The sequence below is a fragment of the Thamnophis sirtalis genome, unplaced genomic scaffold, assembly GCF_051295495.1.
Source record: "Thamnophis sirtalis isolate CommonGarterSnake01/CBP01778 unplaced genomic scaffold, rThaSir2_p1.2 scaffold_3, whole genome shotgun sequence".
Classification (NCBI taxonomy): Eukaryota; Metazoa; Chordata; class Lepidosauria; order Squamata; family Natricidae; genus Thamnophis; species Thamnophis sirtalis.
Window position 1 is genome coordinate 106,530,679 of NW_028261383.1, and position 288,358 is coordinate 106,819,036.

Below are 288,358 nucleotides of genomic sequence, written 5' to 3' on the forward strand. Positions count from 1 at the left end.
ACCCTGGAAGTGGTACAGAGTGCTGCCTGACATGTTATTGTGTGGTTGCCTAATGCTTTTTATTTGCACAGCAGAGCAATGAACATGTTTATAAAATGTGGCAGCTGAGATGCAAAGCTGTGCTCAGAGTTGAAGGAGGAGGAGAGGGGGGGGGAGAGACTCTATTGGGTTGCTATTTCCTTTTCAGCCTGACCCCAGATTGTTTGGAAGGAGTTTCCTCCTCCTCCTGATTCTCTCCCACCCTCACTCCCCCCCCCCAGGCTCTGAGGGGTGTTAACAAATTACATGCAGACTTTCTTCCACAGCAACTTTTTCTTCTGTCTGATCTAAAAGAGAAAGCTGACAGGACGGCACCGGCAATGATGGCAAACGTTTGCTTAGTTGGATCTTAATGGCTGGCTGTGTCCCTGTGGATTGAAGAGGGAGGATGGCATATCCAGAGAAGTCTCACTTGAGGAGATCCTTCAGTGAGCACATCAGGGTCTCCACCAACAAAGCCTGGGATATCTTTTGGAAGAGTGCACGAGAAAAGCGTTTATCAGGTTAGTTGCCTGAGAGCCCTTATACTGATGAAGCTCCAATGCAAGGCAAATCCTGCTTTGCTTAACAAATCCCTTGCATGCACCATTTTGCACGCATCGTGGAGCCAAAATATGATTGTTTTTTTTGGGGGGGGAAGCTTGTATTCCCACATGACACCTAGGTGTTGCAGATTGTTTGGTCTCAAAATACCTGCTGAGTATCAAAAGCTGATGGACATGGTCTCTTTTCTTATTAACATTGACCCAAAGCAAGCTTCATGTGCTGAAATGTGTCAAGTTAAATATGCAGTACAGGAAAAGGATGGCATATGGGATCTGTGTGGAACAGGGTTGCAAAATTCCCCACTAGTTCTGTTCCTTCAGTGACACTTTGCAAATCTGGCAACCGTAAATAGCTACTATGTAAAGCCCATGAGTGAAGTTAAAACATTTTGATTGATTTTTTTTTAAAAAAATATACATATTTGCATTGATATATAATATTGTAGGTTTCTAGCATCAATCTAAATACATATGGAAAAAAACGGACAAATCCTAACTGATGGTGTGATCGTAGAAGATGGTTGTGTTGATACTCTGACACTCAGTGGGGAAATCTGGTACTACCAAGTAAATATTTGAGAAATGTATTCTAAATGAAGTACTGCTCCTAGAGAACACTGTTTCTGAGACATCTTGGCTTTTTAGTCTGAGCTTATGCAACTCTTACCAATGGGTCTATTTGGAAGGACATTCTAATCTTCCAAAGAAGAATTAAGTTTCTATGCTGGTAAAAGTATTGAGCTTTTTCTAGCTTAAATGTCAACTCTTGGTCCTTTCCAACTTTGCTGAGATGCAGGAATGTAATTTGGCAGCTTCAATGTTTATTTTCAGCTGGTTCCATTCAGTCTGAACAAGATTCTCCTTCACAGGTAAGTGAAGCAGGACTATGTGTGTGCCCATCTCTTCACTTAAGAGGGTCTCTTAGGTACTTCCATTCTTGATATGACCGCTTTGCCACATTCAAGTGAACATAAAAACCTTTGAGTGGTGTAGGGTTTTCTAGCTAAGCAGGGGGTTGGACTAGAAGGTCTCCAAGGTCCCTTCCAACTCTGTTATTCTATTATTCTATAGCTGCTTATATGGACTGGTTAGTGACCAAAGTAGTATGGCTCACTCACTCATTCTTGATAGTGTATATTCATTCCTCTGGAGTTTATTTATTCATTTGTGCTCCTGGTTAGCATATTTTAAGCAGAGGTTTATATATAAGAACAGGATAAGATTTTCATGGTAATAATAAGGAGCTCAGAATGCAATTCTAAGACAAAGAAGTCAGAGATTTAAAATGGATTAAAGCAGTGGAATGTTTATTCAACCTCTGTAACGCTAAAAGTTTATTCTACTTTCCGGATCTGTTTTCTCTTTATTTGTCAAGGGAATGCCCTACGGGACTGTTCTTTTTGGGGGTAGGGCAGAACTCACAAATGGCAGGAAGAACAAGCCAGGGTCACAGAAGATACAGTAACATTGAGAAATCACTTATGTGGCCTTGAACTTTCTAGATTTGGTTGTATTCTGGGATAAAGATGAGGGCAGGAAAGTAAAAGTGAAAGCGGTCAAATGTTCTGTGGAAGAAATATAGACAACAATTCCTGCTGCCAGGATTCTGAAATTTGAATCCCACACTGAACACATCTACTTGCATCAATAAAAATAAAAATGCCTTAACGCTCGGTTTTTTAAAATAAGTGAATATCTTATACAGAAAAACAAAAACAAAAAAGGCCTATAATCTAGAATTCAGGGCCTTTCCCCACTTATGGCAAAAGTATTCGTTGCAATGTCCTTTTTTTCTGCCTAGTCCCCAGGATGCCACTGTTTCATTCTCATGCAATTAGTGAGGCACATTTACATTTTTAGAATGATAGCACTATTACATTTCTCTTTAAAGCCAAGAGTATCCGCCATCAGCCACAAGACATGTAAAATATGTTACACTTGGACATTCATTTTGTTGGAGATGAGGTTGAATGACCAATAATGGACTGTATCAGAAAGGTCATTTCATGCTTGGTCATTTCAGGACACAACTTTTGCCCTTGCCCTCTGATTGCACAGAAAAGATATGTTATCATTCTGCTGTCTCCATAAAGGATTGGGTAGAGCATTATTGACTGATGGTCTTTTGGATCTGTGTAATACAATAGCAGTTTATTTTTTTAATACTGTGTTCCTATCTCTATCTGCATCTATCTCTATCCCTACCTCTACCCCTCTCTCTATCTCTCTTTCTATATCTATATCCATATCTATCCAATGATTGGAACAGAGGCAGTAGAGGGAAGATAGGGATTGGCAGCAATTTAAGGCTGGTAACTCAGCAGTGGGGAAATTGAAACATCTCAAGAATTTGAAAAGGACTCATTTGGATGGAGTGCTATTTGCCATTAGCTCAAAAAGAGAGAATGAGACCTCACCCATTCTTCTGTAGAATTTGAGCAATTATTTCAAACAATAGCAAAATTTTAAAGTTTTGTTATATTAGCTCACCAAAGCAAGAACACATGGCTGTAATTACACAGATGAATGGATCTGTCAAAACCAGTTGCACATGATATTTCCTTGCCCCATAGGAATTAAATAAGACATCAATATATAATAAAGATAGTTACTATTGCCAAACTCACTTCTTTCCATCATTTATTTCTGTTTGATTTTCGTGGATGCTACAGAACATAATGTTTTCCTCTCCCCAAGTTGTTTGGTAGGTCAGCATCACCTTGTCTCCCACTAAGACACTATGGGAGGTTCCCAATACAATTGGTGTTGAATAAAATACATTTATAAGAAAAACTTGAGTTTCCCAAACTCCATCCCATTTGAACATGGCCAAGAGGGAGGCACAATTCTATTGGTAGTGATTTAAAACCAATGCATTTATTTAATTATTACACAGCATAAGTTAGAAAAGTGAAGGGTTATTCTTGTGGGGTGGTGATGTTGTACATTTGGAGAGACATTGTCTTCATCTTTCCACCCTCAAAACTTTCATAAAAGAAGGTATGCAGAGCTGCAAGAATATATGTGCTAGAAGGTCTGATGCAATGAAGAATGTTTTGATGCATGCCTCACAAAAGCTGACATGGCCATCTAGGGCTTAATGGAATTAGACTTTTCCAGAATCTTGTACAGTCTGGCATCTCAACAGCAAAATACTAACATCCAGATGAATAGTATCCAACAACATGGGAAGGCCACAGATGGATTCTTGTATGTGTTGTCTTCCTAAATGCCTGACCAAAGGTAGTTTGTTCTGACTTTTTGGCTATGGTTAGCTTGTTTTCTGTCTTCCCAATGTTCTGAGATCATCTTGACCCAAATAAATTTGTAAAACAAAAGGCTGAAAAGAGAATGCAAAAAAGGACAAGTGCTTAAAATAAATGAATAACTCCATGCCAAGGTTCCCCTGCCCCCATGAAATCTCAATTTCAATCAAAGTAAAACAGAAATAATGTCCTTTACTTGGTAACTTCTTAACATTTTTCTTGTGCTCCAATTATATTATGAATTAAGTATGAAGCAATACTTAGAATAGCACAAAGGAGGGTCTCTCTCAGCTGCAATTGATTTGGAGATTGAATGAATGCTGACACATTGCATCAAATTTCAGATGGCAATACAATTTTTTTTCAAGAAAGAGTGGGGGGAAAACCCCTCTTCTTTGATGGTAGGATGTACAGGTAATCTCTGCCATGACAGCTGCAATTAATCTGATGTGAAGTAATCAGTTTTCTTCCGCTAGTGGGAGAAATAAGAATTTTCAGATTGAAACTGAAACATTCTTTTCATGAAAGAAATGAAAGCTTCAGACATAATGAATAAGAAATGGCTAACTTCCACAAACTGGTTTTATAAATATTTTTCTTTTAGTTTTAAGGTTCGTTCACGAAATGATGTAGCCATCATTTTATGTTCATCTCAGTTGGGAAGCAAGATGTTCTTACAGGTGTTCTGCAGCTGGTATTTTTCCTGCTTTGAAACTGAAAGCCTGACTAAATACACATGGCATTAAGGATGTATGTGAGAAATGGAGCTTAATGTGGTCACTCCTCCTTTGCAGGAAAGGCACCTTATTGAGGAGAAGAGATCAAAGGATAAACAGTGACCTCACTTCCTTTTCCTTCAACTCAGGGTGGAGGGAGGCCTTGCCAGAAAATCTCCAGGCACTTTCTCATGGCAGTTTTCTTCTAAGGGTGGGCAGAAGTGGTGTGTTCCAGAAAGTACGGCCCGGTACGGGCATACCGGTGGCAGCTGGAAGCAGCAGCCACCATACCGGAATGGTGTTTCAGTGGGCCCACCTGCCCGCCCGCATTCCGCTCTGAGTCCTCCCGGAGAAGGGCGGCATACAAATAATAAAAAAAACAAAAAACAAAAAAATTCCTTACCTCTTTTTGAGGGAAATGGGCCAATTGCAAACACGCACACAGCATATGGTGCCTGTGCGACCACGCCGAGCAGCTGGGGCATTGCAGGGCAGTGGCATGCGCATGCAGTCATAGTACGCCTGCCTGAGGTGGATATCCGGCCCTGTTGCAGTGTACCGATTGCGACGGGATCCAGAACCCACCACTGTGAGCAGGAAATTGCTCCTCCTCTTTCATTCTCTATCTCATGGCAAGAGAGCAGACTAAGGACACCGCTTGGTAAGAGAATATCAGCACAACACTAACATTGTGGGAGATGAGCTGTACTAGTCTTTGCCAAAATACCAGCATATCAACACTTAAGACAAGTTTTAATGAAAGGTACCAGTGAGTTGTGGTCAGCTTGTGTCTTAAAATAAAATTTTCCAGTTGTCATTTTCTTTTGTTCTCTCTTATAAATGGGAACTTAGGTCTGTCACCTTGGTCAACAGCAGGAGGTGCAACCTGCCCTCCTTTCCTGATGTCTACTAGCATCATTAGCCAAACTAGGTAACATCATCAGTCACTAGCATTTAGCTAATGAAACGTCTCCAGAAGCATCAAGGATTCCCCATTTCAACCCTGAGCTAAAAATATTCTCCTTTATTGATAACACAACTCTGCAATGATTTCATCTACCATGGCAAGAAAGGTATATCAAAGACTGCTGCAAAGTCAGAGGAAGTAAGGAAGTGGCTTTTTTCATTATAACCCCATGGACTACATGAACCACAACCCTCCAAAGAGGCTTCAGTACACAGAAATAGTTTCTTGCTCTTTTGTAATTCATCCTCCATTGGTACTCAAAATGGATGTTGGGAGGAGCAAAGAGAATAAGAATGTAGGGACTTTTCTCTTCTCTTCTGTTCTCCTCTCCTCTTCTCTCTTCTCCTTTGATCCCATCTCTGTCTTCTGTTTTTGCATCTAATATCTGGACAGTAAAGCAGGAAGGATTAGTTTTCCAAAGGAAGAACTTTTTACCAGTGTTGTCTTTTCTCCCTTATGCACATGCATCGTCTAATATGAAATCTGGAAGATTTTGGCCCATTTTTTTCTATGAAGGAGAAACTTTTGATGCTGCAGAAACAGGTAGCAAGCAAGTGAGCAGATATTGGTGGTTGATCACATTTAGTCTTTGGACCACAGTATAAGCTACATCATACCTCCTTCCTCGCTGATTAGCAAAGGTCAGAAGTAAAAGGAATTTGGACTGTTATTAACTTTTCTTGCATGCTGTGCTGAACCCCGTCCATAGAATAACGCAACTCTGATAGGGACAGGTTTCAGAGAGTCCCATTTGTGACGCTTTTCATTTTATTCATATCTATATATCAAACTTAGAACAACTTGATGAATTTACACAAAGACTCCCTTGGCCATTTGGTCCTGAGGCAAGAATGCAAGTCCAACTTGACACCCAGATAATAAGCCTATAGGACTGTCTATTTAGATAGCTATATTATGTATCTCATCAGAAAATTGAAGCAAGCACCATATTGAGCCACAAATACCTATTCTCTATTATCTCTGGATCTTTAATGCCATAATGAAAAGTTTGCTAAAGTTGATTTCATGTTGGACTCCTCTTTATTGCAAGTAGCTCAAGGAAGATGGCTTTGACGCTACTATATTTACTAAACAAGGTTTAACATTCAAGAGCTATCACTGTATAACTGCATCTCCTAAATAACAACAACAACAACAATAACAACAACAACCATATTTGAGAGAGACAGTGGTTAAGGTGCTGCCCTACAAGCCAGGAAGCTGTGAGTTCTAGTCCAGCCTTAGGTTAGAAAGCTTGGCTGGGTGACTTTGGGCCTATCACTCTCTCTCAGTCCAACCCACCTCAAATGGTTGTTATGGTTTGGGGAAATTGCTACCTTGAGTTACTTATGAAGTAATAAAGGTGGGATAAAAATCTATCAATAAAATAAATATTCTCTGGAAGTGCATCTGGCTTTAGCTAGGCTCAAAAGAAAAACATAGGGCAAGTTTCTTTCAAATTTCTTTTCATGTTGAATATCATACTGGAGTCTTTAAAATGGCAGTGACCTATGACACATAGTGTGTTTTCTGTCTTTACAGACATGGAGAGTGCAAAGGCATTGTTTAGGAAAAGAAATGTGCAATAGGAAATATTAGGATAAAAGTGCATGGTTAGATTAATAAAGTGACAAATAGCATTTCTACAACACAATCAAATTCAGCTTTATATATACAAACACAACTGTGTTTTGTTTGCTGCTATAAACTTTGAGGCACAGTTAACTTTTTAGAATTTCCTACGTATATCCATTCCTAGTGTTTGTTGCTATTTTGGATCATAAAACAAACTGCATACATACTTGTTCAGTACGAAGAGCACATTTGCAAAAGCAGTTACAATGTGCTGCAGAAGCCAACCCACTTTTAAGTAAGTTTCCAAGAAACTGCAGGCATTTTCCATTTCAGTGGGTTAATTAATTATTGCTTAATCCAATCTTTTCTCACTGGAATGGTGCTTTTTCTGAGTACATAGTCAAATGCTGGTCTTATGTATTCCCAGGATTTATTTTAGGATTCTATCAGAAATTATCTCAGATGAAAATCGAGGCATATCATTTAATTTTCCTTCCAGGAAAATTCTGCACTACATTCAGAGTAATACCTGATGTGTAATAAAAACATTTTCATCAAAACAGAGCAGAAATTCATGTGACTGCTGCTCTTCCATTCTGAGGAGACAGGGAGTAACAGGATAGTATAGGAAGAGTAGGGACTGGGTACATAGGCTCAGAACACTGATACTGTTGTAGGAAATACTGCAGCAAACCAGCAATTTAAACTATTTATTGTCCAGCGGGGAAGCCAGCAGTGAACAGTCCTCTAAAAGTTAGTTCTCACACTGTCAAAAGTAAACAACCTGGTGGAAGAACAGGCTATTACCAAAATGAGGAACAGATGGAAACTGTATCTCTGGCCCAAAAAAGGATTTGCTTCTAACCCTTTACATGGACTGTGTGGGAGGAAGGAGTGCTTAAAATTTGATCATTGATTGCTAGACATACAGAGGGCTCACATTTGATTCATAGCAGCTGCTGGAACCCTTTCGCAATGGCTTCATAGTTTTGCCGCCATAAATCTATTTCTCTGACCCTTCATGTCCTGAGAAATGCATTCTTGCAGTGTTTTGCCTTATTAGCGCAGAGAGCTCTAACAAGGCCTCAGCTAATATGTGCCTTCTGTTGCAAGCTAACCAAATTGCAAACAGCCGCTGTGCATGCAGTGGGGCTTTTTAATGCTTTGTAAACTTAAATTTGAGAAAGATTTCTGCAGGGGACCTTTGATCTGCTGATAGCCCAGAGGCATCCTCTAAGCCACGACTGTCAAACTAGTGGTGTCACATTGCCATCACTTGATGTTTTGTGACATTTTTCCCCTTCACGGAGCTGGATGGGTCTGGTCTGAGCATGACGCATGAGGCCCGTGAGCTGCCAGTTTGACACCCTTGCAAGCTAAGGAACGCACAGTACTTGATACCAGTAGTATTATAAAATATGTACAATGAGCATATTTAAACCAATAGCTGTGCAGAATGTGATAATTTCCCACACTTTTGCTTAAATATACACCATTCAGCTTAGTTGAGGAAACTGTACTATTGTCGGTTCTCACTGAACGATGGTTTTGAAAGACACACACACCAAGATTTGTTTTCTGTGTTGACCAAAGAACTCTCCCAGTATGTCACGTGTGTGCCAGAGGAGGGCAGCAAAGGAGCTGCAGGTACCTTATTGAAAAGGGAGCTGAGATTTCAGCGTCTTTGTTGGTGATACCAACTGTTCTTGGAAGATAAAACATTATACAACATTGGAAACCTTGTGAAAAGCCACCCAAAGGCGGTGGTTTCTTGTCATACAAACAGCATAATTGCCGTTTTCATCAGTATCCTTGCAGCTTCTCGTAGTTGGTTGTGTGTTGCAAATTAGAACAAGTACATTGGTTCAGCATTTCCATCATTACACAGAGCGATTGCCTATGAAGTAGTTTTGGTGGGTCTTTTCTTTTCATTTGAATTCAGACATGCCCTGCTTGTAAGGAATTTAAAAATATGTAATACTGGTTGGAGGGAGAAAATTTAATAGTGTGTGACTGAGGATATTAAAAGACAAACACACATGTATAATATGTCTATTATACAAACATAATAGAAATACAAGAGATGCCTTTTTTTTTAACCAGATTCTCTATTCTTCAGAAAAGGAACAATGGAAACTTGGCATTTTGGAATAAATCCACGAAAGAGCCAGTTTGGTATAGTGTTTAACATACCAAGATAGAAACAGGAAATTGTGAGTTCTACTTCCACTGGGTGACTTTGGAGCACTTAAAAGGTAAAGGTTCCCCTCGCACATATGCGCTAGTCGTTCCCGACTCTAGGGGGCAGTGATCATCTCCGTTTCAAAGCTTGAAGAGCCAACACTGTCCGAAGACGTCTCCATGGTCATGTAGCCGGCATGACTAAACACTGAGCGCATGGAATGATGTTACCTTCCCACCAAAAGTGGTTCCTATTTTTCTACTTGCATTTTTACATGCTTTCGAACTGCTAGGTTGGCAGAAGTTAGGACAAATAATGGGAGCTCACTCTGTTAGGTGGCACTAGGGATTCAAATGGCTGAACTACCGACCTTTCTGATCAACAAGCTGAGCATCTTAGCCACTGAACCACTGTGTCTTACACTTGGGGCACTTACACTTAGTCAAAACCACCTCACAGGATTCTTGTTTTGTAGAAAAATAGGAGGAGGAGGAATTATTATATTTGCTGCCTTGAGTTATTAAGAGAGAGGGAGGGAGGGAGGGAGGGAGGGGGGAGGGAGGGAGGTGGGGAGAGAGAAATTTCACCTAGTTGGAAAGAGTTCCTCAGGATGACTTTATAGGAGATTGAAAGATCCTTTGCTGCTTTTTCATTGATGTGAGTAAACAGCTATTTTCCACAAATGTGGACTTTACAAGACTGAGGTATGTTTCTTAAAACAGGTTGGCCACATCCTGTCCCTATTTATATATTAGCCTAGAGCTGTCACTGCGAACCTATGGCAGACATTCCAAAGGTGGCATGCAGAGCTCCCTCTGTGAGCACATGAGTTGTCACCCCAGCTCAGCTCCACCGCACATGTGGGTTTGCCTCCTGCTGGCCAGCTGATTTTTGGGTCTCTGCCACGCATTCACGGGGGCAGGGGGAATGCGGGAGATGCACATGCATGCGTGGAGGGCAGGTCACAGGGATTTTCATGCATGCATTGCATTATGGCTGTGGGTGGGCTCAGGCAATTTCAGCACGCAACAACAAAAAGGTTAGCCATCACTAGCCTAGAACCATGATGGTGAACCTATGGCATGCATGGTGGCATGCGTAGCCCTCTCTGTGTGCATGCAAGCTGTCACCCAGATCAGATCAGCTCCACCATGCATGTGCAAGTATGCATGGATGCCATGCATGTGGGACACATGTGTGCATGTGCAGGGTGGCGGGGGGTTGTACATGCATGCATGGGGCGGGGAGGTCACACATGCATGCACAGTTTTGGAGGGATTGGAGGGTGGTGCAGGTCCTCTGTGCCACAGGGAACCTGCTAGGCACAAAACTATGTGCTGGGGCGGGGTCACGCCAGTGGTGGATTTCTACCGGTACGCACCAGTACGCCAGGACTGGTACCAGAAATTGGGCGTACATTTGCAAACTGGTTAGAGCTGGAAGCCCTGTATTGGTACAGTCTCTCCTCTGGTCTGCCCACCTCCTGGCCACCGAGCCTCGGTTTCTCCCACTGCCGTGGCTCTCAAAGAGAAGAAGCAGGGATGATGGCCAGCACTTCCTTACTGCATTACTGCTCCCTCCACACCGGTTGCAGCTCTGCCTGCCCTGCTTAGCTGGGTGGTCAGCAGGAAAAGCAGTGAGCGGGCAGGCACGGCCTGGCTTCCAAGTAGGAAAATGAGTGCCTAGACCCAGCAACTCTATAGGAGAGAGGCTGCTGAAAGCAGCCAAAAAATTTTTGGTTCGTTTTCATGCCTTCAGGTGGAGCAGAGCGCAGAGCCAGGATACCATGCAGGGCCCGCTTCTCTCCACCCAAAGGGGAAAAAACAGAATGCAAAAGGAGGAACCCAGGGTGGGGTGGGGCACTCTGCGTGACTGCAGGACACAAGCACACACCACACATGCAATTCGGTGTCAAGTCCCATAGCTAGGAGTGGAGGTGGTGAAGGGAGAGGCATGGAGAGGTCCAGTGGGACAATCTGTCAGACAGCAGCGGCAAGCTCAGGAGTTTTCTCCAGGATTCCCCTCTGTCCTGCCTCCTCTGATCTCCTAAAGTTCTTTCCCCAGTGTGTGATAGCTTTCTACTGGATTCATCTCTGTCCTGCCTCCTCCGATCTCCCAAGTTCTTTCCCCAATGTGTGATAGCTTTCTACTGGATTCCTCTCTGTCCTTCCTCCTCCAATCTCCCAAAGTTCTTTCCCCAGTGTGTGATAGCTTTCTACTGGATTCCTCTCTGTCCTTCCTCCTACAATCTCCCAAAGTTGTTTCTCCAGCGTGTGATAGCTTTCTACTGGATTCCTCTCTGTCCTGCCTCCTCCGATCTCCCAAAGTTGTTTCTCCAGCGTGTGATAGTTTTCTACTAGATTCCTCTCTGTCCTGCCTCCTCCGATCTCCCAAAGTTCTTTCCCCAGCATGTGATAGCTTTCTACTGGATTCCTCTCTGTCCTGCCTCCTCCGATCTCCCAAAGTTGTTTCTCCAGCATGTGATAGCTTTCTACTGGATTCTTCTATGTCCTGCCTTCTCCAATCTCCCCAATTTCAGCCCTTAATCCTCCAGTTGCCTAGTTTTGGGAGTTTTCCCCCCGCTCTTCCCTCCCCTTCATAGGAGTCCCAATTTTTTTTGCCACCATGGGCATGGCTTGGGGGGATGTCATGTGAATGAATGTGCATGAGTGATGTCAAGTTGGCCATACCTGCCCAGTCACATGACCACCAAGCCACACCCACAAAATAGGCCACACCCACAGGAAAGGGTCTAAAAAAAATTGAAACCCACCACTGGGTCACGTGTATGTGCAAGGGGAGTGCAGGGAGGTCATGTGTGCATGAACAGGGGGCAGGGTATATTTTATTATGGGTGTGGGCAGCACACAGGTGCTCTCTCTCTCTCACACACACGCTTGATCTCGGCACGCAAGGACAAAAAGGTTAGCCATCACTGGCCTAGAGTCTTCTGCAGTAGCATCATGAACACTTACTGGCAATCTGCAAGACAACATTGATGCCATTTTTGATGGGAAACAAATGAACGGAGGTCCAGTATTTTAAGCCTATTGTAGGGTTAAGTTATCTAGAAAAGTATGTGTATTGGAAGGAATCCTAAAGTCATGTAAAGCTGAAGAAATTGTGATAAATCCGTACCTATTGTTCCAGTGAATTAATCATATTGCTGCTCCATCTGCACTGATTCTTGGTTGACAGAAATAAGCTTATTAACTGCTGAAAAGTGCTTGTCACTTAGGAAGAAACATTTTCCCTTTGTAGAATTTCTAGATTCTTAAAAGTTATTCTTTTTTTTTTAAAAAAATTGTAATTTGTTTGAGATACTATTTAAAGCAGCCTGGACCACCAGTAAGAATTCAAAATGAATAAATATTTGTGACCTAGACTTCTAAAACACATTTACCTTCCAATTATTCCAAGTCTGTGCATTTTTATAGAGATACTGGAATCTGTTGGTGGCAATACTTGACATATTCATTCTTTGTGTATGTGTGTGTCTGTATCTCTGAGTGAGTGTTGACTCTCCATGACTGCCTGACAAGTCTTTAATGTTTTCTTGACAAGATTCCAGAAGTAGTTGGCCATATTTCTCTTTCTTAGGGCAGTCTTCCCATTTCTAGCCTGCTCCCTTAATCACCACACCAAACCATTCTCTTCATTTTCTCTATATGTATACTAATTTCTGGATGCCACTGCATTCGTGATACTTTGCACTGTTTTTCAGGTTCTGCTCTCTCTGTCCTTAGGATTCAGCTTAAAGTCCTCAGGTTGGCAAGGCAACTTCCAAACATTTCCTAATTCTTTTGAGGCAAAATCCAACTCTTGCCATGAGATCAGCATCTCAAAAATGTATACCAGTAGCAAGGATTCCCACAGCCACCATCTGTATAACCAGTTATTTATTCTCAATATTCTACCAACATTCTTAAACAGAAAAGAGTTAAGAAGAAAAGACCACTCTGCCATCAGGCCCAACTCTTCTGTTCTTTTTGAGTCACCAAAAGTAATTGTTTAATTAAATGCCTTCAGACAGGGCAGAGCAAATGAATGAATCTGCACTGATGTTAAATCAAATTAGGAAAATGTGATTTTAAAAACACTCCAAGAAAAATGAATGTTAATTTTCGTTCTTGCAAATGGATTGTTCTTCAAAGAGCATTCAGGGCTTTTTGCTTTCGTGGAGAAAATAAATCCAGCTGTGTTTCCATGTTCACAGAACATATAACAAGAATAACATTTCTATTTATAAAAGAAAAAATATATCTTGGGAATAGTAAGTACTTAATGCCTTTCTATCATAAACTCTTCCTTGCATGACCACATCTTAACCTTATATGAATTCTGATAAAAATAAGTCTGTTTGGAAGTAAATTAGCTGCTAAGTTGGTGGTTATTTTTGTTATTTTTCCATGCTAAGTCGGAATGGGTTCAGGAATGGTGATTTGACTAAGGCCACCTACTGAGTTTCATGGGTGACATGTGAGTTGGTTTGGAGCTGAATCTGGACTTCCCAATTATAAAATCCTGCCTGCTCTTCTACTGTTTATTTGAAAGATGCAAGATATATTATGTGTCTTTCTTAGAAACCTTTCTAGGTTCTTATTCTTGTTTGTATGATTTAGAGAGAGGAGAGCTCCATTATATTCAAGACCTATTAAATTGTTTTACCAGAATGGCAAAATGCCTTTTTTCTGGTTATTGCTTGAAAAGAAAGGCATTAGGAGGTATTCTTTTCCTTGAAGTCATGTGTTGATGGAGGTTGCAGCTTCTAAAACTAGTATAAAAAAATCAGGATAAGAATCAGTGATTTGTGGTTTATATGCTAAACTGTGAATCTGTGAACCTGAGCATCATAGTGTGATTGACTGGTTGATTATGTGCCATCAAATCTTTGTTGACATTTAGCATTATCACAAAATAATACTTTATAGAATAATTATATATTATTTAGATTCCACTCAAAATTGCATATAACACTATACTTTCCTTTATTTATAGTGTTCTGGATACTTATGAAGTTTTGGCTTCATCCACTCTGCAGAGGAGGGGAAAAAGTGTAGGAAGTGATCCAAATATTTCTAAACCTCCAGAATAGAAATGCAATATAAATACATTTTAAGGTTAAGGCAGAAGTATTGAATGAGAATTCTTTACCAGGAATTATTCAGTGTAACTCATATTTAAGAACTGCAGATGAGCTCACCTCCATCCTAATCCCTCTGCAAAACACAAAAGTATTGGTCAGATTTAAAAAATAGATTTATTCTATTAAAATTCGTGTAGGTTATGTAGTATCATAGGAGTTCCAAATCACTGAGTGTTAATTGACATTTGGATGTTCTCAACCTTTGAATGTACTTCAAGAGTCCCAAGAGAGAGAGTTGCTCTGGAAAAGTACAAGTGTTCAGGTAGAATACAGGATATCACAGGTATACAAATAGAGTATCTCTCTTGTGTTTACATCAAAAGATTTCTTGAAGATATGTTGTTGTCCTCTCAAAAAGAATGTCATGATTTTTGGGAGGATATGCATAAAGAATAATTCTTAAGAAGATAGCTTCCTGTTTAGCCTGAAGAGTGAAAGATATGTACCATTCACAAATATGTCAAATAAAATGATCATTGCCAATGTTTCAGCAGTTATTCTTTTTTAAAAAAATGGGTAACTTTTTTTCTTTTTTATTAGTTTATAATATAAAATGCAAAATGAAAATAATGGGAAAGTAAGGGAGTTAGAGGAGAAAGTAAAAATGTAGGACAAAGGGGGGAAGAGCCGAGGTGGCGCAGTGGTTAGAGTGCAGTACTGCAGCCACTTCAGCTGACTGTTAGCTGCAGTTCGGCGGTTCAAATCTCACCGGCTCAGGGTTGACTCAGCCTTCCATCCTTCCGAGGTGGGTAAAATGAGGACCCAGACTGTGGGGGTGATATGCTGACTCTGTAAACCGCTTAGAGAGGGCTGAAAGCCCTATGAAGCGGTATATAAGTCTAACTGCTATTGCTAAAAAGAAAGAAAAGGGTTTGACTTTTGACTCCCTTTGGTGCAGTAGAATAAGATAATAGCATCAAACTTCAACTTTTACATAATAATGTAAACTAACCATTTCTATAACAACAAACCTATCTAATCAGCAAAACACAAAATCAAAGTTTTATTTTTTTCCACCTCAAGCACAAAGTCCAGAAGCCGTTTCCAAGTAGAAACAAAAGTAATTTTTTTTTCTTTGATCAAAAGTCTGCTAACTCCATCAACTTTTGCAGCCATTCATCCATTGTGGGAATCAAAGTGCCCTTCCATTTTTGTGCATAAAGTAATCTTGCTGCCTTAAAAAAAATGGGCAAATTATTACAGATATATTTAAAATTGAACCAATAATAATAGAATACCATAGATTCTTTCCTTGCTTTCACTTGGTTTTTATGGAGGGAAAATAGGGTTTATGGTTCCTGTAGCCATTGCCTCGTAGCTCATTACATCTCCCAAATTCCAGATGTTCCCAAATCCATACATTATACAGCTCTGGTAGGGTCTGTAAATGGCAGTTCCTAGCAAGGTTTATTATTTTTTCTTGTATTTTAAAGTAAAACTTACATTAACATCTTTTTTTAAAAAAATGCAAGCCTATCAATCATACATGCAAACATTAATTATTAAATAAAAATAATTACATATTAAATTAGCTTTTGACACATTATAAAATTACAGTGATTGATTGGGTTTGTACGGCCAATTAATCATCACATTGCTTGAGATGGCATAAAGGGAGAATTAGAAACATGGCAAAACAACCCTCCTCTATTTCCTCTTCCTCCTTCTCCATGGAATATAAAAGGTAAAGGTTCCCCCGTACATGTGTGCTAGTCGTTTCCGGCTCTAGGGGTGGTGCTCATCTCCGTTTCTAAGCTGAAGAGCCAGCGCTGTCTTAAGACATTTCTGGGGTCATGTGGCCAGAGTGACTAAACACCGAAGGCACATGGAGCGCTATTACCTTCCCACCAAAGTGGGAAGGTAATATTTTTATTTTTCTACTTGCATTTTTATGTGCTTTTGAAGTGCTAGGTTGGCAGAAGCTGGGAGCTCATTCCATTACACGGTGCTAGAGATTAAAACTACTGAACTGCTGATCTTCAGATCAACAAGCTCAGCATCTTAGCCACTGAGCCACTGCATCCCTTCATGGAATATAGAAGCTTAAAAATCCATAACATACCCCTGGGTTCACAAATCATCCTGGTCCAGGGTCAGCTGGAAGAACCAGGTGTTTAAGACCACGGAGTTGGATTTCAGAGGAAGTGATATTCCAACAATAGGAGCAGCAACAGAAAAGGATTTGTTTTTCATTGAAGGATCCTGGAATGTTCCTACTCCCATTAACAGACAACTACTGAATACAGAAAGCTGCTACTTGGACTGTCAATATACCTTAAAGAGGAGGCATGAAAGAAAACCAGATAGTTTTGTGTTTATAAAACTAAGAATAAATGGAAGGAAGTAATGTATTTAAATAAAGTTAATCACAGTGTAGAAATTATAATCTCAGTATAGGAACTGATAAATTAAAATGGAGAAATAATAGTATCAATTTCATTATAAATAAAATGCCTAAATTGGATATTAGAAAGCTCGCGTTTCTGTCACCTTTGGTGATGACTTGTGCAATATTATGAATGAATGAGTTTTAGAGGAAAATGTTATTAAGAATGAAATGAGGGAATTCTTTGAATGGCCCAATAACTTATTTTTCTGAATCCCTTCATTTTACTCAATGAAATGAATTCTATTATTTCATTCAATCATGAATATTAATCATAATGCATGGTTTAAATATAAGATTATTTATTTGTGCACATGGTAAACGAGTCTAAAAGGATTATTAATGTGATCCATCTTGATGAAAAATTGAAAGTGTTCATGAAAGGCACAAGAATAATGCAAGGATCCTAATATGGCAGAGACCATTTTTATGACAGTGCCAAGAAAGAATTTTGAGAAAAATGGACACAGTAGAAAGAAAGAAGAGAAAAATTAGAGTAGCATGATTGTAGGAAGAAAAAATACAAGTATTGTACACAACAGTATTAGAAGATTAAATTAATTTTAACTTTCAAGTGGGATAAACTCAAGTGGACATAGAAGAAAATAATGTGGAAGTTTCTTGGAACAGTGTGGAAGGAATGATATTACAAAGTGCCAGGGAAGTGTGCAGACTAATGGTTAATGGAAGTATAAAAAACAGACTTGGTGAAATGTTGAAGTGTGCGAGGACATGGATGAGGAAAGAAATGCAAATATGCAATGAGAACAATTATTACCCAGAAGAATTAAATTAATAAAAATAGTGTGCAATGTAGACTGAGGGAGAAAGAAATGGAGTCAAAGAGAGCAAGGAACAGTTAAAAGAGGTGGCAAAATTTCAGACAGGTTTTAATGGAAATTTAAAATACTGTTTTTGAAGGAGTGGATGACTTTAAGAATTAAAGTGATTACATTATTTGGATAAAATTGTAGCAAGAAAGGCTGAAAGGAGTATTTTAGAGATGTATATGAGGATGTTAGCTATACCATATTGTAGTATCCATGAAAAAAATGGATGAATGGGGCATTCTGTGAGGTGTTGAGAAATAAGGATGCAGCTTAGAAGATTGAATTGGAAAATGACCATTATAAAAACCTATGTTGAAGTGGTTTGGTCAAATATACTAGACTAGAGAAATACATAAAGGAAGAATATAACTAGAACTAAGAAGAAATTTATTGACAGTTAGAACAATTAATCAGATGAACAACTTGCCTCCGGAAGTTGTGAATGCTCCAACACTGGAAGTTTTTAAGAAGATGTTAGATAACCATTTGTCTAAAGTGGCGTAGGGTTTCTTGCCTAAGCAAGTGGTTGGACTGGAAGACCTCTAGGTCCCTTCCAACTATTCTATTCTATTCTGTTCTCTTTTCTCTTCTAATCTATTCTGATTCCCCACATATGAAAATAAAAGTTGTTTTGAAATCCAAAATAAAAGTTAGTTTGAAAAGTCAATGTATATGAATTTATGGACCTAGAGGAAGAAAGTGTACTTTACAAGGAGAGAAAAAAGGTATGAAAAGGTATAAGGAATAGTGATGGTAAAGTTTAGAAACAATTCAATTTTGTTTCTTATCTCCTGTGTTTAACTTTTTTTACTTATAATTTCTTGCTCTTTTTCTGCATTTTCCCTCCTTTGTACTTCTGTTTGCTAGACATACATTTAGAGACAGTTAATGTTCCCAGAAGGAGTCAGTTTGGCATGGTAGTTAAAGCATCAAGGTAGAAACCAGGAAATGGTTTGAAATATAGTCTTGCCAGGGGTGAAATCAGCAGGTTCTGACAGGTTCTGGAGAACCGGTAGCGGAAATTTTGAATAGTTCAGAGAACCAAACCTCTGGCTGGCCCCAGAGAGTGGTGGGAATGCAGATTTTGCAATATCCTTCCCTGAAGAGTGAGAAAGGAATGGGGATTTTGCAGTATCCTTCCCCTGCCATGCCCACCAAGCCATGCCCACAGAACTGGTAGTAAAAAAAATGAATTTCACCACTGATCTTGCCTTAGGAAGTTAGGAATGAAACCAGCAGCTCTCTTTCAGCTCTAGAAAGGAGTTACTAACAAGCCATTTCCAAAATTTTGCCAACAAAACTTCAGGCAGTTGACTCAAGATTGACTAAAAGGCAGCCAATGCCCCTCAAATGGCACTGCTATCAGGTAGGATGGCCAAATAAGACAATGTGTCTAATCCCTCCATAACATAAAGTAGAGGAACCCTAGAAAAAAGATAGACCACTATCCCTGTCTTCCTATGCAATATTAGTATAAAATAACATCTCGGATCTTGGCAGATTGGACAGCTTTTATGAATAAAGGCCTGTATGTCACGTTTGTTAGCCATCTTTGGTGGATCTGTAAAAAAGTTACACAATTTTGGAAATTTTAGACTAATTCACAGAATCTTCAGGATTAATACACAATTGAAAGCAGAAGCTTTCCTTATGGGATTGATAGATGCACATCTACAGGAAAAATTGTGGAATTTGGTTTTTATATATGAATAACTGCAGTGAGATTCTTATATGCACAAAAATGGAAAGATTTGGCATTGCTCACAATGGAAGAATGTTTGGTGAAGAGGATAGAATTTGCAAAGGTGGCTAAATTGACTTCCTTGATTAGAGAAACAACAGTATCTACATTTATTGACAACCAGAAGCCCCTTAGAAACATTGAATAATGAGAATAATGAAAGAAATTTTATTTGTTCTTTTTTCTTTCCGCTTTATATAGTTCTTATTCTTTTTTATATTTCCTTTAAAATTCTATTTAAAAAATGAATAATTACCTTATCTTAATTTCTGAGCCTGCAATGAGATTGCATTGTAATTATTTCATCAATGACTACAGAACTGTACATACAAGGATACAATGTGACTTAAAAATATTTTAGCAGCTAATTACGTACTGTATATTGCTGGATGCCAGTGACCATTTTCTCCAGAGATATAGGTGAAAAGTAGGGATGCAATGTAGAAATAGCATAAAACCCTGAAAGTTTAATAACACAGCACAACTATGAGTCTATATTCTGCAGAGGAATAATGTGTAGCACGTTCACCATTTTGACATCCCTGAATTAATTGCTGAAGCTGGCACCTAACTGAGAATCATCTGCCAGGTACAGGAACACACAATGTTCAGGAGAACATGTCAAGTTTCTTCTTGTTTTGGAACAGCCATGGAAACATCAAATATCTCTGGGCTAGAATATTCGTAGCCTGTGCTGGAATTCAGAATACTTTAGAATATTAACTCTGGAAAAAAGAGGAATCAATGCAAATTGAATGCAAATACTTGGCTACTGGTCAGAATATTTAAAGTAGTCTCAAAAAATTACATTGTAAACATAATTATACTTCTGATTAAATCTCATTCATCTTGCTTACCAAATCATCAGAAAAGTTATAAGTCTGAGGGGTGTTTGTGTTGAATGTGTCATCAGTCTTGAGTCCACACCCACAAGAGATCTAAATCCATCTTACCTTGAATTCCTTTTGTAACTCCCGCTAATTTCCCTTGACCGTTAGTAGTTCAGATTCTTGTAGAGAGCTGAAGCTTTCAATAAATCTTTATACTTTATATATTTGAACTGCCTAAATCTCATGATTTCCCCAGTGCTTGACAATCTTTGCTGAAAACAACATTATTCTGCTACCTGGCTATGGAAAACCTGTCTCATTTTTTTTTTAATCTTATCCCACTGAAGGAACACATCCCAATAATCTACATTCTCAACCGCTATATATAATGTTGTTTTTCCCTTCATTTTGTCAGCTCATTTGCAATCTCTTAATTGTTCTGATTGGATTCTGTTGAATATATTCCTTTTTTTGTGTTGTATTATGCAACTTCAAGTGAGTTGAATGCTTTATCATCTGAAAACGTCATAGTGTAATAACTCCCACCTGTACCTCATGAATAATTTTCACTTACCGTATATACTCGAGTATAGGCCGACCCGAATATAAGCCGAGGCACCTAATTTTACCACAAAAAACTGGAAAAGTTATTGACTCGAGTATAAGCCTAGGGTGGGAAATGCAGCAGCTACCGATAAATTTCAAAAATAAAAATAGATACCAATAATGCCATTGCCCATTGAATAACATATACAGCCTGCCTGTGCCCATTAAATATACAGTAGCCATTGTAAAAATTTGCTCTGCATAACAAATTATTATCACACAATACCGGTGTATTCAATGAAATACTTCACTCACCTCATGATGCTGATGTCCCGCTGTGATGATGATGTCCCGCCTCCTATGACACACGGCACAGTGATTCCTATCATTGGATCACTGTACCAGAGGAGGTGGGACATCGCTATGTGGCTGCTTGCCATAACAAGGAGGAGGTGGGACATCGTTGCAGAGCGGCAGGAGGGGGAGGAAGGGGAATCTTAAGATAGCCCTGCATTACATTAGAACGTGAGGAGGGGGGATGGTGCGGTGCACGCTGCGCGGCAAACTGACACAGAGGGAGGGGAAACTCAGGGGCGCTGGGCCATTCACGAGCGTCACCCAGCGGCATGGCCCCGCCCCTTTTTCTCCTCCATTTCGGGCAAATTTTTCACTGACTCAAGTATAAGCCGAGGCAGCTTTTTTCAGCTCAAAAAGTGGGCTGAAAAATTAGGCTTATACTTGAGTATATACAGGTAAAATGTTTCCAAAGTTTGGTAGAAACACATAGATTTCTGATAGCAGCTGGCTTTTTTAGAATCAGATGATTTGTTCATTTACTCTCTCAGTTAGTGTTTACAGTTTGTCTAGATAACTTGATTATTATTTATAACCATTTCTTCAATATCATGCTTGAAAAAATCTTGCATTTGTAAAAAAAAAAAATTCTCCTAAACATATTCTTATCTGGTTTGTTTCAGTGCTCTTAAATTGTCAGATGTTAGTTGATACTTCAGATATGAGAAGAGTGCATAAAAACAGGGAAAACATGACAACATGAATGATATAGTTTCTATTAGCCGAGAACTGAGGAATGCAAACTATGTATTCGAAAGAAAAATGGCATAGAAATCTGGCACTAAAATGGAATGGAATTTTATTATAGCATTGCTTGGAAACTATCGCTGGTGGAAAATGGCTGGATTTATCTGCTGTAACAATTTGCACCCACAAGTCAGTCCTACATTGGACAGCTGCATCATGCAGCAATTTTTGAGTGCCATCAAAGAATATGGTTAGATAACTTGTTTGCTCTTACTGTATTTCTCCAGTCGAGGATATGGAGAAGAACTTCTGGAATCTTTTGTTTGCTTATTGATTTTGCTTTAGGATCCCAGAATCAATCATTCTATTAGAGCGGTACCTCGGTACTCACTGTTAATTGGCTGTGGGAGGCGTGCTGCATACCAAAAATGATGAGTACCAAACAATTTTTTCTCATAAGGAATAATGTAGTGAGTAACAAGACAGCCAACACCGGCATGTTCTAGCTTGTGTGTTGAGTACCAAACAAACGATGATTACTGGGACAATATTTTCATATCAAAATTTGTTGAGTACCAAATTCAGTGAATTTCAATTTTGCCGAGTACCAAGGCACCACTGTATATGATTAATAATAGTGAGTGTTTGAGGTTTTCCAGCATACCTTTCTGGGTCCAAATATAAACATATTTTTATTATTTGAAATTGCTCTGCTGGACAGCTACCTGAAAATGGAATGGAGGTCACAAAGTGGGAACTGTTATCTATTCTTCCACTAAGCAAGTACAATATTATGCTCTTGGCGGCAGCCAGTTATACATGTCATAGAAAAATTATACTCTCTGTGAACTAGTTATCTTGAATTTTTTTTCACTGTCTCCAACTCTAGCAAAAACCAAGGAATTAGTTGGACTCTATGGAAGAAGAGATGACACTTGAAAGTGATTATATCAATACATTTTTCCATCTCCCCATTCCTTAGTGAGGTAGTAATGCTTCATAAAATCATGCCAAATTGAACAGTTTTGGCAACCATCTGGCAAGAAAAAAAATACTATTCAAACATGTGGTCGCATGAATTTTTTTTCTCCTCTTCTCACAGTTCACTTCCTTAGTTGCGCTTCCTAAAATATAACTCATGATTTTTTCCTGGGAACGTATCCAAGAGAAGAACAAGAAATTCAGAGGATCTATGAATGGCGGTAATGGAAAAAAATGATGAAACCCTTCAGAGACCTCTATCTACATAAATGCTGCAATTATTTTCATGTGCTTTTACTTTATCCCGCTGAAAAAAGAATTCAAATATTTTAAATGAACTGTATCAGACCCTTTAAAATGCTGGTATTATTTTAAAAAAATCAGAGAAGCAACTCGGTGTCAGGCTTCAGACAGTAAATGAAGATGAGAACCTGTTCTTCTGGACATTAAGAGAATTTAATATCTTGAAGACTAATATATAGAATGCTTTGAAATCAGGGATAATTCTGTATATAAAATGGAACATCATTACCATTCCTCTCTACAAACAATTTGGAAAGCTTAAGAACATTCACTCACTGATATTAGAAAAAAATATGTGAGAAACTAGATATTGCTTTCTTATTAATCATACCAACACCCCAAGATTCAACAGAAAGGCAGCTAAAATAAGGGGAAAATATACATTCTGTATTTCAAAAACTTGGAAACTATTACAGGAAAAGATTTTCCCTGTCCATTTGTGTCCAACTCTAGGGGGTGGTGCTCATCTCGGTTTCTTAGCTGAGTGAACCAGCATTGTCGGAAGACATTTCTGTGGTCATGTGGCCAGTATGATTATATGCCAAAGTTGCATGGAATGATGTTGCCTTCCCACCAAAGTAGTACCTATTTATCTACATGCATTTTGCATGCTTTCAAACTGCTAGGTGGGTAGGAGTTGAGGCAAGGAACTGAAGCTCACTCTGTCCTCGGGTCTCAAACACGGTCTTTCAGCATCTTTAACCACTGAGTCATTGTGCCCCCCAAAAGTATTCTAGTTAGTTTTAAATTTTAAAATCTTTCCCGAGATACATTTTGACTTTGATTTGACTGTAAGAAAAGAAACTTTTCTAAAATTCATCTTTAAAAAAAGAGAGACACAAGATAGTATTTGTCAAGTGTGGATTGTATGATGCAAGTCAGATTCTGAATTTACAAGTGTGTGGTCTGCTTTTGAAACTAACACTGGTGTCTTCTCCTTAACTTTGATAAGAAAAAAAAAGGTCATTGTAAGGACTGGTATTATTTCTTATGCGTGTAAATTTTAAAAAAAGATAATCAGCAATTTGCCAGCCATTCTGGAAAGTTTGCCAAGTGAATAAGTTTCCTTCCAATTCCTATATGGATCTCAAAATTGTTACTGCTGTTTGAAATGATAACTGCAGCAAAGGCAAAAAAATTGGGAATAATTTCATTAACAACATAAAAATCATTCAAATAACATTTTATTCATCAAATTTATATGCCACTCATCTATAGGCAAAAAAAACCCCATTCTTTCCAGGCCAACAGAATATTGGAAATATATCTGTAAATGGTTTGGGATTATTTCTGCCTGACAATTAGCAATATAACTCTCCAAAATTAGAACTAGACAAAATCTGTATAGAGGAATAAGAAAGAAAATAGAAAAGCACATTTGGAAAATAGTCTGGATCCAGCCAAGGGCTATGAAGAAAAACATTTCCAGAAAAAAGTTTTCCTCATACATCCAGTAGAAAATGCCATTTAAACAATGAAATCAATTATTTTCCCCTCCTCTCCTCTCCATCTACTCTACTCTAGTATTGCCCAACTACAGATTGACACAGAGTGGCTTATGCATACAAAAATGACCAAAAATATGTGAATCGATTTAGAAACAAATAGGTCTTGCCAGACCATAATCACTTACTTCTAGCCATATCAGATATTCTCTGCTCACCTTAGGGGAAGCTAATTCTAAGAGTTTTGGGCAGAAAGATTAGAGAGGATTGATGCGAAAGATTTATATGATCTAAAGAGAAACCAGAGTATTGGAGGATGGATGCAATTGTTCTCTCTCTCCCCCATACACATGCAAAAAAACACCCCATTATGATCGCTCCTTTACCCTGTTTCTCAAGTTCTTTTCTGTACATTTATGACTAATGCAAGCCTTAGAGATGCTCAGCTCTAAACAGAGTCTTGTTTGTGTAGTCACACTTTTAAATAAATCTATGTTGCTCTCTTTGTTTTTGCTGTTCTTGTTTTTAAGATGTCACAATGTTCTGTGATGTTGTAATTTTATGGTTTTAATCTGGAATTTGTGCCTGCTTTGAGATATTTTTTCACAATTACACTGAAAGTTTCTTTCTGATTTTCATAGCTTGCTTACACATATATTTTCCTATCTAGTCTGGGAATAGCACCATATAGTATTTTTTCTATCCAGCAATCTACTTCATGAATTACAGGTAAACGCAACCTCTTTTATTTACTAATCTGGGCTAATCCTTTCCATATAGCCTGACTTCTAAATATAAGCAGAGATGGATAGATGAAGTCTCGCTGCTAATATACTTCATGGAAAATGGCATTGTCATTCCCTCCATTCACTTTTGTTCGTGTGTAAATACGTACAATCTTCCCTTATATCAATGTAGAATACAGGTATAATCCTACAGTTTCAAAAATATTTTTTTATTATGTTTAGTCTCTCTGTTAGATTAAATTAAAATATTTGTCATAGTCCAGATTTCCTCTGCTTTGACTAAAGGAACATGTTTCCTAAGAACCGTAACTTGCTTTCGTGGGCTCAGTTAGTCTGGTATAGACACAGAGTCTAAACAAAGCTGGATTCTTCTCTTCAAGAAATATATTATCAAAACCCTGTAGCCTCCTTAGCTATGTGAATGTTTACACATTTCCATTAAACAAAAAAATAAATAAACTTTCTTTGACTTCTTAAGAATGTATTTGAAGAAACAGCATTTCTAGTGGTTAGGACAATCAGGATCTTTGTTGAGCAGTACAAAGGAAACTAGTCACAAGGACAGGGATGACAAAAGTATAGTTTTGCATTTCCAGATTTGTCGGATTCTTACCAAATATGGCCATAAAATCACATGCAGGAGAGCTTTTTCTTCAGCTGTTTTGTGGGAAGAGTCTTTGCTTGGTAAACAGAAGGTCCATCTGGCATCTCTACGTAGGGGTGCAACAAACTCATTTCTGTCTACAAGTCTGGGCAGGCACTGTTTGTAGAGACAAACCTGCCCCCAATTGATTGTTCATCAGGAATGTTGGTCTTCAATCTCCAAATCTTCTAGTCAGTCTGGAAATGATGGGGTAGACACCTCCTTACAGATCTGTTTTAAACCATTTCTATGCAATGGAGAGAATTCAACTTCTACTTCAGTTATCCATTCACAAAGTTATGCCTTAGTGTAGTGAGGTAATTCAGCTAGAAGGCAGGATCCTGCTTTGAAGGGACCAGTATGTTTCTTCCCTCTGCAGTTAACCTTTTTGGCTTTGGCTTAGCTTTCTACGTTCAGCACATTCCTTTCCAGATTGGTTTATCTGCCAGGCTGAACTTCTTGTTCTTTTTTTTTTTCAAAATTCTTTAGACATGTTCCAAATTGCTCTCTCAGTTTGTACAGGGTGCTGCCCAGGACTGTGAGATTTGATTGTTCTTTTGCATGAACTTGGACAAGTAAACAATTTGAACACTACTGATACTCCTCTGGTGCAAGATGATGCAAAGGAAAACAATAGTACCAGGCATGCTACTTTTTAAGGGAATCTTATCTACCACCAATGCTTTGCCCATATTCTTAATTCAGATTCTAAAGAATCTCAGGATTCCTGGAAACAGACAGGATGTTTTGCTTTACAGAATTGTGATTAACATGTTGAGTTACAGACAGCTTTAAAATGAATAGAATTTTAAGGGGGAATAGTGATCAGAGCTCACCACGGGATGGGATATGTTTTATCACAACCAAGATATCTGAACTAGATATAGCTTAGTCCAGACTACATTTTAACTGCATAAAACTTACTTGCATGATTAGAAAACTTTGTGCATGATTTCTGAGATAGTATCTATAACAGAAGGAAATAATATAGGACTAGAAGATTTTAAATGGATCTCCCAAATGATGCCAGTCTCTCCTCTCGCTGGATCTATCCTTCTGAAAAATGGTATGTTGGAATGGGGGTGGAAATATAAAGAAAAAAATAATGACTTTTCTCTGTAAATGTATGAGTTGGAATTGCACAAATCATATGAATTGGCTAAAGGTTGCAAACTTTCCCTGATACTTTCACTATAGTATGGCTGGTGGAGAGAAAATAAACAAGAAGTTGGAAACATTTAAATTAAAAGTTTGTAGAAGCTCAGGGAGGCTCCTTTATCAAATTTGGATAAAGTGGGGGGGGAGTAGAATCATAATAAAGTATAAGAACTCAACAGCATTGAGGTTGACAATCATATGGAAAACTCATCAAAAAAAGAGAGTAATCTGCATCTTTTTAATTATTTTTAAAAACACAAATAATACAAACAGTACATACACATCTGAATACAAAAAGAAAAAAAGAAAAAGGGAAAAAAACACATATTATCCCAAGAATTTCTGCATCCCCACCCCCTGGAGACCTTCCCCTCTATATTTATTTGTCTATATAACACTATAAGATATACAATATATTCCAATTGTGCCCTTATCTCCTCCAAAACAACATATATTCTTGAGCAGGTTCATTCCCTTTGCCTTCCATCAACACTGAGTTTAAAAAATCCTCCCATATTTCATTATAATTATTTGCTTTAATCATCCCTTTTTAAAATTTAATTTCTGATGTTAATTTATCATGTATTGCCATACTCCAAATTTCATTATACCACTAATTTCTTTGAAATCTGCAACTTTTTTGAATGAATTTTTGGTGGCTACTAACAGATTTTGTAATAGTTACCAAAGAATAGTTAACTATAGATCATAGAACATATCCTGTATCTGATTGCTTTTCCCTAGCATGACAATGCAGCAAAATGTTTCTCAAGCATTTATATTTATTCATTTGTTGATGTTAGCTAGACAATTGAATCAAAACAAAGCCTCCTTTCTGGATCTGATTATCTTAAGACATTTTTATTATTAAGTAAGTAATAAAAGAGTTTATTCTCTCTGTACTCCTAGTACCATACTAAACAAGTACAACAGAGAACTTGTACTTTCATAGCATCCATCATGTCATTTTTAAAAAAAGGTACGTACTGCAGATATAGAGAAGTTTACATGAAGATATTTACTGTATGTGTTTACTAAAATACGGGTTAAGAATTATGGCACCATTAAAGATGTTTTAGATTTTGTATTTTAAGAAGCAGGATATCACAGGAGTCTAATTTCTATTGGTTTCAAGGAGAGGAGAATATCCTTGAGAAAATGGTACTGACAGTTTTTTGTTCTTTTTCCTCTAGGTGTAATGAGAAATGTTTTTATTTTACATGATAGAAGATTTGGGATATTCCAGGGAGTCTTTTAATTAAACAAACCCAATTTCTTGTGCAATGTATATTTCTAATGCAGACAGGTTTAACCTTCAACCCAAATAAAACCTTAGTCAAGTTTTATTTATTGTGATTTATGAAATTCATTGGGGTATATAAAGCAGTTGTCAAGAGAATATATCTAGACTAGATAACCCAGACACCTGAATGAAGCTTCATTGTTTCCTCTGTCTTAAGAAATGATCTTGTGACATATATTCTCTACTCCAATTCATTAGTTTGTCATTGTAAACAGAAATTCTGAGGATGGTTCAGAATTTATCTCAAAGCCATTATAATTGTAGATGAAATAAAGCACTTGCCCCAAACACATAAAGTCCCAGACTCAGTCTTAGCCCTCCAAATAATGGTCTGAAAGACTACAATTAAAATTTTGAAAACAATAGGAAAGTACCTGTAGTTTGCCATTAAGTTCTCTTTTTGACTTGCCACGGTAGTCTGTAGCTTTGGTTGCTCCAATCCAAATATTGACCAGGTCTAACTTTACTTAGCATTTGTCAGAGAGAAGCCAAGTAGAAACCATAGTGGACTGCTAATCTTAAATCCCAAATGTAGAGTTTCTTGCTGCAAGTAATAGTATGTGGAAAAATACTACAGCTTTCATTGTTTCTCTTCTACGAGAGAAATGCAAAACTGAGGGGGACGAGGAGGAGAGAAATGAGGAGTGGAAAGGGGAGAGAGGAGAAGGGAAGAGGAAGGGGGAGTAGAGAAGGGAAGGATGACAGAGGGAAGAAAGTGATGGACAAGGTACAAATATGGTGTATGGAGAGCAGAAGAGCTTGTTGTTTTTGGGAGTTGATGGTAAGATGAATTAATGTAAACATTTACCGTAATAATACAATATGATGTTGGCTATGTAATAGTATACATGTGATTATATGTTATGAAAATGAAAAAATAAAAAAACTTTATAATAAAAAAAAGAAATGCAAAACTGAGTTGTCCCAATTTAACAGTTGAACACACTTAAGTGAAGGACTTCAACTACAATTTTAAAAATACCTGAGGTCTTAGTCAATTTGAGAGAAGATAGAAAGATAGATAGATAGAAAGATAGATAGATAGATAGATAGATAGATAGATAGATAGACAGACAGACAGACAGACAGACAGACAGACAGACAGACAGACAGACAGACAGACAGACAGACAGATAGATAGATAATGTTCTCTATTGGGAAACAATATAGTACAAGGGGAGAAAGCAATTGATTTTGGAGTGTGGCTTCCAGGTAAGAGTAGCAAATATAAAGCAGGAAAAGTCTTAAGGGAATCTAGAACCATCTTGAGAATCACTGTAGAATGTTTGCATGCGTTATGCCATCCAATGAATAATAAAATTTCAATGAAAGGGAAATTGCAGGATATGGAAAAGTACAAAACAACTTTGGGTGTGTTCCCTTTATAGTTAAACCAAATATTCAATAGCTTCTTTTTAGGAAATGAAGAAGAATTCTTGAAAGAGTGAAAGAGCTAGCTCAATTTTAAAAAGCCATGTTTCTGGAGAAGTTCAGAAGTGATACAACAAAATATAGGAAAGTTAGAGGTGGCTTTAATATGCTTGAACTTAAATGGTCATTGCCAACTGATAGTGAGAATAAACCTTTGGTGGCTGCTTCTAAAGGCAGGGTTGTCTTTTTAAGTGCTTGCAGGCTCTTTAAGGCCAAGTAGGGACTGGCTAGGGTACCAACGTAAGGAGCTTCCTGACTTTCAGAATCATCCAGAAGTGCAAATGTCACATCAGTGCAAGATAGCATTTTCAGTCAGTGGCCTAGGGGTGTATATAACCTTCAGCAGCACCACTTGTGGATATGCTGCTTGATAACCTATCATAGTCCCTTGCCCAGATGTTAATTAAGTGGTGTTTAGTTTTCTGTTTTTCCTTCTTCCACTTGCTGAGTATTGAGCAAGTATTGAGTATTGAACTTTGTTTGCTGACACCTTATCAGTTCTCTAGGAATTTTCAAACATGAGAATCAGCAGTTCTGAGATCATTTTGTCCAATACATTGAACATTCTGGAAGGTAGTTCAATAGCACTCGAAACCTGAATTCATTCATTTATTTTTATTTTTTTATTTTGTCAAGCATGAATTAGATAACAGATATAAGTATAAACATGATTATGAATACATGAAATGAATACAAATACAAGGGAATATTAGGACAGGGACATGCACGCCCCTTAAAGATCTCTTAGGAATGGGGTGAGGTTGACAGGAGATAGTCTAAGGTTAAAGTTTTGGGGTTTGGGGAAGAAACCACAGTGTCAGGGAAGTGCATTCCAGACACTGACAATTCTGTTACTGAAGTCGTATTTTCTGCAATCAAGTTTTTTAAGCCTGAGCTTTATTCTATCACTTTTTCCAAGCACTTGGGAGATTTTTTTTTTCTGAGACAATATTGCAGATAGAAAGGTGTTAACAGTTCCACCCTCTTCCTACTTCCGATTATTGGTTCTACACCTTTTCATGAAACAAATCAAAAGCCTCCATTATTCTTCATTTATTTTAGACATACTGCCACACTGCTATCTTTCTTATATTTTGCATTGTTTGTTAATTTCATCATATTCTAGGCCTTTATGACTCCACCCAAATAGACTCAAAGGGCAAATTTGTCCTCCTCCTAAGTTACTAACTAGATTTTTTCCCTACTTCTAAATTTGTTAGTAAATCCACCTTTTACCCGATAGCTTTCTGAAAGCTTTATTTATTCTTATGAGGATGTTTTCTGGCTGTATCTTTTAGTATATTGTTTTCCAAGGTCACACATCCCTCTTGACCTTATTTAGGACTTCAAGGACTCGGTGAGATCATTTATGAACTAGGTTAAGTAAGATTACAAAACTAATTTAACTAAAAATAGATTAGGATGAATTATTTTAATACATTCTTTAGAAGTGATTCTAACAAGAAGCAATGGGTGGAAATTAATCAAGGAGAGAAACAACTTAGAACTGAGGAGAAATTTCCTGACAGTTAGAACAATTAATCAGTGGAACAGCCTTGCCTCCAGAAGTTGTGAATGCCCCAACACTGGAAGTCTTTAAGATGTTGGATAGCCACTTGTCTGAAATGATATAGGGTTTCCTTCCTAGGCAGGAGGTTGGAGTAGAAGACCTCCAAGGTCCCTTCCAACTCTGCTATTGTATTATAATAATTTTAGGATAAATTCCTGAGCCTTGGTAGAATCTAAGGCCAGAGGCATGTTGTCTTAGAAATTTAACATTCCCACACTTACATGCTGTATGAGGAATTACACTGCACTTGAAAACACCACTTTATACACAATCATATTCAGTTATGTAGGAAATTATCACTCTAAACCAAAATCTTCCTTTGAGGAATGATTTGCATACTCTGCACAACAATTCAAAACTGTATAGGCAAAAATGGTTGTGTAAGGAAAAACAGCCTTCTGATTGCAGATCTTCTATCTGACAAAATATTCTGAAATAATGAAGTCAGACCCTGAAATTAGCATCCTGTCATCTTTTGAATGTGAAAACAGGTTCACTGGAGCCTGTTAATAAAGATTGATTGAAGTGCTTGAATGCACAAAATGATTTGTGCATGCAATACGCCAATTAAGGCAACAAGCCATCTTTAGATTTGTATTATTCCTTTTGGATGTTTTCAAAATTGTTAATATTGACAAACATAATTAGGTTGTTTTCAGCACTTTTCCTCTATAATTTAATCAATGCGGCTGAATATTTTCTACTCTCTGTTAATGCTGGTCAATGATAAGGAGAGCTACATTTAAGTGCAGTGTTATGCTGTGCCAGCAAGATGAATTCAGAATCCTTATGTTGATACTTGTTATAATTGTTAAGAAAAACTTATCCGATAAAACTTTGCACTTCTTATTTTTCCTGTTTAATCTCTTTATTTTCCTTAGTTTGCATTGGTTTTTTTAAATCTTAGTTTCTGTAAATACAGGTAGTCCTCGACATATGACCACATTTGAGCCCAAAATTTATGTTGTTAAGTGAGGCATTTACAACATTTCTTGTCATAGTTGTTAAGCGAATCACTGCAGTTGATAAGTTAGTAAATCGGTTGCTAAGGGAATCTGGTTTCTCCATTGACTTTGCTTATCAGAAGGTCGCAAAAGGGGGTCATATGGCCTTGGGATACAGCAACAGTCTTAAGAATCCAAGCATCTGGATTTTGATCACGTGTTCATGGGGATGCTGCAAAGGTTGTAACTGTGAAAAATGGTCATCAGTCATTTTTTAAAGTTCCACTGTAACTTTTAATGGTCACTAAATGAACTGTTGTAAGTCAAGGATTACCTCTAATAAAAATTATGATATAAAAAAGATAAAACAAATGGATCTTTCAATTAAGGCTGAAATGGAAGAATGCTTCGACACTGTTCATTGCAATTGCAATTGTAATAGCAAAGAACAGTTTTTTTCCAAACGCCATCACTCTGCTAAACAAACATTCCTTCAACACTATCAAACTATTTAGTAAGTCTGCATTACTATTACTATTAATCTTCTCATCATTCCTATCACCCACCTCCTCCCACTTATGACTGCATGACTATAACTTAGTTGCTTGTATCCTTACAGTTTATATTGATTGTTTCCTATTATGATTTGATTGTTTATTTGTACCCTATGACTATCATTAAGTGTTGTACTTTATTATTTGTGATGAATGTATCTTTTCTTTTATGTACACTTAGAGCATAGGCACCAAAGATAAATTCCTTGTGTTTCCAATCCCATTTGGTCAATAAAGATTTCTATTCTATTCTATTCTATTCTATTCTATTCTATTCTACTCTACTCTACTCTACTCTACTCTACTCTACTCTACTCTACTCTACTCTACTCTACTCTACTCTACTCTACTCTACTCCATTCATTCTATTCTATTATAATTCTAATTTTAATTCTAATTTTCTTCTATTCTGTTCGGTGGTGGGTTTCAAATTTTTTTAGAACCTCTTCTGTAGGTGTGGCCTGCTTTGTGGGAGTGGCTTGCCAGCCATGTGTCTGGGTGGGAGTGGCTTGCCAGCCATGTGTCTGGGTGGGACTGGCTTGGTAGTCATGTGACTGGGTGGGTGTGGCAAACTTGTAAAATGTGGTGAAACTCACTTAACAATGCTCTTGCTTAGCAACCAAAATGTTGGCTCAGAAACTCTGGCATTTGAAACACGCAAGTCTTAAATATGTCATGTTACAAGACCCTTGCACCCCTAACCCTTTAGAAAAAAAATCCCAGGGGTGTTCAAACTTGAAAGCTTTAAGACTTGTGGACTTCAACTCCCAGAATTCCTTCTCTAGTCATGTTGGCTCAGGAACTCTGGCATTTCATTTTTTTTTTAATTTTATTAGAATTTATAGGCCGCCCTTTTCCCTGAGGGGACTCAGGGCGGCTTACAATCATAGGGAAGGGGGTGCAATGCAAAAATAAACAATATGTGAACAAAATAAATTGATAAAAAACACAACATGCATTCAACACTCAACACTCGGGCGGGGTGAAATTCAAAACCTATCCCCAGGCCTGTTGGGATAGCCAGGTCTTGAGGGCTGTGCGGAAGGTCTGGACGGTGGTGAGGGTGCGTATCTCGACGGGGAGGTCATTCCACAGGGTCGGAGCTGCAACAGAAAAGGCTCTCCTCTGTGTAGTTGCCAGTCGGCATTGACTGGCGGATGGGATTCGGAGGAGGCCCAGTCTGTGCGATCTAATCGGTCGGAGGGAGGTAATCGGCAGGAGGCGGTCTCTCAAGTACTCAGACCCACTACCATGGAGTGCTTTGAAGGTGGTCATCAACACCCTGAAGCGCACCCGGAGATCAACAGGTAGCCAGTGCAGCTCGCGGAGGATGGGTGTTATGTGGGCGAACCGCGGTGCGCCCACTATCACTCGCGCGGCCGCATTCTGAACTAACTGCAGTCGCCGGATGCACTTCAGGGGCAGCCCCATGTAGAGCACATTGCAGTATTCCAGCCTAGAGATCACAAGGGCTCGAGTGACTGCTGCGAGAGCCTCCCGTTCCAGGTAGGGTCGCAACTGGCGGACCAGGCGAACCTGGGCAAAAGCCCCCCTGGTCACAGCCGACAAATGATGGTCAAAAGTCAGCTGTGGGTCCAGGAGGACTCCTAAGTTACGAACCCTATCTGAGGGGTATAGAATTTGACCCCCCAGCCTGAGAGATGGAATATTAGCCAAATTGTTGGGAGGGAAACACAGCAGCCACTCGGTCTTGTCTGGGTTGAGTACCAGTTTGTTAGCACTCATCCAGTTCTTAACGGCCTCAAGACCCCGGTTCATCACGTCCACCGCTTCATTGAGTTGGCACGGGGCGGACAGATACAATTGCGTATCGTCCGCATATTGATGGTATTTTATCTCATGCCTCCGAATGATCTCACCCAGCGGTTTCATGTATATGTTAAATAGTAGGGGGGATAAGACCGAACCCTGCGGCACCCCATATGTTAGGGGCCTCAGGGACGATCTCTGCCCCCGACCAACACCGACTGCGACCTGTCCGAGAGGTAGGAGGAGAACCACTGTAAGACAGTGCCTCCCACCCCCACCTCCCGCAGTCGTCGCAGAAGGATACCATGGTCGATGGTATCGAAAGCCACTGAGAGGTCAAGGAGAACCAGGATGGACGCATTGCCTCCATCTCTGGCCCTCCAGAGATCATTGGTCAATGCGACCAAAGCGGTTTCTGTGCTGTAACCAGGTCTGAAGCCGGACTGGAAGGGGTCAAGATAACTAGCTTCCTCCAAGGCCCGTTGAAGCTGGAAGGCCACCACCTTCTCAACAACCTTCCCAACAAAGGGGAGGTTGGAGACAGGACGATAGTTGTTTAAGATAGCTGGATCCAAGGATGGTTTCTTCAGGAGGGGTCTCACCACCGCTGTTTTAAGTGCGGCGGGGAAGTGCCCCTCCCGAAGAGAGGCGGTCACGACCGCCTGGATCCAGCCACGTGTCACCTCACTGCTGTTGGCAACCAGCCAGGAGGGACACGGGTCCAAAATACAGGTGGAGGCACTCACAGCTCGAATGGCCTTGTCCACATCCCCAGAGGCAACATCCTGAAACTCAACCCAGAGATGGTTTGCCAAGTAACCCTCCTGTGTCTCGGCTGGATCTACAGCGGTGGAGTCCAAGTCCGACCGAAACCGAGCAACTTTGTCCGCCAAGAACTGGGCATAGTCCTCAGCCCTACCCTGTAAGGGGTCTCCCACATCCCTCCTATTAAGGAGGGAGCGGGTAATCCTAAACAGGGCGGCTGGGCATGACTTGGCGGACGCAACCAAGGTGGCAATATGTGTTCTTTTGGCAGCCCTCAATGCCCTGATGTAATCCTTGGTGCAGGTTGTCAAGAGTGCTCGGTTCGACTCGGACTTATCGGACCTCCACAAGTGTGTTGAAGTGTGCAAGTCTTAAAGCTGTCAAGTTACAAGACCCTTGTGGACTTCAACTCCCAGAATTCCTCCTCTCACTCTTCATCTTGATGATGTGTGGATGGGCGGGGGAGGGAGCTGGAACTGGCTCTAAATGGCACTGTAGATTTGTGGAACCTCTTCTATAGGTTAAAACTGGCAGGAACCCACTCCTGATTCTATTCTATTCTATTCTATTCTATTCTAATGTGACAGAAGGTGAATGTTAACCCTTGGGGAATCATCATATTAGCTCCATGTAATTAATTTTAGTTTTGCCATGGCCCCACCCACTGTTTGGAGTATCATCTCTGGTTTGTCACTTTAAAGCCAAGGGCTGCGTCCTCTGTGTCTCAAAAGACTGCCTGCTCCTTTCCTACATCACAATATAATTGACAGAGAGATTATTGCAAAATCAAGGGCCAAAGACTGCCTTAAGGAAGCCATGTAAATATGGGCATGGCAAAGAAAGCAAAGCATTACTCAGGGACATATCTTGCATGTGATGCATAGTTCAACCGAGTTGTTTCCCTTTGTATCTCATAACAACATGATGCACATATGAGCCGGCAAGCAGGACAAATTTTACAAAATCCAGCAACAACATTTAGAATGATGTAATTTCTTGCCTGGTCCTTCAACCTGATGGGACCTTATAATGAATCCAGATAGAAAAGAAAATGGATAACTTCATGTTTGTGTCATATATCCAAGAACTTAATCAGGGTGTGAATGTTTTCTCCCTTGCTATGCTCCCCCCCCCCCATTTGTTACATGATTACTCAATTGGTTCTGCATAACAAACTACAGGTTTTTCAATAGCTACCTGTTCCAGAAGGATTAGGTGTTCTTTTCTAATTGTTTTCTATTTTGTGAGACAGGGTGAGAGATTTTGTTTCCCTTCCCAGGAAAGTAAAGCATAGAATAAACTATTAACACCCCTCTTCTTTTCCAAACTTTGGTGGCCTTCCTGTTTAAAAGCCAGCACTTTGTTTCTAGCCAACAATATGAGCTCATTATAGCTCTAGAAAAACAAAGAAAAATAAATACAGGGCACTTTGTGCTCTTAAGTAATATCCTTGGGTTGTTGGCAAAGATTGTATGGAAAGCTACACGGAACTTATTAATATGATTCGAAAATTGGGTGGACTTCCTTTTTTGTGTGTTTAACCTTTAGCACAGCAGGGAATAACTGGGTGGTAAGGTAAAAAAAGGATTATCTTCCCAGTGTATTTCCTACTCTTGTTTAAGTTACTCAAAGGACACTTTTTTGGCTAAGAGTTTGATGCTGTCTGTCTTTCTCTGGAAAGGTAGAACTGGAACTCTGAGTTGTTGGCTATGATAAGAATCTGTGTTAACTGATAAAGATATAGGTTCCCCCACACATGCATGCTATCGTTTCTGGCTCTAGGGGCAGTTCTCATCTCCTTCTCAAAGCCAAAAAGTCAGCACTGTCCAAAGACATCTCCGTGGTCATGTAATTGGCTAAATGCCAAGGGTGCATGGAGCACTGTTACCTTCCCACCAAAGTGGTCTCTATTTTCCTATTTGCATGCTTTCAAACTGCTAGGTTGGCAGAAGCTGGGACAAGTAACAGGAGATCACTCTATTATGGTGGCACTAGGATTCAAACTGCTGAACTGCCGACCTTCTGATCGACAAGCTCAGCATCTTAGGCACTGAGCCACTGAGTCCTTGATAATAATGCTATGTTGTTGTTGTTGTTGTTGTTGTTGTTGTTATTATTATTATTATAACTGATAACCCCCGAACTATTACAATGTTTTGTCAATAGCACACACACCATCCTATTAAGAAAATGTTGTTTATTGGGTGCTTGGTTTATATTTTTTCCTTCCTATCATTTCTTAATTCAGATTCTTTTGCTGTACCATACATCCAAAGAGAAAGCATGTGTATCTCAGTGCATGCATGCAAACACACACACAATAAGTCCTTTTTTTAGTTGCTCATGTCAAAGATGGGGAGCTGGGTCGGTTCCCTCCACCTCATTCTTCCCCATGCTTATGATGAAGTCCATGGAAATGAATGCTAGAAACTACATGTAGGGCAAGAGTGCTCTATTCTGGAAAAAAAATAGCTGAGTATTTGGGAAAACTGCACCATTAAAGAACTCTTCACAAAGTGAACCTGTGTCTTCTCTTGTCATTGTTTTTGACATGACTTAGCTGCGGCCTCCAAAGCTTAGGCCTCAATGCAGTGCAGTGGTGGGATTCAAATAATTTAACAACCGGTTCTCTGCCCTAATGACCATCTGGGTAGGTGGGGCTCGGTGGTCATGTGACTGGGTGGGTGTGGCCAACTCACGGTCACTCAGGTCAATGGACGCTTCACCTTAGCTGTTACAATGTAATAAGGGTTAACCGGAGAGGCAGTTTCTGTAAGCAGGTCAATAAAGATTAGGCTAGAAACAACACTAGAATGTTTCCTTCCTGCCTTCCTTACAGGATTAGCCCTGTAAAGTGGAAAAAAACAAAAGGAGATTTCTTCCAACAATCGGTTCTCTGAACTACTTAGAAGTTTACCAACCGGTTCTCCCGAATAGGTGCGAACTGGCTGAATCCCAACACTTCAGAGGACTAACCAGATCACTGCCCCTTATCCCTTTTGCTTTAGACAATATTGTGAGAAGAACTACATGAAGAATAAACCAAGAATCAATCAAGAATCACTACAGCACCACAGGAACATTGTCTATCCACCAACTTCTTAAGACACTAATTGTTGATCCACTTCCATCTCTATATGTCATGTTAATCTTAGGCACAAGAAATCCGTTCTTCTTTCCACAGTTATCAAGAGAGCTTCCACTTTAAATTAAGGTGGGAATCAGGCACTGTAGGTTCTTTGGCCAATACATTCCATTCACCTGATGAAAATATTGCCCAAACAGAGAGATTTGGCTGGCAGGAGAGACCCTTGGCAAGCAAAGTAGCTGAGGTCACAATCCAGTTTTATCCTTTCCTTCCCCTTCTCACAAGGGGTTCTTTTTTCCATTCAGAACACTCTACCGTGCTTCGTCAACGGCCTACATGGAAAATAGCAACTATTTTAGCTGCTTTTTTTCTGCTGCACTTCAACTGAAAAGTAGAAGAGCTGCAGCACGCCACTTTCAACAGAAAACTCTCCCATTTGGGATTGTGAAGAATCCTTAGAATTCTTTTAATAAAGCCTCTTTTGGGATTGTATCTGGTTAACTAGGATCATTCCATATATACAGTAGGTTTTCAAGACCAATAGACACAACATTTCGTTTTCTCATGGAGTGACTTTGCTCTGCTTACCTGTTTGTCTACATACAGTTATGATCCTGATCAAAGTGTGTAACATTATCCCAAGGACAAAAGAACCTAAGTATTCTCCCCCCACTTCAAACAATGAAACTACAGCTACAGTATGGCAATAGATGGGAAGGTTCAATCTTGGGGTCTTTCTGCTATATCTATCCCATAGATAGCATACCATAGGTAACATAACAGCAAAATAATTGATATATATATATATATATATATATATATATATATATATATATATATATATATATATATATATATATATATATATATATATATATATATATATATATATATATATATATATATATATATATATATATATATAATGTACTCTGTTTCCCTGAAAATAAGACTTCCTTGGATAATAAGCCCAATTGGGCTTTTGAGTGCATGCGCTAAAATAAGTCCTCCCCAAAAATAAGCCCTCCATGAAAATATTGCAACACAGCAGCAGCCATGCTTGCCACCTCCTGCACCTCAAAAATAATAAGACCATGCTGAAAATAAGGCCAAGTGCTTATTTCGGGGGTCAAAAGAAAATAAGACCCTGTCTTTTTTTCGGGGAAACACAGTAGTGATTATAAAACCACAAGTGGTCATTCACTAGACTGGAAAGGTTTTTGCCAACTGAAGATTTAGCTTGAATAGATTTTATAGATTTAAAGATATATAATGCACAGTAATGGAATGCTGTTTTAATATTAAATAATATACAGTATGTTAATATGTCTATCACATTTCAATGCTAATTATAGGCTAATTTTGTAGTAATAATTTGGTTCTTTTTAGATTTATTTTATCCCACATTTATTATTTTTTATAAATAATTCAAGGTTGCAAACATACCTAATGCTCCTCCCCCCCCCCAATTTTCATTATAACAACAATCCTGTGAGGTGAGTTGGGCTAAGAGAAAGTGACTGTCCCAAAGTCACCTAGTTGTATTCCATGCCTAAATTACAACTAGAATTTATAGCCTCCTGGTTTCCAGCCTGGTGCTACTAGACCAAACTAAAATTAGAAACTACCTTTCTCATTGAACAGTCAGCAAAATGCATATTCATTGACTTGCTATTTCAAAATTTATTGAACATCACAGATTATTTTAAGAGGTACTACAATAGTACTACTGTACTGATAGGACTACTTGTATCAGAAAGTAGTATTAATTAGAAACTAGGGATGCTGCAATTTGTTTAGTAACAAAAGCTAGATGTATCCATTTTAATCTTCTTACCTCCCATGTTTTCACTGAGTCAACAGGCACAGACCCAGAAAGAACACAGAGAAATGTGCAAAACAACTCATTATAGCTGTGTATGTTCGTACCCACATATTATCCTTTCAAGAAAATAACAATCAACAGTATTATAACCATTGACATATGGCATAATTTTGCAGATAACTGTCTTTCAGGTGCAGACAATTTTAGTTGTTAACTATTCTTGACTGGAACATCTAATAAATGACAGATTATTGCTTCAAAAATCACAGGAAAAAGTGATTTCCTTTAAATTTTTACTGCCATCCATTCTCTTTCCAAAGGGGTTTTTGGCTGGACTTTTTAAAATTGGAAGTCGTTCCAGATAACTTTCATTAAAAGACTACTCTCTTAGTTGTTCCCCAAAGTACTTGAAAGAAAAAGACTCAGTGTTTTTAGAATTCTTTCTAGGTACCCTAAAGCAGAGGTGAGATTTATGTAGCTTTAAGAACATAATGAATTGTACTTGTCAGCAAGTCCACTTGAAGATGAGATATGATGGCTACATTGTTGAGCGATTTCTGGAGGACCATAGGTACTATGAACGCTTAACCTGGATTTGTGTTTTCTATCCCTCAACACCTCTTCCTGAGATAATCTAGTGGTGAAATGAAATGTAGTTTTAAATTTAAAGAAGAAAGTCTAAAATCAAGATTGCCAGAATATTTGATGACTGTGAATTGCAAATATTGCAAAATCTACTCTGAACTTCAAAAGCATTTGAGGATATATTACACAGCTGTCATGGATAGTTTTTTCTTGGGCTAAAGGCTATCCTGAACATTAGAGATGTGTACCAAGTTCTGCATCTCCAGTGATTAACCAAGTTCCTCTTCCATCATATTAAAGATAATAAAATGATAGCCACTTTGTGGGAAAGTTGTCTTCTACGCCCTGCCTAAGGCTCTCATGGCCCTCAAGTCTCAAATAGTACAACTCTAGATTGTAATGAGGGCCAAACAACATGGATCTTATTGCCAAGGAACATGGGTTTTATTTTAATTTATTTTACCTTCTTTTATTATATTCACATTTTATTGCAATCTTGTAATATAGATTTGGCCTTTAGTAAGATATGAAATTACAGTGTCGGATCCCATTTAATTACACAATATATTAAAGAGCTAATGAATGCCTATTGTGTGTTGATGTTTTAGTCTTTCCATGTACACTAGAATAATATCTTAATTTTTCAGTGGTTGTATCACTAATTGATCTAAGCAAAGGATAAATAGCATCTAGTAATAGAATTTGGCATGCATAAAACTCATGTAGGAACTTCTAAGAACACAAGAACAGCTTTCCTGGAACAAGACAGGATTATTTAGTCAAACGTTCTGACAATTGGATGGCTGTTCAAATGTTGCCCAATGAAAAACAGCAATATGCAAAATAACTATGGGAAATGCAGTGATGTTCTTTTACCCATTGGCAAGCCTGCTCAAGATTCTGCAATAAAAATTGTAGGTTAGCCACAACCAGAAGCTGCAAAGGAAGCACTTATTACTGAGCTACAAACCCCACTATAACTTAGGTATATGGTGGAATGGGCTCTTGAAAATTTTAGTCTATCACCATCTCCAGATCATGTTAAAAAAATGATTCATATTGCCCTAACTCCAGCATCAGTACAGCCTTAATGGCTAAAATGTATTATTACGTCATGGTTGGTACATCACAAAATAAGTTCTTCATCAGATTAATAGAATTCTGGGAGATATGCAATAATTCGTAAGAATGTCCACATACATTCAGGCAAAGGGAGTATTCAAATATGAATACAGAATTATAGATAGGTCTGAAATTCAATTGGCTTCCCCCCCTTCCATTATTATTTCTACTCACTTGGATGTATGAGTCAATTAAGATGCCTTTATTTAGGGTATTGCTCTAAAAATAATTGTTCTTCTTATTTGTTTCTTTGAAATTTCCTAGGAAAATAAACAATTCCCGCTCACTAACTTCAACTCTGCTACTATTACGTATTACTTCCACTGAGCAAAGATGGGGGAAACAAATAGGGTAAAAACATGGTTTTTTTCCACAGTCAGAAATGTAATATTTATGTGATGTTCTCCCCCCCCCTCAAAAAATACAGCAGACAGCATGTGAAAATTTATTTATTTATTTAGTGTGATGTAGCAAAACCCAGCACAGTGCATGAAATTCACAGAAACAACATATGAGATCTGTATAAAAATACAAAACACCAGAGCAGTGAATTATTTTGGAAAGACACAGTACAAACGATGGATATAATTACGAATCAAATTAAATTACTGTATGTGTGAGCATAATACATGACACATGTGGAAATATAATTTCCTAAGTTATTTCATTCACCATCTAATGAGTTCCAAATAAGACATGCTCACCTGGCAGAAAAGTTGGAGCAACAAGAAGTAAATCCTGTTATGTTGCAATAGGAGAAACTCTTTGGGCACTGCCATTTTTTTCTGTTTTCCAATTCCATACTAAGCTCTTTGAAGCTGATGCAAAATGCTGAAAACTCATAGGCAACAAAATGAACTGATCAGCATTCCCTCCAAATGACCAAGAGGCGAGTGTGAAACCTACAGTATCGTTCAGTTAGTGCTCCCACATCAACTACCATCTCTCCTGGAATAAAAGAAAAGAAATCTTACCCCCATCATCATGCAACACAAAACAGACATGAAATCAACTGCTAGTGCCACTCCTACTCATGTTTTTGGAACCTGTGGGGCACAGATGTTTGGTTGTTCATAAAGAAAGCAAATCTGAGTCATTGCTTCCCGACTGCAAAGTGATCATCTCTCCTGCAAACTGGGAGTGATTGGTTGATTTGCTATACACATACATGGAATGTTTATGGCTCCATCTCACAAATGACTCTTGTAGTATGCAAAGTTAATAACAATTGTCTAAGCAATCCAAAGCATAATTTTCAAAGTCGTAAACATCCAATCCAACCAATAAGAAAACATTATTAACCACCAGAAGTCACTTAGCCTCCTGATCTTGGAAGAACAGTCATCTCTTCCGTGCCTTGTAAAATGCTAATGGGATTGGGAAACATTTGGGTCTCCAGGGGACAAGCACTCCATAGGGCAAGCACTGACCACAGAGACAGCAATAAGATGATGCTGTTTGGTGAATGTGACCTAAACCCTTTATTGGTAAATGTGGTGGGAAAGCAGAAACACAAGGAGACTAGTAGTCCTACAAAGAGCTTAGCCCCATGTCATGTAGGGTTTTGTAGTGATAACCGGCACCCTGAATCACACCAAGAAACCCACTGGAAGCCAGTGTGGCTCTTAGATCAATCATGCTATATATGTACATAGATGGTTTTTGACTTATGACTATTCATTTAGTGAACATTAAAAGCTACTATGGTGCTGAAAAAAATAATTTGTGACTGTTCCTTACGCTTACGATAATTGCAACGTATCTGTGGTTATGCAATCGAAATTGGGGCATTTGTCAATGGGCATATATTTACATTTGCAGAGATTTTCAATCTTTGGACCTTCTGATAAGCAAAGTCAATGGGGGAAACTGGATTTGTTTAATGACCAATGAATCACTTAACAACGATGGTACTTTGCTTAATAATTGTGTCAAAAAAAGGTTGCAAAACTAGGCACGACTCACTAAACAACCAAGTGGAGTGCATTACAGTAATCCATATGGGAGGTAACTAAGGCATGAGTCACTGCAAGGCCTCCTGGAACAGATGCAGTTGTGTACAATAAAAACCTACTCAAAGATTCTCATAACCTTATTGCCAGCTACACTTTAAGCAGGAATCATGAGTCCACAAGGACATGCAAGTGATGTACCAATTCTGATAGAGGAAGTGCACCAGAGGTGGATTTCTGCCGGTTCGGCCAGTATCAGATGAACCGGTAGTGGCAGCAGCAGGAGGCTCCACCCACTCACCCACCCAGATGCTTCTGCGCATGCACAGAAGCGTTGTGTGCGCACATGAGCGGATCGGTAGTTTAAAAAAAGGAAACCCACCACTGAAGTGCCCCTCTTCTTGTTGTTGTTGTTCAGTCTCTAAGTTGTGTCCAACTCTTTGAAATCCCAAGAATCACAGCAATCCAGGGCCCCTGCCCTCCACTGTCTCCCAGTTTGCCTAAATCCAAATTTACTAGCAATCTCATTCTCCGCCATCCTCTTCTCTTTTTGCCTCTCCTCATTTTGTGGCCAAAATATTTGTGCTTCAGCTTCAATATCTGTTCACTCAAAATAATAATTAGGGATGATTTCCTTTAGGACTGACTGATTTGATCTCCTTGCAATCCAAGGGACTGTCAAGAGTCTTCTCCAATACCACAATTGAAAAGTATTAATTCTTGATTCATTATGGTCCAACTCTCGCAGCCATACATTATTACTGGGAAAACCATAGCTTTGTCAGCAGAGTAATGTCTCTAAGTATATCTCTTTGCAGGGTTAAAAACAGAAATTCTCTGGATCTTGGGAGACTTAAACCCATAGCCACTTGGTTTCCCATGCTTCTGATGGATCATATTCTCCCTCATTCCAGTGTCTAGGTCAGAGGTGACAAACTTGCGGCCCAAGGGTGGGATGCGTCACACGCAGGCTGTGCCCACCTCAGATCCACAAATGGAAAAAACATCATGAAACATCATATGATGGCAATGTGATATTGTGAGTTTGACAACCATGTTCTAGGTCCTGGGAAAGAATCTTGACAATGTAACCTGGTCAGCCCAGAGGAGAGAGGAATACCTGAGTATTATCAAAATATTGATAATATTTTGAGATTCACATGGAGGTTAAATAGGAGTAAGGTGAGAGTAGAACCCCGAAGTCTCTCAAAAGCAGGAGCCTCAGGGTTGATCTCTTGTCTCCTCTGCCAACAACCCCTGGTCCAAGAGAAAACCAGTGGAATACCATGTCTCCCATTCTCAAGAAGGCACTTTTGCAATTGGCTGTTTTTTCCAATAGTTGGTGCTATGGCTGCCTGTTGCTGAGATAACAGCACTGTGTGGACAAGGTTCTGAACATTGCCTATAGAATATATAGGCATCAGGAACTGATGCTTTTTTGACACCAAGGTGAAAAGTGTAATAGTTGTCTTGAGTGCAGGCGCCGAGAGTTGGATTTTTCCTACCAATAGGAAAGCAGGACATATCAAGTTCTTTAGTGGTTAAGGAAAACCAATTTTGTCTTGGTTACAAATAACCCACTATAAAACCAGGAAGAATGGAAGAGCTGGTGCGGTGAGCTGATTTTCAGCAGACACAAAGCCTTCACTTAAAAGCGCTGCTTCTTTGTATTCATTCTAAACACTTAAGATTCCTAAAGACTGCTTATGCCAATTTTACTTTTGTTTCAGGCCTCATAAAGTCTTCCCCTCCATCATTTTCTACCAAAAGAAAGTGCCTTAAATCCTTTTATCATCTCCCAAGATAAAATGAGTTCCCAGCCCCACCCCCCATCCCTTTTTTTGCTGCTGGTATTTTCTACAAGTTTAAAACAATCTAGTGCCTTCTTTCCATTTTCTTTTGCTGCTTTCATAAGTACATCCTTGTATTGTTCAATACATCACAGAAAATGTCTGTTTGCGGCTGGATTGTTTGCACATATCTTGCCCTCCGTGGTGTTTACCCAGTGGTATTCCTGTCTGCTGGCACATCCCAACCATTTTGTTCTATGGAATGAAGACAGGCATACAGATGATGTATTTGTGTTTTACGATGGGGCCCCTAGAGCCAGCTTTTATATTAACTGCTAAAACAAAGGACTGTTTCATATGCTGTCAAGACTCTTCAGATTTCTCAATGTGAAGCAGGAGTTTTCTTTGCGAGGCTTCAAAACTGTATTTCATCCAAAGCAAATAAACTCAACTTGGAAGTGAAAAGAGGGGGGGGGGAGAGATTCGTCAGTTACAGAAGAATGTATCAGAAAATTCATGTGACTTGATATTAAGCCCTGGCAGTACTGGAGTCTCCTAGTGCAAAATTCAGAGAGGCAGCCAAATATAGGAAATGCCCCTTAAGTTACTCCTGGAAAACAGGAGAAATGGTAGCACTGCTTAGGAGAATAGCAGAGCTGAGGATTTGTTTGGTCCCCCCCCCCCCACAAAAAAGTCACCTTGGAGAAAGTTAAAGCAATGTTGCTGCAGGTAGCTGCAAAATGCAATAAAGTCACAGGGCTAAGTAGCTTCTAAGAGCCACAGGGCTTCATACAGCAGCTGGAAACCTTTCATTTGTTCAGAGCAAGAATGTTTATGCATAAATGCCTCTGCAAAAATCCAAGGAATACCTGATAGTGTGATGACCCCCTGAAATGCCTGTTGCCTTCTTTTCTTATGGCATCTTTATCTCCTACTAGTTTCAGGAAAATGTTAAACCAAAGGGGCAGTGGTGGGATGCAAACATTTTTACTACCAGTTCTGTGGGTGTGTCTTGGTGGGCATGGCTTGGTGGGCATGGCAGGGGTAGGATACTGCAATATCCCCATTCCCTCCTGATCAGCTGGGACTTGGGAGGCAGAGAATAGATGGGGCAGGGCCAGTCAGAGGTGGTATTTACCGGTTCTCTGAACTACTCAAAATTTTCATTACCGATTCTCCAGAACTGGTCAGAACCTGCTGAATACCACTTTTGCAAAAGGGCTACTAAAGCAAAAGACATCATTATTGAAACTGCAACAATGGTTCCTGTAGCTTTGTTATTCCAGACCTTTTTGTGTCCAATGCCAAGGGCAGTTACCTGCATTCAGAGCTTCTAATGGAACACCTTTCCTATTCTTAACCTGCCTGTGAAAGCATTAAAGAAACATCTGTGGAAAGGCAAAGAGGGACCAGTGAGTTTTAAAAATTTGGTGTTTATGAAATTCCTTCTCACGGGCTTCTCAATTATATTACTTATTTACATTAAATATTCTTTTTTTCCTCTCTCTTTTTCTAACTCCGACTTTAAAAAACTTTGTGATCTAGAGAGTCATCTTTTAGCTGCCAGTTCCCATTTGTTTCTACGTGATGCATTTGTTATTGTGCAATGTTATATGATTTCATTACTGAAAACTGAACAGGGAATAAGTTGGCAAAACTCCTTTGTTAAACGTTTGGAATATTTATTCTGACTTGACAGTTTAGGAGAAGTTATCTAGAAGATAAGCAGTTTATATCCAAAGCATACTGATAATGACCCTCAACTTGAGCTTGTTTCTTGTTAACTTTATGTGGGCAGGTTGATGACATTTTGTTGGCAGCAATATGTAGAGAGTTTGCTGAACAGCTGAGCTATGTTTTTTTTAAAGTCCCAGCTTTGTCTAAAGCCCTAGGATTTCCTAATGATGCTCTGCTAATATTAACCAGTCCAATCCTGCTTTAATTTTGGGGCCTGTGATTCCCCCTCCCATCTTTCTGTTCGGTTGTGTCTGATTCTCAGAGACAAATTCTTGCAGTTTTCTTGGCAAGGTTTTTCAGAAGTGGTTTGCCATTGTTTCCTTTCTAGGACTGAGAGAAAGTGATTGGCCCAAGGTCACTCAGCTGACTTTGTGCCCAACGCCGGACTACAACTCACAATCTCTGTTTCTAGCCCAGTGCCTTAAGCATTACACAAAACTGGTTATTGGGATGGCAGTAAGGTAAAGGGTCTCCTTGCACATATGTTCTAGTCCAGTGTTTTTCAACCTTGGCAACTTGAAGATGTCCGGACTTCAACTCCCAGAATTCCCTAGCCAGCATTTGCTGGCTGGGGAATTCTGGGAGTTGAAGTCCGGACATCTTCAAGTTGCCAAGGTTGAGAAACACTGTAATCTAGTCATTCCTGACTCTAGGGGGCAATGCTCATCTCCGTTTCAAAGCCAAAGAGCCAGTGCTGTTCGAAGATATCTCCATGGTCATGTGGCTGGCATGACTAAACGCCAAAGGTGCACAGAACGCTGTTACCTGCCCACCAAAGGTGGTCCATATTTTTCTACTTGCATTTTTACATGCTTTCAAACTGCTAGGATGGCAGAAGCTGGGACAAGTAACGGGAGCTCACTCCGTTATGTGGTGCTAGGGATTCGAACTGACAAACTGCCGACCTTTCTGATCGACAAGTTCAGTGTCTTAGCCACTGAGCTACTATGTCCCTGGGATGGTAGTAGTAACGTGCAAATTCTAGGCACACAGTAGGAAAGCAATCCATAATGAGAATTGCAAAGTAAATTATGTAGGATATTCAGAGATGTTTGCGAGGATTTGCAGATGGAATGTTAACAAAGAAGATAGCTGCTGGACAGTTTCATGACTGTTTATGGAAAATTCAGATTCAGAGAAAGGAGCCTGAACAGAGGTTGCTGTGATATTTTACTCTGAAAAAGTTGTACAACTGATGTCTTTGTGTGTGAGCTAGGCTTTCAACAATAAATATGACTCTGTCTAACTATATGGAATATGTATCTTTGGACATAGCAGTAGCAGTGAGAGAGGAGCATAGTAATAGACATATTTAATAGGACGATTGGGAACATTTGGCTAAAAATGTAACTTGATTAAAAGACAGAGGTCCACTGTGTATTGAGTGTGTGTTTTAATCTACCAAAAAGTTTTTGATAACTGCCCCAAACATATTGGTGAATCTGATTTATGTGTTAACTCAGGTAAATGTCCAAATCGGTTGAGAAAATGTTTAAAGGTGTGGTGAGCAACTTGCACAGCAACCTGATGTTACGTTATGTGTTGGAAAGCTTATCATAGCTTAGATCAGGCTCTCCCTGGGATGGCATGTTTCAGAGGGTGTAGGCAATGCTGCTTCTGGCAGTAATGTAGGTCGAAAGCAGACTTGCATAATTTGACTTCTGTTGGGATACACTTGAAAGGAGAAAAAGATTATCTGTTGACTTTCTCTATGGCCCAGATCCTTCACTGGGCTGTCGCCAAAGCAGATGCTAAGCCATACATTATATACATTAATTGCATAAAGTGGGTCTTAAGAGTTGAAACACATTACATAATTCTAAATCAAGTAGGTTGAAGAAAATAAAATGTTTTGTTGGAAAGTAGGGCTATTTAAAAATGAATTAAAATGGGTAACAGTAGGTCCTGCCATTGAAATGAGGTTTACTTTGTGACCCAAAGGTACTTTTTCAAGAGCCAACTGGATTTTCTTTGTTTTTCCTTGAAGATGTTTTGCTTCTCATCCAAGAAGCTTCTTCGGTTCTGACTGAATGGTGGGCAATGGAAGGATTTATATTCCTTGCAGCTATTTGGTGGTTGACACTCTTTCTGTGACTGGTTGAGGCCACTTGGAAGTTTATCTGTGCCCTCAGGGTCACCTGAATCTACAAATGAGCGTGAAACCTTTTTACAACTGCTGGAGGGACTGTTTTGTAAACAGGAGATAGGTGGTATCATTCTCCCATCCCCCTTGTTGAGAGGGGACAGCTCAATTTTAATGTAAATGGCCCCCTTGAAACTCTGTCCAGATTGTGTACTGTGTTGTCTTCAAGAGTCTTTCAAATGCAGATGGACTGCTGAATCTTGTCCTCATGGGTTTATTATCCTATGCTTTGCCATATGTTTGTGGTTGTTTCGTTTCTATCCAAAGTACAGATGTGCACATGTCTCATTGCATTCCACTGAAGCTTCTTGGATGAGAAGCAAAATATCTTCAAGGAAAAACAAAGGAAGTCCAGTTGCCTCTTGAAAAAGCACCCTTTGGGACAACCATGACCTGAATGACTGAGAATCCCCATAGACATTTGTGAACAGAATTTAGGCACTTTCCTTACATACCTTTGTTAAAAAGAACAAGAAGAGCAACTTTATATAGGAAATATTCCAAATATTCATAAGAGTCCAAATATGTAAGAGAGGGCAATTGACTACTCATAATTCCATGTTATTGCAACAGTGCTGGTCTCAAATATGTAATTTGTCAAGAATGTGTGCTCTGCATTTTTACTCCATTTGAGTATAAGGTATTCATAGATATTCTTACATCTATGTATATCATAGATGTTCTTACTTTTACTTAAGTTACTTTAATTTAACATTTCTTATAGGGGTTCACAAGTATCTATATTAAGTCAGTGGAAAGGTAAAATTCTAATAAAGGACAATATTTGTTCAGTGTTGACATGAGGGGTCCTTGGTACTCCCTGAGCTTTCTTGTTTTCTTGCACACATTTCATTACGCAAACTAGGTAACATAATCAGTGCTTTTCAAATTCAAAGATATGTTAGCAATTTGTTTGGAAGGAAAATAAGTTTCCCCAAATGTTAAAGGCATTATTTTAAAATAGAATCATATAGATGGAAGTTGCCATTTAGATCATCCACGCCAACCCTGCATTGACTATGGGAAAAATTAAAGTATTCTTGATAGATGGGTTTGCAGCTCGTGTTTGAACATATCCATTGAAAAGAAATCTGGATTCTCACTAAATACCGGTAATTGGTTTCTGATTGTTCTATCATTCAACCAGAACCTTCCTATTACTTGAATCTATTATTCCACACAATGCACAATGGGATGATAGAAAAGAAATTTTCCTTCTCTTCTTGTAGTATATTTTTGAGTAGTTGAAAAGCATAACCAACACATGTCTAGTCTTCTAATGGTTGAACATTCCAATTCCTTCAAACTCTCTTCACAGAACTTCTGTAAATGTGCTCTGGTTTATCTGAATTATTAAACTGTGGACTATATTAGCAATAGCAATAGCAGTAGACTTATATACCGCTTCATAGGCCTTTCAGGCCTCTCTAAGCGGTTTACAGAGAGTCAGCATATTGCCCCCAACAATCTGGGTCCTCATTTTACCCACCTCGGAAGGATGGAAGGCTGAGTCAACCCTGAGCCGGTGAGATTTGAACCGCTGACCTGCTGATCTAGCAGTAGCCTGCAGTGCTGCTTTTAACCACTGCGCCACCTTGGCTCTTATATAACTCAGAAGATATGAGACCAATACTTGAAGCCAATATTTAGACATTGCATTTGTATTTTTTGACAGATTTAGGTTTTTTTAATCTTCTTGAAAGCCTTTGCTTTGGTCGCTCATAAAACTGCAGCCTGCCTCCCTGGTGTCCATTTTCACTGGCAGAGCGCTTCAGGAGCCAGTGAAGTTGAGTTCACCACACCCATCGTCACCACGCCCCCCCCTGAGGTCAAAGGTTACCCTGATGCGGCCTCAATGAAATTGAGTTTGACACCTCTAATCTACAAGAAAGTGCCTTAAAATCATATTATTTGCTTCTCAAGATACTGTCAGACTAAAAACAGTCCTCAAGGCACCTAACAACACTAATTATTACAGTTAAATGACTATATTTATAGTACATGCAAAAGCAGTGAAAAATTCTAGCAATACAATGCTTATTTGGGTTGTGTTTTCTTTTGAGGGACCAAATGAAACTTGTGACACTTTGTTATACTTGGCTTTGTTTTTCTTAAATACATAGCAAGAGCTTTGTTGGAGCAGGCGGTACAGAAGATCCCACAAAATGGACAATGAAATATATTATCCCACACCGGCATCTCAGCAAGATAGCCTTCAAATGCTTAAAGAGCTCATTGTTCAAATCACTTTTCTTCATTCTGTGTCCCTCATTTCCTTTCCTACTCAGATTTAGATTATATTCCTAGCTAAGTGAAAATATTCCCTTCTTTAATGAATTTTCATACTTAAAATACTGCCAACCAGTCCCTTATTAACAGAAGTTTAGGAAGATAATTTCAGAAAGAACCTGGGTTCTAAACTGTCCTTGTATCACCATAATCCTCCAATAAAAACTCGGTGATTAAAATAAAATATATAATCAATATCAAAATAGACAAATGAGTTAGAAATCAGCAACAGAAATACAATAGCAACAAACTTTCTTCTGACAGATTTTGGGATGTGTTGTGATTTACACATTTTACTCAGCTGGGTATGACACCTAGTGATCTTACTATAAATTTTATTTTTAAAAAATTTTCAGGAATTCACTTAAAATATAAATTGTGCGCCCTTTATGATCTTAATCAAAAACATATTTCAAATCAGCATGCCATTTCAGAATGCCAATATCATGCTCCATATTTTCACTAATGTGGCAAACATAGTAGCATTTAGCATTTGCAAGATAAACAGATAAATAAAACGCCTGCCTAAATCTTGGCTGTTATAAAGGGGGAAGAAAAACAGATAGATCCACCCACTTTTTCCTCTGGCATTGCCTACTACTTGTTTTGGCCCTGGCAAGCAATTCAGTCGATAACTCTTGTGGAAATGGGCCCTGTAACAGAGGGAAAGTTGCCCAACCTTAGTCTACATGATAAATTCATGTGCTGTAGAAAGAACCTACTGTTCCCCACAATTCATTTGCGTTCATTTTATCCAATCCTGGAACTGGATCTTATGTGCAAACTAAGCAGGATAGCTTTCTTTTGGGCGAGAGATGGTAAGCCAAGATCTGATTTAAGGGAAGAAATGTATGTTTTTATTTAACAAATAATGGGTGGAGTATGAGCTGGGACACCAGATTTAGCAATCAGGTTGTCCTTATTTGCCCTATTATTTAGACTTAAATATTATTTTATAATCTTGAAATAGTTTGGGGTTTTGTTTAAAATAATCTGATTGGATATCATATGCATGGTTTTTCTTATTGAAATAAGGATACGGGAGTCCCAAAATGTGCTTCTACTTTTTATTTGGTTTATTTTGCTTTAGCTGCAGAATTGTTAATTTGCTGTAATGCTTGTTGTTGTTAGTTGCAAAGTCGTGCCTGATCCATCGAGAACCCATGGACAACATTCCTCCAGGCCTTCCTGTCCTCTACAATCTGTAATGCTACATTATTATTAATAGCACACTTATAAAATTGCATCTGTGCATGCCTAACACAATCCATACTAGGGAAAAGAAAACAAATAAGACAAATATTGTAGGAGCCATGGAGGCGCAGAATGCAGTATTGCAATCTAATTCTGACAACTGCCAGCAGTTCAATTCTCACCGGCTCAAGGTTGAATCAGCCTTCCATCCTTCTGAGGTGGGATTCCATCCTCAGATTGTTGAGGCCAACATGCTGACTCTTTAAATCTCTTTGAGAGGGCTGTAAAGCAGTATGAAGTGCTATATAAGTCTAAGTAGCTATTGCTATTTGGAAGCAATATACAGTTTAAATGCTTAACGACATACAAGCAGGTCCCAGCTTCTGCATTATTCTCTTTAAAGAAAGAAAATATGTATGGGAATCGTCATTGCAGGTGAATCATAGCTCATTAACAGAATTTACATTGCATGTCTCTGGTCCCAGGTATTTTTTACATAAAACAGGATTCAGGACCTATGTTTCTCAGACATTGTATTGTCAGTAATTCCTCACCACTGATCATCATGATGGTCATGTGTATACCTCAAGGAGGGAAAAAAGGTTTTCTATTGCTTTGGCCCATGGGAAAAAAAAGCCCAGTGACCTAAGCTTTAAAAAGATCATCCAGTGAATGCATATGGATGAGAAGAGGTCTTCCGGTCTTGTGCAACCATTTCACTCTCACACATACTGTATGCCTTTTCTCTTCCATTTAGTCTGCACAGGATTAACAGAAATATTCTTGACATCTGTCAGATAACATTGCTCAACGTTGGTCACAGTTGGATGCCAGCTGGAAGTGACTAAGTACATCAGTTGGATAGAGTTCACCAAGATTTGCAGCTCCTGCTCCAGGAAACGGTAGCAGTGGGAGCCAGGAGGGCCTTCACATAGATTTATTTTATGTACCAAATGCACCCATTCCTGGTTCAGGAGGCTTTGTTCACAACCATTCATGCTCTAATCACTTCCCAGTTAGATTACTACATTGTGCATTACTTGGGGCTGTCCTAGAAGACTATCTGGAAATTATAGCAAGTCCAGAATTCAGCCCTGTGTGCAATTTTTGGTGTTCTATGGTTGGCACATATAATATCGCTACTATATCACATGTGCTGCACTTCTCATAGTCTCATCTGGGTGCAATTCAAATTACTGGTTATCAACTTTAAAACCCTGAATAACATAGGGCCAGGAGATTGTGGGACCACCTCGCCTAAAGGGGATCTCACCCTTCTACCAAAATGCTCAGCTATGGGTAGGTCTACTGTAGGTCTCCTCTCTTAAATGCTGTCATCTCCCAGAATCCTGGAAGACTGTCTTCTCTGAGGTAGCCCTTGCCCTGTGGAATATCCTTCTCCCTGTGATCTGGCAGTCCTCCAATTTCATAGCCTTCTTGTAAAACTTGGACTTTCCCATAACATTGGGGTAGAGTGAGGCTGCCACTGAGTGCAGCTGGATATGGATGTGTGGGAATATATTGCCTTTGAGGAACAAGTAGTTTTTGTTGTCTGTGTGTTTTTAAAATTTCACATGTGTATTGTTGCTCTGTGAGCCTCCTGGGATTATAATATGTGAGATCAGGAATTATATAAGTGCTTTAAACAAATACATTTAAAAGTGTATGAGAGACAATACAGAAATTCTATATGCTTCCCATCATTAAGAACCTTTTCCTTAACAAACTATATAAAATGAAGATGTTGGTGTTACTGGAAGAATTCTACTTGCATATTTCTTCTGGGATAATGCTATTGTGTTGTAACAATAAATACCTGGGAAACTTATTTGAAGAAATTGTACAGAATTAAGCAACACTAAACACTTAAATTTACTACCGATCAAGCTTTGGTGATTGTCTAGACGAAAGCAAAGGATTTGTCTGTCTCAGCCAGTTAATTTAGGATGCCTGATTACAACATGTAAAAGCTTATATCTCTTCTTCCTGTTTTCTTCCAAATACTTTGTTCAGCATGTATTTTGCAGGAGACAGAATTTTAGATTCCTCTATGTTTAATTTGTACAGTCTGTTGTTCATTCATTTTCTACAATTGTATCTCTGGATAATAAGAGGTAATTCTATTTTTATATAGATACATCTACTTTTCCCACAAGACCACTAAAGGTAGTTTCAATCACAAACAGTATGATTAAATGTGTATATCAAATGATCAACGCTACTGTTATTGAAAAGTTTTAAAACTGAGGCAACATTTAAGAAAAATGATGCACAAATTGAGAAAAAGACAATTTAGTCTTCAACATTTTTAAACCCATCTAAAATGGACATTTGTCAACAAAATGACTTAAGCACTTTAAAATGCATTCAAAGTTCTTCAGTTCTGCTCATACAGTCTTGAGAAGAGATTATGGCATGTTGGCTCACTGTAGGAATTAGTTAATATAGATAGTCCGGAAAAGTTTACAGATGCAAGTGAATTATTATTTGCATTTTTTTCATTTTAAATTGTCAGACTTGTTTGCATTTTGTTATCCTTTGGCTCCAAGTGATATATATAAGATAAACACAACCAACTCTAAAATGTGCCCATTCATCAAGAATTTGTGTTTATATTTTGTAAGTCAGTTGGAAACAGTAAGCAAAATGATAACTAAACACAAATGTTTTCTCCAAACTTTTCTATTTAGTTATCTTTCTTAGTTGCCAATGCTTGTCACTGTATTGAGATGTGAAGGCACTTCTTAGATTGGGCATGGGGTTCTTATCACTTGTTCCCTTATTTGTGTTTGAAGAAATGTCCTTCTGGGTTCAGCTCCAAGGTAGGGGGGAGACACTGGAAACATGGAGGCTGTTTGGAAAGATGGCTTAATGGTGGACAGGACCACATGGTTTGAGGTACTGAACAGAAAAAGTGATCACATGCTTCAAGATGTTGGGTGAAGAAGAGAGCAAGATGCTGAAAGCTCCTGTCTTTATATTCTCTGTTCAGCCCCACCTCTCTGTTTCCTGTTCCTGTGTAAGAAATGTATTCTGATTGGTTGTCAGACTCCCATGAGGCCATGAAGGGGCAACTCTCTAGGCTGTATTTTGAGTCCAAGTTTGGTTGAGTTCCCATATGCCATGTGGTTAGTTTCTGTAGAAAGCTAATCCTAATTTGTTATGGAGCTAGTGCTCAGGGCCCCTAATGGCCAATTGAGAAAGGTGGGGCTATTGAGTCTGTTTCCTGCCTAAAAACATGCTTCTCCATTTCTTATCCAGGGAAATAATATTCTGCCTTTTCAATATTTCCTAGGATATTTCATTATGCTAGTAGAGGAGTGGGTGCTAACTTCCTACATTTGCAACTAGAAAACTGTAGTCCGTTAATACATTTTATCATCACAAAACTTTATAGCACTCTACAAAATGGCGGATATCTGTAGCTTTACTTGCGCTGCTAACAGGAATATTGTCTGGAAAGCAGTTTTGTTTGCAGCTGTTTGGATTCACTTGGCCTATATTCCTACAGTACAAGACATTAGAAATGGGTTACTACAGCATACTACAACACAGCTTGTTTAATCATGTCTTGTTAGTTAAGCCATTATTTGATGCATTCATACAAAATGCTAAGTCACAATGCAATTTTGTACAGAATCATAGATTTATAGGGCTGGAAGGGAACTTGGAGGTCTTCTCCAACCCCCTGCCCAAGGCAGGAGACCTTATATCATAAGGGACAAATGGTATTAGCAATTCTCCCTAGCTTGTTGTTGTTTCCCTCATCTAGATTATTAAGATGTTGAAGAGTTAGGTCTAAGACAAAACCTTGAGGTACTTCACTGCATGTTTCCTTCCATGCAGATATAGGATTACCTGCTGGATATGCTTGGTCAGTCTCTGCTCAATAGTAATTTGATGATGCTTATGGGTAATGTGTAAAAGATGTGGATTTTAACTGGCTGGGGATTTCAAGGAGTTGAAATCCAGGCATCTTAACCTTCTCAGATTGAGAAATACAGATCTAATGATTAATGATTCCGTCCGCTTCTGAGAAATCAGTGAGAAATCATTATTATTCATAGCATAAACAAGGCTTTGGTCAGATGATCTGATATTAAGAAACTGGGGGAGGAACAGGGGAAAGGTACCTGACCATCAATCAAGAGCTATCGGTCCCTTGATTGCATCCGGATCTATACATTAATGTATACGTGTCAGTGATAGCGTTTCTTCGACTTTCCAAATTCTTCCGTCCGCACCAAAACCACAGAATTCGCGAAGGCTTCAGTGAGAGCATCTGCAAATCTCCGCTTCTCCAGAAAAGGCGGCGAGGAGGGAGGAGCCAAGGCCCCGCCTCGCCCATTTCCCCTCTACAAGCGGGACGGGCGCATCATATTTCGCGTTGCACGAACGGGGGGGGGGGGAGCTTACGGTGCCAACGAGCGAGCGACCGAGCAAGAGCACGCATCTAAGCGGCGGGCGAGCTCTTTGGAGGCGCCTCCACGGTTCTTGGGCTGAGCTTCTCTTCGGCGAGCCGGTTGGCACGGACGGCGGACGGCGTCTTTTGGTTTGCGGAGCTGTATTTTTAAGGATGGGTAGAGAGTGAAGCAGGAGCGACCACGCCAGTTATCCGGACGACCGAGTCAGGATGATATTAACGCGTAAGTATCGTCGTCACCAAGTCCCACGTTCGTTTGGGTCGCGTTGATCCCGTCGGTCAGGGCGAGGCTGGGCTATAAAGGCTTGTGAACGTGACTGGAGAATGGGAGAGCCGCTTTAAAGTGAAGGCGGGCATGATGGAACGTTGTCAGAACTGTCCGGATTGCGGTGCGCTTCGACTAGCTCGCCGTCTCTTGTGCCAAGAGAAATGAAGCGAAGCCGGGGAGGCTGGCAGTGATGTCAGGATGGAAAACGTAACAGGAGAAGTCCCAAAAGTGCTTTTTCAAGAGGCAACTGGACTTTCTGGGTTGTGTGTGGGGTTTTTTTTTTTTTTTTTTGAAGACGTTTGGCTTCTCATCCAAGAAGCTTCTTCAGCTCTGACTGGATGGTGGGGGAGTGAAAAGATTTATACTTCTTGCAGGGAGCTGGTCAGAGTTGGAAGAAGCTTCTTGGATGAGAAGCGAAACGTCTTCAAAGAAAAACCAGAAGTCCAGTTGCCTCTTGAAAAAAGCACCTTTCGCATTACCATGACCTGGATCAATGAGAATCTCCAGTGACAGAAGAACGCATGACGCCACTGATGGATCCCTCAAAGGGAAGCAGGAGTAAGTTTCATTGTGGAGAGGGTCATCCTCACTTCGGATTCCCAGGGTTTGTGTCATTTCCTGAGGCCGAACCCTTGTACAGAATCTTATTGCTGAAATGCTTTGTCCAATCGGAGTTGTGTTGCAATTAAGTGATGAGTCTCTGGATTGTCTGGTAGGAAGGGAAATAGAGATTAAAAAAGAAATGCAAGAGGCACAGTCCCATACATACTTTGCATTCCATGCTTGTGGGTCGTTTCTGAATATTCCTGAAGTGAATCCTTGACTGCTACTCCTTTGGCTAACCTTTCCTGACCTCTGACTTGTGGTATGTGGATGTAGGCATCATTCTTTAAAATTAAAACTCAACATTATTATATCCTTAAACATCCATAGCTCAGTTCAGGATGGGGGAGAGGGGAATTACTTGGCCTTAAAGTTCTTTCCTGCAACTGAGCCTGTTGGGAAAAGATAATGTATATGGAACATATTTTTACACTGTTCTGTTCAGTTACTTAAGTTTCACTCTTTCTCAGTCCATATAACTAAGAGATGTTGAGAATTCCATTGGGGTGCCTCTAAAAGCTATATTATTAGAAGAAGCTTCTGCTATTTTTAAAAGTGTATAAAATCAGAATAAAGGAGATAAAGTGCATCTCTTCTGTGTTTACGGTAGTTATGTATGGGAGAGTTATATACACACACACTTTCAATAGCTACCTCCTTAATTACTTTTGCAGTTTTTCCTCTTACTTACTGCATGAACACAATGCTATTCTGGTACTACAGGGCTCTTGTATATTGAGCTTTATTGTTTGGAGACCCTGGATGCCTGTTGGCAAGCATCATTCTCACAGAGTGGGAAAACTTTGAGCCACAATACAACCTGTGTGGGCCTTATTTATTTTCCACTTTCTGCCCTTGTCAGCAGATGGTCTTAAAACAGAAGGTTTTCCAAAAAGGTTGTCAATGCAATTGCTGATGGGACTTAGCTACTACTAGGGGGATTGTGAATTCCAGTGTTTGGCATTAGCCTAATACAGTGCTTGTTGACTGTTGTTCTGGAGCAGGCCATCCTGGGGGATGGTGGTGGGAAAAACAATGAGGTTAAGATTTTAAGGACAAAAGGAGCAATAGGCAAAAAGTTAATGGTTTGGCTTTTATGGCAGCTGTAAATCCTGCAAACAGTGTTGAATACTGTCAGTTTTTTAAAAAATTTTTGCTGCTCTAACAGGGCTATTCCAGGTAAAATGAAGAACCACAGTTAACATGTGTCAGGACAAATATAGTAGAGGAAAAGATATTTTTACTGAGCTGATCAAACTTGATGTCTCGATGCAACAAACAATAACATACAATTGGCATTAAAAATCTTACGTATATCTGATTGGAAATAACATCCAATTGATCTTCACTTTCTTAGTACTATATTCATAGTCTTTACAAAATCCTTAACTGAAAGACTCAATTGATGTTGTAAAGACCATGAAAATACTACTGAGAGAAGACAAGCATCATTGGTTCTGTTTTCATAAAGAATTTTAATATAACTTTATGAACACACATTAATTTGACTGTAGGGAATTGTGTCTGACAAATATGCATTCGATATTATAATTATGAAATTCCTGCATATTTTCCATAATACTTTCTGATATGGATTATGAACATTTGCATCTAAGATTGGAAGTTATCATAGAATAACAGCTAATTGGCTATAAATTCATCATCACTATCTTAAAGTTAACATTAAATGTAGATTGCCAGTTAAAATAATGATACCAAGGTATTGACTATAACAAAATTTCTAGTAGTACTACAGTTCCTTAAAAGACAGTAATAAAAAAGTAAAATAGTAAAAAAAGACATCAAACAGACTTAAATATGGGTCAGTTGTCAATAGTAATTTTAAATTATTTTTTTGTCTGAAAAAATATTCTGACATATGTATTTCTCATTTTAACTCATATGGAGTATGGTTACAATTTTCATTTTATTGACCACAGTGCAGGGGATATGTGCTAGGTTATGATTCTATAACCTAAATTATTGTCTAATTTACAGTGCAAATTATTACTAAAAGAAGACACATATTTGATATTGCTACTTGACACAATTTTAAATTTTAAGTACATTGGTCTAAGCTATAGGCATTTTTATAATGAGGTTATAAAGCTTTTAATACTTTTTCAAAGTTGAAATTTAAAATTAGGGATGATTCACAGTGCATATTTAAATAATTTCTAAAAAGTATCTAACAGTGATTTTTTTCGATAATGTGAATCTTCAATCTTTGAATCTTTGATTTCATCAGCAGGAAATGGAAACTTTCAACTGTTCAAATGTTTAGAAAGTCAGGAAATGTGTATTATATACAAAGACAGGGGGAATCACAATTTGGCACCATATCATGATAATCATATAAAGTACTTTAAAAGCTTGGAATGGTTTTTGAGTGACTGTTATTTAATCAAACTTGGAAAATAAAAAGTCTAATATTATAAGAAAATGAACATTTTAGAATTATTTATCGAAGAATAAAGTAAACCAGCTTTTCAGAAGACTAAATCTAAGTAGTGTGGTAAAGGCATTAAGATTCCTAATCTACAGATGTTCATTAGATGACCTCGGAAAATGATCTCTTAGTCCAAACTATTTTATAGGAAGTAAGGAGCACAACACAATTTTCTTTCTTTGATGTTTTCAGTCTATATTTCTTCCAAGTGTTTCTTCCAAACTTCAGGAATGAATTGTAATTGAGATCTAGATGTAATTTTCTTTTTATATTCTGCTGGTGAAAGCTGTGCTTGGAGCAGCAAGGATTAATTGAATACAAGGCCATCAATAAAAACACTTGTATATTGCATGAACACTAAGAGGGGAAAAAAGGCTGAAATTAATCAATGAAGATAATCTTCATTGACCAGTTTGAGCTGTCTTGTCTCTCAGTGTTCATGCAATATAAGAGTGTTTTTATACAAATAATTCCTGTGATATATACGTTGGGTGTGTTGTTCATTGGTTTATTTTCACACATCAGCCCCACATTTGTTGGTATGAAGTTTCTTTATCTCTAAGGAATGAAAGTGATCAGAGAATGGATGGATGGTTATATTGAGGAGAAATGTTGAACAGGGACTTCTAAGCTCTGGGTAAAAAACTGAAAAGGTCTCTTTCTAAAAAAATTCTGTCATAAAGTCTGACTCTACACCTTTAAAGCTGAGATGTATAATGTTAATCATTTATGCCTGAAAGTGAGGACAAAATCTGCTTGGCTCACAGGGTTTTAGAACTATCATTCACACTCCAAATTGCAAGCAGATTGATGAAAAACTATTGCAAACTTTGTCCTCCCATATGTACAACTGGAAAAAAGACATCTAGAAAACTTTAAAAAAACCAGAATAGGATAAAATCTGCAGGAAAGATCAGTCGTATGAACATATTTCAAGAACATCATTAATGATTTTTGGATTATACTCTGAAAATATTTCTTTAAAGAGGTTGTGATTTTTTTGGGAGGGGGGCCTTGAGACTGTGAGAAATGATGAAATTTGTACCAAAATTATTCATATCATATGTCAAATTTCAAACAGGTTTAATGCAAAGGGAGAAATAAAAATAATTTTATTTCTTCCTGAAGGTGGTGCAGCTGTTGGTTGAGACCGAAAAGATTAATTCACATGCCTTCTTTTTTTAAATAAACAGTCTTTAAACCAATCAGCTAACTAATATAATTCATATCATTTTGTAACTGCTGAATATGAGGGAAAATGAGGTGGAATGAATGGTAAAGCATTTCCAAGATCTTGCCACCCATCCCAAGTGGCCAAATTATTGAAGTGAGAAATAACTGCAGTCACTTTTAAAGTGGCTAAGGATCTAATCACAAAGGTCACTCTGAGTTAAGCCTAGTTTGTTGATACATTGACTCTAGTCTTCCTCCTTCCTTCCATTCTTGAATGACCACCATGTTCTATGTAAGTTGTGAAAAAGGCAACAATTACTTTCCTTTTCCTCTCTCCCCTCTTATTCCTCTTTTGATATGGCTCCTGAAGTGTCATGATTTTAGTTCAGCAGAGGTTTAGAATGAAAGTTTGGGATTAATGTATTGCAGAGGATTTTGAACTGAGATAAGTGCAAGTTAGACCTGTCTACTCCATTTCCTATAAATCTATTCCAGATGTTTAACTTCTGGAGCTGGAGCTCACTTCTAATACCTTTTAACAGACCAATGTGTGGTTTCTTGTCTGAATCATAGGTGGATAACAAAGTTATTTAAATCTTTATCTTTAAAACGTGCCTACTTTCAGTTCAGTTCTTTGATTTTTTTTGTATGGTTATGCATTCATTCTGATCCGTCTTCCATTTGTGATAGTAATACAATAGTGTTCCTTGTTATTTCTTCATCTTTTTTATTTTGTCTCCTTTGATACTTCTGCTTCTACTTTTAAATGGATTGAATACTTCCATTGGCTCCTAGTTAACTCAAAATATACACAACTCTTGCTCCAAAGAGTAATGGACAAAGTTTTCAGGTCTCAAAGTTTGCAGTTGTAGACAATGGACAAAGTTTGCAGGTGGACTTTGCACCTATCTAGTAACTATCACACATGTTATTTACACCCCACCCTGCAAAAAAATATCAACTATAATCTAGCAATGTTATTTTTTTTTTTATAATTGGAAACCTCTAGTATTCAACCACTGTCTAATATTCCCTTTGGATGTGGTGTATTTAAACCTGTTTGTGAATAAATGACAATTACTTACATTTGGGTGACATGTGAAGACATAAATCTGGATTTGAAAATTCATTTATACATCACATTATGCTGAAGCCAAAAATTTACATTCAAAGAGTGGCAGGGAGTCCCGTTATTGATGTTGATGCATTTTAGGTGCTACTCCGAAATATAAACATGAATGCCTTTTATAGTCTGCCTACCTTATAATTAAATTCTTAATCCGCAATGTACTTTGCTTATGTGCTTTGATTTGGAATTACATACATAATTAAATGTGTACAATTGGACTAATTGGAGAGTTGGTTGGAAAACTAACATGTACAATGCAAAGTGAAAACTGCAAATAATTAATCAACTTATAGCTTTCTCTGATTTGATAACTGTGCTGATCATGTTGCAGAAAGTTGCACAATATTGTTGCATTATCTTTGTGGTTCTGTGGTGAATAGGGCAACCTTCCTCCCTATGTATCAGTTTGCTCTGAAGCCTTCAATCCTGAATACCTTGGTAATTTAACTTTTACCAGAGTTATAACATAAAGTAGGTTAGAGAAAAAACTGTCTTCATAAGGGAACCAATAACTTGCAATATTTTCTCATTTTAGAGATGATGAGCCTATACTGTCCTAGAAACATGCTTGCAGTTTTAAGGAAACTGTTGAATGTTCTGTAATTGTCAGAATTCTGCTTCCCACTTTTTCCTGTGAGGATGTTACACTATTATAGCTGCAAGGTTTATATTAATTAGTTGAGTTGAGTTGAGTTGAGTTGAGTTGAGTTTATTAGTCTTGTATGCCGCCCGCTCCCGGAGGACTCTGGGCGGCTTATAATAAAAAGGGGAAAGGGAATAAATAAGACAAACAACAATTTAAAATACAACAACATTCATAGTTACCGTGGGGCTGGATACTTCAACAGCCCCCCGGCCTGCTGGAGCAGCCAGGACTTAGTGGCTTTACGGAAGGCCGGGAGGGTAGTAAGGGTCCGGATCTCCATGGGGAACTCGTTCCAGAGGTCCAGAGCTGCAACAGAGAAGGCTCTCCCCCGGGGGGGTTGCCAGCTGACATTGGCTGGCAGAGGAAATCCGGAGAAGGCCTAGTCTGTGCGATCGAATCGGTCTTTGGGAGGTAATTGGCAGGAGGCGGTCTCTCGGGTAGTTAGTATCAAAAGACTGTCATTTGGTTGTAATTAATAACTTATTAACTAAATGCCAAGTAATCTAGATGGACAGTTGTGTAATTAAAATTCTTAGAAATAGGTGGAGGATAATGAAAGTGTTTATTTCTTCAAAATGAACTATTTAAATATTAACTATTATTTAACGATAAATAGACTATTTATCAAAGGATTAGTGTGCCAAGATATCTGAAAAATAAACTTTTATAAAATTATTGGTATGTTTTTGCTGGTTGAGTTTTATATTATATGCGTTTTCTGTTATGGAACACTTTCTGTACCACAATCTGTTATTTCACATTACTAAAATCATTGTGTTTTAAGAGACGATTCCTATTCAAATGCTTCCACACTCTATGTTGGGATCATCTCTATAATGAGTATATGAACAGTAATATATTGCAAAAATCTGTTTGAGGTTATTGATACCATCACAAGCAGATTGATTCTGAGTTAGTAGCATGACATAATGACAGTTGTTTTTCTTCCTTAATATTAGAGTATCAGTCTTTAAAGTTGTTTTCTGATTCTTTCTTTCAGAAATTGAAGCCAAGGAAGCCTGTGATTGGCTGAAGGCTGCTGGTTTTCCCCAGTATGCTCAGATGTTTGCAGGTATTGCTATAGTGCTTGATTTATTAATTAAAATTATCTTATAATTTTTTGCGTGTGTATGTATGTATTATGTGCATGTGTCTGTGTGTGTGTGCAAAAATAAATGCATTTATGCTCAGTTCTAAGTTGCTTCTGTCCTTGAATAATTTCCTTCCATTGCTTCCTGTTCTACCCTCAGGTGCTTTAGATAATAGTTTGACTCCCTCTTCTTTGTGGCAACCTCTGAAATATAAATACAAGCTCTTTCTAGCAAATCTTTACCCACATTTAATGTATGACCCTTAGTAAACAAAAGCCAACAAATATAAAGTCATTTATGCCAGTTCTACCGGTACAAGAAGTAAACAAAGAAGGCAAAGAATTGTTATCCATAAACTTGGTTAATATTAACAAAGTAGTATTGTGGTGGCTCATAACACCTTGTCTTTGACTATAACACTTTGTCTACTTCCTATAGATAATATAGCAATATAGTCTTATGAAAGGAAATATTATCTCCTTATCAGTGTCATAACTGGACTCTAGAAGGAATATTTTATATTATGCAAACTAAGCAGGCTGCTAAAATATACAAAGGTCGGTCTGATAAACAATGCAAGAATAAGTGTGACACACACCTTTAGTGTCAGAATTGATTTTCTCATTAAAAAAAGATTTGAAAAGATGAAGGGACTTTTTATTTTATGTCTACATTAAAAAAAAAAATTAACTGTCAAATGACCACATTGGTAGCTAGTTATTTTAAAATGACTGGGAGAGGAGTATCAGAAAAAGTTACATCTCTTGTTTCAGGGGTAGATAAATACAATTACTGATTTAGAAAGAAGCAGGTTCAGAGTTCTTCCTATTATCCTCATCCACCCCACATCACAGTGAATACAGGATACTGCTTATTTGTTTATTGGACAATAGGTACTTTACATATGACACAGCTAAGACCCAGCCTTTGTTCTCAAATAACTTTGTTCAAGCTGTCACCCAGTAAAATTTGAACAACTATAAGAGAGTAAACTTTTCAGAGGTAGTACTCTGGTTTTCTCCTTAAAGCCTTCCTGGGCATGTCTTTAAGGTAGATTCAGCATCAACAGAGACAAGGATAATAAATCAATCAGAGCAATGAGTATAATACAGAGGTGGTATTCCGCAAGTTTTGACCAGTTCTGGAGAACCGATAGCGGAAATTTTGAGTAGTTTGGAGTACCGGTAAATACCACCTCTGACTGGCCCCACCCCTATCTATTCTCTGCTTTCCGAGTCCCAGCAGATTGGGAGGGAATGGGGATTTTTCAGTAACCTTCCCCTGGAGTGGGATGGGAATGGATACTTTAAAGTATCCTTCCCCTGCCATGCCCATCAAGCCATATCACGCCCACCAAGCCACGCCCACAGAACCTTAGTAAAAACTTTTGAATCCCACCACTGGTATAATAGATAATTCAAGTTGAAAAATTCATTTCAGAAAAATGAAGGCGGAAAGTCAGGCTAGAGGTTATTGCAGTTCATGAGAGATAAGACAATAAACAAACTTCTTGTTGTATCAAAATAACAGAAAATGAATGTTCGACTTAACAAAGATTGTAGGGGAAGAATGTTTATGAAGCAAGTTAGGCATTATTTTGGGTCTAGTCTTCTAGAATTCATTGCTCAGTGCATCTTTTATGCAATAGCAATGGACACTTGAATTTCTAAGTCTTAAAATGTATTTCTGTCATAGACATTCATAATTCCTAGTTTTTCCCTGGTTAATACACTCTACAATTCTCACATGCAAGTATTGTGCCCTGATTCATAAATTTATTTATTTATTTCCCAGAGATTTTTATCATTTTAAGTTCTGTTTATGTTTTTCTTAACTTTAAATAAAAGTGAAAGCATAGTATTTGGAACTTGTTTTTCAGATATGCAGTTTCCAGTTGACATAAAAACTGTGAGGAAAGATCATGACTTTTTAGATCAAGATGAAATAGAATCTCTCTACAGGTAAAGTTTGGTCTGAATTTGTCTTTGGCTTAGTAATAGATGTCTAGGACTGATAACCTAAGGCTTTAATTAAGTGAAGCACTTAATGAAGTCAGTGGGCTATGACTAATATCTTGTATCTTACTTCATTCCTGTTTGGATGTCTGGAGTAATATGTATTGTTGTTGTACACAATATATTTGTTCCAACTTCAGGATATATGGCTTCAGTGGACTTTTGTAAGAGTGTAACTCTTGCAGCTACAGAGTTGCCTTGAAACAGTCTCTCTCTGTGTGTGTGTGTCTCTCTCTCTGTGTCTCTCTCTGTGTGTGTCTCTGTCTCTCTGTCCCTCTCTCTCTTTCTCTCTCTCTCTTATACACACACACACACACACACACACACACACACACACACACATCAAGTGTGTAACATTCTAGAAAAAATGAATTTTGGTGATTTCAGTACATGGACTATCATTACAATTGGCCAAATACAATGAAATCTTGCTAATTTCTGATCTATGCAAAGTTTATTGTTGTCCAAACATGAGTTTGATGATAATGTGGGAGAATTTCAGTAGTGTCACCCAATTTATGAGCTGGACTTAAGTCATTTTGTCAAATATTTCAGGCTACACATCAGAAATAAATCAATTGATGGGTGCTCATAATTTTTGTATTGCACATGAAATTTCAGAATCTAGGATGTAATGCTCAGATTTTTTTTTTTTTACAGTACTGTAGATAAGAGGCTCAATGAGATGCACACGTTTATATAGGTCAAGGAATACATTTCATCTTTAAGTAGTATGCCAGAAGCTGAACACCAAAAAATAGCAAGTGGGCCTAGGACAAAGTAACTTCTCATTTACCATCTGTGTAGTGTAGTGTGCATGAATTGGATTTAGGATCAGGGCGACCCAGTTCAAAATTTATCTTTGGGTCTCTCAAGTGTCACTCTGAAACCCATATAGGTCTGATATCCCACATTGTGCATCTTTGATATAGATAATATGCTTTCTCCTTTGGATTAACTGTTAGATAACTGTTATTACTCTTATCATCAAGCTTGACAGAAAATCTATTCTAAGTGAGCCTATTTTTAACTATTATTACTAGAAAATGGAAGATTGCCAGGTAATGGAGGAATTGCCATTTTACCAGTGCTTTAGTATCTGCAGTAGCTTTCTTTGGGTTTTAAATTATAATTGTGGAGTTGTGTTTAATTGTATTAGGAGTAAGAAAACTGTGGGCCAGTTTTCTGTATGGTTCCTTTTTTTTTTTGTCAGTCCCAAAGTATCATCTGAAAATCAGCCGTTAGAATTTTTCTGGAAAGAGCATGAATAAAATGCTGCAGGTGGTTAAGTGGTGCTGAAATATTACCAGAGCAGCTGAAGCGTTTTACATATATGTTATAATTACATTATTTTTTTCATTCGGAAAGCAACAACCTTCCCATTTATTACACAACTACCAACTGTACCTCAGGCGACTTCAAGAATAATTGCTTTAATTGCAAACAAATTGCACAATAATATTTTAAGCTACTTGGTCCATAAATATACAGTATTGCTGGAAGGCTATATGTAGCAAATTTCCATTAAAATGCACATGAAGATTAAAAGAGCAAGTGAATTCTCAGAGATCCTGGTATGAACTGACAACCTTTCCATTCACTGGAATTACTGACCATTCTGATTTTGAATATTTTGCATATATTCAACTTTTTGAAAATCAGATTTGAAATAAGATAACATTATAAATGTTTGAAAAAATATCAACCAAAAGCACACATAGAGGTTATTCTCACTTAATATTGGGATTGGAAACTCTTATCGCTAAACCAAATGTGTGTAAAAGTGTGACATCATGTGATTGTATTGAATTATGATGGCAATCACAGCAGTTCCAGTTGCCATCATTAAGTGAATTCTGTCCAGTCGTTACGTGTAATGTCTCTATTTGCAACTTCCTACCATTTTTCCCTATTGGCTTGTCAGAAGCCAGGAGTGAAGGTCACAAATAGTCATCATATGATTGCAGGATGGTGTGACTGGAGTAATTTCCAGCTACTTGCAAGGCACCTGAATTGCGATCCCAGGATAGTTACAACTATGAGGACTCTCATAAATATTTTCAAGTTGTAACTTTAAATGGCCACTGAACAAGTAGTGATCATGAAAGGAGGATTACATGTTCATTGGGGATATCAATTACATTAAAGAAATAGTCTGTCCAACGTGAGAGGGAACAACAGCAAGAACTTTTAACCCTGAGGTCTTTTTGAACAGCCAGGTTTTATGGCTTTCCTAAAAAAATGAAACACAAGTTGCAGTTTTTAGGGGAATGCTATGTAACAGAAGATGTGATCAGTAATTTAGATATAAACTTATTTATTATTGAGAGCCATATAACTGTACTATTTTTCCTTATACAAAAATGAAAAGGTAAGAGTGTGGTAAATGTTTGTCAGTGTGTAGCATGGACCTGAGATTTAATAACTATGGGGAAAATGTCACACTTTTTGGAGTCTGCAACTGTTTTAATTTTTTCCCCCAATTACTGTACAGAATGAAAAGATAATGCATTAATAACTGCTAATATGTAAAATAGAGAATATTTATTTCACTTGAATAGACAGTAAGTGGTTCACAATTTAAAAGTCAAGGGGAAATTTTTAATTCAGTGGAAACAATTCACTAGACTAAAAGAAAAAAAGAAACTATACTTGAGGATTCCCATTTTATTATACCCAAATGAAACGCCTGAAAATCTGTATCAAGAAACTCCCCCGATCCTCCACACCAACTCGTATTGAATTGAATTGAATTAGGATGCCCTATTTTAGTAATGGTTAATCTTTTTGGTGCTGAGTGTCTAAGGGTGCATGTGTGCTCCAATCCCCAAATTGCAATGCGAATGCCCCCCACCAATGTTCCCTCTAATTTTTTTTCAGTGTGAGCGGAAAAGTATAGTGTTTGAGCGGCACATTTTCATGCCTGAGCACTTGAATTTTTTTCACAGATGTCACCTAAGACAACAACGAAATCAGTGTTATTTGAAACTCAAAGTTATGTTTATTCAAAGTACCCGCTTAATTAAAAGTGTTATATAATATCAGTATCACTTAACAACGGTCCTGCTTAGCAACCAAAATGTTGGCTCAGAAACTCTGGCATTGAAGCACGCAAGTCTTAAAGCTGTCAAGTTACAAGACCTTTGCACCCCTAACCCTTTAGGAAAAAAAAACCCAGGGGTCTTCAAACCTGACAGCTTTAAGCCTTGCTGACTTCAACTCCCAGAATTCCTCCTCCAGTCATGTTGCAGTAACGTCATCTGCGTGGATCTGCTCCATCTTCGGTTTTTTTCACAGGAGGCAGGGCTGCTGCTGAAGATGCCAACGAGCCCCCACCGCCACTAGAATATGCATTTGTTTAGCATGACATAGAATAGTCTTTCAACCAGAAGTATGGAATAAAAGAGAGACTGATAAATATTAAAAAAAATAAAACCAAAAAGCAGCTATTTATTTGAGTTCTAGATAAACATTTAGTTCAGATTTAATAGTGTTTCAGAGATGTGGCTGTCAGCTATTTGTGTATGTATGTTATTATTATGGAAGGTTAGATGAGATTTCACCAACATTATTCACCCCTGATTAATGCATTCATTCTAATAATCGAGTCTGACTCTGAATTACAAATCTATGTCTGAAGAATCTGGGTTAAGTTTTGGATTGGAAATTTGGGGAACATGAAAGTTTATGCATAATTTTTGTAATTTTTTCATTGGGTCTTAATAATGATTTTATTCATTTGGGATTTTTTTCATAGGCTTAACACAGCTCTAATTTTGTCATTAGGAGCAATGTAACATTGGCCACTAATGTATTGTATACAGGTTGCCTTAGAAGGTAATACCTTTTGTATAGTAGGAACTTAAGATAGGCAGACTTCATACAGATAAACAATTGAGAAATATTGTTCTTTTTAAAAAGCAGTGTTAATTGCTGCACCTTTCTCATATTAAGTATATTAGCTCAAGTTCATGTAAGGAAAAACTTTCAGTCTTAAAGGTTTGGTGAGGAGAAATCCAAAAATTCTTTTAAAGAATTTAAATTAAATTTGAGGCTACTTCTGCTTTCGCTCTCCCTCCCTCAGTTGTGCAGCAGCGGCAGCTCTCAGCCTACGGAGGCAGCGTCACACAGGCTGTGGAAGAAGGAGGAGGAGGAGGAGGAGGAGGGAACCAAAGAGAGGCTTTTACCGGGTCTGCGCCCCACAGCCAGGACCGTCCTTGCGCCTCAAGCCGCGTTTCTTCCTGCAAAGCCCTTCGGGCAACCCGAGAGTTCCGCTTGACGCCAGAAGGGCTTTGCAGGAAGAAACGCAGCTTGAGGCGCGAGGACGGTCCTGGCTGTGGGGCGCAGACTCGGCAAAAGCCTCTCTTTGGTTCCCTCCTCCTCCCGCTCCTTCCACAGCCTGCGTGACGCTGCCGCCGTAGGCTGAGAGCTGCCGCTGAAACAAGTTTGGGAAGGTCCTTTGCGGGCGGCCAGTTCTAGCCACCCGCATAGGACTTCCCCACGTTTGCTTTGAAAGAAACCTCTGCGCGGCAGTTAGAAACCTCTGCGTGGGGGTTTCTTGCCATGTGCGCGGCCGCGCAGTCGCGCACCTTAGAGGGAACAGTGCCCCCCACACGTATGCCCCACCCCCACAAATGTGTGCGTTTTCCATGGACATGCCCCCTTCCCCTCAGTGCACCCTACCTTTCTCCTCCATTTCTGCCACGAAGAGGCACGTGTGGTGGGTAGAACCTGCGGAGATCGGGAAAGACACGGGTGGCAGAAATGCAGGAGAAAGGTAGAGCATGCTGGGGTGAGGGGGAAACTGCAGAGATTGGGGAAGCCCCGCCCCCATGCATAAATGGCAGAGACCCAGATGCCAGCTGGCTGGCGGGAGGCACGTGCACATGTGCAGTGGAACTGGGCTAGGGTAACAGCTCGCGTGCCCGCAGGGAGGAGTCTGTGTGCCACCTGTGGCACGCGTGCCATAGGTTCCCTATCATGGGCCTATTGAATGAGAGGAGACTATTTTGCTGTGAGGATTGTGTCTCTTTGTGAATGGAATGTGACTGTGGAACCCTTTCACTGGTGAAATAAATTCTATTCTATAGCCCTGTAAATATCATTTTATTTTTTTTCACAATCTTTTTCTTTAAATTCAATAGCTTTGTCAGGACATTTGTTGTTGTTGTTATTAATGCACACCTTGATGCCTATTTCCTTGTATGAGTTTTTTAAAACATTAAGAAGCAAACAAAGTGAGACACTATCCTCAGTAGTTTAGCACAGAAAAAAAATAACAAGGTGATTTTACTTATAATGTGTGCCATATTTAAGAATGGAAGACAAGCAGGATTATAGAACTTTGCCTGTCTTTGTTTTCTCTAGACGGTTAAATACCTTGAATAAGTATGCAGAAATGAAGATGGAAATAAGTAAGCCGAGAAAGCGGGTATGTTTATGATTCATAAATGTTTATCATAAAGTGAAAGACATTGGTATGCAAGGTTTGTTTGTCTCAGGACTACAAGCCTTTGCTTGTAGTATCTCCTATGAATGAGACTGTTTTACTAACTAGTTCCTACCTCTGGCAAAGACCATCACTGGGTTGTTTATGGTCCATCACGTCACCAATTCACAACTTTTATTCTTATTAACCAGACAAATGAGTCTAAAATCATCTCCAATACATTACATTTGTCCTTCTGAATCTGCTCATGGAGAGATGACCGTCAGCATTATAGAAACCTGTGATTATAAGCAGATGATATGAGAAATCTTTAAAAAACAAAACATCCTAGACCTAGCAGGAAATGATTCAGAGGCTGAATGGAAGAAGCCACCTTGGGGCAATTGATTGTCTTCATGACTAACTGATGACTTGATAGAGTCATATATTGAGAAATCAGTTTCTCAATATATTATTTACTAGAAAGGCTGTTTTTCCTCTGGTATTAATTTTAAATATAGTCTGAAATATTCTCACTTGCAAATGATATTTTATCCAAAATATGATCTGTATACCCTATTCGCTCCATAATATTCATGATGTTAAATGAAGTGAGAGTGTTTTGAGATATAGTAATCTTGCTTACTATATTTTAAAACTAAAATGAACATAGTTAAAAACAAGATTGGGCTAGATTTTTTTTCACCCAAACATTTTTTTATATATACAAGACATGTTTTATTCTGTGTATGATAAGGATATTAACACATTTTTATCTGCAGTATTACATGAGTCTACCAGTTTATTTATTGCATATGTAATGTTAAATTGCTCTAACTTCATTGGACCACAAAGATATGGCTCTTCCCCGAATATTGCGCTAGGATGGAGATTGAGTCAAGACACTCATTGATGTAGTGCCTGGCAGAAAGGGATTTTTTTTGTGATTCCTGTTTATTTTAATTGTTGTGAGATGCCCAGGATCATTGTATGAATTAGGTGGCCATATTAGTTCCTTAAATAAGTAGATAATAAATAAATTACTAATTTTATGTAATATTAACTGTTGAATTCCCAGAAGTTCATTAAAGGATAGCTTGATATCTCTCTTTCTCTTATAAGGCAATGTTTAGGTTGAACACATTTGTTTGAGTGTTGCAAAAAGAAAATGTTGCATATTAATAAAATAATCCAATACTGTTCTTAAATATTAAAATTGCTTGATTTTCTTGAACTGTATGTGCCTGTAAATGAGCTATACAGACAGAGCAGTAGGGGTGTCATTTTTTCTCTTATAGCAATAGCCTTTTTTTAATGAAAATGTCAACTGTGAAACAGATTGAGCCCACAGCAGCCATCTTCCGTTTCTCAAGTTGCCACACAGCTCGGGGAGGGAAGAGAGGAGTGGGAACCAAGGTTGGTCCCAAGAGGTGCCGGCCAGAGACTGAAACCAGTAGCCAAGGACACACCAGAACACCTAATTGGACAATGTGACCTGTGACACTAGGGGAGGGGGGGATCTCTAACTTTTAGTTACAGTGAAACCACGGGAAATAACTAGAACTGGTTTTAAAATCATCCGTGACAAATTCATGTACTCAATAAAGCAGTTCTTTGAAGCTGAAAGTCTCAAGAGTGCTGACTTGTTTAGGTTCATTAGTTGGATTCTTGACAGAAACATTATTTTGGAAAATGAAAGTTAATGTTATTTTCAGATCTTGATTATCTATATGATGTTATGTTTTAAATTTCTTTCTTTGCTTTAAGAGTGATGAATCTGAAGATGAAGAACCTTGTGCAATAAGTAACAAATGGACTTATGAGAAAGGTACCAAAAGATGGTCCCATCTGGAAAATATAGAGGTTTCTTGTGCACGAAGACCTGAAAACCTGAGACTTAAAAGCAACGGCAGTGGGGATATTATATTTTCGGATCAAGGAGACATTCATCATGACAAAACTTCAGTTCATAGTTCTAGCAGTGGGGATAGTGATATAATCAATTTTCCCAAGATTTGCGATGTTGAAACCAGAAGCTCTTCAACCTGTTCCTCGAATAAGTTGGCATCCCCAGACTCTGTTTCCAGTTGCTCTCCTTCTCTTACTGAGACCTTGAATATGACAAGTGAGGAGAAGAACTTGGATAAACTATGCCATAAAAAAGGAAACAGTTTCTTAAAGAAAATGGAGAAGTTGCGCTTAAGAAGTGGCACCTGTAAGAAACAAATGAATTTGAAGGCCAAATTCAACATTAGTGAGCCTATTCTCCTAGAGGGATTGAGTGAAGAAAAGTTGAGAAGCTTAAATTGTATAGACATTTCTGATGCACCAGTGAGTCAAGTGATACAGCCTTCTTACTATCCCCAGAGCTGTAGTAGCAGCAGCAGCAGCAGTCAGTCTGGAGACAGTAGCACTGTGAGCACCCCAAGCCCAGTCAGCAAAGTAAGGAGACACAGTAAAAGCGGAGGAACGTATGCTGAAGAGTTTGATCCCAGCAAGCTTTCCTTAAGGAGTGATGTTTCTGAGCAAAACTTCAACAGTGAGATATGTTTGCACAAAAACAAAGTATTTCAGGTACCACAAGGTCATAAGCCTGGGACTTTCCCCAAAGCGCTTACATATAGTCTATTATCTCCAATAGACAATACCTCAGTAAACTGGAGGACGGGGAGTTTTCATGGATGCCAGAGAAGCAGGGATAAGACTAATTCTCAGGAGCCTGAAGGGTCATGTGACTCTCCTTCACTGATGGATAACAGGCTGAGTATATATGACAATGTGCCAGAAAATTTTCACAAAATGAATTCACCAGAGACTGATGATGACGATGTCTTTACGGAACTAGACAATGTTATGGAACACGTGAATGGACTCAGGAAGTTGGTCAGCCAATGGACAGAAAAATTATCTGATGATGGTGACTCTGATTCTGCAAGTTACTCTAACCAATCCACTTCTCCATGCCCGTCATCTCCTAAAGAAATCCATCTTGAAATTAAAAAGCATTCAGAAGAAAAATCAGCAGAATTGCCAAATATTGATGGTGAAGACTGCTGCAGACACCTTGGCGAGCAGGGTCTAATGGAACTGACGTATGTAATGGGAACAGGAACAGGGATGATACCAACACATTCCATTAGGTTTGTTGAAATTGCAAAGAATCAGAATAAAATGCGAAATACACATTTAAATTAATTAGTCTGATTAACCCTGAAAGCAGTCAATGTTAAATGCTGTTAGATTAATTGCTTAATAATGACAATGACAACTTAACTAAATGTGAAATATTTCAGGTTTTGATGTATAATTATTATGATTGGCAAATTATTAATTTTATATAATTAAGTAATGAATGTCAAATGAAAGTTAATACCAACAGTAATATACATCTTAGGTGCAATTCCAAAGCATCTGGCACACTCCTTGAACATGATCAGCATTGACAAACTCACCATCAGTCAATTGCAAAAGGCAGCATTACTTAGAACGCCTTATATTCTGAGACAATGTTTTCAACATTATTAAACAACAATATCTGCTTAACCCAGGTTGATTGGAAGGACTCAATAGGTGGACAGGAATACCAAATCCAGTCTTAATGGTCTGGTTGATTGTGCAACCAAGTATAATAATATATTTTCAATCATTTAGAAGTTTCAATGGGTCAGTCTACCTTTAGATATAGAATGAGTACTGAAAATGGCATTAATACTAAAGAACATTTATGATTTTTGTTTTTTAGGCATGGGAAGAGACCATGGTCTAGTAGAGAAGGCACACATTTTGAAAGTCTTTCTCTACAAATGGACAGTCAATCAGCAAAATGTCTGAACCGCATGCAAAAGCTTGCTTTGTTAAAATTAACTACTTTAATGGACAAATACTCTCCATCTAGCAAACAAGGATGGAACTGGTAAGTTAAAAGAAATAAAGAGCTTTAGAATTTTATGGGAAAATTGACAATGTTCCAGAGTGTTTCACTTTTGCAGGAGTATATTGTATATTTCTGAAAGTATATTTCGGCTCTGCACCTAGAACATGCCAATTGGCATATTCTGGTAGAAAGTGAAACATTCAAAGACATTGCCTACCTTTTTTTAAATAAAGGTAGCTCAGTTGAAGTTATTCTCAAAGTCTACTCACATCTCTGCTGCTTGTTTTCTAGTAGGGCTGCCACATAATCCCAGAAAAAAATGTTAATTTAAAGAGGTGCCACATGTGTTCTGAACTGTTTTGTCTATTTCAGTATGACTCATAGCACAGCCCTACTTTCTACAGGAATATCTAATTCCACCATTGCATCTAACTCTTTATGTTAGTGGTGTAGAATTTTATACAAACCATTTAATATATTGTATCTAAATTAAAAACAAACAGTTTACAGATTTTAGGGAATATTTTGGCATAGATTTAAGATAGACTAAGAAAGATATAAACTGAAGTACAAGTCTAAAGGCAAAGGAATGATATCTAGAGGTCATCTGGTTTGTGGTAATTTACAATATGTAGATATTGAATATTGATATTGATACATGATTCAATAATACTGATATTGAATCTTCAGCCTAATGCAGGAGAAATAAAGTCTTTTTTTCAGCCTGAGCCCTCCCATTTTTCTTACCTGTTCAGCCTTCTCCTGATGCAGGGATATCATGGAGCAAGATGGGACCGTGATTTTTGGCACATTTTGGGGGGAATTATGGGATATATTGTGCAAACATTGTGCAGGCCTAACAGACCTACTTACCATCTTTTTAAATTACATTGTTGAAACCAATAATTTTGCTACCAAAAACTGGTGTTGTAATCAGTGGATTTGATTTAAATCCAGTTGATTTAAATCACGATTTAAATCACTAGTAAAAAGGCTTGATTTAAATCAACTCGATTTAAATCATAATTTTTAAAGAGCAACTGTCAACTCTGTCCCGCAGCAGTTCCTCCTATGACCCGCTGGTGACTCACCGACAGTCCCAGTATTGCAGAATATATAGCCTCATGCTACATAACTAAGCTTCATTTCGTGGTGAATAAGCTAATTTATTAAAGTACATTAAATAGAAAACTATCTTTAGATAGATTTTTACTCCAAAAGCATTTTATTAAAATAAATTTGATAAAAAAAATTAAAAATACAATTTAAATATAAAAATATATATAAAATTGTAAATAAAACCTGCCTCAATTGTACAAATTGCTATGTCTAAATAGTTTGTTTCTCTATAAAGCTGAAATGTATTAAGTGATGCAAGTAATGTCCTTCTGATATTGCTTTGTTACTTCAGTTTTTTAAACCTGTTGTATCCTATTAGCAAATTCAAAAACTTAGTTATATGCACTTATGTCTGTACCACCCAGTCACCCTTGTCCACTAATGAAGTATTTCCATATTTTCAGGACTATTCCAAAATTCATTAGAAAAATAAAAGTCCCTGATTATAAAGATAAAAATGTATTTGGAGTACCATTACTGTTAAATGTTCAAAGAACGAGTCATCCCATTCCAAGGAGTATATTCCAAGCTATGGACTATTTAAGACACCATTTTCTTGACCAGGTACCAGTATGAAATGTGTTTAGGTTCACATCTTTAGTTTTTCTTTCTCTATTTCTCGGTCGGTCGGTCGGTCGGTCGGTCGGTCGGTCGGTCGGTCGGTCGGTCTGTCTGCCTGCCTGCCTGCCTGCCTGCCTGCCTGCCTGCCTGCCTGCCTCTCTCTCTCTCTCTCTCTCTCTCTCTCTCTCTCTCTCTCACATACACACACACACACACACACAAACACACACCAGTAGAAGTCCAGTGCACAGATTTCTCAGGATTTAAGAATTATTGTTTGTTATTATTACTGTTTATTTAATTTGCATCTCACCTTTATTTTGACTAGAACTCAAGGCAGCAAACATATCCCAGACACCTTTCTGCTATATTTTCCCCCACAACAACAATCCTGTGTGGTGGTTAAGGCTGAGAGAGAGAGACTGATCCAAAGTCACCCGGCTGGTTTTCATGGCTAAGATGGAACTTGAACTCATGATTTCTAGCTTGGTGCCTTAACCATTAAATCAAACTCGCTCTATTGGCATGTAATTGCTACTTAAATGAATTGGTACTTCAATAAGTACATTCTCTTCAACCATGATTAATTTTGACACACGTATGATGACCAACTCTGTTTTTGCCTCTGCTCCATCCTTTAGCTTTCAGAGATGTTTTTCATACATCTTTTAAAAGAAAAATCTCTAGGATGCTTTTCTTCCAGTAACACATCTTTACATTACCTATCTACTCCATATCCTTTCTGCTAAATCTAAACTCTATATTTCATTTATTTGGGGTTTGGAGCATGAGGTTGCTTTATGGGGTTGGTCATGATTATACATAACTGGCCAACTCTCTCTCTCAAGGTTTGCTCCTTCTTAATTGTAATTGTTAATAGATGTTGTGTACCTGCCACTCATGTTTTGATGCATTAAGTATTTACCATTAATGTATAGTAATTAGCTCTATTCAGGCACTATGTTCTCCTATAGTGTTTAATACTAATGGAGTAATAAGTGGTTCCTTTGGAAATTGCTGAAAAGCTTATTTTATACCTCTCTCTAGTGTGTCTGTCTGTGTGTGTGTGTGTGTGTGTGTGTGTATAAATACAATATATACATACATATATACAATCTATGAATATACACACACACACACTTAATACATACATACATCATACATGAACTTTTAAAACATTCTGTTTTTTAGGTTGGTCTTTTCAGAAAATCTGGTGTAAAATCTAGGATCCTCTACTTAAGAGAAATGAATGAAATTAACCCAAATAACATAAATTATGAGGATCAATCGGCCTTTGATGTGGCAGACATGTTGAAGCAGTATTTCCGAGATCTTCCAGAACCTATATTCACTAGCAAGCTCTGTGAAACCTTTCTGCACATCTATCAATGTATGTAGAAGCTTTATTGTTTGGAGGTAAAAGATGAATGAGGGGTCATTTCTGGTGAAGGATATGGGAAAGGAGGTGTTACTGGCTCATTCGGTTTGATGAGGGTAGTGGACAATTCTCCCCCCCTCCCTCTAGCTAACCACATTAAGAGCAAGAGGGGCAAGGGTTAGTATGATGTGTGAGTTGATGGAGGAGTAATTAGGCTAGGTAACCAGTGGGTTAGGGAACCTGCTGGGTTCAAATGCTTGCACAAGCACTTGATTGATGCATAGATTGGACCGCTATTTTAGTCATCTAGTATGAATGAAACTTCATAAACTGGCAATGGTCATGTGTAATTATAAGATTATACATCATAAGATTATTCTTTGAAATAGTGTCATCTGATGGGACCCAAGAGGTGTCCCTTTTCCAGAATCTTTTAAAGATAATATATAAGGTAAAGGGTCCCCTTGCACATATGTGCTAGTCATTTCCAACTCTAGGGGCAGTGCTCATCTCCATTTCAAAGCTGAAGGGCCAGTGCTGTCCGAAGACGTCTCCGTGGTCATGTGGCTAGCATGACTAAATGCCGAAGGCGCACGGAGCGCTGTTACCTTCCCATCAAAGGTGGTCCTTATTTTTCTACTTGCATTTTTACATGCTTTTGAACTGCTAGGTTGGCAGAAGCTGGGACAAGTAATGGGAGCTCACTCCCCTTACATGGTGCTGGGGATTCAAACTGCCAACCTTTCTGATCGACAAACTCAGCATCTTAGCCACTGAGCCACCTGAGCCCCTGAAGATAATATATACATGTTTTTTAAGAAATGTTTTTAGAGATAACATATCTAATTCATCTTTTCCTTCCTCTTTTTAGACCTACCAAAAGATCAGCAATTTTGCGCTGTCCAGGCTGCTATTCTGCTTCTCCCAGATGAAAACCGTGAAGCTCTGAAAATTCTGTTGTACTTCCTTAGGGATGTTGTGATGTTTGTGGAAAAAAATCAGATGACTCCAGCCAATATAGCTGTGTGCCTGGCACCATCTTTATTCCACCTCAACACCTTGAGGAGAGACAGTTCTTCATCTTCTAGGTATTTTTTTTAAATTAAATTATAGTTAGCATCTGTGCTTGATCATTGCAGCTATTGTTTCCCCATCCAAAAAGTGAGAAAGCAAGGATGAATTTCAAAATGGCTCAGAAACTGATTTTTTAAAGTGTGCCTGGTAAGTTATTTGGCAGAATTCTAATTGTAAGTGACTGATGATAAGGACTATCATATGGGAACTGCAATGAATGGATGGCATGCTGGACAGCAAGTTGCTGGACAAAAGTTTGCTCCTTGGCAGGTCTTTTGAGAGATAATTTGGTCATTTAAAGAAAATAAAGAAAGCTTGAATTAAAAAAAAACACCAAATCTATGAAAGTGTGACTGGATTGACATTAAAGGCAAAAAAATTGGATTTTGGGGTTAGCTGGCATCCTCCACCCTAAAAGAACTTATGCTGAATTGTTTGGGCATGGTGAAAGCATGAAAGCACTCAGAACAATATAATGAATGGTGTTGATGTAACTTAGATATTTTATTTTATTTCTTGCTTCCAATTTCTTTTGTTTACTACTTTTTATTCCTTTTTTCTCCCCCACCTTCATTTTACATAACTGTTTTCCCTGATAGATAATAGGATATGTTTGTCTATTCTATAGGAAATTATTATTATATGATTATAATTATCCTTCCTGATCATTTTGTGTTGGGTGGTAATGCGGTTTTTAATAAAATAAGCATAGAGTGTGCTAGAAGAGAAAATAAATAAGCCACCTTCCCCCCCCCCCATGACTCTTCCATGAGTAGTGCTTGATAATACTTCTAATTCTACATCACCCTATCTAATGTTTAAACAACACCCAAGGAACAAAAGCTGGTTGATGGAAAGCTTGTTTCTGTGGAAAGTACACTTTGAAACCATAGTTAAATGTTTTGCTAACATTTACGTTTTGATGGGCTGGTTGTCTTCCTTGAAGACATTCCAGATTTTAAGTTTGTTTGAGGTTGAAGACAGTTTAGTTTGCCAACCTATAAGCTTGTGGTTTATGATGAGTATAGAGAGAAACTACATAAGATTATAAACTGTCAGGGCATACAGACGAAAAGGCAGAGTTTAAGTGTGTATAATTTTTTTTGAGCTTCTTGCGTCATCAGTCACTTTAGTGTGGCTTCCTCCCACACTGCTCTAATAACACAAGAACATAAAAGTCCTGTGAGACTTAATTCTTTTGCCAATATTGCTCCACCTCCTGGAAGAGACATAATTGGGTTAGGAAATAGCCACAGAATTCAGTGTTCCCACAAGACCATTTGAAACCAGAGTAATGTGGGAAGGAATCCCACCAATGGAATGAAAAAAAAATTAACCAATACAACTTTTCTTGAGAAACAGTAAGTGGCAGCTAACTTTTAAAGCCCTTAAAATAAATAAAAATACAAGAGTACCGTAGTTATGGGGAAAGATATGTTTTGTAGCAAATATATCAGATTTCTCCAACATGGTATCCTCCAAATATTTTAGACTTCACCTTTGTCGGCTGGGAATACGAATTTTAATCCAATATATCTGTAGGATATCAGATTGAGTAAAAATGTAATATAAAATACATGATACCATAATTCCCAAAATATGTTGACATTTGAAAATGCCTCAGTTTGCAATTCCTAAGATTGATCAAAGTTAAGAGTTATTTTTGTTTTACACATGAGAAATCAGGGTAAATATATATTTTTGTGCAGTATGTATGTATAAAGAATATATAGAGAATTAACAACTGCATGGATTGTACATGTGTTGAATATCTGTCCACCATTGTATGTTATAGTTAGCACTTGTACATGAAACACTCTTCAGCTTGTAGGCTTTGAATGTCTGTTGTAGATCTGAGTACAAGTTTTATTTCTGCAGGATGGGGATGTGGAAAAATAAATAGTAGTTCAGTTTCTGCCAGAGGTGAAGAGAGGTAAAGCATTTGAAGAATGCATTTTAAGAGGCGTACACATCCCAGATGTGCATCAGGCAATAAAACAAGTTTTGTGATGTTCAGCATTCCCAAGGGAGAGAACGAAAACGAAGATGATGACAGCCTTGTCAGTCATAGAGAGCGAAAATGCGGTCAGGGCCAGAAATGTGTCAGAAAAATGGAGGGGAAATGTTGTTGCATAGTTTTTATTTCTAGGCGAAGAAATTTATAGTTCAATGGAGGTTTGCAAGTTTTAGAGATGATGGTGGAGGAGACCAATACTTCCAGGTTTTTCTTCTATCTACAAATTATAATAGGTTTTATCTTAACTAGGTTAAGAAGCTGTTCTTTTAAAAATGGAAAATATCTTGAAATTTAAATTAAGAATTGTATTTTATTAGTGCACTGATATCAGTGCAGAGATATCAAAAAACCCTATCTAACAGCTCTGATTTCAGAATTGAGGTTAACAATATCTCTGTCTGTCTGTCTGTCTGTCTGTCTGTCACCTGTGTGTCTTCCATGCCTCCCTCCCTTCTTTTCTTTTTTCTTCCCTTTCTTTTTCTTTCATTCTTTCTTATCTATCTATCTATCTATCTATCATCTATCATCTATCTATCTATCTTATATATCCATCATCTACCTATCTACTATATCTATCCAACATCTACCTAATTTTTAAATGTTAAAAAATGTTCCTAGAGCTAGTAGAGATGAATACCAGGTTCTTCGCAATCAAAATTTTGGCCAGATGCCACAAGTAAGCTTTAAATATAAAAATATGAAAAATACTCTCTGGCAAAGCATTGAAAACTCTTGAATAATGGGATTGGCTTTTCCTCTGAATTTTTGGCTCAGCTTTTATTAAAACATTTTAATTATACCAGACAAATCAATGACTGCTTTGTGTGTTTAACTGAAACAAAATTAGCTATCACTTGCTCTGTTTGGATAAACTCATTAAATGTTCCACAAAAGAGGTATTACATTAACAGGCCGATATGCTGGTTTATCTTATTCTCATATGCAGTTTTTAAAGTGGTATTTGAAGTAACTGGAAATGCAAAGTGAATGGGTGAAACAAACCTGTAAATTGTCTCAGCAAAGAATTCTTTACTTTTCCCCCCAAAGTCTTAGTGTTTTGTCCCTCTGCATTATACCACCCTAAGATTGGGTTCAATGCTCATCTGTATTGTAGCCTCCCTGCCAACTTATATGTGGTCTCCCAGGAATTGGGGCCCATCTTGCTCACCTCTTCACTCCTCTAGTCGTAGCTCCTGCTCCTGCTATCCAAAGAAACCAGCCAAAAGAAACACCTCTGCAAAACACAGGCCCTCAATATCATTCAGAGATGGTAGAATTATATCTACTGGTTATGACTGCCCAATGCCCTTATTTTCTTATTTTTTCACATACAACATATAACCGCTTCCCTTTCCATTTCGCCCTTCTCTCCAAAGTAGCAAATATATTTTCTAAACTAGAATTAGTGGCCAGTGATCAGAACAATGAAGTTGTTACATTTTCCTTTTTCAAGATCTAGCCAAAGGAAGCTCAGTACAGGAAAACCTGATCAGAGGGATTTGAGTGAGAACTCGGCTGCAACGCATGGCCTGGCCCATATGATCATGCAGTGCCACAGATTATTTGGGGTAGGTGGTATTTTTTTCAAGCATATTTTTTAAAAGTCTGTTCTAACTTCTAGGAAGTAGAATTTGAGTACGTTGCTTATTGGAAAGGGGGAATAGATTATTTTTAAAATTCTTTTTTTTCAAATTACTGACAAGAGTAATCTAATCCAAACTAAATAGCAAACAATTACTGTTTTAAGTTTTCCTTAGAAGCAGACCAATGTGTCTTTTCATTACTATATTTGCTTGCACTTCCTGAAACAAGTAGACCTCTGCTTATGGCCGGTTGCTTAATCACCATTTGAAATATAAGGAACATAAAATAGTTGACTTGTGGCCTATAAACCACTTTTGGCCATCATAAAATGTCAGCAATTTCTTTTGAAATGTTTGGCAACTGACTTGTTTTATGACTGATTGCAGCATCCCTTGTTCACATGTCCATGTTTTGTGACATTTTTTATTGGTTTCCAACACTGTTGCAGATTTCTAGCAGAATGTACTGTATTTTTTGGAGTATAAGACACACCTTTCCCCCCCCCCCCAAAAAAATGAAAATATGAAAATATGGGTGCGTCTTATAGACTGAATACAGCATTTTTGGCCTCCTGAAACCCTGCCCCCATGCCTCCCGTTTTTTGCAAAAATTGACATGCAGAGGATTTAGGAGACCTGCAAAGTGCTCCTGGAGGCTGGGAAGGGCAAAAACGAGCGAAAAACAAGCTGCTTTTTGCCTGTTTTTGCTCCCCACAGCCCCCAGGAGCACTCTTACAAGCCTCCCAAAGCCTATGCATGCTCTGTTTTTTTGCAAAAAATAGGCCCAGTTTCACAAAAAATGCCTCCCCTCCAGCCCCCAGGAGTACTTTTCAGGCCCCTCAAACTGTCTGCATGCCCCGTTTTTCACAAAAAAAAACAAGCGTTTGGGTTTGGGAGGCCTGCAGAGTGCAAAAACTTTACTTCTTCAAAATCTTGGTGAGTCTTATACTCGGGTGCATGTTATAGTCCTAAAAATATAGTATTCACATTTACGATGCTGGAATTGGTTTAGCAACCTCAGTGATTCACTAAATGAAGCCTCAAAAAATGTAGTAAAATCAGGTCTGATCATATGGATGCCATATGATCTATAATAAGTGATGAGCACAAATCTGATCACATTTGTGGTCGTAAGCTGAGGACTACCTTGGCTGCAGTTATCTTTAGTTCCACAAATGAAAAATATTTTTTTAAAGAAAAATATTTAGTGTATTTTAGTGAAATGGATATTATACCAGTTTTGAATTAAGTTCAAAATGTAAAGCTTTGTTTTTAAATTAAAATATCTAATTGTCTTCATTTTGTTTCCCCCTATATGAGTATTTTACTTGATACATTCGTGGTTTATTTTAAATATGGGCTCAGAAATAATTTGGGGGCATGAGTCCTCTTATTCATTAAGAGTTAACATGCTTATAACAGAAAAACCGATATTTCCCAAACTGATCTAAAACTCCCTTAACGATATGGGGGAAATGTGAGTTTTCTTGTTTCTGCTTAAGAACAGCTTGGACATAATTATACTCATTCAGCCCACTTTTAAAGATTTGTTGGCATTTCTTCTGCTATATTTACAATATCATTTTGCAATTAAAGTTTAATCGTCTTATAGGAAGACAATCTGGTTAAAAGTAATTTGTGGTGATATTGCCTGGCTACAAAATGTTTCTTATACAAACTTAAGAGTTGTTTTGTTACAGTATGGGCGGAAAATAAATTTTATAAATGAAAATATAAATAAGCAATAGTCTGCTGTTGAAAAAGCTCATTTTAGGATTGGAAAAGTTAGCTGAGAATGAGCTGGGCTTTCATAAGGAATCACTTAGAGTCAGCCCAAGTCTTCTATTATTTGTAACTCACTTGGCTTCCTGGAGTTTATAAACTTTACTTATTCATAATATTTCCTCATATGATAGAATGCAAATGTGTGTGAGAAAAGTGGTGGGGGGGGGAGGCTGGATAGAAAGTGTCAAAGAACAGAATGCAAGAGACTCAATCATAATTTGTGCAAAGTGCAGAACCGAAAGTGAACTTCAGAGTTCGGATATAAGGCTTATTTAACATGATCTTTTTCCTTCTTTTCCTTTTGTACGTAAAACTGGCAATAAATTTAAGGGATAGGAATAAAATTGCAAGGGATGAAAGCTCCCTTTGTACCTTATTAAGCCCTAATTTGCACTTTATAATATACTTTTCTTCAGTTCTTTAAATCCATGTTTCTAGAGCAGTTACTTCTCAACCTTAGCACTTTGAAGATGTGTACACTTCAACTGCCAGAATTTCCTAGCTAGTTAGACTGCCATAACAATTCCTACATGCGCTGAATGTATGCAGATTTCCTTTCTGATTTGGTGATATATTTTTTTCATGTACATAAGACTATAATGTACTACTTATTGAAAGTAATGCTACTTTTTATTTCAGGCCAATGTGTGCTTATTTCAGGCCAATGTGTGCTCTTTTTCAGGTACCCAACTATTGCTTTGATCAGGGGTATGAAAATGAGCACAGCCAAGCAGATTCAGGTGAAGTAGCTCCACATCAAGCCATTTTAAAATATTCTAACATAGTGACATCCCTGGAACACTTCATGCAGAACCTACTCAGAGATGCCAAAGAAAAATTCAAGAACTGGGTCACTTGCTCCGTCTTAGAAGGAGTAGACTCGGCATATAAGAAGGTAATTTAGCAATTACGTCTTAAGGCACTTTTAAGCATGGAGTCCTCCTGAATTTAACAATATAAACTTCAATTCTATAGAATTATAAAAATGAACAGAAATTGCACTGAACCAGCCTAAATACATATTGATATTTCAAGTGACATTTGGAAATGACATTAATATTGTTTCTTAGTATTGTTTCTGAAATATCCACAAACATAATTTGAGTGAAAATAGTGTTTTATGTGTTTTAATAATTGTTCAAAGCCAAATTAAATGCCTAAAATATCTCTTTACTGTAGCTTGGAATACATAAAATAATATTTTAATCATAAAAATGCCATTGGCCTATTCTTTTTTGGTATACAGTTGTCTACAATCTTTTCTAAATCCTTCCCCGAGGCTAAGACTTATTAGAATCATTTTTTTTTTTTAGTGATGCACATAAGATTGTGCTTGTCATAAAGAACATTTGTTACAGCAGTATCCATTTGGTCCCCAAATTGCTTTAGTTGTCTCTGTATTGAGTTAATGATGCTTCCAACTTATTTAAGCATTAAAGGATTGACGTCTGCCACATTTTTTTCTTAATATATTGACTATATTCTAAGGTGGATGATAACTACCACATCCGTTTATGGAAAATGTCTGTTGAAATTGATGCTGTTCCTAAAGTTATTCTACACCGGATATTGATGGAACAACATCTGTGGGATCCAAATCTTCAACAAACAAACATCCTGGAGATTTTAGATGATGAAACAGATATTTATCAGTACACAGCAGCAAATATGTCTCCACTTCTTCCAAGAGAATATGTCGTCCTAAGGTTAGAAATTCTAATTCTCATTATTTTGACTTTAGCTTTGTCGATCTATGATTTTTACAATATTATTTGTCATACATATTTTTAGCAAAAAAAAATCCTAAAAGATTAAGTTCTAGGCTGCATTAACATAAGAGATAGACTCAAGATCACGTGAAGTGTTAATACTACTTTATAATGCCTTGGTAAGGCTACACTTGGAATACTGCATCCAGTTTTGGTCACCATGATGTATAAAAGATGTTGAAACTCTAGATTCTAGAGTGTAGAGAAGAACAACGAAGATGATTAGGGGACTAGAGGCTAAAAGAACGGTGGCTGGAATTGGGTATGCCTAGTTTAATAAAAAGAAAGATTAGGGGTAACATGATTGCAGTGTTCAGGAGTTGCCACAAGAAGAGGGAGTCAAGCTATTCTCCAAAGCACCTGAAGGTTGGACAAGAAGCAATGGGTGGAAACTTATCAAGGAGAGAAGCAACTTACAACTAAGGTGAAATTTCCTGACAGACCAATCAGTGAATCAACTTGCTTCCAGAAGTTGTGGATGATCCAACACTGGAAGTTTTTAAGAAGAGATTGGATAATCATTTGTCTAAAATGGTATAGGGTTTCCTGCCTAAGCAGGGAGTTGGACTAGAAGACTTTCAAGGTCTCTTCCGACAATCCTATCCCATCCTATCCCTTGAATCTCCCCATCCTACCATTGACTTAGGTTCATTGATTAACAAAGCACAATTGGTTTGTTTGCATATTGCACTAAGGAAAAAACAATTCCTTCTGACAGGTGTAAAAATCACAAGGGATTTAAATTTCCAACCTGTAAAAAGGCGAAAGATGTATACGATCTGAAGAGAAACCAGAGTATATAACATATGGAATAAAATTTATAAGTGGCTAAAAAACAGAAGCCAAAACAGAAAATAAAGAATGCAAATATATGGTGATATAAATAAGCATTATAAATGTTAGAACTACTGTTATATTATAGGACAAGGTTAAAGCAATAGGAAGGCAAGGCAGAATGGAGAATTATAAAAGCTAAACAAGAAAGCTGATACAGAAGGCTGTACTTTATGTTATTATGTATGTTTTGTGTTATGTTTGTTCTTGTGGTGTTTTTCTTTCTGTTTTTAAAGATTAAAACATTCAATAAAAATTATTTCAAAAATAAATAAATTTCCAACCTGTAATGTACTTATTTTTGCTTCAAATTAAGAATGTAGAGTAGGTTTTGTAAATGACAAATTACTAAAATATTATTACATAGAAAAGGATTTAAACATTGATAATTTACAACTATGCTTATCATATCAACTGATCAACCGAGAAATCTGCGATGGGACGGGAACAGAGAATTAAGTGGCAAAGTCTAAACTTTGTCAATGGAAAATTTTATGAGTTTGTTATACTGTACATGTTCTGCAAGTCCTTTGCAAGCAAATTGTTTATCCATGAGATAAACATCCATTTTCTATGTTGAGCAGAGTAGTTGAGCACGTACCCCAAAATCTCAATATTTCAAATAAAAATAATACAATCTCAATGGGTTGTCTGATTCATCTGAAATATTGCAAGATTTGAGTTTAGCGCAGGGGTGTCAAACTCGATCACATTGCAGGCTGGATCGTGATGTATCGCAATGTTTTTTACCTTTGCAGAGCTGGGGTGAGCGTGCCCTGTGCGGGCCATGGCCGGCCAGTTTGATAGGCCTAAAATAGTGAGATCTTAGATATAGTTTAAAAAATTAAGTTAGAAATATTTAAGTTTGCATTCCTGCAGGTGCTGTGTTCCCAAATTCTGCATTTCTGCTGCTTATAGAAGCTGCAGTCTGGATTGGATTTTGCCTATATTTGACAGTATTTCATAGGCACATTATATATGTATTGGGAAATATAATTGTTTATTACAACTAAAGTTAGGAAGTTGATACAAATGAAGTGTCATAAAAATGTTATTTGTGTAGTTAATATGACTTTAGTTCATAAATATGTTAAATTATAATCAGAAATGTCGTCCCCCCCCCCTTTGTTATTTCCAGAACTTGGCGGACTGACCCTCAAAGTGGCACATGTGTTCTAGCAGCTACCTCAACAGATAACAAGGGTGCTACTGTGAATGGGATTTTGGCTCACGTCATACTTTACCAGTACCTTATAGAAGTTGTTGCTGGTTCCCAGAAATCCAAAGTAACATATGTTTGTCAAATAGATACCAGGTATTTCTTCTATTCTTTTCCTTGAAACTAAAACTTTACCTATAAAGGCCTTGATGCTCTCTGAGCCTAGTTCTTTGTTTGAGAGTATTTCATTACCCAATTTCATAACATCATCACTGTGAGAATGAGGTATGCTCCCCATTTATATACCGTAGCCTGCCAGTGTAGTGGTGTATGATTTTCTTGACAGTTCATTATTTATTATATAGCCTATTTTTGTTACAGAAATAAGAATTAAGGTGATTTTTTAAAAAGAAAAAGTAATGGTTTTATAGTAATAGATGTAAAATGACATCCTCCCTCCCCCCCAAAAAAGAAAGAATGCTTATTATTTAGTTTCTAATATTGTCTTTATTTTTTTTGTCAGGGGCCGGACCACAGAATGGTATAAGAGGGTTTTTGGTCATATCTGTGCTGCAGACATGATAAGGATTAAAAATTCTTTCAAAGCATCCCCTTACCGAAATTAAACCAAAGACAACAATTTGATACTTCTGGAGATGAAGACAATGCAAGATGGCTTCAGTTACCATTTTCAAATTTTGATTACCTGAGAAAACAGTATATAAAGCCATCAAAAAATCATTTTATAACTGAAAGTTTCAGTTTAAATGTACCTTTCAACTGAATAATTTACACATTATTCTTTTACATTGTTTTGCCAAGAAAATGAAATTATTTTGATTACTTCTTAATTTATTTACAAGGAATATCTTTTAATAGTATATTTTAACTAATGTGTAAATGAGATATATTTTTAGATGTTTTATTGATTGAAAATGTGAAAGCAATAGTAAAATTGTATCAGCGGCTTACAGCCTGACCAGCTTTTATGCTGTTTTTATTTTTATTATTGTACCATATTAGGAAAGAGAGATACTTGTATAAGAAGCTAAGTAAGCTAATTACATTATATATATTGGTCATAGATTTTTGTATCTTGAGTAGCCACAATCATCTACTTGAGAATTTATATATCCATTTTTAATGCAGGAATTTTTCAATTTGCTTTATAAGACACGCTCAAGGCAATGTTCAAAACAGAATAGGCACTTTAAATGGAAAATGTTTATCTTTGGGAAATAATCAATTAAACAGCAATACGTGGAGCTGAAAACACTAGATTCACATTCTGTATTTACTTAGTATGCCCAGTTTTCATTTGTTTTTGAACTGAAAAATGTGGTTAGACTGATTGAAGATAATCTCACTTTAAAAAAAAAATGAAATCCCTACCGATGTCTATGGGTAGCTTTCATTTACAATACTCCATGAAAAGATTTTGGATAAGAAACTGAATCAGACAACGACTAGTTTTATATACATAGTAAACCAGTTTGTATCAGCTATGCAAAACATAGCAAATTATATTGTGGCATTGGGCTCAATCAATGGCATAATCTTATCCCTCTACAATGTTTTTTTTTTAACCACTCCATTTCTGCCTAATTTTTTTTTAAAATTTTCTCACTCATTCCAGTACAATGGAACATTTGATCTTTTGGACATTTAGTAACTCATTAAATATTTTTTCTTCATTTATGAAATAAGTTACCCCAAGTTTGCCAGTACTTTTGGCATGCAGACTGCATTTTTTGCCTCTAGCTCCACAAGCTTAAAAAGATTCTCAAAGTATTATATAATTAATATTTTTATTACTTGCTATAAAATATATTGTTTTTTCAGTTGCATAAGCCTGTAGCCCACAATTCCTAATGAATGGATGGTTGCTAACAAACAAGTCCTAACATTACAGTTAGCTTGATAGAATCAAGGTAATCACATTAAGATACATAACTACCCAGTGTGCACAATAAGGGTTTTTTTTTAAAAAAAAAACCCCTAATTAAGTAAATAGCTGCCCTATTTTTGATGACACCTTCACCTCATACCCTTATCACAACCTATCCTATTCAGGATGTTCAATGTTCATTTTTACAGTGGCATTTTGTGCAGCTGCTTGCAGGAGATACCAATGCCAAGCTCACCTTGATTGATCTTAAGAAATCTAGTTAATACATGGGTGGAAGGCAGTCAGACTGAGAAACTGAAAAAAAATATGGAGAAGGCAGGGCAGAACTACTGCTATGGTTTATGTGTGTTCATGCAGTTAATAGTGATTTTAAATTCTCTTATTTTCTCCAGTCTGTTAGTAGAGGTTTTAAATTCTGTATTTTCTCCCGTCTGCCAATCCATCTGATCTAAGTTTTATAGCACAAAATGTTTTTTTTTTTAAAAAAAAACAACAACATAAAAGCTAGTTGCAGCATTCTACTTGGGTATTCTATTTTGTGCTATATTTTATACATACTGCCATCTATCTGGGTTATTTTGTTAAGGTGTTGTAAATATTAACTATCCCTTAATTTTGTACTTGATGTAGATATTTATATACCATTATAATAACATATACATTTCATATTGTAATATTCTACAAGCCCATCAGTGAAAGAAATATGTTTATTACAACTATTTTTATAGGCGTTTCATTATTGCTTTCATTAGGAATGACTGAGTAGCCAAATTGATTTCTTGGTTTGTGATGATAAAATGTGCCTTTTTTAAAAAAAAAGCATTTTGTATAATAACGCTAGCCATGTAAAAGAAGTCTTTGGTATTTCTACCACTGTTATATATATATTTCCAACAACAAAAAAAACCTCTTGCCACATGGCATCAATTTACAAATCTTTAGACATGGAGAGCTGGTGAATGCTAATATTTAGCAGCTAAGTAGCAATTTTAGTAATAGAAAAGGGGGGAGGGGAGAGAAGGAAGGAAATAATATATTGAATACTATTGGTACTTTAACATGTTGAACATGATGCAGTATTTACTTCTTTACCATCCACTTGTATTGTCAAAATAACTTTAGTAAAAATTGTTTGACTTATTGACAATGCACCTTTAATAAAAAGGTGAAGCGCTTCGTCACTTCAATATTGATGTGTGTGACACAGGTAACTTTGTTTGTATTTTATATGTATGTTTTTAATTCCTGCAACATATCACTTGGTAAACTATCAGAGAAAGCTAGAAAATCCCTTTTTCATTTAGAATCGTATAAGCCTCTGACAAATATTCCATTTTACTGAGCTCAAACATGACAAATTTCTAAAAAAATCTTGTTCTTGCTTACGTTTTCGTACTGCAATTCAAATTTTATGTGAACTTTAAATTTATGCAAATTTTAAAATGCACAGAGATTGTCTCTACATATAACTTGGTGAAACACAATTGCAAGCATTTCTGGCCTGATAAGAAAGACAAAATCCAATCTGAGCATCTGTTGTTTTTATTAAGTTCTAACCCTGGCAAGGAAAAAAGAAACTGTTTATCCTTTGCTTCTAACAGTTATAAAAGTCGTTTTAATTACATTTTTTGGACAGGCTTGATTCCCAAGATATCAAAACCTTTGGCCATCACAGCAGCTGTTGCTTCACACAGGAGCATTCGCCACATGTTCACATTCACTATTTCACCTAGATACAAAACAGACACAGCACAAAAATAAATATTAGATGCAGCCATTTCAGAAATTAATACATATTTTGCCTCTTTTACAGATTCAAGAACACATTATGAAGTTATAATCAGTTTCTCTTAATCTATCACAAATTAAGTTTATGAACAGATGTTCTACAGGTAGTCCCTGACTTACAACCATTCTTTTAGTGACCATTCAAAGTTATACCACAGAAAAAAGTGACTTATGACTGGTGCAGCAGCCTCATGGTCAGGTGATCAAAATTCAGATGCTTGGCAACTGGCATATATTTATGATGGTTGCAGTGTCCCGGGGTCATGTGATTTCTTCTTGCAACATTCTGACAAGCTAAGTTTATGAGAAATCCAGATTCACTTAACAACCATGTTACTAACTTAACAATTGCAGTGATTCTCTTTACAACTCTGGCAAAAAAGGTTGTAAAATAGGGAAAAACTTTCTTAGCTATTTAATTTGGCAATAGAAACTTTGGGCTCAATTGTGGTCGTAAGTCAAGGACTATCTGTAGTACTTTATTTTTGTGATGATTCTTTCCAAACCTTTGCATTCCTAAGAGATCCAATACAACTATAATTTAAGTTCAGCTTATCCAACCATATATTTATTTCACAATCATGGCAGATAAATAATCCTTATTTCAAAGCATTAATAATTTTATTTGCCATATTTTATAGCCTTTTTAAAATAGAAAATTGAAAATATATTTAGTACAAAGAGTCTCATAGGTTCTAATGATTGAGGTTCCATCCAACCTGGTTTGAAAGGCAAGTTTTTCACAGATCTTTGTATTTCTTATTGAGTTGTCAATACTTTGGGACTTTAATAATCTTCACACAACTGTTCCAACTTTACTTTCAAAACACTAAAGTAACTCACCAGTTTGTCTGTCTTTTTCCACACAATAACAGTTATCATAGAATTCAGTAAATGTGGTGGCTAGCTCATAGAGATAGTCGCAGAGTGTGTGCAGTAAAAGGTCATCTAAGCACTTTTGGATGATCTCAGGAAACCTCAAAATGCATTTGCCTAGTTTCCATTCTTTTTCATGATCCAATATTATCTCTGTTGTTCCAGCTGCCTTTTGTAGTTTATCCTCATTGATATTAGCCACTCTTGCTATAGATCTGTCACAGAAATAAACCTTAGATTAGATCTCCAGAAAAACATCTCCATCCGGACTGCCCCCCAAAAGATTATGCGCCGCAAGAACAAAGACGTACCAAAATTAGTGACTTATCCCAAAAGGATGGCTAGCTATTATGCATTATTTCAACAATATTGTTAGAAATACCTGCTTCTTAAATACAGAATTCCGTCTTGAAAGTTGCACTTTGAAAATGCTATAAGTCCTGTAGAAGAAGGGATCTCAGAACCCAGGGATGGAGTGAAAAGAAGGATCACTCCAGAATCCTTACATAACCACAAGAGAAGTAAGTCCAATCCCTGTCCACAGCTGTTGACCCTTAGCTAACACAAACCAGGTGCTGATCTTAGTTGAGACTATAGCTTTGCATTGGGCAATCAAACAATTTAATTTAACTTTCACAAGTTGAACTGATCTTTCATACCTGAGAAGTCCTGAGTCAATGTAAAACCAATATAAGTCACATCAGCCACTTTAAGCATCAATTGCTCTATAAAAATAACTGGGAATAAGGTATGGAGCAACCACACCTGAATCCTCTTTAGTTCTTATGCAAGATCTCATTAATACATACCAAAAATTCCTTAAAATAAGCCACATATTTTCCTTAGACTGTGCCAATTGAACAGGAAAAGACATATTTGATTGAAGGAGGTCCCAGCGGGTTCAACACATGTCTCAGCAGCTCTTTCCTACTGAACCCCAATCGCAGAACCATAATATGTATTTTTGCTCCTATCACTATGTATGCCGTGCAAGTATATTCAAGATTACCTTATTAAATTACTAAGTCTTGCCCTTAAAGAAAAATACATTGCTGAATGGGCTGTACATTGCTTTTAATGCTTAAATTTTAAAGTTAAATGTTTATTTTTTTCTGGCTTCTTTGAGCATTAAAATAATTTGTGATGTATGTCCATAGCTATAGATTGTGAAATCAAGAGTATTAAACATACTGACAGTTAAATACCATTTTTATAGTGAACAAATTAGCTAGTTCAGTACATATCAGCATAGCCTCGGTGTTCTAAAAATGATTATTAGCCAAAGTTTTTTTTAAAATGTAGAGAAAGACATTAATGGTCCATATTATATTATATATTATCATGCATTATAACTTGAAAAATAAAAGAACTTGGCATAATATCTACCTGATTCGAGTGAAGGCATAAAGTAAATAAGCAGCAGTATTTCCTCTATCATCAAGCATCTTATCAAAAGAGAAAATATAATCATTTATTCTGTGATGAGACAGGTCTGCATATTTAATGCAACCAAAAGCAACTGAGATCTGCGCTGCCTTTAATTCTTCAGCTGTAAGAACCTGTTAAGAAAAATAAAACATTTTTCAAACAAATGAATGAATTTTTTTTAATTACCATCAATGACCAGCAAGATAAATACACAAAGGATCGACCAAATAAAACAGTATGTCAGTCTTATACAACTATAAAGGTTTGAAAAAATTAGATAAACCATATTGCTTTAAGAACCGGTCAAGTAGAATCAAATGACACCTCATAAATAAACAATCTTCTATCATTTCTAGCTACAATTTGAAGACACTATTGCTCAAAGTTTGCAGTCTTCACATTTACAACACAATTTAGCTCAGCTCTACAACTGGCTTAAAATAATTCTCTAAAAGTAAATGATGTTGGCATAAGCTTTATTTATATATGAATTTGAGGTCACCAAAGAAAGTTATAGTGACCATTCTAATTGTGGTAAGTTACAAAGCATTTCTTAGCAGTGAAATTACATCCCCCTGCCTACCCCAATACAATCAATACAAAAGTCTTATCTATTCTTCATTCTATGTTGTTCTGCCATCTGCTGGAAAGCTAAGATAATACAAGAGCCTATAGACCAGAGCAAAAATTAATCTCAATGTATGAATTCCCCTAGAGTATCTTCTCTACCCATTTAAACATCAATGATAGCTTTAAGCACTATGAAACAGTATCCAAGATGGGATATCTTAATACGATGTTCATTGCTAATCAAACTAATATAATTAGCAAAACAGAAAATTCCAGTAAATTAAAAGAAAAAGAAATACAAAGTATAGAACAAGATAGCAGAAGAAACAAAATCACTACGTTGGATTCAAGACAAAAAAATCCATTACCTTATCTCTTTCCTTCTCCTTTAGTTTATCCATTGATCGCTTCAGTCCCTCTTCAAGAAGATCAATCAGTCGTACTGTATCCCCAGAACGTGTTTTGAACTTTTTTCTTATAGCAAAGAGTAAAAAAAATTACTTTCCTGAAATGGTATCTCATTTTAAATAAGTTACATTCCAAATTTAAACATATGCTGCTTTCATACCATGAAAGTGACATCTCAAACACTCTTTGCATCAATAGTGACAGGTAATATATTAAAAAATGAATGGGTTTTAAAGAATATAAATTTTATTTCAGTGTGAATACACAGATTCAAACTAAGAGGATTAATTAAAGCTGAATTTTAGTTTCAATATGGGAATATTATAATTAATTTTGGGAAGGAACACGTTTTTCAATTAATGTCACAATTTGTCTTAATGAGGTATGCTAGGAATCAAAACTCTCCCTGCACTTCTAAAAAGATAAGGCTTATTATTATATGCCTATAATAGTAATTCCATTTTAGGGGTAAGATATGTCTTTTCTCTAGCAACTGGTCTAGCTAGTTAAAGCATGGTTTGGTAGTTTTCCAGAAGTTAGTAACAGCAAAAACATGACGACTTATATGCAACTATGTAGTGCTTTACTAGTGCTCTCTGAAAGGTTTACAGAGTCAGCATATTGCCCCCAACAATCTGGGTCCTCATTTTACCGACCTCGGAAGGATGGAAAGCTGAGTCGACCTTGAGCCGGTCAGGATCGAACTCCTGCATTCTAATACCACATGACACTGCCACCATGGTTCCAAGTTAATCCCGTGAAAGCATTATTGATGCTTTTGACCAAAACAAGCTTGTTTTAGGCCAGAATCAGTATGGTCGAGAGGAGGAATGGAATCTTCATCCCCTGGACCATACTGATCCTGATCCAAAACCTTCTGGAGTCTTCCATTCCTGAAACAGTAGGTTTCCCATTTCATTTCATTGACGCTAGTGTAATAAAATTATTTTAATTAATTACTGTAGTTAGTTCTCATATAATTTACAGTGTAAATTTTAAGCCACCACATGAGGCCCCAAAATCTCAAAGCAAGATAGGCAGCAAATAAATTTAACTAATTAATGAATTATTTTTTAAAAAATGTGACTGAAATAAAACAATAATTTAACAGCAAATGAAAGGGCTCCACACACAAAGGTTCTGGGCCTCATACGGCTCTACATGACTCAGATGGTGAATCTCTGATTAACATTAATACAAATATAAAATAGAAGAATAAAATAAAGAAGTGACAAGAGTTAGTAATAAAAATCTGGGTGAGGGAAAAGAAAAGGTGTCTTTCCAAACTAAAACAAATATATTGCTTAACTTGTTACTTTAGTTAATGAAGGTTTGATTAGTCATACTCATAAAATTGTGTAGATGGATGAAGAGGATTCTTATTTCCAATATAAACAATTTAATTACAACATGCAGATCAAAAGAGATGTCTACGTAGCTGTTTTTGCACTATGCACAAATACATACATTCAGTATTATAGTTCAAGGTAAAGCTGCAGAATGTTCAACCAAATCTTATTCTAACCATTCTGCAAGAATATGCTTCAAAAAAACAAGACAAACTACATGTCACAAGTGATGCTGGAACTGTTCAGAAATACAAAAAAAAAAAAAAAAGGTCGATGTGTGTATTACAAAAATTTTTTTCAAAGGAAAGTCTTATACAGAGTCCATCTAGACCAAGAGGTGTCAAACTCAATTTCATTGAGGGCCGCATCAGGGTTGTGTTTGACCTTGAGGGGCCAGCTCAACATCAATCATGTCCTAAGTGCTCTGCACGCAGCCCTCCAAAGTTCTGTTTTCGCTGGAAGAGGCACTGGGGGCTGGTCCTTCGCTGTTTCCATGGCGGCTCCGCGGGTCAGATCTGGCCCCCGTACCTTAAGTTTGACATCCCTGAACCAGATTGATACTGCCTTTATTTCCAGGCAGTAGCTCAGAAAAAGGAGCAGCTTCAAAAGCATCCAATTCAAAAACATGAATATTTGATCTAAACAGTTTATTTCCTAAAACTGCCTTCAACATGAATATTGCCAATTGATTGTCCAAATCAATAGAATTTTTTTCCTCTATTGAATTAACTTTAAATAAGCATTCAATCCTCCAGTGAGATTAACAATAGAATTTATCTTAAGGCATACTGAAGAAGAGTTTAGTATAGTGATTAAGGCTAGAAACAATTAAGTTCTGAGTTCTAATCCTACGCTAGGTGTAATGCTAGCTGGGTGATCTCAGTTATTCTAAGAAACTAATGGTAAACTACTTCTGAAATTGCTGGCAAGAAAACTGCAAGGATATGTCTAGATAGTCACTAAGAGTCAAAACAGACTCAAGGAACATACACATACCTCCCACCCCCACCCCCACCCCCCCCAAAAGAAAATACTTTGTACACTTACTTGTCTTCTCCCAATACCACTCCAAAAGGAGCATGAATTACTTTGGTCACTTTGGGGTCGTACCAGCCAATCATCTGAGCTGCTGCAAATACTGTTTGTAAGTGAACAGACTGTAAAACAAAGCAGGATTAAAGTAGAAATTGTTAATATGAGGTCTAAAAATGTTTCTAATAAAGTGTGCCTTGTTTCGGAGAAGGCAATGGGATCAACTGTCCTGAGAACCAAGGAAGGAACCAGCCTCACAGTAGGGTTCAATACTCAAAATGATCAGATAGATCAATCTTTTTGTTCACGGAAAGAACATTAATCAGTTAAGCATAGCTGACTGTATTTTATGTTTCTCCATACATTTGTTTAATGGGCTGTTGATGTCAATGGGTAAAAATAACAGACAAAAAAGTTACAGGAACTAATGAGGGAGGGAGGGAGTGAGTATTAAATGAATAGTACATCTAGATCTGCTTTGGATCACATCAATGTCCACCAGTGAAACATTTTATGAAACAGAAAACACTCAGAGAAGCTCACCTGCCCACTGTCTACCACATAAATTATATAATCAGCTTTTTCTTCAAAAATCCTCTGCTTTATTGCTGCCAAGTCTGATGTATCATATGTGAAACCCCCATCAGACTTCACAATTGTCAAAGGAACAGAACATCCTGGAATAAATACAATCTTCCGGCCATCATCCATTTGTAGAAACCCTAAAGATAGAAAATTCATCACTAGTAACTATGCAAAAACAGATGGAAAATTATATTAAAGTTTGGGAAGCAAATCTACTTTTTTGATATACCAAAAAATGTATAAATAAAAGCCAGTTCAATGAAGATTTACAAACAGAACTTGTCATACAGCCATACTCCAAGCCAAGCAGATAGGCATACAATGGAGTCAAATGTTTACAATTTCTACACCTGCCAATTCCAATGCAACAATGGTAATTATCTCTTGACGTGGGCTTAACTTCTGATTTCAGAGGTTGATTAAAGGAGGAAAAACAAAATGTCCAGTTGCCTGAAATTTTTAAAGAAGAATCAGAGGACAATATAGCAAAATGGTTTTGGACTCAGTTTAACTGTCATCCTGTTCTCACCATAAGGCTTTGCTCCAAACCTAATCAAGAAAAATTTGTGCAATTTATCTTCCCAAATGTAACATCTTTTACTTTCTATTTTGAGTAGGCTGATTTAATGTCTGTTTTCCAGCAATCAGAACCCTATAGATATTATTAATCATTCACAAAAGAATCACCCACTATTAAATATTTCCAGATTATAAATTTAGCCTTCCTAACACAACAAATTCTGTTAGTTGAAGCCATATATCTAAAACATAGGAAGCAATGATATTATTAGTTACTGGACTCCTGTTAAATGTAAGAAAAAAAAAAAACAACTTCTTTAATTCAGAAAGAGATGAAACACAATGAAAGAATTATGGAAAATACTTTCTATCAACCTTCAGTATTCTAAAGTGTGTAATTTGAAAGCTAACCTGATTGTGTGTTGAATTTAGGTGGTCTATATTAAAATATCTAGTTAATCATGGCATTAAGCTATAGATAGCTATCTTAATGAGTAAATGAAGGATTTAGTTTTTAGTTAGTGAACAATTTTAAGAGATGGTATGGCAACAATTGGAAACTAGCAACACTTCAAATAGATAAGGACATATTGTCTGAAGATAGAACATTCTTATATTAACAATGTGTCCCAAACAACATTGGTTTATCATGCATTGGAGATATTTACATTTATTATGGAAATTTATTAACAACCAGGATACCAAAAGGAATCAATCAGAAGTCAAAGATCCTGTCCGATTTTACTGTCAGCAAGCTGCAATGTGATGCTTTCTTTCCAGACCAGAGGATACGAAATAGTATCATACATATTTGACAGCTGCCCAACTGAAGAGTAAACTGGAAATAACATAACATTGAAGAAACATCTTATCGAAGAAGAGCTACAGTATCTCAGAAATTGACCAATAAAGAAAGACTCTCCATATGATCACTCATGCATTAACTGATCCTTTTTACCTGTCGGATCTTCTCTTTGTACTAGCTATCCAAAATGTGCATGTACAAGGATTGTCTTAATTAAAGAACATTTTCTTTTGGTTCTTGTATCAGTGAACTTATATATGGCTATAAATATATTGAAAAAAATATTGCATGGTATTTGGTGTCATCCTTATATTTGGCTTGCCACAATTTCTATCTGAAAAGATGCTACAAAGAAGATTTGATAATCTTGCCTTGTGTCAGGGTACAATCAGTTAACTAAAGTTGTATATTACTTCTCCAAACCTAGATAACTGAGAGAAAAATAAAGTAATTTTGAATTTCAGGGTAATGGTACCTAGTTAAGTTTACTGATTAGGTATAATAAAACATTTTTTAAATAAAAGCAACCTTTCTTGAAGGTCTGAAACATATATTAAATGGCTTATCATTTTAAACATATTTCAGCTGCAGTATTTCACTTCCAATTACAACAGAGATATGTTACCTCGTTCGTCAAGCTCCTTCACAATTTCATGCATCCTATCTTGGTAGTATGATTCTCCTCTGTCTATGATGGAAACATCCAAGCAGTCATAGATCTTTTGGAATTCTGATCAAGAAGAGGAGAAAAAAATCTAAGCACATAGCAGTGAAGAATTTAAGATACTTAAGTTGAAAATCTAGTGATTAGAATAAAACAGCAGCAAATTATATGGAAAAGGAGCAATGTTAAAACGCTGGGTTCACCTTGAAATTTACCAAGGGCTTTGTCATCAGTTTAATAATTAATAATAATTAAAGAGGTATCCTCTCCTCTCATAGGTAATTCTAACTGGCTTAATGAACCTTCAGGTAAACAAATCTGAAGCTGACTGTTGGTTTTTATCAGTATTCAATGTAGGTTCATAATTTCCAACATCATGTTAACTGGGCATTGAGTCAAGGGATAAGCAGCAAAATGTTTCAAACCAAAAAGGAAAGTTCAGTTGGCATGACTTACCGTATTTATCGGCGTATAACACGCACCGGCGTATAACACGCATTCCCCATTTTAACACAAAAATTTGAGTAAAAAATTTTTTCATTAAAAATAAATGACTTGGAAGCTCGGAACTTAATGTTGGATTAAAATTTATAACATTAGAACATGAATTACTTCCCCACCCTCTTCTGTCACATCATTTTCCCCCCTCTGATCCCCCTGTACCACCTAATCCCCCCCCCCAGATCCACCTGTACAACCTAATCCCCCTGTACCACATAGTCCTGATACCACCTGTACCATATAACCCCACCCCCCATATCACATACTCTTTCCCCCTGCGCCACATAACAAGCCCCCCCCACATAAACCCCTATTTCTATATGTTTTTGTTTTCACCACAGTACCTGGCCTGTGTCGCTAGCAGACTCAGGTTACTCTTTAATTGCGCTGACGAGTAACGTCCTCAGCGTAACGTCAGGGACGTCACTCGTCAGAAGTACGGTGGTCTCGGAGGGTCCTGAGGAGCAGCCTTTAAAACAGCAGCGCGGGCGGCTGCGGACTCACAGCTGATTGGGAGAATGCCGGCGTGTACACTTGGGACCAGAGAGCAGGCGGGCGGGAAGGTAAGCACCCGCAATGATGGAGAAAAAATACAGGCAGCGGGCGGCTCTCTGGCCGCTGCGAGCCGCTGCTGCTAGGATGGGGTTAAATCAGGCAGCGGGCGGCTCTCCAGCCGCCGCTTGTTCAATGATGGGGTTAAAGCGAACAGCAGGTGGCTGGAGAGCTGCCGCCACTGCTGCAAGGTAGGGGTTATATCAGGCAGGGTAGCTGGAGAGCCGCCGACGCTGCCATGAAATGGATGCTGCACTTCTATGAGTATCATGGGCGCCGGTGAATCAGCTGGAGCAGGCAGTTTGGGACCCGGCGTATAACACGCAGTATCGGCGTATAACACGCAGGCAGGGTTTAAGCTTGCAATTTTAGTTTTAAAACTGCGTGTTATACGCCGATAAATACGGTAATTTCCAGACAACTCTACCTGGATAACTGAGAATCGTCACTGACATATAGCATGATGTTAAACATTCAAAAAAGGTAAGCAAGGAAAAAAACTGAAAATTTCACATACTTGAGAGCTTCCTACAAATAAAATTGTATAAAAAAGAAACTAGGCATTAAAGTCAACTACTATAAACTTCCCCATGCAAATTACAGTGATAAATTCCTAAACTGTTGTTGAACAACAGTGGACAGAAATCTGTTTCAGGACATTCTTTATGGAGATGACTCCCTCCATTTTTTTCTTCATGCTGTAATATGTTAGTAGTTAGGAGACCCAAAACATTGGAAAGTTTCATATTACAGACTTGATCTTGGTCTCACAGAGGAGCAACTTTAGATCCACTTTTCAAAATTTTCCATCCTAAATGGTACATTCAAAATTCTTATACTTCAGCAGTGTTCTAAAGAAATAATTTCAAGTAACACTGTTTTAAAAAAAGTCTTTTTCTAAGAAAATGCTCAAAAGGAGCCAATGCAAACCCATCAAAATTTCAAAAATCACCTTTTCGGGATACATCACAAATGAGATTCCAAGCTTTAATGATGTCTGGACTTTTGCTCTGCAATAGGACCACACAGTGATATGCATGCTTCTTAAACTCTTCCTCAGTGTCAAACCTTCTTTTTGATTCCTAGGTTAAAGAATATGCATTAAATGGAATCCAATCAAAGTATTCATAGCAGCATTAATGTTTAGAGTAGATAAAAAGGCAACATTAATTAAATTTCAAATTAATAAACATAACTACCTCAATTGCAATTTCAGCAATTTTAACTGTTTGATCTTTTCAGTTTGTTTTAACATATGCAGAAACTAAGCACACTAGGAAGTTACAGCTCTAACACTGAAGAGAAATTGGGTATCCTCGCTCACATATGAGTTTACTGTATGTGAATCGGAGTGTCCATGGGAAATTTTCTGTGCTATTAATCTGCATAATCTTCAATTGCTGACATGATAGGTTTTCTTCTATAAAGAAGTGGAGAATAAAAATCTGCTCTCACTGGAATTAACCCCCCACCACCCCCCACCCCAATGCTTAGAAATGAAAAATTGCAGGTTCTTAAGCAATCTAAGTGCACCTAATTTTAAAAAGAGTTGATTTAGTGTCTGAAAACAGGCAGCTATGCAGACATTGTCTTTTCAAACTCCTTGCTCAATGATTACTTTTGTTTGGGTGTAGCAAAATCGTGTGTGTTCAGGGACAATTTCGTCAGGAGTGGAAAGAACGCTCTCTCTTTTACCCCTGACAGTAACACCCATCATGCAAGGATACAATCACGTGTTCTTGGATTCATCCCATCAATCCCTCTTTGATAGAAAAATGTTTATGTAGTCTAGATGGTTATAAACATCCTCCTATATCCTATTGATTTTAGGAGATTTTAGTCTAGTATCCCATCCTACTTCCTCATGTAATCCCCAGAAATAGGCTGTCGATGCTATTAACTATTATTTGACTGATTTTGTTTTGTCATTCTTTAACAACATTACACATGTAGATGATGACTGTAACTTCAGTTTTTCTTAAAGGATTAAACTAACTGATTCATCTTTAAACATACTATTTTTATTCTAATTAAGAATAGCATGTAGTAAAAGCTCTGAATAAACATTTGCAATATTACTGAAACATTGATTCTTATGTAATGGTCTGTAGTGATCCCTTTCAATATAAAAAAAAATCTTACAAAAACAATCTATATTAAGGATTAATGACAATGAAAAACAAACATACTTTTCAATACCGTGCAAAACATCAAGCATTTTGTAAGCAATTGTAATAACGGGAACAAATATTGTGGATACAATACCTTATAAAAAGCTTGGAGATCTCCTATGGGTGGAGAAACAGTGAGGTAATCTGGAAATTTATCTTGCAGATGAGCAATAAGCATCCCAAACTGGGTGCCCCAATCTCCTAAATGATTCAATCTGGATAACAAGAAAAATAAACCAAGTGTAAATACAGGTAACCTTTACATAGGAAAACACTATTTCAGTTAATCTAACTGAAAGGGTTCATCTAGAGGTCTGCTGTGTTTTGGCCTAAAATACCGTGCCAGATAAGTAATTACAATAGTATTTCCAGTGGGCTTATTGCTTAATTAACATAGTTGGTTGCAAGGCAGAGAAATTCTAGCATTTCTTTGATACATTTGTGTCATACAAATTATTGAAAGTCAAGTGTGGCTCCTTCACAGAAAGAGAAGCACTATATCTCTAAATACGTTATGAGCATGCCCACAAATATACTACATGACGTACCTTAGAACATCATGGCCCATGAATTCGAAAAGACGACACATACTGTCCCCAATTATAGTTGATCTCAGATGTCCAACGTGCATCTCTTTTGCAATATTTGGGGAAGAGAAATCAATCACCACCTTTTTATATGGAATAAAAAATGAAAAAAAAAGTCTAAACATTTTGAACACAATTGGTGTAAAAATACCATATTTCTCAGAAAACATTTGGGTTTATTTTTGATGCGGTCTTACTTTCTTTGAGGTGCAGCAGGCGAGATTCGGTGAGTTGGATGTGCCGTGGACGCACTGTTAGTGTTGCCCACCCACACCCATGCTGCCACTTATGCTGCCCATGCCCACTACCTCGGGCTTATTTTCGGGGTAATGGTAATATTAGGGCCACTCCCTGAAAATTAGGGTTCGGCTTATTATTGGGGTGGGTCATGTTTTCAGAGAAACATGGCATGTAATATATATTTTTAAGCTATATTATGGAATCCAGATATTGTGAATGAAGAATGAATATAATTGTATACTGGTCTACATGTTTACTACATATAGAAAATATATCTATATATATCTATACACCCACACCCACTCCATTATCTGTGGAGTCCATGTATGCACTAATAACATATAAAACTTGTTTGATGTTGTGATTAAGGTGCTGGCCTAGAAACCAGGAGACTGAGAGTCCTAGTCCTGCCCTGGGCATAAAAGCCGTCTTGAGTGACGTTGGACCAATCATCCTCTCTGAGACCAATTCCTTCACAAGGTTATCCTTGTGAGGAAAATCAGAGGAGAATTATGTATGTTTGCCACCTTGATTTATCTATAAAAAACAGTGGGATAAAAATCAAACACATGAAATAAATACTGTATGTTCAGGTTCTATATAAGTTATTTGTGTTTTATACAAATGTTCCTTTGAAAGGAAAATAACCAATTTCTATATTTAAAAGGACAAAATTTTTGGAAGCTTGTATTATCAATCTGGATCAAAATCTAAAGAAGGTCACAGATATTCTTCTATGCTTATAAGCATGAGCTGGTTTTACTGTCATTCGCTCTCTTTCCTGGAATACTATGAAAGACCTGTTTCATCGTTATGAAAGAGTTTGTACAGAGGTTCAAAGAAAACTAAATATTAAAAAAAAAACATTCATTTTTGGCAAAGCCAAAATGAACTTGTCGGGTAAGATAAGATACCAACAGCCATTTACTGGTCACCTTTTTTCTTTCACCAGCAGCAGGTGGTTGAACTCCATTCATTAGTACACTGCTCAGCTGTCTGGATACAAAATCTTTCTTCAAGTGTACATTGATGAAACCTTTAAAGTCATCAAAATTAAAATGGTCATCAAGAACATAAATACATATCCACATCTGTTTTCTTTATAAAGAAAGTCTTTTGCAGCAAATTAGCACAATATTTGTAGACAAGGCAGATTAGTGTAATATTTGTAATCACAATATAAATATTCAGTTCAACACAAATGAAAGTTTATGCCAAAAAAGCTATGCATACTTATACCAGATACATACACTCTTCTATTAATAGGCTTACTCAATAATTAGTTATGAGGAGGAAGAAGCATGTTCAGCAAGTGCCAGAACATGATACTGTCAACTTAATTCTATTATAATATACATTGCTAGCAAATTCTGTTTCTACTTATATTAAATATAGAGTAACTCTACCAGGTCCAGCGATTTCAATTTTCTCAATGCATTCATTGTCTGGAATATTTCTGGCAATCTTGTCAGCAATATCTCTTGGGCTTACTTTTTGCTCCTTAGTCTTGAGCAGTAGCTGAAAATAAGGAAAGGAGTCAGTGTAATTGCTTATTGACTGGAAACACAGTCAGGCACACAATGCCATGGTCAATATCCTACAGATCTATCATTTAACCTGCTTTGACAAAGATAATATACCTTCTTATTTTATAAAAAACCTGCTTGGAATCGACAAGTTTAAAAAAATAATGCCCCAAATATCTAAGGACACAGAGTCATTTATACATACTTTTAAGAATCTGAAGCCAAGGATAGCAAATAACTGTGATTCTATTTTGATATGTCTAAACCAAATCAGTTCAGCTTCCATCTCAAGGCCACATCTCAAAAATGTATGTGTTATTATAGTTAACTGTGGGACATTTAAAAAGAAAGGAAATATCTACTATTTAGGCCAAAAGCTAAATGTTTACTTGATCCAAAGGTCTGATTCTACACTTTCATTTTTGGACTGTTCCCTTCTAACAAATTAACTCTTTAGATTATTTCATATGCATTGATTGATTCCTCAGAATATACTCTGAAGTACATCTATGTATTTGATTATTAATTATTAAGGTAGAAAGAATTATCAGAATCATGTTTGTCTTTCCACTTACTAGAATGTTATATTGTGAATGAAAGTCAACCGAGGGGTTTAGAAAAAAAAAATCAAAGTGGCTAACAGATACATACCTCTCTTACATACACATACATCCCTCTAGAATTTTTGTTCTGTATCAATGTGAAGTTAAATGAAAAGTGTATGATACATCTAGATCCTAAAACTTAATATCACCTCATATAAGAATATGTTTATTTTGAATGACTGAAATCAGAATGAGAAAAAAAATAAACTGTTTTTACTCTGGCTATGATAATCTGCTGGTAAATTTACTTTTATAGTTAGCACAAGAGGCAAAAGGAAAGGAATCCTTTTAAAATGATAAATTTTAAAATGTATCAAGTACTCAGAAAGTTTGTCTGTTCATCAGAATAATTCCAATATATGAAAGTAATCAGTGAAGCAAATATAACTTTTGCAAAATTTGAGGAAAAAAGTTCCAATAGCATCACATCTCAAATATGACCTAGGAAGAGTTCAAAAGCATATGCAATTGGTGGAAACAGTCCACCATCCACTTCTGCCCATGCCTATTTTGAGAACAAAAACCCATATTGGACAAGACAGCTAGCCACTGTTTCCTTGGAGTAAAACAACAGTCAAACTATATTCTCTAAAAGGCATTGCAAGTTTGTGTTGAGTTGGACGGCTTCCAATCTCAGTACTAATGAGCTCTTTTTTAAAAAAAAAATGTGGTTCATTTACTCCAACACATTCATGCAGAGAATCTGATGGCTGACATGTATCAATGAGATTAGTGCCAAGCCACTTTGACAAGCTATCCAACTACTTTTCTAGGCAATTAAGAAAACAGTGTGAGTTACACTGTGAACATGCACTGATTTAATTGATGATAGAACATTGCAAAAATTGTACCCATGTGGATGAATATATTAGGAATATATAAACATCCCAGCTAGTGGGATGTAAACAAGAGCATGTTGGCTTGTGGCACATTGGCCAAAATGGTTAATTATTGTCCCTTTATGATTAGTAGGAAAATTGCATATGGCATAACTCCAATGGAGAATGGAAATCTAACATGTTCTTTCTTATTTTTACTAAAACCATTCCATTGAAGCTTTGGTTAACCAAAACTGTTATCTATAGGCCCTAATAGTAAAAGCTAAAGGGCATGGAAATAAATAATAGAGGGTGAATTAAATGAAGTAAATAAAAGTATCCTTCACTGATTATATTATTCTTTCATCATAAATAATAATCCTTTGCACACAAGCACATGAACAGGCTTCTCATACCACATATAAGTGATACCGTATCAACCTTGCAAATTCTCAAGCTTCCTATTTCCGCTATGTATTCAAGATGAGCAGTGATTAATATTTATATGTATTCATATGTTAGGGTGTAGGTATATACATATGTATGTACAGGTAAAACTCAAAAAATTAGAATATCGTGCAAAAGTTCATTTATTTCAGTAACGCAAGGTGAAACTAATATATGAGATATATCCATTACATGCAAAGCAAGATAGTTCAAGCTGTGATTTGTTATAATTATGATTATGGTTTACAGCTCATGAAAACCCCAAATCCACAATCTCAGAAAATTAGAATATTTCATGCAATCAATAAAACAAGGATCGTACACAGAACAATATAGGACCTCTGAAAAGTATAAGCATGCATATGTACTCAATACTTGGTTTGGGCCCCTTTTGCAACAATTACTACCTCAATGCAGCGTGGCATGGAAGCTATCGGCATGTGGCACTGCTGAGGAGTTATGGAAGATCAGGATGCTTCAATAGCGGCCTTCAGCTCTTCTGCATTGTTCAGTATCGTGTCTCTCATCTTCCTCTTGGCAATGCCCCATAGATTCTCTATGGGGTTCAGGTCAGGTGAGTTTGCTGACCAATCAAGCACAGTAATCCCAAGGTCATTGAACCAGGTTTTGGTGCTTTGGGCAGTGTGGGCAGGTGCCAAGTCCTGCTGGAAAATGAAGTCAGCATCCCCATAAAGCTCATTTGCAGAAGGAAGCATGAAGTGCTCCAAAATCTCCTGGTAGATGGCTGCGTTGACCCTGGACTTAATGAAACACAGTGAACCAACACCAGCAGATGACATGGCTCCCCAAATCAACACAGATTGTGGAAACTTCACACTGGACTTCAAGCATCTTGCAATGTGTGCCTCTCCATTCTTCCTCCATACTCTGGGTCCTTGGTTTCCAAATGAGATGCAAAAGTTGCTCTCATCAGAAAAGAGGACTTTGGACCACTGAGCAACAGACCAGGTCTGTTTTTCTTTAGCCCAGGTAAGACGCTTCTGACGTTGTTTGTTGTTCAGGAGCGGCTTGACAAGAGGAATACGACATTTGAAGCTCATGTCCAGGATCCGTCTGTGTGTGTGGGATGGCTATTGATACACTGACTCCAGTCTCAGTCCACTCCTTGTCAAAGTCCCCAACACTTTTGAATGGCCTTTTCCTGACAATCCTCTCCAGGCTGCGGTCATCCCTGCTGCTTGTGTACCTTTTTCTTCCACACGTTTCCCTTCCACATAACTTTCTATTAATGTGCTTTGATACAGCACTTTGGGAACATCCAACTTCTTTTGCAATTACCTTTTGAGGCTTTCCCTCCTTATGGAGGGTGTCATGGTCAGCAGTCTTTCCCATGATTGTGATTCCTACTGAACCAGACTGAGAGACCATTTAAAGGCTCAGGAACCCTTTGCAGGTGTTATGGATTAATTAGCTGATTAGAGTGGGACACTTTTGAGCCTAGAATATTGCACCTTTTCCCAATATTCTAATTTTCTGAGATTGTGGATTTGGGGTTTTCATGAGCTGTAAGCCATAATCATCACAACGTCTGACAAATCATGGCTTGAACTATCTTGCTTTGCATGTAATGAGTCTATCTCATATATTAGTTTCACCGTTTAAGTTGAATTTCAACTTTCTCCCCTCAGGATGCTATTATAGGGCACTACAGGCCAAAACAACTTGACACAATGATTTTTTCATCCATGTCATCACTCTGCTAAACACCTAACTCTCATAGCACTGTCTTATAGCAATAGCAGTTAGACTTATATACCACTTTATAGGGCTTTCAGCCCCCTCTAAGCGGTTTACAGAGTCGGCATATTGCCCCCACAATCTGGGTCCTTTATGCCTAAAGATGTAGAAGAGCTATACTGCTATTATCTTGTCATCTTCCTCATTTTTTCTACTACATTCTCCTATCAGTATCTTATGATTTATCACTTTATTGTTTACATGTACACTAGGAGTTTATGGACCGGATCAAATCACACTTGGCCAATCAAGAATATTCTACTTTATTCTATTCTATGTGTATTTTGTTATGTACAATATGTTTAGGCCCTTGCATTTATAATTAAACCTATTTCTTCACTTTCCTGCATATATTCAACTATACAAGACTAAACTGCTTTCACCCAAATATTTTATGCCTTTCATTTTTCTCTACTTTCATAGACACATTTCTTTTCATTCATGCAGCCATGCATGTTCACCATTTATTCTTCTTGAATCTAATGATGCAACCTCTCATACTATTTCAAAGAGTAAAAGAGATGCGAATGAGCAGTAAGAGAGAGAGAGAGAAATATGTGATGTCTCTTTGGTTGTGTAATAGTGGAAAGATTTACAATGTATGCTTGTGGTGATATTACCACTATGTTGGTAAGAAATATGAGTATGCATGTATTTTTGTAAGCTGACAAACCTATGATACTGGTTAAGAACCTGAGTTGTTTTCAGTAAATTTAAATAGATTTTTATGATGCAAGGACAAAAATTAATTTATCAAAGATCACTGTTGTGTTTAAAAGAGAAAACTGAGTGAATAGTTGTAAGTGGTACATAAGTGGGAAAAGACCAAGATCAAATGTATTTATGTAAAAGTGGATAAATGTTAGGATATGGAATACAGTTAGTGAAGAATGTGTCTGCAAGGTACTCAGGGACTGAATGTTTGCAAGGAATGTTTGTCAAAGGATGTAAATAAGTTTAAGTCAGCTGCTTCCATCCATTTTGTTATATAATGTTGGATATCACAGAAACATAAAAATATGTAGAAGGAATAGTGACTTTAAGAAGCACATGTGGTAAAATGAGAAAAGATCAGATCAAGAATGAATACGTGTTGAATACAAATGCAAGACTAGTGTGAAATAATTATCCTGAGGAGCTTTGCTCAATAGAGATAAATGAGGATCAAATCCCAAACAAAATTATGAACAAAAAGTTGAATGGGATGTGGGGGGGAAAGGAAATGGTAAAAAGAAAAATTTGAAATACTAAGAAAATGACTGGATGGCATTTATGACATTCTAAAAGAATTGAGAAGTTAGAAGAACAAAATAATTTGATATACGGGAGTCTGAAGGCAAACATGATTCGCAAGTCTTATAGTGAGTGGTCTTTGTGTAAACTACATTTAGTTACGTTTATTTTTTCTTCCTTAACTTGTCAACTGCTCTTTGTATTTTTCCTGCTCTTTGCCTAATATTACTTACTCTCAGAAGCAATAGCGTGAGTTATATATGTGTGAAGATTTATATTGCTATTTATTATAGCACTCAAATGTATGTTTAACTATTTTGCATTGTACAATAGACTGTACTTAGAAATTTTCAGACCAAGACTGTAAGGGGAAAAAGCAATAGTTCATTTCGAAACATTTATTATATAAATAAATCATCTATATAAATATCTTACAGAAGTCATAACCACATTTATTTGTAACAATAAATATGATCTTTAACTCAATTCGCAGAACGATGTTGCACATCTTTGCTCACCTTTCACTACGTTTAAAACTTTTGGCCTAAAGGACTCTCCTAATTTTTATTACTGTTTTTTTAATTGCTAGATTGTTGATCTTGTCCTTTGTCACTTCTGCTTTTCTTTCAGTACATATTATTACTAAGTTATCTGCTTTAAATTGCACAAAAAAGAAGATGCAGGAACAGTTAGAATAAAAACTTGCAAACAGCTTGACAGTTTCCACTAAAATATTTGTTTTTTAGTTATATAATCACCAAACCAAATTTTGAGAAGTCCTGAAGTCCAAAATAATATCACTATACCATGCGATTCACATGACTACACTTTTTCAAGTTATTTAAAAGCATTGCCACAATTCAAAGGTTTAATAATATATGACAGATCTATGGAAAAATAACTGTCTAATAAGAGCAGATCAATTGTCTAATTGCACACTCAAATTGCAGCATGGTAGTATATTGTGATAATCTTATCTGTTTGAGATGCAGCAATAAAGATCTATGAAAAGTACACATACTATGAATTACCTGAGATATGCTCATAGCACTGTTGCACTGGTAATCACCAAACCTGGACTGTTGACTTGGTGTTACTGCCAATGGTGGGTTTTCTAAATCAGGATACGCAGCTTTGATAGCTGCCTTAAAAATTTCCTGAATCCTGTGATTGATATTAATCATGCCTTTGAATTTTTCTCTACGTTTTTCCTCCTGAAGGCTCTAAATAGGAATACAAAATAAAATTAGTTAATAATGAATTCAAATAGATAGGAAAGTATAGTTCCATGGAGCTAAAAATTCAAAATGCAATTTCAAATTATAAACATAATAAGAAAGTCCTATTTATTCATTTTCCATCTTTTCAAATTAGAATTCCACAAATGATTTGAGATGGATGGATGTATACATACATCCATACATCCATACATCTATACACGCACGAACGCACACATTTATGTTTCTGAATTAGAAAGAACGAAAAAGTTCAATTGTTACATGATGTGTCACCCCTCGTCGAAACAATTCTGATAGATTGGTTGGTTCTCTCTCTCCCTCCGTGTGTGTGAGAGGGGAGGGAGAGGGGAGAGAGAATATGTGCATAACTATGCAAACTTTTTATTTGGAAAATTCTTATACTATAAGTGCATTTCTAAGAATAGCAACATAGTGGATAGTCTACCTACACACCCCTGTAAAATACCAGGTTTTTAGATGTAAAAAATCAGTCCAAAATAAATCACTTCAGAATTTTCTCCATCTTTAATATACCATATAAGCTGTACAGTTCAATTTAAAAACCCTGAACTCTTGGGGGAGTGGGAAAATAAACAATAAAAACATATAGTAATGTGGTTGCAAAAGTGTGTACACCCCCTTAGGGTGGCTGTGTTCAGAATTAACCAGTCACATTCAAAATTGTCAGGACACACATACCATCAATTGAAATGACTCTGATCAAGCATATATAAAGTTCAGCTGTTCTATTAGGATTTTTCTGACATTTACTCAGTTGCCTCTTATAGAAAAAGCCATGGTCTGCAAAGAACTTAGAAAGTATCTAAGGGATCTCATTGCTGGATCAATCAAAAGAATACAAAAAAATTCTAAGCATTGAACCATGGAACACAATGAACACAATCATCAATAAGTGGCATAACAATGACATCATCAAGAATTGGGTGTCCCTTCAATGTATTATGGTCTGATGAGACCGAGATTGAATTTTTTTTGCCATAATTCCAAAAATTATGTTTGGCACACAAAAATAACATTGTGCATCATCAAATGTACACTGTATCACAACTAAACATGGAGGTGGCAGCATCATGCTATGGGGCTGCTTTTCTTCAGCTGGAACTGGACTTCAGTCAAGGTAGAAGGAATTATGAACAGTTCGAAATATTGGTCAATTTTGGCACAAAATCATCAGGCCTCTACTAAAGCTGAAGATGAATTTCACCTATAATGACCCAAAGCATATCTACAAATCAACAAAAGAATGACTTCACCAGAAGATGATTAAAGTTTTGGAATGGCCAGAGCCCTGCCCTGAATGCAATTGAAAATCTGTGGGATAACCTAGGATATGCCTTCCAATCTGACAGATTTGCAGTGCTTTTGCAAGGAAGAGTGGACAGATTCCAAAGGCAAGATGTAACATACTGATAAGGCTTCTACCCCAAAAGACTGAATGCTGTCATAAAATCAAAAGGTGTTTCAATAAAGTATCAGTTTAAAGGTGTGCACCTTTATGCAGCCACATTATAGTTTTATTGTTATTTTTCCCCTAAAAGTTTTCAGTTTTTTTAATTGAATTGTACAGCTTATAAAGTTATATGAAAGGTAGAAAAAATTCTGAATGATTTATTTTGGTATGATTTTTTACATCTCAAAAATCTGGCATTTTAACAGGAGTGTGTAGGCTTTTTATATCTACTGTACATCAAGAGAGAAAATTCCTTGCAGTTCTTGAACTAGAGTTAATTTCCACTGCAATTCTTCTTGCACAACCTTTCTGTTTTCATTTTCTCCTCTGGGTGTGGTGCTCAATTTTGTCCCAATCCAATTAACCTTTTCTTAACTTTAAACAAAAACAAAAAACTCAAGAGAGCAGACTTCATGAATTACTGTGTCTTTTCCCACCATCGGTTTTCTATGTTATTACTGTGAACTAACCATTTACGGATGCAATGTCTTCTATTTTCAATTCATTTAGCTTTGACACAGTGGTCCCTTCAGTTCTGGAAACCTCTCCAGCAGTTTAGAAGCACACATGCTCATGATTTTCATAAAAATAATTCTTTCAGATCTGTAGAAATGTCAATTTTCCTTATTTACAATGTTTGCTGTCAAAAAGGTCAAAATCATACCTTTTGCAGGATATTTAAGCGATATTTTAATTTTGCATTTTCTTCCCGCAATTCTTCCAAGGTTGGTGAAGCTCCCAAGCATCCGTAGTTTTTCAAATGATCTATTTCAGCAGTCAAAACCTTTATTTCTCTTTCCTAAAAAGCAACAATGATTTTTTTCAATTCTAGAGTTTATTTCTTACAATTAAATAAGCGTACCACTCTAATTTCTTCACCATGTATGGAACGTTATATACCTTACAAAAACATATATAGTAAATTAATATTGCTGATTTCAGTCATCTATTAATCTGTATCTTTTTGCATCCTTGAATTTTAAAAATCAATCTACGATATTTTTCGGAGTATAAGACACACCTTTTTCTCTCAAAAAAGAGGCTAAAAATCTGGGTGCGTTTTATATATTGAATACTGTTTTTGCCTCCTGAAACCCTGCCCCTTCACCAAAGTGGCTGTTCATAGTCTTTAGGAGGCTTTCAGAGTGCTCCTGGGGGCTGGGAAAAACATGCTGTTTTTCGCTCAATATTGCCCCCCAGCCCCCAGGAGCACTCTGAAAGCCTCCTAAAGGCTATGCATGCCCTTTTTTTTGCTAATTTTGGCCCGCACCCCCACCCCTCAGGTGCACTCCAGAAGCCTCCTAAAGGCTATTCATGCCTTTTTTAAAAATAAAATGGGGCCGTTTTTGCGAAAAACAGGCCATTTTGGGGAGGTATGCAGCGTACAAAAACTTTTTTTTAACTTGTCTCTTCAAAATCTTGGTGCGTCTTATACTTCGGTGTGTCTTATACTCCGAAAGATATGGTAATACTAAGCTTACTGAAGGAATAGCTTTTTGAAATAGGTTTCTACAATTCAAACATGTGCAATTTTTAATCAAGCTTTCATGTCATGAATTATGGAAATAACCTTCTTCCATATTCATACAATAAAAATTATTATAAGAAAAGATGAGTGCACTGATATGTTTGAAAGGCTAAGTACAATTGTCACAATAGCAAAGAAAGAAGCTGCTAACAATTGTCACCTTTATGTGAAAAGTTCACTGAGAGGGATGTCATAAGTTTTCTCATTTAATTTTTATAATTTTTATTTTATTCATTAAACGTATATGCTGCTATCCATCTCACTATTTTTCAGTCTTGATAGGAATTATTTTGGTTTTTCTTTTCCAGATTGCTGGAAAAGTAGGAATTTATTTGCAATATTTTATTGCTTTAATATAAAAAGAAAACAAAATGAGAAAAGCAAAACAGGAAAGGGAGAAAACATTTCATTACACAGAAAAAATCATGCAATTCAGTTTATGATAACCAAGTGCAGAATACTTTAGCTTCTGACATCCTTTCCTTTGCTGTATGGAAATATCAACCTTGCCATAGACTTGTAAAAACTAAGGATAAATTGATAGAGTGTATAACAACACATTCAGTTTTTACTATACATTTTTTTCATCAAACAACTAAATTCGTCCCATAAAAGAACTAACTTATTTGATGTTTTGGGCAGCAAATACAGATAGTCCTCAACTTAAGACCATAATTGAGCCCAAAATTGATGTGGCTAAGTGAGAAATTTGTCAAGTGAGTTTTGCCTCATTTTACAATTTTTCTTGGAACATTTGCTAAGTGAATTTAGCAATAGCAATAATAACAATAACAGTAGACTTATATACCGTTTCATAGGCCTTTCAGGCCTCTCTAAGCGGTTTACAGGGTCAGCATATTGCCCCCAACAACAATCCGGGTCCTCATTTTACCCACCTCGGAAGGATGGAAGGCTGAGTCAACCCTGAGCCGGTGAGATTTGAACCGTTGAACTGCTGATCTAGCAGTCAGCCTGCAGTGCTGCATTTAACCACTGCGCCACCTTGGCTCCCATTTCTGCAGTTATTAAATTAGTAACATGGTTGTTAAGTGAATCTGGCTTCCCCATTGACTTTGCTTGTCAGAAGGTTGCAAAAATGGGATCACATGACTCTGGGACATTGCAACCGTCATAAATGTGAGTCAATTGTCAAGCATCCAAATGTAAATCACATGAGCATGTAACAGTCATAAGTGTGAAAAATGATCATGTCTCTTTTTCAGTGCCGCTTTAACTTCGAACAGTCTCTAGCAGCTTTAATTTTAAGAAAATGAAAACGAAAATACAGATGTCTACAAACTAAGATAGAAAGAGGTGAGACAGCAGATAATCTGCTTTTATTAGTTCTTTTTCCCTAGACTTGCCATATATTATTCTTTTTTGCCAGTCAAGAAGGAACTTATTCTCCACTGACAAAATATGCAAAATTTAAAACACTTTTAATTGAAGCCTGTCTCCGCTTTGCCATCTCTCGCCTGGCACAACGTAGTCGAGCAGAGAACAAAGGTTGCGCTCCCCTCCCTGTTCAACCTTCGCCTGTAGGAAATTCATTTCACGGCCCCGCTTTAAGCCCGGCCAAGGATATAAAAGTAAACGCCTTTGAAAAGGGCGAAAGGGAGACTCCGAAAAGACAAAAGGAGAAAAGCCCCAAGCGCAAGCTCCAAGCATTGCCACGCGTCCCCAGCGGAAGCCCAGCCAGCAGAGAGAAAAAGTGGCTCTCCTGCGCGTCTTCGGAGAAGAGCGAGGACCGTTCCCGGCTTCTCTCTTGTCTTTCCCCCGAAACCGCGCCCAACCCACCCGGGGAAGCCTCTGACCTGGCGCTGCAGCCGCTCTACCCACTCCGCCGCTTGCATTGCCATTCTCACGAACCACAAGCTAGCCGCAACCGGAACCGGAACCAGAACTCACTGTTGACGCCAAGGCGAGAGAAAGTGAGCGAGAGAGGAGCCGAGGAATAAAGCGCGTCGAAGCTCCCTCCAGCGCCTTTGGGCGCCCCCTATTGAGTCGCGTTGGAACGTGTCCCCCCCCCCCTCCCGTTGCTTTCCTTTTGGAGGATTCGTGGCCGCCTGGTGCCCAAGACGAGATTTTTGGATTTAAAAAAAAAAAAAACGGCTGCAAATTAATTATGGGAAATTATAATGCACGAGACAAAACGATTGTCTTATGACAAACTGCGAAACAATTTAAGTCTTGCAGGAAACAAAAGACTCGCACCTGTCCAGCATCTACCTTGAGGTAGTCAGTTTCCTGGTAAAGAGAGTAGAGCAGTGTTTCTCAACCTTGGCAACTTGAAGATGTCTGGACTTCAACTCCCAGAATTCCCCAGCCAGCATTCTGGCTGGGGAATTCTGGGAGTTGAAGTCCAGACATCTTCAAGTTGCCAAGGTTGAGAAACACTGGAGTAGAGTAGAGCAGAATAGCAACTTTGTCACTTTGAATGTACACTAATTGGCATACATTAAAATTAAATTTCGTTGCATACAGCTCTGAGGGTCACCACCTCTGATATACACTATATAACAGTGATGGCGAAACTTTTTCTTACTGAGTGCATGTGTGCCTACTCACTCTCCCATCCCATGTGCATGCATGTGAGACCCCACCACCCTTGCGTGCAAGACTGCACAGCACATGCGCATGTACCCCTCCCCAGGCTCTGGAAGCTTTCCTGAAGCCTGGGGAGGGCGAATATGTCCTCCCCCAGCCCTCCCCCCAGCAGCCAGAAATGTTTCATTTCCCAACTTCCAAGCCTGGGGAAGAGGAAAAACGGCCCCAAGGGCCCAACCAGAAGTTTGGGAGCTGATGGATGGCACGCCACCAAATATGGCTCCGTGTGCGGGCTTTGGTACGCCATCACGGCTATATAACCATGACAGTGAATGAATAAATGAATGAATGAATAAATACAAAATTACACATATACCCACATATATGACACAGAGAAAAAAAAAAGTTTAGTTCAGATGTATACATATACATAGTGTAAGGTGACCAGATTTTCAGATTGGTAAAGAGGGACACCTTTGACTGGGGGGGGGAGGGGCTTGATTAAAAAATTTATACGGAGCAACAAAAATTTTCATACAACGCAAAAATAGTATTGTAATATTTTTTTTATTTCAACATAACTACAATTTACAAATATAAATTGTAACTTGCCAAACATCAAAATTTTGATCATGTGACCATGAGGATGCTGCAACAGTCACTAAGTGTGAAAATGGTCGCTAAGTGTGAAAATGGTCATCAGTCACTATTTCAATGCCATTGTAACTTTGGTCACTATACCACCTTTCTTGCCACAGTTCTTAAGTGAATAACTGCAGCTGATAAGTTAGTAGCATAAGTGAATCTGGTTTCCCCATTTGACTTTGGAAAAAGATGATTACATGACCCCAGAACACTGAAACCATCATAAATATGAATCTGTTGCCAAACATCAAAATTTTGATCACGTGATCATGAGGATGCTGCAACGGTCACTAAGTGTGAAAATGGTCGCTAAGTGTGAAAAATGGTCATCAGTCACTTTTTTCAATGCCATTGTAACTTTGGTCACTAAGCCCATTATACCACCTTTCTTGCCACAGTTCTTAAGTGAATAACTGCAGCTGGTATTTTGTATTTTAGATAGAATCTTTTTTTAAATAGCCTAAGAGAATTTAAAAAAAGAATCCACACAGAATAAATTGAAGTAAAACATTTCAAACTATTCTTTCTATGCACAATATATTTCAAAGTATTGTGCATAGAATTTTTAAACATGGTTTCACTTCAATTTATTTTGGATAGAATCTTTTTTTAAATAGTCTAAGACAATTTAAAAAAAGAATCCACACAGAATTTTAAAAAATCCTATGCACAATAAATAAAATATTATTTTAAAATACATTAAAAAAATAAAAGAAAAAAACCCAGCTCACTTACCAGCAGGCTTGCACTCCAAGTAAACCCAGAATGATGTAGATGTTAATTCAAAGAACTGAGCAAATTGAGATGGTGAAATTAGTCAGGGAAATATTTTTCAAAGAAACTTTGCCACCATTTTTCGGAGCAGACCTCCAAGCCTGAAAATGACAGGCTTTAGACTTCTCAGGATACAGGAAAAGTTTATTTGGAGGTCAGGTTCAGAAAGTTAGCAAAAATGGCTAACAATGCAAATTCTGAACAACAACCTTCATTATCGAAGCACGCGTTCTTATACATTCTCAAAGGCAGCGTAACACGGAAACACTTAACTCATTTCTTATTGGTTACCTTGAGGAAAAAGCCTTATAAGGAGATGGGGTCTTCTCCTTTTGTCTTGAGCCATAGATACTGACTACGTGCCTTTATGTGAACTTTAATTAAACCTTGTGGTTTGGACTTTTGACATAGGGACATGGCTGGAACATCTTGTGGTTAGAGGCTGATGACATTTCTCTGTCCCTTTAAGCAAGCTTCTAATTGTCCCTTTTATGCCACGTCTTCATTCTTAAATTTTTAATCCATATTTTATTCTACTTTACAGACATCTTTACCACCACTCTCTGTATGGACTTTCTATCTGAGACACTGCTGCCACCAAACCAGTGATGCAGTTTGCCAAAGCGCTCTCATTCGTGCCTCTATAAAAAGTGGCTAGGACAGAAAGAGAAAGGGTCAAACATTTACTACTCTAATTGCATCAAGAGCATTCTCAAAACACAATGCAATTGTGATGGGAAGACACATTTTTCTTGATATTTTCCAGGATATTGGATCCTATTGGGGTTTCCAACAGGGATGAAAAGAACCCACTTATGATTTTGCACCTCTCAGAATCCTTGCATTGCAATTTTTGAGGGGCTTGGGGAGGGGGCGCACATTTATAAGGAAATGTGTAAGGAACTTGTGTATTTTTTCACAATGCTGTTAAATGGCACATAGAAAATAAAATAGTGATGTTTGAAGGCTTTGTGTCATTTGGCCACATCCATAACATACGACTGAAATTCCAGTTATCTCGGTATCTGTATACTAGTTTGTATACTAATTTTCAGTGCAAGACATCTGTCCCTGTTGTAGTAAGATATTTCAAAGAACTTTTGCAAAATGTGCAAGCCTGTGCTGTAGTCCTCCCTCGATTAGCATACTGTACTGTAATACCATTACAGAGCCATAAGTCAAGTCACAATACTAAAGCTATTATTTGAATGAGTCACAGAGGGGACGAGGTGATGTCAGGAGCTGAGAAGCCAAGTAGTGGGAAAAGTGGGAAATTCTTAATGTTTCATTTTTAGACTATTGCAGAGCTTCAGACATCATTGAGATGTAAGTAGTTGCAAAATTCAAGTTTGACTTTCCCCACCATTCCTGGGAATGTTTTTACTTTCCATTACCAGTTTGTTATTTTGTTAAAAATCTTGAAGATGCACTTAGTTTTTTACTGACACTTTTTCCAAACATATTTGCTCTATCACAACATGGGAACACTTGAAAATTCACAACACACTATTGAGCAGTGTCTAGAACTTGCATTAGGACAATACATGTAAGGATGACCTTGAATTAGTTCATCAGTCTTCTTAAAGTCTTTTTAAATAATTACTATGCTGTTAAGATTCTGTTTCATGTCTTTTACATTCACTTTTGCTCTGTTTTGATAAAATGTCAGGCAACCTTCTTTCATTATGCTTGAATTTGAACTGGGGCTCAGTTTCCAAACTGGTATGTGCCATAATCCCACTATTTGAACATTGTACCACTTACAAGTAGTAATTTCATTTTAAAGTTAAAGTGAACTAGGTATAAATGTTTTGAAGTTTCAGAATACCTGAAATTTAACACAGCAGAACACAGAAAAATACATTGACAGTCTCAACAATTTGGCTTTTTAGGTAAATGGAAGTTGTGAGATAGTTCTGATAATTAATCAGGACATTGTTAAATAAAAAAAAACAGATTTAGAAGTTAGGATGAAAAGGTTCTAAGGAATGGGTTTATCTGAGCATTTGAACTAGATGTGGTTAGAATAAGAAGATAAATTCCTTCTTCAGCTCATTACTCTGGAAACCCAGAAAGTTGTCTTAAACCCTACAGAAACCCAGGAAGTTGCCTTAAAACTCTTTCTCTCTGGGACAGTACACCGGATCAGGAAATTACCAAAGAAGCATATTATTACATTGCAGAAGGATGGACAATCTCCAAGACTACCTAAAAGTGCTAATACAAGTACCCTTTTATCTGATTCAGAGAATAGAGGTGTTCATTGATTGTATTTATAATTTATTTATTTATATCCAGGGTTTATGATTTCTACAAATAACTCAGGACCAGCTAAAAGTGTTAATCTAAGTACCCTTTTATCTGATTCAAAGAATAGTGATGTTCATTGATTGTATTTAATAATTTATTTATTTGTATCCATGGTTTATTATTTTTACAAATAACCCAAGGCAGCAAACATATTCAACACCTTTCTTCTCCTATTCTCTCAACAACAACCACCCTTGACATGGTTTGAGAATGACGGCCCAGTTACCCAGTTGGCTTTCACGGTTAAGACAGGACTTGAACTCACAGTCTTCTGCTTTCCAGCATGGTGCCTTAATTACTAGAAAGCCGAGGTGGCGCAATGGTTAAATGCAGCACTGCAGGCTACTTAAGCTGACTGCAGTTCGGCTGTTCAAATCTCACCGGCTCAGGGTTGACTCAGCCTTCCCTCCTTCCGAGGTGGGTAAAATGAGGACCCGGATTGTTGTTGGGGGCAATATGCTGACTCTGTAAACCGCTTAGAGAGGGCTGAAAGCCCTATGAAGCGGTATATAAGTCTAACTGCTATTGCTATTGCTATTGCTACTAGACCAAACTGGCTCTTTATTGATGATAATTTCCTCTAACAATTAAGTGCTCCTTTATTTATAGATGAAGGCTGAACTGTGTTATAAAGCTATTGTTTTCCTATTCCTGTTTCCTTCCCTTTTTTACTAACTCTGGTTGGACACTATTAACATAGAATGTTGAGCTATATGGGATATCGGCTTGATCCAGCAGGTGTTTTCTTCTATTCAGATAGTTTTTAAAATAAAAAAGTGAAGCAATAGTCTTCATTTCTTTTTAAGACACTAAATTCATATCCATTAATTAACCCAATAATATACCTCTCTTCAGCCTGTCATAACTTTCAATTCCAATAAACTACCCCCACCACCAAATGTGACTATTGCCAATAATTCTGAGAGTTAAAAGTCTGCATACCTAGATAGCTCTCAGGTCAGGGAAGGCTGCAAAGATTCATTTGCAATATAAACCTCAGACCATTATCTTTTAAAGTTGTGAGACTGTATTTTCTTTGCTTGTTTGTTTCAATCTATGTAGATCAATAAATCATTGAAATCCATTAAGAATAGGTTTTGAAGAAAACGTGGAAGCTACTGCTGAAAAACAACTAAAGTTCTTAAATATGTGCAGAATAAACTTTTAAGAAAAACAAGCCTATTTTTTTTAAAAAAATGTTTTCAATCACAGTTGTTGGCTTCCATCATTGCATGGATCTGAAAAAGAACCATATTTTTCTATATCTTTGAATGAACTGATATATTTTGAATTATCTACATAGGCATACAAAAGACACAAAGATCAAGTAGGTTAATTTCTATCTATAACAATTTTAATGTTAATCCTAACAAAATTTAAAATATATAAATTCAATCATTTAGTGGTTGCTTATTCCAGTGTTTATACAAGAAAATATATATATACATCTCAGGAAAAATCCAGGTTTAAACCACTTGTCAACTTTACTCCTGAAGGTGCATCTTGATTTGTGAATCTTTAAGGCCTTTGTATTCCAGTGTCCATTACTCTCTGTTCTTAAATTGTCAACAATGAGAGACATGGGTTAATGTAAGATGTAGGCTGTTGTAGGAAGATCTGAAGGTATTTCAGTTATGTTCCAAAGAAAGCCAATCACCATATAGATCCTGCATTCTCACACATTCATGTTTCTTGTCTCAAAGAAAACAATCAAACTGGAATGTATTAACATTTCTTCAAATGCTATATGAAAAGCAAAATATACCTTGGATCTAGAGAAGTGGATGGTTGTTAGTGTAAGATGACCTTCCTATCCCATCCTCCAACAAACTCTTGCCAAAAGTCTCTTTCAGGGATTAAGATACTTTCCTAAAGCAAGTAGGCTATGATTTATAGGCCAGAAAAAGGGATATTACAAAAAAACTGACAGAAGTATTTTCTGCAAGTGAATTTTCATTCTTGGGTTGTGCCTCAGTCCAATTTTTAAAACAATAACAGATTCTGCTCAAAAAGAGGATAGAAAAATCAGCTTATATTCTCCTGACTTTCTTCATATACTTTTTGTCTGGATTGAAGTCATTAATATTGATAATTAGCAGTTACTAATTATTAAAAGTAAGACACATTGATTTTTCATTATTTTCCCCTGAAATGACTAGAAAGGTATTTATTTATTTTTATCAGGCCTTTATTATTTTTATAAATAAGATTGCAAATATATTTAATACTTCTTTCTCTTTCTATTTTCTCCACAGCAACAAGCCTATGATTTGGGCTGAGCAAGAGTGACTGACCCAAATTCACCTGGCCGGCTTTCAAGCCTAAGGCAGCACTAGAACTCACAATCTCCTAGTTTCTAGCCTGGCGCCTTACAACTAGACCAAACTGGCACTCAGATGCATCTCAGTGAATTGACACCTAGTTCCATAACCTAACCATGTCTAGTTCTACATCTATGCATGTGTACATGTGCATACTGTATATTTAAAGATGGGCATATAAAAATGAAAGTGCAGAGCAGAGTGCTTGGGTATGCACACACACACACACACACACACACACACCCAACACAATTATTAAAGTGAACAAACTGGGAAAAAATAAACAAACTACAAGCAATGTGATTAACTGGGTTATAAACATGATTACAGGTTTTTAAACCAAGGTTTTGTTGCAGGCTGTTCAGTTACGGTAAAATCTTTCTGGAAACTATCCATGTAGTTTTCTCAGCAGGAGAAAGACAGCAATTTGCTGCTGTTTTCTTCTAGGATGTTGTTTTCAATATCCAAATATGTAGATGTTCTCAATAGTAATCAGAGAAAGCCTTTCGGATTAAATACTCTCTCACTGAAGAATGGGGACAATTTACTAGATTTAAATTAGTTTTTAAAAAACCAACACAGAAAGCATTTGTAGCTATTAAGATAACATTACCGGAAAGGATTTGTTTTTAGAAGCTCCTTTTGGTTGCTGCTCGTTGTAAACTGTCATGATTATATGAGGATTGTTTACTAAAAGAAATACAAATAATTTTAAGACAGATATAGCTTTTTTAAAATAGCTGTTGGCTCTTGATATGTTCCCACAGCCAAACATGTAGCCACGGACATATGTTTCCTGCAACTCTCTTTTTAACACAGGATTCACAGGGCTTTGGGAACTCTTACAGGATAACAGCATAATGAAATGAAGTAACAATCTCCAGATTAAAGTGCAGTAGGCATTTAAACTCCACTCCCCTTTTTATGACCTAGATGGAAATGGAAGTGTTTCACAGCTCACAGAGCACTCATTTTTAACTCTTAAAATGGCTTCTTTTATCCTTTATTTGTTACAAAAATATTTGAATTAGCAAAACCTAGTTATATAAGAGTTGGGGTCCAGTTTTTAGAATTGTATGTCAGATTCTTTTCAAACTCAAAATTTATTGCAGCAAAACCTGTCTTTTAAAAAAAGCAAAAGCTGTACAATATGTCAACATGTAAATTTTTTAAAATGGCATTGTGAGCTATACTGTTTCATTTTTAAAAATCTTTCAAAAATACATAGCTAAATATACAAACTATATGATAGTGTAATTTTAATGCTGGCATTTGCAATGAAAAAAGAAAGTTAAAAATCTGGCCCTAGAACTGATAAAGCTATCAATGTACTAACATGATATAAATAAACTTCAGTGAATGACATATACTTTTCGGAAGAGGTTTTAAGAACAAAATACTTAAATAGACATTAAACATCATCTGCTGAGAGAGCTGGGATATTTATCCTAGGTCGTGTGAAAAACGCCATCTTCTCTCTACAAATAACAAAAACATCAGTCATTATTATAATTAAGAATTAACGTTTCAACAATCAAAATCTGAAAATAAAAATATATCTTTAACAATGTACAATTTCATATCACTGACTTTAAAACCACTCTGACTAAAAAAAGAAACTCGTGTAATCTTGATGGTAATAGATGTGCTACAGTATAAGGTTTACAGACCATTATGTCATCATAATTACCATAATTAGTAAACACATGGTATCATAAGTTATCAATATATTTTATTGTATGTCATTTTCACCTGACCTCATTGTTTACAACTCCTCTTATTCAAATAACATGATTGAAATGACTACTGCCACGAAAGTTAAATGCTATTAAATCTTAAAGGAGCATCAAAATTCTATTTTTTTACATAGCAAGTTACGATATTTATTGTTTTGGTCCTTTGGAGGCAATAATTTAAAAAGTGAAATACAACAATTTCAGTACCAAAAATCTAATTGTTAACCAGAACAATAAATAAGTATTTTAGCAAAGCCTGATCATTTTCATTTACATAGTGAAGCATTTGCAGTAAGTTATTTCAATGAAAGCAATTTAACTGTTGAAACATTGCCATGCCACTGCCAGAAAAGGATATGCTTGCTATAAAATGCCAAACACAATTCATCAGAAGATGAAACTGATGCAAATATGATTACCTTGTTTCAAATATTAATTATAATGAATTAATGAGTGAATCTAGATAAAGCAGAAAATATTTCGAAAGGATGCACAAAAGAAAAAATATGCAAAGAAAAAACTATGTATTTTTCCTACCTGAATGATTGCACCTCTAGAGGTTCTTTTTGGGTCTGCCCTCGTAATCTATGCACATCTTTAGCAGCTGCCCTCATCATTTTATCGGCCTTCCGTTCATACTTACATCCAGCCTTTACGGTCTGAAAGATGAGAATGGAACCATTTATTTACATAGGAGTAAAACAAATTCTTCCCTAATCTGACACATCAGATTAAAAGTAGTTCATTTCTATGTTTGAAATGTAACAGAGAGGGAAAACATATTTATTTAGAAATAATACAAAGACTGAATGTGTGTTTAATTGCTTAATTGCTGCTGTTGCTTGTACCAATTGGGGCGTGAGAGGGGGGAGAAAAAGAAACAAATTAGTGTATTTCCTGAGAATTGTAATATTATCAAATCTCAATGGATTAATTTTGCCCAATTAAAAGATAAAAAGGGGTGGAAAATGTTGAATATAAAAATTAGAACTGGAATAGAGGTCAATAGAATCTTATGAATTAATAATCTGTCATTTAACACTTGCAAAGATAGTCATTTTTTCAAAGAACAAGAATTGATGACAGATGTATTTTAACTAGAGTCATATCATAGATTGTTTCACAGTCCTGCTGAAAACTGAACGTGCATATATATTACTGTGTGTAATATATGTATTATATACTATATATGTTATAGAGTAATCCTATGAACATTGGAATATACATTTATATTGCAACAGGGTATTATATACAATGAAACCTTGTTTTAACAGATTCATTGGAGCAAGTGACATACCGTAATTCACAAATATCTACTAAAATATATTATCATGGCAATTTACATAATTTATGTGATGCAAATGGCACAAATTACTTCATTTGCATCAATTTGTATCATTTGAATAAATGACTAACTGATGTAACAATATAATTTGCATAATTTATGTAATTCAACTATAAAACACATGATGACAATCACCATAGAGATTTGGACTGTGGCACACAAGTCAAGGTGGATTATATCAAGAGTCCAGATTATGTACAAATAACTGTAAACTAGCAATAATACGTCACATTATTTTTAAAAAAAACATTTAAATTTATCTGTACCTAAATCATGTTTTGGGCAATATATCAAGGCAGCATTTATTATACATTTGAATTTTATTAAGAAAACAAGATTAATTTCAAAGTACTGAATACAAAAGAGGGGCAGGTTTAGGTCCCTGACAGCTGTACTTTTGGTGGGAGAGACTTATTTCCAGAGACTAGAGAGATGATATTAAAATGTAACTGCATTATTGAAATTTTCCTCCTGCCTTCCTTCCCTTCGGGGAAGAAAAAAGTCATACACCCCATGTCTTATGCCACTTGCCTGAAATTGTCATGTCAGTGATTTGGCATTCAGGGGATTCCCAGGTGGCTATAGAATGCACATTCCAAATTTGTGTGTGGAGCATGAGCTTTTTAAACCCCTCCTCCCAACTTAGTCACTTCACATTTGCCCTATAAATGCCATGATTTGAGATCATTCAGTTTCGAAGGAAATATGGCATTACTGTGGGACATGCTGCCTTGCATAGAAGTCAGAATGCAACTAAACATATTTTAACTCCCATTAAAATAAAGTTGGCCCTTCACAACCAATAAGATGTGTTTTTTTTAAATCACTATTGGATCATACTGTCATTTGGAGAAATGGAAAGTGAAAACCAATTTTTAGCCTTAAGAATACTTGCCTTTTTCTCTACCAGTCTCATTAACATCCTGAATTGGTCATTCTCATCTATGCATCTGGGTAACTCTTTTTCTCCTTGACTTTGAGCTTGCTCCAACTGTTCCTTTAGCTGTTTGAGGACAGAAATCTCTTGCAGCAACTGACTATGCCAGGTCTTTGATGCCTGCAGATCTAATTCCAGGTCGAGAGAAGTACGGATCAAACGCTCAGGTCCAAGAGTTTTAACAGAAGACTGGAAAAAAAAAACCCAACAATATAATTTTAATATACTAAAACTCCAAATCGGTGTCTATACTTTATCTGATCTCAAAAAGTTAAGGAGATCAGGCCAGATAGGATCCTACCAGGAAATATGGTTGAAATAGCAAGGTATGAAACAATATGATTAATAATATCCTGGAAAAGAAAGTCATTGCAAATCCCTTCCAGACTGTTGCTAAACATTCCTAGGTGTATATGTACATGCATAAAATCACCAGGAGTCTAACTTAATTCAAAGGAAACATTATCCTTTTTATATCATCTTTCTATGTTGTGAAAATTTTAAAAGCGACCTTATTTTTACATCACAAGCATTTGTCATTACTTTTAATTTATACTGCTTTAAATAAGTAACAATATTTACTATAATTTATAATATTGAAATTTTACTTAGTTTAAGCACTGTTGTACTTTATGCTGCCTGAAGTTCTCCATACATTAAAAAAATGTTCATTAACCTTATTAACCAAGCAACTAACTGATCTCCTAATTAAAAACAAATATAAGGAAAAGTTAAAATAAAAAACTGGACAATATATATAAAATATTATTTACCCGTTTCATTCTGACACTTCGTCTCTCAACAGCATTCCGAACAAAAGGTGGTTTCTTAGATAGTGTTGAACTATCACTATCACTACGATTAAGCTGGGGGGAAAAACCAGGAAAAAAATCAACGGTAGAAGATATTGTTTCATCTATATTTAGGAGCTTATTCCATTTGGAAGAAAAAAAATAAATGTATTTATTTATAGTATAGAATGTATACACCTCTTTGATTCAATGGGCCTCTAGCTGATTTATAATATGTATTATAGAAGACAATATATTCTCTTCCTCTCATTCTAATTTTAGTTGTTTTCTTCTCCAAACTCTTTTTCTTGCTCTTCCTCTCCTCTTTCTCACTCTTTTTCATATGCCAATTAGAATAGCAATTGCTCCAGCCAGTTTATTTCTGTACCTTCATCTCCTCTGCTCCCCAACAATGTTTTGTGGCATAGCCCTAACTACCTCTCCAAACTTTGACTTTGGATGCAACAATTGATCTTCTAACTCATCTTGTCCATCAGACCGACTGTGATGCTATATTATAGCTTCCAGCAGTACCTCTGGTCTTTTCAATACAAGAATCTTTGTTGATGGAAATGGGGGCATATGCATGTTCTTTTATCCATTCTTTCATTGCTCACCTCAGTCTCTGACTCAGCTTTTCCACTTCTCCATTTAACCCCTCATCTCGCCTCTCTCTCTTTCTCTCTCCTCTCTCTCTCTCTCTCTCTCTTCTCCCCAACCCTTGCCATTTTGGGTTTTGTGGATTTAAATGGACCCATGGCGTTTTAGGTTCAGATCAACAAAATGTGAAGAACCACTATAGCAGGGTGTCAAACTCATGGCATTATGGCATCGTAACGTGACATATTAGGCCTTTTCCCCCTTCATTAAAATGGGCGTGGCCAGCATGTGACGCATCTGGTCCATGAGCCGTGTGTTTGATAGCCCTGCATTATAACTATAAATAGCTAGGACAAAAATTTTAAAACAATTTGCTTCTCAGAAAAAAAGCATGAGTAGGGAAGAATATAGTTAATCTCCAGGGGCAGGCTAATAAAAAAGGTACAGCTCAGAAATCCAACATAAGCTTTTCATGCTCACGACAATTTGTTATTTTCTATTCCTTTCAGCAGATGGTTCTAAGTTGCTTATTTCACTATAAATGGCATAAAAGCACCATAGAATGTCTCTGCTTTCTTTATGGGGCAAGACAATCTTATAATTGGTAATTTCCTCTAAAATTAAAGAATTCAAAATTTGTTTTCTTTGTGCTCTTTTGTTCTGAAAATTAATTTAAATATTGGTGGTGGACAGAGTACCACCCATGTATATTTAGACACAAATATAATTTTATATGCAGGTAGTCCTTGACTTACAACAGTTCATTTAGTGACTGTTCAAAGTTAAAACAGCACTGAAAAAGATGACTTATGACTGTTTTTCACAGTTATGACCTTCACAGCTTCCCATGATCATGTGATCAAAACTTATATGCTTAGCTACTTGTTCATATTTATGACCGTTGCTGTGTTCCAAGGTCAAGTGATTACCTTTGCGACCTTCTTACAAGTAAAGTCAATGTGGAAACCATACTCACTTAACAACTGGGTTACTAGAATAGAATAGAATAACAGAGTTGGAAAGGATCTTGGAGGATTTCTAGTCCAACCCTCTGCTTAGGCAGGAAACTCTACTTCTAGTCCAACCCTCTGCTTAGGCAGGAAACTCTACCACTTCACATTAACTTATCAACTGTAGGGATTCACTTAACAAATGTGGCAAAAAAGGTCATAAAATATACATACATACATACATACATACATACATACACACACACACACACACACACACACACACACACACAAATATTATATATATTATATATATTATATATATATAATATGTATGTGTGTGTGTGTGTGTGTGTGTGTGTATGTATGTATGTATGTATGTATGTATGTATGTGTGTATATATATATATATATATATATATATATATATATATATATATATATATATATATATATATATATATATATATATATATATATATATATATATATATATATATATATATATATATATATATATATATACACTTAAAGTCTGGCTGGCTGATAAAAGGAGTCGTTCTCTGTAGCTCAAATGGTTAACTCCCTGCCTGGGAGGCAATAGAGCACAGGTTCGAATCCCAGTAAGGATATGGCTAGCTGATGAGAGCTAAATAGCTTGAAATAGATCTATACTAGTCTTCCTTTATTTATTTATCAGCACAAATAAAAACATATATATATATATATATATATATATATATATATATATATATATATATATATATATATATATATATATATATATATATATATATATATATATATATATATATATATATATATATATATATATATAAAAGAAATCTGCCTCTCGGTAGAATACCTTAAATTTCCAGTTGTCATCCATAGCAAATCACTTCAATGTTGTAAGTTTAAAAATTTTATTCTGTATGTAATTACAGAATCCAACTACAATGCAACAAAATCTCTTTGATTATTTGCCTGTAACACAGGGCAGAGCTGCTTACTTATGAATTATTTCTCCCCAATGCTCTTTACATATCTAGGGGGTTAAGTAATGCTAAATAACACATTCTTCTTGAAAAGCTATTGAACACATCAGACAAGCAGCATTTAAGTTTTAAAGCTGCATTTTTTGCTATTTTGTGCTAGATAGGTAAGTAAACTGAGATGTTCTGAAGGATTTTCTTCATTTCTTGTTTACTGTACTAAACTATTCATCTAACATATGATGCCTGGAAACCTTGGCATGTGTCATTTATTCTGTGGATTGATGCCAGAAGGTCTGCTTTAAAAACAGTAACAAGAAGATGATAAAATTGTATAGCCTATTGCTTAGAGTTGCAACTAATCAAAGAGAAAATGGATACCTAAAAATCCTGATGGTGTCAGAATTTGTGAGCAATAATTTTATTTATTTAACATATTTATATGCTGCAGTAATAAAAAATGACTCTCAGTAGCACACATAAAAAAGACCTCTGGGGGACCTTCAGCAATTGATGTGCTGAAGGAACCCAACATTTTTCAACAGAACCAGCCCATCCTTCATGAAAGAAACTTCTTGACAGTGTTTTCCGTCTTTTGCTTCTCAGACCAAGGCTAAAGAGTGTTTATTTATAGTCCTGCCTGATCCTGCCTCCTGGTGCTAATTAATTATAAATAAGCATTTTATCAAAAAGCCAAACCCCCACAGATGTAGCTACAATGCACTGGATTCATTCATGCTTGGCTGCATTATAGGCTGCACTTGAAATCACTGACATGTTTACTTTCAAATTGCCCTTACATTCTTTCTTTCTCCTTTCTTTCTATAAAAGTCACCACACTTGATTCATAATTGAGCAGCAATATAACTGGCACAATATATAACTTGGAAGAAAACAATATGGTAATATTTATGCTAAGCATCTACATCTGAATTCTAGTAAAAAGGTAAAGGCTCCCCTTGCACACATGTGCTAGTCATTCCCAACTCTAGGGGGTGGTGCTCATCTCCATTTCAAAGCCGAAGAGCCAGCACTGTCCAAAGACGTCACCATGGTTATGTGGCGGCATGACTAAATGCCTAAGGCGCACGGAATGCGATTACCTTCCAACCAAAGGTGGTCCCTATTTTTATTCTTGCATTTTTATGTGCTTTCTAGTACAGTTGGGCAATTAGGAATTTTAGAATTCTTGACACATAGGAGCTATGGTTTATCAGATGAACTTGCATTGTAATATTACACACTATATATAATCCTAACAAGCAACACATTTTTCATTGGAATTTACTGCATAGCTACAGAACTATTCAAATTATGAACATAGCCCTAAAACAGCAGAAAATGAAACATACCCTAAAATAAAAATTTCTATTCATGCAAAATTTAAGTTAAAAAAGCTGGATAAATGCAGGGATGTGTATGTGTGAGAGGGATGAGTTTGGAAAAGAAAACCAAATAAGACAGGCCAAATAAGACAGTATCAGCCCTGAAGCAATTTTTTGGGACCATCTTCCGGGCTGCCATAGCAAGGCATGGTGGAGCTGTGGGAATGCGAGGTAGAGATAACTGAGCGATATGTAGCCAAAATAACATTCTTTCCCATGGGAGCCAAGGACGTTCTACCAGGTGTTGGAAGATGTGGACCAAAGCCAGCCAGAGTTGGAACTGCGACATGATTGGCCCATGTGATGGACATGTGACCTGGGGGGCAAGAACTTTGGTTTTTTTGGGGAAAACCCTGGGTCCTTCAGAATCAGGTTTTCACCAGCTGTGCCAATATGACATCCCAAATAAAATTATGCTTTGAGGAAACTCTAGGCCTCAGAGTTTTGATTGATCGGTGGTTATTACTTGGAATCCTGACACCTCAATTTACAACAGTTCATTTAGTGACCATTCAAATTTACAATGGCACTGAAAAATGTGACTTATAACCATTTTTCATAGTTACGACCTTTAATTATATGACCTTTGCTGTGTCCCAGGATCATGTAATCACCTTTTGCGATCTTCTGACAAGCAAAGTCAATGGGGAAGCCAGATTCACTTAACAACCAGATTTCTAACTTATCAACTGTAGGGATTCATTTAACAACTGTAGCAAGAAAAGTCGTAAAATGGGGCAAAACTCAATTACCCCATTTTACAAGAGACAAATGTCTCTCTTAACAACAGAAATTTTGGGCTCAATTATGTTCATAAGTTGAGGACTACCTATATATTATTTTTCACTTGCATTTGAACAACATTTCAGTTACATGTCTACTGAATTTGAAAGAGATTAAAAAATTGTATTACGAGAAATTGAAATTCTATGCAATAATATTGTGGCAACTTCTCGCGCATATCAAAGTAGGGGAGTTTTAACATTTTTCACTTGAACTACTTGCTTAGTCTGTCAGGAGTTGGTCTGTCAAAAGATTTTAATGATTTTCAAAGAGCATTTTTAACTAACTGAAAATCCAGTTTATTTTTTCCCAAACTCATATCAAAAATTATCAAAGGAGAATTGAGGAGAGGAAAATGTTCTTCATAAAGTATGTACTGTAGTATAGTATTAACTAAGTTAATTATTAGTTGTCTATTTGTAGAAGAGGGAAAACAAAGAAATAAATACATGAATTTTGCTTTCCTTACCCGACACACATACTGGCTTTGTGGTCCTGGAGAAAAAGTTTTGGAGCGGATGATTGTGCTGCCTCTAACAAAGGGTGTTTGTAAAGGATTAGGTGTTCTTTTATCTTTTGGACGAACTACTAGAGAAGATTGCATAAGACTATCTGTGTTGGTCTCTTTATCCACCTGGAAGTCAAAGATATATCAATGCAGTTTTCCTTCCTGATATGCTTTCAGCCTGACTGCTTTGCTATAAGAACAGAATTGTAAGGTATTTCTTTTCAATGATTATACTACATATAAAAATACACAGCAACACAATGAGTTCTTCGACACAGCTCATTAAATCTGGACTAGCAATGCATCAGCAAATTGATTTATAAGGCATGAACAATTTCATCCTCAGCTCACCCCATCCCACAGTTGAGGCAGCATTTACCTGTGTTTAGCTGTTCTGTTTCTAAAGTGGTATTTTCCAACTTTTGCAGAACAAGCTATATAATGTGGTCCACTTGTGGTGCCTTGTTTCAGAGTAAGATTAAAGGAAAGGATCTGCCCTGCTCTCAATAGCCACCCGAAGCTGCTTTCAGCACACCGACACCCTGACAATGGTTTTTAGGGCTATATTCTATCCCATTGTCCCAAGCAACTGTCTCTTCCATTTCTCTTGCCAACCCTGAAAAAGCTGGCAAGATATCTCTGGTTTCCAATATTTGGTGAAATGACAGGAAAAGTGCATTTATGTCATGGAAGAATACCATTTTTTAGCCAGCTATGGGGGAAAGCAGCACTTCAGCCATCGGCTCCATGGGTAAACAGAGAAAAGACTCATTTCTCTCCTTTCCTCTTAGTGTGCTTTGATTGCCAGGTGAGACAAGTGAAGTTAAGGGGAAGAAGAAAATAGGACCAGATTTGTTCTCGTGCAACTTCCATTGCCACACTTGGCAGAACAATAGAGGAAAGAACAATGGAGAACTACCCACTTGCTTCCAATTCTCCAAAACCACATTCAGAGTACATTCAGTGGGATCAAACAATTGGCAGCCTAAAACTTCTGGAACTTTTTTGTCAACAACTGGCATCAATCAAGGTGTTTGTCAGACGTGGACATGGATTTGCTCCATGGATTTCTTCTCCCTGTTTCTTTTGGGGATAGAACATTTATTCTGCTTCATTGCTGAAGCAGACTAAGGATTGAAAGGGCACCATATTTTTTTTCTGCTGAACAACCAGTGACTCATAATGAAAAATCAGTGGCACCCTCTATACATGTATAAATTCTTGTAAATTTTATTTGAAGAAGAAAGCCACTTTCATCTATGTCAACGAACTAATGTATGAATATGCCAATTAATTTCAATATTTTAATTGATAATTATCTTGGTTTGATATTGTCCCCACAGAATTTAGTTACTTTGGAATCAGGGATTCTATGGTCAGTCAGTTTTTGAATAGATTCTATTATGTATAAGCAAGAACCACAATGTAGCTTGCAAATGCAAAGATTTTGTTTGCAACTAATGATAAATGTTAAGATAATGATAGATAATGATAATGATAGAGAAGGAATTTCTAGTTGAAAACAGAGCTAAGAGTTGTGTTCTAATGAAAAGCATCCAAACAAGAAAACAGAAACATTATAACTCCCTTAAAACTTCCAAGCTGATTTTTAATAATAGATTTCAATATCAGAGTATGAAAATTAATACAAAAAGCGATATTAATCTGATATTTGAATCTGGGGAATAGATGGCAGTGAGAAAGAACAATAAAGAAAGTGTACTTCAAGAATTCTTTTTGTCCTATTAATGAGAAAACATGAACTGTTCATCCAATTCGTCTGTTGACATACAAGAAAAAATAGTACAATCTCATTTGCCTATGGAAATGTTAGTTTGTGTTTCCAAGGCCAAACAGGCATATTGTAAATTATGGCAGTAGTATAGTTGTTTATAATAAGCAGAAGATGTTAGTGTGATTTTCCATATCTATTTATCGGAAAGTTACAGACAGACAGACAGATAGATATAGATTTTTAGATAGATATAGATATATAGATAGAGATAGAGAGATAGATATGGATGGATGGATGGATGGATGGATGGATGGATGGATGGATGGATGGATGGAGGGAGGGAGGGAGGGAGGGAGGGACAGAGACAGAGAGACACAGAGAGACAGACTTCCATCAAGCCAAGAACTTGTGATTTGAGCCAGTCTTAATATAATCACTGGGAGAGAGCCATGACTGGATTTCAAAAGCAACTAATTTGCCAATGATATTTGAAGGCTATAATGAAAAACAAAACAAACCTCAGCAATATTGATTCATGAGCCTAGTGAAGAATGTAAATTCAAAAGACAGCTTGTCAGAAATGAAACTAGGGGACTGCAGCAAGGGCATAATGCTTAAGGCAGCTTGTCTTTCTGCTCACTGGCTTTCAACGGATTCTGCTTTCATTATACATTCTTTACCTTGATGGTTGCTGACTCAGCCTGCAACAAAGGTAGCAAGTTCTCTTCAGTGGCCCACACAGTCCTTCCGTCATAAAATTCCTCCTCTGCTTCAGTCTCACCATTTTCAGTTTCACTGATATCATCCTGCTCAGCATCTCCCTTATATTGCCTATAAAAATGAGCAATGTTCACACAAAATTACAGCATATAGGAACTTGGTCAACTTTGTGAAAACATTCACAGTCACTGTGGGAAGCAAAACATCACAACATCATGTGATAAAATTAAATAAACTGGAACCATGCCGTAGCAACTTGACACATGCTTGAACTAACAGATCTAAAACAGTAAGAGCTATGGAAAGTCTTCTCATCCTGCCTGGAGGTCTCAGGAGATGTATGTCGCCAAATACACAAATTTGAAAATACAAAATGAAATTTGTATTGGATTAATATCAAATATTTTGTACAGCTTTTGCGTGTGTTAGGAGTATATCATGTTATAAAGATTAGTGTGTGTTTAAAATGCCAATTTTAATACTGAAATGTTAATACTTAAACTCTTTAAGCGATTTTCTCTAAAGAATTACTTAAATGTTTAATGCCTATATAATGAAAAATTGCTATAGAGGGGATTTGATTATATCCTTTATTTAATTCTGTCATTGTAAAAAGAATTATGGGATCCCATGATTGCATCATACGACTCACCAGGTTTCATCGGTAAGTAAAGTACTTTCTCCTAGTTTTTTCTCTACCGCCTCGAGTTCAGCAACAGTTTGTTCCAGCAATGCAGATACAGAGTCCTGTGGGAAATAAGTTAACAACATTAACAATATCACCCTCAGTGTCTGAAGGTTCACCAAAGACTATCATTATTCAAGCTGAGAAAACAAATATATTGGCCACGAGGCTTTGTCTCCTGCAGTTTGTGCAAAAACACCTTTAATTATTAGTTTTTACCATTTTCTTGGTGCGGAGTAGCTCAGAACAAGTATCCTCTTGTTTATTTTCACAACTAGGTCTTTGTAGATATTTATAGCTGAGGAGGTTGTACCAGCGCATTGACCTTTCCCCTGTTCTGCAAATATCTGCCAGGCTAATTTGTGCACCTCCCTACAGTAAAAAGAAAACAAAATACATTGATGAGTCCCTTCAGGACATTCAAAGAAATTGATTCACAGATGCTAGGATAAAAGTGTGATCGTGGGCAGTGTACATAATTTACCTTCCCTTTACATTTATACTCTAGGTCCGTGATGGCAAACCTGTGGCACACCATATTTTCTGGCCCGCCAGACGCCACTGGCATCAGCTCCAGCATGCCAGCTGATATTCATCCTTCAGGAGAGCTGGGGAAGGCCGTTTTTGCCCTTCCCAGGCTTCAGGAAAGCCTCCAGAGGCTGGGTAGGGCGAAAAATGGCCCCAACAGGCCAAACAGAAGTTCTGAAATGATCTATTTCCGGCTTCCAGGTTGTGTCTGGGGGGGGGGGGGCAGGGGAGGTCAGCTTCAGGAAAGTCTCAGGAGCCTGCAGAGCAGTAGTGCACACATGCGTGGGGGAGGCCCTTTTTGCTATCCCCAGGCTTCAGGAAAGCCTCTGAAGGCTGGAGAGGGCAAAAAACAGTCCCCATGAGCCAACTGGAACCTACAATTGGGACCTCGTTGGGGCTGTTTTTCTCCCTCCCCAGATTCTGGAGGCTTTCCTGAAGTCTAGGGAGGGTGAAAAATGGCCCCAATGGGTACGGCTTCCAGAGGGCCTCCAGGAGAGGCCAATTTTGTACTTCCCAGGCTTTACAAAAGCCTCCAGAACCTGCAGAGGGGTCGTGCGTGCATGCGTGTGTATGTATGTCACGTGTCCATGTGCAGGTGGGCAAAGAGGATTGAATTGGTGTGGGCACGCATGTACACGCACACAATTTTGGCACGTTGTAAGAAAAAGGTTTGCCATCACTGCTGTAGGTAATAGCGCAAAACAATGTTCAATTGCCACAACTGTCATACACAAGAGGGTTTTTAATATAAGCATTACAGGTAGTCCTCAACTTACAATCATTTGTTTAGTGATTATTCAAAGCTACAAAAGGCACTGAGAAAAGTGAACGATCCTCACAGTTACAGTTACATTGTAACATCCCTGCGGTTATGTGATCAAACTTTGGGAGCTTGGCAACCAGCATGTATTTAGGATGGTTGCAATGGGGTCATGTGATCACCATTTGCAAACTTCTCAGCTGGCTTCTGAGAAGCAAAATCAATGGAAGAAGCTGGATTTGATTAATGACTTAACAGCTGCAGTGATTTGCTTAACAACGGTGACAAAAAAAGGTAGTAAACTTTGGGCCTGACTCATTTAACAACCATCTCGCTTAACTATTCTGGTCCCTATTGTGATTGTAAGTCGAGAACTGTTTTTACTCTACTACCAAGTGCCACTCGCAATTAGGAGAGATGGCGCTCGGTGTTGAATATACAGGATATTCTCAATATTTTCAAAGGGCCAGCAACAGCCTATGCTGCACCCTGATTGGCTGGGACGCAGCATAGCCTGTTGCTAAGCCAGTTACCTCCCCTGATTGGCCGAGGTACTGCGTCAGCAGTTGCTGAACAGTACTCGGCCCCTGATTGGTTCTGACAGTTCTAACGGTTACAATTGCTAGTATAAATACCCTGGCGCGATCTCTGTGGTTTTGAATCGCTGTCATCTTTCTCTGTATTCAATAAACATCTTGTCCTTGATTCCTGGCTCCTGCGTTTCCCATCCACCCTCAATACACTAAACTCTGTTCTCCCATATTCTGAGGGCACCACATTGAAGAAGATGACATTATCACATAGAAATAAGCACTAACCAAGCATTCTTCAAGGTGGAACTTGTCTAAAGTGCAGACATCAATCCTTAGAGTCTTCTGTCGCAAAACTGAATGAGGGATTGTAACACGAAATAATTCATTGTATGTGAGATTGTCTGATGCATCCACGAGTCTTGTACGGAACAAGCAGCTTGTGCTTTCCGATGAAGGGAGAACAGCCACACGAATGCTCCTGTTGGAAATGATCTTAAATAAGGATTACTTACTCTACAAGCTCATTGTATATGTGAATATTATTGCAACTATCAGCGTAACCCATTTTTGCATAGTTCTTTAGAGAAGAAACGTATTTTTCAATTTCTATTTGTTCCTATAAGTCTGCGAATGAGACAGATATTAATATTAAACTCATGATAGATTTCAGTAGATCAATTATGTTGAGAGAGATTATGGATGGCAGAATTTGACATAGTTTACAGTATAATATACAATCACTTTGGTGCTTGGTTGGAGTCTCCTTTTCCCTCTTTCCCCAGACATAATGAAAAATAGACAGAAGACTAAAAAAAGTCCCAATATAACTTATCAAAATCAAAAAACTATGACAAATTATAAACATGATTTTGTTTTTATGTGCATTTTATGTTAAAATAGACATAGAAGTTATTCAATTTCCAAGAACTATTTTTATTACAATACTATCTTTTAACAGAGAAAAACATTTATAGATGGGACAGAATCGGAAAATTTCCAGATAATCTGTTATATCTCTTAGTAAACTTCGCTCATGCAGAATTTTGATCAGACTTAATTTGCATTTACTGTTTTCTGCTCCTTGAGGACTACTGAGCTTCAAGGTTGCTCAGCTGATTCATTAATTTTAAGCAGAATTCTTATCCCTTTAAAATATTCCATCATATTTGACATTAAAAAAATAAGATCAAAGAAAAGCAAAACAGCTCCCAACCCTGTAATAACTTCTCTACTTTTTTATGATACAGAAGTTCAAAAGATGTTCTAGGAATACTGCAACATGTGAATTTATGGAGCTAATGATAATTCTCATTTTATAGCATTAATATTTATATAGTATATGTATCTCTTATACTGCATTTTAGGGTAGTCTTAAAATCCCATGGAGAGGAGTCATTAGATTTGCAGACACATCTTTTTCATGTCAGATAGTGCATTAATCATTTCATATATTGTGGAGAGGAACAGCTTTGTTCTGCAGAAGTACAAAGAAATATTTCAAACATCAGAAATAATTCTAATTTTTAATGTCAGCTGTGCAGCTAAAGTATTTTCCACAAGCCATTAGCTATGTATATTTAAGAATATTTTTTCAATGAAAATGATGTAGAAGAATATCTATTTATTCAAGTAAATGGCTATATAGGCTCAAAAAGTGATAGTTGGTAAATTTAAGGCTTTAAAAAAATTCTAACTAGATTTTTAAAAAGTCATTTAGGGTAACTGATGGAGACCTGCAGAAATATTTTTGTCCTTGTAATTACTTACACTTTCTGGTCTTGCTGTGGTAAAAGAGCAGGCACATTATTCACCTGGGCAATAAATACTGCAAATTGTTTATTTTTGTCATCATACCTGAAGTGAAAACAAATGAAAGAGGCAATTGTAGATTGTAATAAAATAATCCTAACCACACAAACACACGTACACACACACACAAACACACACACGCAGAGATATCCCTATTCATATTTTCAGATTTTCATACCTAGTGCTAATCAATCCTCTGTGTTCTTTCAAAAGAGGAAAATCGTTTGGATATAATAGGATTTCCTGGCATATGTGCCTAAGAAGTGGTTACAAGACAATTGGGCTCAGTGGTCTTTAATTTAAGCAAACATAATTAAAATTAGAGAGAACTGAAAGGAATTGAAGCATGCAGTCGTATTTTTGCCAAGCATCTACACTATGGATAAATGAATGATAATAAACTATGAGGGTACAGAAAAATTGTGCCTTGAGGTCTCATCATTAAGCCTCCAATATTATCTGTTAATATCACATTCAAACTATACCTCTAGCTTTTTTTTGTAATTTACTTGAAGTACACTAGTCCATTATAGAAAAATTATCCAGTACTAATAAGTATTCTAGCTTAAAGCACAGGAGAAGCCGTTCATCTTACTTCATTGAAACTTGAACTTTGGCTGTAATAAGGGCATCTGTATCATCATTCTCAAATGTCGTCCTTTCTGAGATACACGGCCTGAAAAAGATAACAGAGACATCTCAATATGAATTTTAAAACGCCATTAGAATTCAACAATAATCAAGGAATAAAATAAAATGTAAATACATAAAACATTCTTTCTTTATAGCCTAAAAATCTTGAAGGGAAAGAAATGGTTTTTCCTGGGATCAGAAATGTGTAGGTACCAGGTTAGTCTCCATGGAGAGGGCATATTGTTGATGGGCATCACTTCTGAAAGAGCCCTTTGTTGTGTAGCCATGTTCAATAGCATTATTTACACTATCTTGAGAAGAATCTTCAACAACAACCTATGGATCAGAAAGTGATCTATAGGAATTATTTGACTATTCTGAACCCAAATTATTTAAGGTTTAATGCATCATTTGGGAAAGTTTGAGCAACAAAGGAATTACTGGGATCACATGACTTTGCTGCTCAGGCTCCAATATTATACTAGCAGTTGTATTTTGGATAGTTTTTCAAAGTTGGTGCACTTTTAATACCTGGAAATAATTTCATGATGATTAAATCAAATATCTTAATCTAGACAGGGATGTAGTTATACCAAAACTGATAAAGGCTACTACAGCTAGTCATAGAGAACACACAAGAGACTGAGAGAAATACGTTAATTGAAGTCTTCATACCATAGTCTACTTAATAAACTTTTAAAATATTAATTTTAAATATTAATTATTTTAAAAAAAATTATTTTTGCTCTCTTTTTCAACAACTAGAGGGCATTTATTTTCCCACCTACTGTAATCCAACATATCTTCCCCAAAATTTGGAGGGTAGAAAACCATTGAAGTGTGACATTTAATATTGATATCAAATATTTAATAATTGTAAGATTTCTTAATTAAGGACTTACTTCTCCAAGTAAATGGGAAAATCAAATGTGGGATTCTCAGTGAGAGAATCATGAGAAGCAGAAAGGGCACAGGCTTAAAATTCATTCCATACCCTTCCTAGGAGAATGCTAAATTGGTCAAGAAAAACTACTGAGTATAAGTAAAATTAAGGTTAGAAAGACTAAGACAGAAGATGCATTTCTGTGAGTCCTTGGCTGATAATGTCTCATCAATCTTGGGGTATCTTTGATTAACCCAGTCTTTAGTCCTTCAGATAGCCTTCTTCCAGTTTATCCTACAGTACCAACAAATTCCTGAAGAAAATTGGCTGACTATTTTGCACAAGAAAATGTTATTAACTGAATTATAGTATTCAATTATGGGAAATTAAAAAGGAGTCTATAGGAAACATTCCAGTAATATCAGAAAAGGAAATGCAGACCAGGGTACTACACTATATACTGAAATTGTTGTGGCTTGAAAATACCCTTGACAATTTTTTTCGTAACAAATATGTAATTTGCAAGATTCAACTTTCCTGATTTGGTGAAGTTGATGTATGCAAATTAAATTTGTAATCAGTTGGGTGAGAATTACCTTTGCACAGATGCTTCATAGACCCCACTATCTCCAGCAACTGATTCATCTGACACTGCAGCTGATACACATGCCACTTTCGGTACAGATCCTTCAATCATATTTACAGCTAGAAAAAGACAAAGGGGTAAATTCATGACAAAGTTGCACAATATTAAAAAAAAACTGTGGGCAGACTCGTTGGATACCTATATCTGGATCAGATGACAGTCAACCCTATTTCAAAAAACAGTAGTTTCCAATATCTGGATCTAAGGTGGACATTGTTGATTGTTTCTTAAAAATAACATGATTAGTTTGCACAATAGTGGCACATACTCAAAGAAATATGCATTTGGGTTGAAAAGGGATGAAAGTCCTTGAGGTCACCTTCTTAACATAATGCCTCCTTAATTTGAGCCAAATATACTGAGTTTATATAGCTACTACAGCATGCAAGGTCAGAAACTTGTCTGAATCTATAAGGAGATGCTGACATGTAGAGTGTGACTGGCCCTACTGATTCTGAAGCACTGCTTTTTCTCTAAATATTGAACATCTTGAGAGAAAAAGATGGCAACTTTGAAATTATGGATGATGATATGAGATCAGAAACACACATACTTTGGGCATGTGATTCGAGTGAATAATAGATTAGAAAAATTGACTCTGGTTGGCAAATTTGAGAGATGTAAAGGATAAAGGAATTGATAAAGTGGATGAATGGGATTAGAGAGATGATTGGACTATCCTTGGAGGACTTCTAGGTTGCTGGCTACAGGTTCAAATGGCAAGCAAGCAGTCATTTGAAATCAAGTCAGATTTGATTACTGTGAGCTAGTTTGGGGAAAAAAATCTTGAAATATGCAAATATGAGCAGAAATGGCAAATAAGAGAGGAGGTTAATCTAATTGAAAGTCCCTAGTTATATTATTTCTTTTTAAAAGTTTTATTGCTTTTATTTTTTTAGATCAAGGATTTTGATTGCATAAGATCATGTGCTGAATTGTTTTACTTTTATTACAGTATTTTGATTTGTGCCCTATATTCCCACTACCCAACTATTTAAATGACACCAGAGAACAATATTTAAAGTTTAAAACAGTAAACATTTCCTATAAACGATGTCTATGAAGAAAGGGAAGGAGGGGTAATTTGGAGGGGAGTGTGTGAGTTAATTAGCTGTATCTTACAAGAACATGTGAAGACACATGATCCCAGAAGGCTATGCTGTAACTCAATCAGGCAGCTTTTCCACTTCTCTGAGCTGTTTGTGCAAATCCCAGGGAGTGAATGTTTTTACTCATTACTGCCCTGAAATAAACTACCTATGGTGATTATTTTGTCTGCTGACTGGATAACAATCCTCAATCACTTAATCTGCTTAGTGCCTTGTAGCTTTCTCTTTAACTCCCTTAGCCATTTTCAAAGAACCAAGAAAGTTTAGGCTAATTGCCATCAAGACCTAATGGGAATAATAACCTTTTCACACTCCAAATGCAAATTGTGGTATTGCCCACAAGGAAGAAGTAAGAACTTATCCCTCATGCTAAAGGCAAATTATTTTTTTAATCTTTTCCAGACCCCAGATTGGTAGTTTTGTGTCATAAACAGCATGTTTTAATCAAATAGAACAGAAGCTCAGAAATACTTCCTAAAATTTGAATAATGCTGCTCGGTAAATTCAAAATAAATTTTTAGGACATGTATATTCATGGGTGGGATTCTACCGCTTCATCCTTTCTTTCCAGCCCTCTCTAATATGTTAAAAATATTAACATTATTAAAATATTTAAAAAATATTCAGTGGTCCATTCTTTTCAGAGAAGGAAAAGATTTTATAAAGAATAAAATTTGTAAAAAAAATATAAGTGCCAGTCCCAAATTATTTAGATAGCTGACCTTTTTCACTTTTCCTCAAATCACAGGCTAAGTATGTTGACTTGCCTTTAGCATTATCAGAAGGAAAAGTCAATGGTTCCCCCTTAGTTGGAAGTCAGTGTCCCTGTCCCCTGGGAAAAACTGAATCTATTGTTCATATCCTTGTTCATTTCTCTTTCAATTCTTCTTGGTAAAGATGTAATCATTTCATATATTTTTTTGTCTCACTATTCCAGAAATTCAGAAGACAAAGCTGACAAGTTAACAATAATATCTAAGAGTGTTACAAAATGTCCAAATGTTATTATCATCTGGTATGGGACTATACAGTCATTAAATTGTGCATTATAGTGTGTCAATTTGCTATACCCAATTTTAAAGTAGTATTTTATAATGAATTAAACAGCATCACCACCAGATGGATTTGTAACTGGTTGAACAACCACACTCAACACACAGTTTTTAATGGAATAGCATCTACATGGAGGGAATTATTCAGTGGGGTACCCCAAGGTTCTTTCTTAGGGCCAGTACTCTTCAATACTTTCATCAATAATTTAGACAAGGGGATAAAAGAGGAACACAATAAATCTGTAAATGACACCAAGCTGGCAGGAATAGCCAACACTCCAGAAGATAGGCTCAAGGTACAGAAGGATCTTTACAGACTTGAACACTGGGTCATATCTAATAAAATAATATTCAAAGTTGAGAAAATTAAGGTTCTACATTTAGGCAACAAAAATCAAATGCATAGGTATAGAATAGCTGGCACCTGGCTGGACAGCAGTAACTGTTAGAGGGAACTTGAGTCACTTAAATATCAGCCATCAGTATGCCAAAGCTGTCAAAAAAGCCAATGCAGTCCTAGGCTGCATTAACAGAGTGATAGAATCAAGTTCACGAGAAATGTTAGTACCACTATATAATGCCTTGATAAGACCACATTTGGAATATTGCATCCAGTTTTGGTCACCACGATATACCTGGGGGGAAAGATGTTGAGATGTCGAAACTCTAGAAAGACTGTGGAGAAGAGGAACAAAGATAGTTGGGGACTGGAGGCTAAAACATGAAGAATGGTTGCAGGAATTGGATTTGTCTATTTATCCCCTTCCCTTGTTTATTGGAAGCTGCCCGGAGTCCTTCGGGAGTGGGCGGCATACAAGACCAATAAAATACAAATATAAAATAAATATGTCTAGTTTAATGAAAAGAAGGACTAGATAACAGGATTCCAAAAGGAAAGGGGATCAATGTATTTTCCAAAGCACCTGAAGGCAGGACAAGAAGCAATTTATGGAAACTAATCAAGGGGAGAAGCAACCTAGAACTAAGGAGAAATTTTCTGACAGTTAGAACAACTATCAGTAGGACCTTGCCTCTAGAAATTATGAATGCTCCAATACGGGAAGTTTTAAAGAAGTGATTGGACAACCATTTGTGTGAAATGGTATAAGGTTTCCTGCCTGAGAAGGGGGTTGGACTAGAAGACCTCCAAGGTCCCTTTCAACTCTTTTATTCTGGTATAATGAAATTCCTATGGAAAATTATGTATGCATTTTGTGACACTTTTTGTAGGATATCTACCAAAGGTAGAAATATATTTTACACATTCATTTGCTTGCTTACTTAATGTGGAGATGTGAACCAAGATGTTTAATTTTATGAAATCTCTTAACCATGAAAACAGAACAGTTTTCATAGACTAAAAAAAAACTATCCCCATCTAATATTAATAATGTTTCCTGTGAGAATATGGATTTACTATTATAAATTTCAAATTTATAAATATTGAAATTTGTTATTATAAATGTGAAATTCATTATTGTATTTAACTATGATTATATCGGCTTTGAAATGGAGATGAACACCACCCCCTAGAGTCAGGAACGACTAGCACATATGTGCGAGGGGAGCCTTTACCTTTGTGATTATTAGAATATCCAAAAACATTTTATATGAGTTCAGTGCTAAAAATCTTTGCTGTATAGGCTTGTTGTTCTATTTTATAGCTGTTTTCTTGAAAATTTGTAAATAAAACTGGTAACTTTTTCAAAAGTAGAAAATAATACCAATAATTTGGAATGAAAATGAGGAAGGCATCCATTACTTCACCTTGGTCCAAATGCTTGACCCCAGTTCTAGAATCTTCTATTCTATACTTCTTCCCACCTACGGAGTTTAGACCAAGTTCCGCAAGTCCACTGTTTATTTCAGTATCCTCAAAGTCTGCATGATTCACAAAGGCATCTCCTACGAAGAATGGGTCTGTCACTAGTGGTGAACATGGTGGAGAAGGAGATGAAAGAGATGACCTTGGAGATAAAGATGTTGAGGATTTGGGTGTTCCAGACAAGGATCTCAAGATCTGCAAGCGGCTGGTAGAATCTGTTTTCTGCGTTTTTACTACTTCATTCTCATGGATAGTAGTGATGCATCCTGAAGGTCGAAAACCAGTGGTTCTCTCCAAAAGGAAGAGGTCCATTTTATTCTGATAGTCAGATTCTAGCTGTTCATACTGTTCATGTAACAGATCAGTAAAGCTGGCGGAAGTTGAAGAATCCTGGCTTGAGGTGACCAGAGATCCTCTACTGGATGCAAGTGAGCCATGACTACTGCCAGAAGATAAGGAAAGCATGCTAGAGGACAAACTGAAACAAAAATAATAATTAGAAATCAAAATTAAGATGGGTATATTGATTTAAGTATCTTATTTAGAAAAAGTGATTCAAATCATCTGTCATTTACAAAACTATAGTTAGCCTAAACTATCTCACAAAATTGTTTTATGGTAGAACTGCTCTTCATTCGAAGTATCTCTGAGAAATTTGAATTTAAATAAACAATGTTTTAGGCAGAATTAACTAATTTGTCTGTTTTCAATAAGATCTTCTATCTCCTTGCTGCATTTCTTCGTAATGCAATTTCCAAAAGTGAATTTTTGTAGGGTTACTATTTCAGCTTATTATCTTTATTTTATGAAATACCTGCTAGATACTGCAAAAGATATGTCACTGTATTATTATTATGGTCTAAGCATTCTTGACGCTTTTGCATTTCTACTCTATTTCGAAGTGTCACCTCTTAATAAGACTAAGTTGCCATTTGTAATGCTAAGGGAAATCATTTTTACATTTTTATGCTCAGAGGCCTCTTTTACTCACAAAATTCAAAAATTCAAAAGCTTGGGACACTTACTTTTTCAACTGCGTGTGCAACACTGCCAATAATCGTGTTGTTTCCTCTAGTTCTTGAGCCAGCTGATTTCTTTTACTGCTTAGCTTCAACCTGAAGAATATATTTATAAAGGCAAGATTATAATGCTGCTGCTTTGATGTCAACTGTGGTGTCACAGAAGTACGGTAGTACCCACATTGTCTGCAGTTTAATGACAAGTGGAAGAGAAAAAGATAAATAAAAACAAAGTAAATTCTCTAGTGCAAATTATTGCTCATATAACAGTGAGTTTGGAACTAGGAAAATTAGCCTTCTTCCTTGTGGGGAAGAGACTAATTGCACAGGAAACAAATAGAATCAAACTTTAACGAAGAATTAGAAAGCATGCAAAAATATTTTAAGTAGGTCTTTGCTAACAATTGATGTCAGAAAAAATAATAGTATATGGCTACTCAAATCACAAACATCTTACAATAATCTTCATTAATATAACATACTGTAATAAGAAGGATCCAAAGATTATGCAAATCAACTATTTAGAAGTAGTTCCTATATAAAGAGGAAATTTCATCAAACATACAAGACCTTGTATATAGAGACAACAATCACTAGAAATAATATATTGGAGTTAAACATATAGAAAAAAAATAAACCGAGCACAGTTCTTAGCTAACTTTTTCTTATTCTGCTAGAGAACAAACAACCCTTGGAACACATGTTATCTCTGTGCCAATCTGTCATCCAAATCCTTCTCGCAAATTCCAACTTTAATCAGAGCGTGGAGGATTATCTTAGCTGCCCACAACTTCTACCTTAACACATAGCTTATTGCTTGTCTCCCTCCTACCAGGGAACTGTATGCTGTTCCATAAACTTTTCCATTCAGAGAGGGGAAGGCTGCAGGAGAACTTTCCTTTGGCTAAATGTTAAAGTAAAAAAAAAAAAAAATAGAGGTGTCTCATAGAACATTTTCTAATTAACAAATCTGATTAAAAGACACAAACTTTCGTGAGACGCAGATCACTTTATCAAATTCATAGAGGGGCAAACTGATGTAGTATCTGAGCAAGTATACACAGATTTAGAGATGCCATTCCATGCTCTTCCTCTAATGTGCTATATGCCATGACATATGCTATCATCAGCCATAGATCCCTCTGGATTCTGCTAGGACAACAACAGATTTTGTGCAAAAGAATTAATGTGTATGTTTAACATTAGGACTGAAACAAGAACAAGATAATATCAAAGCATTTCAATCTCTCAGTTCCCTCTATTGCAGATCTCAACAAGACTTCAACAGCAGAATTGATAGAGAGAGAGAGAGAGAGAAAGATTGTGGAACCCACAGAACCCATCTAATTTATTTAAAAGAAGCCAGGTTATTTCAAAAGATCTTAGCTAACTTAATGTTTTTTAAACTCATTACAATTGTTTACTGATAAGATACTTCTAATCTGTCTCACATGTAACCTACTTCAGCATAATTGGCTAACAGGTTCATCTCTCTTTCCATCCTTTGCCCTCCACCCTTTCCCAATTTTTAATCCTAAAGCAGTTTTGATATTCTGGTTGTCTTTTAATAAAATTGGAAAAGATACAAGATTCTTTCAATTGTAAATTAACCCATATACTGCTATAAAATATTCAGCTGCATATATTAAGTATGCATTATACATCATAATACATTATTTTAATTAACACAGGCTTATCCTATGTCCTCCTGAATGTAATTACTATTGCCTAAAACCTTAGATTATCCATCTGTTTTTTAATACAAGTTATCAACTGCTGTCAACTTAGCTCCAAATATCAGAGGTAGCAGGACAGTGATTTAAATAAATGAATATTAAATCTGTCTCTTTATAATAAGTACCTGATAAAACATTTCTGTCAGTATCACGAATCTTTGTTATTTAAATGGAAAATTTTCAATAAAAATTTACTGGGTGAATCCACTTGAACTAACTTGAAAAATAATTTCTCAGAATATTCTGATTTCTAAAAATTCCAAGTAAATCTTTAGACCTGAGAAATCTTCAGGACTCTTGTTAAACATTGCAGAATATTGGCACTAGAGAATGATTTGTATTTTTGTGCTTTTAAGCACTCATGTGAGTAAGCCTCATAAATAGCCAAGATACAACGAGACAATCTCTTCCACAATGAGGTAGATGGTTGCTTAAATTGCTTTTTTATTATAATCCCAACAAAGACATAAAGTAAAATGGGTGAGAAAATAGCTTTCTTCAACCATTCACTGTCACTTTGATAAGTAGCAAAACATAATTTAAAAACTAAATTAGGGACATTTAAATTTCTTTCTAGTCTACATAAAGCATTCCAGCAGTAGAATGTAGCAAAAAGAAGAAAGAATATTATTCTGAGATTTAGATTCTAAATATTTTCAGATGTCTGAAATTTCTACAGAGAACTGTTTTTAGCTCATTTGTGTGAGATGGATAATGATCTTTCACAAGAAAATGCCTGGCCTATAAAACCATGCATAACAATTGAATAAAAAGGACAACATGTGCAAATGGCTGTTAGTGAGTATAATCTGTTAAAATTATCATTAGAGACTCTAGCAATATCCACCTACACATAAAGTCTAAAAACAGCAATTACACTGAAAATGTTCAACTTAATACTATTGCATTGCCAGACTTTACTATAGCTGTAACAATAAGATATTACTACTACATCCAGTCAATCATAACAATTCCATTTAATAGCCCACAGAACTACTGAACAGAAGATTAAAAGCATTTTTATATTCTTGATGACACAGCTGTCAAATTGCAGTCATCCAAAACTTCAGTTTCTATGGGGATAACATTTAAAGAGTAATATCAATTTAAATTCAACCACCTTTTTAGTATCTCTGCACTTCTGAAGCACTGTATCTGCCTGGATTTATAGAAATCTACATAACAAATTTACTGAATTGTTTAGTAAGAAAAATCAAGTGTATTTATTAGTGTTTTTCAACTCGTAATTAATGGAAAGAAGAATATCATGAATTCGACTCTAGTACCGCTCAAGCATTAAGTAATTAATGCTTGTCTGGATAATTCTATGTTACAGATTAACTCCTATTTCATGTTTAATACTTTTCTCATTTCTCAGTTATATACAATTCCTTTTTTAAGTCTAATTAGAAGATTTCTTAAAATAATATTAGCTTACAAAGGCAGGCATCCAATGCACAGGTTCAACATACTTATTTTTTATTTTTTCCACATATTGCATATTTTTCATATCCAATTAGATTTTTACAATTGTTTCTTAAATCTAAAATTTCTAAATAATACAATAATACAATAGCAGAGTTGGAAGGGACCTTGGAAGTCTTCTAGTCCACCCCCTGCCTAGGCAGGAAACCCTATACCATTTCAGACAAGTGGCTATCCAACATCTTCTTAAAGACTTCCAGTGTTGGGGCACTCACAACTTCTGGAGGCAAGCTGTTCCACTGATTAATTGTTCTAACTAAGTTGCTTCTCTCCTTGATTAGTTTCACCCACTGCTTCTTGTTCTACCCTCAGGTGCTTTGGAAAATAGTTTGACTCCCTCTTATTTGTGGCAACCCCTGAGATATTGGAACACTGCTATCATGTCTCCACTAGTCCTTCTTTTCATTAAACTACACATACCCAGTTCCTGCAACCGTTCTTCATATGTTTTAGTCTCCAGTCCCCTTTGTTGCTCTTCTCTGTACTCTTTCTAGAGTCTCCACATCTTTTCTACATCGTGGTGACCAAAACTGAATGCAGTATTCCAAGTGTGGCCTTACCAAGGCATTATAAAATGGTATTAACACTTCACGTGATCTTGATTCTATCTTTCTATTATGCATCCTAGAACTGTGTTGGCTTTTTTGGCAGCTGCTGTACACTGCTGGCTCATATTTAAATGGTTGTCCACTAGGATTCCAAGATCCCACTCACAGTTACTACTATTGAGGAAGGTACCACCTATACTGTAACTGTGCATTTTGTTTTTCTTGCCTAAATGTAGAACCTTACTCTTTTCACCACTGAATTTCATTTTATTAGATAGTGCCCAATGTTCAAGTTTGTCAAGATCCTTCTGCATCTTAAGCCTATCTTCTGGAATGTTGGCTATTCCTGCCAGCTTGGTTGTCTTCTGCAAATTTGATGAGTTCCCCATTTATTTCCTCATCCAAATCATTGATGAAGATTTTGAAGAGTACTGGGTCTAAAACAGAACCTTGGGGTACTCCACTTCCCTCCATGTAGATGCAGTTCCATTGAGGACTGCCTGTTGAGTGCGGTTGGGCAACCAGTTACGAATCCATCTAGTGGTGATGCTGTCTAACCCACATTTTTCTACTTTATCTAGTAGTAGGTTATGGTCAGTGGTGGGTTTCAAATTTTTTTACAACCTCTTCTGTAGGTGTGGCCTGCTTTGTGGGAATGGCTTGCCAGCCATGTGACTGGGTGGGAGTGGCTTGCCAGCCATGTGACTGGGTGGGCATGGCCAACTTGTAAAATGTGGTGAAAGATATAGTTCAGTGGTTCTGAGATTGTGTCTGCCAGTTCCTTCAGAATCCTGACGTGTAATCCATATGGTCCTGGTGATTTGAACTTGTCTAGGGTAGGCAGGTGCTCACTTACCATTTTCTTCCGTATTTCAACTTGTGTTCCTAATCTGATTTTTGCAGTGCTGTTTTTGATAGATAGGACTGTTTTATCCCTTTGTGTAAAGACAGATGCAAAAATGAGTTAAATAGTTCTGCTTTCTCCCTGTTGCTTGTCACCTTCATGCCACGTTCTTCCGGCAATGGACCAAGTGTTTCCTTAACCTTTTTCTTGTTTTTAACATGTTGGAAGAAGCTTTTATTGTTATTTTTTACTTTTATGGCAAGCCTTTCTTCATTGTGAGCCTTAGCTTTCCTCATTTCATCTTTACAGGCTCGGGCTATTTGCTGATATTCTGTCTTAGTTATGCCCCCCCCTTTCCACTTTTTATTCTTATCTTTTTTGTCTTTCAATTTGTCAGAGACCATGCTGGTTTCTTTGGAGCTGTTATTTTTCTTCTTCATTGGTATTGTGCTACCCTGGGATTTTGTAATCTCATTTTTCAAAATTTCCCAAGCTTCTTGAGTTGTTTTCCCCTTGAGGATTCTCATCCATGGAATTCTTCCCAAGCTCTCCCTAAGTTTATTGAAATTAGCTCTCTTAAAGTCCAAGACTCTAGTTTGACTTTGTTCTACTACTTGTGTTTGCATAATGTTGAATTTCAATATTGCAGGGTCACTTGCCCACAGGGTTCCTGTGGCTTCAACACCTTCTATCCTTTCCTGTCTGATAGTGAGAATTAAGTCTAATATGGCTGATCCCCTTGTTCCTTTCTCTACTTTTTGGCAAACAAAGTTTTCTGCTAGGTTTGTTAGGAACCTGTGCAGAGTTTGTTTCCCAGTTGATGTCAAGGTAGTTAAAATCCCCCATTACTATTGTGGTGTGCTTCCTACATAACTTAGTTAGCTGACTAGCAAAAAAAAATTTCTCATCTACATAAATTTTACTTGATTCTTGGTGATCCAAACTCTCACATACCTATGGTCCATATTTACTCAGTTTAAATTATTCAAAACTTAGCTATCATACATGAATGGCTATCATAAGCTTACCAGGGGTGGGTTCCGGCTTCTGTTACTACCAATTTGCTCAGGGACGCGCTTCACGTGCATGCACAGTAGTAAAAAAAATTGCTTGTGCACATGCGCAGCAGCAAAAAACAAGATGGTGCCACCTAGGGCGCTGCTGTATAACCGGTTCGGGAATGTGGTCAGCCGAGTTACTACCTACTCAGCCGAACTGGTCCGAACCCACCTCTGAAGCTTACTTTCAACAATCGTTTTTTGTCACATTTGGCGAGACAAAAATAATTAGTATTGCTATTTAGAAGTAAGATCAATTTTAAAATTGTATTTCAAATTCAATATGAAATACAATTTCTTTTCTTTTGGCATTTTCAAATGATCCACTGTTTAATATGTTCACCTCAAGCTATGGGTTAAGTCTTTCCATCTCATTCACAGAGTCATCTTGTCACAGGAATTTTCTTGAAGATGACTTTGCAGATGTCTTTGACCTGACTGAGGGCGGGATTAATAAACCACAATACCACAATAATAAATTTCCATTACAGGATTATAAGGAAACCCTAATCCCATTACAAAGTACTTCTAAATAGCTTTTGAGTTCTAACTTTTATTAAACTTGCATTGACAAAAAATATCTTATTCATTGAACCATATATAATTGATCTGGGAATACATTTTATGGACTTGTGAATAAAATGTGAAACAATAAACATTACCATATTTTCACTCCATAAATCCATTAATTTAAAATTAATTAATTATTTATTGGATTTATCTCTTTTGGGATAGTCTACAACAGGGGTGTCAAACTGGCAGCCCAATGGGCCATATGCATTACATGCAGGCCATGCCCATGTGATGCCCCTCTGGGAAGGGAAAAAACATTGCAAAAAATCACATGATGACCTGACACACCAAGTTTGACACCTGTGGTCTATAATGACCTTTGTGATAGTCTACATTTTGCTTTCTTTCAGTTTCCAACTCTTTTTCTCTTTCTTTTATGTAATGTTTCACTGCAATCACTGAAATCCACAGATTAAAAGCCCTATTTTATGAGACTCATCTCATAAAGCACCATCTGCTAATAGTAAACAAAGCATTCAAATGATTCCCATACCTTTCTGTTAAAGCTTTACTCTGTGTATCTCTTGCAGTCTGAAGATCTTCTTCTAAACGTTTTCTCTTCATCTCCAGTTTTTCTATATCAGTCTGAGTCCATTTTCTTGGGCTAATGAACCGCATTTCTTTGAGAAGTTCCTCCTTTTCATTTATTAACATTAATCTGTCTTGTTCAGAATCAAGCACACCAGGCCAGGCCTCACTGTCTAATTTAGCCAGCTGTATTTTTAAGTTTGCTATTCTGTGAAAGAGAAAAATATTATTATATCATTTTATATCACTAAAGTATATCAACAAGTAAAGAATACTCTTCAGGGTTAACTCTCTTTGTTCTTTGACAATAATACAAAATAAAACTGAGGATATAAAAACTACTCACTACTTTAAGCCTCTACAATGGGCCATTTTGTTCTGCAGACTACAATGTATTATTCTTACCACAATTGCAGACTGGATCTTTATTGACATACAGTGGCATGTCAAAGTTTTGGTTGGTGCTTTGCAGAAAATCTGTATTTTAAGGATGTCTCTAAACAAATGACCTTGTTCCTGTAGGATATATTTAATTAATTTAAATTTTGTAATTAATAGAAATCATCCACTGAAATCTTTTTTAAAGCCATTTTAACAGTTAACTGTCTCACTAAGCTCAACACTGGGCTCTAGTGAATAATTATTAAAGGCATTAATATATAATCTCTGAATTCCTCAGTACATTTGTAAAAAATATGTTCTAAAAGGATTTCTCAGCTGTAATTGGATAATTTCTGTCATTTACCAGCCTGTATATATCAGCTTAATATTCACAACTCTTTCAGGGTAAGCAGTATTATGAAAAGCACAGAAGAGAAGTATAAAATTATATGATAAATTAATCAAAGTATGAAGGAAAATACAGCTAAATCTTTTTACACTAACATTATTCACTATGCCTCTTCAGACCTTTTTATTTTTGCAACTGTCCTTTTTTCCATTACACCTATTTCATTCATTGCCTTTGACTCGTAAAAAGAGCACCCAAGCATGTAGTTCTGACTATACTTATGCTTTGGCATGAGAGGGAGTGGAAATGTAGTACCTGACTGCAATTTATGTAATCAAGTGCATCTCTTCCCAGAACTGCATGGCACCTAAGAAAGGGATTCATGCGATCTTAAGAAAAAACACAGCTGGTTTAAAAGGAGTTGCAGATAGGTACTAACCTGGACTCTAGGTGTACTGAAACACATTGTTGAAGTGTATGTGTATAGTTTATATTTTTGATATTTGAAAGCATGATATCATCTTGTTCCTATTTGGAACTGCTGACCACAGATTTTCCCCCATCAGACCCTTCATGTCTTCTAATTGTGCTCCAATGGACTGCACTCATTTACCTCATTACTGTTTGTTGTCTTTTTCAGTTTCTTTTTAGTTTTTCCAGAGACAACTGGGAAAATTAGGAAGAACTAAATTTTCCAGCAGTAACTCAAGAGAGATGTGTTTTTGCATAATGTCTTAAATCTACGATAATGTGACACTGATTAATATGATAATCAATGAAAAATTCACTGAGAAATGTGAATTGATATTTGTATCAAGGACACAAGGATCCTTCCTTCCTTCCTTCCTTCCTTCCTTCCTTCCTTCCTTCCTTCCTTCCTTCCTTTCTTCCTTCCTTCTATGGTATTCTTCCTGTGGAAATTGGGGCGGACATATGCAGGATCTCAGGAAGAGAGAAAATTCCTCTAAAGACTTGAAGACAGATGCTAAATTTACATTCCTGAATCTGGAATGTAAGTATCTGAAACACATTTTTTAGATTATTTCTGATGACTTACACCACCTTATAACTAAAGAATCATGCTATACTTGCTGCAAAAGGATCTTTTCATATAAACAAAACTATGAAGATGTAATTTATTTTTGTGTAGGATTGAAACAAGTGCTCTTCAATTATAATCAATCTACCTACCTACCTACCTATCATCTATCATCAGCTTTGGTGGTAGAATATATATATATATATTCTAACCAATAAATGTTACATTTTATATTAGAATATTAGAATAGATGCCCAGAGTTACCTTGCGATAAGATGGGTGGCCAATTTTTTAATAAATAAAATTAATACATTAATAAATGTTGTCAGTTGGAGGAAGCACAAAGTGAGTTGGCTACTGCAACAATAGAAATTATTGTAAGCCAAAGATTTCCTAACACCAATTCTGTAATTATTCACTTTATTTATTTTTTCTAGAAATGATAAATATTGTTGATGAAATTACAGGAAAAAATTATGCACATTTATTTAAAACTTTTAAAAAATGGTAAATTTTGGTAAGAGCATCTGAGAAATATTGGTATAATACTTTCAAAGTTTGAACCTTATTCTCAGAAAAAGATCTAAAAACTAAAAAGATCCTGTTACCAGATTTTATACATCTTTTTTTTGGGGGGGGGGAGAGTACTATAGGAACTTTAGAAATTTGTTTTATAAAATATATTTCCTTAAAAAGAGAGAGAGAGAAAAATGAGTTAGAAGTACAAAAAGACAAAGGTAAAATAATTTCTTAGCATGCCTATTAATCCTTATAAGACAGATGTTCTGCTACTATAAATACACGTTGTCAACTTAGGTTGCTTGATTATTATTATTTTTAAATTAAGAGAGTAGCAATATTTTCTTGTTGTCAAAATCAGTGGAACTATGCCTCAGTGTTAAAGAAAAGTCTACCATTATTTCACAATTATTACAATATAAAAGCACTTTGTCTATAATTAACTGCAACTGATAAAAATATATAAAAAGCATATAATTTCATAACAGCATTTTAAACATAGATGTAGGTAAATAAATAAATGATCTATTTTTAAAAAATGACCACTTTGTTGAAGAGATTTTGCTAGGAATAGATTCTTTTATGGTAGATACCAGCTGCTTTCTGAATTGCCAAGAGCAATAAAGAAAAACCTAATTACCTTCGCTTAGCATCTTCATATTGGAGGCGCACTCTTACTTTCTCAGCCAAGTGATTATTGCAGCTCACAAAAAACTGACAGGAGAAAATGTTAATCATTAAGAGGTCAGAGCCAACATTCACAAGAATTCAAAGACACATTTCTTTCATTAACTTTGTTTTCAAGAAACATAGAAATATTATGTAAAACAAATTTATATAGATACAAATGCTACAAAATCTATTCCAAACATCTGTACATTGGATCTATGAAAAGTCATCAGGCTATTAAAGAACGTGCTTAAAGATGCGATACATACATTTCCAGAAACATCTGTTTGGGAACCAGCATCCAGGTACGTCCTAGGTAAAGAGCAATGGGAACTTCCCAAGGAAGTGCTATTGGTCCACAAGTCTGAATGGGATTTTTTATTTGCCACAAAATTAGCTTTTAGTCTGGCAAGACTCTGAAATGAGAAGAAATAATATCTACCATCTTATTGCCTTCTCACTGCAATATTGTTTTGAAGTAGACACTTAAAAGTAACGAAGGAATAAACATTTAAAAATTAGTGATTTGCATAAATTTGAAAGGACATTTAAAATCAAATTTATTTATTTTTATTAAAAGGGTTTCTATTATCAAAGCAGAAGTTAGGCTACAGATGGGCAGTTATTTCACCTATTTTACTTTACAGAAAATTACCAACAGTGAGAATGGCTGATTTTTAACCAGCATTTCTATATAAAGTTAATTTTATATGTAGGTTAGAAATAAACATTTCTGTACTTGCAGAAACTCAGAATTATTATGATAGTTTTTAATGTATGCTAGGCACATTATTTCATTAACCTGATTTCATACCTCAATAAGATCTCGCTTTTCTTGCTCTCCTGAAGTGATAGCCTTCTTGATGTCTTTTGTTTCACTTAAAATGGCTTGTGCTTCATCAAGTTTATATCCACCTTGGGTATCAGACATTTTCATATCAATTCTTTAGATAAAAGGAAAGAGAAACAATTACTCACTGTAAGAAAGTTAAGGAAAGGAATACATCTATTAAAGTGGGATTGAAAATGGAATTTTGAGCCGTTGATTTTCCATCTACTGGAGAGCTTAAAGCAATATTTAGAGTATATTGCTTAAATTCCTATGTGCTAATTTCCTCTGTTGCAAACTGATATATTGAAAAAAATGACTGAACAAGTATAGAAATGATGTTTTCGGGGAGGTGGAGAGATTAAATTGCATTAATATGGAACTAAAATGTATCTTGTTTTGATACATTTTCACTATTCATTTGCAAGATAGTCCAGTACATGTTCATAGAGATATTCTGTATGTGAGAAAGCCAATGAGCATACGGAATTTGGACTTTAATTCATTACTATGAAGGAAAGAGAATCTGTGTCCTTATTTTCTTGCAGCATTGTCATTTCCTATGTGGTTCGAGTCTAAACTTGTCAGAACCATTAGGCTGACTCTTAGTACGGCCAATTTGCTGTGGACTTCTAAGAAACAGATGTCAAAAATGGGAAGATAGTACCAAAATACAAGTCAGGGGGTATTTGTGCAGTTGTAAAAATACTGAAAAATATAGCTCCCATGAGCAATTTGTCATTAGTTTGCGTTATGCATGTAGTTCTGGGGTTTTCGTTTTACAAATTTCTAGGCAGCACTGTTATATCATTACATCTGTCAATAACATAAATATTTTGAAAATGTTTGAGATCACTTAAGTCTCAAAGGTTTTATTGCAGATTGTAATGATCCTGGATGTATATTTATAAACTTTTATTTAGTTTCATTTGATACTGATTCCAAATCAATACAGTTTATTAACTGATGGATAAGCATAATAAACATGGAAAGAATAACTTGAAACAATTGTTTAATGTTTAATACTAGATACTGCTCTGATTTTTTTCTCCTATACCTTAGAAAGAGAACTAAAATATTTACATTAAATAGGCAGGAATCAAGTTTATCTTGTCATACTCCTAATTGTTTCTAGAGTAATATAACAATATAACAAAAACACAAAGTCAGAAAAATAGTATGTCTAAAATAACATGGTCCATTATTATCATCTAATAGTAAAATGCCAAATATGACAAATACACCAAATCTAGTCTCCCCAATATTTTATGAATAGAAACTAAAGTTTTCATATATATGGAGCTTCTCAATCATCCAGTTCATGTTGCCCTGAAGGTGCTTTCCCCCGAAAAGCTATTAAAATTGAACAGCTCTCTCTCAACAGAAGGGGAGGGATACAACACCACTGATCTCCTATATATAACACCATCCTTTCAGCAGTCTCAAGAAGGTTCCACAGCCATTTGCAGTCTAATTCTGGTGACTGAGGATACAGATAAACCCCCAAGTGGCATCAATCACTCTCAGAATATTAACAACTGGATGAATATAAATCTTTCCATTTCCCACAATTCAGGCAGAATTGAAGAAGTTTCTTGGATGAGAAGTGAAACATTTGCAAGGATAAAACAAGAGAAAATCCAGTTCCCTTTTGAAAAAGCTCCTTTGGGGTAAATCCATTGTAAAAAACTGCAGATGAACGTCAAGCTTTAATAGGACACCAATGTATTAGATGTAATCCTATGAAAGGAAGATATTCCTTTAAATCTAGCTTAACTCTTGGTCATTGTATGGTCATGGCTGTGCAATGTTTTCTTGGCAACCATAGGGAACTGTTTTTACCATTTTTTAACTTGGATCCCCCCCCCCAAACTTTTGAATTGGCTGGACATTTCTTGATAATCTCTTAATCAAGTAGAAATCAGACCCAACCTTACTTACTTATCTTAAGTGCATCCAAGGTTGGTAAAGATTATCATCCGTGTGACTTTTAACTATATAAAAACAAACTTAAAATTCAATGAATTCTGGGGCAATTTGTCTTTATTCTCCCCTATGTGTATTATCTCTACTCCTATTGTGTAGTGCAGCCCATCATATAAACATGCAAAGCCTGCATACTTCTCTAAGACCTGTTCCTCAAACGTTTCACCATTTTTTGTGTTCAGAGGCTGTTCTCTTTGCATAATACTCACAATTTCTTTAATTTCAATTCTCAAGTCAATAATGACAAGAATCTACATTTTTAAACTAGTCGGATAGTTGGAGGGAGGGAGGGAGAGAGAGGGGAGGGAGAAGGAGGGAGGGAGGGAGGGAGGAGAGAGAGAGAGAGAGAGAGAGAGAGAGAGAGAGAGAGAGAGAGAGAGAGAACGCAGAAGATGCTATTAACTTACTTCTTCAGTGTTTGAAAACCATGTTCCTTATACTGGAGTTCCTGTCCCATGTGAGCAACTTCTCTTTTGAGTTTATTAACCTATAGATAAGTGAAACAAAATGCTTTATTTTAGCCAGTGTGTACTATGTTCTTAAAAAAAACAACCAAGAATCAAAGAAAATAGGGTGCCCATATAGTGCTCTGCTAAAGCTATCTATAAGGTATTAGAGTTTAACTTATTTCAATTCATTGATAACCATGCATTCACACTTTCAGTTTGAAAACATAGTTAGGCCACCCAACTTCCCCCATACTAAGCAACAGGACTCCCTCCTGCAATTTTAGCTACTCGTATATTTCTTTTTCTTTCCTAGCTGTTTGTATCATCATCTAATAATGTAATTTAATGACCTAATCTTCGCTGCTAACCAACACAGTTATTAAGAGAGATATCACATGGCCTGAATTTTACTGGCTTCTTCCTCAACTCTGCTTTTGGAAGCCGATTGTGAATGTAGCCGATAGTGATACATAACCGATCTTTGATCCTGATTATTTGTACGAAGTGCTGATAGATCCGAAGTCAGAATTGTGTAAAACATTCAAATGTTTATCATGTGATTACAGGGATGTTGCAACAGTCCGAAGTACAAGGGCCATAAAGTTACTTTTTCCATGTGGTCATAATTTGAATGGTCACTAAACAGGACACTCATTAATCAAGGACTAACTGTAATTATTAGTTGTTCACCTACGTAGATAAAATAGATTTCAGGTTCTTTAAATAAAATAAAACATTCATGTAGATTATTAAATGGTTATACACTTTTTTATACACTTTTTGGCATTGCTTTTATTCTATCTATTGGTCATATCCACTTTCAAGTATTGCTTATGCAGAAAAACCAGGTGCCCTATCTTGACATCTCCAGTTGAGAAGATGTGTTGTGGTAGACTGTGATATCTACTCATTTTCACTTTAATAAATATATTCACACACAGATGACATTCGAAATTCAAGAGACGAGAACTGCATCAAAGGTCTGCTTTGTCAAAGCAATTATAGAGAAGTACTCCTTGGATGCTTTGCACAGGCCTGTATGAAACTTTGATTTTAGTCAAGTTCCTTATCACCGATCTTTGATCCTGATTATTTGTACGAACTGCTGACAGATCCGAAGTCAGAATTCCAGACAGATATAACAAAAGGTACTTATTTTAATTCAAGCCAGGATTTCCATATACATTACTATGGAATGTATTGAAGAAGTTGAGGTTTCTGTGTTTTTCAATATATGAATCCAACAGATTCAATGACTACAGCATTTAACACCAACATGTGAATGCTACATAAATAATAGATTCAAAATAAAGTGAATCCTTATGACACTTCACTTAGAAGGAAACAGCCAACAATAATTTGAATAAATATTTTGCAATGTAAAACATTTCTTTGAGGATATTAGTAAAAGGCACTCTTAACTTGCTTTCTTTTAATATGGGGAACCAGTATCCCTGATATTGCTTAACCATATATTCCAGCATGGGTGAAATATGCTGGGATTTGTAAATCATCAACATTATAAAGCTCTGGTTCCTTAGTTATGTACAAATCTGCAAATGGAGTAATTATTTTATACAGCAACTGAATATGTGGTTGTTTTTTTTCTAGAAGCATTTTAATAACTTAAAAATAAATTAAAAATCATTTTATCTTACCCTAGATTTTGTGGTAGCAATTTCAGCTTTAAGAATTTCTGGATCATATTTTGAGCTAGAGGATGAACTGGAGGCTACTACAGTAAGAGGGGAAAATGAAAAAAAAAATAACAGCAAAAAGTTAAGGAAATGGGAACAAATGCAAAACATGTATTTTTTTCAATGTAAAAGAAATTAAACTGCCAGAAACTACATTTTTAGTCAGATTTCGTAAGCATTTCGAAATAGAAAAGATGGGAAGGAGCTTTATATAAATTAAGCTATTTCATTTATTTTCCCCCTTTAAAAAAATTCTGAAGTTCCAGAGCTGTTTAAAAAAAACAACATACAGAGGTATTACATTTATTCGACCAGGTAATTAAAATAAAATCTAGAGTAGCTTAAACCTTCCATTTTACAAGCTATTTTCAATAGAATAGTAGAATTGAATAGTAAAAAGAAAAACATCTGCATAATACAGCCAAAAAAGGAGGGGAATACAGTGGATGATGTGACGATATAAAATACAGTTACAGTTAGTCCTTGTATAGTGACCACAATTGGAAATGGAAACATGGTTGTTAGCTAAGTGGTTACTAAATAAAAATGCTTATTACCCTTATTATCTCACTTCAGATTTCCTTTGCTTTTCAGATTTACAAAGGTCATAAATGTGGGTTGCAAAGTTACTTTTTCATCACCATTATAATTGTGATCGGTGACTGTGTGAGGCAGTTGCTAAGTGAGGACTACCTGTACATGAAAAGTGGAAGTGAAAAGATTCATGGAATGAAACCTGCATATGGAATGCAGTCTGCAAAGATATAAATTAGCTATTGGGGAAGAAATGCTCTTAGATTGCATGAAATATTTTTCCGAGATGTGTTAGAAGGGAGAAACAAAAAAACAACAATTGTTTTCCCCTATTTCTGAAAACATAAAATCTAATTATTAAAGCCAAAACCTGCTCCCAGAGGAAAAATAAATTGCACATTCTTATATTAATAAATTATAATTTAAGACACGTACAGCTGGTCTGAGACCCCAATTTGTGTTCCCAGACATCATGAAGTTGCTTGTATTCCTGCTGGGCCAATTCAAGCCTCTGTTGCTTGACCTGGTAAACCTCCTTCTGCGCAGTTAAGGCTTCTTGGGCCAATATAAGGTAGTCCTTCAGCATGTGTTCCTGTTCCTGCCGCCACTGCACCCGAGGATCCTCTATCTGGGTGGTTTCTTTAAACAAGAATACAACAAGCTAGAGATAAATGTAACATAAACTACTTTTTGGCCTATAATAGGTTTTTATGATTTTATGATTTTTATTTGATACGTATGGCATAAGGTCTGCTAAAGATGAAGTTTTGCTATGTGTTCAATGGACAAGCCGGTTTGTCTCTTATTTATTCCAGATCAAGAGAATCCAACCTAGTAGTTTGTATTTGTATTTGTATTTTATTATTTGTATGCCGCCCTTCTCCGGGAGGACTCAGGGCGGCGAACAATTCAAGGTTTTTTTAGTTAAAATGATATCCTTTATTTATATTGCTTAATGCAAGCATCCATGCAGAAAATGATAATAATTTTGGAGGAATGAGCCAACTTCCTATTAAACAGTGATCTGTATTTTATGTTAACTATGAATAATAAAGCTATACATGGATGTCATGTCAGAAAAGACAGCAAGGCTAATCCAGTTCCTTCACATCCCTGTGGGAATGAACAATGACAGTAAAAGAGCACAAATACTTCTGCAGAAGCAGCATCTCTTAACTGACAGTCAGGCTGATGAATCAGTACCCATAAATCAGCCATTGATCAGAATTCAGGTGACAAGGAAAGCCACGGCTGTAAGCCAACAACACATAACATTTTCAGACCTTCAAAAGTTAAAGCATTATATGACCACTGGTCTGGATGACATATACACCACACTATAGTAAGAGTGTTTTTTTTAAAGGTTGTGTGATTATGGTCAGACACTTGGTTCACCTATTATAGCAAAGTTTGTTGGATAAACTATACACATGTATTTTTATACAGCTCTATGCCATAAATCAGTTTAAAAATTTCAAATGACAGTATTAAAGTAATATGCTAATTGAAACCAAACAAACCACATTATATCTCTGATCAAGTTAATTCTGTACTTATTTCCTTAAAATAGTGAAATACAGCAGCTTAATATTGAAACTGAATAAGAGTGCTTATAATCTGTTTCTTTTTTTCTTAAAAAAATAAGACTTGTTTACTTACTCTGATCATATTGGTCTATCTTCCAAGAAATGGAAGAAGCTGAAACATTAATGACAATAGCAATAGCAATAGCAGTTAGACTTATATACTGCTTCATAGGGCTTTCAGCTCTCTCTAAGCGGTTTACAGAGTCAGCATATTGCCCCCAACAATCCGGGTCCTCATTTTACCCACCTCGGAAGGATGGAAGGCTGAGTCAACCTTCAGCCGGTGAGATTTGAACAGCTGAACTGCAGCACTGCAGTCAGCTGAAGTAGCCTGCAGTGCTGCACTCTAACCACTGCGCCACCTTGGTTCTAGGCTACATGGCCTGGGGGCTGCATCATCATTATCATTATCATCACCATTATCATCTTTTTTCCCTTTTTAAAATTTTTTATTTATAAACATGTAAAACACACACCAGTGGTGGGTTTCAAATTTTTTTAGAACCTATTCTGTGGATGTGGCCTATTTTGTGGGCATGGCTTGGCAGTCATGTGACTGGGCATATATGGCCAACTTGACATCACTCATGCACACTCAGTCACATGACCACCACCCCCAAGCCATGTGGTAAAAATTTTTGGAACTCCTACGGAAGGGGGGGAAACCTCCCAAAAATAGACAACTGGAGGATTAAGGGCCGAAATCAGGGAGATCGGAGAAGGCAGGATAGAGAGGAATCCAGTAGAAAGCTATCACACGCTGGGGAAAGAACTTTGGGAGATCAGAGGAGGCACGACAGAGGGGCATCCAGGACAAAGCTATCACATACTGGGGAAAGAACTTTGGGAGATCGGAGGAGGCAAGACAGAGGGGCATCCAGTAGAAAGCTATCACACGCTGGGGAAAGAACTTTGGGAGATCGGTGGAGGCAAGACAAAGGGGCATCCAGTAGAAAGCTATCACACGCTGGGGAAAGAACTTTGGGAGATCGGTGGAGGCAAGACAAAGGGGCATCCAGTAGAAAGCTATCACACACTGGGAAAAGAACTTTGGGAGATCGGTGGAGGCAAGACAGAGGGGAATCCAGTAGAAAGCTATCACACGCTGGGGAAAGAACTTTGGGAGATCGGTGGAGGCAAGACAGAGGGGAATCCAGTAGAAAGCTATCACACGCTGGGGAAAGAACTTTGGGAGATCGGTGGAGGCAAGACAGAGGGGCATCCAGTAGAAAGCTATCACACGCTGGGGAAAGAACTTTGGGAGATCGGTGGAGGCAAGACAAAGGGGCATCCAGTAGAAAGCTATCACACACTGGGAAAAGAACTTTGGGAGATCGGTGGAGGCAAGACAGAGGGGAATCCAGTAGAAAGCTATCACACGCTGGGGAAAGAACTTTGGGAGATCGGTGGAGGCAAGACAGAGGGGAATCCAGTAGAAAGCTATCACACACTGGGGAAAGAACTTTGAGAGATTGGAGGAGGCAAGACAGAGGAGCATCCAGTAGAAAGCTATCACACGCTGGGGAAAGAACTTTGGGAGATCGGTGGAGGCAAGACAAAGGGGCATCCAGTAGAAAGCTATCACACACTGGGAAAAGAACTTTGGGAGATCGGTGGAGGCAAGACAGAGGGGAATCCAGTAGAAAGCTATCACACGCTGGGGAAAGAACTTTGGGAGATCGGTGGAGGCAAGACAGAGGGGAATCCAGTAGAAAGCTATCACACACTGGGGAAAGAACTTTGGAAGATCGGTGGAGGCAAGACAGAGGGGAGTCCAGTAGAAAGCTATCACATGCTGGGGAAAGAACTTTGGGAGATTGGAGGAGGCAAGACAGAGGGGAATCCAAGAAAAAGCACTTGCCGCTGAACCTCTCCAGCAGGCGGGGGTGAGCATGGAGTGACAGGGCAGAGCGTGGAGCGATGGGGCAGACATTCTGGAAGTTACTTCCAGGTCCATTTCACCATCTGGTTCTTGCGAACTGGTGCGAACCAGCAGAAACCCACCACTGACACACACACACACACACACACAAAACTTAGACGTACACATTTACACAATACAATAAAAACAGAGCTTCCTGTTCTTTCTAATAGCAATTGCCAATCGATCTTTATCATCTTTTACATGCCAAAAAGACAGCAGAGATTGTAAAAGCCAAATCTCTTAATTTATCAGAATTAAGAAAATTGCCAAATAAGGCATCCCATAGAACAGGGGTCCCCAACTTCAGGGCAATTGACCAGTCTGTGGCTTAGGAAACAGGCTGCACAGCTGGAATAGGGCAGTGAGCGAGTTTGTGGAAAAAATTGTCTTCCATGAAATCGGTCCCTGGTGCCAAAATGTTTGGGGACTTCTGCCATAGAAGAAAAATTGGAACATCTAAAATAGGAATTGAGAAGACTCTTAGATAACTTTTATGCAGAGAAATTTTAGATGCCCAGCCATTCACCATAAAATGTGTTGCATTCCACAAGTTATGCATGTACTATGTGTACTTGTGGCTAAACTGAGAGTGTGAGATACAAAAATGCATTACCCCAAATTGGGTTCATTTTATCCAGTTTATATATTGATATGTTTAATTGGGAGTGTACACAGTTTTAAATTATTGAATCTTTTATTTAATATGAATAGTTAAGAATAAGGGAAAAATGAAGTTGTGACAACTACAAAAAGAAGCTGGATTATCTCCTGAATCTCTATTACTTCTCATTTGAGATAGACAGAAATTCCAGGAGTTTTATTAGGAAAAGTATGTATGTGATGCATATAACAAATTATTGAAATGCTTTTCTGTTCTGTTTAGTGAGCAAGTGGGGTGAATTAAATTGTGTACTTCTAAAAAGTCTATGGGAGAAAATTTGTCTGAAAAATTAGAAACATACGTATATTTCTGCTCTTTCGTTGGCTTTAAATGCTCTAGGGCTAGGCTAATTATATGTGGGATGCCTAGCTACCACATAATAAATCATTAATATGATTGGGCTCTAGGATAACAAAGAAATCTAATCTGCATAATTTAGGAGTTCCTTAATATTTAACAGAAAACTCTTGCACAAAAAAACCATTAAAGGACTCAAGCAAACAAGAGGATCTTCTTTCGGACTAAATGGTCTGTGATGAAGAAAGGCATCTACCAAAGCATTTACTTTTTCAAATGCTTGGAGGTTGCTGGTATGGTGACCATAAGGAAGACGAGACTATGTCAAGCTCTGTAAATGATGCGAAGATTCAGCATTCTATAATGTATTGCCTTTCCCATCATTTCGACATGAAGCTTGAGCTTTTACTTATGGTTAATTCTAATTCACTTCCTTTCAATTTTATTAAAATAAATAACGCTCAATTATTGGTCAAAAATTACTGAATGCTTCTCTGTGAATTCTGGAAGTGTAGCATCAACATCTCTAAATGGTGCCAGTTTGCTGAAGGCTGAATTAGCTCTTTTCGGGTAGATCATGTTTTAGCCTTCCAGAACTGGAATTACCAGACTGAAAAGCTATGAATCATAAAGAGATACAGAAAACTATTTTCTTCCATCTAGTGGTAATTCCAGAGCCTCAATCAGTTGTGGTAGTTCTTAATCCTGATAAAATAAAATGAACTGACCATCAGTATTTTTTGGAGGAGGGGGGAAGAGAGCAATGGAATTGAAAGAGGAGTATTTTGCTTCCATATTTTCATACTGCTAAATTTGCATAACTTTGAAATGTTATGCAGTGACAGATTAATAGACAATATTATGTTTTTTCCAAGTAAGACTGTTTTCAAAGAATACATATTCTACCACATTGAAATTGGTTAAATGTTTATACATAACTAGTGTCAGTGTTAGTTAGTCCAGGATGGTATGCTCTTACTAGGTTATCATTAAATCTAAGGTCACAGTACTTGTTTAGTTTATAGGTCCTTATAGTTGTGGCTGTCACAGTTTCTCTACAGTCACATAATCACAATTTGGGTGCTTGGTAACGAGCTTGCAATGACACTATCATAGCTTCCCATTCTCATGTGACTGCCATTTGTGACTTTCCTGCCTGCTTACGACAAACAAAGTCAGTGGGGATGCTAGTAGGAAGTCTCAAAATCCGATCATGTTATCACAGGATGCTGCAACTGCACAAAATTCATCTAATGATGGCAACTGGGACTTCTGGAATTGCCTGAAGTCTGAATTGCCTAAAAAGTCAATACAGTCACATAGTTTTATGCCTTATGACCACATTGTATAGTGACAGAGTTCCCAAAGCTAATTATCGTCAGTAAGTGAGGACTACCTGTACTGCACAAGCATTCATTTTTGCTACGTTAGATTCTCCCCCCCGCCCCCAAAAAAAGCCATATACACCTATCTGAAACAGGATAATTACAAGATGTTAAAAATATTTTTTTTTGGGCAATAATCAGGACTTTACTTTTTTATTTTATGTTTCTTTTCACCCTTGTTTTAAACATTCTAACATAAAAACAAATGGGGCTATTTCCATGTTTGCAAGGCAGATATATACACTTACTCAGCTACACTGACCAAATCTAGTGTCTATACTTTTAAATTTTTCTTTTTTTCCCCCAATTTTTTTATTTTTTAAATAAAAACAAATAAAATCATCCTCCATTACAAAGTTGTAGAAAGTGCGTCAATTGGTTACACAGAGTTTTCTTACATCCCTTCCACCGTCATCACCTCTAATTCATATCAAATTTTCTACTTTACATCACATATATTTATATATAATTGCTATCATCATACCTCATCCTTCATATGACTATAGTTGTTTTAACGTCCCTTTATAACAAACATTCCAAAATTTAAAACAAAACCACATAGTAGCATTTCCTTATCTATTTTCAATATCATCCAATCACATTATTCCCTTATAACACATTCAAAATAAAAAATAATAATTATGTTTAGTAACAAAGTTTATAAACCTCTTTTATTAATCATTGTTTACAACTTTTATCCAATTTCCCTTTTATCCTGTCAATACAAATATGTGTTTGCCGTCTTGAGTTATTTGGAAAAATAATAATGGCAGGATATGAATAAACAAATAAACAAAAAAAATCTTAAACAACCTGCATCACCTTTAACAAACATATACATTTACACAATAGTAATAGTTTTTCTTGGAGATCATATCTATATAAATGCTGTAATCCTTTCCAAAATATAATGAATTTGAATTATAATCCAGGTTACAGATTTGGAGCCTAAGAATTTATTAATTTCATTTGCATAAAATGAATCCACCAAGGACCACTAGCTGCTGGCGATCATAATCAATAATGAAATATTCCAGTTGATAACAAAGAAGCAAAAAAAAGTAACATTTGATAGTACAAAATCAAACAATGACAGAACAAACATTAAGCAAAAATATAGCAGGTAAATGCTCTCAGGAAGAACCCATGTAAATCAGCTTCCAGAATACTGTAATGGTGATGTAAACCTCATTTCTAAGGGCATATTATTCAGTGAGGCTGAGGCTATAACCAATAAACAGCCTATCTTAGGCTTCAGCTTCAACTTCCTAGATTGACAAAACACAAGATTTTCTTGTGGGGTGAAGATACTGAACAGGCCACTTCAGGTTGGACAAGGTAGACCTATCAAAACCAATACCTTTGAGCTATATCAAGATATACCCAGAAAAATATACCCAGCAACTAATGCCAAGCCTATAACAAAGCTGCATTATATTCTTTGCTAAGTTAATCAACATTTGTGTGGACTATTGTGCTCAGTTCTATGCGTTACTCTTTCTGAAAAGAAAACTGTACAATTCCTGGCAAGTGTTTCTTCTGGTGAAAACCCTCTTCAGTGCAAAAACAAACATACTTTGTAGTCCTTGCTGGACCATCTGTCAAAAGTGTTGTAGAAATGAGTTCCTGTATTAGTTCCTGGCTTTTATTATCACAAGAGATTGTCTACCCTTATCATCTGTGATCCCGTAAATTAAATGCCCTTGAAGCTTCTGATAATTTTCCAAGGCTGCATTTTACCTCTGAGAAATAAATATGGCCCTCAGAACCAAACTTTTATAAAAACTTTATTTAAAAAATTACTCAAAGGTGTTGTGGCCCAGCAGGAGCCGTTGGAGCTGTAAACAGACTCTGATAGCGAGGGACCCTATGAGTCGGCTCTGGAAGATGTGGAGGACCCTGGATAGGGGTCAGACTCCAAGCAGGGACCAGGGAGGCGCCTGAGGCATGGAGCAGCGGTGAAAGCCAAAGGGAGTTGGTCCCGGACGCCAGGCAAAGATGGGCAGATAAGCATCGACAGCAACTACGGAGATATAGAAGATAATTGGGGCCAGGTGGTTGTGATTAGGCTCCTCCCAAAAGAGTATATAAGAAGAGACTTTGGGAGGAGGCTGTTTGCAGGACTCAACTATTATACTAAAGCTGGAGAAGCTCTTGTGTATATTTCTTATCTGTGGAAGTCTGGGTTGTTGCCAAAGTCTTGTCGGTGTGTTAATTTACTGTGAATAAATTGTCTAGCAATAATCTTGTGTCGGCGTGACTCACCGTACGGAATAGAAGGATAAGTACCTTTGTTTAACCACCTAAAATTAACCAGACTTTCTGAAAGCCCCAGTCTTTGGGTATGTGGGTTGGAGTAGCTGGCAAGAAATGGGTATTTACAAATTATGCATGATAAAATCAGAAGAGATAAAAACAAGAGTGAATGGAGGATGGATGGATGGATGGATGGATGGATGGATGGATGGATGGATGGATGAATGAATGAATGAATGAATGAATGAATGAATGAATGAATGAATGAATGAATGAGAATTGAATTAAAACAATTAGTAAGTGCACAAAAGAAGTACATTTAGGAGATTTGGTTATATGGACAGGAGGAATGAGGATTCAGTCCCAAAAAATATATTAAGGCAGAACAAATAGGTTGGGAAAAAGGAAAAGACTGAGGAAGTTTTGACTGGATGCAGCTACTAAAACTCTTAAGAGGCGAGAAGTTTAAAGAACTAGAAACAATGCATGGTGTGGTATATACGGATATAATGGAACCTAGAATGGTTTACAAGGATAGAAGGATATGAGTGACAGTGAATGGTCTAAACCTAAATTGAATTTTCTATTTTCTTTTTCTTATTCCATGAAGTTAATTTCTTTGCGTTATTACTTTTTATTACTTCTTTTTCTTTTTCTGTGCTCTGCATATTTTTTTCACACTGGAAAAGAACTGCATGCTGGATTACTCGTGTGTGTGTGTGTGTGTGTGTGTGTGTAAAACTCAGCATTTAAAAACCAAAGCTATTCTAAGGCAGATCACACTGCATGTCATAAAATATTTTAAAATTAAACCAATTAACATTTAAATAAAATATCCCACCTAAGTAAATCTTTAATATCATTCCAAAATTATTTTGAATTTTGCATAATGATCCAATAAAGAAGCTACATTTTATCAGACTTTTTAAAAACAGTAGACAACCGTAGTAAAAAACCACATTTCATAGGATAAATAACAAAACTCATATCCAACTGATTACATCATTTTTAAAGTTTGTGCAGAACTTTGAAAAAATGTCCATCTGCTTTAAAATGTTTGTTCCCCTTCATGTTCTGAAGCATTTCTTCTTTATAATTTTCAATGTATTTTCAGCACTAATGAGTGCTATATATCAATGCATTAAATATAAAATCATGTTACACTTACTGGTGTTATGGTCAATGTAATAGCTTCCAACCTGAGGATCATAGGCTTCTTCCCATCCTAATGGCAATTCATCACATATGCAGTCAGCAAAGGTAAGTGGTTTAGTATACCTGAAATAGAAAATGTATTATGCTTCACATGAAACCCAGGTTACAAGAAATAACAAACAAAATTAATGGCAGTCTTCTTCTACTCATCATTAAAAAACACACGTTTAGTAAGTCTGTATGTCAACTGCCGAAGGATTCCTGACGTGTTCTCGAGTTGCCACTGTACACATCAAAGTCTTATTTTTCATTTAAAAATAATCTATGAATTTTCTGCCTTTACTGAAGATGGAATCTTAATTATTTCTAGATAGAACAGAATAACAAGAGTTGGAAGGAACCTTGGAAGTCTTCTAGCAATAGCAGTAGTAGACTTATATACCGCTTCATAGGCCTTTCAGGCCTCTCTAAGCGGTTTACAGAGAGTCAGCATATTGCCCCCAACAATCTGGGTCCTCATTTTACCCACCTCGGAAGGATGGAAGGCTGAGTCAACCCTGAGCCGGTGAGATTTGAACCGCTGACCTGCTGATCTAGCAGTAGCCTGCAGTGCTGCATTTAACCACTGCGCCACCTTGGCTCTTCTGGTCCAACCCGCTGCCTAGAGAGGAAACCCTATACCCGGGATGGTGAACCTATGGCACGTGTGCCACAGGTGGCACACGGAGCCATTTGTCAGGGCACGTGAGGTGTTGCCCTGTCAGCTGGCCAGCGCACATGCAGTTCAGCCTTTTTTAAAGCCATTTTTCACCCTCCACAGGTTCCAGAGGCTTTATAGGAGCCTGGCGAGGGTGAAAAGAGCCCTCCCGCCCCCCTGGAGGCCTTCCGGAAGCTTCCAGAGCTTCTCTGAAGCCTCCGGAGTGCAAAAAAATGGCCTTATTGGCAAACCGGAAGTTCAGGAAGTGACTTCCGGTTTGCTCGTAGGATCGGTTTAAGCCCTCCGGAGGCTTCAGGGATCTTCCGGAGGGCTTAAACCAACCCTACGAGGAAACCGGAAGTCACTTTCGGTTTGCTGATAGGATTGTTTTTAGTCCTCCAGAGCCTGTGCATGACCCCCCTGCGCTCCCCCCAGTTATGGTACACAAGCCAAAAAAGGTTTGCCATCGCTGCCCTATACCATTTCAGACAAATGGTTATCCAACATCTTCTAAAAACTAAAAAAAAAATGGGGCATTCACAACTTCTGGAGGAAAGTTGTTCCACTGATTAATTGTTCTAACTGTCAGGAAATTTCTTGTTAGTTCTAAACTGTTTCTCTCCTTGATTAGTTTCCACCCATTGCTTCTACCTTCAGGTGCTTTGGAGAATATATAAGCAATATAGATATCTGTGAATGCATATCTGTGCTCTATACAATATTAATCACTTCCAAAAGGGACAGATATACGTGTGTATATGAACCATGTGAAGAAACTGTAGTAATTGATAAATATAAGAAATAGTGAAATAATAAAACATGTGGACACTATGGTCAGAATGGCCAAAATTCACAACTCATAAGACAACTTGGAAGTTTTATTCTGGTGTCTGAAAATAGAATGCAAAGCCCGGTGAAGTTCTTTGGTAAGTCAATCCTGAAAAAAATATGGATTTTTTAAAATGCAGTTTATCTAACTATATATTTCTTAAATACTATGCAATTCTAGAGCTGGAAGGGACCTTGGAGGTCTTGTAGTCCAACCTTTTGTGTGAGCCAGTTACAAATCAGCTGGTGGTGATACTGTCTATCCCATATTTACTAAGTAGTAGGTTGTGGTCTATTTTGTCGAATGCCCTTGTTGAAGTCTAAGTATACTATGTCTACAGCATTTTGCTTGTCTATTAATTTAGACACTCTGTCAAATAATTAAATAATATTGGTTTGACATGGCCTGTTTTTAACAAATGTGTGCTGGCTATTAGTTATAACTTTATTTGTTTAAAAAAACAGATCTGTTTTTTTATTATGTTTTCCAGTGTTTTCCCAGGTATTTATGTTATATTTGTTATTATTATTGTTATATTACTACATATTCCTTAACTTTCCCTAAGAGAAGTTTTCAGTGTCACCTTAACATAAATATGTACCATGTAATACAGAAATCCTTTTTTACATTATTGTTTACAGAGCACATCAACCTTCCTCTCACCTAAGCTGTGCAGATGTTGGGGGGGGGGCAAAGGAGCTGGCGTTGCTTGATGCTTTTGGGGTACTGCTAGGTTGGTCAGCAGTGCTGTGCCCAGCTGAAGAGGGTGGGTTGCCAGGCGGCTGCTCCCTTGCGAGGGGGGTCCCGAAGAGCCGGGCACAGCCTCAGGGTCAGATGGCTGTGTTGCGCTGTCGCAGGAGTATGCTTTGAGGCAGTGACTGCAGAGCGTACAACCATAGACCGTAACTTCCAGAGCGGCATACGTCCTCCATGCTTTGAAAGCCGAAAAAAACCCAAGTGGCAGGCAGCGCCAGCAGCAGAGATGCCCTGGCTCTGCAGGTACTGTAGAGTTAGCCAAGGACATCGTGAGCCTGCGAGTCGTGTGAGCAGGGAGCGGAAAAGCCGCTCACACAACCCCCCTCTCCAGCCATACAGTACCCCATTCACTCACCTAGGGGCATTCCGAAGGTGCCGAGCTGCAGGAGGCAGAAGGTGGCAAACAGGCGCTCGCATTGCTTGGAGCCTTCTGGGTACCACTAGATCGGTCAGTGGCTCTGTGCCCGGCTGGAAAGGGGGGTTGCCGGGTGGCTGCTCACGAGCATGGCCACCTCATGGCTGCTGTGTTGCTGCTGCGACAGCGCAACATAGCCATCCGACCCTGAGGCTGTGCCCGGCTCTTCGGGAGCCCGGTCACAAGAGAGCAGCTGCCTAGCAACCCAAAAACAATAAGCCCTCCCCTTTAATAAGCCCAAGGCCATATTTCGTGGGTCAAAAAAAATATAAGACTCTGTTGTATTTTCGGGGAAACATGGTAGGTAAGACTGTATTTTGGGGCAGGTAAGTATCTCTTCATTATTAAAGGCCTTCTTTAAAATATTGTCCCCAAATATAAATAAGAATGGTATGTTGTCTTTAGTTGTCACAATTATAGTTAGAAGCTATGAAGCAACAAAAAAGAGAATCATCTGAACAATAGTCAAAGCCAACTTTTTTGAAATGCTGACTGGCAAAGACTGAAATAAAACAAAACAATCTAAGAATAAAAAAAGTTAAAAAAAATAAAATCTTAAATAAGGGAATCTAGTTCATTCTGTTTCTACACAGTATATAATTCTTAATTTATGTAGGTATGTTTATGCTATAGACATGTACATACAATACTTTCCCTTTGGTGAAATTCAGATCTTACATTAGAGATATGCGCAACTGGGAACTTGTTGAAACTTCCAACTCTTTTCTTCATCTGATTTGCCTAACTATAGCTTGGAACAAAGTCTAACCTGAGAAACTTGTCATGAGATAAGATGATTTATAAGACCTATTTTAAAGACAAATTTAATCACTTCTGATCAGCCCTCAGAGTTCAAACCATTACAGCAGCCTTATGATCATGTGATCATGATTTCCAACTTTCCCTGGCTTCCCACAAGCAAAGTTAATAGGGACGCTAGCAAGAAGTCAGAAACTATGGCCATAGGAAGTTAATTAATAACTCCCACAATTCTCGCTTAATGACAGCAACCAGGATTGCCAGAACTGCTGTTTCTACATAGGGCATGTGAACAACACCACATCACTCAGCAACAGCAATTCCAGTCCCAATTGCTATAATTAACCAAAAACTATTTGTATGTGTAAATTAATAAAGTAATCTTTTTTTATGGTTGCTTACTGATTGCAACTGTACCTTAGTGTGTGGTGCAAATTCAATTGCATAATTTGTTTATAAACCACAAGGGCAGATAAGTCAACAAATATGGTTAGACTTGAACCATTCTGTTTTTTAAAGCTCAGGCCTACTACAAAATTACATCTCAGTAAATCCTGACAATCAGATGAAGCATCATAGCTAGCTTGCTTTTCTTCTGTTACTATTATCTGATTGCTAAATCAAATTATTCTGCCCACTCTCCTATGATAAAGGAGTAGAGATGGACAATCATTTGGCTTAGAAGTTTTGCTACCTCAAGTTATATGAACATGAATTTTAAAAATGATGGGTCTCTCCGTTATGACCATATACGGATCAAAGCCTGGTCTCAATGATCTATATACAAATAATCTCTCTTGATGGGTTACTTCAGTCCATTCTCCATGGGGATACCTTTGAAGATATCAAGAAGCAGAATGCAATGTGGAATACTTAAATAGGACCATTTAATGCCATGTAATCCCTAAAGCACTGCTCTGATTGCTTGTGAGCTACTGCAAATATAATTACAACATATTACTGTAGTTTCTAAACCATAAACAGCTTATTACTCAAGTTCTTAAAAGATCATTATAAGACTTGTCCATTAAGATCAGCTGAAGAGTCCCTGCTGGTGGTCCTTGGAAGGGGATTGTCTCTTATTTGGTGGCCCAGAGTAGGGCTTTCTTAATGCTTAGTGCTCAATTTTAAGAGGCTTCCAAGGCACATTTGGCTGGTTTTTGTCATCCAGAAATTTGTAAACAACAATTATTTCAGGACCAGATTACTTTTGAATTTTTTTTTATTTTGCTTTTCTGATTTTGCAAGATGAATTTTGGGTGCATGAGCTAACTATAGCTGAAGCAGTGTTTACCAACAACCAGTCTAGTATATCCAAGATTTTCAAAACCTTCTGCAAGTTTCTATATGATTAGGGTATATGTTACTTTGTGTATTATAACCACTTCTTACAAGTAGTTTTTTTTTTGTAGTTTTAGAATATGCTGATTTTAGATGCCATAATTATCTACATACATCTATATCTCATCATGACATATTAAGAAATCACAAGCACTTGCTTCACAGCAGTATTAAGAGTTACCTTTCCTGGATGGTTTTATGAATGCAGTCTTTTGCACAATATAAAAAAGTGAATGTAGTTTCTTCATGGTTTGACTTGAAATTCTGCTTAGGCAAAGTGGAATACAACGCTTCGATTTTTTTTTCTTGTACTCAGTTGCTAATGTTCAATACACCAAACATTCAAATAATCCTGTCCCTATGTTTGACTTAGTAAGGTTGGCAGTAGCTAGATTTACACAACACACAAAGCCAAAACATGCAAAACAATTAGCACTGATCACAATACCCCAACTAATAGGGCTCAACATGTTATATCAATATATTAAAAGTACTGGCGCAAAGGTCTTTAACTTGAGAAACTATAGAATTATTCTTAACAGTAAATTCAATGTTGCAGTAACCATTGTAGGTCACACTTCATTTGAGAACATATGCTATTTAAAATCAAGTAGTAGATACCTTTCCTTTTGCAGTGCATCCCTCATGGAAAACATGCATCCTGAGATTCAGATTTTTCCAATTTGCAGGCTTTTTGTAAGGGTGTAAAAACCTGGAACTACCCCTAGCATTGGGCCTAAATAATAGGCAACCTTATTTTTTGGTGGTGATTGATATCTATTTAGTTTTATACCATGCAGCATGTTTGTTTTAATTAGTTTTAATCTATTTATTACTATATTTATTGTTAGTTGCCCACAGTATATGCCATATAAAGAAATGTCTACTAATAAATATAATTGTTCTGGTTTAAGAATAACAGTGGCATGATTAAGCCACTTTTGGTAAGATGGACAGCTATATAAATTTGATAAATAAATAAAAAACAATGCTTCCTCAGCCATAAACATTGTAATATAGACTACAACTTAAGAGTTCAACAGATTTTATCTCAAGATATAAATAGAAGATGCCAACAGTTAGAGGACCTAGATTGTTGGCGGCAATATGCTGACTCTGTAAACCACTTTGAGAGGGCTGTAAAGCATTATGAAGTGGTATATATGTCTAAGTGCTAGTGCTATTGATATACCATAAAGTTTTATTTAGAATAGGTCAAAAACTTTTTAATGTTACATAATTTACATTTTCAAATTTAAGAGTATTTTTCACACACAGACAGATATTTAATCTTAGCATTAGAAAAGTGAGAACATAAAGCAGGCCTGTCAAACTGGCAGCCCGCGGGCTGGATGCATTACACCCATGCCATGCCCATTCCGGCTGTGCAAGGGGGAAAAAAATGTGATATGTCATGATACGTCAGGTGATGCGATTGAGTTTTATACCCATGACATAAAGGAATTAAAGATAGCATAGATTTTATTATGCCTGAAGACAGTATTTGTGACTGCAGGTCATAATTCCCTGGATTCATATATCATAACAAACACTTTCTGAATTCAGACATTCTAGGCTACAAATTTTAGCTTATTGAAAATCAATTTCTTTTTGGTACCTTTCTGTTTCTTCTTTCATAACATCCAGTTAACAAACCAAGAAGAAACAACTTCATGTGATGCTCAAGTACAGAATTGTAGTAATTTGCAACTCCGATTTGTAACTCCACAATGACTTCTGGTTTAATGGTGTCATTACCTTGAACTTAATTATACAGTAACATAATGTGAATATCTCACAAAGAGCAGGTATTCTTGGTCTGTGCAGTGTTCATTATAAAAGCAAAAGCAAAAGCAAACAGCTTACATGCATAAACAAACCTTCATTTACATTACGTTATATAGTCTGGAATGTCTACTTTGTTCTAGAGTAACATATACCAATAAATAGGTTAACTGTAACTAACTGTAGTCCTAAACTCAGTTAGAGGTCAGTATGTATATATAACTGTAAGTTTAAACTCATACTATGTGGCTGGAGGGAGTCTCAATGCTATTTTTATTCCCCAATCCTTCATAAAGAAAAATGAGTTACAATCATCTTCATTGCTGCCATAACAACCCCCAAATTTGGCTTTGTCCCACACAATATTGTGCAGAAAACGCAATACTGTACTATTAAAATAATACTATCTCAAATAAAATATCCTTTCCTATCCTCATTCGGTGAAAAAATTAGGGGGGAAATGGCCATCCCATACTCCATTTTTTTCACTACAGCTTATGTGATTTTGCATGGTTGCTTCCTGTTCGCCAAAGGGAAAAACTTCCTTTCTGACATTTTTCTGTGAAACTATAATTCCTGCTGTACTTAAATGCCCGTTGAAGATACTAAAGGATTAGGTTTATTGTTAGCACTAAATGTGAAATAAAACAATCACAGATTATTTGTATCAGACACTTCATCTAGGGACTTCATATCTTACTCCTGGAGCACAAAGTGTGCGTTTAACTCTCGGTGTCCTCTAGTCCAGGCACTGGACCAGTTAGAAATGAAATGCTTCAGCCCCCATGGTTGAACAAGACTATTAAAGTTAAAGACTACTGCAATACCAGGGGAAGGTTACTGGCAACAATAAAGGAGATTTCTTACACTGTAGTTAAACTTCACACAAGCTTAACAACTTATTCTTTTCTTTCCCAACTCAGTCTTGAAGCAGAAAGAGAGTCCCACCAGCACTAGTAGATGGATTTATTTCTGCATTTATTAGCAGCTATGAATTCTCTGAAGAACTGGCAAAATATTTAGTCCCCCAAACGAGGTAGAAAAGTAACCTATAATCACTCATTGAATTCCTTAACTCGATATTACATGCACACTGAGCTTCACTTTTGAAATAAATAAAAGCCTTATTTGTCCACATTTGATTTAACATTTATGGGATGAACACATTCAATATCTTGCTCCACCATTATATTTCTCTCCCTATTTCTCTATAGGTATGTCTTTAATAGGTGAAGGGCCAGGTGAAGAACAACTCAAGATGAGACTAAATTGACATTCAATCAATCCTAAAAAACCTCTTTCAGGGAATTCACTTACCTTGAATTTTTAAATTCAAATGAATTGCATGCTAGAGTACTGAAAGTACCAGCTGAAACTTTGAGAAAAAGTTTACATATTATGTGAGAAGTCCTGGAGAATGAATGAAGAACTAAATGACTTTTCTTCAAAATATAGAAAAGGAGATTACTCTGTCAGCCCTTTGAAAAAAAATATGACTATCAGAAATCAGTGCTCATTTATCAAGCACAAATCTTGCCTGCAAAGCTATATTCCATTTTTTTTGTTGCAGTAACTTATATAATAGACTGCAAGAATACTATAGGTATTCTAATTTCAGCAAAACATTGGATAAAATATCCCATCATTTTTCTGATCAGAAAGCTTGTGGGGGTGGGTTTTTGGTGCATGACAATTAAGTAAATACTGGTTTCTTAACAAACATGAGAAAAGTTTTGAGTGAGGTGCCACAAGGATCATTCCTGGACATTCTACTCTTACATATTTTTATTAATGATTTGGAAGAATCTAAAAGGAAATGTAAAATGCATATTTGCCAAAGAAAATTGGTCTGTATAGCAAATACCTAGAAGAAGAAGAAATCCAAAAGATCTCCAATCTTTTCGCATGTGCGAGAATTGGAATGGCGGCCAGGGCTCCTTCGTCGTAGAAGACCTGGCGAAAAAAGCTCTAGGAGCCCGTGGAATTAGCCTCTTACCGCCCTCACCAGGGTCCTCCGGGATGACAGAAACTCGGAGGACCTGTACGAGCCACGAGCTGAGGGATACCGACGCCTTCGGCCGAGCCGGGATTTTAAACTCTTCAACGCGGCTGGGCGTCCTTGCCGGCGGGCGCGGCGGCCGCGGCGGGCGCGGCGGCCGCATGGTCATGGTGGAGGAGGGGGCGACGAAGAGCGTTTTATGGTGGCTCCGGCGGTCCCAGCGGTGGCCGGGCACCCTAGGCGATAAGCGCAGCAGCTCCATGGTGGCACTGGGAGCGGAGACGAGTAAGAACGTGGCGCGGCGGCTTCAGCAACGGAGGGGTTCTCTGGCCCCTTCCCCATTTTTATCTTTGCAAACTTTGAAGCCTGGAGAACAGCTCGGTGGACAGAGTGGCGGACAGCTCAGAGAACTGGGGGTTTTTATGGTGTCTTTGGCTGGGCTGAGGATTTATCATCGTTGGTTGGAGCTGGGAAATTCGAACGGGGGCTTTGTCCGATTTAGGCAAAGCGGGCGGCTGACTGGACATGCCGTGGCTGGAGCCTTTTCCGGATGCCCCTCCCCTCCATATTTAACTCGGCTTTACAGCGACACCATTGCCTTTAACAACATTACTCCCCTCACCAATGCTGTCCCTTTTACCAATACTGCTGCTGGTACTGTTACTATTTCTTCCAGCAATATAGTCCCCTGTTCCAGCACTGTCTCTTTTACCAACGCTGCCTTGGTTACCAACACTACTCTCTCTATTAACGCTGCCTATTTTACCAACATTGGTTCCCTGCCGCTCGGGACTTCGCCTACCAGATTTTCCTCACTCATAGACCTAGGGCTTGTGATCCTGTTTGTCTCAGCCCTGACTATTACCATCATCACTACTGGTTTCTATCCCCAGAAGGACACTTTGGTCTGGGCAACAGATGGACAGTTGATAGCAACGAACTGAACTCGCACCTAAAAACTTTTAATTAATTGCGCAACTATTTTAACTTTTATTCTTTCTTTCCTTTCTTCTTCTTTCTTCCTTTGCACGGGCTATGCATGAGGTATGTATGAGATGAATGAATGTCCCACTTTTTATGATTATATTGTTGTATATTTTGTGTTTTTAACGATTACGTGGGGACTGTTTGGGGGAGTGTATGAGTATGTGTGATTCGGAGGACCTGCCGGGAGTTGCGGGGGCTGGAGGGGTGGTTGGGGGGACTAGAGACACGGGAGAGGGTCGGGGTATTGCGGTCGTAACAGGGAGGGGCAGATACGGCGGGGACTTCAGGGCAGGCCATTACCGGGGAAGGAGGGTTCGCTACATTACAGAGATCCCTCCTTCCGGCCCTGGGAGTCCCACTCCAAGACCAGATGGCGCGAGTAGTCAGGACCCTGGTCTCAGGCTGTTGTCGCTAAATGCCAGGTCTGTTGTTCATAAAGCTCCTCTCGTCCGGGACTTAATTATAGACGAGAGGGCAGACCTGGCATGTATTACTGAAACCTGGCTGGGCCCAGAGGGAGGAGTCCCCCTTGTAGAGCTGTGCCCAGAAGGATTTCAGGTGCTGCATCAGCCGAGAGCCCAGGGAAGGGGTGGGGGTGTGGCCGCTGTTATCCGGGAGTCGTTAGTTCCTCGCAGGGTCCCTGCTCCGGAGATTGTCGGGTGTGAGTCTTTGCTGCTAAAGTTGGACCTCAAGGGTCAAGTGGGTTTGCTGCTAACGTACCTGCCTCCCAACAGCGTTGCAGCAGCCCTCCCCTCGCTCCTCGAGTCGGTAGCCGAGCTGGCGATTGAGTTCCCTAGGTTGATGGTCCTGGGGGACTTTAATCTGCCATCGCTCGGTGAAAACTCTGATGGGGCGAGGGAGTTCATGGCTTCCATGACAGCCATGGGCTTGACCCAAGTAATTCGAGGCCCAACCCATACAGCGGGACACATGCTTGACCTTGTATTTCTCTCGGAGCAGTGGATTTATGATCTTGGTCTGAGGGGGAGTGACATCATACCCCTGTCATGGTCAGACCATTGCCTGCTGAGGCTCGACTTCCGGAGGCCAAACCCCCACTGTAGGGAGGAGGAACCGACCAGGTGGTTCCGCCCCAGGCGTCTTATGGAGCCATCAAGGTTCCAGACAGAGCTTGGGGTTATTCCTGACACTTTCGCCCACAGTCCGGTGGAGACTCTGGCTGCTGCGTGGCACTTGGCAGCGTCAGAGGCCCTCGACCGGATTGCGCCACTGCGGCCCCTCCGAGGCGGCGGATCCCGGAGGCCTCCTTGGTTCACCGAGGAGCTCCGGGAAATGAAGCGCCGGAGGAGATGCCTAGAGCACCGTTGGAGGTCCGATAAGTCCGAATCGAACCGAGCAATGGTAACCACCTGCACCAGGGAATATACTAGGGCACTTAGGGCAGCTAAAAGATCACACATAGCCTCCCTGGTTGCATCCGCTGAGTCCCGCCCAGCCGCCCTGTTCAGGATAACCCGCTCCCTATTAAACAAAAGGGAGACGGGGGAACCCCTGCAGGGCAGAGCTGAAGAATATGCCCAATTCTTAGCGGACAAAATTGCTCGGTTTCGGTCGGACTTGGACTCCACACCCGCAGTTCCAGCCGAGACACAGGGGGACCAAGTAGAACAGCTCTGGGTTGAGTTTCAGGACATTATCCCCGGGGATGTGGACAAGGCCATGAGAGCTGTAAGTTCCTCCACCTGTGTTCTGGATCCGTGTCCCTCATGGCTGGTTGTTAACTGCAGTGAGGTGACACGAGGCTGGATCCAGGCGGTTGTAACCGCCTCCCTTCGGGAGGGGAACTTCCCCGCCGCATTGAAAGAGGCGGTGGTGAGACCCCTCCTGAAGAAACCATCCTTGGATCCAGCTGTTCTTAACAGCTATCGCCCGGTCTCCAACCTCCCCTTTCTGGGGAAGGTTGTTGAGAAGGTGGTGGCCTTCCAGCTCCAACGGTCCTTGGAGGAAGCAAACTATCTAGACCCCTTCCAGTCAGGCTTCAGACCCGGTTACAGCACAGAAACCGCTTTGGTCGCATTGATGGATGATCTTTGGAGAGCCAGAGATGAAGGACATCCCTCCATCCTGGTCCTCCTTGACCTCTCAGCGGCTTTCGATACCATCGACCATGGTATCCTGCTGCGACGACTGCGGGAGGTGGGAGTGGGAGGCACCGTGCTACGGTGGTTCTCCTCCTACCTCTCGGACAGGTCGCAGTCGGTGTTAGTGGGAGGGCAGAGATCGTCCCCAAGGCCCCTAAATTATGGGGTGCCGCAGGGTTCGGTCTTATCCCCCCTACTATTTAACATCTACATGAAACCGCTGGGAGAGATCATCCGCAGGCACGGGATTAGATACCATCAATATGCGGACGATACCCAATTGTATCTGTCCGCCCCGTGCCAAATCAATGAAGCGGTTGACGTGATGGGCCGGGGTCTTGAGGCCGTCATGGACTGGATGAGGATTAACAAGCTTGTGCTCAACCCAGAAAAGACCGAGTGGCTGTTGTGTTTCCCTCCCAAAGATTTGGCCAACATTCCAACACTCAGGCTGGGGGGTCAAATTTTACACCCCTCAGAGAGGGTTCGCAATCTGGGAGTCCTCCTGGATCCACAGCTGTCATTCGACCACCATTTAGCGGCTGTGACCAGGGGGGCATTCGCCCAGGTACGCCTGGTGCGCCAGTTGCGACCCTACCTGAACCGGGAGGCACTCACAACAGTCACTCGGGCCCTTGTGATCTCTAGGCTGGAATACTGCAATGTGCTCTACATGGGGCTGCCCTTGAGGAGCATCCGGCGACTTCAGTTAGTGCAGAACGCGGCCGCGCGAGTGATCGCGGGTGCACCCCGATTCACCCGCATAACACCTATCCTCCGCGAGCTGCGCTGGCTACCTGTCGATCTCCGGATGCGCTTCAAGGTGCTATTACTCACCCATAAAGCCCTACATGGCAGTGGATCTGGATACTTGAGAGACCGCCTTCTGCCGATTACCTCCCTACGACCTATAAGATCTCATAGACTGGGCCTCCTCCGCATTCCATCGGCCAGCCAGTGTCGGCTGGCAACTACAAGGAGGAGGGCCTTCTCAGCAGTAGCCCCGACCCTTTGGAACGAGCTCCCCGTGGAGATTCGTACCCTCTCCACCGTCCAAGCCTTCCGCATAGCCTTGAAGAACTGGCTCGCCCGTCAGGCCTGGGGATAAGGACCGTTACCCCGCCCGAATACTGAATGTATGGTGTTGATTTTATTATATGTTGTCGTCTTAATGTTGTATTCCCCCTCCCTTGGTTTTCTGTGAGCCGCCCTGAGTCCCCTCAGGGAAAAGGGCGGCCTACAAATGTTTAATAAAACCTAAAACCATAAAAACCTAAATCTTAACTGAAAAACAATTTTTAGAGACTGCAATGTTCTGCAGTTAGGAAACAAACATCAAATGCATAGGTATGCAATAAGAGATACCTGACTTGGTAATAGAATTTATGTAAAGAACCTTAGAATAGTAGTGGACTATGTTACAGATTATGAAGCAGCAAAGTGATATATCTAGAAAAACTGTAAATCCCATTTTAGATGAAGTATAATTTCAAAGCATAGAAACTGATGGTTCTGCATTATTTTTAACTGGGTTGATAATTTCTTGAGTATGTCCACGTCTGCACACTGTATTTTGAAAAGATTTGGAACCTTTAAAACAGGTTCAGGAAACAACAATGAAGATGAACTGGGAAACTAAAATGCACAACACATGGAGAAAGATTACCGTAATGTAACTGTAAAAGCTTAAAGTTATACATTAGTGTTATTATATTCTGTAACAAAATGTATACACACCAGGGGTGGGTTTCAACCGGTTCGCGGCGGTCCCTGCGAACCGGTTGGTCGGCGAACCCGGAAGTAAGTAACTTCCGGGAACGGCGAAGGGCCCACCCGCGCTCCTTACCCAGTTTTGACGAGTTCTGCGCTTCCACGCATGCGCAGGACGCATACAGCGCCTGCGCGATCCTCCAGGAGCAGCTGGAGCATCGCACAGATGCTAGTACGCATGTGTGCACCACGCGTGTGCACGCGCGCACCGCACACATGCACGAGGACGCCGCCGGCCCCATTCCAACCGAACCGGTTGGAACGGGGCGAGAAACCCACCCCTGATACACACATACATATACACAAATGCACAAATCTTGCAAACTGAGGTCTGGAAAAAAGTCAAGGTTTCAGTATAGAAATATTTGATCTATGATTAACAACTCATACATGTAAATCAGAGGTGGGTTCCTACCAGTTCGCACCTATTCGGTAGAACCAGTTCATCAAATCTACCGAACCGGTTAGAAGAGGTTCCACCAGTGGACCTGGAAAGCAGACCTACAGAAGAGGTTCCAAAATTTTTTGAAACCCACCACTGATGTAAATCATTATTTTACTCTTCAGTCATGGATTAATAGGTATATGTGAGCAGCTCTCAATCAGCCATATATAATTTTTTACATTCTATTTGACTTACTCATAGTTCTTAGTTAATTATATAGAAAAGGCCACCAGAATGCTATTTACTAATGCAACAAAATGATTATTTTGTTTACATACAGTATTTCTGAGCTCTGGGAAGTTTCTAAACACAAATTATATTTTCAGACTGTTGAAAAAACATTTGAATGCTTCCAGTTAAACAAGAGCAATTTCCCTTTTGGAGAAAAAAAATCTGGGTCATTACACATTTGTAAAGGTGACAGACAAATTACTCCTTACAAGAAAATCATGGCTTCTAGAACATTTTGAGAAAATCTGAAATAGTAAAAACATACGAGCATTTCTATCAATTTTGTTTTCAAAATCAATTTTAGCAGAATTCTGTATATTATTAATCAATGCAGTCCATTTATTTACTTATGTACTGCACTGCAAAGTTAAAGCTTAAAAGAAGCAAATGTACATTGACCAGAGATCTGAGACAATATTATTTGTGCCCTGTTTATGGAATTTAGTCCTTTGGAAACAATGGTATTGGCTTCTTAGTAATTGTGCAAAGGTTTGAAGCCTTGAGTTATATTAAAACATGACGCAATAATATTTTATATCCATTTCTATTACTTTCTCAAGAGTAGAGTTGTTTAAGTCAGTTACAAATAGCTATATTCTTCACCTTGTTGAAGTACCCTTTCATATTTCTATGCACATTATGTTCCAAACAAGATCCATTGTTTAGGTATGTAGCCTGCCAAATGCAAATTATTTTTCTGTATAAATGGAGAACCTATTTGGTTGAATGGTTACGGCTTTGTACTAGGAACAAAATCTAAGCTCTAGTTCCTTTCTTTCCATCTTAAAAATGAAGCAACAGAGACTACTTTGAAAATATTTGTCTATTTATGTATTCATTCCATATATATTATGTCTATGTGTATTAGATGTGTATCATATAGATCACACACACACACACACACACACACACACACACACACACCACAAGCACGTACGATCTCACTTTGTGACTATAGGTGGCTATGTTGCTGAGAAAACTTGTCCAGGCGGTTGACAGAAGTGAAGATTGACTTGAAGACACTACACAAGCACCAGTGGAAGATGTATGGTAACTATGATTTTCCTTTCAAAATAAATTTTAGGGCAGTTACCTGTAAATATGTGATTTGGATTTGCTTATGTCTCCATTTCAATATACAGTACACTTTTGTGTATTTGTTACAGCACTACTTTCAATAATTTAAAGAAAAACTACACATCTTAAATGCTGGCAGATATACACTCAAGTTTGCACATCTTCCATCCAACAGTATCAAGACATTACCAGAATGCAGCACAAAAGTAGAAATAAACTTCTGTCAGTAGCTAAAAATTGAATGTAATGTTCACCTCATCACTGGAGAGGGGGAGAGAACTCATACTATGTAAGACTTCTCCCCAAAATAATTCTCAAATATTGGATAGAGGATATAGGAATGTTCCAGACACAAGAAGGAAGCTACATGTATCCCTATACCCTTTTTCATTTTCAAATATACAATCCTTTGCATGTAATAAGAACCTCCTCATGGAATACTCTGGAAAATTGATTCTCTGCCTATACCTTGAGAGTAGGAGAGATTTTCATTTCCTCAGGATAGGAAAAAAATCTCTGGAATCAAGAATCATAGTGATGTGTTATGGAAGTGGGGGGAACACGTGATTTTCCTTGCTGTTGTTAAGAAGATGCAGTACTCTAATGGTAAGCAACAAAACTAATGCAGAGAAGCTATGAAATATCTTTTTTTATTCTGAATGACTATATTGCCTACATGTCCAAAGAAACATATAGACATTAGTAAATCTAAACAAGCCAGAAAATATAGATGCAAATTTGGTTCCCAGAAATGGAAGCGCTTGACAATAAAGTCTTAGGTAGCTATTGTTAGGTGGATATTGTTCATATATTAACTAAGTGTATAAACTATCTGTAGTTTATCTCTTTTCAGATAAGCAGAATGCAAGTGAGATTTCAGTTCCATTCATATTATTCTATCATTCATACCTATGGAATAATATGTGAATCTATTTTCTTCCTGACTAACTTGAAAAGCTCTCCAGAGAAATTTGAAACTACTTTAAAGTATTTCTCAATAACTCTTTCACTGCTTAACCCCTAAAGCATTCACAGATCTTTATCCCAATGAAAATCTACAATGAAACACACGGAATATCATTATTTTATAATAGGGTAAGTGATAAATCCTGACTAAATTTTTCTTGCACAGACATGTCACTAATCTAACTGGTTGTGAAACATCCTCAAATTCATTACAGTAAATGCAATTTTCATGCAATAGATAGAGGGAACAGATTATATATATATATATTATAAAATTGCTTAATTTTCAACCAAGTAGGATTGTTTAAAATTGGTTTAAGTTAGAAAGATTTTACATCAAGGTTATTATGTGCAAATAGTATTAAGCATACCACACAAGCCAGACTGATGCATCTTCTTTTAAAGTTTCTCAAGTAATATGTATTATCTGAGAAATACATTACAAGACAAGAGTACAAGACAGACAAGATTACAAGACAGACAAGATTACAAGACAAGGTAGAAAAATCTGCACATGGATTAGCAAACAAACAAAACTATATGATATCATCAAGAAAGTAAAGGAATTGAAATGGAAATGGGCTGGTCACATAGCAAGAAGAACTGATGACAGGTGGGTCAAGGCAGTTGTAGAATGGATCCCACTTTAGAAAAGCATCCATGAAAGAGACCTAAAACAAAGTGGATCAGTGACATCAGCAAGTATTGTGGGCCCAAATGGCAAAAGAAAACTCAGGACTGTATTAGTTGGAAACATGCGAAAGAGGCCTTCATCCTGCAATGGATAGACAATGGCTAAAATGATGATGATGTATTACTTATATTTAATACTTACATATTTCATTATAATTGGCAGATATCTATCAGTCAGTAATGGTTTCTTTCCTTACAAAGTGGAAAATATTCTCCTGAGGTAACGCCAGGAGACCAATGTAACAATAACCGTTTATTAATATAGCTGACAACGAACAAAGCAACGAACTTAATTGACAGCCTTTTATATGCAGGCTGTCAAACTGTTACCCAATAGGAAGCCTGCCTGGCTTCCGCGAAGCTGCACCCAGGCCAGAGTCAACGGATTACTTTTTCCCATTGATTGGCAAGTCTTTCTCGAGACCTCAGGATGTAGCACTCTTTCCCCCCAGATGGTACACACATAGTCTCTGAGATATGCAGGCTTTCTGGAGATTCTTTCTGAGTGCTGTACTTCTTTCTGTTCCGCCGGAGAAGACGTTTGTTTTCGCAGAGAGCCAAGGTGGCGCAGTGGTTAAATGCAGCACTGCAGGCTACTGCTAGATCAGCAGGTCAGCGGTTCAAATCTCACCGGCTCAGGGTTGACTCAGCCTTCCATCCTTCCGAGGTGGGTAAAATGAGGACCCAGATTGTTGGGGGCAATATGCTGACTCTCTGTAAACTGCTTAGAGAGGCCTGAAAGGCCTATGAAGCGGTATATAAGTCTACTGCTATTGCTATTGCTATTGCATCTCGCCTGACATTGCCGACTCCTCGGCAGGCCCCTCCAGAGGCCCCTCCCCTGCTGTAAGGCATGGTTCAACAGGTAAGGACTCCTGCGACAAAGATATGGGAAATGTAGAAGCGTTGAAACCTGATTGGTAGCAGGCTGGTCGGACGTTGCTGATTGCGGTGGCAAGGACGAACAATTGGATGGTGGGGTACTATCAGGTTAAATTATCTGTGCATTGCAGTGCCGAAGTTGATCTATGTGGCGTCGCCATTGCCAACCATCATCTAACTGGACCCTATAAGAACATGGGTCAGTTATTTGAATTATCTGACCCAGAACCCATTTAGGATCATCTATGCAATTTCTTGCCTATACTCTTTCTCCAACTTAAAATTACGAGTGTGTTCTGCAAACTCTGGGGCAGCATTTGCATGATAATGTGGGTGTAACCTGTCCAAAATGGTACGAAGACGCTGTCCCATTAATAACTCATCTGGACTTTTACCAATTCATGGGCATGGTGTTGAGTGCTGTGCCAATAAATACTGATTTATTTTCTGTTCCCAAGGACCTGAACCTAAACGTTGCAAAGCGTCTTTAGCGGAGCGGACTGCCTGTTCCACTCTGCCATGCTGGCCGGGTGATAAAGTGCTACCAATGCATGTGTTATTCCTAGTCCTGCTAAAAAAACTTGGAACACCGCTGAAGTGAATTGAGGGCCATTATCGGACACTAATGTGTCCGGTAGTCCGTGCGGGGAAAATAGTTTCTGTAATTCTTTAATAGTAGCCTCCAATATAGTTGTATTCATGGATGAATTTCCACCCACCTTGAAAATGCGTCTACCACAAAAAAGTATGTCCCTTTACTGGCCCAGCGAAATCTATATGAATTCTTGCCCACGGAGATTGTGATAGCTCCCAAACTTTAAGCTGAGTAGCTGCAGGATTAGGGCGTGATGCTTAACAAGGAGAGCATTTGGCCACACAATTTGTTATTTCTGCATTCAGGTTGGGCCACCAGACATAGCTATGGCCTAATGCTTTCATTCTAGCTATGCCGGGATGACCTACATGTAGGCATTGTAAAATTTGTACCCTTAAAGTTTGGGGAACTACTACTCTGTTTCCCCATAAAGACAACCTTTTACTACTGACAGTTCCAGCCACCTCTTCCAAAATGACAAAAACTGTTCTGACAGCTCTCCTCGAGGCCAAACTCTACTGACTGATTCAATAATTTGAGATAAAATTGGATCAGTTTTAGAATGGCCTGCTATATCAGAAGTGGAGAGTGTTAATTCAAGGTCCTCTATTAAAAACACTGATGATGCTTGAGCCGGAACTTGAGCATTCTGAGGCAACGGGCATCGACTTAAGGCATCAGCATGCACCATGTGTTTTCCCAGTTTATATTCCAGCTGGTAACTGTATGCCGCAAGGAATTCAGTCCATCGAGACATACAAGGTGAAAGAATTGTAGGAGTTTATCTCCTGCAATTATGCCAAAGCAATGGTTTATGGTCAGTTTGTAATATAAAAGAACGACCATATAGATAGTGGTGGAACCTTTTGATTGCAGTCACCGCTGCCAGCGCTTCTTTGTCCAACTGGCTGTAATTCCTTTCTGCCTTGGACAATGAACGGGAGAAATACGCTATTGGAGCATCACTGCCATTTGGGCAGCGATGGCTGAGTACAGCCCCTATGCCATATGGAGAGGTATCCGTAGCTAATATTAGAGGTAGTGCTTCATTGTATTGAATGAGGACAGTGAACGACGTCAGGAGCAATTTGACAGCTGCAAACACTTGTTCCTCGTGACTGCCCCAATTCCAGTTTGCTGACATGTCTAACAGTCGATGTAAAGGTTCCACTACGGAAGCCTTATGGAGTAAAATCATAGCTTAAAAATTTAATAGACCCAAGAAAGTTTGTAACTCCATCTTATTGTTTGGAGCTGGAGCTTTCTTAATAGCTTCTACTTTTGAAGGGGCTGGATGAATACCTCGGGCATCAATATGAAACCCAAGGAAATCTACCGACTCCACACCAATATGACACTTAGTTTTCTTAAATCTTCCTTTCGGAAACGGAGGAAAACTGCTCTAAGTTTATTGAGTACCTCCCCCTGACACTGTGCTGTGATGAGCACATCATCAAAATATGGTAACACTCCAGATAACCCATGGAGCAGCCATTCCATGATGCTCTGCAAAATGCCAGGAGCCACGCAGACTACAAATTGGAGTCTACGGCAGTGGAATGCTCTCCGGTGCATGACGATAGTTTGGGCATCTCCCATTGCATCATCTACTGGTAATTGTTGATAAGCTTGATCTAACGAGTGCAATAGGTGTTGCACTACAGGTACTGGATAGGGATGAGCTTGCAATCCTTTATTAATTGTTGATTTATAATCCACGCAGATCCTTATGGATTCGTATGATTTAATTGGTATTACGATAGGAGTCCCCCACTTCGCATAATCTACTAGTTCTAATATTCCTTGCCTAATTAACTTATCTAGTTCTGCATCCACCTTTTCCTGCAGCACAAAAGGGACTCACCTAGCTTTAAGTCTAATGGGTGCTACATTGGGGTCTAAATTAAAAGAAATTGGTGTTCCATTATATTTACCCAATTCATTGCTAAAAATGTCCTCAAACTCCCATGTCAGATCTTCAAAACTGGGAGCAATTTCTGTAGAGTGAATTCCTTAAATAGAGAACCCCAATGCCTCAAACCAATCTAAACCCAATAATGAAGCCAGCGGCCCCGCTACAACTATTAACGGTAGTGTGCCCTTAAATTTGCCGTGCTCAACTTGAAATTGCCCCTACCCACAATTGGAATAGCCCTTTTTTAATAATCTTTTAGAATGCAGATAGTTGGGTCTAACTCTGCTCTAGAAATTGTGGGCAGGATTCTTTTGAGGCTGCCCCAGGAAATAATGGATCTCGCTGACCCCGTGTCGATCTCCATTTTATAAGGAGATCCCTCAATTAAAACAGTGGTAAACATCTTCTGGCTGCTGACTTTTCCTTCAGAGGCTGTGTTGACAGTTTCTTCTTCATCGCTGTCCCGGTCAATGGCATTGCAGGTCTCCTTAGCATGGGCTGATCGTCTTTGTGCCGACCTATTCACAGGACAACTAACATCTGTGGCAGGCAGGATGACATGGCAGACATGGGCTAAGTGACCCGTCTTCCCACAACGCTGGCAGATGGCTGGTTTAAACCGGCAAATGGACCGCTGATGGTTCCCTCTGCAACTCAGGCAGCTTGCCTGAGAAGCATTCGTGGCTGGCTTCCATTTGCCATCCGCTGCTACTTTGATACCTGATACTTCGTCAATTGTTTGCTGTTCATCAGCTTCCTCAGCAAATTGCTGATTAACTACGGCTGTTGCTGAAGACGGCATGTGGGAAACTTGACATTTTTGAATTACAGATGTGGACTGGGCTGCCTGTTCAGCTGCTCAAGCTTCATCTAAGGAAATGGTTAAGGTTAGCTCTGTTTTAGCTAGAAGGCGGCGCTGAAGCCTTAAATCCCTGCTGCCATAAACCAGTTGCTCCAGTAATGCCTCATTGAGATTTGGGAACTCATAATAAATCGCGGCTTGTCTGAGAGATACCATGAATTGACTGATAGTCTCATTTTCTTTTTGAACACACCAGCGAAATGAGAAACATCTAGCGAAACAGGATGGCACTGGTGTGTAGTGTCCTTTTAGCTTGGCTACTAGGACTTCCCAAGGCACTGTATGCACGGAGGCAGGGGCTGCCAATGCCTGGGCCATTGAAAACATCTCCGGGCCACATAAACTCAAAAAATAACCTCTCTTTCTTTCTGTGGTTATCCCAGTCAAGTCATGGGCAATAAGGAAACATTCAAAATGCTGAATAAATGCCTCCCACGACTCTCTCTTGGGCATAAATGCGGCAAATGGAGGTATAGCCGTCATACTGCGGATCATTATCAGATGTTATTTCTGTACTAGCAGTTACTCTCAGGATCCCATTGTCGCCAATGGAAAATATTCTCCTGAAGTACCGTCAGGAGTCCAATGTAACGATAACCATTTATTAATGTAGCTGATAACGAACAAAGTAATGAATTTAACTAACAGCCTTTTATATGCGGGCTGTCAAACTGTTACCCAATAGAAAGCCTGCCCGGCTTCTGCGATCCTGCACCCGCGCCGAAGTCAACGGATTACTTTTGCCCATTGATTGGCAAGTCTTTCTCGAGACCTCAGGACATAGCACAAAGTGTTTCCAAAACATCTCTGCTATACTGAGACAAAACAGCACTTATTATGACTTCCAGCCATATAAACTTTTTGGCTGAAGGGAAACAATTTATCACATTCAAGTCATTATCAATGCATTCGGCTTTCTCACTACAAAGCAATAGCTATCAAAAGCCAAAAGCCCAGAAGGCCATAATACACAGTGAGCCACAAGAGCATAAATTATGACTAAGGTCTTCATTTATTATCTTACAATAGAATTGCAATCACAAGATTTACAGTTCATCGAATTATACAGACCATTTCTCTACACCCAGTTTGCATATAATATATGTGACATGTACCTAATATGTAAATTCTAAACAGAAGAATTGATTTCCAAGTGCAGTATGCTTAAAAGCTGGTTTTCCTGATAAGTGCAACCTATCAGGGCAAACAGCTTTAACATGTCATTTTGTCACCAAAATTTCTTACCTGCCAAGATTATAACACAATAAGCAGGCCAAATTCATCTTTGATGTCTGCGTAATCTTTGATCATGAAGGAAAATGTGTTTATTTATACCAAAAAGATAGTTCAAATTTACCTCAGTGTGCCCATATCTCTTTTGTATTAACAAAAAAACTCCACAGCCTCAAAAAAAAAAAAGCCTCAACAACAGGAGATGAATTTGCTACACCATTCCTAACAATTTAAAATTTCTATTATTTCAGTGTAATTTTGTTATAAAATTAAACCTGGGCTTCTTCAAAATTCTTAAGCCAAGTTAGTTACATTCTCATTTTTCCACTCTCCCAGCAAAGAATGGCTTTATCAAGTCAACTCCCATGGGTATCATTTCTTAGTCTAGAGGTCTCCAATGAACTCCAATGTGTTTATTGACGATGGTGTTCAGCAGACACCTTGCACTTCTGTCTCTTTGCATTTTCTAAAATAACTCTCAAAGTTAGCTGTCATGCTTCAAGGACAAGCACTGAACTGTTGTCAAATATATATATCTGTAGCTGTGTGGTTAGAAGTACTTCTAACTATCAAAGCATTTGCATAAGAAGAAAACACTTGTATGAATATGGCAATCATCCACAAAAGTGTAAAAAGCCTCCCGTGGGAGTTGAAACTAGTGGGGGTGGCAAGTAGCATTCTGGTAAATCAATACATTACAAAAGTATATATCTTCCAATTTTTTGCATGGTTGTGGAATGAGAGGCTCACAACTGTCAGCGTGTTTTGTTCATTCCCAGACTTTAAGGCAGTAAGGGTAGCTGAATCACTCCTGTGTTCTGTCTTTAAAAGTATGAGGTTTTGGTGCATATGTTGCAGTTGTGCAGGAGACCAGAGGAAGAGTGTATATAATAGAGAAGGAAACACCCAGACAACAGTGGTTTACTATAGTACAGCATGTAGTGGGTGATTGGCGGTGAGAGAATTTTGGGTGCAGAAAGCCATTGGGATGACTTGGGCTAGTCACTTTGACTCTGCCGTGGGAAGGAGAGTGGCAAACTACTCCTGAAAAACCTTGCCAAGAAAACTGCAGTGACTTGTCCAATCAATCATCAAGAATCAATGACTGAATAGAAGAAGAAAAATCGATAGTAAAGGACTATCGTGGTAGACTAAAACTTGAGAGAGCAGGGGTCCCTAGCCCTCAGTCCATGGCATTCCAGAAACCGGACTGCACAAACAACCAAAGCCCCATCTGCAGGATGCAGGAAACACATGAAAACCATGCACTCTCCGGTCCGCAGAAAAACCTCTCTCCATGGAACTGGTCCCTGGTGCCCAAAAGATTGGGGGCCTCTCTGGCAGAGCATTCATGAAGGCCCCAGAAAAGATATTCAGATGCTATGGTATGTCTATACATACAAAGATGAAAACAGCACCAATAATAGCATTTCCCATGATGCTAGGTTTGGCTATGGAAGTGAAAATTGGATCTTGAAAAAGCAGAATAGAAAAAGTATTGACACTTTTGCAATTTTTTGTTAGAGAAGACTCCTGAGAATGCTATGTACAGCCAAGAAAATAAGCAAATTGACCCAGAGTTCTAACCTGAAGCATAAATGATCAGTAAGTAACCGCAGTTTAAACACATCTAACTTTTGGAGATGGCTATAATGACAGGAGAGGTGGAAGGAAAGAGAAGATGAGGGTGATCAACAGCAAAATGTATGTACTTAATGGCAGTGGCAATGAGTCTGTAAAGATTCTCAGTAATCCAGGTCATGGTTGTCCCAAAGGTGCTTTTTCAGGAGGCAACTGAACTTTCTTGTTTTCTCTTTGAAGACATTTTGCTTCTTCATCCAACTCTGACTGGATGATGGGGAATGGAAGGATTTCTGCAAGGAATATAAATCTTTCCATTCCCTACCATCCAATCAGAGCTGAAGAAGCTTCTTGGATGAGAAGCGAAACGTCTTCAAAGAAAAAACAATAAAGTCCAGTTGTCTCCTGAAAAAGCACATTTGGTGCAATGGCAATGGGTGCACTATTAGAAGATCTGACTGATTAACTGATTGTCATGAAGAAAATGTCTATGAATAAAAATCACCTAGATGGCACAAAATCATGCATTGTTATTTTCACATAGTAAAAGTTCCTTTGTGATAAAGAGAGGGTGGGGAACTACACCCTCATTAAGTTCCTCAGAAGAAGCTGTCACAATCAGGAACTATCATTAGAAGTCATAATGTGTTCTAAAAATTCAAAATGTCCCAGCAACTTAAAAATATTGTTGACTTCTAGCTTCATTTGTTTTAAACAGTCCTGGCTTATTACTTCATTGATCAATATTTAATTAGTTATTTGTTTACTGTAGGGCTGTCTTTCAGATACTCATTAGGCTGAGAATATAATAAATTTAAACAAAGAAGTATGGTTTTATTTTTTCTCCATGTGCAAACTCTAAAAAGAAAAAAATAGCTATGTTTACATTAAATTAGAACTGGTACCTAATTTTAAAGCAGTTGTTATAATCATAAAATATAAGATGGAAGAAAGTGCTAAAGCTATCACAAATTAATATATCTAACTTAAGGGGTTAAAAAAATAGAATATTGTTTCCAAATCAAGAGTGTCAGCCATGGCTGTGAATTTAGTCCCAACATAATTGGAAAGTATCAGTTACAGAAGGCTCAAAGTGTGTGTGTGCGTGCGTGTGTGCGCATGCGTGTGTGTGTGTGAAAAAGACTCAACGTTCATATACTGTAAACGAACAAATTAATAACCAGTTTGCATTTCTAAAAGATTATGCATTTTAAAAAGAATGCTGGAACAAAGTGGGGAGCATTTTCAGAGAAGAAATACTGATCTCTCTCAAAAAAATTTGGTAATTTTTAAATTACCAAAGGAAAGTATATTTGTGAATTAGTCTCTCTAAAGATCATTTATTTTATTTATTAATCAAATTTATATAATAATCCATCACATGAGATGTGACTCTGAGAAGCATACAGTAGAAGAATTAACCATTGCCAAAACCACCTACAAGACATTGTCTGGGTCACTTTCGCAAGCCAAGAAGGATATAAGATCAGGTGGCTAACCTCACAATCATAAGGACTCTGTCCACTTCAAGGAGCTATGAGCAGGGAGACTAGTATAGCAGTAACAGTCCCAACTGATCCATAGAGCCCAACTTAATGAACAGGGCCTCACATTCAGAAACCCAGAGTTCAGTGCCCCTGAAGGTCATAAGGAATTCCCAGATTACAACCATCACCTCTTAGCTAATGCTATGCTCAAGATGGACACATTTCCAAAAGGGCAACTCTCTTTGCTAGGCCCACTCCAGGATTGTCCATGTAACACAAGCTGCACTAGCCTCCAGTTTCTTTCCAGATGCTGGTCAAAACTTTTTAATCCCTACATGGCATAAGATCCCTAAGATCATTTAACTGTCCTAACAGGTCTAACAGAAAGGGTAGACACGCTCCTTTTCCCTTTCCCTGAATATTCCCATCTGATGGGAGCTAGGAAGTGTGCTTTTTCCATGGCAGGCCTCTCCATGGGATACTCTGCTTCCTGAAATTCAGCAGGCCTCCACCCTCCTAACCTTCTATAAAGCTTTGAAGTCTGGCTCTTCCCCCAAGTGCTGTAGTAAGAGACTACATGACTTGGTGCCCAGTTGATATAGTTTTATGATAAGATTTTATGTTGTTTTTACTTTTGATTGAAGCTGCCCACAGTTGGTGGAGGGAGCTAGTATATAAATATTTTAAATGAATAAATAATAAAACAGATGGGAGGCAGATAGAGCCACATTTTGTTTTTCTTCTTTCCTACTTTCTTGGGACTACTCAGAAGGTGGGCAAGGTGTCCTCCACAGGAGGAGAGAGTCCACAGTATCCTGTCATTCTACTGTCTCTTTCATACACACTCACTCTCTCTCTCTCACAGACACACCAGCCCAGCCACCACCCACATGGCAAAGCCCCAGTATCCCACAAATGAAGTAAGTAGTAATGGAGCAAGTAGCAACAAAGGCATCTATCAGCAGAGTCCCAGAAAAAATGGCTATGACAGGTCCGTCTGATAGAGGTGTTCCTAAGAGTCCCAGGGCAGCCTGCCTTCAGCATTTAGTAGCAGTCAAGTCCTCAGCAACATCAACGGCTGGTCTTCCAAAAACAGAATCCAAAACTGACCCCTCATACAAAAAGATCTTTGCCCAGCCTGTGACAAGATGATACAATGCGGCCAACCAGCCAAGATGATGCAAGAGGTCAAAAAATCTGAGAAATGCTGGAAAACAAGCAAACAATCCCCCAAACAAGGCAAGGATGATGGAGAAAAGCCACAAATGCTACTGTCCTCAGATATACTATTCTTTGTCCAACCTTCAATTCTCTTGAGCCTCCAGCCGAATCAGCCTGAACTACTTCTATCCAGGTAATACTTTCTAAAAAACAAACACACACACAAACACACACAAGCAACACAGAAACAAAGGACACCTAACACTGCTTATCTCTCACCATCTTGACAACAACCCCCTATGTAATTTAATTGATAGTATGATCAATTTTTAAATCTCGATCATGTCAGCATAGAAAAAGCATAGCAACACAGCAGTGTTTCACTCATTCTTGTTGAAGTATTTACTCAAATAGTTAATGCTTCCAGGTCCTTTTTATCAGAATGAAATTAACATATATTTGTCATATTGCTTATGTTCAAATAGGTAGTGTTATAAACCTGCTGAAATGAAGAAGAAAACTTGCAGTTTATATTTTTTTGTCCAGACATTTGCTTTGCTTAATAGAATGATATAAATTTTTGAAAATTATTGGCATCTAGTTTACATCTTTCAATTTCAGCTCCCCCCCCCCCAGGTATACAAGGACAAGCCATGAAATTATATTGAAACATAGTATGCCTTCAATTTGCAATTTGCTGCCCAACATCTTAATCTACCGTATTTTCACCCATATAACCCGCGGGTTATATGCGGTTTTTACATGCACAGCGCCCCCCTGCGGGTTATATGCGTGGGCGGGGTATACGGAAGATATTTTACACGATCGGAGGCTTACCGGTACACAGGCTTCTTTCTCCGTTTCTTCCCCCACCCCGATCTCAGCTGTTTCCTTCTCCTCCGTTCCTTTCCTCTTCCCCAGCTTGCGCAGGCTTGTTTCTCCGTTTCTTCCCCCACCCCGATCTCAGCTGTTTCCTTCTCCTCCGTTCCTTTCCTCTTCCCCAGCTTGCGCAGGCTTGTTTCTCCGTTTCTTCCCCCCCCCCATCTCAGCTGTTTCCCTTCTCTCTTACTCGTCGCGGGTTATATGCGTGGGCGGGTTATATGCGCGGGCGGGTTATATGCGTGGGCGGGTTATATGCGTGGGCGGGGTATACGGAAGATATTTTACACGATCCGGAAAACCCGCGGGTTATATGCGTGGGCGGGTTATTTGCGTGGGCGGGTTATATGGGTGGAAATACGGTAAGCGGATTTCATCACATATATTTGCAAACTATGTTGATCTAACACTGCCCACTAATGGTTTTCTAATGACAGAATAAGGGATTATGTGGACAGTTTCACTGTCACAATCTGAAAAATATAACTAAAATCATATTCAACTTGTCTCAATTTTTTTTTTGTATATAGTTTCGGTATTGTGATGATATATAAGGTTATTTTATACAGTACACCAGTGGAAGGATTCAGCCAGTTTGCATCACTTCGGGAGAACCGGTAGTTAAGTTTCTGAGCAGTTTGATGAACTGGTCCCTGAAGAAATCATTAGGGCAGAGAACCGGTTGTTATTGGAATCCCACCACTGTAGTACACCATCTGTAACGTGTGGGGTTTTTGGGGATGAGGGAGTTGCTCTTTACCTATTATCAGTTCTAATTAGATTAAAATGAGGTGCTTTATTTCTTCTGTTCAGTTGTGTCCAATTCTTGGAGATTGCTGAAGTTTTCTTGCCAATTTTTTTCCAGATGTGATTTGTCATTACATCCTCCTTAGGGCTGAGAGAAAATACCAATTTTCAAATAGGCTATTTCACAGTAATGACCTTCCTGTATTTTTCTTTCTTACTCTCAAGAACAACAGTTAAACAATCAACTTATTCTAAGAAAATTTGGTTAAATAGCTTCCTCAGAAGTAGGGAGAAAAACATATTTCTCCATGGAAACTTCTTGATAGGAAACCTCTGTATCTATACTACATGTTAAAACAACAAATTATATACCTAGATGTGTTCTATTTCACTGGTATTTTCTAAAGAAAGAGTGTACCCAACTGCAACACCTTTTATCTCGAACTAAACTCTTGAACACTTATTTTCCTCCTTCCTCTTAGCTGAAGTGAAATCCCAAGAATGTAGCCATGGGCTCTTGTTTACATTCTCACTCCCCATGTATCTTGGAAACTGGATCAGCCTGTCACATTCCACTGAGCCAATACTATATAAAACAAGAGTCCTTTTAGTATATGGCACCTGATTACCAAGCCTCCATCCCAAGCACTGATGTTACAAAATAAGCGAAATGCTTGTAGGATTAGCACTGATTGATAATATCTAGGAGAAGGAGAGGTACAATAATTCCATCATACAAAGGATTATTGTATCATATTTTTATGGACCAGAGCTTATTTTACCAAAATTGTACCCCCATAAATAAATACATTAATCTCAAGGATTGTATAATTTATTGTTGAGATGGATTGGAATTCTTGCCATAGGCAATTTGTAAATATATTTTAATGAGGTACAGTGGCCTCAATAACATTACCCATAACATTATTTCAGCTTGATCACTGAACAAAACAGCACAACAAGCACAGTATATCGTAAATGGAACAGGCATTTACATATTTAATGGGGGTTTAAACTAAGCTTCTCCAATTTCTATTCTTCAGTGTGCAAGATTTTTTTTAAAAGGTGGGGCAAAGGAACATTAAATAGGGCATTGGTACTTACCTGATACGCCTATTTTCATAGTGGGAGAGGAGAGCTTATTGGACTCAGTTCAACCAATGAGAACAAGGTCAACCCATTCTGGATACTCCTCCCCTCACTATGGAGAACTTACAAGGGCTTTTGACTCACTCCATAACATGTGTTTTTGTTTAAATGTGTAAAGGTAATAAATATTATAACATAAATGTTGTTTTCTGTTTCTCTACAATAAATTAATTCAGATAAATCTACTTCTTTAGGTGTTAAAGAAGAAGAGCAAATCTACAGTAAGAATCCACTGTTTGAATCAGAAATTAGAAAACTTCAATCCCCTTCCACTTCAGTTGCAATCTTTATGGTTTTGCTGCCGGAAGAGAAGTTTCAGTAATGCTTCCCTGACTCCCTGAACAGTAGCTAACTAAAGTGTTACCAGAATCTAATTCAACACTCACGGCAGATTGGCTGGGTGTGGTGGGGGCTTGGGGGATATGAAAGAGATTAAACAGTGCTGTTTATATAATGCATTTGCAATTTGCAGTAGATCTGCAAATGACACCTATTTTCTGACAATAATTAAATGTCTTCTTTCTTGTAAATTAAGCTGTTGAAAAAGAACATTTAGAAGAATTGATTTTCATATGAAAGGACTTCTAAATCACAAATACATATCTGTGCATGTTTTCAAAGGCATCTCATTCTATAATTTTTAAAGTATGCTTTGAGTTCATCCTGGTACTTGGATAGAAGATTAGTAAGGAATTTCAGGGCTGTTAACTAAAGTGGGAATTAAAAGCAAATCCCCAAAAGACAGTGGCAAGCTATTTCTATCATCCTGCCAAGAAAACTGCATGGAACAGGAGTTGAACTCAATTCAAAAGAATCTTTCCTCTCCCTCCCCACTTCTTTTGTTTTGCACAGGCTCTGAATGATGGATGCCAGGCTTCTAGAAAGAAACAAAGTCAAGGCAGTAAACTTAGTCATTCCAGCTCTCTTTTATGCCTTGGCGTAATAGCACTAGCAGGTTTGAGCAATATAAAAAATGAAACTCAGTGACCATCAATATTACAGATTCATTTGCACCTCGTAACTAAACCCTGACTACCTTGAATGAAACTAAAAATACACTAGTAGTGAAGCATCTAATCTTACTTCCATTCAGGCATAATCTGATCTAAAATCCCCAGAGATTTTGTTTTCACAGAGGGGGAAGCCTCTAGTCACTATGGTAGCAGCAACAGCCACGAAGAGCCTTTTATCTGGCATTCACTGATGATATATTTATCAGCCTATCCCACTTGTTAGACGGTCAACATTCATAAATCCTATAGTGTAATGTGGATTTTCTGCCTCAGTTCTTAATGGAGTCATAAGCTACTTGTCTGATTCTGTATCTTTACAGAATGGAAACACAGAGAGGTCCTCTATACAATCAACCCTATTTTCCAGGGTAATGCTATCAGAGCATGAGGTTTGTATGCACAAATTCAGCAGTATCTCACTAGGCATTATCAGAAAAATGACTGAATTACGGGTAGTTTTTAAGTTTTTAGATTAAACAATCAAACAAAAGCAGAAAATGTTTTAAATATATTTAAAGAACAATTTTATTCCCAATACAGCTTTTATTATTTACATCATATCTTCCATGATCCATAGTGTCACTATTTTTAAAATATTATTTATTGTTTAAAATCTATATATAATCCATCCCTATCTATCCATCTATCCATCTATCCATCCATCCATCCAGAAGCATCATGCCTGCTTTATAAGTACAACTCAAAAGCCCAAGTCAATAAAACACATGATTTGCTGTATAGTACTTAGCATATCTAGAAGCAGCAACATACATGAATCAAATAGCAATTTTGAAAAACACACCCCTTATATAAGGGATGTTTTGCATGTTTATTTTTATAATGGGTGAAATATTATTTATAGCAGTAGCATTAGCATTAGCAATTGCATGCACCATCAACCAAAAGTACTATTCCATGGATTATAACAGACTATTTCTGGCAGAATGAAATATTATTTATACACACAAAATCTATGATCAGCTCTGAAATAACTCTGTAGGATTCTGCTTGTTCTTTGAATTAGGACAATGTGAATCAGAAAAAACACTTATAATTTATTTTTAAAGTCTTTAGTGCAACTCAAAAACCAGTAGATTAAATGATGTCATTTTTAAGGGCTTAGCTGCCAACATACTTTAGTTATACCTAGTATAAGAGTTCTGATATTTATTCTTCAAAAGCAAACATCCTGGTGGACTAGTGCTTAACAAAAAATGCATGTATGGGCCAATCAACATATTTTAAAAAGTACACACTATTCTGGTTGTATCAGTATTCTCCAAACCAGCCTGGGAATGTAACCTTTTGAGGACATGACACCCCATTTGAAGTTGAGAGAACACTCCATGTTACTATGAAGTCTTTCTTCTCAAGCACAAAAGTATCCCTCATAATGTTTTGACTAGACTTGTCAGTGCAAGTGAAGCTTGCTGTAGCAAAACGTGCATGATACAAATACCAAATGTTGTTGCAAGCTACAGCATCCTTCCTGAAATGCAAGATGCCAACAATGGGGGTGGGGGGGGGATACAGAATGGTCAATTAGAATAAAATCAGATCAAGCTTACATTCTTCATTAACATTACTTTTTTAACTGAGGTGGCAGACTAATTGTTACCACATCTACATTTAGCATTGTTATTATTAGATTATATTTTTATATTTTTCAATGTCTTGAAGATGCTTTCATTGTCTATTTATTGAAAATGATAATAGATTAAATTTATGTAACCACCACCCCCCACACACACAGAAACCTGTTTAAGAGGACTTTAAACTTTTTCTGGAATATTTTGAACATTTAACAAACATGCCACATTGAATTATCTTTGAAAAGATAACTTATACAAAGAGAGATGTTTCCAGATATTTGACTCAAGAAATATATATTGCCTTAAATCTAAAATGCAGGAGGAGGGCAATAACAATCTCTGAAGCTGCCTACAAGTTGTTAGGATGTGGTAAAAATGTTCCTTTTTCAGTAGCAAAGGGCCCTGCCAATTGAGATTCACATCCATTGCGGGAGATCAGGTAAAGTTCGTCTCTGCAGGCAAGAAATATTCAATTACAGCATCACTCCAAAGGAGTCTCAGAAATAGTTCTGAGGGAGCTGGATTCCTTTCAATCAGGCACATCAACTTGGAGTAGCCATAGATTATGCTCTCCGTTATCACTGGATTTAAAGAAAATGAAATTAAGAATAACCCTACTAGCATAGTTTGTTGGGGGGGGGGGGAATCATTCCATCTACAGTCCCTGTTCCTATCGTGACCAATGAAAATTACAAGGATGTTGAAAATAATATACTGTAGACTATTTTATTCTCCCATCTCTGTTTATGACTGTTCTATTCCAAATTAAAGAGGTTATTGGTACAGATGCAGAAGACAAAATTAACATTCTAGTGAATAAACAGTAGGATCACCAACAGTGAACACAATGTTATGTTTCTAGCACTTAAGGGTCAAAGAACAATAGCATACCTGTTGCCAAATAGCAACTCAAACATTTTTTGCATTCCATACAGTTACTTGTAGTCATAAATAACTAATATTTAACCATGAAGAATGTCACTTTGACCTCACATCCAATGGTTGAGTCTATTCTTTTAAGCAGAGTCAAAAAACACTCACCGATGATGGGCTTCTCTCTAAGAAGTTCTTAATTTTACTTCCATTCTATCAACCTTGATACATTTTTAAATATAAAATGAACCATTTTTATTAATATCTGAATGAACTTGACTATCATATAGAGAATTGCAAAAAATATTAAGACTTTACTCTAAAGTTGGATATGAATGAACAGGTTTTTCAGGTTTTTTTCAGGTTTTATTAACATTTATAGGCCGCCCTTTTCCCTAAGGGGACTCAGGGCGGCTCACAAAAAAACCAGGGAGGGGAAAATACAACGTTAAGATTACAACATATAATAAAATAGCAAACAACATGCATTCATCATTCGGGCGGGGTAGGAATCCTTATCCCCAGGCCTGACGGGCGAGCCAGTTCTTCAGGGCTGTGCGGAAGGCTGGGACGGTGGAGAGGGTACGAATCTCCACGGGGAGCTCGTTCCAAAGGGTCGGGGCTACTGCTGAGAAGGCCCTCCTCCTTGTAGTTGCCAGCCGACACTGGCTGGCCGATGGGATGCGGAGGAGGCCTAGTCTGTGTGATCTTATAGGTCGTAGGGAGGTAATTGGCAGAAGGCGGTCTCTCAAGTATCCAGATCCACTGCCATGTAGGGCTTTATGGGTGATTAGTAGCACCTTGAAGCGCATCCGGAGATCGACAGGTAGCCAGCGCAGCTCGCGGAGGATAGGTGTAATGCGGGTGAATCGAGGTGCACCCGCAATCACTCGCGCGGCTGCGTTCTGCACTAGCTGAAGTCGCCGGATGCTCCTCAAGGGCAGCCCCATGTAGAGCACATTGCAGTATTCCAGCCTAGAGGTCACAAGGGCCCGAGTGACTGTTGTGAGAGCCTCCCGATTCAGGTAGGGTCGCAACTGGCGCACCAGGCGTACCTGGGCGAATGCCCCCCTGGTCACAGCCGTTAAATGGTGGTCGAATGACAGCTGTGGGTCCAGGAGGACTCCCAAGTTGCGGACCCTCTCTGAGGGGTGTAAAATTTGACCCCCCAGCCTGAGTGTTGGAATATTGGCCAAATCTTTGGGAGGAAAACACAACAGCCACTCGGTCTTTTCTGGGTTGAGCACAAGCTTGTTAACCCTCATCCAGTCCATGACGGCCTCAAGACCCCGGCACATCACGTCAACTGCTTCATTGATTTGGCACGGGGCGGACAGATACAATTGAGTATCGTCCGCGTATTGATGGTATCTAATCCCGTGCCTACGGATGATCTCTCCCAGCGGTTTCATGTAGATGTTAAATAGTAGGGGGGACAAGACCGAACCCTGCGGCACCCCATAGTTTAGGGGCCTTGGGGACGATCTCTGCCCTCCCACTAACACCGACTGCGACCTGTCCGAGAGGTAGGAGGAGAACCACCGTAACACGGTGCCTCCCACTCCCACCTCCCGCAGTCGTCGCAGAAGGATACCATGGTCGATGGTATCGAAAGCCGCCGAGAGGTCAAGGAGGACCAGGATGGAGGAGTGTCCTTCATCTCTGGCTCTCCAAAGATCATCCACCAATGCGACCAAAGCGGTTTCTGTGCTGTAACCGGGCCTGAAGCCCGACTGGAAGGGGTCTAGGTAGTTTGCTTCCTCCAAGGACCGCTGGAGCTGGAAGGCCACCACCTTCTCAACAACCTTCCCCAGGAAGGGAAGGTTGGAGACAGGACGATAGCTGTTGAGAACAGCTGGATCCAAGGTTGGTTTCTTCAGGAGGGGTCTCACCACCGCCGCTTTCAATACGGCGGGGAAGTTCCCCTCCCGAAGGGAGGCGGTTACAACCGCCTGGATCCAGCCTCGTGTCACCTCACTGCAGTTAGTAACCAGCCATGAAGGACACGGATCCAGAACACAGGTGGAGGTACTTACAGCTCTCATGGCCTTGTCCACATCCCCGGGGGTAACGTCCTGAAACTCAACCCAGTGTTGTTCTACTTGATCCCTCTGCGCCTCGGCTGGAACTGCGGGGGTGGAGTCCAAGTCCGACCGAAACCGAGCAATTTTGTCCGCTAAGAATTGGGCATACTCTTCAGCTCTGCCCTGCAAGGGTTCCCCCGCCTCCCTTTTGTTCAATAGGGAGCGGGTTATCCTGAACAGGGCGGCTGGACGGGACTCAGCGGATGCTATCAGGGTGGCTATGTGCGATCTTTTTGCTGCCCTAAGTGCCCTGGTGTACTCCCTGGTGCAGGTGGTTACCATTGCTCGGTTCGATTCGGACTTATCGGACCTCCAACGGTGCTCTAGGCATCTCCTCCGGCGCTTCATCTCCCGGAGTTCCTCGGTAAACCAAGGGGGTCTCCGGGATCTGCCGCCTCGGAGGAGCCGCAGTGGCGCAATCCGGTCGAGGGCCTCCGACGCTGCCGAGTGCCACGCAGCGGCCAGAGTCTCCACCGGACTGTGGGTGAAAGTGTCAGGAATAACCCCAAGCTCTGTCTGGAACCTTGAAGGTTCCATAAGACGCCTGGGGCGGAACCACCTGGTCGGTTCCTCCTCCCTACAGTGGGGGTTTGGCCTCCGGAAGTCGAGCCTCAGTAGGCAATGGTCTGACCACGACAGGGGTATGATGTCACTCCCCCTAACAAAGAGGCACTATAGCTGTGAGGAGAAACTTTGATAATTTGCATCAGAAAACATTGTCTCTCTTTGTTTAAATTCAGCATTGTCTTTTGAAAACTTTGATTGTGATGGCAGAGAAGATATATAGGTTTCTGTTATAGTAGGGGCTTTTATGAGAAAATCATTGCATTCCTTTTGATTGGTTAGCAGTAATGTATCAACTGATGGTTGATTATATGAGGGAGAAGGTAATACACTAGCAGCCCATTGCAATTACTTTATACACAGTTCTACAGATTTAAGCATATTTAGAGATTTTATGAGGAATGGTTAGGTTTAATTAATTTTAAATATTATCTTTTGATGAAACAAGTTATTTATAAATTATTCCATATAACATTCCTTTATTATCTTTATAAATCAGTTGTCTAAGATCCCTTTGATTCATTGCAAATGACTTTACCTCTTTAATTTGATACAACAAGATGTGGTTGTTGGCTGTCTTCAAAAATGAGTTGGGCTAATTCATGGAAGTGATGGTGAGCAATGGCTATTAGCCATTGATGGCAGTGTGACAACTCCTAATTGGAGACTAGTTGGCTTCTTTGTGCAATGGCTTCTTTGTGCAAGTAGTTGTTTGGCTACTGAGGGAACAGACTATTGGACTAGAGCAGGGCTGTCAAAATTCCCAGCCCATGGGAAGGATGGTCACGCTCACACCTGGTTTAATGAAGTGGGGGAAAGTCCCAATACGTCATATGATGCTGCCCTGACTGAGTTTGACATCCCTGGACTAGAGGGATGAAGGGTCTAAGGTATGTCTTATGTTCTTAATACCTTAGTGCACATATCACTGCTGGTTTGTACTATTATGAATAATTATAGAGATGTATTGAATGTTTCATTTAGAACTTCCAGGGAAGAAATGGAAGACCTAACATGGCTGTAGACCAGCCCTTCATAATTTCTTTCCAGACAAGGAAAAGACTTGAAGGAGCCGAGGTGGCGCAGTGGTTAGAGTGCAGCATTGCAGGCTACTTCAGCTGACTGCAGTTCTGCTGTTCGGCTGTTCAAATCTCACCGGCTCAAGGTTGACTCAGCCTTCCATCCTTCCGAGGTGGGTAAAATGAGGACACAGACTGTTGGGGGCAATATGCTGACTCTGTAAACCGCTTAGAGAGGGCTGAAAGCCCTATGAAGCGGTATATAAGTCTAACTGCTATTGCTATTGCTAAATCATCCAAATGCTTCATGTTATATATGCAAATGTTAGAGGAGTGTTGAGTATGCAAATAACTGGGGGGAAGGAGTGTTATATATGCAAATGTTCCCTGTTACCAGCTCTCTGATTGGCTGGTCATTTGACAGTTGCTTTGGGCTCGAGTATAAATACCCTGACAGTTGCAGGGATGTTTTGAATCGCTTGTCATCTCGCAATAAACATCTTACTCTCTGATTCCATGGCTCCTGCGTCTTTCCCTCTCACACATATATTCAACACTTCAGGCTGCTCATAAGGAGACTGCAAGGCAGTTGTCTCTGGTGGATTTAGAGCACTTGGAGATGAGGGAATAGCCATCTCCTTCACACTGTACTTGGCCTTTTGAAAGGACACCGGGTTCATACACTTCATTTTCTAATCACTCTTGGAAACTTCTTGTAAAGTGCTGTTCAGCTATTAGGAACCTTTGGATTGATAACTTTTATCACACTAGGTGAGTTTTCTTCAATCCTTAGTAAAAGTTTAAATACAATTTATCTATATGACACAGCAAAAAGGTGATTAAAACTGATAAATGGACAAAGATTGCAGATAAACTTGAAATAATATTTTGGAATCAATTATAAAAATCCTTCCCATTGAAAAATGCTTTTGTTTTGAATTATTTTTAAAATAATAAGACTTTAAAAATTGGACCCTACATGGAGCTAATTACAATTATAGGCAAATAATACACAAACTCGCCTTACAATTACAGATTGAAGCAAGATATGTAAACATTGGACACATTGAAGGATGTTTTCAAAAAATGGATCCAGAAGTTAATTTTAAGAGGGACTGCCTCTATAGCTAGATTGTGTTTAAAATATGTTATGGAAGAGGAATATACATGACAAGACTGGGATTGATTTTAAAGTAGATTTAAAAATGAGAGGCTGAAAAAAGATGACATAGAAAAAGTGCTACAATGAACATACAAAAGAAACAGGTTGATGCCTTAATAATTGAAAGGTACAGGTGAAACTCAAAAAATTAGAATATCATGCAAATGTTCATTTATTTCAGTAATGCAACTTAAAAGTTGAAACTAATATATGAGATAGACTCATTACATGCAAAGCAAGATAGTTCAAGCCGTGATTTGTCATAATTGTGATGATTATGGCTTACAGCTCATGAAAACCCCAAATCTACAATCTCAGAAAATTAGAATATTGTGAAAAGGTGCAATATTCTAGGCTCAAAGTGTTCCACTCTAATTAGCTAATTAAGCCATAACACCTGCAAAGGGTTCCTGAGCCTTTAAATGGTCTCTCAGTCTGGTTCAGTAGGAATCACAATCATGGGAAAGACTGTTGATCTGACAGTTGTGCAGAAAACCATCATTGACACCCTCTATAAGGAGGAAAAGCCTCAAAAGGTAATTGCAAAAGAAGTTGGATGTTCCCAAAGTGCTGTATCAAAGCACATTAATAAAACGTTATGTGGAAGGGAAAAGTGTGGAAGAAAAAGGTGCACAAGCAGCATGGATGACCGCAGCCTGGAGAGGATTGTCAGGAAAAGGCCATTCAAAAGAGTTGGGGACTTTCACAAGGAGTGGACTGAGGCTGGAGTCAGTGCATCAAGAGCCACCCCACACACACAGACAGATCCTGGACATGGGCTTCAAATGTCGTATTCCTCTTGTCAAGCCGTTCCTGAACAACAAACGACGTCAGAAGCGTCTTACCTGGGTTAAAGAAAAACAGACCTGGTCTGTTGCTCAGTGGTCCAAAGACCTCTTTTCTGATGAGAGCAACTGTTGCATCTCATTTGGAAACCAAGGACCCAGAGTATGGTGGATGAATGGAGAGGTACACACTGCAAGATGCTTGAAGTCCAGTGTGAAGTTTCCATAGTCTGTGTTGATTTGGGGAGCCATGTCATCTGCTGATGTTGGTCCATTGTGCTTCATTAAGTCCAGGGTCAATGCAGCCATCTACCAGGAGAGTTTGGAGCACTTCATGCTTCCTTCCACAGACGAGCTTTATGGGGATGCTGACTTCATTTTCCAGCAGGACTTGGCACCTGTCCGCACTGCCAAAAGCACCAAAACCTGGTTCAATGACTGTGGGATTACTATGCTTGATTGGCCAGCAAACTTGCCTGATCTGAACCCCATAGAGAATCTATGGGGCATTGCCAAGAAAAAGATGAGACACATGAGACTGAACAATGCAGAAGAGCTGAAGGCCACTATTGAAGCATCCTGGTCTTCCATAACACCTCAGCAGTGCCACAGGCTGATAGCTTCCATGCCATGCTGCATTGAGGCAGTAATTGCTGCAAAAGGGGCCCAAACCAAGTACTGAGTACATATGCATGCTTATACTTTTCAGAGGTCCGATATTGTTCTATGTACAATCCTTGTTTTATTGATTGCATGTAATATTCTAATTTTCTGAGATTGTGGATTTGGGGTTTTCATGAGCTGTAAGCCATAATCATCACAATTATGACAAATCACAGCTTGAACTATCTTGCTTTGCATATAATGAGTCTTATCTCATATATTAGTTTCACCTTTTACGTTGCATTACTGAAATAAATGAACTTTTGCACGATATTCTAATTTTTTGAGTTTCACCTGTATATACAAATAACAAATCAAGAAAGTAAAATCAAATTCTATGTCACTATTTGGAAATACCACAGATCAAGATTGTTAGAAGTAAAAGGAAGGAATATAAAGTTGGTTTATTTGATCAAGGTTAAAATAGATATGTTATCTTTGGTAATCCTTAATAATTTTTTGCTGACATCAGGGATGAAATTACAGGGGGTTTAAGGTTTTATTTATAGGTAAGAGTTGGGTTTTGGGAAGAAGAGATCATTATTTTAGGAGAAGGTGATAAATTACTGAAATTATTTATACCTGCTATGATGAACAGGGAAGTCATGTTTTATATATTTCTTAACTATAGTCTTATTTCTTTTTTTTCCTATTTTTATTTTTGCAACTATTTTTTATTTTATATTAGTTCTATTGTAATTGCACTTTTTAATAAAATTATTATAAAAAAGAATGTATCACTTATGAGAATACAAAAAAAATTATTGAAAAACTTGATCAAATCCTGCTGATCGTAATTACATTGACCCAATGTAACTAAAGTTCAGACTAGGTATTGTTGGCTCCAATTGATGATCTCCACTAAGAGATGCAAAGCATTATTTCTTCTGGATGTCTCATCAGTGATTATTGATATATTTCTAGCTGAATAGAAATAGAAGGTATTATTTGGATGCATCTCAGGAAGTAGCAGTGGATGACTTCACTCTTGCTGCAAGTATTTTTTTGAATACCTATTTGCATCTACTGGAAGAAAGAGTCCACCATTTCAGAACATTCTGTCATTAATATGCTGCTCAACCTCTAGTGTTTTATTTTATCCAAGCCAGATGTAGGAGACCTCTGCAGGTCATACTTTTTATTAGTTAGCATTGAACAACCAAAGAAAAAGTGCTGTATGGTCAACTGGATTTTCTTGTTCTAAACATAGACCAGTCTATGTAGAGACTAATCTGCATGCCACACTTCTTGCTGTCAATCAGATCTCTATTATCCTTAGATGAAGAAAAAAAAAAAGCAGCTGTGTCTCTGAGAATATTATAAACTTTTCTAGGTGGTTCATACAGGTACTGTTCTTCTCAATTTCAACTATTGGGAAACATTAGAATGCACTATTGGAAAAAGGACTCATAATTAAATTTTAATAGTTAAATAAATGATATTGTACAGTAGAAAGTAACCCGAGAATCACTCTCCAATTTGCAAGACCAAGAAATGGTAGCCAATTTCAAACTTTTTATATTTATTCCAATTACTATATTAAACCAAGTACTTCTTCTAAAAATGATGGCTTCTTTTACAATAAAAATATTAAAACTTAAATACCACCAGGTGAGAATCAACTTTGTACCTGGGAACAAAATACTGTGAAGCCAGTTTTTCCAGCATTATTCAGCCTGAAGGCCTTATGTGGGCGTTAAATGCAGAAATGTTTTATTTGGCTGCTGATAGCTACCATTAATTGGTACTTCTACTCAAATCTAAGGTTGTTTCTAAAGTTGGGTATCTTTAAAAAAATCACCAATGAGGGAAAATGGAGGGAGGGAGGGAGGGGGGAGGAAGGAAGGAAGGCATGACTACTATTTATGAAATATGTAAGTCTAATTATGTTCCATTAAAGACTTGCATAAAAAAATTGTATGTGTAAAATAAACATTTTTTGCAGTACAAGGATGGAATTTTGATCTAGTCAATATGCAGCTGATTGTAAGAAGATAAAAAAAGAAATCTTTCAGAAACCTCTTAAATCTCATTTTCCATTAAACATAAAGGCAAAATTTGAAACTGCTTTAGTACATGTTTTGGACTTTATTAACAATTAGATACTGGTCAAAGCTATTTTTTTACTTTGAAGGATCCCTCCAGTCTTTTGACCACCAAGGAAATATTTTTATGCATTTTCCTAGCCATCTGTGAATACAAGACCATTCTGCCTTTCCCTTTTTTTGAAACAAGTGGTATTTATACCACACAAGATCTATGGCTTACAGAAATATGACACAGATCACAATATTTTATTTTGATGTAGCATATGAAGTACATTTTCTCCCTACAGATTGTTTTGTTTTCTGCCTATATAACACTTTCAGGGGAACTGCTTCATGGAGGCCCATAGAACACTGAGTTTATAATGGCTGCAACTTCAAAGTTTAATCTTTTAGGGTTTTTTGGGCAGGGGACACATCTTGATCATCAAAATATATTCTATAAATGTTAAATATTTTACCAATTACAACATGATTTTTCCACCTAAGCAATCTATCCTGATATAGAAGTAATCTTCACTTACTAATTGCTTATTCAGTGTCTGTTTAAGAGAAACGTGTAAACAATTGTCGAAGTCGCAGTGTCCCCGCAGTTATGTGATCATGATTCAGGATCTTGGAAACTGGTGCACATTTATAATGATCACAGAGTCCTGTAATCATATGATTGTCATTAGCAAACTTCACAGCCAGCTTCTGACAAGCAAAGTCAATTGAAAAACTGGCATGAAGTGATGTCAGTCATGTGATATTACACTTAATGACCCATGGTGATTCACTTAACAATTGCAGAACTGCTTTCGTAAGATGGGCATGTTACATGAGTTTTTCCACTTTATGACTGCATCCCTGAGCAACCAAGTTGCCAATGCCAATTGCAGTTGGTAAGTAAGGATTTCCTGCATATCATTTCACTAAACAATGAAAGACAATTTGTTTACACTCTTTAAAGTGACTTCCACCTAATTAGCATGATTTTTAACAATTGTAGAACTCCAAAAATAAGTTAGAATACGCTTAAAGAATTATTAAGATGTTTAGGCAAGATCTTGTACAAAGGCAAGCATAAAGTCTTTAAAGTGATACATCTTTTAAGCCATGCTTACATAGCCACATCTTACAACAATAATATCAGCTTGGCAGTAATGTTTGAAAAAAAACCATGTACTTTAAGATCTGGGGTGATCCAAAGCATTTCATAGCTTTAGAGTTCAATGCAACAAAACCAATGCAACTTTTTTTCCTGTGTCATTATATTTTATAAATAACAACTGGCTTCATGAAACAGAACATAAACATAAACAGATGAAATTACATTACTGTATGCTACCACAATGGAAAAAAACTACAACATATAATTGAGTTCAATCACCTTACTTAGACTTCACCAAAAGGCTGAAAAGTATAAAAAATGATATTACCGTATTTTTCAAAGTATAAGACACACCAGAGTATAAGACACACCAAGGTTTTGAAGAGGCAAATTAAAAAAAAAATTGCAATCTGCAAACCTCCCAAAAATGGCCAATTTTTCACGAAAATTGGCCTGTGTTTTTTTTTCTTTCAAAAACATGAATAGCCTTTAGGAGGGGGCAAAAACAAGCAAAAACGGCCCACTTTTTGCTCATTTCTGCCCTTCCCAGCCCCCCGAAGCTTTCTGAAAGCCTCCATAAGGCTATGCGTGGCAATTTTGGTAAAGGGGGCGGCATTTCGGGAGGCAAAAAAATGCTGTATTCAGTGTATAAGACACACACAGATTATCAGCCTCTTTTTTTGAGAGAAAAGGGTGCGTCTTATACTCTGAGAAATATAGTATATCTCAAAATTGATGTTTTTCCATAAAATACTTGCAATTCATCTAATTCCTCGCAAATTTATAATTTCTAAGGTTTATATTTTTGCTGTAACAAATGCCATCGTATCTACGCAATAGAAAAGAACAAATATACATAGGGTTAACCGAGAAACAGAAATAATTGAGGAATACAAATACTAAAATCATTCTCACTGATAAAAGTCCCAAGAAATACTCTGGATTTTCAAACAATAACCATATTGAATTCCAGCAATGTATTGGTTGGGTCAGTGAGAAGTATAATACAATAATAAAATGTGGACAGACAGGTTTGCATTCTTTCGTAAAGGAAATACATGTGCATTATGTACCCTGAACGGAGGAATGTTTGTTGTACTAAACTTTAAGGAATAACATGTTTCACTGCTGTGAAGTGAACTAACTCAAGAAGCCTGGGATGCATTATAATTCATACAATTTGGTGAATGGGCAGTTTATAGGAAGCATTCCCTTCTCCAATTTGCAGAGTTTTGGACAAAGTAAGCATGTTACTTGGAAACCGGTTCAAAGACAGCTTTGCATTTGCCAACTTTTTGTAGCAAGAGAGTGGGAACATTTTCCATCTTACAAACCTATGCAAACTATAACCCACTCCACTTGTATTTCAATATTCTTTGCTCCTACCACTACCGTAACCAAAAGTACATGAATATGATGCCGGACTCTTTGCTGTTCCAAATAACATATATTGGTGGCTATAAAGGACATTTGTGAAAACTGATTAATGCTTATGTAAGATAAAGCTTTCCTTTAATCCTGCCCACTGATAATATATCTGCTTCCTATTTTTTTTTATTAAATTTATATGCCACCAATCTCACAGTTTTAGAAGACTCTGAATGGCTTTTTACCTGTCCTAAAAATATCAATATCAGCTGACTTTTTAAAATGTATTGTGATTTTACTATTATCTTTTCCTACTATTTGTACATTGCTCCAATTGATTTTATGGGTAGTGGTATGCACAAATACATAAATAAATGGGATCAACAATAAAAAATATAAAATAGAAGGAAATAAAAATAAAGATGACATCTCACTAGAAAATACTAGGATTGGGAAATATTGGATAAAGCAGCCATTCAAAATCAAGTTTTAAAAGAATAGGTGACTATGTATTATGAAATATATCATTTTGTACAAGTAATACCTGGCTGTACGTCATGATAGAATGACTTCATGTGCCAAGTGTCAATAGAAAAATATAAGGTGTATCACTCAAAGCTTGTTACTAAGTACTATTGAAGGTGCCTGTTTGGGGAAGAGGATGGAGTTGTTACAACACTAGGTGTTATTCCCACAAATATTTTTTATTAGATATGTCTAACACAGTATGTTAACCTATTTGCCTCTTCAAAAACTCTTCATGTCTCCTTATTCCATCATGTCGCACACTCTTTAGGCCTGTTTCTCATGCCCCATGCTTGTCTTTCTGAACATAATTTCAGACCATGGTGCCTACTTGCAGAGTGGGTTTGACAACAACTTGATTGAAAAGAAAGCTAAGTATTTTAGCTTTGGCTTGAAATATTTCATTAATTTTAAATGTGGTCTAACTTTAAATTTATCTTTTGTCTATTTTCTCTGCAATTCTTTATTTTCTCTGCAATTCTTTAGGTTAATTATTATAGAACTATTATAAACCAGACTGAAATTTCTGAATACAGATTGAATCAGGCAAAAATAACATTTGCCAATATGTTCTATTTCAAAATTAATAATGTAATGGATAATGGGGCACACAGAATGATAGTAGCACAATGAGTAGGGATCCAATAGAAGAGAATATATGTAACTTAGGGTTGAACAGTGGAGCTGTTGATGTTCCCTAAGTTTGCTTGCTTGCTTGCTTACAGAGGTTTCATTACCCAACTAGGTAACATCATCACTGCGAGAGGGAGGTTGACTCCATGTTTATATACAGCAGCTACCTCTTAGTACAATGGAAATTTTTAAACACTAACGCAAGGCAAGTTTAAAAAAACTTTTAAGGAAAAGCCTAAAAAGACCAATTATTCTATTGGTCAACATATGGTGAAAAATCCAATTTACTCACCCACCCAACCTAAGATTTAAGACCTACTGTCAACATTTTTCTGTAGGAGCTTGTCATAGGTAAAACTATCAAAACAATATTATACATATCTTGTTGCATTATGTATTGTGCAATGAAATAATTCTCTGTCTTGAAGAATAAAATAATGATTAGCAAATTGAAACCAAAGGGGAGCTGAATTCTGAAATTATGAATATTACATGTTGTAACTAAGGACAATATATATACATATTATTACATTAAAGTTAAGGAATAATAATGTTATTTATATATTAAGACCCCTAATCAGTTTCAAAGAAAAGCTCACTTTTACTTAATTACTTTCTCCCCTCTTCCAGCCACTTAATTTGCAAAAACATTATACACTGTGTATGAGTTTTATGTAGTTATCAAACTGCAGTTATATACATCACTTAAAACTAAAACTAAAATAAAAATCTAGCTGTTAAATGATGCTTCAATGGTATGCAATTAAATTTGGCTAAATAAAATGAACATTTCCAAAGAAAGAGATCCATGGGGGGAAAAAAGTTCAGTGAGAAGCACAAACAACAAACAGAATCGTGCTGATTTGCAAATGAAAACCCAGAGTGTAAAGAAAAAATCTCAGAGATGTAGGGCATCTCTCCTCAGCTTTTGTTCCTTTTCTTGACTACTCTCATTATTCTTTTTGGCAGAATTGGAGCTTATGCAGCTGCAGACCTTCCCAATCTGTTGCCCTTTCTTGATTGGTAACGAAGCAAAGGCAGCCAACTGCACTCATGTGAATCTTTTCCCTCAGAGGCGCACTAACCAAGGATGGCAACTTCTCCAGCCTTCTGTGAAGGCCAGATTAAATTATAGCTAACCACCAACAAAACAATGTTCACCTCAGTCACTAAACAGACTCCCAGATGCAGGTCTATAAGATGGTTTTAAAATACATTTGTCCATAAAAAGAAGACAGCCTGAAACATATGCAAAAACTTTTGACAATCTTGAAATATGAAGAAATCCATTTTTAATATGAACATATGAAGAACATGATTCAGTTTATATTCAATCTATGCTTTGTACACTTTTTAAAGTAAGGCTTTTAAATAACTAATATTAAAAATATTACATTGAATAGAACTTCATACAGAGATTGAAAGCAACACTTTTACTGGATTCTTAGACCCAAAAAAGTCATATTTCCCTGGCGGTAATTCCTCCTCAACTCTATTATTCCTGATAATTACTCAAACTGATCTAAAGATTCAATAGAGGGTTTGGAGTTTCAGGAACCTTGCTAATAAATGCAAACTTTGATGCATTTTTCATCCTTGTCTCCTTCCCTGCCCCCCCCCCCCAAAAAAAAACTTTGGTCAACTTTTAAGTTACCATTTTAAAAAGTAAAAAATTGTAAGGAAAACTGAGACAAGTTTTAGAAATCCTTAGAAGTTTTAGTTCTTCATCTACTAAATTCAAAGTAGGAATTGGTTTAAATTTCTTCTCACTAATATATCCATGATATCTCAAAAATCTGATTGGTAAATAATATGAATACTGGGATTGTTGAATTTTTCTACATAACAATAATATTCTATAAATATCTGCTAACTAATGTTTTATTATAAGAACCCAGGAATCATTTTTTTTAAAATGCTTGCAAAGAAATGGTTCTAACACCGGTAGAACAATGTGTCACATATGATGTATATATTGAGCCTAGTTGGGTAATATAACAGTCCATAGGCTTGGTTTACTATTAAACACACCTGTGTGTACCAGTTGGAAACAACATTTTGTGCCTTACCATTTTTGACTGCCAAATAGTCTCTAAGCAGACAATGTTCCCACAGTTTGCTTCTCAGGGTAGTCTCTGGTTACTGTACCAGAAAATAACATCTAGTTATGGTAAACTTAAAACCAAGAGAGCCAGAAGACAGCACCATGCTTATAACTTTTCATCCTCAGATTTGAGATGGGTTTACCAAAGATCTATAGCCTCTACTTCCAAGCTTCCAATGCTCTCCAGATATTTTGAAGTACAAGCCAGAATAGTCAGAAATAATAGGAACTGGAATCCAAAACATCTGGAGAATATTAAGTTGGAAAAGAGGCTGAATGGACTACAAAATTCTCACTTTTTAAAGAAAACCTGGATTTTGATTGTTACAATTCGAATATCTGTTTCCCCATTGAAAGGATACTGTTGTCAAGATCACAAAAAGTCTAGTAGGAATTATCACATAGAGTTGGAAATACTGCTGAAACAGTTAGATGAGTGTTTTCAAACACTGCTTGAAAAAAAAATCAGTAGATAATAGTCAAAAAAGGGAATCCTGATACCCTTAACTTTGTGAAAATGGTACATCGTTCTACCTACAGAGAATATACTTTTTCCACGTTCAGTGCTTAAAAAAAGCTAGATCTTTTATGTACACACATACTTGCTCATACATGTTATGGAGCAACATTCTGATCTTGGAAACATTATGACCCTTGGACAATGGAAGTAGCCTTAGGAATGCAATGTAAGTATGGCCTGGTGCTGCAGTTAGTGTATTTCTAGCTTAATTTTCTCAAAAAAGTTTTAAGTGTTTCACATTCTAGAATAAGCATATGAATCTAAAACAGGAAAATTCTATCTGAAATATGAAATACTGAAATACCATTCAACTGGATGTTCCAAGCTAGATAGTTCCTTGATCTGAAGTTAGCAATAGCAATAGCAATAGAACTATGTTAAAGAACTATGTCCATACAGAACAGAATCATAAAACAAAGAAGCAAGTTATTGTTTTTACACAAAGTCTACCTACTTGTATTTTAAACACATTTAGCATTTGGGGATTATGAAGTCATCATAATATATGATGTGACACATGTGATGACTTCATAAACCCTAAATCACACAAAGAAAGTATTTTTTTTAGCAATCTGGACTTTTGTCTACATCCTAATATTTCACATTTTTCTCCCAAAAGATATAAAAGAAACAATGTTAGCAAAACATGGCTCTCTGCTCACAACAGATCCCTGTGTTAAATATATAGCACACCCAATATATCAGACAACAATTTGGCTCTATTATACCTGTGCAATTTAATGCACCATGTCTATGTAAGCACAGAAATGTAGTGCTTAGGACTCTAGTTAAATCCTTCAATGAACTCACTGAATAACTTTGGTCAACCATGTTTTCTCACATCCACCTTTTCCATTAGATTATGATAGTTGGTATTTTCTTAACAATGTTGATTTAACAGGTTTTTAGAATTTAATATGTCCTTCTAATACTAAATTCTTATTCACCACAAAATGTGGACAGCATAGCATTAATTTTAAAATAAAAATGACTATGTCTGAATCAATGTGTTTTAGTTCATTATCTAAAACCGAAATACAGTAATGAGAGAATCACATAAAATATTTGATACACATTTTAGTTCTATCCCAAATATTTTCTGGAATTACTGTAACCTACATTTCTAATACTTTATCTGTAAATCACATACAAAGCAATATCACTTCTCTCTAATAATTTTTTTGCTTTCATGTTTATAATACTGTAAGTCAGAAACATGGGGCAACTACATTCTGATCTTATCATCTAGGAATGTCAGTTGTCAAGCTGTGGATCTGGTTAAATATGTTCTGCAATCCAAGAATACATTCAGATTTTTATTCATTATGGAAAAAATTCCCAGAAAAGGGAAGTGAGTGGCTATAATATTGAAACCCAAAAAACATCATCATGAAGGACACCACAGAACATAGTAAAGTAATAATTGTACTCTATCAAAATCAGAGATGACACAAACTTTAAGTAACCTCAAGATTTCTGGCTAGAACAGGAATCTGCAGAACTAAACACTCCAACACAATACGTTACAGATAGTATTATTAAATTGGACATTTAGAGTTCAATACTTTCTTTTAAAAACATTGTTCTTTAATTGTAGTCATATCAGTATTGTGATATACCGTGGGTGCCTTGATTTTATTCTGGCAACAACTTAACAGAAGTTTGAACAGGAAGTAGTTTTACTAGATGATCATTTTTCATTACTAATAACTGTCATCTGGTTGTTTAAAACAAGCAACATAAGTGAGGCTGTTCTAAAGAACCTTTTTATTTGAATACACAGGTCATATCAGTAAATGGCACAGAAAATATTAGCAATTAATATTATCCCTGAGCCACCATTTCACATCTTGTTCAGCTTGCTGGATTTCCATATTGTTGCAAAGAAACCATGAAATCTAGAAGTTTGTCCATTATCTTTCACATAGCCTTTATGTAAGATGTGAAAAAGTATTATACCTTCTTCCCATTTATACAAAATAAAGATGTGGTAAGTCAGATCAGAGAAGAATAAAATTCATTCTGACTATTTTATAATAGATTTGGTGGGGAAGGAAGCAACAAATGTTGCACAAATACTCAATCTACTCAATCTTGAGTATCAATATACATTCAATATACACATACGTTCTTCTACATTTGAAGATCATGTTTCTGTTAATTTAAAAGTTGCTCTGGATCAAATGCCAATATTTTAGCTAAACACGCTTTCACAAAAGCATCTTATTATTTTGAATAAAATATTTTGAATAAAATATATCCCACACCAAGAGCACAAATGAAAAATATAATGATTAAAAGTATAGTTGGTATCTTTTTAAGAAGACAGCAAAGAAGCTAAAGAATACTCAAGAATGCATGGAACAACAATTTTACCCACACTGAAAGTATACCATTAATAAGACAAGAGGGGCAAATGCATACCCCACTCACCATAGCAAGAATCACAGGTATAATGAAAATTTACATCTCTAAATCTGCATAGCAAGCAGTGAAATTCAAGATAGTTTAAATACTTCTACAGATATAATACTGTTCTGCTTTTAACAACAGTGTCTAAAGAATAATAATCTATTGTAGTTATTTTAGTTAAATGCCAAATGTATTTATTTAAGATGTACAAATGTAGCTACTTAAGAAAACAGCTTTTTCAAAAAAAAATAAACTGAGTTGCCTCAAGTATAACTGGGGAGTCAAACAAGTTTTATGCACCTGTTTAATTCCACCACCAGTTTCCTAAGACACACCTTTAATTCAGCAGGTGCAATTCTGTGTTCTGACAAGTCTAAAAAATGGAGGAGGAGGCTAGTCCTGACTAGCACCATTCCAGTTAGCCTTTGATTTGCATAAGTATATGGGAGCCAATTTAAATTTCAGGATTCACCGTATGAAATGCAGAAAGGAGTTAATGGTTTTAAGGATACTGCCTGAATAGCTACCAATATATTACTGAAGGCTCCAGGAAATAAGATAGATTACATAATGGATCACTTGACTTTCATACCTTTGCTGAATTCTAAGCATGTGGTGTAATCATAACAGAAAAAAAAAATTCATGCAGGGAAGTTAACAGTGGAGTCCATTCACAGATCTCCCTGGGCCAAGAGCAAATACTGTACTATAAAGTGGGCTTAGAATATTGGATTTATATTGAGCTTTTGCACTCCAAAACACTCCCCACCCCACCTTAGGTATTTCCCACCAGATCAAAAACATAATGAATCATTCAAAAAAGTAACAAAAGAAGCTGTGTAGCAAGCTGATGGCAGCTTCCATGTTCAAATTACACAGGCTTTCCACCTGAACTTTGACATGATGCCCTTTGTCTGTGTAAGCATTCCACCAATGCCATTTAAATGTATCAACCATGTGGGTCAGCATATTTAAGATATCTCTGCATGGTTTCAGGAAGCAGGTTAGACGTTGGCAATGTATCGTTCAAATCTCTGTTTAGACATGAAAGTCTGCTAAAGGGAATGGAATGAACACCCTGACTCTATCCTGCTTCTTGGAAATGAAAAAAAGTAAGGAATGGGATGAGGAAAGCCTGAAGTGCAGAGGTCATTTAAACATAAAAATTAGTGAAAAAATTAAAGCCCCTCTCCAACTTGGGTTTAGAATGTCAGTGGTGGATCATTTGCAGGATATACAACAATTAAAATACACACCAATTAAGACCACAAATGAAAGATTTGATCCTTCTCCTAAATACACTTGAATAGGATGGAATCTCTCGAAGTTTCGCACTTATTAAACACTCCGGCTTTTGGCTTATTTGAATAATGTCCATGTTCCCAGACCCCCACCCCCCTTGTCCAGTTGTTGTATTTTTAATGAAGCCAAGAGCAAAGCACTTGCATAAACTCAGAAAGTGCTTTCTTTTACCAATATTGCTAGGTATGTTCCTACTCAAAACAGCTTCTTGTGCAGCCATCCCAGAGGTAGATAGTCTTCGACTTGCAACAGTTCATTTAGTGACCGTTCAAAGTTCCAACAGCAGTGAAAAAAGTGACTTGCGACCGTTTTTCACACTTACAACTGTTCCAGCATCACCATGGTCCTGTGATCAAAATTCAGATGCTTGGCAACTGGTTCATACTTATGACCACTGCTCTGTCCCAAGTTCATGTGATTACCCTGTTGCAACTTTTCCACAATGGGGAAAGCCAGATTCACTTAACAACCAGGTAAGGGCAATGATTTGCTTAACAACTGTGCTAAGAAAGGTCCTAAAATGGGGCAAATTGTCTGTGAGAAATGTCTCACTTAACAACAGAAATGTTGTGCTCAATTGTGGTCATATGTCTCGAGCTACCTACACTAATACTGGCCCCAATTTTCAGAGATCGCCGCCCTGACCTATCAGGAACAATGGGGAGGGGGGAGAGAAGCGACCTAACGACGAGCGGACAAATACACACACGCATTTCCCAAATGCACACATACTCTCAGCGGCCAAGTTCTTCCCCTCTTATCCCCACCAGGGCAGCCTGCTTCAGGCACCTGTCGCCCGTAGAGCGGCAAGCTCCACCCCGGGGCTCCTGGCTCGGCCTCCTCCGGCTCCCGTCCTTCCTCACCTGTCCCGCGGGTCGACCCAGCTGGTGGTTTTGTTAGCGTGGTCGATGTAGTAGACTTTGCCGTCGTAGTCGCGAGCTTCCTCCCAGCCTTCGGGCAAAGGGAGCTCCTGTCGGGGCATCTTTCCCGGCAGAAGGCGCAAGCAGCGGAGGAGAGACGGACCGAGGCCAAAGGCGGCGGTCACCCCATGCAAAGAAAGAGTTCAGCAACCCCCCGCCCAGCCCAGCAGCTGGCACGGCGGGCTGGGACGAGGGGTCGCGGCGAGCTGGGAAACGGGAGCGAAGAAGCCGGGCGGGCGGGAGCCTCGCATCCTCAGCCGGCGCGGGGAACGAGGAGGAAGGAGCGGCGCGTGCGGGGGAGAGAAGAGGTTTTTCGAATGTTGCAGGCAACACGCGACAGCCCTGGCTGGCCGCCGTCCGTCCCTCCTCCTCCTCCTCCTCCTCTGATAAGCAAGCCGGCGTCGGCTCCTTTCTCCTCTCCCCCCCACTTTCTTTCTTCAGAGGAAGACACACACACACCCGAAAAGGGGCGGGGCTGTTGCCGCGGCTTAGCCTGGTCCCTAGAGAAATCGAGGCCACTTCTTTTTTCCCGGGCTTTCGCTTCCAGGGAAAGTAGGGCCGCCAGCTAGCCAAGGCTCCGGTGCCGAGCACTTCTCGCCAGAAAGTCTTGCCTCGCCGCTCCGCCCGCGGCTGTTGCTCCTCCTCCTCCTCCTCTCACCGCTGTCTCCTAGGTTGCTTCCTTCACTCCTCCCCTGTGCCGGTGCTACTGTAATACAGGTAATAGTAGAGCCGCCTCAACTTTTCTTTTCTTAAAAAAAAAAATCTAGCGGCAGCTATTACCATAAACACGACCGTGTCGGAGACGAGCGCCTCCTCCTGTCTGAGGCGGGGATGGGGAAGGGTTAAGAGAAGCGAACCTGCTAGCGGGCGGTGGGTGGATTCCCACGTGTGATCAACTCTCGTTAGCAAATGGGAGAGGGTCGGGTAATTTGGCCAAAGGTTTTTTGGAGGAGACGCTCTTGTCCCCTGAATCCAGGTCCAGGTGCAGGTAATTGCTTGTCAAGATGGGAGAGAAGGGGGAGGGAGGGGGCTGGAGACAAAATCTGAATAGGAGATGCTGTGCAGGGCTCCCTTTTCTGAAGACAGCTTGGCCAACGATTTGTATTAGGCGAAGGCGATCGTGTGGCTGGTGCCGAACCGAATCGGTAGAGTCAAGGTTGAGGATTCAAAATCGGCAGAACGGAAAGCTTACAGGAAAGCTTTTTTTTCGCAAATAAGAGGGTTTCTCCCCTCCCCCGTTGAACCAATATGTTTATTTAACAGGTAACAAGAGTTGGAAGGGACCTTGGGGGTCATCTAGTCCAACCCCCTGCTCACGCAGGAGACCTATACTAGGCATTCTAACCGCCGAACTACCGACCTTTCTGAGCAGTTCCTTAACTCTTCTTTCTTATCTACCTAAGGAAGAATATGTAGATAAGAAAGAGAACTGCGACTATCGATCTTGAAAAAAACTTGGAAGAAAAGGAGAAAAGAAAAAAACATTTGTGCTGCCGGGTAAATGTGGGGAGTGTATCTCTAAGCTATGTGGAACCCTTATTTCCATCACATCAAGGGCAGACTGGATCACTTGATCCCAGAAAGCACTATGGCTTGTATAAAGTGGGGGGTGGGGCAGTAGCTGATGGTGACTTCATGGAGAGATCCATGTCATCTTCTTAACAATATGTAAAGATGGCTTGCCATCACCTTCCTCCAAGATGATTTTCAGTTTCCTAGACTAAACCAGGTGGTCTTCCATCAAAGTGCTTAACCTTATCCAACCCTAACTAAACTTCTGGAGATCAACTGAATAAGTTAGGTGCTGCCATCTAGCTATATTTAAACTCAATCACAGCCAAATTGGCACCAAGTGCCCAACTTGTTTCAAACTGCCAAAAAAAAAAGTTGATCATTAAAGAGCAGGAAGACTAAAGTTGGCAAGTCAATGATATATGTCTTTACAGGATGACAGAATAACACCATTTTAAAATATAGACTACATTTTGAATTTTATATACATGTGCTTTCTTAGAAATCAGTGGGTTTTACTTCTGAGAAAACATATTCCCGATTCTATTAGGTAACAATCTATGTTTGTAACCTATAACCAAAAAATTGGGAATAGACATCACATAATTCTAAAATGATAAAGTTTAAACACAGAAAATAATATCTTGAAAGACAAGCTGAACTCCTATATGCCAAATGTTGTTCTCCAAACATTGCTGAAGTACATCTGTGTAATATTTCTTCCTCTTGGTCACATTGACTGGAGCTGCTGAGATTGATACATTTATAGTGCATCTTGCACAACACGCACAGGCTTTCCTATCTGCAACAAATGATCAATGAACTTATCCAAAAATAATGAAATTAATCCAATCACAATGAGAAAGTAGCTGCCTGTTTTTGTGCTGTTGCTCTGTTCCTCTCTCTACTTTAAAAAGGACAATCAGGCTTTTCTACCATGTGCTGACTGGCTTGCTGCTTTAGGGCCAAATTTCCCGAGCACCTTAGTCAAGGAAGATGGGATCACATAACAGGCCTTGTAGGCAGTGGTGAAATTCAAATTGTTTTACTCCGATTCTGTGGGCGTGGCTTGGTGGGCGTGGCTTGACAGGGGAAGGATACTGCAAAATCTCTATTCCCACCTCGCTCTTGGGCCAGCCAGAGGTGACATTTGCCGGTTCTCTGAACTAATCAAAATTTCCGCTACCGGTTCTCCAGAATCTGTCAGAATCTGCTGGATTTTACCCCTGCTTGTAGAACAATAAATAAGCTGGCGACAGGGGCTGGCTTCTCCCAATGATCTTTCTCTTTGTGTTGCCTTTTTTTGCCATCATCTGGGGCTTTCAGCAATTAATTCTGGACATCCCCACACAGTGCACAACCTTTCCATAGAAGCTATGAGGAAAGACTAGTTGAGTTGCAGCACAGAGTATATTACAACTGGAAAGTCTCAATAGCAAACAGGAACACATTTTTTTATACGTTGTAAACATAAAAACTTGCTGTGAACTTGGACTTTGAGTTTAAATGAACAGATCCATTTTTATCTATACAAGCCAATCAGACAACCCAAGTTATAATCATGATTTAATCCAAAGAAGGTTCCAGTGACAAGCGTTCAGCGACATTGTAATGGCAGAGCTGTTGATCACTGCAGAGAAAGAAGGGACGTTGAAGGAAAAGATAATACTCCTTTTCCCAAGGAAAATAATTATACCTCTAACTGAACATAATAGACCATTCCCAGAAAAAGAGCAGCTGCTAAATGAGTTGCCAGAGATCAGAAAGTCTCTGTGAATTCATACGTAACTTTATAGTTTATGTTTGTTTGATTTTTTTCCAGATCTTCAGACTGAACATGTTACAGTGTGGAGGTTCACTGGAACAAAAATGAGGAAAAAACTGAGCACGCTTTAAGACAGCTTTCACATTGCCTAAGATCAGCTATGAATGCAGAGTATTATACAAAGTAAATACAAAAAACTTCAAAAATAAGATACTGCAGCACATACTCTAGATACCATGGCAACTGCACAATTTCAGCACCAATCATAATGGTGCTTCAAAATATCCCTCCCACATATGTGGAAGGAGAAAGCCAAGAAAGGCCATTAAATATGGTTAGGATGAAGAATGGCATTTTCCCTATAGTCTCAATGGTTGTTATATCATTATTGGACTTATGCAACATGCTAAGCAATGATTCATATCAACAGAGACAGCCTTTTATCTGACATTAATTAATAGGATTGGAACATTGCCCTCTGTTCAGTCATATAGGATGGGCAGAAGCTAAAGATATAGTCCCTCAAACAGCCTGGCCCTACATCATAAAGGGCTTTATCAATTGTAACCAGAACCTTGAGTTTCATCTGGAAGCTTTCACCAGCTCATGAAGCAGATATCCCACATTGGCATGTTTCAGCACCATTGATGCTGCATCCTGGACCACCTGTAGCTTCCAAGTAGCCTCAAGACTGATGTTAAGTGGCACATGCTGTATATTGCAATAGTCCAGTGGTTCCCAAACTTTTTCAATCCACTGCCCCCTTGGTGCTACAAATTGATTCTCAGTGCCCCCCCCCCCCAGTGGTGGAATTCAATTTTTTTTACTACCGGTTATGTGGGCGTGGCTTGATGGGTGTGGCTGGGGGGTGTCATATGATTGGGCGGTTTGCACGACGGAAGGAAGATAGTAACAGTAAAATTCAAAACTGTAACAATTAATTGTACATTTATTCAAAATCCAATTTAAAAACCTTTTTAGTTAATGTTAATTCAACAAAATTGTTGAACATGATCCAGTGATACCAGGTTTTCAAAGTCTGATAGTCATTTATCAAGAACCTTAGTAACTAGTAACTTAGTAAACTCAGTAAAATTTAGTAAGTACTTCACTGTTCAGTAAATTCTTAATGTGATGGATGGGCTTGATGAAGCGACACCAGTTTCCCAATGTCTGGTTTTAAGTCACTTAGCAGGAGTCTTAAATCACAACGTTCAGTAATCTGGAGTCGATTTCTTTGCTTAGAGAGAAGTTGGATGACCACACTGAAGCCATGTTCCACCAAATATGATGTTGGAAATGCAACAAGGAGCTTCTTAACCACTCTCCATAGTGCAGGATAGTGACCAGAATTTTCTTTCTGTAACCAAAACTCTTGGTACGATTTCTTAAACTCAGCTCAATGTCATTTTGCAGTTCTATGAGATGTTCCTCCACTACCCCATCTTCCTCAGTATCTGAAAATGGATTTATCACCCAATCTGGAATTTCCATCAAAAGAAGATCCTGATATCGCTCAGACATATCTTTATGCAGCATGTCCAAATGGTCACAAAAAACTTGAAGATCATCATCTTGAATCCCACCTTTCTCTTCTAGCTCAGACAAGCTCGGAAATTGGTATAGCTCATGATGGCCTATATTGCGCTTGAACAGAGTTAACTTTGAAATAAACGTAGAGATGACAGATTTGGCCTTAATAAGATTGACCTCATTTCCTTGCAACTGCAAATTCACTTCATTGAACTTTGCAAATAGTTCTGATAAATAAGCAATATCATGCCTGATCTCTTTGAGTTCACCACTGAGCAAAGCATTCTTGTCTTCAAGAAACTCCACAACTGTGTCAAAAAGGTTGTAAAAGCATCTCACACAGCTGCCTTTTGATAGCCAACGAACTTCTGTATGAAGCAGCAAATGATCAAGATTCTAGGAAGGGAAGGAGCAGCATAGCAGCAGCCAGAGACCTCAATTACTCAATCAGAATAGAGCTGGAAGAGACCTTAAAGGTCTTCTAGTCCAACCCCTGCTCAACCAGGAGCAATCCTATACAATTTCAGACAAGTGGCTGTCCCATCTCTTCTTGAAAGTTTCTAGTGTTGGATCACCCACAACCTCTGGAGGCAACTTCTGTTCCACTGATTAATTGTCCTCACTATTAGGAAGTTTCTCCTTAGTTCTAGGTTGCTTCCCTCCTTGATTAGTTCCCACCCATTGTTTCTTATCCTGCTTTGGAGAACAGGTTGACTCCCTCTTCACTGTGGCAGCCCCTCAAATAATGGAAGAGTGCTATCAGGTGTCCCCCCCAATCCTTTCATCTAGACTTGCCATTCACAATTCTTGCAACTGTTTTCCTATGTTTTAGTCTCCAGGCCTTTAAACATCTTAGTTGTTCTTCTTTGCACTTCTTCCAAAATCTTCCAAGGTACATGGAACACTGTTACCTTCCCATCAAAGGTGGTCCCTATTTTTCTACTCGAATTGTTGAATCGGGCGAGAATTGGGAGAGGAAGCAGGAAGGTCGACACAGGGCAGCATCTGTGGGACAGAACTGCGTGGGGAAGGGCCACGGCTGGCCATCCAGACCATCACCCGCCGTACCAGGTGAGCCGTCGGGAAAGGGAGGGAACAGGCTTGGGGGGGCATTGTCCACTTCTTGGGGATAAGAGCCATGGCCTCAGGCAGCTGCCCTCCTCCTACCCTACAAATTCATGACAGACTTGGAAGGGACCTTATAGTTCATCTAGTGATCTAGTCCCTTGCCTCTTAGCACCCTCCTGCCGCCCCCCTTGCCTCTTAGTGCCCTCTTAAGTCATCCCACCACCCCCAGAGGGCGGTACCATCCACTGTGAGAACCACTGCAATAGTCCATACCAATCAAAGCTATTATTTAAAAATAAGCTTAAAGAATCTCAGCAAAATTGAAAGCTATTTCAACTTCCTACTAACATTTTAATACTAACGTTAGACTCCTAAAAACTCATTCATAAACGGTTTCTGAAATGAATCCCATAAATAAATGCATGATGTAGGACCAGGCTTTTCAACACATAACTCTAAAATTAATTGATCAGAATGTAATAAATTAAATTAATTACTTAATTACCAGATTGAGCCACCATTAGTTATTTTGATGCTTTCAAATATGTTTGCATTATGAAGTAATAGACACGTGACTCTTAGCTATAAAGAATCAAGAGAATAATAAATAAAGAGGGATGATTCATACGCATAGTTATTTTTTCTTGTGTAAAAAGGGAGTGTTATTTACTTTCCAAATAGGGAACCTGCAGTGAAACTTAACACTGTAATTCTGCCTGTAATCATGGCAGGGACGTGCATTTCGAGGAGGCAGGGGAGGCAGAGCCTCACCACTGTCATAATGAAAAGAAAAAAAATGTAAAAGGAAAAAGGCAAGAGCTGAGGTCAGGTTGAGCTAGTTGCTGCCACAGTCACCATGGATGACTCTGCTTAGTGCTTAACTGTTTAAAAAAGCCTCTAAAACAGTGCCCTCTACAGGAGGCGGCAGGAGAACGAGGTGCCTCATCTAGTCTGTCTTTATGATCACTCAAGCAGAGCTAAGCAAGGGTTAAAAGCCAAAAAATTTCTGACGTAAGTGAGGCACGTCGTTCTCCTGCCTCCTGTAGAGAGTGTTTTTTTAGAGGCTTTTTTAAACAGTTAAGCAGAGTCATCCATGATGACTCTGGCAGCAACTAGCTCAGCCTGACCTCAGCTCTTGCCTTTTTCCTTTTACATTTTTTTTCTTTTCATGATAGCAGGCAAGAGCAGAGTTGAAATCCTCTCTGAAACAGCTGGAAAAGGTACGTGTGGGTTGGAGGGAGGGGGAGGAATTCAAACTTCATCCTCCTGGTGCAACTGTTTGTGTGTGTGTGTGTGTGTGTTTGAGAGAGGGGGGAGGGAGCATATTGAGACAGTTCTTTAGCTTATGCACTATGTAACACTCTAATACTATGCCTTTGGGATTTCTGAAATTTTAATTATCCGATCATAAGCAAAAACAATGTTTTCAGTAGAATGAATTTCCACTTCTAGTTACACCTGCCAGCCAAAATGCTGCTAGTGGTATTGCTATCATGGGCTAAGGAGGAAAACCTAAATTTTCTGAATCCTGGTGCAACTTTGTGTCTGTGCGTGTGTTTGAGAGAGGGGGGAGGGAGGGAGAGAGGGAGGAAGGAGGGGAAGGGAGAAGAAAAAGAAGAAACTTATTTACCAAAGGAGAAAAACAAATGCTGTCGCTTTAAATCAGAACTGAGCATGCCTGGCTGTGGAATTCTGGGAGTTAAAGTCCACAAGTCTAAAAAAATTGCTGCCTCACCAGCCATAAAACTCACCGCACATCACTGAATCATGGCATGGATGGCAGAAAACATCTTAGTTGCTCTTCTGCACTTCTTCCAAAATCTTCCAAGGTGCATGGAACACTGTTACCTTCCCATCAAAGGTGGTCCCTGTGTTTCTACTTGAATTGTTTATGTGCTTTCGAGTTGCTAGGTTGGTAGAAGCTGGGACAAGTAACAGGAGCTCACTCCGTTACATGGCGCTAGGGATTCAAACCGCCGAACTGCCGACCTTTCAATCGACAAGCTCAGCATCTTGTTTTAGTAAATGTTCAAAAGTACAACAGCACTGAAAAAAGTGACTTATGACTGTTTTTCACACTTAAAACCATTGCACCATCCCTGGGGTCACTTGATCAAATTTGGGGTGCTTGTCAACTGGCTCATTTTACGAAGGTTTCGAGGGTCATGTGATCCCCTTTTGTGAGTTCTGACAAACAAAGACAATGGGGAAGCCAGATTCGCTTAACAACCATGTGACTCACTTAACAACTGCAGTGATTCACTGTAACTGGGGCACAAAAGGTTGTAAAATTCACTTAACAAATGTTTCACTCAACAACAACAATTTTGGCCTTGGTTGTGACTGTAAGTGCTGGCTGCCTCCCAGTGAGCCTGGGGCAGAGGGGGGGGGCATCAGATGGGTTTCAGAAATACATCCCTAGCGTTTTTCTCCAGTCCCCAGAGAGTTTGTTGGGGGGGGGGCACACCTGGCATTCCTCCAGGTTCCCAGAACCAGCTTTTCCTGTGGAATGCCAGGGAGACACAGGAGATCGCTGCCCCAGCAGCGAGTCTCCCCCGGATGCTCAGAGCAGTCACCCATCTAGACCCCCATCGTCCCCAGGCTAAGTCTGAGCCTGCAGGAAGCAGCAGCATCCCCCTCACCTCCCGTGCATCCTCACCTGAGTCCTCCCCACCTTAGACAGGGAAACTTCAGCAGGCGGGATTGGTGGGCGGCGTTGATCGCCTAGGAGATGGGAGGGGCGGGGGGCATCACGACCCTCTACATCGGCTGTGTGTTCCAACTGGGGCTCCACGGGGTGGGGAGAATTCAGGGCCAAGAGATGCTTGTCCTAAGTCGGCCTTGGAGTGCATCCCCCCTGGCCCTCCCGGTCCCTGTGCCAAGGCTTGTCTGGGTCCCCGAAGGGCATCCGGCGCAGCTGCTGCCTTGCCCACTGCTAGCCAGGAGAGGTGGAGGGAGGAGACAGAGCCCAGGCTGTGCAATCCTCCGCTTGTTATGGAGCAAATGAAGAGAAAGACAAATCGGGCAAGGAAGCAGGACGGCCGACACGGGGCAGCATCTGCGGGACAGAACTGCATGGGGAAGGGCCGTGGCTGGCCATCCAGCCCCTCACCCGCTGCTCCAGGCAAGCCGTCGGGAAAGGGAGGGAACAGGCTTGGGGGGCATTGTCCACTTCTTGGGGAAAAGAGCCGTGGCCTCAGGCAGATGCCCACCTCCTGCCCTACAAACTCATGACAGACTTGGAAGGGACCTTATAGTTCTTCTAGTGATCTAGTCCCTTGCCTCTTAGTGCCCTCCTGCCGCCCCCTTGCCTCTTAGGGCCCCCCTGCTGCCCCCCCTTGCCCCTTAACGCCCCCCTAAGTCATTCCCACTTTGGGAACCACTGCAATAGTCCAAACCAATCAAAGCTTTTATTCAAAAATAAGCTTAAAGAATCTCAGCAGAATTGAAAGCTATTTCAACTTCCTACTAACATTTTAATGCTAATGTTAGACTCTTAAAAACTCGTTCATAAACGGTTTCTGAAATAAATACCATAAATAAATGCAATATGTAGGACCAGGCCTTTCACCACATAATTCTAAAATTAATTGATCAGAATGTAACTATTAAATTAATTACTTAATTACCAGATTGAGCCACCATTAGTCATTTTGATGCTTTCAAATATGTTTGCATTATGAAGTAATAGACACGTGACTTTTAGCTATAAAGAATCAAGAGAATAATAAAGAAAGAGGGATGATTCATAGGCCTCGTTATTTTTTCTTGTGTAAAAAGGGAGTGTTATTTACTTTCCAAATAGGGAACTTGCAGTGAATTCCTAGAAACTTGATACTGTAATTCTGCCTGTAATCATGGCATGGATGGCAGAAAACAATGACATATGTCATTGTATTGGAGCTGCCATTTTCATTTCTATAGTTTTCAATTATTAATAAAAATGCTATAGCTGATTTTACCTCAGTTAGTACATAATATTTCCCCTACCCATAATTTCCTATTTAAAGATCTTCTAGCAAGATAACCAGGATCCGATTTCAACTATGCTCAAAACTAATTAACTATGTCACTATTAGTCTTCATTTTATGAAAACCCAACTCATAAAACTCATTGATTTATGAAAACTCAACTATTTCTTCAAGATAGCGCTGTCTTGTTTTCCTAAGCCATCATGGCAGGAAGGTTCATTCATAATAGGGGATACTTAATAAGAGAGCCAATTGAGCATAGTGATTAAAGCTAGAAAGAGCCAGGAGAACATGAGTTCCAGCTCTGCCTTTGGCACCAAGTCCATTGGGTAACTTTGGGAAAGTTACTCTCTCTCTGCCTTTGGAGGCATGCAATGGCAAACTACTTCATCTAAACCAGTGCTGTTAAACTCTCAGCCCTTGGGCCGGATGTGTCACATGCTGGCCCATGTCCAGTTAGCAAATGACAAAAAAATCACAATATGGCACCTGATGCCACCATGATGGGGCGTCTTTGACATCCCTTATCTAAGGGATGCCAAAACCAGGTAGTTGCCAGAAGTCAAAAATTACCTCAAAGATACACACCCACACACTTTGACCCAAGCCATAAATAATAGGAGATATTTAATCCAGACCTCAATTTCTAATTTATCAGAGGGGCTCTTTTAAGACTTAGGCAATGACATGTAGAGAATATAGCAAAGGAAGATCTTTGTTTTGAAGGAACATGGAAGATTTTGTCAGGCTCTGCCCTAATCAAGAGAGATTGGCGTAATCTCCATTTCTATTCTGGTTTCATTCTGCCTTTTAAAACAAAACCTTGGGAGCAGCAAGTCAGCTGGGCTCAGGATTATCCCATTCTTTTTTTCAACAACTGCCAAGTCTTTTTAAACTACCTTTCTAAGAATACCCATTGCTTGTTTACATATTGCTGCTCACTTGTTTTTATTTTATGTATGCATGCTAAGCTTATATTTGTCGTAACTGAGGGATTGCTTGCAGTGGATCAATGGCTGAGCAAACAAGTTATTTTTTTTTATTAAGTAGAGGGGGGGGAAGAGAAACACATAAATGCACATATCAACAAAGGCAGAAGGCAGGAGTTTCCACTGTCTACTTTGTTATTTCAAATTGCCCTGAAGTTTTGGCCAACAAGATCTGAAAAAATAAACAGATAATAGGGATCAAAATTCAAGGACAGGAATGCAAGATGATATGTTGTGCTGACAATGTAGTACTAATAATTATGCAACCAGAAAGAAATTAGTTTTGCTGTTCACTGTTGGGGACATATTATACACACATCTGCTCATCTGCTTCTGTCCATGACATGCCTTTCCGATATTTCGATTCTACATTCTAACAGAAATTATGAAAGCAACGGAATTAGGGTTTTTTTATTGCATTGACCTCAAAGATTCATTGTGTGTTTGTGTTGAGTATCTGACTTTGTACATCATTCAACAATAGCTCATAGTAACATATAGTTTATGGTTTAACCACATTAATTAGCCTACTATGACACATGAAACAATGATTCAATGTCTGTACCCAGTACTGAACTGAATCAGCCCTTGTTCATATTTGGGGAGCTATTACACTAGTATTTACAAATATATTCTCAAAGTTTTCAAAACTTTGGAATCTTAAAAGGACTAAATAGCACTGTGTAATTTAATCCTTGTTGATTTTAAGAGAGTTAGCATCCCCAGCTAGCTTAAGTTTCCTCATACTAAGACATGCCTGCCACAAGTTCTACTGGAGTTAGCCAGCCTGAACTGAGTATAATGTGTTTGTCTCCTTAGAAACTGTATAATTTTTGAAAAGACCTGCTGATAAGAATGTGTAACACTTTGTTTGCTGTTCATTTGTTCAAGGGAATGAAAGGATTCTCAGCATATTTCCATTACAATCCCTATTTTGGCTGCCTCTCTGAGCCTTCTAGCTTTTTCTGCTTTTGAATGATGTGCTCTAGGGTTTATTACAGAATACAAGGCAGATTATTTTACATTATTTTACATTCTAAAAGCAATGAGGTCTTTTTGCATATTAAATGATATAACATGTTAGCAAACAGAGCATCCCAAATCAGCCTACATAGGCAGATTTCAACAATGCATTGGGGAGAATGGAGTAAGAAAAAGAGATAGAAAAGACAATCATTTGTGAGAAAAGAGGATATTCCAGGAGACAAAGTGCTTATTTCTGTTTGTGAGATACAGAAGGATCTACCATGTGTATTGTACTCTGCTGTAGCTTTGTTCTTGTAAAGAGGAGATGAGATTTTAATCCTTAACCCTAAAGTGAACTACTTAAGATATTTAGCTGGGCTCTCCCTTGAGAAAATGTTCCTCTGCAAAAGGAGAAAGACTTTCCTCCAGGCTTAAAAAGAATCAGAGCACCCTTTTTGCACATATCTGAGCTGCAGAAATTCAAATGGTTGCTAGAGGGCAGCAAAATACATCTGTACTGTTTATATGGCTGTTTTTTTATTTTTATTGTTATTATTTTTTGGTACTATTTATGTTTTAATTGTAAAACACCCAGAGACATAAATGTGAGATGGCAGCATTGGTGGATTTCAAAATTTTTCGCTACTGGTTTGGTGGGCGTGGCTAGGTGAGGAGTTCACGTGACTGAGTGGGCAAGGCCAACTTGACATTACTCACGGTCACACCCAGTCACATGACCCCCCTCCACTACCAAGCCATGAAAAAGGTAGGGAAAATTTTTGAATTTGTACCTATCTACCTGCATGTCACCCTTCCCTCCCTTTGCCAGTCACACACATTGCTCGTTTCCCCTCCTTCAGCGGCCCTGGCCCTAGCCCCACTTCCTCCCCCACCACTGCCTCTTTCTTCAGGCTGCTTACTTTCTTCCCGTGGCAGCAGGTGTGGACTCCGGAAGGCAATCAGACCTCTGGTAGTTTTTAGCAGCACACAGCCAGCTGCTGGGAGTGGCTGGCAAAGAGGTGGCAGCAGGCCACAGGCCGCCAAAAACTACCGGAGGATGCCAAAAAAGCAACTGCCATCACTGCCCTGTTCTTTGCGCTGGCCGCACATGCGCATCACATTGCCTGCTGTGCTGTAGCATACTACTGGTGGTCAGCTTGCCTTCCAGAGTCCTGACCAGCTGCCGTGGGAGGAAGGTAAGCAGCCCAAAGAAAGAGGCGGTGGTGGGGAATGAAGCAAAGGTAGGGCCGGGCTGCTGAAGGAGGGAAATCAGGGTGATGTGTGCGACTGGTGATGGGAGGGAGGGCAGTCCTCCCAGGGCTTCAAGGACTGGTGGGTCCCTGATGCCCAAGCCCCCAACCCAAGGTGAAGGGCAAGTGGGTGGCATGCTTACTTACCTTTGGTGAGCTGAACTGAATGGGCAAGGCATGGAGACAACTGGTGAGGCACATAACTGGGCTGTGTGGTGAAGCAACAGCAACATATATAGGGCTGGGATAGGTGGGGCGAGCAGGTGGGCAGGGTGAGCGAGTGTCAAGCGGATAGGTGGAGAGAGTGAGCAGCAACCAGGCAACCAGTTCGGGGGCATGACCAGCCAGCGGTCACTACCGGTTCAGTGACCGAGGCCAAATTTCTGCTACCGGTTCGCACAAACCAATGTGAACCAGCTGAATACCATGGTAGCTATATTAGTTCTTTTTTTCCTCTTTCATTCAATCCTGTCCGATTTTCAGAGACTGCCTAGATAAGTCCTTGCAGTTTTCTTGGCAAGGTTTTTCAGATGTGGTTTGCCCTCCTCTCTAGGGCTAAGAGTCAGTTACTGGCCCAAGGCCAACCACCTGGCTTTATGCCCAAGGAAGCACTAGAATTTATAGACTCCCAGGTTTTAGCCCAATGTCAATATAAGCTTCAACACTCTATGGTAACTATAAAATAGTACTATATGGAAGTATGAAATCATTATAATTTGTATCTTTCTTATCTTATCCTTTTTAGTCTTTAATGGAAGTGGTAATGAAGAGTTTTAGTTGAATATGTATTTCCTATTTCTTACACCCATTTACACGAAGAGCAAAACTAATTACTGGTTATTACTGGTTATATTCATGATATGCATAATAGTAATAATAATGAGCAGCTTATTGTTTAACATGTGTGAATAAGCTCATTTGTTGATTGGCAGTTCTTTCAATCTTTTCCCTCATTTGTCCTGGTTAGTTTATTTGAAAGTCATTTAGCAGACCCTAGATTTGGCTGATTCTCTTTTTGGCTGGACAATTAAAACCAAACTCAGACTTAAACACACATCACCTTTTTCTGTCTCTTCAGGAAACAACCGACATCTTTTCATTATGAACAAGGGACTAACATGAAAATCAGGCATATTGTTGAACTTGCTTATCAAATTAGACACTACAGGACGGTGTTGGCAGAGTAATAATGTCCCTAAATCGCGCTAATTATTGTCCTCATCTTTTCCGTTCTTCTGCATGCTTGATTGTCCTTTTTGATTCCCATCTAGTTTAAAGTAAGGCCACAAATGAGCAAGATTCACGCAACATAGCGAACTAAAATGTGCTTGGCTAGCGTATACATAGATAAACAGGTAGTATAAACCAGGCCATTGAGTTTCTTTGGTTAACCTAACTTTGGTTCTCTGTGGGTTACCATTTATGTCAGCAGAAAGGAATGCATGTTGTCTTCTAACTTTGTCAACACTACTTTCTACCCCTGCTGTGTCATTCTGTATTTTGTGCTGTTTAGCAGCAAACAAATAAGAGGGATATAATATAGCATTTGTCATAGAGGAACCCAATCAAAATAACTTTACCTCCCCTCCTTTTTTTAAAAGTTGCTTACTGATGAATATTGCATACCTGCTAATTACTGTGCAAATACAACCTTGTAAGTGTACTCTCCCTCTGGAATGTGTGTCAGCAGGCACCTGCTCTGAGGGCATGAGTCATGTGGAATTTAAGTGGTACAGGGCTGGGCTGATGATTAAAAGTAACTCAGTAGTCTGTTTGTTCTACATCATATTTGCAATCTTTGGAACTTTGTACACCTGCAGTAGATCCCTGTCACTTTACAATTAGGTCTGCCACAGAAGACGGAAGAAATTCCTCACTATCGCAATCTTATGCACTAGGTAGAAGTCTGTTGTTTGCTAAGCTGAGACTTTTAAATTTGGTTTGTTGCAGAGGTCATAGTGGCTTGTTTTAAATGGAATGCTGTACCAAAATGGGTAGGTTTACACATCACAATAAGCCCAAAGCAAACAATCCATCTTATGGCGGAATATTACATGGAAAGCAGCATCTGAGATCATCCTTAGTATGTAATCTTGAAAATCCATAAATAAAAATATGGATTCAAACACCAGCATCTAAGCAGTTATATTCCTCATGTTGAGGGAAACAAAGACATTTCCAAAATGTGCTTCTTGGAACTGCCTAAAATATACTAAGAAACTAGAATACTCTGATATATTGTGACATAGCAGTTAAAGTTTTAAAATCCCAGGGATCTTATATTCTGTAGTGCACCTGTACTGCAGCACTCTTTCTCTTCAGCTTGCACACACTTGTGTGATGTGCAACTGCACTGCTTCTAAACCTGCACACACCTGCATAATGTTTCAGCACCCCTTCCCCAACCCACATGCACTCAATGCAGAACACCCCCTCTATAGTACTCAATCGCTCTCCAGCTTGTTTGCAAGCTGCCCAGAATTTGCAACTTCCATCCTGCTTCCAAAGTGATTTTGCTGGCAGGAGGTTGCAATAGAGGTGGTATTCTATCGGTTCAGATCAATTTGCTCAAACCGGTAGCGGAAATCGTGGGTGGCCCGGCCATCCACCCTGGCTCTATGGCATCCCATTTAGTCTCTTTTTCTGCCAAAAGCACATGTGCAGAAGGCTGAGTGAATGTATGAAGGTGGTGCGTGCTCCCATTTGCGAACCGGTAGGAAAGGTAAGTGAATACCACCCCTGGATTGCAAGTCATAGTTATATGACAGCCTTGCTTAAGAACTCACAATTCTAGCTTAATGATGGAAACTGGGACTGCTGGGATTGATGTTGCTAAGCAATGCAATAATTTGACGTTACACACTTTATGACCACATGCTTAGTGACAGAAATTCTGGTACCAATTACTGTCATAACTCAAGGACTACCTACAGTAAATGAATGGTTTTATATACTAACTGATGCTTAAATTGCAATTGATCAAATATATGCAGCAGTAGTTTACAATGGAAAAAGACAATGAGGTAATCTCATTTCAGCATTCATATCTGGAGACAAATTTATCTGTTTAATCATTTTTATTAGCAGTGTAGTTTAATGATTAACATATAGGACTATGATTACAGAAATCTAGGTTCAAGTGCACCCTTGGCTTTAAAAGCACATTGGGTGACTTTGGACTTTGAGTTGGACTCTCAGTCCAATCTGCATTGCGCATGATTCTTGTGGGAAAAAATGGAGGAAGTTCTATTCTGGATATGTTGCCTTAAGTTCCTGGAAAAAAGTAGGAAATAAATCAAACAACAAGTGTCTTCTATTTTTTACTTTGTGACTCCTTGTTCTGTCTTCCGTATTTGGATAACAAAGAGAGAGGCTGTAGTTGTACAAAATTTTGCAATGTTACACATTCATCAAAAAGCAACTGCATATGTCAAGTGCTTTGCTTCAGCTAGACATTAAATAACTTTTAAGTGGAGGTAAATTGTCCTAGCCTACTCCCAGATTCCTTTTCAATTAAATTGTGGTTTGTGGAAATCACTCCGTCAAGTTCTTCATAATGTGGAGAGTGCCATTATTGTTCTATAAAGCTGCAATTTTAAAGGTACGGAAGCAATGAAAAACAAAATGATATACGTAATATAAAATAATTAGTTTCAAAAGAGCATAGTTTTAATTTTGGTCGTCATGCTGAATTATATTTCATTTGGAGTTGAAGATAGAAAAAAGTACATACGATGAAATGTAGTTATCATACATAGAGAAGCCCTATCTTCTTTTGTGGGATACTAAAGGACCAGCTGCGTTCCTGAAGTTGCCATAAAAATACTCTGGCATCTATTAACCTGATGGCTAAGCAATAATCTGCTTCAAAAACAAGGTCATTTTTCTGAAGCTTTAGTGAGGGAGGAGAAGTTAAGGAATTTATTCTGTATCAATCAATTACATTCTCTTATGTGGGGTGGAGCTGGAGCCAAAGGAAAAAAGAAGTTTTGATTTATGGATTTTATCATTTCTCTGATCTGTATGATGGTAAACAGCCTTTCAGAGCATGAGGAAGAGAGTTCCTCTTCTTTTCCAGGAGATGATAATTTGATTTCTCTTGATTGCTTACCTTTTCATTTGCATTTGTCCTTTCTCTCACATTTGTTCTCATTGAGTTTTTTTTGTCATACACTTATTTGCTCTCTACTCAGCTTTGTTGTCTTGCTTGTTCCCCTAGGCTCAACTGCTCTCTTGCTCAGTCACCACACTTGGGCCCTGTCTCACATTCACAGTCTCACTCTAAATACTGGTGGTGGAAGTTGTAGGCAAAGCTTGGCAGATGGACTCTCTGCTTCTTCTGCCATTTTCTCCCCTACATGTGACAATCTAGCTCATTCTGTCCCTCAGTTCTGCTGCCACAATAGCAATCTACTCCTGGCCACTTTACAAAAAGAATTAAACCCCAAAAGATTTACATTATTATAGGTACCGCCCCCCCATCTCCCTTCTCCTCTTCCTTTCTCTCTTCCCTCCCTCCCTCCCTCTCCCTTTCTTTATCATCTATCTCATTTGTGTAGCCCTTTCATATCACATGACTCATCACATACAGAGTGAATGATTTCATGAAATCAACTTTAAAATGAGAAGAGAAGCTGTAAATTTGCATATGAATTCCAGTCTCTTCAGGAAATTCAGGAAATCCTTCAGCAATGGAAGGGGTGTGATGTCTTTCTGGCAACACTACAGAAATTCTTTTAATATTGCTTCATCTCCCCAAATAAAGTTTTCCCAAGAAGAACCTGAAGACATATTAAGGCAGTTGACTTTGGCATCCAGGAAGTTTTGCACTCTAAAGGAGACCAACATAATGGCTCATAAACCTCCCATCCCCCACCACAAGTCAGGCATATTCTTGACTCAGCCGCCATTTGTTTAAACAGGCTTTTTAGCTCTCATCTCCAGCACAGAGATGGCAGCAGTCTTCACAGAAGCCAGGCAACTGGCCATTTCTGCAGACAGGAGGCGGAAAACCTTTAACATCCTAAAGTAATAGCTTCATCATCAGCATAGTGGATGAAGTCTCCTCCATTGCAAGACTCCTAAGTCTTCCATTGGGAAAAGGGGAAAGATATTACTTTTAAGCCAGAGCAGGTTAAAAATTAAAGTAAGCTTCATCCACAATACTCTGCAGATGAGACTAAGATAGCTTCATGAGTACTTTAATGGTAGAGTAAAGCTGTTCTATTTGACAATTACAGGGACATAAGGATCAGTCAAAATTACCTGTGAAAGTTTCTTGGTGCATTGTGTTTTTGGCAAAGGCATTGATAGTATATGAAAAATCAAGTTTCTCTTGAGTCAAGGTCAACTCCTGCTGATTATATGGATATTCCATGTTATTTTCTTGGCACTGAATATGGAAATGATTTGCAGCTGTTTTTTTCTTCCAGTACATGTTTTCAGCTTCCCAGACTATCCTGTATCTCTGGTCTTCTATTCCAGTACTAACCAAATGCCCCCCCCCCTTAACTTTTTAAGAGATCAATCAAGATCGGCTATGTAACACTGATAGAAACAAAGTGAAATGAGGAGAGTCTTGATATTTTTAAAATGGAACATTACTGATTGGGATGAGATTTCTAATGGATGGACCTGAATACTAAGGATACTCATATGATGCTGTTGAATGACTAAAATAATTTTATAATTGAAGCCAAAGCTGTATAAGTGTCCTGAATCAGAATGTCAGTTAAAGTAATTAATGGTTGTCAGAATGGATTTCTTTAAACTATAGATCAAACTGGTCACATTTTGTCCAAGTTCATATATAACAGCAAAGCAGAGTTACTTGCAGGATAGAAACAAAACTTTCTAATCTGATTACTGTATTATTGGATGGGACCACATAAGAAAGTTCATGAGTCTCATACTTATTGGCATCTTATAGTATGTAATTTTATCCTCTTTTTTGCTTTTTAAAATATGGCATTTTTATCGAAATGCCATATTAAAGCTTCTTTAACCACTTTGAATTTAGAAAACTAACAAACAAACCCACCCATGATTAGAACTGAAAGAAATATTTTGGAATTGATTGAGGGGAGATGTTGACACGTAGTCTGTGCACGTCAATTGTCTTGGTAGTTTGAATTTGTGTGTGTGTGTGTGTGTGTGTGTGTGTGTGTGTGTGTGGTGCATATTCCAGTTATGCTCACAGATGAATAAATGTATATTGTTTCAATAATCTCCCTTTTCAAGTTAGTTCTAAGATGATAATTATTAAGTTAAGAGTCACCTTCTATTATGTGGGTGGCCATATAAATTTGAATAATAAATAACATTATTCTGACAATTAACATTAGACAAAATGCTTCTTAAAAATGAAATAAAAACTTCTGAGAAAAATAGATTGAATCATGTTTTGTTTAATGACATATGCAAAGCTTTATAATCTTGTAAATTGCCACAGTCAGATTTTCTTTCTTAACAAGAAACCTATCGTACTTTGGGTTTTACCATCTTAGATAACCGTTCTATCAATTATTTGGAACTGGTAAGTTTATTTCTTTAAAAATACCTTTGTTGGAATATGCTACTGTATTTTATTGAAATGATCTTTGATTTGTCTTTATTTATATTGTTTGCAGGTTCATTCTATTTGCTCAACGTTTTGTCAGTTGGGTTTCTTTTTTACACTTCAGGACACTCTCTTAGTATTTTTAATTAGGAGAACATGGATATTGCATTCATATACAGCAGTGATAATTTATCTGTCAGTATCTCATATCCCCGTGTGTGTGTGTGTAAGCCATGTCCATAAACCTAGGTAGATGGCTTAAATTTTACTAAAAAAACACAATATTGAATCCAAAAATGTCTGTAGTAAAAAAGCGCTTCTGTAAAAGTGCTGATTTTCTCCAATTTACGTGTGTTTATTGCACATATACATATCTTCTCCACAACTCTACATGCAGTGGTTTTCAGACAGTTTAATTAATATGTGGAAAAGCTTTGGGGACTTGTGTCTGTCTGGAAGCTGAAGGAGGAAGCTCAGGAACCATGGAAATCAAGCAACCTTAGAGGAGGAGTTCTTTATCATTTCTGGATTATTACCTCTTCCTACAGATTTTTAAATTACATCAAAGATGAAGGTGTCTTCAAGTCACGCTTGACTCCTGGTGTCCCCATCAGTGCAGTTTTCTTGGTAGCACTATACTGCCAAGTGCTGCTTTTCTTCCAAGCTGGTTTGTTGTTCTTATGTGGCTTTCCAGATTGACCAACAGAGAAAAGATTAAATAAAATATTTTCCTTCCATAAATAATTTATTATAACTAAGGAATCTTTGGTGATCTCTGAGCCTGGTTGTTTGCTTGCAGGCGTTTCATTACCTGACTAGGTAACATCTTCAGCATGTTTGCAAGCAAACAGCCAAGCTCAGAGGCAACCAAGGATTATATAGTTCAACTCTCAGCTATTTATATTCTGTTCTATTGATGCTAGTGGCTAATAAAGAAATTGCAATTAAATGGCTAAGACAAATATTTCATTCCTTATAAGTACCGATTACAGACACATATTTTAAAATAGTTTTAATTTGTCATATAATGCATTATCTTCCTCAAATCCATTGCTTATAGAAACTGCAAATTACACAGATAAGATATTTGTATGTCAACAATAAAACAAATACAGTTTGCATGAAATAAAGATAACCTATTGTTTAAAGTTGAAAACCATTGATGATGTAGCAGCGTGGATAGTGATGATAGTTGAATATATACTTTTGTGTTTATAGTAAGTATGTTGAGTAACAGACTAGTAGCTGTCTACATAAAGTTTCTTCCACTCTGCCATTTGAAAATTAAATTGTATTTCATCTTCTTCCTATCATCAAATTAAGAGAGCTCTCAAAGTTTGGCTTTCTATTTTCTGAAAGAAGTGTGTTGGTTTATTGGGCAAGATTGTCATAATACATGTTAAAGGGCACCATCATAAACAGCAAAATATAAAAATGGCCATGTTATAGCAATAGCAATAGTACTTAGAGTTATATACTGCTTTACTGTGCTTTACAACCCTCTCTAAGCACTTTACAGAGTCAGCTTATTGCCCCAACAATCTGGTTCCTCATTTTACCGACCTTGGAAGAATGGAAGGCTGAGTCAACCTTGAGCTGGTCAGGATTGAACTCCTGGCAGTGAGTAGTGAGTTGACCTGTAGTACTGCATTCTAACCTCTGTGCCACTACAGCTCTTATTTTCCTATTTTGTTATGAATACAAACTGCCTCCAGCATACTAGATAGTCAGTTCGCATCCCCATGTAGTAAAGATGTTTTAGGTCAATAAGAAAGACAAAAAAGTCAAGATAGTGGACATGGCAGTGCCTTCAGACAACACAGTAGAAGAGAAAGAACTGGACAAGATAACAAAGCACCTTAGTTCAGGGGTCCGCAACCCTAGGGCGCCACTCAGTATGGGGCCATGGCCTATTCAGAACTGGGATGCATTAGTGCTGGGCTGGCTTGCACATGTGCTTGCAGTTCAACTTGCAAGAGCGGCGGGCTGACACACATGCATATGCACATGCATCTCAATTTACATAAGTTGAGCTGCAGGTGTGGGCATGCTGGCCCACCAGTTGCGCAGCCCAGTTCCCCTCTCCCCCTCAGTGCACTGCCAAGCTGTTTGCCAAAAGTTGGGGACCGCTGCCTTAAGATAACTAACAAAGATCTGCAAATAGTAATAGATTGACTGTGACAAAAGAAAGCAAAGATAGTGCCAAAGTATCTTGGACGCAATCCCAAAACAACTGGAGCAGCATCTGAACACCACTGACAAATTCACCATCAGTTAAGTGCAAAAGGCATCTTTACTCAGAACCGGTTAGTTTGATGGCATTAGATGCCTTGAACACCATCAAACATCAACGTCTATCTATCTCAGGTCTTTGGGAAAGACTTGATAGGTGGCTAAAAATACCAAATCTAGTCTGACTGTGTATCAAGCCACAATAATAATTTTAACTCACTCCAGTATCCCTTCAGAGATTGTAAGAGAAATCTGCATTTGTTGCAGATCAGGTGCCATTTGTGATCTGTCCAGATCATTATATCTGGGATTTTCTTCTTATTAACTTATTAATTAGAGTACAGTACTGCAGGCTACTTCTGCTGCTGACTACCGGCTGACTGCAATTGACAGTTTGAATCTCACCAGGCTCAAGGTTGACTCAGCCTTCCATCCTTCCGAGGTGGGTAAAATGAGGACCCAGATTGTTGGGGGCAAGAGGCTGACTCTGTAAACCACTTAGAGAGGTCTGCAAAGCACTGTGAAGTGCTATATAAGTCTAAGTGTTACTGCTATTGCTATTAATAACTGACTGGGATCTGGGAAACTTTGCAACCAATTTTCTTGAAAAGATTTCTTTTCATTTAATAATATTTGATTTTGTACATGTCTTATGAGATCGGTTTATTTTCCTACAAAAAGAAAAAAAAGTGAATCATTTATACCTCTATACCAATTGTATATTGTATTGTATTGTATTTAATGGATTTATAGGCCACCCAATCCCGGAGGACTCCGGGCGGCTTACAGAAATGAATTATCAAGAAAATAAAAATAAGAATTAAAAAGACAAAGACAACAGTTTAAAAATCACCATGCACCCAATCTGATCGGGGCTGGACCTCAGTAATGAGGTCAACACCCCCAGGCCTGCCGGAATAGCCAGGTTTTAACAGCTTTTCAGAAGGCCATGACAGTGGGAGAATTATTTAACTTGGTTTCATTTTTGACCTTTTAATTACCAGAAAAGCATCACAGGCTATGAGATTTCCGACTTCCTTCCATACAAGAGTAGGGTTGATACCGAGTATAGGATTGGAAAGCAAATGAGGTGAAGCCTTTCAGCAGACTATCAATGTTGTGGCAGTCTGATCAAATGATCTTTAGAAAACTTCTTTGCTATATAAAACACAGGGCATAAGGAGAGACATAAATGCGATTTATGCAAAAGGATCCCAATACTTATAATTCTCTTTGTATTGTTCAGCTTGGAGATCTTTTTAATGAGACTTCACTTTAGGTAAAATTTCAACGGTTTAGGTACTAAATATGACAAACCAACTGAAAGAACCCATTTATGGTCACCTACTTGCCAATTTAAGCAAACTGAGAGACATAAAACTATATGATGCCCCATGCTGCAGTTAGCATGGATTAATTGCTGACACTTAATTTGCAACTGTTGATACAGTCGAATACCAAAAGATGATCAATGTGAAATTTATTATGTGATGCAGGCTTCCAGCACTAAATAACTTTATTTTCCTTAAAGCTATGATTTATAGCAGATAGCCTGAAATAATACTAAGTTGTAGACTAAGCAAGATAATTTTTCAGTATTGTTGATCTCAAATCCAATAACAAATACTTCATTTGTTGATAAGTCTTGAAGAAAAAATTACAATCAATCTGAAGTTCTAATCCTCTCTCCACACTTTATTTCACATATTGCTTAATAGCTAATTTAGAACCTAAGAAAATAACATAAAGGCTGAAAAAGTTCTCCAGATCGTTCTTGAATTGTTCAGTGATCACTAAGTAACCAGCAATAATTTGGCAATGATAGAACTTTAAGACACAATATATTATTTAAAATATTATAATAAAAATACCCCCTTTTTACGACTCTATAATAGTTCAGGATAGACTCGGGGCAACTGGATGGACCTGAATGTTTACTGGGAAGATGCCTTTCCTGATGCCATGTGGAGTTCACAGCATATATTTTTTCTTTGCACCCTAGAGAAACTGTCACTAGCTAGGATTGAACTCTCAACCTTCTGACTAGGAGGTGAGCGTCTTTACCCCTAGACCACCATGGCACTCCTTTAAAATTACAATGAATAGACCAAAAGAAAATGAATTAGTAGTGATACCTATATTTTACATTTGCCATTATAAAATTCAAAATTTCATAAAGGGAAGAATCTTGAAAGCATTTTGGATGTCTAACAAATTTAAATAATAAAAAAAATAATAACAATTCCTTAGAATGGCTAACATACTGCAACAATGCCTTTAAAACCATCAAAAAACATTTGCCTAGAGATCTGCCTACCCCAGCTGCTTGGGAAGGATATGATAGGGAGATAAAAATGCCAAATTCAGTCTAAACATGAAATATTTTGAATTTACCCTAATTTTACCAATCTCTTCCAAACACACTCCTTTTCTCTCACACAAATACACTCAGAAAGCTTTCTTGGAAATGCCTATATCTTTAGGCACTACATTAATAATTTTAGGTCCTTGATTAGCCCTTGAATTATTAAGTTTTCACAAGTCTTAGAGCAGGTTCATCATCATCATCATCATCATCATCATCATCATCATCATCATCATCTGTATTGCGTAATATTAAGTGACTGAGAGTTTTGATGGGTGTTAGTGCATGTTACAGCTGATATCTATTATAGTTAATTTTAAAATCAATACTTTAGTCCTGTAAGGTGCTATAAATATAATAAGGTGCTTCTTATAGATACTTTGGTGGAAATGAATGGACTATTAAATGTAACAAATATCTATAATTGGACATCAAAGTGAATATAAATTTGAGAAATTGTTTAAAATCCCTTATATATTCTTGGAGTGAATCAACGAGTAACATATTTCACAAATTATCAGTTGATCTAATTCAAGGACATTCATTCTGCTATATTTGTAAATAGGTTAAATATTGTGCTTAATTTTCTTTGCTGAACTCTTTAAGACAGAGTAGAGTAATATAAAGATTCTTCATTTTTTTTCTTTAAAAAACCAGAAGAAAAAAAAAGTGCAAAATTTTGTATGGATTAAGCCTTTTTAAAAAAATAGCTGTGTCATTGTTGTACTCAACTCTAAAATTTATAACTATATGAATATTTCTTTGACATCCCATGAATGAAAAATGATCCCTATTCTAAATTCAGACGTTGTTGTGCTTTCCCTCTGAAGATTTTGACAAGACTGCCATCCTGTGGTTTCATGGTTAAATACTGACATTTCTTTTTCTATCTCTAGCTGTATAGTACAAACATTGAGTTAATTAGAAATGCAAAAGAGCTACTGGCAATTAAAAAAAAACCTCAAACCTTATAGCATATGCATTGGCATGTCTAAATTAATTATCTAGTAGTAATTATAAACTCAAAAAATATTTCAATAGCAAACTGAAAAGCATTTGTATTGCTCTCTCTGTGTACTTTTGCTAGTTTTGATTCCTGGCGACTGCTTGAATAAGTCCCTGCAGTTTTCTTAGTAATATTTTCCAAAATAGATTTGCCTTCCTGGGTTGAAGGAGAATGACTGGACAAAGTCATTTACCAAATGACCTTGTTTTTTTTAATCTGGAATGGGATTCATTGATTGCAGTGACCTCATTTGGACAAAGCTTAAGAGAAATAATGATCTTAGTTAGTTAGTTAGTTTATTAGTTTTGTAGGCCGCCCACTCCCGAAGGACTCAGGGCGGCTTACAATAAAAAGGGAAGGGGAATAAATAAGACAATACAAAATTTAAAATACAGAACATTCACAATTAAAGTGGGGCTGGATGCTTCAACAGCCCCAGGCCTGCCGGAACTTGAGAGACCGCCTTCTTCCAATTACCTCCCATAGACCCATCAGATCCCACAGATTAGGCCTCCTCCGAATTCCATCTGCTGGCCAATGCCGGTTGTCGACCACCCGAGGAGGGCGTTCTCTGTGGCTGCTCCGGCCCTCTGGAACGATCTCCCTGTGGAGATTCGGACCCTCACCACCCTTCAGGCTTTCCGAAACGCCGTTAAGACCTGGCTGTTCCAGCAGGCCTGGGGCTCCTGAGTTCCACCCCTACTCGAATTGTTGTGCGTGTTGTGACTTTTTAAATTGTTTTGTATTGTTGTTTGTTTTTTGTCTTTTTACTTTTTTGTATTGTGACCCTTCCCTTCTGGTTTGTCAGCTGCCCTGAGTCCCTCCGGGAATAGGGCGGCATACAAGTCGAAAAAACCACCCCACCAAACCAACAAACAGCCAGGACTTAGTAGCTTTATGGAAGGCTGGGAGGGTAGTAAGGGTCCGGATCTCAATGGGGAGATCGTTCCAGAGGGCTGGAGCTGCAACAGAGAAGGCCCTCCCCCGGGGAGTTGCCAGCCGACATTGGCCAGCAGATGGAATCCAGAGAAGGCCTAGTCTGTGCGATCGAATCGGTCTTTGGGAGGTAATTGGCAGGAGGCGGTCTCTCAGGTAACCAGGTCCGATGCCATGCAGGGCTTTAAAAGTAACAACTAGCACCTTGAAGCGTGTCCTGAGCCCAATGGGCAGCCAGTGCAGCTCGCGGAGGATAGGTGTTCCGTGGGTGTACCTAGGTGCACCCACAATCGCTCGCGCGGCTGCATTCTGTACTAACTGAAGTCTTCGAACACTCTTCAAGGGCAGCCCCATGTAGAGCGCGTTACAGTAATCCAGTCTTGAGGTGACAAGGGTGTGAGTGACTATCCGAAGGGCCTCCCAGTCCAGGTAGCGTCGCAATTGGTGCACCAGGCGAACCTGGGCAAAGGTCCCCCTGGTCACAGCTGACAAATTATGTTCTAACATCAGCTGTGGATCCAGGAGGACTCCCAAATTGCGAGCCCTCTCTGAGGGGCGAATGCTTTCACCCCCCAGGCTAAGGGATGGAATAGCTGGACCATTTTTGGGAGGGAGCATCAATAGCCACTCAGTCTTGTCGGGATTGAGTGCAAGCTTGTTCATTCCCATCCAGATCCTAACAGCCTCCAGGCACCGGCACATCACTTCTACTGCTTCACTGAGTTGGCACGGGGTGGACAGATACAGTTGGGTGTCATCCGCATATTGGTGGTATTTAATCCCGTGCCATTGTATGATCTCACCCAGGGGCTTCATGTAGATGTTAAATAGGAGCAGGGACAGGACCGAACCATGCGGCACCCCATAATTGAGGGCCTAGGGGTTGACCTCTGCCCTCCGACCAACACCAACTGCGACCTGTCCGAGAGGTAGGAGGAGAACCACCACAGAACGGTGCCTCCCACTCCCACCTCCTGTAACCGTCGCAGAAGGATACCATGGTCGATGGTATCGAAGGCTGCTGAGAGGTCAAGGAGCACTAGGATAGAGGAGTGACCACTATCCCTGGCTCGCCAGAGATCATTGATCAGTGCGATCAAAGCAGTTTCCGTTCTGTAGCCAGGCCTGAAACCGGACTGAAAGGAATCCAGATAATTGGTTTCATCCAAGGACCGCCGGAGTTGAAAGGCCACCACTTTCTCAACAACCTTCCCTACTAAGGGGAGGTTGGAGACTGGATGATAGTTACTTAAAATGGCTGGGTCCAGAGAGGGCTTCTTCAGGAGGGGTCTCACCACCACATCCTTTAAGAGGAGCAGGAAGGATCCCTCGCGGAGAGAGGTGTTAACTATCCTCTGGATCCAGCCATGTGTCACCTCCCTGCTGGTTGAGACCAGCCAAGAGGGGCACGGGTGCAGTATACATGTGGAGGCACTCACCACTCCAATGGCCTTGTCCACTTCCTCAGGAGCGACAAGTTGAAACTCGCTCCATAAAATCCGCTCAAGACCTTCCCCCGGTACCTCGGCTGGTACCATGCAATTGGAGTCCAGATCTGTCCGAATCCGAGCGACTTTATCCGTTAGAAACTGAACAAATTCCTCAGCTCTACCTTGTAAAGGGTCGTCCGCCTCCCTCCCTTTCAGAAGGGTGCAGGTTATTCTAAACAAGGCGGCTGGGCGTGATTCAGTGGATGCAATAAGAGCGGCAAAATGCACACATTTCGCTGCCCGTATTGCCACGAGATAGGTCCTGATATAGGCCCTCATCAGTGCTCGGTCTCACTCAGAGTTACTGGCCCTCCAGCGGTGCTCTAGGCATCTCTTTTGGCACTTCATCTCCCGGAGTTCTTCAGTAAACCAAGGAGCCCTCCTGGATCTGCAACCTCGGAAAGGCTGCAAAGGCGCAATCCGGTTTAGAGCCCCCGCTGCTGCTGTATTCCAGGCAGCGACTAAGGACTCCACCGGACTGTGGATGAGAGCGTCAGGTATTTCTCCAAGTGCCGTCTGAAATCCCATAGGGTCCATTAGGCACCTGGGGCAGAACCACCTAATCGGTTCCCCCTCCCTACAGTGGGGGATTGGTTTCTGAAAGTCAAGCCTCAGTAGGGAGTGATCAGACCATGACAAGGGCAAGATCTCAATGCCTTTCAAATCTAGATCACGTCTCCACTGCTCCGAGAGGAATACAAGGTCAAGCGTGTGACCCGCTGAGTGAGTCGGACCCCGAATTACTTGGGTCAAGTCTATGGCTGTCATGGAAACCATGAACTCCTGCGCCCCATCAGAGTGTTCACCGAGCGAAGGCAGGTTGAAATCCCCCAGCACACACCCAAACAGTCATATGACCACCAAATTATTATCATTGTTAATTTTAATTCAATTTTTTTAACAAAATGTTATTGTTAATTCTAATTGGGTTTGTTTGGGATATTCTATTTAATTTTTTTAAACTTTTGTATTATGTGCTTCTTTTAATGTTGTACGCTGCTCTGAGTCCTTGGGAGAAGGGTGGCATATAAATCTAATAAACCAAACCAAACCAAACCAAGATCTCATCTTGCAAATTTAAAAATGGGGGAAAATGTATTTTCTACAGTGTTTCCTATGTGGCAAGTTCGTGATGTTCTTTCATTTTTTTTTCAATAACTGAGATGATAAAATATTGAATTAAATTGAATTCATCGGTTAAAAGGGGTACCATGGTGGATACAATTTTCCCAGGAAAACCTTCATGTAGGATTTTTTTCCTGGTTTCTGCTGTTTCTAGTATAAAAATGCAAAAAAAGCAGATGAGACCACCACATATATGAGGAACTGTGGGGATTTTAGGGTGAAGGTTTGCCATTCACTTTTGGTATTAGAACTATGATATCCTTATTTTGGTGGCATGAGGGCCCCCCTTGTCCCCCTTCATATTCAAAGGTGCCCATTTCTTGTGTGCCATATAAGGCTCACCCCTAGCACCTATCCATAGCTAGATAAAATATTAAGGCCATGTCATGAAACACTGATTATGATGACTTTGACTGCTACACACATATATATATATCCAGGATCCCAATCCTTGTGCTGAGGCGTTGAGGAGTTGAGGTGCTGAGTAGCGGAGGAGCTGAGGTGCTGAATTGCGGAGGTGTTGAGGAGTTAAGATGCTGAAGTGCGGAGGTTCTGAAGTGCAGAGGTTCTGAGGTGCTGAAGTGCGGAAGTGTGGAAGTGTTGAAGTGCTGAGTTTCTGAGGTGCTGAGGTACTGAAGTGCTGAGGTGCTGAAGTGCGGAGGTACTGAAGTGCTGAGGTGCTGAAGTGCGGAGGTTCTGAGGTGCTGAAGTGCTGAGGTTCTGAGGTGCTGAAGTGTTCAGGCACTGAAGTGCTGAGGAGCTGAGGTCCGGAGGTTCGGAAGTGCTGAGGTGCTGAAGTGCTGAGGACCTGAGGTCCGGAGGTTCGGAAGTGCTGAGGTGCTGAAGTGCTACAGATCTGAAGTGCTGAGGTGCTGAAGTGTGGAGGTGCTGAAGTGCTGACTTCTGAGGTGCTCATGTTCTGAAGTGCGGAAGTGCTGAAGTGCTGAGGTTCTGAGGTACGGAAGTGCTGAGGAGCTGAGGTGCTGAGGTGCAGAGGTGCTGAAGTGCTGAGGAGCTGAGGTGCTAACGTGTGGAGGACCAGCAGATCCTGGTAAGGACACACTTCTGGAATGATGGCCCAGTGGATCACAGGTCACACTTCTAGAGCTGAGATGTCATTGCCTACCTTGTGCCAAGCCTTGATGACATGTTTGCTTTCAGTATTTAGTTTTTACAGTGAAATTGGGCGGGAGGGGGCAGACACCTTGGTGGACTATCATTTTAGATAGTTCAAAGATCCATGGCTGCATCCCAGTGGTGAGATTCAGCCGGTCCACACCTATTCGGGAGAACCGGTTGTTAACTTTATGAGCAGTTCCGAGAACCGGTTGTTGGAAGAAATCTCCTTTTGTTTTTTCTACTTTACAGGGCTAATCCTGTAAGGAAGGCAGGAAGGAAACATTCTGGTGTTCTTTCTAGCCTGATCTTTATTGCCTTCCTTACAGAAACTGCCTCTCTGGTTAACGCTAATTACATTGTAACAGCTAAGGTGAAACGCCCATCGACCTGAGTGACCTTGAGTTGGCCACACCCAAACAGTCACATGACCACCAAGCCCCACCTACTCAGCTGGTCATTAGGGCAGAGAACCGGTTGTTAAATTATTTGAATCCCATCACTGCTGCATCCCCTACATTGTAGGATTTACATTTTTAAAGCAATGTTAGTTTTGATGTTACCTGTTATAATCTGTTTTATTTCATTTAGCTGCCTAGTGTTGCCTTTAGGTAAGGTGGGCCACATATAAACAGGAAAATTGAATTCTGTGGGGTTTAGATAGGTGGGCTGTAGCTTCTAGGAACAATTGAAGGGGTGGAAATCGCATGGGGAACAGGAATGTCTCCCACATGTTGAATTGTCTATCCATCTGCTTTCATGAAAAAGATCATAAACTTCTGCTGTAAGTCATAGGAGATTGAAAAGTAGCTTAAGGTTATGGGACCTTATCAATTGGAATAGAAATGCCAAATATTTAGTTGAAAGAAAAAAAAAAGGAAAGGGAAAACTGCTGGGGAGGGAAGGGCAACGCTTGTCCTAAAGGATCAGAGTAGAGGAATTTGAAGGCAAATGTAATTAACCAATCATGTCCTGTTCTAGACATTGTCTCTCAAATTTACATTCCAATTTTTGAAATAAAAATGCCAAAGCTATTCTGCCTTGTCACCTATTACTTTTCCTTCTAGTTTCCATCACTGATTTTGCGATGGAAAACGATCTGCTGAGAAAATTAAGAGAAAACATGAAGTGTCTCCATAAAGAGGTAAGAGAAAATATTTGTTCATAGGCTGTCACAGTAAACGTGTGATGGACTCAGTGGTGGGATTCAGCCAGTTTGCACCTATCCAGGAGAACCGGTTGTTAACTTTCTAAGCAGTTCGGAGAACCAGTTGTTGGAAGAAATCTGTTTTTGGTTTTTTCCGCTTTACAGGGCTAATCCTGTAAGGAAGGCAGGAAGGAAACATTCTAGTGTTGTTTCTAGCCTAATCTTTATTGCACTGCTTACAGAAACTGCCTCTCCGGTTAACCTTTATTACATTGTAACAGCTAAGGCGAAGCCCCCATCGACATGAGTGACATTGAGTTGGCCATGCCCACCTAGACACATGACCACCAAGCCCCGCCTACCCAGCTGGTCATTAAGGCAGAGAACCGGTTGTTAAATTATTTGAATCCCATCACTGGATGGAATGTACAGAAATTTAAGAAAGACAGACAGGCAGATTAGGTAGTTCGAGACAGATAGACAGAATATTAATTGTTATTACGCCACAGTTAAGACATCAACCTGCAAACTCAGAGACCGACATTTCTTGCCCCACTTTAGAAGCAAAGCCAAGTGGGTGACCCTGAGCCAGTCAGCTTCTCTTAGCCTTAGGAAGAAAGCAACACTGAATCACTTCTGAAAAACCTTGCTAAGAAAACTGCAGGGACTCATCCAGCCAGTCCCTGAGAAACATTAAAAACAGGGTCTTTGGTCATTGCAGGAGGAACGATTGAGACTTCCTCTTCTGTCATCTACCACCAAAGAACGGAGACGTGCTGAGGTATATAATGTAGACTTGTAGCTCACCTTAGAATACATTTATGAGAAAAAATGAAAACAAATGATTTCTTCACAATTGGTAATTGCGAATAATGCATGTGCAGCAGTATATTTTATATAGTATATATGTTCGCTTTATATTTCTACTATATGGATGAAATCCATACACACAAATCTATTCAATACAAACTAGTTTATTTGTAATTTCTATTCAAGAATGGCAATTGTCAGAGTTCATGCTCATTCTTGGTTGGTTCCTTCTTTGCCACATTAACTAGTTTCTTTGGCCACATACAACACCAATGGCAGTGAAATAAAATGTAGATGATTCAGATTTTGTTTGAACCACCATGTTTTGCGTTTCCTAAACAAATGAACTAACACTAAATCCTTCTTTTTCTATCCTGGTGTGAATAACCTTTATTGCCTGTATTGAACATCTACAGCAATAAATCGGGAGTTGCACATTTGTGCTCATCTTGACATGCATGATTTTAATATGCACAAATATGCTTGGCTACACTCCAGACTTTTTTTCCTAAAGAGGATGTTTCAATGAATATCTTCTTTACACTGACATGAGAGAATTTATGGAAAACAAATTCATGTAATTCTTCTCATGACCATGAAATGAAGGAAATTATCAAGCAAGCATTTAAAATTCATTTTGTTTTTCATTCTTCATGGAACTGCCAGGTTTCCCGGAGTCCAGAAAAGCACATGGACCAGAACATCAGTTTAAAGATGCGTTCCCATTGGGTAAGCAACCTAGCATGTGAGGAATCTGTTGAGAGTCCAGTACCGAGAGACAATTCATGTCATAAGAAGAGGTGAAGAAGCCCAGTGGGGGTGATGGGGTGGGGGTAGGGGGTAGTGAGTGGGCTGATATGGAAATATATTCCTGACTTGTGATGTATTTTGGCTTCTCTAGATTTTTCAGACAAAAACAGAAAAACTGGAAGGAGATCTGAAGAGAACAAGGGACCAGAGTTATACGTAAGTCTTTGCATAGTTCATCACATCATTTTATAACCCTATTCCAGTGATGGGCAACCTTTTTGGCGTGGTGTGTCAAAAATCGGCAAAAAATCGAGCATAACTCGCGTTGTGTGTCACTTCAACAAAAACATAATTTTGCGCAATTTATAGTTTACACTACAAAAATGTATAATTGCAATATATAATTGTATTTAATAAACCAAAAACAAATTATTTAACATACCTGCTTAGTAACTTCTTTGTTCATCAGTCGATTTCGTATGTTGCCCTTGATATTATTGAACTTGTTTGGGGTGCCGTGAACCAGGGCTGTGGAGTCGGCTGCTTCCAGCTCCACGTCCTCATCAACATGCCGCTCCAGCCCGCCCCTGCTATGAATATTCCTAGTGACGCGAGGGCTGCTAATGGCGTTCACAGTTCCCGTTGGCACTCCGCTGTTCCCTGCTGTGGTGCGGTCGTAACCGACAGTCCCAGTACAGGAGTAGACTCTCTGTGCCGGCCTGACTGGAGAGAGGCACGCACTGTTCTAATCACTGTTCCCGCGCTCCTCTCCTGCGGGTCCTCTCTCGCCGCGCTGATGACGTGTGTGCGCACGGCACGCACGCCTTACCAGCAGCCCCTGCGCTCAGAAAGGGGCGGCGGCGATACAGTAAGTGAGTGTGGGCGGGGGAGATCACACGTCCCGCCCCCCCCCCCCGTTCCTCCAGCACAGATTCTTCCATCCTCGGCGGCCGTGCAGGAGCCGAGGATGAATCGCATGAAATCCTGTGTGTGTCACCCCAAATGGCTACGCGTGTCAGCACTGACACGCGTGTCATAGGTTCGCCATCACTGCCCTATTCAGTTCACACTTTCAATACAACATTCATCATTTGTCCATTGGCAATGGGACTGGCCATTTTATGAAACAAGTGATGGAAAATTATATTCTAGTAAAGCTTGGGAAAAAAGGGTGGAATGTGTTGTAATTGTATCAAAAGGTTGATAATTCAAGTAAAAAAAACAAACCCAAGGGCCTAATTTCTCTCTGGTCTTCATAATTTGCAGAAAGACAATGGAAATCTTAAAACTTCTGGCAGAAAAAGAGGAGCTCAAAGTCCAAATTCAGGAGCTTATAAAGAAAAACCACCAGCTGGTCGAAGAAAAAGAGGAGCTCTGCGAAGAGTATAAAGAGTATAAAGAAAAGTTGAGCAGGTTAAAAGATTTAGATAGCCACCCTGACATTCTCTTCCTTTCTCAGCTATTTCAATTAGTTTTAATTTTAAACAAGTTTTATAATTCAAATAAAAAAACCTAAGGGAGCTAATTACACTTTGCTCTTGATATTTTACAGAAAAATTAGTTCAGAGGAACTTGGGCAGCTGGAGAAACTGAGGCAGGAGAACGAGAGACTCCGCTGCAAGGCTCAGAAAGAAGCTGCGGAGAAAGCAGAGCTCCTACATGAGAATAATGATCTCAAGGAAGAACTTTATAGGTGAGAAATATTTAGATAGCGATTTGACTTTTTCTTTCAAATTCAGATTTATTTATTAGATCCCTTAGGCCAGATATACTGGATAAAAGAAGTATTCCATTCATGTATGTATGTATGTATGTATGTATGTATGTATGTATGTATGTATGTATGTATGTATGTATGTATAACTGAGTAAGAGAAGAGCAATAGTTATAATGGAATGCAATAATAATTAGTAATTCAAGTAACAAATTAAGAGGGCTAATATCTCTCTGGTCCTCATAATTTACAGAAAGATAGCAGTGATGTCAAAACTGACCGTAGAAAGTGAAGAGCTCCAAAACAAAACAGAGATTCTGACGTTCAAAAATATTGAACTTACCGATGAGAAAGAGGAGATCTTCAGAGCGTACGAAGAAATACTGTGCAGGTGAGAAATTTTTAGACAGCCACCACAAACTATTTCTTCCAGAATTTCATATTAGGGTCTCCTTATCTTAGAAAGCTTGGAGAAACCTGACATTCTCCTTACTTTAGAAAGAAATTAACAAACTATGTCTCTTATTCTTTTACATATACAAATCTAGGAGTTAGTCTCATGGAATGGGAAGATACGTATAGAAGAGACTTTTCAATCTCCATCCCCCGGTGCCCAACAATATTTATATACTTTCAGAGTGAGTTTCCTGACATCAGAGCAGTTCCCATTATTTTAACTAAGAATACTTTGTTGTTGGCCCAGATTCACAGTTAACATTCTGATTTTTTTTCCAGAGAGGAACTACTGAGGATAGGCCGCTGCACCTTATTGACACACAGAGGCCAGATGGAAGACAAGACAGAAGCTCAAGAGAAAATGAAGCCTCAGATGGCAGAATATCAATTGAATCCGAAATGGCTTAAAGCTTCAGTAGACAAAATTAAAAAATCTAAGGAACCCGGGTCAAATATTCTGAGGTGGCTGCAGAAATCTCTCAAACTCCTAAAAGAGGATTTTTCTGAACGGTCAAAACACACCCTGCCAGAATGGCTTAAAGCATCTGCCACCAACCTCCCGGAGGAATGTGCTAAGGCAGCCAGGGAGGATGTGAATGATTGGCTAGAAGCATCAATAAATCATCTCCAGGAAAAAGGGCCAGAAACGTGCGAGTTAGATGTGGAGGGGTGGCTTCAAGCATCTATTATAGGCATTCAACATCTACAAAAGTTCAAGTCAGAGTCTCGTGGAAGCCGGAAAAAAAAGGGATGGCTTGCTGAATCAATAGAAAACCTGAAGAAGAGGACTTCATGTGGTGACGTCACCGTGCTTAGAGTGGAGGGAAGGAAGCTCTCCTAACTTCTAACTCTTAACTCCTTTGTTTGGGCTCTTTTTTGAGCACTGTTGATCCTGAAGGGGTCAACAGATTAAAGAGAATACTCTGTAGATGCTGGGGTGATAAGGCAAATCCCCCCACGGATAGGAGAAATCCCCTAAACGGACAAGAAGATATCCTACAAAAATTCAAGTCAGAGTCTCATGGAAGCTGGAAAAAAAAGGGATGGCTTGAAGAATCAATAGAAAACCTGAAGAAGTAATGTCCTGGAGGATATGAAGAATATGTTAAAATGACTTCGAAGATCCTTAGAAAGCCTGTCCCTTTCTAGAGAACCTAGACCAGTCCTTGAAAAACCTGAAAGAGGAATGTCTTGAAGTATCTAAACAAGATGCCAACAAATGGCTTGAAATAGCTGTAAAGAATCTTGAGGAAGAAGCACCTAAAATGCCACTCCTAGATACTCAGGAATGCCTTGAAGCCTCTATTAAAAGCATTCAGGATCTACAGAGGTCCAGATGATAAGGTTTGAAAAATCAATAGAGAACCTCAAGAAGCAATGTTCTGAAGGAACAGTGGAAAATATATGTTACAATGGCTTCAAGGATCCTTAGAAAGCTCTGCATTTTCTGAAGAACCTATACCACTTCTTGAAAAATGGCTTCAGCAATCCCTGAAAAACTAGGAAAAGGTCCTGCAACATACAAACAAGATGCCAAGAATGGCTTGAAGAATCTCTAAACAGCTTCAAAGAGGAAGGGCCGTGAAGCATCCCATCTAGGTCCTCAGGAATAGCTTGAAGCATCCATTAACGGTATCCAGGATCTCAAATAATCTAAGGAATCAAAAACCAGCATGGGAAAGATGAAGGAGAGAGTGATTTGGGTAGAACTTGCTTGCTCTGAAAGAAACTGAAGGATGGATGGATGGCTTCAAACCTCTTTAGCAAGTTCAAGACAGCCTGGTTCTACTGCATCTAAAACAGATATGCAAGTATAGCTACTAACATCTCTGCAAAAACTCAGTCAAGAGTCCCCAGAAGAAGCCAAAAACAATCTGGAGGAATGGCTCTAGGAATCCAGAGAAAATGCCCTGAAGAATCCGAGCAATAGATGAATAAGTAGCTTGAGATAGCCTTAAATGACTTCCATGAGGGAGGGCCTGAAACTCCCCATCTATTCCATCTTGGAATATACTTGTCTCTCATTTTGTTGCTTCTACTGTTACTGTGATCAAGATGACTAAATGAACAAACTGGAAATGTATCAGCAAGTATTTATTCTTTTGGTTTTCCAGAACTTCTTGGGCCTTTTTGGAGTGAGTGACATACTGTTTTACTAATGGACTATGGTATTCCAACATGAGCTTCATAACCAATGGACCCTTGTCATCAACAATTTTGATTATCTAGATGCTGCCTTAAGTTGGGTGGGAGGATAAAAGAAAGAGAGTGAAGGGAAAAAGGAAAAGGAAATAACGAGAGATTGATATGAAGGAAGGAAAGGAAATAAGGAAACCAGAGAAAATGCCCTGAAGAAATCATGCAATATGAGAAGCAGTAGCATGAGATCTGGGATCAAGTTGACAAAATGAACAAACTGGAAACCTCTCAGCAAGTATTTATTGTTTTGGTTTTTAAGAACTTAATGGGCCTTTTTGGAGTGAGTGACATACTGTTTTCTTAATGGACTATGGTATTACAACATGAGCTTCATAATTAACAAACCTTTGTCATCAACAGTTGTGATTATCTAGATGCTGCCTTAAGTTGGGTGGGAGGATAAAAGAAAGAGAGTAGAGGGGAAAAGGAAAAGGAACTAAGGAGAGATTGATAATGGAGGAAGGGAAGGAAATAAAGGCCAAAGAACAAGTACAATTTATGCCAAAATGCCAAGAATGGATAGACAACGGTAGAGCACAGAGAAACAAAGCTTTGAAAGTGAAAAGGAATCAACCAAAATCAAGAGGGCTCCCTTGACTGCAGCATTGCCGGAATAACGATTCATCTTATGAGGAAGGGAAGAGGTGCATTATCAGGAAACCTCTCGAGACTTCCATGTGCGTCAGACAGTTACAGACCATGGTCTGGTCCACAGTCTGAGCTATACACTCAGGGGCTTTGAGTATCATCATTACTACAGGGGAGTAACTTATGGGGTTCCCAGAAGCTGGACGGAGGTCATGGGACCTGATGCTGTGGCAGCATGAATGGATTTCCAGAAAATTTGCAGATTACGGGAATCCTTTCAGCAGTTCCCAAAACGCTGCACAGCCGTTTACACTACTCAGGTGATCCTGAGGATCAGGCAAACATCCAAGTGGTCTCAACAACTCTATGAAAGAATGCAAATGACCAGCTGTCTGCAAGGAATAACAATCCTCTCCTTCCCACCATCCAATCAGAGCTGAAGAAGCTTCTTGAATGAGAAGGGAAACATCTTCTAAGACTTGATTGGTTCTTCTATTTAATTTGCCTTCTGCAGGTACTTAATAAAGCCTGAAATCTCCTCATTAACTGGTGTGTTCATTGTGTTTGTATATGTTATCTCATTTATCCGGTCCCTGGGCCATTGCCTGATACTTGGCGAAAAAAACACACAGAGACACATAAACATATCTGATTTATCATATCAAATGTATTTTATTGCAATAACAAAGTAAATTTACAATCAAACAAAGGACATCTGATAAACTTTCAGAAGCAATTGTGGCAAGAGACCAGGATCTCTGGTAAAACAGTCTCTCACCAGAAATCAACTGTATCCATAAGGTATCTGGGGCGGTCCACCAGAATGGGTCTGGCCTTGTGTGGGCAGCCCGAAGCAGGCTGCAGCACTACCAAACCATCAAGTCACACTCTGACATATGCCAAGGATAGGAAGCATTGCTTTGTTTTCTGCCCAGTGACCTCCCTGTCTGAGGAAAGATGCTGGAGAGGAGTACAAGCCCCTTGCCACTTGGTCTATGAGGGAAGAACCCAGGCTCTGCTCTCCCCACGTGAAATGGAGTGCATTGTCTCCATGCCAGGAACAGCCTTCCTCCCAAGACGTTTTTCTAGAAACCAGAGTTCTGGGCTGGCTTGCTGATTCCACAGGAAAGACAGCTAGTATTTGGGCACCAGGAAAGAAAGCCTTCTGTTCCTTTCATTCTAGGTTAAGCTGAAAGAAAAGGGCTCACAAAGGGCCACATAATACTGTATTACACCCCCTCCTGCCGAATGACCTCACCTAATGGTTTCATCTACTGTTGGGATTAAAAAGGAGCAGCAACAAACTCTGGACACTCAGACCATGCTATTCATATGCTTGCCCAGTGCTTGGAGGCTTTGAATTTCACCATAGGAACGGGGTCCATCCACCTCAACCCTGGCTCTCAGTGGGGTACGTGCTCCCCAAGAGACAGCTGCTAGGCAGTTTGGGTTTTCTCTGGACTCACAACTATTGTTCCAGGAGCGGCTGGTAACTGCCTTTGCACAGAGCTATCTCCTGCAGCCATTCTTGGATTGAGAGGAATGCTCACAGTCTGTCACAAATTGGTCCTTTCACAGTTGGAGTCATGCAACGGGCTGTACAGCTAGTCATGCTGTGGAAACTTTCTGGTTTTTTCTTAGGCACAATACAAAGTCCTGGGCATCACTTTTCAAGCCACAAATCCTGATATCCAGGATAAGTGCCTCTCTCTGTGGGTACATGCCCATCCGACCATGTCATATAGGGTGGTCTCTCTAGGCCCCCCCCCCGCTTAGATGTTGTCACCCAGTGAAACCTAGTTAGCGCATCTTTCCCATAGCTGCCCTGCCCTGTGAAAGAGGATTATGAGATCCAGCAACCTATCTCCATCCCCTTACTGGGTGGTAAGGAGACCGCAAACATCTGGTTCTTTCCCCAATACATGGGAAAGGTTGAGACTACAGTCCAGAAGGTGTGGTGGTAGAGGTTGGGAAATGCTTTCGCAGGTACCGTACGGTGTACATTTTGTAGTTAATATCGTTTTGTTGGCTTTTATATTTTATTGTTATGCACTGACCCATCAGGCATATTGTGTATAAGATGTGTGTCCACATCAGTCTCTTAAAGTGAATGAGTTCAGATTCTGGGTTCTTTTGGTCTCTGGTATGGTTCCTTGCGTTTTGTTTACTTGGATCTGCAGGGGAAGAATTTCTGTGGTTTTAAAGACTGATTCTAAAGCGGCAAAATACTCTGACCGATTAGCATTGTGTATGTTGTTGAGGCCTTCCTGGCATATTGTGCTTCCCAGTAGAGAATGGTCAACTGGATGTGTTGACTATTCATTTGGGCTCATTTATCTCTTTCTTTCTGGAGTTTAGCTTGAGTAGTTTGATTTGGAATTTTGTTTTCCTTTTTTTTTTTTGGCTTAGAGATGGAGTCATGACAGGGTCAACATTTTTGGGTTTGTTCCAGTTGCTCCTTGAGGTTGTTTATGGTGCATCACCATAAAACACAAATCAACTAAGTAGCTTAAGAAGACAAACCAGAGGCCATCTACAACATGTGGAATAAGAGCCCCTATGTAGGACAGAGAGACAGACTGCATCCATAAACACCAACTGGCAGTCAGAAGACACATACACACAAAATCCCCTTAATCTTACAACACATACAGAGACTCAACTATAGTTTCAATTGGGAAACTTTGACCATCCTAGACCAAGCCAAATCCAAAAATGCTCGGGGAGTTTTAGATAGATTAATACAGTGGGAAGGGACCTTGTAGGTCATCTAGTTTAACTCCTCCCCACACACACAAGCAGGAGACTCTACTCTGGTGACAGTTGAGTCCCTTCTTGAAAGCTTCCAGTGATGAAGCTTCCACAACATCTTAAGGCAAGCTATTCCATTGATTGATTGCTCTCACTGTCAGAAAATGTCTCCTTCTTTCCAGGTTGAATCTCTCCTTGTTCAGTTTCCATCCATTATTTGTTGTCTGGCCTTCAGGTGCTTTGGAAAACAGCTTGACCCCCTTGTCTCTGTGGCAGCCCCTCAAATATTGGAACACTGCTATCATGTCTCCCCTGGTTCTTCTCTTCACTAGACATTGAGCCATCCAGCAATGGACACATAGAGATAAATCACATTTACACATCATTCAAAAGAGACAATAAAAAAGGCTAAGAAGGAAACAAAAAGACTAGAATGAATCCTCTCAAGTAGTCTACACCCTTTTAAGCAGGGATTAACACCAAACAACCAAACCGAAAAGAATATCCTAACCAAGGAGAAAATCATACTCCCAACACTGACATGGCAAATTACAAGTATTCCTCAATTTATGGCCTACTTGGTTCTACTCCATCACACTCTAGAGGCAAAGAATGTTGTTTATTGTGGGTGCACCCAGGTACACCCACGTTACACCTATCCTCCGTGAGCTGCACTGGCTACACATTAGTCTCCGGACTTGCTTCAAGGTGCTAGTCGTTACTTATAAAGCCCTACATGGCATCGGAACTGGGTACCTGAGAGACCGCCTCCTGCCAATTACCTCCCAAAGACTGATTAGATCGCACAGACTAGGCCTTCTCCGGATCCCATCTGCCAGCCAAAGTCGGCTGGCGTCCCCCCGGGGGAGAGCCTTCTCTGTTGCAGCTCCAGCCCTCTGGAACGAGCTCCCCATGGAGATCCGGATCCTTACTACTCCTCCGGCCTTCCGCAAAGCTACTAAGTCTTGGCTGCTCCGGCAGGCCGGGGGGCTGTTGAAGTATCCAGCCCCACAGTAACTATGAATGTTGTGTATTTTAAATTGTTGTTTTGTCTATTTATCCCCTTCCCCTTTTTATTGTAAGCCGCCCGGAATCCTTCAGGAGTGGGCGGCATACAAGATCAATAAACTATAACTATGGCCATAATTCAGACTAGAATTTCTATTGTTAAGGAAGGCAGTTGTTAGGTGATTCAAACCCAATTTTATGACTTTTTTCCCCATGGTTCATAAGTGACAATTGTAGACCAAGGAGAAAAATGGATGACCAAGATTGTATATGACATACACCTAATCTATAGAGCAGTTCACTAAATCAAAAAGATCCTTGGGAACTAGGAATTATGCCAGTGAAAGCTGGATGATTCAGGAAGATAACCATCAAAGTTAAAGAGTCCTCAATGATAGCCTATCAAGAAATCTCAAGCCAATGGAATACGTTCGAGGACTGACAATAGCATATTTGGCAAGGAAAAAAAAGAAAGAATGAAAAACAAGGACTATTAGTGAAGAACTTTAAAAATTGGAAGCGGATCTGCAAAAAGATCTATAAAAAAAACCAAAATAAAGGAAAAGAGGGATTCGAGAAAACAAAAACTTAATTTGATGACACCAGAAGAAATGGTTTGGAAACTTAAAACAGCTAAACAACTTTTTTTTTTGACAACGCAAACAAGCGTGGTTAGCCCACAAACTAAAAAAGAGAATAATGCTGAAATTACCAGATGAAAAGGGAAACATACAACACTGGAGGGAAGAAAAAAAATATAATACAAAATTTATTTTAATATTATACAGCCATGAAAACATACCACAAGATAAAATTGAACAATACTTAAAACAACATGAATTTAAAAAAAAATTGGGGAGACCAAAAGAGAAATGTTAAATGGAAAAATTACAATGATGGAATTATCAGAGGCAGTGAAGATCCCCCCAAAAATAACAAGACACCGAGCCCAGATGGAATACCTGTTGAATTCTATAAGAACTTACAGGAACCAACAGAAACAGTAATCCTGGATTTGTATAATGAAGCACTTACAGAGGCTAAATTACCAAAAACATGGACGGAAGCATACATAGCACCTATACCCAAAGAAGATTCGGACCATCAAGAAATTTGGAATCATTTGTTGGAATGGTGTGACTTCAAGATAGCCATTGTTGCAGAAAGGAATCCACCCACTGAGATGCTCTCATGACTTGCAATGTTTCTACTCCATCACACTCTAGAGTCAAAGAACTTTGGGTATAATGAACATAGTAGAAGCATTCCTAAAGTCCAACTTGATAAACAACCAAGACGTTTTCAGGTGTTCTAGTTGTTCTGAAATTAGTAAAAAAGGAAATAATGTTTCAATGGTGTTCTAGCCCAAGCTCCATTATCACATCATAGTGGACAGCCACTGGTTGATTTGTGCACTAGAGGGGATTGGAGGGTGTGTATGGTACAGAAGAACCTCTGGTAATGACCATAATTCGTTCCATAATTTTGGTTGCAACCTGATTAGGTCATGACCCGAACCTAACCAAAATTAAAGCAAAATTAATGTAATGGCCATATGAGGACGTTGTTGCTCGGTGCTTACAAAAAGATGGCCTGGAAGGGGAAATTGGCAGTGGCCATGGTTGATCACCACCCAAGTATGTGTTCGTGACCAGATTCAAAACTTTTGTGAATTTCTTGGTCAGAACCCAATTTGGTCATGGTCAGAAGCGTTCATGACCAGAGGTTCTACTGTATCTGCCATGACACTGAAACCTCTAGGTGTTTTGATGGAGGAGGACATGATGTTTGGGCTTGGTTTGCCAGAACGTATCTCCATGACAACAGGTTTGTAACTTCAGACTGACATTTTGCTGTTATAAGTACCCGCAAGCACAGCTGAATTGTTGAATTGGGCCCGGATCCTCGGTTTCTGCTAACTCTTTCAGAATTTCTGCCAATCCTTCCTGAAACTGGATGTTCGGGGTGAATTTCATTCTACAAAGTGTGTTTTCCAAAGACGAGCATGCAACAGTCAGTCCAAAGCTTAAGAGCAGAGTCAGGGTTGTCAGCCAGTCCAAGGATTGAAGGTTCAAATGTGAGATTAATACACAGGGATCACATTTGAGCTAACATTCCTTTCCTGCTAAGAGCAGAGAGGGAGCCAAGTCTGTTCTGTAGGCCGTCACTCCTCAGAATGTTGTTGCAGCAAACTGCCACTGTCTGATTCTTTACTCTGTTGTTAGGCAACTAACCTAATGGAACTTTCCATATGGTCTCCTCTCTCCTTTCATGGGCCATGACTGGTCAATGCTTCAGGAGCCAAAATAAAACAGCCAAAGGGACAAAGCACAACCTAATCTTGCCCCCTTCTGGATATAACATGGTTTAGTTAGACCACCCTTGATCATAATTTGAACCTTCTGAGATGTACATATTGACTTAATTCCTTGAATAAAATTGTTGTCAAAGTGCATAATTTCCAGAACTTTAAACAAAAAAGACCAATTCCATTCAAAAGCAAAAGCAAAACATGCCTTGTTTTTATGTTGTAAATATCCTAAGGCATTCAATAAAGTTTTCTTTGATTAACAGAACAATAGAGCTGGAAGAGACATTGGATGACTTCTACTCCAATCCATCCTGACTGTTTAAGCCTGGGGAACTCCACCGCCAGCTCGGCTACTGACTCGAGGAGCGAGGGGAGGGCTGTTGCAATGCTGTTGGGAGGTAGGTACGTTAACAACAAGCCCCCTTGACCCTCAAGGTCCAACTTCACCAGCAGGGACTCACACCCGACAAGCTCTGGAGCAGGGATCCTACAAGGAACTAATGACCTTCGGATGATGACGGCCACTCCCCGACCCCTTCTCTGGGGTCGTGGCTGATGGAGCACCTGAAACCCTTCTGGGCACATTTCAGTGAGGGGGACTCCTCCCTCCGGGCTCAGCCAGGTTTCAGTAATACATGCCAGGTCTGCCCCCTCGTCTAATATTAGGTCCTGGACGAGGGGAGCTTTGTGAACCACAAACCTGGCATTTAGCAACAACAGCCTGAGACCAGGGCCCTGACAACTCTCGCCATCTGGTCCTGGAGTGGAGCTAACAGGGCCGGAAGGGGGGATCGCTGTGACATAGCGAACCCTCCTTCCGCGGTAATGGCTAGCCCTGACGTTCCCATTGTACCTGCCCCTCCCTGTAATGACCGTAATACTCCGGCCCACCCCCGTAGACCCCATTTCCCCTCTCACAGCCTCCGCTCCATCCGGCAGGCGATTTATATCAGTCATTCTAGGACGGGAGGTAGGCCTGGGCCCCCTACCACTTCTTGTGTTTTGATAACTTCTGTTCTGTTTCCAAACCTTCGTGTACTGCTTGTGTAATAATATATTAGCACAAAACAAACCTGTTGTAAATATAGAGGGGCATTCTGTACTCTGATGTCAAAAACCTGGTGTTAAGAACACCGGTAATTTTCTGGCATTCCAGAATCAAAGTACATCATGCTATCCGACTGATTCATGATTTTAAAGGACAACAGCTAACCTATCAGCAAGCATTGGCGTCATCTCCTAAGTGGCACAACTACTTTTTTTCCCAATACTTCTGTATCAGATACATTTTTTTTTGCATGCTAGACTACCTCTGTCCTTCCCTACCCACTAGGCATGCATGCACACAAAACATTGGTTTTCTATGGACATTTAGAGATTTGGCTTTTGTTTCATTATTTTAACAAAGTGGACTTTCCCACTAAATGTTGCCTATTGCTATTATTACAGATACCTGTTTTTAAAGCACATTTTCCCACACATTTGAGAGTAATGGTTTGACGTAGGCAATGGTTAAACCATTTTCATTTTATTATCAAGTAAACGAGAACAAACATGAGTTGAAGCACTCCATTTTGGTGTTAATGTTAATGGAATTTAGGATAGCTGTAAGGTTTGCTTTTCTCTGCCTTCTTCTGTGTTTAAATGTGATTTTTGATAATATTGACTATCTTAAGTAGATAGGTTGACCAAGATTTATGATGCTTTGCTTGCAAAAAAAATATATTATACAATATTGGCCCCACATCAGTTGCCTTCTCAAATCAATGTTATTCTGTATGATACAAAAAACGTACCAGTAAAACTTACTAAATTACTCCATTCCAAAGCATGAAATAGTGCATAATAGACAGACTGTAAAGGTAGTAATTGAACATGCATGATTTTTCCCCCCTGGATAAATGTTTATTTAAAGCAAGAAAACTAAGAAATACTGGTTTTCTTTTTTGTTATTAGTGTGCTACTTACTTGTGAAATAAAATGTTCATACTATTTCCGCAACTCTTTTTCTGATTTTTACTTTGAAGAGCTTTGCAACCAGCTGCCTCCCTTATTCTTACCCATACAGCGTACAAGTTATTGGTGGCACCTGAACGAAACATCAGCATGAAGTGTGATCCTGCTGAGAACAATTCATAAGCAATTTTGAGGCAGTGAAGTGAATACATCCATCCTGCTCCAGTGTATGTTTCACTGACTTGTAGTACTCTGCTCCAGCCTGATAGAAACATTGCTGTTCTGCAGGAAGCAAGCACTATTCCCAGGTTGTCCTCAACTTAAGACCACAATTAAGCCCAACATTTCTGTTTTTAAGTGAGAGTTTTGCCCCATTTTACATTTCTCGCCACAGTTGTTAAGTGAATCACTGCATTTGCTAGATTAGTAACCCAGTTGTTAAGTGAATCTGGCTTTCCCGCTGACTTTGTTCTCAGAAGGTCACCTTGGGACACTGCAACCGCCATAAATACGAGTCAGTTGCCAAATGTCTGAGTTTTGATCACATGATGATGGCGATGCTGCAATGGTCAGAAATGTGAAAAATGGTCATAACTTACTTTTTGACTGCCATGTTAACTTCAAATGGTAACTAAATGAACTGTTGTAAGTCAAGGAATACCTTTACTTCTTTGGTTTATATTGGTATACCAGTGGCAAGCACAGAGGTCTCCCATTCATGGCCGCTTTCAGAAATGAACGTCAGGTGCAGAAGTGTTTGGAATTTCCATTGCTAATTGAATTGTGCAGTCGTAATGCACAATTCAATTGCTTAGCAACAGCAATCCTTGCAAGCTCGCTTGTTGTTAACTGAATCCAATGGAGGCTGGCAAGGCAAATTTCTGCTTAGCTTCCCATTACCAAAATCAGTGGGGAAATGGCAGGAAGTTGTAAGTTCCAGGCAGGAGGCAGGTAAGTGGCTGCTGAGAGGTGGGGGAAGGAGATGGTATGCGGGGTGTGAAGGGATTGGGCATGAGACGTGGGGGTGTTCAGCAGTGTGTGAGAGGCACCCTGTAAGTCAGAAAGGTGATCTGGTACACAAGGCCTTTGTGGTTTGTTGTGGATATGCAGCGGTGCACAGCAATGAGAAGTGCCTTTGGACAGAAAGAGTGTGCAGTGCTGCTGTGCATGACTGTCTGGGAGAGTGCAGCAGTGCATGACTGTGAAAGAGGTACCATGTAGGTCACACTGGTGCAAGGCAGTGCTCCAGAGGCATCACACAGGTTGGGTTAGAGGATGTTGAAGAGGTGCCACATAGGTTGGGGCAGGGACGTGCAGTCAGGGGAGGCAGAGCCTCACCCCTGTATCATGAAAAGAAAAAAAATGTAAAAGGAAAAGGGCTAAGCTAGTTGCTGCCAGAGTCACCATGGATGACTCTGCTTAGTGCTTAATTGTTTAAAAAAGCCTCTAAAACAGTGCCCTCTACAGGAGGCGGCAGGAGAACGAGGTGCCTCATCTAGTCTGACTTTATGATCACACGAGCAGAGCTAAGCAAGGGTTAAAAGCCAAAAAATTCCTGACATAGATGAGGCACGTCGTTCTCCTGCCTCCTGTAGAGGATGTTTTTTACAGGCTTTTTTAAACAGTTAAGCAGAGTCATCCACACGGTGACTCTGGCAGCAACTAGCTCAGCCTACCTCAGCTCTTGCCTTTTTCCTTTTACATTTTTTTTATTTTCCTGATGGCAGGCAAGAGCAGAGTTGAAATCCTCTGTGAAACAGCTGGAAAAGGTACGTGTGGGTTGGAGGGAGGGGGAGGGATTCAAACTTCATCCTCCTGGTGCAACTTTGTGTCTCTCTCTCTCTGTGTGTGTATGTTTGTGTGTTTGTTTGTGTGTGTTTGAGAGAGGGGGGAGGGAGCATATTGAGACAGTTCTTTAGTTTATGCACTATGTAACACTTTAATACTATGCCTTTGGATCTTCTGAAATTTTAATTATCCAATCATAAGCAAAAACAATGTTTTCAATAGAATAAATTTCCACTTCTACTTACACCTGCCAGCCAAAATGCTGCTAGTGCTATTGCTAACATGGGCTGAGGAGGAAAACCTAAATTTTCTGAATCTTGGTGCAACTTTGTGTGTGTGTGTGTGTGTGTGTGTGTGTGTGTGTTTGTGTGTTTGAGAGAGGGGGGAGGGAGGGAAAGAGGGAGGAAGGAGGGGAAGGGAGAAGAAAAAGAAAAAAACTTATTTAGCAAAGGAGAAAAACAAATGCCGTTTCTTTAAATTGGAACTGAGCATGCCTGGCTGTGGAATTCTGGGAGTTGAAGTCCACAAGTCTAAAACAATGCTGCCTCACCAGCCATAAACTTCACCGCACGTCACTGGGTTGGGGAGGATTCATGTGGTGCACAGGGGTGCATGAGAGATGCCACCTGGGTTAGGAAGTCATGTGGGGGGGTGTGGGATGCAGAAGAGGTGCTATGTGGGTCAAGGCGGGGAATATGGGAATGCAAGGCAGTGTGAAAGAAGTGCCACATGGATTGGAGGGGTTTTGGCATAAGTTGGGGAGTATGCATGAGGATGCGTGAATGGCCAGCAAGGTGTAAGTACAGAGGAGCTGGGAAAGAGTGTGCAGGTGGAAGAGATTTACCCCAATGACCTTTGACCTTCCCTGTCAGCCAATGAAGTCAGAAGGGAAGGTTGCAAATAGCAGTCATATTCAGAGGGTATAGCAGCTGTAACTGCAAATAGGTTGACGAATGCCCAGATCAAGATCACATGGCCATGGGGTGCTGGATCTGCTGTAAATCTGAGTCAGAACCACCATTCATTCAGCACCATTGTAACTTTGAACAGACACTGAATGAATGGTTGTAAGTCAAGGACTATCTTTAAGCAGAAATGGCATTGTAATCATTTTCAATTTTCATATAATTTTACTTATCTTCCCCCATTTGGGTTACCAATGAGTAATAGTGTTTGACAGATGGTTTGACATCCTGTGCTTGCAATGATCCTGCCTTTAAAGGAAATGCAGTCAAGACAATGGAATGGTTTCTGAATATTTGTCATGCATTGTTCTCCGTTGCAGCATTTTAATGTAATTCTCAGTATATTACAGATTTTTTTCTATTATGCTTCTTGTTTGCTTCTAACACAAAAGACATTAAATTTACAGGGGTTTTAGAGACTTTATTTATGTATAAACAATTTAAACACTTTGCCATAAATTATCTTTGCCTGTCTCTATTCTTTGCTTAGCAGCAAATTAAAATTAATATAAAAACTCAATGAACAATTCATACATGTATAATACAAAAAAGTTTTGTACCAAAGTTCTTATTAGACTTGTTTTTTATTTTTATTTTTTTTCCTTTTTCTTAGTGACCATAATGTGATTGTCTCAGTTTCTTGACCAAACAAACACACTAATAATTTTTTCTTTTTAAAATCTGAAACAGTGATTGTGCCTTCTGGCTGATGTATGTACAGGGTGATCTGAATTGGTGCCCATTTGCAACAGTGTTAACACAATGCCCACAGCTCTACCAGAACTGACCAACAAACTACTGAATCTAAACAGACTACACCCTGCAACTGTGTTACTGTCCACAATGGAATCTTCAAAGACAAACAGAGTATGAAATTTATCAGTAGTGATTTATAGCCACAATTTCAAATTGAACTTTACACTCTGCCCTCTTTGAATAAGTTAACCTTAGGCCAGACAAAAGCAGGGTCAGAGTGCAAGTTCGGATTTATATTCCTTAATATATTTCTGTTCCTATTTCCAGTGCTCTGTTGCTCCTGTTCTCCTTTCTTCCAGTTGCTACACACAAATCACCCCAGAAGTCATGTATTAAATGCACCTGTATTTTGCTTTTAAATGAAAAACCTCGAGAATGTTTTATCAAACAAGCAGCCTGAAGAATGTTTCCCATCAGCTGACTTAGTGGATGGTGGGTGGCCCTCTTGGATTTCTTGGACATTTGCTCACATGTGAATGGAGTGAGGTAATATAAGATGAGGCCTTCTTTTTCAATCTTTTTTTTTGTTGTGAAATTATTATTATTATTATTTTTCTTTAGACCCACAACAAGTGGGTAATATTTATGGGGTACTTTTGAACTTAAGTGACTTAAAAGTGTTCAGTCTGGCTTTAGTCCACTTCAGGATGTAGTTCTTAATCCCTTGAACAGCAGCATTTGACTCAAAAAATGTGAGCTCTCTTGCCACTCCTTATCCCAAAGCAGCTCAGCCGAGTGCCCCCGATGGTCTTCATCTCCTTAGGAGAGGAGATAACAGTTGTAACTACTGATTCATCCAAGTAAGGATGACAGCAGATTAATTGGTTACCTCTTTCCCATTTCATTCTGTCTTAAGAACTGGATGTTGCTGCTACTGTCTGCCAGCTCTGGATACTGCTCTACTGGGAGCACATAGTATCCTTCATACCCTTGGACTCTCCCTGTGCTCAAAAGCTGCTGCTTCTCTCCTTCAGTCCACAGGCGGCTCCCCTCTTTGCCATCCCGTGCCTTCTGTTGCTCTTTGGCCCAGGCTGACCCCAAAGCCCGCTGCCGAGCTTGGTCCAGAACTCTAGCCTTTTCTTCATCCAGAGTGTCTGGGGTCAGACCATAACGTATATTAATCAATAAGGTGGAATATTGGAATTCAACGTTGGTAAACCTTCGAGTCCTTCCATTGATTAAGAGGGTTGGCTGGGACACTGTAACATTGACTCCGCTATCCAATACTTTGCGTCCACTTGTCATAGCCAGGGTGACAAGATCGCCATCAGAGGAGCCAATCTTGACGAAATAATGGGTGTCTTTCCCCTCAATGCTATAATGCATTTTGTCCAAGTAGTAAGCATTATTAAGCACTGAAGCGATTTTTCGGCTGTCTTCCGTTGCAGTGCTTGAAATGCCAGTGGTTACCTTGCCTTCCTTCACAGCAAACATGATCCCCTTACCTATAATTGGAGTAGTGGTTGCAAACCAGTGACCTGCTTTTTCTCTACGACTGGCATGTAATTTTTTTGATATGACTTGTCCCTCAAGGGCCATGAAGGCTTGGTTGTGCCTCTCTGTTGTTTGCTGCACGCCGGTAATTAACTAAAAAAAAAAAGAAGATGGAGAAGGAATTATTGATAAATACAGACATGATGATTCTGCAGCACTGTTATTGCCCCTTACTGTTCTGATATAAAGATACAAACATTGTCTGCTATTAAGAAGTGAAATGCTGCAGGAGCACTTAATTGGACAAGGAGGTCTTTAATCATAGCTAAGATAAAATTTCAAATGTAAATATGAAAAAAAATATTATGTTGGAATTTGAAACAAAAGTCACAATAAAAATCACCTCAAGAGCCGAGGTGGCGCAGTGGTTAAATGCAGCACTACAGGCTACTTCAGCTGACTGCAGTTCTGCAGTTTGGCTGTTCAAATCTCACCAGCTCAGGGTTGACTCAGCCTTCCATCCTTCCGAGGTGGGTAAAATGAGGACCCGGATTGTTGTTGGGGGCAATATGCTGACTCTGTAAACCGCTTAGAGAGGGCTGAAAGCCCTATGAAGCGGTATATAAGTCTAACTGCTATTGCTATTGCTAAAATCTAACCAGCTAATTCAATCCAATCCATCAGTGTTTCACCAGTTTTACTCTTATCAGCTGTGCTTGTTATTGTTAACTTTACAAAACAACAGGGCCAGACAAAGCATTCAAATATCCCTTTCACAAAAAGCATTGGCACAATCAGTGCATTCTAATTCTCCTGATGTTAAGGAATGGATACAGGATAGCAATAGGACTTAGGTTTATATACCACTTCACAGTGCTTTACAGCCCTCTCTAAGCAGTTTACCGAGTCAGCATATTGCCCCCAACAATCCGGGTCCTCATTTAACCAACTTCGAAAAGAAGGAAGGCTGAATTAACCTTGTGCCTGGTGAGACTGCCAAATTGCAGGCAGCCTGCTATCAGCAGAACTAACCTGCAGTACTGCACTCTAACCACTGCGCCACTAAGGCTCCTAGTGCGTTTGTTATCATATCTTGAAATGTCTTTAAATTCTAGAAAATTTTTAAAAATGCCTATGAAAATTTACAACCCCAAAATGTAAAGTTAAAGAAAACTATGTAGCCACAGAAAGTCGCTGCTTACCTGACCATGTTCACATGCCTGTGATTCCGACAATTCATAAGAAGGCGGTACGAAGTACATTTTTGCTCTTGGGAAACCAGGTATAATGTTGCTGAGTTGAAAGCCAAACATCACTAGCCAGCTTTTCACATCTAAGAATTAAAATAAGCACATTTAGGAAAGGGGAAGATGGCTGGTACACAGTACTAGAATTGAATCTGGGCCTACTTATTAAAGCCAGGATAGGATCTGAAGCATTTTTCTTGACAATTTGGATAATAAAAGTGTTCCAAAAAGTCAAATGATAAATATTGTGTCATTGCTACAAAGAAGCAAGAGCATTTGTAGGAGAAGCTTTTCTGAGTTTTGGCAAGTGAAATAGTTCGAATGCTTTTTAACTAGAAAAATCATCATAAAGGAAAGAAAAAGTATGATATAGCTATAACCCCCTCCCCCACCAATAAATATCTAAAACATTATTTATCATACCCTAGTATCTATGATATAGTACAGGTAGTCCTTGACTTACAACCACAACTGAGCCCAACATTTTTGCTGCTAATGTTTGTTAACTGAGTATTGCCCCTTTTTATGACTGTTATTGCCACAGTTGTTAAGTGAATCACTGCAGTTATTAAATTAGGAAGATTGTTGTTAAATGAATCTGGTTTCCCATTGTCTTTGATTGTCAGACGGTCGCAAAAGATGATCACACAACCCTGGGATATTGCACCCGTCATAAATATGAGTCAGTTCAAGTGTCTGAATTTTGATCACGTGACTTTGGTGATGCTGCAACCACCATAAGTGTGAAAGATGGTCATAATTCACTTTTTTCAGTGCCATTGTAACTTCAGACTGACACTAAGTGAATTGTTGTCTGTCGAGGACTACCTGTATTACCTTTCTTTTTTTTTAAAAAAAAAGTTTAGTTATTCTAATAGGAAATAAAAAGAAGGAAGTAGAATAGCACAGCTTGTTTCAGGATTTGTGTTCTATTTTGCATCTTGGTAAAAGGGTGTCAGGTGTCAGCAAGGGCTGGGTATGGCAGGCCATGGCAAAAGGAGAAGAAAAAGCAACAAGGCAAGATTAAATAATTTAGGGTCAAGTCAACAGTAATTTTATGGAAAGCTATTCATTAGGAAAATATGTTGACCAACTAACTATCCAAGCCTGATTCTCTCTGGATGTTTGGACCTTCAGTTTTTTCAGCCAGGATGGTCAAAATGCAGTTTGTTCTTCTTTGGGGAAGCATCAGTTTAAAACATTTGTTGGACAGATTTTTTAATCCTTTTCACTCTAGCCATTTTTACACAATATTTCTATTCCAGCTGCCTTATTATATGCTGGTAAATTCAATGGCTTGGGGGATATCTATCTATCTATCTATCTATCTATCTATCTATCTATCTATCTATCTATCTATCTATCTATCTATCTATCTATCTATCTATCTATTCATCTACCTACCTACCTACACCTACCTACCAGTACCTACCTACCTACCATCTAACTATACTCTCTTAGAAAATTATATCCTAGATATAATGGATGTTATTAAAGATTTCTCTGACTCCAATAATTTATGTTTTAACTTTCTTGAAATATAATTCATTTTGCCTAACATTTAAAGTTTTTGTAAATTACAGTTAGCTGCATGAATGGGAATATTTCTTTTTCTTAAAAAATATATGGCATGTACCACATTCTGTTCTGAAAAAGATTTTATTGACTAGCTGTTAATTTCTTTTCTTGGGAGGCACTCATAAATAACTTAGCACTAAATGGCAAATTAATACCAACAGAGTAGAATATTTACGCAACATGTGGAAGGAAACATTATTTTACATTTTAAGAAAGCCTTCTCCATTTTGGCATGACAGCTGGCATTGGGAAATTAGTGTCCATATGTACTCATATTAAAGTAAAAGAGTATTATCTATTTATAAATAATTAAAATGGAGACAATTTCAATAAATTATTCACTCTTGCAAAATTTTGGATGAAAATATGTGAGATCTCAGATGTGAGCTTGTAAAACAAAATTATCCCATTTTAAACTTGTTTAACTATGATTAGGGGACTTGAGGTTAAAACATACAAAGAACAGTTGCAAGAATTGTGTATGTCTAGTTCAGGGGTAGGTTCAGGCAGTTGCTACTGCCGGTTTGCTCACAGATGCTCCGTGCACGCTTGATCCGTGCTGCACACTACAACAAAAAATGTTCTGGGCATGAGCAGAAGCAAAAAGACAAGATGGCGGTGCCTACAGAGCTGCTGTGAGAACTAGTTCAGGGGCATGGCAGGCCTGAGTCGCTGCTGGTTCCAACAACCCAGGCTGCCAAGCTACTACTGGTTTGGCTGAACCAGTCTGAACAGGTAGTAACCCACCTCTGGTCTAGTTTAATGAAAAGGAGGACTAGGGGTGATATGATAGCATTGTTCCAATATCTAAGGGGCTGTAACAAGGGGCCACCTGTTTTCTAAAGCTCCTGAAGACAAGAAGCAATGGATTAAAATTAATCAAGGAGAGAACCATCTTAGATCTTAGGAGAAATTTTCTGACAGTTAATCAGTGAAATAACTTGCTTCCAGAATTTGTGAGTGTTGTAACTCTGGAGATTTTTAAAAAGAGATTGGACAACCATTTGTCTGAAATGGTATAGGGCTTCCTGCTTGAGCAGTGGGTTGGAGTAGAAGACCTCCAAGGTCCCTCCCAACTCTGTTAAACAGTTTTTGGGTAGGAAAATTCTACTAGGATTTCTAGTCTCTGGACTATGCAATAGCTACACTGGCCTTGAGTGAGTTTCAGTGCAGATCAAAGGCACCCTTTTCCCTATCAATACTGATTCTATACTATTATTAGAAGTCTGGTTAGTTTCTGTTTCTTTCATCGTTTTGTTTGCAAATGAAGTCCCAACAACCACTCTAACAAGGATTTGGAATCCTAACAACACAGTAACATAAAAAGTCTCTCTCTCTCTCTCTCTCTCTCTCTCTCTCTCTCTCTCTCTCTCTCTCTCTCTCTCTCTCTCTCTCTCTCTCTCTCTCTCTCTCTCTCTCTCTCTCACACACACACACACACACACACACACACACACACATATGACTTTTTATGTTACTGTGTTGTTATATATATATGTATGTATTTTAGTGTCACAATCCCTGGTATGCCCAAATGTGGGAGGAAGCTAACTGCTTCCATTCTCTGTTTATCGGCTCGTCACCAGAGACCATCATGACAGAGACCCAATATTTTTACTGTTGCCTTTGTTACATTTGTGTTGTATTTGTGCTGATAAATAAATAAAGGGAGACTAGTATAGATCTATTTCAAGTTATTTAGCTTTCATCAGCTAGATGAGGTTTGAATCTCAATAAGGGTATGGCTAGCTGATGAGAGCTAAATAGCTTGAAATAGATCTATACTAGTCTCTCTTTATTTATTTGTCAGCACAAATACAACACACACACACACACACACACACACACAAACACACACACATATTAATTACTGTGAGGACATATATGCTTTCAGGACTTCTGTATATTATTATTTGTCAGTTATGGTAATTTGAAGACCACTGAAATGGGAACAGTGTTCCTCTTGTTGGATACATCATCTTCATCCAACCAAATTCTTTTCTTCATAGTGCAGAATAAAGGAGGTTTCAATCGGTGTCTTACTTTATTCTGCTTCTATATACATAAAAAGGCTATGGCTGAAATGAACAAAGCCTTTTCCTTTGAGACTCTCCATGCTTATTACGCAGTATTGTTTCTAGAAGCCCTGGAAAATTTTGTGTTTTTTAATAGAAATATAGATAATACTAGAAAATAGATAATGATTGATATTAAGTCCTTTGCCCTTCCCCACTCCTGCCTGTTGTTCGTCTTTCTGTCCCTGCTATGCCTGCCTTTTGTTCTGTTTTGTCAGTCAATGGTTTTGATGTTTACTGATGTTTAATAAATAAATATCAAGCTATACTTTTGCTAGCTGAACTGAATAGTGTGCTTGCTTGCTGTGACCTGGCTTTAGAGATTTGATTTTAGTTTGTGATTAAAAACTAAACTGGAAGATACCCACAATTATTTTTGAACAGTCTAAATCCAAACTAAAAAAAAAGATGTCCAAATAATAGAGAGCTAATTAATGCAACACATCTTTTTACTTTAGTTGTGTTATTGAATTCAAATCTTTGAGCTTCCCAGAGAACAAGATTTACTTTTGCTTCTATTACATACTGTGTCAGCTCTGACCACTTTCCCTGCTCTCTTCTTTCTCAACTGGGGAAAGCAAATCAACTCCTATCCTGTACACTATAACCTATCACTAATACAAACCACTGGCTGACAAACATTGAACTATATCCTTAGCATATGATTTATCTCAAAGCATTGCTAAATCCCTCTGAATTAAATGGCTGTATATAACAGAAGAAGCAATGGGATTGCATGTGCAAATTGGTGTAAAGTATCTTTACAAACTTTTAACATTTTGCATTGCCAAGGTTAATTCACATACACGAAGTGTGATTCTTCTGCTCAATCCAAAAACAGTTATTACATGGATTAGTTTGATGCATATCTAATCCTTGTGTATTTCTTTTAAAAAATACATATAATCATGTGTGCTTAAGTACAACTGTTTCTAGCTGACCTTAAACTATAGGACTGGATACATAATTACATTACCATTGTTCAAAACCATAGGAGTTGGTTCATTAACCAGTGCAATCTTCTTCCTATCCTGCTCAAAATGAAGAATTTTGAGTCTGTACTTGATATTAAAAGAGTTTCCTAAGAGCAAAATAGCATTCTTACACTTTTTTTTTACAACGTTCCTTAGATTTCCAGACTATGAATTATTTCTCACCTGTCACATAGTTCTTTAAATCCAGTTCATTGCTGAGAGGATTGTTGCTCTTGAACATATACAAGTTGAATGGGGCAGGTTCCTTACCAACATTTTTCCACATTGTATAATCAGGAGAGGTCCAACGTCCAGCCAAAACATCATAATCTCTTTGAGTAAAGTGGACCAGTTTTGTTAAGGGATCATATAGCCCTCCATGAAATCCAATGACTATTTGGAAGTCAGGATTAGAATCGTGATAGATCTCCCCATAGGCTGTGTATTGCAGTTGCTTGATCATTAGACCGTTGATACTGAAAACTGCCAATGGTGTACCCGTATTATCCGAGGCAATATAATATTCTTCTCCACTGCTGCTTTCCATTGCAAAAAGATGACCTTGCAGATCATAGTACAGAGAGGTAATTTCTGAATTTGAGTGGTTATAGACATGCGTTATCCTAGTTGGGTTGTGAAGATCAGCATAAAAATATTGAAGGTGATGTCCCAGGTTAGTTTTGTAAGAGGCTCGTCTTCCTAATCCATCGTAACGGTATTGAACACTCCATCCATTTGCTTTATTATAAGCTCTTGTTAAGAGGCCCTTGGAATTGTACTCAAATGTGTCAGAACCTCTTTGACACAAAAAACCATCATCATCAATCTTATACTGTATATCACCTAGTCGCGTAATTCTATCTCTTAGATCATAGCGTAGTGGCATCAATCGGATACTGTTCCCAGGATTCAAGAGATGCAAGTTGCCATTTAGATCATAACTGTAACGCCAGTTTGGTCTGTCATTGACTGCCACACTCTGGAGCTGCCCATCTCCATCATAATCATATGTATATTTAGTTGTATTGGCATAAGGCCCCAGCTTTAATTCTCTCTTAGTTACCCTTCCCATACTGTCATATTGCACTGTCATCCAGTACATGAGTGATCGGAACATTTCATACTGAACTTCTTTAATCCGTCCGTGTGTATCAAAATGTTTGCTCAGTGTCATTACAGCCGTAGTGATTATTTGATTTATATCATAATAGATTACCCCAAATTTGCCAAAGTGCTCTACTTTGCCTGAGATTTCATCATAACGATAGAGGTCAACTGGAAGAGGGATCTCACTTATTATAGGCTTGATGCTAGCTATTCGAAAACTATTATCATGATAGGTATAATCAAACCTAGCATTGACCATACCTTCTTCAGAGAATCTGTAAATCTGTTTGTCAACCAGAGGGCCAATTTTACGATAGCGGATGGTGCAAGAAAAGCCCCCGCTCTGTAGGTTAACCATCTTCAGAACTCCTGTAGTTTCATCATATCCAAAAGTCACTGCTGTGCTGTCATATGCAATCTCCGACAACTTGGATAACTTCCCATATTTGTAGAAAACTTGCCGACCAGTTCCTAAAAAAGATGTTTTCAAAATCCTTCCATCATCGCTGTAATCAAAAATCACTGAAGCATTACTTTCAGGTGGGTTATAAATATTTCGAATATAGCCGATTGAGGTGTGAGTGCTCATGCTGTGTCGAGCTATACTTGGCATAGTGACAGCATGCAGCCGATCTGAAGAGTCATATTCAAAGATGTACTGCCGCTGACTTTGAAGGAGTAGCACCATAGACTATTGAAAAAACAAAGTCATATTTTATGTTTGGGTTTTTTTTTGTATCAAAAATATATCAGATGGGTATCACAATTCAACAAAACCATTAAGGATTCCTTTTTATACATGACAGTTAGAGCTACTGCTGCTATAAACTTTTTAATGCATGTAGCTATTAATTTATTTGGCAGGACAAACAAAAAACAAAAAAACATACACAATTGTAAAATAAATAATAGCACATTCTGTTCTATTTATGCCATTAGGCTTGTAAAGAAATGATAAACTCCATATTGACTTCATTCTCACAAATTCAGGTTATCATACACAGGCACTATGCTATGTTGTATGCCATGCTGATATTACACTAAAGAGTGCCACAATATTAAGCACACCTGTAAGAGTGCTTTGAATTTACTGTGGACTTTTTTTTAACGATAAAGAGACTTTTTGCAATTCAGGGCAAAGGCACACATGTAACCTGAAAAGTTTGATCACTCAATGTGTTACACCATTAACATTTAATTAGTAAAGCACATATGTAACAGTTACTGTCTGTTGGCACAAAAAAATCTGATTGTGGCAAACTATTCTTAAAATGGAATTTCTTGCAGTTCTTAAAAGGAAGCTGGTTCTTATAAGAGCTGACCACACTTTTATAGAATGAAAGGATTTGTATTCCAAGGTTTTCAAATAGAGTATTTCAGCATATATAATTATGTAATAATGTCTGCCTGCATATCTATCTTAAATAATCTATAATCAAACAATTCTGGGATGTTGTTGCTGTTTTCCACCAAACAGACCAAATGAATGTGCAGCCGAGTTCTCCAGAATCAGGCAAAAAATAGGGGCTGAAGGAGAAACAAGTACGTTTAAAAAAGCAACAGGACAGGCACAAGGTCTGTTATATAAATTTAGTCCTAAGATTAAAGATACAGTGCGTTAATCATTGTATGTTAATCGTTGTATGTGGTAGCTTATATTAGTTTATATGCTAGCATTAGCTTATATCTAGCATTCGGCAATGAAGACACCTCAGTTATGATTTTTGAATTGTTTGATGTATAGATACATATGCCAGCATCAGTAAATCCCAAACTTCGGTTAATGCAGGACTATAGGCCATACCAACAATTACCTACTTTTTCTAAGTATGTATAACTCCACACTTTTCCATCAGCAAACATGCGTGCAATAATCCTGCCTTGTTTGTCAATCTCAGTTCTTTCACTCATGGCACCACGCTGAAGCCCAGCCAACCGTCCATTTGAAAAATAAGAGACATTCACAGCAGCAAGTCCACTGCTGGGCAGCCAGAGGAAAGGACGTCCAAGTTGATCATAAATAATACGGAGTGTAAACTTCCGGTGATCATCGTATATTTTCTCTGTGCGAATGTTCCGATCATAATCAATCGATAGCAGATTTCTTCCATGGACCTAATTGAAGCAACATTATTAACATTAATATACTGCTATATTATAACCCCAGAAGAAGCATTTGGTCAAAAGTAAAGGTTTCTGTCGCACATATGTCCATTCCCAACTCTAAGGGGCAGTGCTCATCTCCATTTCAAAGCTGAAGAGCCAGCGGTGTCAGAAGACGTCTCTGTGGTCATGTGGCCAACATGACTAAATGTCAAAGGCACATGGAATGCTGTTACCTTCCCACCAAAGGTTTTCCCTATTTTTCTACTTGCATTTTTACATTCTTTTTTTCTGCTAGGTTGGCAGAAGCTGGGACAAGTAACGGGAACTCAATCTGTTATGCAGCGCTAAGGATTTGAACAGCAGAACTGCACATTTTTTTTGATTGACAAGCTCAGCATCTTAGCTACTGAGCCACCACATACCCTGACCATTTGGTAGGTTTGCTTAAATTCTGCAGAAACCTGGATAATTTTTTTTCCCCTGTAAAAAAATCAGTCACACACACACTGAAATGTGCATCTACTAATATATTGGTCTTTACCCCAAACTAATTCTTTCTGTGCAAGAGTGCCATATTTTCTTTTAATCTCAGAAGTAAATCCCACTGTATTTAGTTCCCAGTAACTTTAATTATACAATATACTGTACAATGCAACAAAGCAAGCAATTAATGCTAAAGAATTTGTATTCAATGCAAATATGAGAATATAGTTTTTAACATAAGGGTAAGAACTAGCAGATAAATTTATTAATATAAATGAGCATATCTATTTAAAGATAAATATTTAACTCAGTACAATCAAATTTAAAACCACTGAGTAAAATCAGACCACAGAAATATTAGAACATAACACAAATACAGATTAAATAGTCAGCAATTGGGATGAATAAGATAGTCTTTGAATTCTAGTTAGACATACTGTGGAACCACTGCTAATTTTTTTTTTTTTTTTGCAAAATTAATAATCTATGTGAAAAGCCTTAACTGCCAATTTTAAACTTAAGATGGGTGAATTATTTGAAAAATACAGTGAGGTGGCTAATTTTGTGAAAATATGCATTATGGTACATATATTAATAAATGATATCTTAAATTTCCAATAAGCCTTTTTTCTGACCCAAAGATCTTCTCCTCAAAGATCTAAATAGAATTGAATTCTCAACAATAAATTTTCATAAGAATTAAATCCAACTCTAGAAGAAACTAGTGAGTAAAAGCAATTTCATATCACAATATGCAAAAGAAAAGGACTTCATAACAACCTCAATTAATGGTTAGGGATTTTTCAGAATACATTTTCTAGCTTGCTCTTAAATAACCAGTTATTTAAAGCCAGAGATAATGGAAGTGAATTCCTATTTGGAATTTCTGACAACTAAATATTTCAAAGTTTAGGTGCTGAAGAAAAAATAGTCGGTAGAACCTATCTCTTTGTAGGGAAGGTGAGAGCTAAAATTAGATGTTTCACAAGTGAAACCCAAGAGAACAATGTTATATCCAACTTGAAGAGTCATGTGTCATATTGATAAGGAACAAATGTATATTTTCCAGTGAATTAATAGTCTTGGGAATCATTTCCTCACAAATTTTATCTGTGATGATTTTGTACATATTGTAACAAGCTTGACTTCCTTCATGGATGCTACCAAGTTAATAATTATTTTAAAAAAATAAGTCCACAATTTCCTATTTTAATGAGTAGTTCCATTTCCTATGGAAAGAAATGAGGTTCTCTCCATTCAAATATGACTTTGCTTTCATATTTGAATTAATTTGAATACTTTTATCCATGACCAAAGAGAGATATTTTTAAAAGATTATTTTTTGCTGCCTGACTTGTTTAATGAAGTACAGCTGTTGAAACCACTGTTACATGAAGCATTTTAAAATAAATTATTTAAATGGTGAACATCCCGATTCTAAACATTATTTAGAGAATGTTAGGCAACATGGTACTGAATTTACATTTATATTGTAGCTATTGTTAACCGTATTATTCCCAAATCTATAGTTTCTGTATCGTGGGGACTCTATATAATGCATATCTGATCTGAATTTTCCTCCTTACACTTATATCCACAAATGCATCTGAAACAAGTGATTTCATAGTATGATAAGAGAATTAAATATTAATCAAAAACTTTTATATAACTTGAATATAACAATTCATAAAACATATCTTTATAAATATAAATAGAAGATATGCTCTCAGTAATAATATCCCCCCCCCAAGAGATCCAGGTGGTTCCCACCCTCATGATATTCACGAAGCTATTGAAGACTTGGCTATTCTCCCAGGTCTTGGGCAGGGTAAAGAATGAGACCCTATTAAACGTTTTTTCCCTGATGTCTTGTCTTTGGCTACTCAGGATTTCTTTCTTTTATTTTACTCTTTCTATTTTTTAAATTGTAAGCCATCCAGAGTCATTAGGAGTCTGGCAGCTTCTAAACCATACAAGCAAGCAAACAAATAAGCTTCTCTTCCCTCTGCTGTCTTTTATTAATTGTCTTGCACCTAACCTCTATCTAGAGTGCCAGTTTTATTCGCTACAGCCTGTTAATTGGTAGAAATCTTCCTTGAATCTTAATGTGCGCACTTTAATTGCTGAAAATATGTTCATCCTGATTACTTGGGATGGACCTTTTTTAAAAAACATCTCTCCCACAAGCATAACATAGAATATCACACCTTAAGATCAATGCAACTCTTCTCAATCCTTAATTCTTTTTTTGGCAGATCAACTGTTTACAAAACAAATTAAATCTACACTAATCCTTGTCAATGTACCACCTAAATTTTCCAATACATAAAAAAACCTATAAAACATCTAAAACTGGACACGTTCACCAGGATGCTGTGTCTCACTCTAATGGCTCTTAGGAAATTATCATCTTCACATCGTTAGAAGCAGTACACAAATACATCTAAACCAAAAGTATGACCCCCGTGCGCCAAACGCTAAACAGCCAATTTTGCATGGTGGTTAATACCTAAGGCTAGAAACTGAGTGGCCTTTGAGCCTTAGGCTTCTGCTCAGTGGTGGGATTCAGCCAGTTCTCATCACGTCGGGAGAACCGGTTGTTAACTTTCTGAGCAGTTTGGTGAACTGGTTGTTGGAAGAAATCATTAGGGCAGAGAACCAGTTGTTAAATTATTTGAATACCACCACTACTTCTGCTGGAAGATCTTGGGTCAGTCACTCTCTCAGTCCTATGAAGGAGCCTTATGAAGGAGGCACTTTCCAAATGTTACCAAGAAAGGCAGGACTCAGGATTGACTTTAAGGTGGGCACACACAGTGCACCAACTAATGCTCATATTTGTCACATTTGAATTGGATTAATTAATTAATTAATTAATTAATTAATTAATTAATTAATTGTTTCTATGCCAAACAGATATGAGGCTTTCCCCCTTGTACATGAATGAAGCTGTCATTTTTCATATATAACTTTAAAAAAAAACCAGTATACATGTAAAGATCTGGCCAGCAGGTGGCAGCACCTGAACAATCATATCTGGTCTGGGAAGATATAGAATTAGCCTTGGT

The 288,358-nt window shown here is 38.3% G+C and overlaps 4 protein-coding genes, 2 long non-coding RNA genes and 1 pseudogene across 9 annotated transcripts in view; 4 read left to right on the forward strand and 3 right to left on the reverse strand.

Annotated features, from left to right (window-relative positions):
* The first annotated feature begins 321 nt into the window (after positions 1 to 321).
* Positions 322 to 92,628, forward strand: LOC106547061 (rho GTPase-activating protein 7). Of its 3 annotated transcripts, XM_087709670.1 has the most exons (15): positions 57,549 to 57,794; positions 58,214 to 58,397; positions 64,840 to 64,911; positions 66,810 to 66,891; positions 72,313 to 72,376; positions 74,141 to 75,513; positions 76,116 to 76,286; positions 77,771 to 77,930; positions 79,119 to 79,317; positions 80,177 to 80,393; positions 83,850 to 83,964; positions 86,447 to 86,659; positions 87,253 to 87,470; positions 89,506 to 89,682; positions 90,050 to 92,628. In XM_087709670.1, exons 2-15 carry the CDS (start codon positions 58,361 to 58,363, stop codon positions 90,150 to 90,152), a joined length of 3,201 nt encoding a protein of 1,066 aa, XP_087565796.1. In that variant the 5' UTR covers positions 57,549 to 57,794; positions 58,214 to 58,360; the 3' UTR covers positions 90,153 to 92,628. The 3 variants fall into 3 exon arrangements, with proteins under 3 accessions (XP_013919570.2, XP_087565796.1, XP_087565797.1); XM_014064095.2 differs by lacking the exons at positions 57,549 to 57,794; positions 58,214 to 58,397 and adding an exon at positions 322 to 542; XM_087709671.1 differs by lacking the exon at positions 58,214 to 58,397 and having other exon boundaries at positions 57,550 to 57,794.
* Positions 92,629 to 92,959: 331 nt separating this feature from the next.
* Positions 92,960 to 118,062, reverse strand: RARS1 (arginyl-tRNA synthetase 1). 2 transcript variants are annotated; one of them, XM_014064096.2, is made up of 15 exons: positions 117,949 to 118,062; positions 115,271 to 115,405; positions 112,929 to 113,120; positions 106,917 to 107,028; positions 106,446 to 106,546; positions 105,232 to 105,353; positions 104,778 to 104,898; positions 103,465 to 103,594; positions 101,421 to 101,525; positions 99,430 to 99,608; positions 98,902 to 99,011; positions 96,466 to 96,571; positions 95,486 to 95,658; positions 94,067 to 94,314; positions 92,960 to 93,164 (listed from the first exon to the last, which is right to left on the reverse strand). In XM_014064096.2, the coding sequence occupies exons 1-15, from the start codon at positions 117,991 to 117,993 to the stop codon at positions 93,055 to 93,057; spliced, it is 1,989 nt and encodes a 662-aa protein (XP_013919571.2). In that variant the 5' UTR covers positions 117,994 to 118,062; the 3' UTR covers positions 92,960 to 93,054. The 2 variants fall into 2 exon arrangements, with proteins under 2 accessions (XP_013919571.2, XP_013919572.2); XM_014064097.2 differs by having other exon boundaries at positions 117,932 to 118,017.
* A 5,680-nt stretch (positions 118,063 to 123,742) lies between these two features.
* Positions 123,743 to 225,610, reverse strand: WWC1 (WW and C2 domain containing 1). The gene is made up of 23 exons (XM_087709673.1): positions 225,147 to 225,610; positions 173,197 to 173,306; positions 164,355 to 164,558; positions 163,347 to 163,423; positions 161,647 to 161,726; positions 159,239 to 159,368; positions 158,694 to 158,840; positions 158,396 to 158,469; positions 155,433 to 155,675; positions 148,702 to 148,791; positions 147,619 to 148,154; positions 143,641 to 143,749; positions 142,124 to 142,204; positions 141,487 to 141,573; positions 140,005 to 140,197; positions 138,118 to 138,270; positions 137,866 to 137,960; positions 137,174 to 137,324; positions 134,720 to 134,884; positions 129,523 to 129,615; positions 128,708 to 128,938; positions 127,005 to 127,126; positions 123,743 to 126,209 (listed from the first exon to the last, which is right to left on the reverse strand). Exons 1-23 carry the CDS (start codon positions 225,263 to 225,265, stop codon positions 126,143 to 126,145), a joined length of 3,357 nt encoding a protein of 1,118 aa, XP_087565799.1. The 5' UTR covers positions 225,266 to 225,610; the 3' UTR covers positions 123,743 to 126,142.
* A 604-nt stretch (positions 225,611 to 226,214) lies between these two features.
* LOC148048096 (uncharacterized) lies at positions 226,215 to 230,846 on the forward strand. Its single transcript, XR_015695791.1, has 3 exons — positions 226,215 to 226,466; positions 228,538 to 228,663; positions 229,897 to 230,846. It is a non-coding gene; the product is annotated as an uncharacterized LOC148048096 (long non-coding RNA).
* Positions 230,847 to 257,747: 26,901 nt separating this feature from the next.
* Positions 257,748 to 259,252, forward strand: LOC148048097 (uncharacterized). The gene is made up of 3 exons (XR_015695792.1): positions 257,748 to 257,844; positions 257,946 to 258,010; positions 259,061 to 259,252. It is a non-coding gene; the product is annotated as an uncharacterized LOC148048097 (long non-coding RNA).
* Positions 259,253 to 259,774: 522 nt separating this feature from the next.
* LOC148048098 (uncharacterized) lies at positions 259,775 to 262,014 on the forward strand (annotated as a pseudogene).
* An 11,922-nt stretch (positions 262,015 to 273,936) lies between these two features.
* Positions 273,937 to 288,358, reverse strand: part of TENM2 (teneurin transmembrane protein 2) — a 928,661-nt gene continuing 914,239 nt past the window's right edge. The window contains exons 28-31 of the mRNA XM_087709674.1: positions 284,520 to 284,816; positions 281,778 to 283,392; positions 276,923 to 277,053; positions 273,937 to 275,873 (exon numbers count right to left, since the gene is read on the reverse strand). Of these exons, the coding sequence (XP_087565800.1) occupies positions 275,112 to 275,873; positions 276,923 to 277,053; positions 281,778 to 283,392; positions 284,520 to 284,816 (2,805 nt within the window). The 3' untranslated portion in view covers positions 273,937 to 275,111. The remainder of the gene's footprint in view (positions 275,874 to 276,922; positions 277,054 to 281,777; positions 283,393 to 284,519; positions 284,817 to 288,358) is intronic.

Excerpts from the sequence above, each read along its gene's own strand:
- LOC106547061 (XM_014064095.2), top strand. The coding sequence starts at position 428 with ATGGCATATCCAGAGAAGTCTCACTTGAGGAGATCCTTCAGTGAGCAC. Across the intron at positions 76,287-77,770 it reads AGCAAACAAGGATGGAACTG|GACTATTCCAAAATTCATTA; the intron begins GTAAGTTAAAAG and ends CCATATTTTCAG. Across the intron at positions 89,683-90,049 it reads GTTTGTCAAATAGATACCAG|GGGCCGGACCACAGAATGGT; the intron begins GTATTTCTTCTA and ends TTTTTTTGTCAG.
- RARS1 (XM_014064096.2), bottom strand. The coding sequence starts at position 117,993 with ATGGCAATGCAAGCGGCGGAGTGGGTAGAGCGGCTGCAGCGCCAG. Across the intron at positions 104,899-105,231 it reads ATGGGCCATGATGTTCTAAG|ATTGAATCATTTAGGAGATT; the intron begins GTACGTCATGTA and ends CTTGTTATCCAG. Across the intron at positions 99,609-101,420 it reads GAAGGAGCTTGACGAACGAG|GGTTTCTACAAATGGATGAT; the intron begins GTAACATATCTC and ends TTCTATCTTTAG.
- WWC1 (XM_087709673.1), bottom strand. The coding sequence starts at position 225,265 with ATGCCCCGACAGGAGCTCCCTTTGCCCGAAGGCTGGGAGGAAGCTCGC. Across the intron at positions 164,559-173,196 it reads TTACATTGACCATAACACCA|AAACCACCCAGATAGAGGAT; the intron begins GTAAGTGTAACA and ends TCTTGTTTAAAG. Across the intron at positions 137,961-138,117 it reads TACTCCGCACCAAGAAAATG|GACTCTGTATCTGCATTGCT; the intron begins GTAAAAACTAAT and ends TATTTCCCACAG.